This window comes from Mesoplodon densirostris, chromosome 6 (assembly GCF_025265405.1).
Source record: "Mesoplodon densirostris isolate mMesDen1 chromosome 6, mMesDen1 primary haplotype, whole genome shotgun sequence".
In the NCBI taxonomy this organism is placed as follows: domain Eukaryota; kingdom Metazoa; phylum Chordata; class Mammalia; order Artiodactyla; family Ziphiidae; genus Mesoplodon; species Mesoplodon densirostris.
Genome location: NC_082666.1, coordinates 776,370 through 1,036,802, shown reverse-complemented (window position 1 = coordinate 1,036,802; position 260,433 = coordinate 776,370). Strand labels below are relative to the sequence as shown.

General features: G+C 62.0%; 29 protein-coding genes and 1 pseudogene across 50 annotated transcripts; 15 read left to right on the top strand and 15 right to left on the bottom strand.

Annotated features, from left to right (window-relative positions):
• The first annotated feature begins 8,830 nt into the window (after window positions 1–8,830).
• Window positions 8,831–10,455, top strand: PAXX (PAXX non-homologous end joining factor). Of its 2 annotated transcripts, XM_060101343.1 has the most exons (7): window positions 8,831–9,066; window positions 9,146–9,206; window positions 9,452–9,501; window positions 9,589–9,779; window positions 9,855–9,926; window positions 10,075–10,159; window positions 10,259–10,455. In XM_060101343.1, exons 1-7 carry the CDS (start codon window positions 8,942–8,944, stop codon window positions 10,296–10,298), a joined length of 624 nt encoding a protein of 207 aa, XP_059957326.1. In that variant the 5' UTR covers window positions 8,831–8,941; the 3' UTR covers window positions 10,299–10,455. The 2 variants fall into 2 exon arrangements, with proteins under 2 accessions (XP_059957326.1, XP_059957327.1); XM_060101344.1 differs by lacking the exon at window positions 9,452–9,501 and having other exon boundaries at window positions 9,629–9,779.
• Window positions 10,456–11,107: 652 nt separating this feature from the next.
• CLIC3 (chloride intracellular channel 3) lies at window positions 11,108–13,311 on the bottom strand. Its single transcript, XM_060101970.1, is given in 8 exon segments — window positions 11,108–11,158; window positions 11,544–11,627; window positions 11,696–11,871; window positions 11,952–12,058; window positions 12,163–12,303; window positions 12,397–12,453; window positions 12,455–12,505; window positions 13,277–13,311. Coding segments are annotated over 8 exon segments (702 nt in total).
• Window positions 13,312–16,196: 2,885 nt separating this feature from the next.
• On the bottom strand, window positions 16,197–36,797 carry ABCA2 (ATP binding cassette subfamily A member 2). The gene is made up of 48 exons (XM_060100578.1): window positions 36,665–36,797; window positions 32,944–33,037; window positions 31,787–31,898; window positions 31,543–31,706; window positions 31,121–31,248; window positions 30,880–30,990; window positions 30,347–30,565; window positions 29,626–29,996; window positions 29,250–29,409; window positions 28,265–28,393; window positions 28,008–28,175; window positions 27,840–27,936; window positions 27,523–27,696; window positions 27,352–27,454; window positions 27,159–27,273; window positions 26,396–26,586; window positions 26,145–26,295; window positions 25,861–26,065; window positions 25,580–25,744; window positions 25,312–25,492; window positions 25,000–25,212; window positions 24,717–24,913; window positions 24,453–24,635; window positions 24,113–24,297; window positions 23,186–23,306; window positions 22,683–22,919; window positions 22,398–22,604; window positions 22,043–22,145; window positions 21,621–21,940; window positions 21,335–21,548; window positions 21,139–21,244; window positions 20,929–21,040; window positions 20,792–20,852; window positions 20,536–20,710; window positions 20,285–20,400; window positions 20,053–20,200; window positions 19,852–19,975; window positions 19,591–19,723; window positions 19,380–19,497; window positions 19,094–19,272; window positions 18,857–18,998; window positions 18,654–18,788; window positions 18,227–18,330; window positions 18,048–18,140; window positions 17,845–17,947; window positions 17,630–17,767; window positions 17,349–17,555; window positions 16,197–16,928 (listed from the first exon to the last, which is right to left on the bottom strand). Exons 1-48 carry the CDS (start codon window positions 36,728–36,730, stop codon window positions 16,893–16,895), a joined length of 7,314 nt encoding a protein of 2,437 aa, XP_059956561.1. The 5' UTR covers window positions 36,731–36,797; the 3' UTR covers window positions 16,197–16,892.
• A 2,510-nt stretch (window positions 36,798–39,307) lies between these two features.
• On the bottom strand, window positions 39,308–40,645 carry FUT7 (fucosyltransferase 7). The gene is made up of 2 exons (XM_060101832.1): window positions 40,586–40,645; window positions 39,308–40,378 (listed from the first exon to the last, which is right to left on the bottom strand). Exons 1-2 carry the CDS (start codon window positions 40,643–40,645, stop codon window positions 39,308–39,310), a joined length of 1,131 nt encoding a protein of 376 aa, XP_059957815.1.
• Window positions 40,646–45,541: 4,896 nt separating this feature from the next.
• NPDC1 (neural proliferation, differentiation and control 1) lies at window positions 45,542–51,661 on the bottom strand. 4 transcript variants are annotated; one of them, XM_060100983.1, is made up of 10 exons: window positions 51,450–51,661; window positions 48,255–48,401; window positions 47,820–47,855; window positions 46,961–47,095; window positions 46,702–46,872; window positions 46,565–46,631; window positions 46,389–46,473; window positions 46,227–46,309; window positions 45,999–46,095; window positions 45,542–45,930 (listed from the first exon to the last, which is right to left on the bottom strand). In XM_060100983.1, the coding sequence occupies exons 1-10, from the start codon at window positions 51,559–51,561 to the stop codon at window positions 45,862–45,864; spliced, it is 1,002 nt and encodes a 333-aa protein (XP_059956966.1). In that variant the 5' UTR covers window positions 51,562–51,661; the 3' UTR covers window positions 45,542–45,861. The 4 variants fall into 4 exon arrangements, with proteins under 4 accessions (XP_059956966.1, XP_059956967.1, XP_059956968.1 ...); XM_060100984.1 differs by having other exon boundaries at window positions 46,227–46,306; XM_060100985.1 differs by lacking the exon at window positions 47,820–47,855.
• Window positions 51,662–54,315: 2,654 nt separating this feature from the next.
• ENTPD2 (ectonucleoside triphosphate diphosphohydrolase 2) lies at window positions 54,316–59,617 on the bottom strand. Of its 2 annotated transcripts, none has more exons than XM_060102370.1 (9): window positions 59,501–59,617; window positions 58,050–58,167; window positions 57,310–57,460; window positions 56,924–57,083; window positions 56,617–56,844; window positions 55,907–56,161; window positions 55,698–55,817; window positions 54,621–54,755; window positions 54,316–54,519 (listed from the first exon to the last, which is right to left on the bottom strand). In XM_060102370.1, exons 1-9 carry the CDS (start codon window positions 59,615–59,617, stop codon window positions 54,316–54,318), a joined length of 1,488 nt encoding a protein of 495 aa, XP_059958353.1. The 2 variants fall into 2 exon arrangements, with proteins under 2 accessions (XP_059958353.1, XP_059958354.1); XM_060102371.1 differs by having other exon boundaries at window positions 54,621–54,686.
• Window positions 59,618–68,109: 8,492 nt separating this feature from the next.
• Window positions 68,110–75,937, bottom strand: SAPCD2 (suppressor APC domain containing 2). 2 transcript variants are annotated; one of them, XM_060101966.1, is made up of 6 exons: window positions 75,214–75,937; window positions 72,522–72,634; window positions 71,823–71,969; window positions 71,409–71,516; window positions 71,200–71,322; window positions 68,110–71,126 (listed from the first exon to the last, which is right to left on the bottom strand). In XM_060101966.1, exons 1-6 carry the CDS (start codon window positions 75,797–75,799, stop codon window positions 70,998–71,000), a joined length of 1,206 nt encoding a protein of 401 aa, XP_059957949.1. In that variant the 5' UTR covers window positions 75,800–75,937; the 3' UTR covers window positions 68,110–70,997. The 2 variants fall into 2 exon arrangements, with proteins under 2 accessions (XP_059957949.1, XP_059957948.1); XM_060101965.1 differs by having other exon boundaries at window positions 68,110–71,322.
• Window positions 75,938–80,267: 4,330 nt separating this feature from the next.
• On the top strand, window positions 80,268–87,080 carry UAP1L1 (UDP-N-acetylglucosamine pyrophosphorylase 1 like 1). The gene is made up of 9 exons (XM_060101256.1): window positions 80,268–80,599; window positions 81,266–81,470; window positions 81,699–81,874; window positions 82,192–82,364; window positions 82,534–82,727; window positions 83,185–83,325; window positions 83,901–84,086; window positions 84,664–84,730; window positions 85,183–87,080. The coding sequence occupies exons 1-9, from the start codon at window positions 80,311–80,313 to the stop codon at window positions 85,264–85,266; spliced, it is 1,515 nt and encodes a 504-aa protein (XP_059957239.1). The 5' UTR covers window positions 80,268–80,310; the 3' UTR covers window positions 85,267–87,080.
• Window positions 87,081–93,161: 6,081 nt separating this feature from the next.
• On the top strand, window positions 93,162–104,841 carry MAN1B1 (mannosidase alpha class 1B member 1). The gene is made up of 13 exons (XM_060100632.1): window positions 93,162–93,409; window positions 93,810–93,918; window positions 94,603–94,721; window positions 95,699–95,853; window positions 96,125–96,234; window positions 97,273–97,458; window positions 98,188–98,336; window positions 98,709–98,897; window positions 100,770–100,960; window positions 101,686–101,806; window positions 102,389–102,586; window positions 102,672–102,803; window positions 103,569–104,841. Exons 1-13 carry the CDS (start codon window positions 93,299–93,301, stop codon window positions 103,770–103,772), a joined length of 1,974 nt encoding a protein of 657 aa, XP_059956615.1. The 5' UTR covers window positions 93,162–93,298; the 3' UTR covers window positions 103,773–104,841.
• A 1,044-nt stretch (window positions 104,842–105,885) lies between these two features.
• On the bottom strand, window positions 105,886–109,646 carry DPP7 (dipeptidyl peptidase 7). 2 transcript variants are annotated; one of them, XM_060101030.1, is made up of 13 exons: window positions 109,540–109,646; window positions 109,356–109,469; window positions 109,132–109,271; window positions 108,886–109,049; window positions 108,524–108,659; window positions 108,363–108,444; window positions 108,101–108,267; window positions 107,854–107,914; window positions 107,291–107,439; window positions 107,039–107,195; window positions 106,812–106,876; window positions 106,412–106,482; window positions 105,886–106,286 (listed from the first exon to the last, which is right to left on the bottom strand). In XM_060101030.1, the coding sequence occupies exons 1-13, from the start codon at window positions 109,619–109,621 to the stop codon at window positions 106,154–106,156; spliced, it is 1,521 nt and encodes a 506-aa protein (XP_059957013.1). In that variant the 5' UTR covers window positions 109,622–109,646; the 3' UTR covers window positions 105,886–106,153. The 2 variants fall into 2 exon arrangements, with proteins under 2 accessions (XP_059957013.1, XP_059957014.1); XM_060101031.1 differs by having other exon boundaries at window positions 107,291–107,409.
• Window positions 109,647–111,244: 1,598 nt separating this feature from the next.
• On the bottom strand, window positions 111,245–121,657 carry LOC132492365 (endoplasmic reticulum mannosyl-oligosaccharide 1,2-alpha-mannosidase-like). Its single transcript, XM_060101826.1, has 11 exons — window positions 121,399–121,657; window positions 118,815–118,946; window positions 118,549–118,712; window positions 118,307–118,423; window positions 116,058–116,166; window positions 115,221–115,339; window positions 114,089–114,243; window positions 113,720–113,829; window positions 113,377–113,569; window positions 112,085–112,477; window positions 111,245–111,359 (listed from the first exon to the last, which is right to left on the bottom strand). Exons 1-11 carry the CDS (start codon window positions 121,655–121,657, stop codon window positions 111,245–111,247), a joined length of 1,866 nt encoding a protein of 621 aa, XP_059957809.1.
• Window positions 121,658–132,516: 10,859 nt separating this feature from the next.
• GRIN1 (glutamate ionotropic receptor NMDA type subunit 1) lies at window positions 132,517–154,484 on the top strand. Of its 5 annotated transcripts, XM_060100648.1 has the most exons (21): window positions 132,517–132,774; window positions 134,926–135,060; window positions 137,594–137,770; window positions 139,776–139,838; window positions 140,584–140,684; window positions 143,623–143,744; window positions 143,815–143,989; window positions 145,069–145,213; window positions 145,311–145,394; window positions 148,060–148,201; window positions 148,290–148,417; window positions 148,660–148,824; window positions 148,900–149,018; window positions 149,142–149,254; window positions 149,339–149,487; window positions 149,586–149,743; window positions 149,947–150,108; window positions 150,295–150,404; window positions 150,510–150,655; window positions 151,866–151,976; window positions 154,416–154,484. In XM_060100648.1, exons 1-21 carry the CDS (start codon window positions 132,517–132,519, stop codon window positions 154,482–154,484), a joined length of 2,832 nt encoding a protein of 943 aa, XP_059956631.1. The 5 variants fall into 5 exon arrangements, with proteins under 5 accessions (XP_059956631.1, XP_059956633.1, XP_059956632.1 ...); XM_060100650.1 differs by lacking the exon at window positions 151,866–151,976; XM_060100649.1 differs by lacking the exons at window positions 139,776–139,838; window positions 154,416–154,484 and adding an exon at window positions 154,049–154,165.
• A 933-nt stretch (window positions 154,485–155,417) lies between these two features.
• LRRC26 (leucine rich repeat containing 26) lies at window positions 155,418–156,891 on the bottom strand. The gene is given in 4 exon segments (XM_060102479.1): window positions 155,418–155,725; window positions 155,816–156,667; window positions 156,670–156,868; window positions 156,871–156,891. Coding segments are annotated over 4 exon segments (1,380 nt in total).
• Window positions 156,892–157,476: 585 nt separating this feature from the next.
• Window positions 157,477–158,466, bottom strand: TMEM210 (transmembrane protein 210). The gene is made up of 4 exons (XM_060100637.1): window positions 158,379–158,466; window positions 158,083–158,218; window positions 157,836–157,865; window positions 157,477–157,663 (listed from the first exon to the last, which is right to left on the bottom strand). The coding sequence occupies exons 1-4, from the start codon at window positions 158,464–158,466 to the stop codon at window positions 157,477–157,479; spliced, it is 441 nt and encodes a 146-aa protein (XP_059956620.1).
• A 2,991-nt stretch (window positions 158,467–161,457) lies between these two features.
• On the bottom strand, window positions 161,458–172,037 carry ANAPC2 (anaphase promoting complex subunit 2). 4 transcript variants are annotated; one of them, XM_060100626.1, is made up of 14 exons: window positions 171,901–172,037; window positions 170,988–171,610; window positions 169,893–170,025; window positions 168,743–168,917; window positions 168,453–168,572; window positions 168,014–168,131; window positions 167,144–167,325; window positions 166,672–166,792; window positions 166,216–166,291; window positions 165,917–166,120; window positions 163,056–163,199; window positions 162,361–162,490; window positions 161,888–162,123; window positions 161,458–161,799 (listed from the first exon to the last, which is right to left on the bottom strand). In XM_060100626.1, the coding sequence occupies exons 1-14, from the start codon at window positions 172,009–172,011 to the stop codon at window positions 161,587–161,589; spliced, it is 2,586 nt and encodes an 861-aa protein (XP_059956609.1). In that variant the 5' UTR covers window positions 172,012–172,037; the 3' UTR covers window positions 161,458–161,586. The 4 variants fall into 4 exon arrangements, with proteins under 4 accessions (XP_059956609.1, XP_059956608.1, XP_059956610.1 ...); XM_060100625.1 differs by having other exon boundaries at window positions 161,462–161,799; window positions 166,651–166,792; XM_060100627.1 differs by lacking the exon at window positions 163,056–163,199 and having other exon boundaries at window positions 161,468–161,799; window positions 166,651–166,792.
• Window positions 172,038–172,124: 87 nt separating this feature from the next.
• SSNA1 (SS nuclear autoantigen 1) lies at window positions 172,125–173,774 on the top strand. Of its 2 annotated transcripts, none has more exons than XM_060100630.1 (3): window positions 172,125–172,231; window positions 172,707–172,906; window positions 173,227–173,774. In XM_060100630.1, exons 1-3 carry the CDS (start codon window positions 172,180–172,182, stop codon window positions 173,332–173,334), a joined length of 360 nt encoding a protein of 119 aa, XP_059956613.1. In that variant the 5' UTR covers window positions 172,125–172,179; the 3' UTR covers window positions 173,335–173,774. The 2 variants fall into 2 exon arrangements, with proteins under 2 accessions (XP_059956613.1, XP_059956612.1); XM_060100629.1 differs by having other exon boundaries at window positions 172,125–172,246.
• A 1,204-nt stretch (window positions 173,775–174,978) lies between these two features.
• On the bottom strand, window positions 174,979–183,357 carry TPRN (taperin). Its single transcript, XM_060102487.1, has 4 exons — window positions 181,499–183,357; window positions 175,738–176,005; window positions 175,535–175,641; window positions 174,979–175,424 (listed from the first exon to the last, which is right to left on the bottom strand). The coding sequence occupies exons 1-4, from the start codon at window positions 183,320–183,322 to the stop codon at window positions 175,362–175,364; spliced, it is 2,262 nt and encodes a 753-aa protein (XP_059958470.1). The 5' UTR covers window positions 183,323–183,357; the 3' UTR covers window positions 174,979–175,361.
• Window positions 183,358–186,021: 2,664 nt separating this feature from the next.
• TMEM203 (transmembrane protein 203) lies at window positions 186,022–187,210 on the bottom strand. Its single transcript, XM_060102486.1, has one exon. It carries the CDS (start codon window positions 186,974–186,976, stop codon window positions 186,566–186,568), a length of 411 nt encoding a protein of 136 aa, XP_059958469.1. The 5' UTR covers window positions 186,977–187,210; the 3' UTR covers window positions 186,022–186,565.
• NDOR1 (NADPH dependent diflavin oxidoreductase 1) lies at window positions 186,976–195,173 on the top strand. 2 transcript variants are annotated; one of them, XM_060102483.1, is made up of 14 exons: window positions 186,976–187,484; window positions 187,871–187,899; window positions 191,228–191,325; window positions 192,365–192,463; window positions 192,543–192,644; window positions 192,766–192,969; window positions 193,185–193,306; window positions 193,414–193,634; window positions 193,708–193,815; window positions 193,983–194,097; window positions 194,224–194,370; window positions 194,456–194,574; window positions 194,642–194,736; window positions 194,821–195,173. In XM_060102483.1, exons 1-14 carry the CDS (start codon window positions 187,010–187,012, stop codon window positions 194,963–194,965), a joined length of 2,079 nt encoding a protein of 692 aa, XP_059958466.1. In that variant the 5' UTR covers window positions 186,976–187,009; the 3' UTR covers window positions 194,966–195,173. The 2 variants fall into 2 exon arrangements, with proteins under 2 accessions (XP_059958466.1, XP_059958467.1); XM_060102484.1 differs by having other exon boundaries at window positions 187,350–187,484; window positions 187,822–187,899.
• An 86-nt stretch (window positions 195,174–195,259) lies between these two features.
• LOC132492719 (RING finger protein 224) lies at window positions 195,260–197,673 on the top strand. Its single transcript, XM_060102485.1, has 2 exons — window positions 195,260–197,509; window positions 197,611–197,673. The coding sequence occupies exon 1, from the start codon at window positions 196,069–196,071 to the stop codon at window positions 196,654–196,656; it is 588 nt and encodes a 195-aa protein (XP_059958468.1). The 5' UTR covers window positions 195,260–196,068; the 3' UTR covers window positions 196,657–197,509; window positions 197,611–197,673.
• A 651-nt stretch (window positions 197,674–198,324) lies between these two features.
• RNF208 (ring finger protein 208) lies at window positions 198,325–199,122 on the bottom strand. The gene has a single exon (XM_060102708.1). It carries the CDS (start codon window positions 199,120–199,122, stop codon window positions 198,325–198,327), a length of 798 nt encoding a protein of 265 aa, XP_059958691.1.
• A 3,855-nt stretch (window positions 199,123–202,977) lies between these two features.
• On the top strand, window positions 202,978–203,810 carry CYSRT1 (cysteine rich tail 1). Its single transcript, XM_060102339.1, has 2 exons — window positions 202,978–203,011; window positions 203,306–203,810. The coding sequence occupies exon 2, from the start codon at window positions 203,314–203,316 to the stop codon at window positions 203,707–203,709; it is 396 nt and encodes a 131-aa protein (XP_059958322.1). The 5' UTR covers window positions 202,978–203,011; window positions 203,306–203,313; the 3' UTR covers window positions 203,710–203,810.
• Window positions 203,811–205,139: 1,329 nt separating this feature from the next.
• Window positions 205,140–206,584, top strand: RNF224 (ring finger protein 224). Its single transcript, XM_060100431.1, is given in 3 exon segments — window positions 205,140–205,389; window positions 205,392–205,419; window positions 206,113–206,584. Coding segments are annotated over 3 exon segments (750 nt in total).
• A 2,436-nt stretch (window positions 206,585–209,020) lies between these two features.
• On the top strand, window positions 209,021–213,478 carry SLC34A3 (solute carrier family 34 member 3). Its single transcript, XM_060101110.1, has 12 exons — window positions 209,021–209,105; window positions 209,382–209,471; window positions 209,822–209,950; window positions 210,032–210,175; window positions 210,250–210,361; window positions 210,433–210,628; window positions 210,828–210,922; window positions 211,028–211,101; window positions 211,180–211,347; window positions 211,420–211,536; window positions 211,610–211,734; window positions 213,014–213,478. Exons 1-12 carry the CDS (start codon window positions 209,021–209,023, stop codon window positions 213,476–213,478), a joined length of 1,800 nt encoding a protein of 599 aa, XP_059957093.1.
• Window positions 213,479–217,692: 4,214 nt separating this feature from the next.
• On the top strand, window positions 217,693–220,200 carry TUBB4B (tubulin beta 4B class IVb). The gene is made up of 4 exons (XM_060101837.1): window positions 217,693–217,846; window positions 218,150–218,258; window positions 218,337–218,447; window positions 218,978–220,200. Exons 1-4 carry the CDS (start codon window positions 217,790–217,792, stop codon window positions 220,036–220,038), a joined length of 1,338 nt encoding a protein of 445 aa, XP_059957820.1. The 5' UTR covers window positions 217,693–217,789; the 3' UTR covers window positions 220,039–220,200.
• On the bottom strand, window positions 220,193–223,858 carry CIMIP2A (ciliary microtubule inner protein 2A). Its single transcript, XM_060101817.1, has 7 exons — window positions 223,803–223,858; window positions 221,932–222,146; window positions 221,588–221,850; window positions 221,365–221,491; window positions 221,114–221,208; window positions 220,707–220,824; window positions 220,193–220,281 (listed from the first exon to the last, which is right to left on the bottom strand). Exons 1-7 carry the CDS (start codon window positions 223,856–223,858, stop codon window positions 220,193–220,195), a joined length of 963 nt encoding a protein of 320 aa, XP_059957800.1.
• Window positions 223,859–225,813: 1,955 nt separating this feature from the next.
• Window positions 225,814–228,039, top strand: STPG3 (sperm-tail PG-rich repeat containing 3). Its single transcript, XM_060101815.1, is given in 9 exon segments — window positions 225,814–226,045; window positions 226,048–226,092; window positions 226,194–226,310; window positions 226,371–226,483; window positions 226,561–226,855; window positions 226,952–227,016; window positions 227,018–227,090; window positions 227,481–227,577; window positions 227,751–228,039. Coding segments are annotated over 9 exon segments (1,326 nt in total).
• Window positions 228,040–229,606: 1,567 nt separating this feature from the next.
• On the top strand, window positions 229,607–239,671 carry NELFB (negative elongation factor complex member B). Its single transcript, XM_060100604.1, has 13 exons — window positions 229,607–230,008; window positions 230,342–230,505; window positions 230,688–230,787; window positions 231,131–231,361; window positions 233,307–233,492; window positions 234,062–234,174; window positions 234,762–234,864; window positions 235,063–235,158; window positions 235,329–235,471; window positions 235,545–235,651; window positions 238,204–238,345; window positions 238,454–238,562; window positions 238,780–239,671. Exons 1-13 carry the CDS (start codon window positions 229,907–229,909, stop codon window positions 238,924–238,926), a joined length of 1,743 nt encoding a protein of 580 aa, XP_059956587.1. The 5' UTR covers window positions 229,607–229,906; the 3' UTR covers window positions 238,927–239,671.
• TOR4A (torsin family 4 member A) lies at window positions 238,483–244,884 on the top strand. Of its 6 annotated transcripts, none has more exons than XM_060100603.1 (2): window positions 238,483–238,562; window positions 243,463–244,884. In XM_060100603.1, exon 2 carries the CDS (start codon window positions 243,500–243,502, stop codon window positions 244,748–244,750), a length of 1,251 nt encoding a protein of 416 aa, XP_059956586.1. In that variant the 5' UTR covers window positions 238,483–238,562; window positions 243,463–243,499; the 3' UTR covers window positions 244,751–244,884. The 6 variants fall into 6 exon arrangements, with proteins under 6 accessions (XP_059956586.1, XP_059956581.1, XP_059956585.1 ...); XM_060100598.1 differs by lacking the exon at window positions 238,483–238,562 and adding an exon at window positions 241,345–241,541; XM_060100602.1 differs by lacking the exon at window positions 238,483–238,562 and adding an exon at window positions 242,377–242,400.
• Window positions 244,885–246,256: 1,372 nt separating this feature from the next.
• Window positions 246,257–259,884, top strand: LOC132492356 (kinetochore-associated protein DSN1 homolog; annotated as a pseudogene).
• Window positions 259,885–260,433: the final 549 nt, after the last annotated feature.

Here is a 260,433-nt window from a genome sequence, read left to right as displayed (position 1 = left end):
CCCATACCCTCTCTGGCCCAAGCTTAGCTCAAGTCTGGGGACAGGGAACAGAGCTCGCGTCCGTCTGCTCGTCCAGCTTGGGGTGGGTGTGCTGTGGAGGACAGCAGGCCCCTCAGCCCCGCCTCTGGGTTGTGCTCACTGCCAAGCCCCAGGCCTCAGACCAGATGAGTGGCAGCTGCCCCCACCCCCCGATTCCGGGTCAGGGAGCTGTGGCACAGGGCCTGCCCCCCAGCTCCCCCTGTCCCCTCCCCGCAGTTCCAGGGCACCTGGTACACGGTTGGGGCGGTTCAGGTGACCAGGGCTTCCTGGACTCCAAGGACAGCATGAAGATGCCCGTGGTCTTGGTGACCCCCTTGGCTAACAGTGACCTGGGCCTCAAGTTTGGGTACCCCGTGTAAGGGATCCCAGGAGCCCCACCTTGGACTGGACGTAGTCCCGGCCAGCGTGAGGTCAGATGTGAGCCAGCAGGAGCCAGAGGTGTCCCTGACCCGTCAGGGAGCCAGAGCCAGGCCCGACCCTGGTCCTGCGCCAGGCTGCCGGGGCTGTTAAAGCAGCAGCTGCAGCTCGCCTGATCCCCAGAGGGGCCTAACTGAGGCCTGGGCGTGGAGGAGCTGCGTCCTTGTGCGCGTGTGCGTGTGCGTGCGTGCGTGCGTGCGTGCGTGCGTGTGAGCGTGCGTGTGTGTCTGGAGGGGAGACCGGAAGGCCCCACAGACCCCGCAACCCCTGGCTGTGTCCCCTTGCCCCCCAGGGTGTCTCCTGACCTGTAAGTGAATTATACAGCACCTGTGTGATTAAGCATCGATGTGACGGCGGGGACAGGTGGGCCTTGGGACAGGCTGGACACCGCCGCCCATGCGTGGCCGTCAGCAGCACCTAAGTGGCAGCCGTTTGTGTCATGGTCGGCCAGTGTCCTCAGGGGCTGGGGGCTGGCCCGGACCCTCCCCCTCAGGGGGCCCAGCGGGGCCACAGCGGCCTGGCAGGGGCTGCTGGCGGGTGCCAGAAGATGGACGCGACCTTCCCCAAGGCTGCCGTGGACGGGCAGCTCAGCAGTGCAGCTGAGGAGGGCAGTGCCGGGAGGGAGACAGAGGGTGGGCAGCGGCAGGTCTGGCTCGGCCAGGGCCGTGCGGAGGGGACGGGGCGTCCTGCGCCGGCGCCCAGCTCAGCAGGCTCTCGCTTCCCCAGCCACGGCCCAGACATGGCCCAGACCAACATCTGGGTGGCTTTCACCAACTACAAACACTTCGCCGTGTTGTACTCCAAGACGCAGAAGGGGGATGTTAGGAACGTCTGGCTGCAGCTCTACAGTGGGTGATGGGTGGAGGGTGACCCAGCTTGAGGGGCAGCACTCCTGACGCGCCCCTCAGCCCATCACGGCCTTCTCTGGGGACCAGGTGCAGTTTGGTCTGTAGTGCCCACGTGCCCTTCGCAGCAAGCTCTGACTTGGTGGCAGGTGGAACCACCATCTCCCAGTGTCTCCTTGGGGTCCCTCCCCACCCCTTGCTCCCCACTCCCCCCCCCACCTCCCAGCCCTGCCCCTCTGCTCACCGGCCCTCCCTGCTCTCAGCCCGGGCCCCAGAGCTATTTCCTGAAGATGCCCAAAAGATGCAGCACCTGGCACCCCAAGTGGGCTTGAACCCCAGCCAGGGCGCCCTGCTGCCCATGTCAGGTGAGCACTGTCCCCACTCCGGCTCAGGGCTGCAGGAGCTGAAAGACCCTAGACCCTGACGGGGGGGTCGGGGGGAGCCAGGTCCCAAGCCTCACTCCACTGGCCCCGGACCCAGAACAGGAGGACCACGGGAGGGTGGGCGGTGCCCTTGCCGGTGCCCCTCAGGAGGGGGTCACAGGCCAGGAGGCTTGGCTACTCCGGGGAGGGTGTGGAGCCTCCGGCCGGGGAGGGGGCACTGGGTGTTTCCTCGGGCCCTGCTCTCTTCCACAGACCAGTGTGCCGGCGCCCTCGCCTAGGTGAGTGCATGGGGCTGGCCCAGACCCAGCGCCCTGCTGACCCAGGGAGGCCCCTCCTGGCCAGAGGGCTGCACTCTGGGGGTCCTCCGTCCTGGGGCAGCGGCGGGGAGGGACAGAGTGGGGCCCCGGGGCACGGGCCCAGGGAGGGCAGGAGGAGGTGAGAGGAGCCTGCCCCTCCCCACAGCTGCTGCCCCGTTGGTGTGCAGTGAGGGACCCAGCCCAGGGGTTGGAGCAGAGGGACGTGATGCCGGGGCTCCGGGTACCCAGCCCTCTCAGGAGGGCTCACAGCGGCAGCCTCCCTCCACCCCCAGGCCCCAGCACCATAAACTGTCTCGAAAAGCCAGCGCTGTGCTTTTCTTGGGTGGGGGCAGGAATAGGGGGATGGGGCAAAGGAGCCGTGTGGACCGGGGCAGGGGCGCTCTGGGTCCCCCTGAGGCCTGGGACCCGCCTGGAGAGGGACAGTGCGGGGCTCAGGCTCCAACCCCTCAGGGCGGCCCCTCCATGGCCGGTTCCGGGGACCCAGAGGGACTGGAGCGGGACCCCTCGCCAGGGCAACGCTGCCCGGCCACCCAGGCAGGCGTTAGGCCTGGGAGGGGCCGAGGCTTAGCCTCACGGGTGGTAGGATCCTCCATCGGTCGGACAGGGCATCACAGTGGCTTCCCTGGGACCCCCGCTGACCCCGGGCGCCAGGCCAGGGGTGCTGCCCTTGCTCCGCGGCACAGACCTGCGTGCAGTTGCCCGACAGAGCCGTGCCCGACCCACACCCAGCGCGCGCCTGGGCTCCAAAGGCCTTGGGGTCCTCCCAAACCGCAGCCCGAGGGGGGTCTGCGCCGCTTCCCACCCCAGGCGGCCTTCCAGCACCCCTTCTCCCTTGACCTCCCCCTGCCAGGCAGAGCTCTGTCCTGCCGTTGTGTTTATGAGGGAAATAGCGCAGTCCTTCAAGAACTGGTCCTGAAGAATTTGAGGGTAAAATGGCATAATATCTCACGTAACTAGTTCAGAAAAAAATCATACCAGATGTAAATATGTCAAAATGTTGATCATGGTTCCATCTGGGTGATGGTTTGTTATACTATCATTTCTGCTCTTCAGTTAGTTAGACAGCTTTCCTTAGAAACACAGCCCTGTCCTAGCAGACAGCGAGGTCACCGGGATAAAGAGCCCCGCATCCCAGGGACCGCAGACAGCCCCTCCACACCTGCACCCAACACCTGGAGGCCCTGCCGCCGCCCCTGCCGCCTGGCCCACCTGCCAGCCTCTGGCCCTCTGTAGACACTACAAGGGCAGGGTCTCCCCCCTCCCCCGAGCCTGACTCCAGTCCCACTATGTGGTAGCAGGTGGGAAGGCCCAGAGATCCAGCACCTCCCACCCAATATGCCACCTGCCAACCAGCAGAGGCATCCGCAGAGAGAAACTGGTGATGAACCATTCATCCAGTCAACTTGCTTTTTTTTTTCTGCCCTTGGCAGCGCCGTGTGGCTTGTGGGATCTCTCTTCCCCAACCAGGTATCAAAGCGGGGGCCCCCGGCAGTGCAAGTGCCGAGTCCTAACCACTGGACCGCCAGGGAATTCCCAATTGATCTATTGATCAACTGATCTATCGGTTGTCATTCAGCTTCCACGTGGAACAAGAGAAGACGTGGTGGAAATTGCCCAAGAGCAGGGATCTAAGGCGGGGCGGGGTGGGGGGAAGACTCTCCAGCAGGCTCTTGGCCCCTTCCTTCCCCACTAACTCGTCCCTCCCATGTCCCCTGGGAAGGATCTGGAGTGAGGAGATGCAGTTTTCCCTGCACGGCCCATTGGGGTGCAGCCCCCCAGGGCCCCTCTGGACCCAGGAAGGGTCATGCCCCTGGCAGCTGCGCATCAGCCCAGTCCTGCATGCCCTGCTCCGGCCACACGGGGGCAGACTTCAGCCAGTTCTCCTCCCGGAAGCCCAGGGCAGCTTGTGTTAAGATCTGTCAGCTGGCACCCTCCTCTGCTCACAACTGCTCCAGTGGGTCCCATCTCACTGAGAGTAAAGGCCAAAGTCCTTAGGCGGCCAACAAAGTCCCCCCAATCGGCCTTCTTCTGACCCCACCACTATGACTGCAAAGAGCAGGGTCACTGGAAAAAAGATTGTCCCAAACCCAGGTGCTTCCGGTGCCTTCAGCCCGCGGACCAGCCTTTCCAACGCCCTCCTGACCCCCAGAGACGGGGCTCCGAGGAACCACGGGGGCTCTTCCCAACCCCCCCCTTTTTTTTTTCTTAAACTGTGTCTTTTCTTTCTTTCCAACCCTCCCTCTTAATCAGCTGAGGTTGGTTACTGATTATTTACATTGACGAGAGGAAGAGACAAGTTTTGTTTGAGCTAAACTGAGGACTGCAGAGCAGGAGACCCAGATTCAAGAAGCACTTGAACTGTGTTCCCCAGGCTACAAAATGGGGGAGGCTTATACAAGCAAAAACTGCAAATTTACATAAATTGTCAAGAATTAGGACTGGAGCTGGCAAAGAGAAAGGTGCTTATAAAGCAAGAATTTCTTGGGCTCCAAAATGCAGTTACCAGGAGGGATCTTGAGATCATACGGCTGCTGGTGGCAGCAACTAGCAGATACTATTTTGAGAACAGTTGGTCATGACCTTGCGTCTGATACAGTTTAGAAAATTCAAGTTCCCAGTGATGCAGGAACTGTCTGAAACCACATCCGCAATGGCCACCCGGCTCCAATTTGGATGCCTGAACCACAGTTTAATATCTTGTCAGAACAACAAACATCAAACACGACAAGGGTCCATTTCTTCAAGTTTTCAAAACAGATTAGCAGGTACACAGCAGGTCAGCATGACCTTGGCGTCTGGGAAGGGAATCTCATCTTCGAAGGAATACTGGCATTGGTGTTGCTGGGGAGGGAGCAGCAGGCAGCATTTATCCCTGTATTCAAAGTGGACATTCTAAGCAATCAGGTAACGCATTTTTCTCCTCTTCCTCCTTATTTTTATTTATTTATTTATTTATTTATTTTTCCTTCCATACGCGGGCCTCTCACTGTTGTGGCCTCTCCCGTTGCAGAGCGCAGGCTCCGGACACACAGGCTCAGCGGCCATGGCTCATGGGCCCAGCCGCTCCACGGCATGTGGAATCTTCCCAGACCGGGGCACGAACCCGTGTCCCCTGCTTCGGCAGGCGGACTCTCAACCACTGCGCCACCAGGGAAGCCCTTCTCCTTATTTTTTAATGGTTAAAGCAGATATACAGTTTATGTTTGACAGGCCATACGACAGACTGTTCTAATTAGCATAAAGTTCAAGCCAAAGTATGTATAATCCAGAATAACTTCCCCATACCGTAATATGTGAAAATTTCTTTCATCAACTGTGTCTTCCCAAAGTGCTTGTTTAATTCTTTCTGTGTTGAGTGTGCTCTTGCTGTTTTCACTGTTCTAAGACACAAACCTTAGATGGGAAATTCCTGAGAGATCTCTCTCCTACCCCGCCTTGTTATGTGACTGTGACCTCAGTAGGTTTCCAATATGTGCACTCTCCCTTCCACATGGGACAGGACACACCCAGGAAAGGTCCTCCCTGGCATCAAGGGACAAAAGTTGCTGAATCTGTAAAAAAACCTGACCATTGATCAGCAATGCTTTTAGAGAAAGCATGTAAAGATTAATAAACAGAAACCTTATTTAAAATAGAGTCAGGGGCTTCCCTGGTGGCGCAGTGGTTGAGAGTCCGCCTGCCGATGCAGGGGACACAGGTTCGTGCCCCGGTCTGGGAGGATCCCACATGCCGCGGAGCGGCTGGGCCCGTGAGCCATGGCCGCTGAGCCTGCGCGTCCGGAGCCTGTGCTCCGCAGTGGGAGAGGCCACAACAGTGAGAGGCCCGCATACTGCAAAAAATAAATAAATAAATAAATAAATAAAATAGAGTCAGGAGGCCACAAGGGGGAGACCTCACCCCCTACTGTGCAGCCTCAGTTGCAGACCAACAGGAAGGTTACTACTTACTAACCAGCAGGAGGAAGGAAGATTTTTCTTCCCACCCAGCAACAGCCCAGCCAATGAGAGACCAGCACAGTTCAGCCAATGAAAAGCCACCACACTTCCAACTCCCAGTTTCCTCCAATGGACTCTTACTTTAGAACACCCCCACCATTCCCTTTTCTCCTCTATAAAAGAGTTTCCTGTCGTTTGTTCTTCATATTTGCCTGTGGTTTCCCCTAGATTGCATGCGCTGAATTGTGATTCTTTGCTGTTCCCAAATAAACCCACTTTGCTGGCAAAATAACTGGCTGTTTTATCGTTTTAGGTCAACACATACAAGATAACACTCACAAGTCCAGGGATTAAGGACCTGATATCTTTAGAGGTCATTATTCAGGCTACCACATTCTACCTAGAAACAACTTCCTAGAGCCTGAGCACTGTGCCTGGAGGGACTAATGTTTAAGGCTGTCCCAGGGGCTGGTGACTCCACACTCACATCTCTGGGCCTGATCCTCTAGACTAGAGTCTTGTGTACACAGCAGCTTTCATTCATCTCCATCAGACATACAGCCATATCAAGAACTCCTAAGACAAAGGAGAGGCCCCCATGTCCTCTCCAATCCTGCCTTAGCCCAATCATCTTCGAAAGGGCACTTCTTTTTTTTTTTTTTTTTTTTTGGCTGCATCAGGTCTTAGTTGCAGCATGCGGATCTTTCTTTGCAGCGCATGGGCTTCTCTCTAGCTGTGGCATGCGGGTTTTCTCTCTAGTTGTGGCGCATGGGCTTAGTTGCCCCTCAGCATGTGGGATCTTAGTTCCGCAACCAGGGATCGAACCCGCATCCCCTGCATTGGAAGGTGGATTCTTTACCACTTGACCACTGGGGAAGTCCCGGGAAGGGCATTTCTACTCTTCCTAAATGCAGGGGTCATCCCTGATCCCTTCCCTCCTCCCCCGCACCTCTCTCCAACTCCACTCTGAGCCCCTGGCCCAGCCTTCATCAGCTCTGTCCTGAGGAACTCAGCAGCCCTCTACTATTCTCCCTGCCCCCCTCACCTCCACTCCCACAGCCCTTCATCCCCTCACCTCATGGCATTCAACATGGGCTTTATACACATAAATCAGAAGTGCCACTCCCCACCCCACCCCCGCTTAAGCCCTCCAAAGGCTCCCCACTCTGCATTCATTCACTTGCATATTTATTGAATATCTCTATGTGCCAGCCACTGTTTAGACACTGAGGATACAGTGGCAAATCAAACAGACAGAATGTCCTGCCCTTGTGGGCCTCATGGGGAACATTGGCAATAAACAGGATAAATCACTGTATTAGTCACCCACTGCTGAAGACCAGATTACCCCGACACTCAGTGGCTTAGAACAACAGCATGTATTGTCTCCCGGTGTCTGAGGGTCAAGAATCCGGTCCTGGGTGCTCTGGACCCTCTGGCACAAAATCCCTCGTGAGACTGCAGTTGAGCCGCCGGCTGGGGCTGTGTCCTCATCAGAAGGCTCAGCTGGGAAGGGGTCTGTGTCTCAGCTCCCTCACTGGGTGTTGGCCAGGCCTTGGTCCTTTGCCGCAGGACTCCTCATGTCATGGTGAGCAATTCCAGAGAAAGAAAGAAGTGACAGCCCATCACTTCTGCCGCATTCTGTTGGCTAGAAGCCGATGACTCGATCCAGCCCACACTCAGAGGAGGGCAACACAAAGGTGCAAACGCAGGAGGCACATGGTTGGGGGCCATCTTAGAGGCTGCCGTCACAACATGTAAATCAGAATGTCCTTTATAGAGTGACAAGCTGGAAAACAAATAGATAAAAGAGGAGAGAGGACATGAGATGCGGGGCAGGGTGCTGAAATTGGATATAAAACAATAGGGAAGGCCTCACCGAGAAGGTGACTTTTGAGTAAAGACCTGAAGGGAGTGAGTGACTCTGGGGAAAGGGAGTGCCGGGCAGAGACAACAGCGAATGCAGAGGTCCTGAGGCAGGAGCCTCATGGGAAGGGGGCTGAGGGTTGTCGAATAGTAGAAAGTAGGCGACGAGGCAGGCCTGGCTGCAGCCATACTTGAAATACATCAGCTCTGCCTACAAACCCACCTGCCGCCCTCCTACGCCTCGGCGCGGGCACCCTGGCCTTCTTGCAAAGCCCTGAGAAGAACTGCTCTGTGTCCACCATGGGGCTTCTGCAGAGGCTGCCCCCTCTGCCTGGTACCCTTTCCTGGCATGCTCCATCCCTCTCTTCTTCCAGGTCACAGGCACTTGGCACGACCTGAGGATTGCATGTTTTGTTTGTTTATTTGTCCATCCCATGAGCTCTCACAAGCTCCAGGAAATCGGAGACTTTGTCTCTTGATCAAGGTGTGCCCAAGGCCTGGGGCAACACGAGGCAAAGAACAGGTGCTGGGTAAACACTGTGGAATGCATGAACGAGTGGCGGAAGCCTGTTGCATCGGTTACCGTACTTTATTCACTTTTGTATTTTGACTTGTTTCAGTTGACAATAGGAAGCTGGGTGCGAGCGGGAGGCCGCAGCGAGGGGGTCAAAGCAGTCTGAGGCCAGAGCAGTGCCCGGCGCGGCCTGCGCCCAGTCAGGGTTTGCGCGAAGGGGGGAAACCCCGGACTCAGCGGGGACAGCGCAGGGTGTAAGGCTCAAAGAGAACCCCAAGTGTGTGCGGGGTCCCGAGTCCCGGACCGCGCTGCACAGCCCTTGTCCCGGAAAACAACGCTCAGGACACGCCAGCCCAGCCCGGGAGCCCCGCCCTGCGCACGAAGCTCCGCCCCCACGGGTGCAAGCACCGTCCCTTGACTAAGCCCCGCCCCGCGCAGGCCCCTTGGGCACTGCTCGGCTCTGCCCCCACCTCCAGCCCGCCCACTGGCACGATCCCCGTCCCCGCTCCGGAAGCCTTCCGCCCGCGCAGGCGCTCTAGGTCCCGAGGCGGCCCTAGGTTTCGAGGAGGCCCTAGGTCCCGAGGCGGCCCTGGGTCCGCCTGGTCCCTCCGCCTGCCGAGGTGCCATGGTGCCGCCGCCGCTGTCGCCGCCGCTCTGCACGCTGCCGCCCGGCCCCGGACCCCCGCGCTTCGTGTGTTACTGCGAGGGGGAGGGCAGTGGGACGTGGGAACGCGGCGGCTTCAACCTCTAGTGAGTAGCGGGTCCGCAGGGCTGCGAGGGGCGCGGGCAGCTCTGCGGGCGGTCCTGCCTGACAGCCCCTCCCCCGCAGTGTGACGGACGCCGCGGAGCTTTGGAGCACCTGCTTCACGCCGGACAGCCTGGCGGCCTTCGTGGGTAACAGGGCTCCTGGGCGGCCGGCAGCCTCCAGCACCCCACGCCTGCAGCGCGGACCAAGCGTGGGATCGAAGGGGGCGGCCTGGGATTCCCCGGAAGGGTCAAGACACCCTTCCCACGGCTCTGTAGCTGTCGTCCTAAGATTGGTCCCGGGTGGCTCTGGGTCGGGCAGGTTTGGGGTTTCCCCAGTAGTCAGTCCTAGGGTGTCAGGCACCTGGTGACCAGTCCCTGTGCCCTGTAGAAAGCCCGTTTTGGCCTGAGTGCGGCTGAAGACATCACCCCCCGCTTCAGGTGAGCCCCTGAGCAGGGAGGCAGGAGGGATGGGGAGCGAGCGGCGAGTGGGTCTGGTCACAGCGCTCAGCCCGCCTCCTTTCCCAGGGCAGCCTGCCAGCAGCAAGCTGTGACTGTCACCCTGCAGGAGGACAGAGCATCCCTGACCCTTTCCGGGGGGCCCTCTGCGCTGGAATTTGACCTCTCCAAGGTGCCGGGCCCAGAGGCAGCCTCCAGGTTGCAGGCAGTGACACTGGGCCTGGCAGAGCGCGTGTGCAGCTTGGAGCAGCGACTGGCAGGTAGGGTGGGGGTAGGCATCTCACACCCTCCCTGGGGTCCCCCTGCTGGGGCCTCCATTCCTGCTTTCTCCGCAGCTGCTGCAGAGGAGACAGCTGCCAGCCCCAGAAAGAGCTCCCGGCAGGTGGTCCCTCTGCTTTTCTTACCGGGTAAGGCCTGTCACCTGTGACTTGGGTTGGGTGACTCAGTTTCCCCAGAACAAGCCTCAAGCTCCAGAGAGAGGATCTGTCTGTGTGGAGAAGGGGTTGTGGCCCTGCTAGATTCAGGAGCCCCCCGCCCTCATCCTGTTTTCCCCAGACCCGGATCCTCAGAGAGGTGGCCCTGGACCTGGGATCAAGAGGCGGTGTCCGGGAGAGTCTCTCATCAACCCTGGCTTCAAGAGGTGCCCACCCCCTCCCCCTCCCTCTTGTGCCCAGGATCCATCCCTGGACCCTGCCCGCCCTTCCACACCCCCATGGTGTCATTCCCTCTTCTCTCCCAGCAAGAAACCAGCTGGTGGTGTAGACTTCGACGACCCCTGAAGGTGCAGCAAAAAGTGTGACCGTCGGGAGGCTGCTTGCCAGGGGAGGGGCAGCCCCTGGGACCCTCCCACTGGCACCTGCCCATCCCGCTGCCAGGCAGGAACAAGCCTGCTCCTCCAGCCCCTTCCCCATCAAATAAACATCTTCATCTGGCGGAGGTCACAGAGGTCACGGCCAGGCTCTGGTTCCTGGGGGCTGGCTCCAGGAGAGGGGGCTCGGGGATTGCCAGGCCTACGGTCTGGGTGGGCGTGGGGCTGCATCCGGCTCTGCCCTCCATGGTGGAGCTGCCCGGCTCTCCTGACCCGCCCAGCTGTCCCTGCCTGGCCAGCCCAGGAGCCAAGAAGGTTGTGTGAGGTGGGGCTGGGGCTCCGAGAGGCTAGAACTCTTCTCCTGTCCCTCCGGGCACACACCTCCCTGGTGCAAACCCCACGTGATGACCAGGGAGATGGGGTTGGCCTGCCTGCCACCTGGGGCAGAGCTGAGGCATGTGGGCCCGTCCTCCGGCCCGGAGACCCGAGTTGCCCACACGGGGCTCTGCCCCCCACCCTCCCCAGCCATCCTGCCACCCCGCCCTGGCCTGAGTGGTTTGGGAGCCCAATCCAGTCCCGCCATCCCTGAGGAGTGGGGGGATGGACCGCGCCCCGCCCACTGGGCTATCATCTGGAGCTGAGCGTCTCACGGTGGGAGTTTGGGGGTGGCACAAATTGCGGGGCCTCTGGTCCTCGGATGTCCGTACCCGCTCACTGGGGCTGCAGACGAGCCGGCCGGTGGCGGGGGAGGCGAGCGCGCTAGTGGGGGCACACGGCGGGCTAGGCCGCCAGGATCTCGGCGCTGTGTGGACACGTGTAGTTTTGTTTTTTATTTATTTATTTATTTATTTATCTTTGGCTGCGTTGAGTCTTCTTTGCTGCGCGCAGGCTTTCTCTAGTTGCAGCGAGCGGGGGCTACTCTTTTTTTTTTTTGGCTGTGTTGGGTCTTCATTTCTGTGCGAGGGCTTTCGCTAGTTGCGGCGAGCGGGGGCCACTTTTCATCGCGGTGCGCGGGCCTCTTACTGTCGCGGCCTCTCTCGTTGCGGAGCACAGGCTCCAGACGCGCAGGCTCAGTGGTTGTGGCGCACGGGCTTAGTTGCTCTGCGGCATGTGGGAGCTTCCCAGACCAGGGCTCGAACCCGTGTCCCCTGCATTGGTAGGCAGATTCTCAACCACTGCGCCACCAGGGAAGCCCGACACGTGTAGTTGAACTCGTCTCCTGCAGGGCGTTGTCCAGTTAGAGGCGGACGCAGCGCAGCTCAGCAGGGATGGGCGCCTGGCGGAAGTGCGCGCACACCGTCTACGGGCGAGGGGCGCGGTCGGGGTCTCCTCGAGGGTCCGCCTTGCCCCGCCCGGCCCGGCGCTCACGTTCACGACGTGCAGCGTGGGCAGCAGCCCGCAATCAGCCAGCGTGAGCTGGTCGCCGTCCACACAGCGGCGGCGTCACTCGCGCAGCTGCGGCTCCCGCGCCAGCTCGCGCTCCAGGGGCGCGCGCAGGTAGCTGTCCGGCTTGGCGAGGGCGCGCAGCAGATGCTGCTACAGGGCTGGGGGTGGGGAGCGCGGTGAGGAGCCGGCCGGGGGCGCCACTCCCCCCAGCCTCGCCGCGTCTCCGGACCCTCCTCACCATCGTTCAGCGCGGGCACCGGGTTCTTGATGAAGGCTGAGAATCTGTGAAAGACGTCATTGCCCGCCGCGGTGGACTCCCTGTATCTGGGCGCTAGGCTGGGGAATCTGAGGGTGGAGGGCTTTGGGGTCAGACCCTTGCTGCCCCCTGCGGGGCCCCGGGTTCTGTCCTGGGGGTGTCCTGCCTGAGGGCCCCATCTTGCTCCTCCCACCGCACCCGGCCGTCACTCGGGGGGCCCAGCGTCTCCTCCAGAAACTCCTCAATCTGCAGCGTGTCCGTTTTGGCGCCGCCGTCATAGAGCAGGATGGGCAGCTTCGAACCCGGGGCAAAGTCCTTCAGCACATCTGGGGACCTGTGGGCACAAGGCAGGGGGCAAGCGGCTGGCCCGAGGAGGGCCAAAGTCAGCGAGGGGTTCCCAGGACGGGTTCCCGGGGCAGGGGCTCACCTGCGGGGGTCCGCGGGGGCGAGTGTGAAGGACATGCCCTTGAGAAGCAGGATCGTGGGGCCTCTGACGAGAAGGGCGGTGACCCACGCTCTCACTGTCCTCGCTCGCCCGGGTGGGAGGAGAAGAGGGGCGTCGGAGCAGGGAGCACACCCAGGAGCCCCGCGGCCTCCCACTGCCAAGAGGTTGGGGCAAGGCCAGGGCTCCAACTCAGTTGGGCACGGCCTGGACAAGCGGCCGCGAGGGCCCTTCACTCGGTCCCTGGGAGGCGGGGAGGGCTGCAGCGCTGCTGAGAGCCTGGAGGCTGGGCCAGGGCACTGCGGTGAGGGGTGCAGAGGCGGGAGCCTGGCTCTGGAGCTTGGTCCCTCGGCCCGTATCTTCAGAGCCTGGGCTGAGGCCAGGCCCCTGGGCACCAGGCCCTGCAGGCTGGTCACAAGGGTGGAGTGGGACAAGTCAGCTGTTTTCGGAGTGATTCACCTTGCTGCACCGGGTACCTCGCTGCCCCGGGCTTCAAGGGTGGGAGGAGGCCAGGCCCTGGCAGCCCCTCACTGGGGTCGGCAGATCTAGGCATGGAGGGCTGCCTGGCACAGCTCCTCTTCTGATTCATTGAGCCCAGCCTCCACCGGGTTTCGGCCACTGCTCCTTGCCTGCTACATCCCCCCTGCCCCCCAGGGGCTTTTCCTTCAGGAGGGCTGGGCTGTGCCGGGGAGTCAAGGCTGGGAGTCAGGGTGAGGCCACCCCAAGCCCTTTGGGAATGGTTCACCGGCGCTCCCCCCTTCGCTGCCCCAAAGGACAGCCCGAGCCCAGCGCAGGGCAAGAGGTGCGGACCCTGCCGCAGAGACCCACCCTTCAGACGTCCCCGCAGCCCGGCCAGCCCGGCACCTTGACAAACAGCTGGAGCTTGGCGGTCTCAGCCATGGTGGGGAGCTTCGGGCGGCGTCAGGGCCTGGGCGGGGACCTGCGGAGCTCCCTTTAAGGTTCCCTGAGCGCCCCACCCTCCCAGGCCCGGGAGCCCACCCTGTGGAGTCACCTAGGTGGCGCACAGGCAGCCAGGGCTTAGTGCCAGGGTGAGGGTGTGACCGTGGAGAACTGAGTGCTCGGAGCTGGAGCGGGGGCGCCACGGCTCGGGGGGTGGAGTGGTGGAGGCGGCCAGTGCACTGGCAGTCGGGGAAAGAGGGGTGCCGACCTGGGAGGGGGCAGCTCTGGATCAGGACCACCCCCACCGTGAGCCCAACAGCCCTCCCTGCAGTGGACACCCCCACCGCCTGTGAGGGTTCCCAGCCCAGAAAGCCGAGGAGCGGGAGGAGATGAACAGCCCGGCCACAGCCTGTTTCCGCATCTGCCGACCAGGGCACTACAGGAGTGATAAACCGCTTGGGAGGGAAGCCCCCTTCCCACCTACTGATCTCCGTTAGATAGAGCCCCCCCCCCAGGGCAGGGCCCACATTCCAAACGTGCCCAAAGGGGACGGGCCGGGCTCAGGTGTCTTTACCCGGCCGACCCCACATCCCTGCTCCTCCGTTGTGGGCTCAGGGCGGGTTTCTCCCTGCTCTTAACCTTTAAAAGAACGCTTGGGGTTAGAAGTCACAGTCTTCTGAGCCACGGGGACCTACCCCGCCACACACACCTCCCCACCCTGGACTGGAAGGAGGCCAGAGGAGGCTGGGGGAGTTGGCAGCCTCACAGGTGTGCGCCTGCCGTCCCGCCCCGATAGGGGCCACTCACCGGACGTCCCCCACTGGGGCCCAGCGCCTGGGGTGAGGGGGGCTTAGGGAGGAGCCATCGTGGTGCAGCGCCACCTAGTGGCAGCCAGTGGGATCTGCACGGCGCCTTCCACTCCAAGCCCAGGGCCTCGTTCCCCCCACCCCACCCCACCCCACCCCGGTCCAGGCCCCCAGCCCGACAGACCCTCTCCGGAAGCAACAGTGGTCAGGGCTCCTGGCAGAGGCCCCCTGAGCCTGCGGCTGACCTCGACATACTGTGGAGTTGGGGCCTGGGCCTCCGGACCACCTGCCACCACCACGGGGCTGCTCCTCAACAACTGGCGGGGGGGGGTCACCCCGCTCCCTTCCTGCTTCCCTGCCACACAAACTGCCACCCTGGAGAAAGGCTGAGGTCCCTCCACACCTGCGCCTGTTCACCAGATGTCCTGTGTGTAAAGGCACCCTTACATGTCCGTTAGAAAAATGGTGACATGGACAAATGAACAGGTGGTTCAGAAAAAAGGAAATAAAACACCAACAGAATACATGACAGTGTGTTTCATTGTACACGTATTCCAAGAACAAATGAGAATAACATACATACGGTTTGTGGTTACAACGGGCAGAAATGTGGCAACCATATTCTTGGCAAGTGTGTGGGGAAACGCACTCTGGGGGCGTCCCTGGTAAACAGCAGCTGCCATCGAGTCGTCCCCATAAGTACACAAGGGACAAATGGGTGTGCAGTCCCCCAGGACGTGGCAGAGTCCTGGTGCGTCCACAGGAGCGGACGGAGGAGGTGGGTCTCACTAGCCTGAGATTTACTGGTGTTACGGGCTGAACTGTGTCCCCTCCAAATTCATATGAAGTCCTCCTCCCCAAGCCCCCACTCCTCAGAATGTGACCATATTTGGAGATGGGGTCTGTACAGAAGTAATCAAGTTAAGATGAGGTCATTACGATGGGCCCTAACCCAACATGACTGTCCTTATAAAAAGGGGAGGGACTTACCTGGTGATCCAGTGGTTAAGAATCTGCCTTCCAAAGGAGGGGACGCGGGTTCGATCCCTGGTCGGGGAACTAAGATCCCACATGCTGCGGGGCAACTAAGCCTGTGCGCCGCAACTACTAAGCATGCAGGCCACAACTAGAGAGAAGCACACGCACTGCAACGGAGACCCCGAATACCGCAACTAAGACTCGACACAGCCAAAAATAAATAAATGTTTTAAATATATATATATACATATAAAAAAGGGGGAGATGTGGACACACACACACACACAGAGGGAGAGCCCTGTGTGGAGGCGGAGGCAGAGATGGGGGTGACGCTTCCAAAGCCAGAGGCCCCAAAGAAAACCACCAGCACCTGGGAGGGCAGGGAGCAGACCGTCCCTCACAGCCTCGGGAGGCTCCAACCTGCCGACACCTCGATCTTGGACTTCTGACCTCCAGACGGTGAGAGTAAATGTCCGGTGTTTAAGGCACCCCGGTTGTGGTACTTTTGTTATGGCAGCCCTAGCAAACCAGGCCAAGTGGGAGAGAGAAACCCAGCAAACTGAAAAACTACCCATTAGTGTATGTCCCTCTGAGCCTATGCTTGTGTGTACCCTGCAGGCTGACCTCTGACGTGTACAAACACAGACATTCAATTTGTGTTTTCTATCCACTTGCACTGTATGAAATTTCTACCATGTTTCAAAAATGTTTTTAAAGTGAGAACAAACCTATGGTCACCAACATTAACCAGACCACACCTACCCCAGCCACTTGGATTGTCCCTAACCAACCCTCCCCACCGCCCGCCCCTGCCATATCCACAGAGCAGCCCCCGGAGGGCCCTTGTGGGCTGCCCGCCCTCCTCCACAGTCCCTGCGGGGCAGGCTCGGCCCAAGGTCCCAGGGCTGCTGTCCTTGACCTCATCCCTGTGTTGGAAACTCTTCTCTCCTGAGCCCCGGCCTGCAGGGGGAGGAGCCCACCCCTCCTCCAGGCTGACCCAGTCACCCTCCCCCACCCTGAGCCCGGCCTACGGGGCAGGGGCTGTACCTTGGCATCCAGCGGGCCCACCTTCACCCCACACCCCACCCTACACACGCAAGCTGGCGTGAACTTTTTTGTTTATTTATTTAAAACAAACATCTGTGCGCTCCGTACGGGTCTGGCTCCCGGGTGAGCGGGCAGGGGGCCAAGCTGGGTGGGAGAGCAATGGCAGCTGGAGGGGGTGGGGAGGGGGTCCGGCCCCTCACCTGGCCGGTGGGGCCAGCTTCTCCATTCCTGCTACCCAGCCCGCTGCCCCATGACAGCCCCCTCCCCGGCCCACGACAACGGCTCCCTGTGGGAAACCAGGGTGACGAGGCTCGTCCTAAAGCAAAATGAACAGGCGCCTTGGGTGGGACCTAACCCCGCCCCACAGTCCCAGGCTGGCAGCAGCCACATCCAAACTGGGTGTAAGAGAACAGCCCGTTGAGGAGGGCAGGGGTCACCAGGAGAAGTCAGGCGGTACCTGGCAGCCCGGGTCACCCCATGGCCCTGGGGGTGGTGGGCAGAGCTGGGCAGGGGCGAGGGGCTGGCCAGACCCCAAGGCTTTAAGGCAGAGCAGGGTGAGGGTGTGCGCAGCCCGGGGCCGGGCCAGCCTTTGGCACAGTGAGAGGAGGGCGGGGCTGGCGGGGCCTGAAGCCCTTGGTCCTGGACCTCCCACTCCAGGGCCCTGGCAGGCGGGCACTGGGGGCACAGGGTGGGGCCTCAGCCACCGCCCGACTTCCGTTCCCACAGCATGACCTTGACCCACTCCGGCAGTCAGCAGAGCGTGTCCGTGTTGAAGGAGAGCTGGGCCTGGGGGACAGGGACAGGCCTGGCTCGGGCGTCTGGCCCCGCGCCTGCCCCAGGCCGGCCCGCACGCAGGCTCTCCCACCTCTGTCCGCCCTGAGCTTCCTCTCAGTGGTCAGCTCCCCGCGTGGCCTGTCTCTGCCAGGCCGGTGGCTGCTGTCCCCAGGCTGTGCTCCCCCCACCTCCACTCTGCCTGTCTCTGAAACGCCCTCCGTTTCCAAGCTGTTCTGGGGTCTGTGTGGGTCTGTCTCCTCTGCCTGTGCCCGGGCCTCCTGTGTCCGCTACGGTCCTGAGCATCAGGCGAGTCCCTCTGTTCCCGTGAGCTCAGGACAGCAGGGGTGCCGGGGCCACCCCCCAGCCGCACCCCCAGCCCGAGCCTGGGCTCTCCGGCCGGCTTGGCTGCCCTGACTCTAGGACCCTGCTCACCCTCTCCTCCTCGAAGCTGATGAGGCCCTCGTCCTCCGTGTCCAGGTCCTCGGGCTCGTCGGCCACGAGCGCCTGCAGCTCAGTGGTGGGGGGCCGAGGCCGGAACAAGCTGAGCAGGCGGCCCAGCGGAGACTGCAGCGCCGAGGGGGGCTCTGTCTCCTGCGGCTCCAGGTTGTCACTCTGCTTCTTGGCGAAGTTCACGAACACCTGGCGGGGAAGGGACAGGGGGGTGGGTGTGGGCCAGCCCAGGTGGGCCCGGCGGCCCCGGCCCGGGCACTCACGTTGTCCAGGGTGGTCTGGCTGACGGAGTAGTCCTCGAGGCCCAGCACGCCCACCACCTGCTCCATCTTGCCGAACACCTGCGCCAGCGAGACGTGCTCCGACTTGAGCTGGTACTGCACCTTTGTGTGGTGTCGCTCCTGGCGGGGCACAGAAGTCAGGGGCTGCTCAGGCAGGGCTGCCAGTCCCCTGCCCCGTGCCCCGGGGCCCCGCCCACCTTGAGCACGGCCTCCGGGAAGTTCCTGTTGAAGAACCGCACCACGTCCTTCACGTTCTGGCTGCTCTTGGTCCTCACCGTGATCATGTAGCCATCCCCGAACCTGTGGGACAGGCCCTTGGCCCCAGCCCGGCCGCCAGGGGAACCCAGCTTCCACCCGCCGCGGCCCACAGCCCACCATCCCTGCCGCCCCTGCTGCTCACCGGTTCTTCAGATGCTGGATGCTGCCCAGACAGCGCAGGCGCCCGTTCACCATGATGGCCAGCCGCGTGCACAGTGCCTCGCACTCCTCCATGCTGAGGGCGAGACGCACAGGCTGGCACGGGAGGTGGGGAGGGCCCGATGTGCGGGGGCGGGGGGGGGGGCGTGGGGGCGAGCGGACCTGTGCGAAGTCAGCACCACCGAGCGCCCTGTCTTGATGAGGTCCAAAATGAGGTTCCAGAGGAAGCGCCGAGCCTTAGGGTCCATGCCTGTGGTGGGCTCATCCTGGGGGCGGTGCCAGGCTCAGCTGCTGTGCCCGTTCACCCAGCTACCCTGCCAGCTGCTTCCTGCCCGGCCCCCCAGGAAAACAAAGGCGGGGCACCCGACCCCCATCCCACCCCCAGGCTCACCAGGAAGATGAAGGCGGGGCCCTGACCCCCATCCCACCCCCGGGCCCCCCAGAAAGATAAAGGCAGGGCACTTGACCCCCATCCCACCCCCAGGCTCACCAGGAAGATGAAGGCGGGGCCCTGACCCCCATCCCACCCCCAGGCGCCCCAGAAAAACAAAGGCAGGGCACTTGACCCCCACCCCATCCCGCGGCTCACCAGGAAGATGAAGGCAGGGTACCCGATGAGGGCAATGGCTGTCGACAGCTTCCGCTTGTTGCCTCCGCTGTAGGTGCCAGCGGGCTTGTCAGCGTACTTGGTCAGCTCCAGCTTCTCCAGGGCCCACTTCACCACCTGGGAGGGAGAACGATGTCAGGGGCCCACGCTACACACCAGCCCCTCCCCCACCGGGCGACCCTCACCCGGGCCTCATCCTTCCAGGGGATGCCGCGGAGCCGCGTGTACAGCTGCAGGTGCTCCCGGGCCGTGAGCTCATCAAACAGGGCGTCGAACTGTGGGCAGTAGCCCAGGCTCTGCTGCACCTGGAGCAGCTCCTTGAGCACACTGGGGACACAGCGCCGTCAGCACCGGTCACTGCCGTCGCCCCGCCCACCCAGACACCGCCCGCCCACACCTGTGCCCCACACCTGTGCCCACACCTGTGCCCGTTGACAAAGGCCTCGCCCCCCGTCGTGCTCTCGTCGCCCGTCAGCATCTTGAAGGTGCTGGTCTTGCCCGCGCCATTGACACCCAGGAGGCCAAAGCACTCGCCAGGACGCACGCCCAGGCACAGGCGGTCCACGGCCAGGATGCGTCCGATCTTCCGCGACTTGTACACCTGGCAGAGGTGAGGGGGTGGCCCACTCAGCGGGGCAGGCGGGCCGGCCACCCGGCCCCTGGGCCCCACCCTACCCCGAGCCCCACCCCCACCCGCCCAGGGCCCACCTTGGTCAGGTTCTCGATTTTGACCATGTCGTTGTCAGCGTCCCCCCGCAGCACTCGCTGCCGCTCGCTGGCCACGTCCACGTCGTCCTCCACGGGCTTCGTCGACACGGGCATGCGCCTGGGAGGACAAGGAGGGCAGTGCCCGGCCGGGACCCCCGCCATCGCCCAGTGCTCCCCCCCACCGTGAATTGCCCGGCGCGCCCCCACTCACTGCGGCTGCCGCAGGAAGTTGTACTGGCACATGATGGTGAGGAGGAAGCCCACGAAGCCCTCGACCGTCATGGCCACCAGGCCCCTGGTGACAATGTCCCACTCGAACGGGGACTTCATCTTGTCAAACTGGCCTGTGGTGTGGGGCAGCTGGTTCAGGGCTGGGCCTGGGGCCTCAGGAGCCCCCGTTCGCTCCCAGGCCTGGAAGCCCCCTCTGCCTCCCCACCCAGGAGCGCACGCTGTCGCCCCCCGCCGGCCTCACCGATCTTGGCGTAGTACTCATTGATGTACTCGTTGTAGGCCATCTCCATGAGTCCGTGGCCCAGGTTGTAGTTGGGGAAGATGAGGAAGCAGCTTTTCAGGTAACTGTTGACAACCTTCAGGTCCTGGAGGGTCACAGGGGTCAGGGCACAGCCTCAGCCCTGCTGCGCCGCCCTCCCATCACCCTGCCGTCCCGCCCCACCTTGTCACGCTCAAAGAGCTGCAGTAGGAAGGTGGCCACGGTGGCCGTGATGCCGATGAAAAGGTTGATGACAATAAGAAACACATAGGCCGAGCTGGGGACCTCAAACCAGAAGGAGGCCGGGTACATGATGGGGGTGATGGACCACCTGCGGGTGGCAGGCGGGCGGAGGTCACTGGGTGGCCCGAGCCTGCCCTGCGCCCACTGCCCCCACCCACCCACTCCCCCTTACCCGTAGAGCAGGAAGAGGGAGAGCACGGCGGGGAAGTTGGTGGGTGACGTGTAGGCCGGCAAGTCAAACACAAATAGGATGATGACGCAGCAGGTGGCCGGGACCAGGTAGTTGAGCTACCAGAGCAGGGGTGGCAGGTGAGGGGCCAGGGAGGGGGTGAGGCCTGGGGGCGGGGGTGGGGAGCCCGGGGGCAGAACCGGGGGCCCAGCAGGGGGCGGGGGGACGGGACAGCCAGGGGTCTGGGGGCACACCATGTCCCACACGTAGTTAGCCAGCCAGTAGATGACAGGGTTGCAGCCGCTGACGAACTGCAGGTGCTTGGCCTTGGTGGACTTCTCGGCCACCAGAAAGACCACGAAGCTGGCCGGCACGAAGGACATGGCCACGATGATGAAGATGGCGATGACCACATCCGTGCCCTGCAGCCTGGGGGCAAGGCGGCCCTCAGCCCTGCGCAGCACGCAGTCCCACAGCGGCACCCCCGCCCCCGCCCGCCCCGGCACCTACAGGTAATCCAGGGAGAGGCTAGCGCTCGTCTTGTTCATGGGGTGGTTGGTGACGGTGATGCCTGCGGCACAGGGAGGGCAGCCTCAGGGGCCTGCTCTGCGCCCGGCCTGGCCCGCCCCCCGCCCCGGCTCACCCACCATAGGCCGCAGGGCTGCCCTTGCTCTTGGGCAGGTTGGCACGCAGGATGGCATTGTTGAGGCTGTTGAGGTAGGTGGGCATGCTGTGGTAGCCCTTGTTGTTATAGAAAACCTGCGGGGAGTACACAGAGACCCCGAGAGCCACGTCGGTCCCTGCAGACCCTGGGCGAGGGCCGGAAGGGACGGGGCCCGGGGCCAAGTGCCGCTCACCTGGGCTGCCCGCCGCACCGCGATCCTCCGCACCATGGCCGGGGCCCGGGCGCCAAACGAGGCTGGGATGGACTTCTGGACGTTGCCGAAGGTGATGGCCCCGTACCTGGGCAGCAAGCCGAGGACCGGTGAGCCAGGCGGGGGACGGGTGTCTGCTCCTTGCCCACGGCCGGCGCGCCCCTCCCGCCCGGCTCACCGGTGCAGCCGGAAGCGGTCGGAAGTGAAGAGCAGGTACTCAGAGACGTTGTGGCCGGTGATGTCGGTCAGGATGTCACCCGTGACCACCCGCATCTGGGGCGGGTGCCCGCCCACACTGCCGGGGCAGGAGAAGCCGGTGCCCTGCCCAGAGCAGGTGCAGCGGACGGGCTCCCGCACCAGGCGTGGCAGGGAGGGTGCCGACGTCCAGTTCTCTGTGGGCACAGCGGGCAGAGTCAGCCCAGCCCGTGCTGCCCCGAGCCCCTGGCATCCCCACCAGCCAGTACCTGGAGAGGAGGTGGGCGGCAGGGAGGTGTTCCAGGCCTGCGGCGGGTCCTCGTCCAGGGACACGGGGGAGTCAGACGGGGCAGGCGAGGGTGGGGGCGGCACGAAGTTGGACAGCGGTAGCCCCTGCGTGAAGGACTCTAGGCACATGCTGTCGAAGAACCGCGTGGCCAGCAGGCGCGACTCACCGCTGCTCAGGTTCAGCGTGGGCCCCAGCGAGCCGTTAGCCGGAGACTTAAGCACACACGTGGCGCCCACGCCTGACGGCAGCCGGAAAGTACTCACCAGCTGTTGGGGGCCGGCGTCGGGGGACAGCCGCAATCTGGGAGAGCACAGAGCCAGTCTGGGTTCGGGGACGGGACCCCCCACTCCCAGCTCTCGCACCGGCCCCCGTCCCGCAGGGCAGCCCGTCCCACGGCCTCACCGGTACTCCCGGCGCTCCTCGTTGGCGTAGGGTATGAAGTTGCCGCGGGGCTGGGTGTAGTTGTGGTACTGGGAGGGGGACAGGACCAGCGGGGGCAGGTCACCTGGTGGGGTGCACGGGGAAGCCTGAGCAGGTTCCTATGGCCTGCCAGCATCTCCCAGGCCCGGGTCCCCTCTTCCCAATACCCACAGGGCCCAAGCTTGGGGTCTGGACCCCAAGGAGGCAGGAATCCCAGATGAGCCTAGGAGCATGCCCGCCAGCCTCAGGCGCAGCGCCCAGGCCCAGAGCAAGTGCGGGTTCCCCACATGGCTCCCAAGCAGGGCGGACATCCTGATGCCTGGCCGGGCGGCCGTACCGATCTCTGGGACGGAGAGTGCCACCGTCATAGCCACGCAGACAAAGAAGGCAGGAAGCAGGATCTGAGAGGACAGCGCCTTGGAGTTGCGTCGAGCACAGTGGAAGCGCTTCACCAGGAGCCCGTGGAACTGGCGCACCTTCAGCCACCAGCCCTCCAGCTTGCGGCTGCCCTGGCCGACCCGCAAGAGGGTCTCCGCCTCGGCCTCTGCACGGGAGGGGTTGCTGAGCAGGGGGCCCTAACCACCCTCCAGGGACCCTGCGGCCCCACTTGGACGCCTCCCACCTTGCAAGCTGACGTTGTCAGGGTCCTGCAAGTTGTCACAGAGGGGGCGGTAGTCGCCACAGACGTCGGTGTAGCCGGTGCCCTCGTCACCACGGGCAGAGCCCACCGAGGACGCAGACTGCAGCGACACCTGTGACTGTGCCAGCTCTGCGCACCGGGCCAGGTTGCCAGCGTGACCGTCCCTCGACCATGAGTCCACGGCCCCAGGCAGCACATCTTTCCTGGACTCTTTCACATCTGCAGCGGCAGAGAAGCCACGGAAGGGGATATGGGGCTCAAGGCTGCCTGCCACCCGCAGGCCTGTTGGGGACCCCAGCCTCCACACTCACCCACCCACACAGGGCCCCAGACCCAGTCTGACCCTGGGGAGATCTGGATCCTTATTCCCACCTAAGACCCTTGGCCCCCACAGACAGAGGAAGAGGGAGGCCCAACTTCAGACCCGGTGGAGGAGGGTGGTGGGGGCGGGGGCAGAGCTGGTCAGTAGCTCCGGGGCCTCTCACCGGCCTCGCTGTTCTCCAGCGACTGGTCCTCCTCCGATACCTTAAGGAACACCTCCTCCAGTGTCGTGTCCATCAGCCCAAAGCTGCTCAGGTGCAGGGCATCCAGACTGCGCTCCAGGTGCTGTGAAAGAGCTGGGTGAGGCCCACCTCAGGGTGGGAGGGGGGACCCCACAGGGAGGGTTGGGCCCACCTCCCCTTCAGCCCCGCCTCCTCCACTGGCCCCACCCCTGAGCCCAGCCCCGCCTCCTCCAACAGTCCCACCTCTTCAGCCCCGCCTCCTCCACTGGTCCCACCCCTGAGCCCAGCCCCGCCTCCTCCAACAGTCCCACCTCCTCTACAGCCCCGCCTCCTCCACTGGCCCCACCCCTGAGCCCAGCCCTGCTTCCTCCAACAGTCCCGCCTCCTCTTCAGCCCCGCCTCCTCCACTGGCCCCACCCCTGAGCCCAGCCCCGCCTCCTCCAACAGTCCCACCTCCTCTTCAGCCCCACCTCCTCCACTGGCCCCACCCCTGAGCCCAGCCCCGCCTCCTCCAACAGTCCCACCTCCTCTACAGCCCCGCCTCCTCCACTGGCCCCACCCCTGAGCCCAGCCCCGCTTCCTCCAACAGTCCCACCTCCTCTTCAGCCCCGCCTCCTCCACTGGCCCCACCCCTGAGCCCAGCCCCGCCTCCTCCAACAGTCCCACCTCCTCTTCAGCCCCGCCCCCTCCACTGGCCCCACCACTGAGCCCAGGCCCGCCTCCTCCAGGAGTCCCACTTCACCCTGCAGCCCCACCTCTGCTGGCCCTGCCCCTGAGCCCTACCCCGGCTCCGCCTCCTCTACCAGCCCCACCTCCTCTGCTGAACACACCTCCTGGGCAGCTCCACCTCCTACACTGACCTCTCCCCTGAGCCCCACCCCCTCCACCAGCCCAGCCCCACCCCCACACCTGAAAGAGGCGCTCAAAGGCTCCCTTCTTGGCGGCCTCGCTGGGCAGGATGTAAGAGAGCTCGGTGCTGGTGTCCGAGACCAGCAGGCAGGAGGCCACATGTTTGCGGATGAACTGGGAAACCTGGGGCTCGGAGCAGCTGCTCAGCTGGGCCCGACCTGGGGGGCTGGCTGTTGGCCCTGGCTCTGGGAGGGTAGGGAGGGCTTCACTCAGGGGCTGGCGGAGAGTGTGAGCCAGGCCCAACCAGCACCCTGGGCCCACTGGGGCAGTGGTGAGGGCCCAGCCCCTCAACCTCACTGGTCTTGGGAAGGGGTCCGGGGTAGGCAGCCTCAGCACAGACCTTGGGGGTCCCCGGGCTCGGCAGGCTGCTTGACCAGCGTGAGGCGGTAGCCGTCCCCGTAAGCACCCTTGAGAAAGAGCGGGGAGCCACAGCACTTGAGCTTCCCGTGGGAGATGATGGCGATACGGTCCCCAAGCAGGTCGGCCTCGTCCATGTGGTGGGTGGACAGGAGGATGGTGCGGCCTGCGGGAGGTCAAGATTGGGGTCGGGAGGGCGGCAGGGCTGGGCAGGGGGCCGCTCACACCCACCCCGCGCCCCGCTCACCTGGCTTGTACTTCAGGATGAGGTCCCAGATGGCGCGGCGTGCATAGGGGTCCACGCCGGCCGTGGGCTCATCCAGGATGATGGCACGGGAGCCGCCCACGAAGGCGATGGCCACGGAGAGCTTGCGTTTCATGCCGCCGGACAGCGTCTGCACCAGCGAGTGCCGCTTGTTGGACAGCTCCAGGTCCTCGATCATCCTGAGGGCAGGACAGGGGGTCGGAGCAGCCCGCGGGGAGCCGGCGCCTCTGCCTGCGGCCTCGCCTCCCACCTGAGCCCCACCCACTTGTCCATCTCCTTGCGGATCTCCTCCTGGGCCATGCTCTTGAGCCTCGAGTAGAACCAGAGGTGCTCCTCCACCGTAAGCCGGTCGAAGAGCACGTTGTGCTGGGGACACATGCCCAGGTTCTTGCGGATCTCGTCCATCTCCGTGCGGATGTCGTGCCCGTAGATGGTGGCCGAACCCGATGTCGGTGGGAACAGGCCGGTGAGGATAGACCTGGGCGGGGAGGCGGGGTCACGGTCCCCACCTCCTGCGGGGAGCCCTCCCTGCCGCCCACTCCGCAGGAGCTCCGGGCCGCGACCCCCCCATACTCACATGGTAGTGGTCTTGCCAGCCCCGTTGTGGCCCAGGAAGGACACCACCTGGTTCTCATAGAGGTTCAGGCTCAGCCTGTTCAAGGCCAGCTTCTTGTCGTTCTTGTAGACCTTGGTAAGCTTGTCCACGCAGACCACCAGCGGCAGGTGGGTGGGCTCCTCTTCCATGCCCCGCGTCTCCTCTGCACCAGGGCCGAGGGTCAGCGCCAGGGGTGCCTCCGGCCGCTGAAGCTCAGCCACTGCCCGTCCCCGCCTTGGTGCCCACTCACCCAAGCGCCGGCTCTCCATGGCACAGGCCTGGTCTTCCTCCATGACGCTGAGGCGGGGCGCGCGAGCCCACGGCCAGCTCCACTCCCACGCTTCTGTCCGCCCGCTGCCCAGCCAGTAGGACTTCTGCAGTGGGAAGTACCAGGGCCGGGGCAGCCCGTACATGCCTATCGGGTAGAGGGGAGGCTGACCCAGGGTCTGGGGTCGCTGTCTACCCCAGGCCATGGGTCCCCCTAGAGACAGCCTCCTCCTCCCCTCCCCCACCCCTCCAAAGGGCTGGTACCTGGGTGCACGGCCTCAATGTACCACGTGAGCACACCGTAGATGACTGCGTCTGCCATCAGCATGGTGACAGCCAGAAGCAGGTTGAAGTCATCCCCTTCCACGGGCGACTGGCTAAACGTGTGCCACTGGATGCCCACGCCTGCCACCTCGTACAGTGCGAAGTACTTGGAGCCCAGGCCAAAGGCTGTCGTGGACATCAGGGACTGAGGAGAACACGGTGGTGTCAGTGGGGGAGAGGAGGCTGGACACCCCCAACCCTGGCCCACCCCCCATGACCCTCACCGCGATGCACTTCTCGAAGGCAGTGATCTTGTCGTGGGCCACCTCCTCACGGATCGCCACGTACATGTAGGGCACGTAGCTCAGGAAGTAGATGATGCCGCCACAGGCCGAGGCCAGCTTGGCCTTGGAGTACAGCACGGACACCAGGAAACTGGGGGCACGCAGGGCCACAGGCTGTCAGCCACACCTGAAATCTCGGAGCCACACTCGAGGCCCACCCTCCAGCCCGCTGCCAGCCACACAACGCTCACCAGAACATGATGGTGGCCACGGCGTAGACAGCCAGGAAGAGCCAGATGATGATTACGTGGCTGTGCATGAGGACCTTGCCGTACTTGAGGATGGCGGTCAGCGCCGTCACCGAGATGGAGAGCTGCACGAAGCCCGTGATGAACCAGGCCACCCAGTGCACAGCATTGTTCAGGCCCATGGTCTTCATCACCTGTGGGCAGGTGGGCGGGCATGAGGCCTTGGGACAGGGGCACCAGGAAGGAACACCCTGCCCCTGCCTTGCCAGCCCAGGTCCGGGGAGGGAGGGCTGCCCACAGCTACCCCCCTCACCTAGTCCTCCCCCTTCTCTAACCTCTATCTTTTTTTTTTTTTTTTTTTTTGCGGTATGCGGGCCTCTCACTGTTGTGGCCTCTCCCGTTGTGGAGCACAGGCTCCAGACGCGCAGGCTCAGCGGCCATGGCTCACGGGCCCAGCCGCTCCGCGGCATGTGGGACCTTCCCAGACCGGGGCACGAACCCGCGTCCCCTGCATCGGCAGGCGGACTCTCAACCACTGCGCCACCAGGGAAGCCCTAACCTCTATCTTTATCGCCCCCATTCCCCACCTCCATCCCTTCTCTCTTCTCCCCTCCCCCATCTCCCCCCTCCATCCCTTTCCCCTCCCCATCTCCCCCACCCCTTCCCCCTCCTTCTCCATGTCTCCTTGCTTGCATCCCTCCCTCCTCCCCCCTCCATCCCTCCCCTCTTCTCCCTCTCCTTCATCTCTTCCGCTCCAACCCCCTACCTCCTTCAGCCGATGCTCCTTCTCCGCCACAATGTGCTGGATGGTCATGGCCACAGAGTAGACCCAGGAAATCACCATGCAGAGCGGCATCATGTGCTCGATGACAAACAGAAAGCTGGGGAGGGGGAGGGGAGGGGCGTGAGGGTGGGGCTCCGCGCCAGCCCCACGCACCCAGCACTTGGTCCACACTCACTCGTCCCGTGTGTAGCAGGGGTAGGGGAACATCTGCACGTAGTTGCCTGGCTCCACCACGTCGTGGCCCACGAAGGTGTCGATGATGGCACGCTCCATCATGTCTGCAGTGGGCGGCAGTGGTCAGCGGAGGCCGCGCCCCGCCCCCCACGGCCCCAGAGCTGGCCCTCACCCTGGATCCAGACGAAGCCATACAGGAAGTAGAAGCGGCCGCCGGTGTTGGGCCCCGGCCGCCAGTAGGCCCGGCGGATCTCATTGGTTTTCTCGGTGAAGCTGGAGTTCTGGCGGATCTTGTAGTGCACGTGGGGCGGCAGGGAGCCGTCCTTTCGGGTCTGGAAGATCACGCCTGGGACGAGGGGCGGGGCCGAGGAAGGGGACAGGTGAGGGGCGGGGCCGAGGACCGGGCGCCAAGGGGTGTGGGGCGGGGAGGGACTAGGGAGGGGGGAGGCGGAGGAGCAGGGCCGGGACCTGCCCAGGGGACTGGCTCACTGGCGAACACAGTGACGTTGTCCTGGTAAGCCTGGTTGAGGGTGTAGTTGACAATGCTCTCCTCGTCGGGAAAACCCTTGAAGATGTCCACGCTCACCTGCGGGGAGGGAAGGGGCATCCTCAGAGCCCACCCCAGGCACCAGCGGACCACGGGGCTCGCCCACCCACCTTGGACATGAACTGGATCCAGCCGCAGGCCGCGTTGTCGATGGTGTCCAGCTGCTGCAGGAGGACCGAGCCATTGGGCAGGGAGAAGTTGTCCTGGCGCAGGGCAGGCGGCAGCTCCTCTGGCGACAGGCTCAGTGCCTCCGGGTGCAGCCGCAGCTCTGCCACATACTGGGGGGTGAAGGAGGCCAGCTCAGAGGGTGGCCTGAGGACGGAGTGGGCTCCGTGCCACCCCAACCCCAGCCCAGCACCCCCAGCACCTGCTGCAGCCAGCGCAGGTGTTGCTGCAGCCGGCCCTGCTCCAGGTAGCTGCGGATCTCAGCTGAGATGTTGAGCCAGACCTGGGCGTAGTGAGTCACGTTGCCTACAAGGGCGAAGGTCTCGTTGGCCTGCAGAGGGTGAGGGCAGAGCATGGGGCTCGTTCAAGGACCCCGGCCAGCAAGGAGGTTCTTACTCCTTGCCTCCTCCCATGGCTGGGGGCCAGCCACTGGCCAGTCCCCACCAAGCACTAATCTTGGTCTGGCCAGATTCTACCTGGAAGCTCCAAGCCCTCCCCCGCCAGGCCTCTCTTCAGCGCCTCCCCTGAAAGCCCCTCTGCCCAGCTACCAGAGAAGCACGGCCTCCGGTTCCCCCCCAACATACCTTCCCTGCTCCTTTGGGGGACCCCCTCCACGCATCTCTTGGGCAGCCCTGACACGTGGTCCTCATCTTCCCCCAGGTCATCCTAGGGACCCCCTCCACAGCCTCTCCCCTTCCTGGGCCATTTCCAGCCCTGGTTTCTACTGCTTCCAGACAGGACCTCTAACCTGGGATGGCCACAGACACCATGCTCTCAGCTGGCCCCAAACCACCCAGCTGCCCCGCCCAAATCTCACCCACTGGATGCTGCTCTGGACAGTTTCTGCATGCGGCCCCTCCTCTATCCTCACCAGCACTGCCTGGCCCTGGCCATGTCCAGCCAGACCAGGACCCTGCACCACACTAGCCACCCAGCGCCTCCCCAAGGCAGCCTCCAAAATGTCCCTGCACCTTGAACCTGCCTACAGGTTCCCCGCCCCCCCAACAGAGCCAAGCCGGAGCTGGAGAGCCAGGGCTGCAGCCCTCCCATGCCAATTCTACGAACCACACCACCTGCCCCCTTCTGCTCAGGGGTCCCCGGCCTGCAGAACCCTCTGCCCAACTCCTCCAGTTCCTGTTCCAGACGACACATGCAGGCCAAGTACATCACACAGTGGATGCACGCACCTTGAGGATGACGCGATCTGCCTCGGAGCCCGCCGGCGCGTACAGGATCTTGGGGTTGCTGGTCATGAGGTGCACGAGGAGGCCCAGGTTCCGCTGCTCCTTGCTCGTGAAGCCCAGGGAGCTCATGTTGCCCCTCCGCAGCGCCTCAGGCTCGATGGTGCTGGGTGGGTGGTGGGTGAGACCTCAGGGTGGAGCGGGGCGTTGGCGGGGAGGGGCGTGGGGCGGGGCTTCAAAGCAGGTCTGAGTGTCAGTTGACGGAGGTGGAGTGGGGGCAGTGGACCGAGCCCAGGGAGGGGGCGTCAGAAGCAGGCCTGGGGTCAGGCCCCGCCCCCACCTGTCTTCCTCCCAACCCCCGCTTCTCCTGCCACCCACCTACCGGTTGTTGCCACACAGGATGGGCTGCAGGCCCGCCCAGAGCTGCACAAAGGCTGAGCACTGGCCCTGCAGCACGTCCGAGGAGGAGGCCGTGGCTGCAGCGGACGGGGCACCCTCCTCGGACGTGGTGTTGGAGCCCAGGCCTGCCCCAGCCCCGGTGCCGTTGGCCGCCCCGCCAGGGCCGTTGGCCGGGGGCCCAGGAGGCCGGCCCGTGCAGGCACCCTGGGGCAGCAGCAGGGCCAGGGCCGAGAGCACGTCCACGTCCTGCAGAACCTTTTGGGCGTCCAACAGGTCTTCCAGCAGCACCTGCAGCCGCCGGGGAGGGGCTGGCTGCGGCTGGGGGGCCGAGCCGTTGCGGGCATCCAGGCCCAGCTGAGGGGAAACGGGGCAAGTGGGGAAACACAGGCCCAGGGAAGGGAACAGCGTCTGGGGGCTGATCTGCAGATGCGTGACTGAGGTCAGGGTAGGCTGAGGAGGACACCCTCAGGGGACACGAGTTGGGAGGAGGGGAGCGGCCTGGGGGGCAGGGGAGCACTGGCCAGGGGCCAGGAGACAGACCGGGGCGAAGGCCTGGAGCAGGGCAGGGGGCACAAGGCACAGCATTCGTAGGGCCACCCATGCACAGCCTCAGGCCAAGGGGTGCCCTGTGACGCCGAGGAGCCCTGGCACCTCCTCCAGCCCAGGCAGCAGATCTGTGGGCCAGCTGGCAGGCAGGGCCTCACCTGCTGGGCGATCTTGGCCACATCCAGTTGGTTCCGGAGCTCAGCGGCCAGCCCAGAAAAGCGCTGGGCACGCACTGCAGCCTGACCTCTGCAGATGGCGTCCCGGTAGCCCTGCAGCACTGTCTCCTGACCCTGGGGCACCGTGAGGATCCGGCCCAACTCCCTGGAGCCTGGCGTGCAAGTGAGCTGCTCCAGGAGGGCAGGGGTCAACAGCAGCTCCTGGGGCAGGGCGCAGGGGAACAGCTGAGAAGGAGCCCCAACCAAGAGGAAACCAAGGGCCTAGCCCAAGATGGGGACCTTGCCCCACCCACTGTGCCAGGTCTGAGACCACCCAGGTTCTACAACAACAGGCTGGGGGTCGGGGGGCGGGTGGGTAGGGATGGAGACGCATCACTATCCCCTCCCCGTGCCAACCACAAACTCCTGGGGACTCTCCCTCACCCCCAAGGGGGCCCCTATCTTACCCACCCAAGCAGAGACACTCACCCAGAAGCAGGCAACGTGTCTCCCATCCCACTAAAAGTCCCCCTCACCTCCATCCGGAATAGGGGATTGCTGCCCCGGCGGCTCCAGGGCTCCGGATCCCTGGGGATGCCTGACCCCGCATCCAGGGCAGGTGAAGAGCCAAAAAGCAGGCGATACACCTAGAGCGTGCGGGGGTCATGGCTCAGGCTGGGGGCTCAGGCTGGGGGCCCTGCATTCCCCACCCGAAACCAGGGGAGGGCAGAGCGGAGTGGCCAGGGCTGGGAGCTTCCCCAGGAGCAGACACCTCACCTCGGGCAGGTCCACCTGGGCGGCCAGGAGAGCCTGGGCTGTGCCATCAGGCAGCGACAGGTTCTGCGTCAGGAAACGCCAGAGCTCCCGTGGGTCCCTGACCACCGAGTCCAGAGAGAAGGAGGACACTGGACAGGTAGAAGGATGGAGCTGAAGGCCAGCCCTGCCTGGGGCCGAGGTGCCCCGGACAGCCTCAGAGTTGAGCTCCCGGCACCACAGCTTGGTCACAGTGGCGGGCTGCTCGCCAGGCCCCAAGCACGTGCACCCTGAGAACTCAGAGCCAGCGTGTAGGTAGCAGGACCCGAGGCACACGCAGGCCCAGGGCAGGAAGTGAACGAGCTGGGCTTCAAACCCAGCTGACACTAGAGCTCGGCGCTTGGCCGCCCCCAGCACATGCACTGCCCCACCCACCCAGGGCGCACCTGCAGGTCGGTCCAGGTGGCTCTCCCAGGTGTCCAGGCCGGATCTGAGGGCCTCCAGGTGCTGGCGCAGCGCCTCGAGCTCCGAGCCCAGGCTGGGCCTCGCGGGGTCAAACAGGTTGCCCTCCTCCACCACGCGGTTGAGACGCTCCAGCAGCTGCGTGACCCTGCACCGCCACCACTGGACGTCATCCGCAGGTCACCAGGCCTGGGATGGGGGGCAGCCGGGGTCCGGGGGGACACTCACGTGGAGTTGGCGTACTGAAGGAAGCCGAACTCGTCCCGCTGGCCATCCGGGCACAGCGACTGCATGACGGGCAGGATGCCGGCGGAGGTGAGGGGTGCTGCTGTGTAGAAGGCTGGGGGGGCCGGGCAGGTGAGAGGGCCCAGGGCGGGGTGGGGGGGAGAGAGGGAGGAATCAAGAAGGGGGAGGGAGACAGAGGCCGAGAAAAGAGATTTAGAGAAAGTCAGGAAGGTAAAGAAGCTTCAGGCAGCAGACGAGAAACAGAGGGCCAAGAGTTCTAGTGCAAATGACCCAGCAGGTCAGAGGTCAAAGGGCATCTCACCATCCCTTCCCGACAACTCCCAAAGCGCCCCCCTTCCCTCAGCCAGTCAAGGCCAAAATGCTCTGACACCTTTCCCAAGAATTCGGAGGCGGCACTGCCCACAGGGCCCAGGGGAGCACGGCGGCCCCTCCTGGGCAGCGACCTCTGACCTCTCTGGCCAGCTGGTTAGCAGAGTGAATGCAGGCGCCCACAAGGGTCTGAGTGGAGAGGGGCCAGGCGCCCCAGCCCAGCAAGGCGGGGCCAGGCAACCCCACAGACAGAGGGTTGACCCCGAGGAGCTTGACCTGGGAGCCACTGTGGTCCAGGGGCCTCCACCCTTGACCTCCCCCCACCCCCACCCACCGAGAGCCAGCCGCTCCTGACAGCGGGCAGGGGGCCCTGCAGGACCCAGCTGGCCAGGAGGGGCTGTTAATGCAAGCGAGCGGGTGGGGGAGGGCTCAAGCCACACCAGGAGGCCCCGCAGGGCTCCCGAGGCTGCCGCCCGGGCCAGCCAGGAGGCGGCGGCCGCGCACTTACAGACTGCATGCAGGCCCGGGAGGAGGACACAGACCGTGCGGGGGAGGGGCAGAACAGAACAGAGGAGAACAGTGAGAAACGGGCGCCTCGGTCACCTCGCAGCCGCGTGGCCAGCCACGTCCTCCAGCCCGGCCAGGAGGCATGGCCAGGGCCTGCGCCGGGGGACGGGCACTCAGACTGCACCGGGACGAGCTGTGGGAGCCGGCTGACGCGCGTGCGGTCACGTGCACACGGGACATGCGTGTGTGCTGCAGTGAGGGCCTGCCCTCCCCGCCCACCCGGCTGTGCCCGGGCCCCTCCCCCTCCCCCCCAGGACCCTCACCTTCCTTCACAGAGATGGTTGGCTTCTTCTGCCGAAGCCCCAGCAGGATGAAGAAGAGGACCAGAGGGATGAAAATCTCGAAGGCCAAGACCCACTGGAAAGGGCAGGCTGAGTGAGGCCACCTGCCCAGGGCTGGACAGGACAAAGCCAAACCCTCCTCTCCCTACCAGACAGACGTCACCCTCCCCGCAGGGCCAGCCCAGCCCAGCCCGGACCCTCCATGCTCCCCCAGGGGCCACAGAAGGTCAAGCCAGGCCCCCCCCAGGGCCACAGAGATCACAGCCCCTTCTTTCCAGGACCTCTTTGAAGAGTGAGAGGGTCAGTGTCATCCGGCTCAAGCAAATCAGGTCTCCCACCCCCAGCCCAGATGCTGCTTGTCACGCTGAAGGCCAGCAGACACAAATCAGCCAGCTTGTGGTCCACTCGGACCCGTGTGTCTGCCCAGCTCATCTTCTCTCCCATCTGCAGGGGCTCCTGGGCAAGATCTCGAGGCAGTCTCTGGACTGGCCTGCAGCTCCCACACTCCCCCAGGGTCAGCCCTCCTTCCCGCCACTATGGTGCCATCACACCCCCACGCAAGGGCCTAGGGGGTGAGGCCTGGCGGCGGGGGAGGCCTGGCTGTAGCCCAGGGCCCCGAGCCTCCTGGAGGACCTGGTCAGGGGTCTGACAGCCCCCAGACCCTGAGGCACAGGTCCCTCCTTCTGCCCTGGCCCCTCTCCCTCAGCCCAGGTGGCTCAGGCGGGCGCGGCGGCCCTGCCTGCCTGGGGCATCAGCTCAGGGCTCCCTGGGCAGCTCCTGCCGCTCCAGGCTGGGTACCAAGGTGAGCCCTGCTGGGAGCTGCTCGGAGTGGCAGAGAAGTACCAGGGTTCCCAGGGGCCCAGACTTCTCTCTGTCTCACCTGGAAAATGGAAGGACTTTGCCATTCTTACCTCCACCTCTCCTGGCTCGGGCAGGGAGGAGTGCAAGGGGGAGGAGGACTTCGGGCCGGCTGCTCTTTGGGGGACCACCCCCCCACCCAACTCTTCCCAGAAGCACCAGGGTTGCTTCACCCTCACCCCCCACCCCAAACAGACTTCAGAGCCCCCAGTGAGTGGCGTTCCCTCTGGCCCAGGGCCCGAGCCCCGGTGCCCCGGGATGGGGGCAGCTGCTGCCCTGTTTACTGGGCTTTGACAATAGAGCTCTGTGGTCTGGAACACCCCGCTGTGTGTCTGCGCCCCACGCCCGCGCCAGCCCGCACCAGCCTCCACCCCCACCCGGAGCCAGGATCCAGCCCAGGGCCAGCCAAGGAGGCACTGTGGACTGGGAGAGGCGCCTGCCACACGCACACAGCGCGAGGGTGGCTGTGTGCAAGCGGCACGCGGGAGGCCAGGGTCATGGCCGCGGGGCCAGACCCAGCTGCACCCGCCCTGCCACCGGGCACCTCCACCAGTAACTGCAGCAACAGGCCTCACTGCCTCCTCATTGCTATAGCAACGGCCGCGCACGCGCTGCTGGGAGGAGGGAGGCCTGCTTGGCGGGCGGGCGGGCAGCCAGAAGGGCATCTGGTTACGGCAGGCAGTACAGGTTCAGCCCCACCTGGGCGCCCCACCCCGCGGCCTGCAAGGTGGTCAAACCCCTGTTCCGCCATGCTGTCCCGCTCTGGGCCCCTCCTCCTGCGTCAAGGGGAGAATAGGTGAGGCCTGAGGGTGGACGTGCTGCCTCCCACTCCAGGGACTTGGTGACAGTGATCTGGTCCCCCCACCAGGAGTAGCCTATGGCCCCAGGGTAGAACGATGTCCAGCTAAGAGGGCACAGGCCACACGGACAGATGGAGAAGCCGAGGCACAGAGCTTGGGAAGAGGGAGCAAGCAGGGCACAGAGATCCTTGGTTTCTACTCTCCAGACCAAGCTTTCCACAGGATACAACCCCTCCTCAGCAAGGCACACAGCACGCAGGGTAAAACCTCTGCCAGCCAAGCCCAGGGGTCCAAGTGTGAAGCCCAAGACCCTCCCAGAAAAGTGGGGGACGGTGTCCGACATCTAGCCGGCCCCAGCCCATGGCATGGGCCCAGCAAGGCCTCAGCCACCCTGGAGGAGGAATTTCTGGTTTGCTGTGGCCACACACCGAGAAGCTCCAGACGCCTAACCATGCCCTGGGAGTGCTGCGGGGCAGGGGCGAGGAAAGTTCTGGGGGAGGTCCAACCTGGCATGCGGGGACGACTCCTGGGTGTAGGTCAGTGGGCACCTCCCACCTGCTTGCCAGGTACCCAAGGAGCCACTGCTCCCTTCCCTGAGCCTTGGGGTCCCCAGTGGACGCTGGGGCCATCACTGGAGCCTCTGCTCCCAGCCCCCGGGGGTGCTTCCTGCCAAGAACTCTGGGGCTGATGCTAGCGCATGCCCGTGTCCCAATGCCCCTTCATCCCCGGATCCCTGCCCTGCTTGTCCCCAGTGACCCAGAACCTGAGGTGGAGGAAGCTGCGCCAGAGGCTGCCCGAGGGGGCAGGACTGATCCATGGAACCCGGTGCCAGCCAGCCCCAGGCGCCCGGGGCAGGGAGCGTACACAACCCTGGCTCCCTGCCAGGGCCAGGTGCCCAGGGGAATCCTGCCAGGCCATGGTGACGATGGCCACCCTGCCCATCTGCAGGCCTGGGTTTCCCACTGTGCACTTCAAAACCCCTCTCGAGGAGGGACCCAGGCAGGAGCTGGTCAGCCCAAGGGGCCCCGGGGCCAGGGGGTACAGGAGCCTCCCAGACCCCAGACGGGCAAGAGGATGCCTCCGCCTCAAGCTCCATCTCCAGACCCTGACCTGCTCTGGGCCCCATCCTGGAAAATCCCCAGGGCCCAGTCAGGAACCCGAGCTGCCCAGGCCTCTCTGGTGTGTGGCTGCTGCCGGTTGGGCAGGCCAGCAGGAGAGGCCCCGTCCTTCCCAGGGCCAGAGCAGTGACGGTCAGCATGATGACATCCATACCACCCGGCACCGCTCCTCACGGGGGCTTCTGCCCCCGACAGCTGCTATGCCCTGCAACTTCAGGCAAAGGGGAGAGAGCTGGGGTGGTCACAGCTCCAAACAGCAGGGCCCAGTCCCCAGAGGAGGTTGGGTGGGGGAGATCAGAGATCAGCACTAGCTTCAGGGAGGATGGCCCCAAAGGACAAAAGGATGCAGGGACTCGGACTGGCTGAGGCTAGCACAGCAAGGACACTGCCGGTGGTGAGAAAGCAGGAGCAAGGGCTACTGGATGTGGGCGGGGGGCGGGGTGGGGGGAGGTGCCTGCCTAAGGACAGAGGGCTGCTGCACGGAGGGGAGGGACAGGGTCCCTGCAGGGGCGCCAGGGGGCTGGGCCCAGAGACCACAAAGCCTCTGCCCCGGATCCATACACCCAGCCAGCCCTCTGCCCCGGGAAGCAGGGCCTCTCAAGACCCCAGGGTCCCAGGGCCACCGCCCACCCCCGAAGCTGGCCCCGGAGAGCGCGTTGTGGAGGACGCCCGCCCCGTGACTCATCCGAGCACCACGAATGTCAGCGGACGCGGGCGGCGGGCCGGGCACTGCCGAGCCCCCTCCCCGGAGGCCGGAGCGCGACCAGGGGCGGGGGCGGGTGAGGGGTCTCCGGCCCTCCGCCCCGCCTGCCTGGGGTCTGCGCGTGCCCGGCCGGGCCGCCGCACGTGCTCGCGGGGAGCGCGCCGCTGGCCCCGGTGCGCGCAGCCTCCCGCTCCCGCAGGCCCGCGGCGCGCGGGGTCGCTCACCGGGCTCCGGCGCTTCAGCGTCACGTTCTTCCAGAGCAGCAGCTGCAGCTGGTGCAGGAAGCCCATGGCGGGGCCGCGCTCCGGCCGCCTCCGCGCTGCGGCCCGCTCCTCTGCGCGCCCCGCCGCCCGCCACCCGCCGCGCCGCTCGGCATCGCCCGCGCGGGGCGGCGTCTCGGGCGTCCGGCACCGGTTCGGCGCTGGCTCCGCCCCGGCGGCCGCGGCGACAGCCGCTCGCGCCCGCCCCCCGCCTGCGGCGCCCCCGCTTAAAGGGGCCGCCCGGTGCCCGCCGCTCGGGTCCCCCGCCCGCCCCCGTCCGGGCCGTTCCTGGATCTCTGACCCGCCAAGAGTGGCTTTCTGGTCGCCCCCCACCTCGCTAGGCGTTGAAGTGACGCGCCCAAGAGCCCACATCTAAACCGAGACCCCCGACTCACTCCCTTCCAGGGCGCTCTTCTCCCAGGGGCGCCAGGCCCGCGCGCAGCGCCCCACCCCCTTGAAACCCTCCTCCCACAGAGGCACCCCAAGGTCGTCACTGGCCCTGGCCGAGGGCGCCCTGAAGGGATGCTGGGAGCGGTCGTCCCCCACCAGGTCCCCACCTCTACCTTGCCCTCCCCGCAGAAGGGCTGATGGCAGGAATTTCATCTGGACCTAAGAGACAGGTCCCAGTGCCCAGGGCACTTGGGGCCTGGAGGGAGGCAGCCGCCCACCCTTGGGGAGGGGAGCTCCGCCTTGCATGCAGATCCCACCTGTGCACAGGGCGGGCCTTGCTCTCACCGCTTCAAGACTCAGTTTTCCTGCCCCACTGGGTGCAGCCCCGACCTGCACCCCTTACAAGGGGGTGGGGCTGGTGAGAGGGGCTGCAGGTGGGCTGCCCTACCCCTGTAAGAGTCTCCTGCGTTCCTTGTGAATGAGCCGCTTGGTGACCAAGTAGCAGGACTGGCCTGGCTGGGCTTGGCCGGGGCTGCAGCTCCCTGGGCCCAGCGAGGAAGGGAAGGGACCCAGAGAGAGAACTGCTCCCTGCAGCCAGGGTAGGCCGGAGTTCGGGGAGACAGAGGCTGCTCCCTCTGTGAGTGGCTCATTTTTCTCCCTATATGCGAGAGTGAGTCTGGCCTCTGCACAGGGAGTCTGGGGTCCAGTGAATTCCCCAGAGGTGGTTTGGTGCCTGCCAGAGCCAAGCGGCGGGACAGACGCCGGCCGGGTCTGAGCTGGGTGGGGAGGTCCATTCCCAGGGAGGCCAGCAGAGGGCAGGCCAGCCCCTGCGGGGAACGGAGGCCTGGCGGTGGGTTCTGATGGCTCTTCCCAGCCTCAGTTTCCCAACTTGGGAACGGGAGGGGCAAGCCGAGTGGTGTCCAGTGTCTGGGCTGCACAGAGAAGTCGCATCCTAAACTGAGTGGCAGATCTGGGGGGCCGCACCTCCCCACCCCGTCCCAGCTCCTTCCTTACAGTTCGAGGAGAAGCAGTCCCAGGAAGAGGGGCAGATCACAATCCCCCAACCACTCCACCCTGCAGCCTGAGGGCACTTCCTTCTCCTCGGCCAGTACCAGGGCTAGGGCAGGGCAGGAAGTCACCGGTGGGCCTTTCCCACAAGCCACTGCCAAGGGGGCGGGCAGCTTCCTGCCTCCACCTGCTGCCCACCCCACCTGGGGCAGGGGCGAATGCGCTCCTGGGGCCCTGTCAGCACCACCCAGAGGCTCACGGTCAGCCTCCCCTCCCCCCGCACAGCCTGCCACAAGGGCTTCCTTGGCTGCAGCAGTAACCTTGGCACCTCCTCGAGGCCCATGCTGCCACCAGCCACCAGACAGAGGGAACCACACATCAAAAACCTCGTCACACCCCAGACACCCTGCAGCCTGAGAGTGAAATCCCAAGGCCTTCGACATGGGGCACCTTCCCCCGCCCCAGCCGCGTTTCTGTCCTTGGCCGCTGCTCTCCGCCCCTCGGCCTTTGTGGGGTCAGGGAAGGCTCTCTGCTGCGGTGCCATTCAGTGTGGCTGAAGGAAGCTGGGAGGACAGAGGCCTGGGATGGAGAGGGCGGGATGCGGCCAGGACAAAGGCCTGTGTGGCCAGGGTGGCAGGGGGAAGCAGACTCGACATGTGTCATGCCATTCGTGCCCTTTGTTTCTTTATTGATTGGTGTCCCTTCCCCCAGGGGACTGACTGCAGGCTGTCAAAAGCCCAAGAAGCTGGTTGGCTGTCTCGGGTCCGGGCCACACAGGTCTGTACGCGGGGCTCCATCCTGCACATTCCAGACGAGGGGACCGTGGCTACAGAGGTCGGGGGCCCAGGTTTTGCCCCCACAGACCTCAGGAGGACAGCCTTGACCAGCCCAAGATATGATCAAGGTGGGGAGGGAGGGCCTCTGTAGCCTCTCATCTCTGATGGGCCCCAGCGACATGCACCCCCATTGCTCCCTCCCTGCTCGCACCTCTGCCCCCAAATAGTGGCTCCAGTGCCCACCCGCCTCCACCTCCGGGCAGCCTGCCAAGGCTACCCCTGCTTCCTGGCCTCCGTCCCCAGCACCCAAGTCAGCCTGTGGGTTGCCCATGGGGGTTGGTCGGATGCCGGTGGGTTGGATTTCAACACCCAGGCCTCTGCCCACACCTCCGGCTCCCAGCCACCCTCCCCTGCCTCCTCCAGCCGGCAGAGTTCAGGCCTGGAACCAGCCCTCGAGGTCCTGGTAGGCCTGGCCACGGGGCAGGTGGGGGTAGCGGGCGCAGATGGCGCAGAAGCGTTCCCGCCAGTCGCCGAACAGCCGCACTCGGAGCCGGTCTCTCCAGGCGAAGTAGCGCCGATAGCGGCTCTCGTTCATGCCGGCGAGGAAGGCGGCCAGCTCGTGGGCCGAGCCGAAGTCGTCCACGTGCACAAAGGCATCAGGTGGGGCGAAGGCCTCGTAGGTGACCCTCGAGGGGCCCAGGACCACGGGCACCGTGCCGGCCAGCAGCGCGTTGCGCCAGAACTTCTCAGTGATGTAGTCTCGGTGCTGGGAGTTCTCGAAGGACAGGTAGAAGAGGTACCGGGCCACGGTGGGCAGCAGGCAGTCGGCACACAGGGGCTGCTTGCTGGCACGGCCGAACACATCCACCTGCAGGTGGGGCGCCAGCTGCCGGTACAGCTGCACGCGCCGCTGCCGCTCCTGGAAGTTGCTGACCACCCAGGCGGCCACCCTGCTCTTGGCCGGCAGCGGCGGTGCAGGCCCCTCCCGGGGCTCCAGGCGGCCGTACGGCACGAAGATGTCTGAGTCACGCCGGTAGCTCAGCACCCAGTTGAAGACCCCACGGAGGCGGCCGAGGCCGCGGGTGTGGCTGGGCGACTCCATGGAGGCCCACACCCAGGGCTGCCCTTGCGGCCGCTCGGCCAGGGGCAGGCGGGCCTGCCGGGTCTGCAGCTCTCGGTGGTGGAAGACCACGGCATTGGCGCTGGCCAGCAGGCTGCGGTTGGTGGTCAGGTGGCAGTGGGCCACACCGTAGCTGGTGCAGGTATTGCTGGGCAGCTCTGGAGGCTGGCTGGCGAAGGGCCAGTGCCAGATGAGGATGGTGATCGTGGGCTGGGGTGCCGGAGCTCCCGCAGGGGCCGACCTGAGCAGCCACAGGAGCCAGAGGGCAGAGAGAAGAGCCGCTACCGCCAGGCCCCCCAAAGCCCGAAGCCTCGGAGCGGGGCTGACCCCTGCACAGGACACAGGAAGAGAGGCTGTCTCCTCGGGCTCGCCCCAGGCCCCATCCTCCCAGCCCAAGCTTTCCCGAAGACCACACACTCACCGGCATTATGCATTGGCAGCTCCCAGATTAATTACTCGAGAAGCCGGAGGTTCTCAAATCACAGCTGCGGCTGCATGGGGATGCCCTGAAATCACGGCTGCGCCCCTGCACCCAGCCCCACCTGGAAACGCTGTCCTTTCATCTGCTCAGGAGGAGGGCAACCAGGGTACCTTCCCGCTCCTGTCCCGCCCTCGCCCCCGCCCTGAGGTGACCTTTGGCATCACCGCCATCCTCACCCCGCCTCCCCCTCTGGCTGCTGAGGGGAGGCGGCTACAGGAAGGGTGCCCAGCCAGGGTCCAGGACCGTGTCCCCCACCCCTGCTGGCCTCTGGAAAGGCCTGGAGGTGACGCACGGGGCAGGCATGGGAGGCAGGAGGAGGAGAGGGCCCGCGTGACCTCAGGGAAAGGGAGGCCATCCTGAGCGGAGGTGGCCCCTGCCCCAGAAGGGTGGCCCAGCCATTGAGCACCCAGCTATTGCCTGCTGCCCAGGCTTGGGGTGCCCGTGGAGAGCAGGCATGCTTCCCTCGGAGGCCAGCAGAGCCCAGGCCAGCACCACCTCCCCCAGTGCTGTGTCATCACCCACTTCCCCTGCTCACCGCCCGCTCAACTCCGCCGTGGGCTCCCAGACCCTCTTGCCGCAGATGTGCTGCACTCAGCTGTTTGCCAGGAGGCTGAAGTCTCTCCTATTCTTTGCTTCTAATTGGGCCACTCCACCCCACCCCACCCCACCCCTGCTGCCTCTAGGACACCTTTGTCCCGGAGCCCAGATTCCCAGAGAGGGGTTCCGTCCAGGGGTCCTAGGAGTGTCTGCACACACAAGGCCCCAGCACATGTCCATGGTGGGCAGGTGCCAGGCTTTCCCCTCCCAAGGACCCGTGTCTGCGGAAGCCCCGGCTGAGGGGCCCCAGGTTCTGGCCGGCCGGGAAGAGCTGCAGGAACCTGGGGTGGGAGGCCCGCCCTTGGGGGCTCCAGGTCTCTTCTTCCAGGTCCCACAGCCCAGGGTGGGAGTGGGGGCAGGGAGGGGGCTTTCCAGGCTGGAAAGGGAAGGAGTCGCTCTGTCCCTGACGTGGGCAGGGGGCTGGCACCCGCTCCAGGAAAAGGAAGGCTGAAGTCCAGAGTCCCTCTCCTCCCCCGCCGTCCGGCCAGCCCTGGAGGCCCAGGCATGGAGGTCCAGTTCCTTCCCCTTTTGCTCTGGTTCCTCGGAGCTGGACAGCCCTGGCTCCGGCCTGTACCCTGTGCTCAGCCATCAGCTTCCTTCAACGTGGCTGGACGTGGCTGGGCAAGGCCCAGCCCTCATGCTAGTGTCCTAAAGGCCTCAAGCCAGTCCAGTGTTTGGAGGCTGCGGGCTGGGTGTCGTGGAAGGAACAGCAACCAGGAACCGTTGGTTGGATCTGCCGCCCATGCCATCCTGGGCGCCTCCCATCACCCCGAAGTCCCTGTCCTGTTCCACTCGGGCTCCCGGGGCTGCTGGCCTCCCCCAACTCCTGCCCTCCAGTGAGGACCAGACTGCCCTCAGGGCAGGAACCGGGGAGCTGGCAGCAGACCCGTGGAGGGGGACAGAGGCAAGTCCAGGAGAAGGGGGGCACTTTGGCCCCTCTGAGGCTCCCCACCCCCTGCATAACCTCTGAGCTGCGGTGAGGCCTTGTGCAACATCGGCGGGGGGGGCGGAGCGGGGGCTGCGAGATCTATCGGAAACCATCTGGTGGCCCAAGGTGTGGATGCAGCCGCCAGGCCTGGCTCCCAGGGGCCGGCAACATCAGGCCCTGACCGGAGCGGACAGCTGCTGCCAGCCCTGCCCTTCCGGCACCCAGCATTTAGGGAGAGGACCACAGTGGCACTGGGCCTTTGGTCCCATCCAGGCATCTCTTCCCTGGCACGGGGGCCCTGGAGGAGACCACCCCCTCTCCCTGTGGCAGGCGCCCCTTGGGCGGTGGGGGAGAGCAGGAAGGAGCTGATCCTACCACAGCCTGCTAGTGACCTGGCTCCTGGCTGCCAGAGCCTCTGCCCTTCCTGTTTGCACTGCCAGGCTGGCTGGGGCCCTGCCACCGGTTTCACCCACACCCGCAGCCCGCTCCCTGCCTGGGTGGACTTGAACCTCCCCCACCCTTACGCGAGGTCTGCTGCTCCTAGGGGCCCCTGGCATGCCTGCCAGTCGCTGCCCCCCACCCTTCGTGAGAACCTGCTGGCTGGGAAATGGGGCTCCAAGGTTGGCCCAGAGATGGGTCAGAACGAGAGGTTCTCAGAGGAAAAAAGAAAAGGTGAGGGAGTCTGAGTCAAAGGGAAAGTGGGGCCTCCTCCTGCCAGCTCAGCCCTGGGCCTCAGAGTCACTGGGATGCAGGCGGGCACCCACCTCCAGCTTAGCAGCCCGTGAGCATCTGGGACCCAGGAACACAGGGTCACTCCCGCAGCTGAGCACAGGGCTGCTCCAGGGCCAGCCTCCTGGCAGGCACCGATTGGAGGGCCCCCCACCTGTCCCCAGGGTCCCTGCTTCCCACTGCCCAGGGCCCAAGGGAAGAGGATGCCCCCTCCGGCGGCCTCCGCAATGAGATAGGGGCCAGCGGACTGGGTCAGGGAAGCGGGGGCAGGGGCTTGGGGTCCCCCAGGGAGGAGGGCCTCCCTCAGCCCACTCACCGGGCGCAAGGCCCCGAGGAGTTCCATGCCCGCTCCCCATCTGGCTTTTTGACTTCCACTGGCCCCAGGCGAGCTCAGCAGAGCCGGCCCCTGCTCTTGGTCAAATCCTCAACCACCCTTCCTTTCACAGGCCCTGGGGCGCAGGGGGCTGCCCTGGGGCTGGAGCTGCTGCTCCCGTCCCCAGCCCAGGTGCCCTGCCCACGAGCACTTTTCCTGGCCACCCCACCAGGAGCCCTGAGCCCACCTGGGACTCTCGCAGGCCCCGCCTCTGGCAGCCCTCAACCCACCTCCACCCAGTTCTCACTAGGGGTGGGGGGGCCGGTGATGCATGTGTGCCTCCGCTCTTAGGAAGCTTCCCTGGCCTGGTGTCCTCCCGAGTGTAGGTGCCAGAGGGTGACACCGCCACAGCCCAGCATAGACCCTGGGGCTAAGATGGTGCTTGGCACAGACCGCGGGGTGGGGTGGCCCCCTAGTCAAGAGCCTAGGCAGTGGGAACCTCCCCAGCTGCAGACCCCAGGAGGAGATGTCCTCCTGCCAGCCTGGGTGGCTGGGATGCTCCGGGGTTCCGAGTCCCCATCCTGCACCCCCCACCCAGGGCCCTGGAGGAGCCCCCAGCAGGTCCTGGAGCTCCCCCTGGACAGGATGTGGCCATGCTCCCCAGCCTGGGCAGGAAGGGAAGGAGGGCCGGAGGGGCTGGTGGCCTCCAGGTGGTCCACGGGGAGGCTGAAGGCTGCTGCCTGCTGTGACTGCCCTCCGGCACTGCCCTCGTGCTGTTCCCGCAGCTGCACCCCCAACCTGGGGTGCCCTTGGCCACCTGCCAGCCTGGGCACCCACCTTCCCAAAGGCACTCCCTGAGCCCTTGCCTCACCCTCTCTCTGGGAGTAAAGGGTGTGCGGGCTCCCTCTGCTGCCTTCAGCCCGCTCCTGCAAGAGCCGGTGGCTGGGAGCATGGCCACCAGGGGGCCTTCTGGGCACGTGTCTGGACTTGGCTCTGCTCAGGCCCACCCTTGGGGCAGACAGCTGGGCAGCCAGGCTCTGGCCCTCTCTCCCTGAGGCGCCCCTCGGGCTGGGGCTGCGTGCTCCCCACTCCTGCTGCCTAGGTGCTGTCGTCTGGAAGGTGACAGTGGTCAGCATGTAGGGTGGCCGCTCTCTGCCCAGGTCAGGCCAGCACGAGGTGGGAAAGGAAAGTGCCAGGAGCTCAGGGACTGACCCCAGGGCTCCAGGGGAACCGCCGGCCCTGGGTCTGCAGGGTCCAGCTGGCGAGACAGACTGGCCTGGGCCGGATCAGCCTGGGTGCCTTGCCCTTGAGTGAGAACTTAATCTCCCTGCCCCCCAGTTTTCTTCGTGGCTACTTCCCCTCATGATACAGATTAAACGACAGTGGACGGCGGTACTCGTCGCCCTGCCTGCATCCCACCCTACCCTCATTCCCAGCTCCCTGTACCCGGCCCATTTCATCTCCCACACCAGTGCATCAAAGGAAAACTGAGGCTTCCTGCTGAGGGCCAGCCCAAGGCCACAGCCCAGGAGTCAGGGGTGGGCTCTAGCCCCAGAAACATACCGCTTTAGGACAAGCCATTAGCTCTAAGCAGAGCCAACCCCATTTCCCCAGCCCAGCCCCACCTCAGGGATCTGACTGTCCTCCCCATTCACGGCTGCCCCCATCCATCTAGGAGCCAGAGGTCCAGCATTCTCTGGACGCCCCACCCCTAGGAATCACTAAGGGGCTTCTGAACCCAACCCATCCCTCATCCCCAGCCTTGGTGAGGCAGACAGGTCTGATACCCACACCGTGTGCACCAGGCCCCCACTGCCGCTGGACCCCAGAAACCCCTCTGCCAGGCCCAGTCCTGGCACTTCTGACCATGAAGTTCGGCCACCACTCTGGGCCTTCAGCTGGAGGTCACCCTCCTCCTCCACTGGCCTCCTTGCTCCTTGGCGGGGGATTGGGGTGGACCAAGACCCAGCTCCTGACACTCAGGGCCCCTGCCACCTCTGTCCCCTAACCTGGCCCACCCACCTGTGTGCAGCCTGTGTCCCTCTGCCTGGCATGCACCCCACATAGGCTGCAGGGGCCCACAGTCAAGTCCTGCATGCCGTCCCTCCCCGCCCTCCAGCCCATGTGGACACAGGGCAGGAATGGAGGCCTGGGGTGCCCGCTCCCAGCCCTTTTTATCACACAAGAGGACGGGGTCTTGAGGGAGGGGCACCAACTTCAGACTGGCCTGGCCCTGCGCCGCACTCCTCCCCTCCCCGGCTCTGGGGCACAAGTGTTGGTGGGGGGAGGCCTGGAGGAGAAAGAGGTTAGGGTGGTCCTCTGTCTAGGAAAAATAAAGCATCCCTTCCCCAGCAGGCGGTGACAGGGTCTTCCCACGAAGGGCACAGAGATCCCACCTCTCTAGGGGTGTGGAAGGAAGCCTGAGACCCGCTCCAGGGTCCCTCCACCTTGGCCCCCAGTCGGGGGGAGGGGGAGGTCAGTCTCTAGCACACCCAGCCAAAGTTTTGAAATGTACTTTAATTGGCTTGTCTCCGGGATTCCCAATCCATGCCTTGTCTCTCGGGTTGTCTTCCTCCCCTCGACTGGGGGTGTCCAGATGTGAGGGGGCGTCCAGATGTGAGGGGTCAGATGCAAGGAGGAGCAGAGAAGGTCCCTGGCAGCAGGGCGAGTGTCCCCGCAAGGGGTTCCCAGCCGCCCCGGGGCCCCAGCCACAAGCACACGAGTGTCAGGACACAGTCTCTTTAATGGGAAAGGCTGGGCCCTGCCCCTCCCCACCCGTGGGCGGCGCGTCCACGAGAGGGTGGGCATCAGCCTTCGGGTCACTGCAGCGGGGGCGCGGACAGCGAGGCATGGTCGAACAGTGGGTTCCGCACCTCCATCTCTCCAGTCTGCGAACGCTGGCGTTAGGTGGGTCCAGGGCAAGGGAGGGACACCCGCCGCCCACCCCCGCACTCACCGGGGCCAGGCCGGGGCACTCGTACACCGTGAAGTCGCCGTCTTCGTTCTCCTCGTCGGAGGAGGCAGAGGCCAGCTCCTTGGGGGGCTCCTTATGCCTGGGTGGGCGCAGGATCGTCGGGTCCTCCCTCACCCTCCAGGTGCCAGTGGCCCGGGATAGGGGCGGGAGCAGCGGGCCGGGGTAGGGGTGGCTGGGCCTGGGGTGGGCGGGGCGGGTGGGGCTTCTCACCGCTCCAGGCACCGCATCTGCTGCCGCTGGTGCTGGTAGTGGTACATCTCCGCGCTGTGCGCCAGCCGCTGGTCCCCGGGCTGCTGCGGGAGTGGGGAGACAGGGTCAGGCCGAGGCAGAGGGGCGGGGCGGGGCGGGGCGGGGCCGGGCGCGGTCACACACCGAGATCCTGGGCGTGGCTGGGGAGCTGGGCGCCTGCGGGGCCGCGTAGTTGGCTTTCTGGGTCAGGCGAACGTCTCGCTGCAGCCTGCGGGTGTAGTGGAGACACCACACCTGAGACCCGCGGGGTCGCCACCCGGCCGCCCGGCCGCCCGCCCCCAGCCCGGCCCCATGCTCACCGACACCAGCAGAGAATGGCCACGGCAAGGGCGGCCGCGCCGGCCACGGAGCACGCCACGATCAGCACTGCAGGGAGGGGGCTCAGTGAGGGCAGCCTTTCGGGCAAGACCCTGCCTCCCCGCCCGGCCAGACTTACGGAGGGCAAGGCCGTCACCGCGCCCGCCCCGCGGCTCCAGCGGGGACATGTGCACAGGCCCAGATGACACGGTGGAGCGCAGGGAGGAGGTGCGGGGCGTGGGCGCTCCCCGCGTGGAGGGGAGGCCCAGGTTGGGGCCCCGGCCACGCTCTGAGAGCCCCATGGTGGATGCTGCAGAGGGAAGGCAAGTTAAACAGCAAGACCAGGCTGGGGTCAAGGGTGGTGGGGAGCTGGACAGGGGAAGGGGGCGGGGTCTCACCAGCCTCCGGGAGCCGCTGTCGCCCCTCAGGCTGGGGTGGGGCCGTGAGCCTGGAGTGCCCCGCCTCCTGCCGGGCTAGCTCCTGGGCCAGGAAGTCGATCTCATCTTCCAGTCTGGGCTGGGGCAAGCCCTCCCCTGGGGAGGGTGAAGGGCCATCAGGTGGAGAGGCCCCCAGCCCCTCCCTGGCAACACCAGCTACAGGGAGCCTTCCGAGAGGGAGAGAGGGAGAGGCCCATCTGGGAGCCAGTCCCCAGGCCGAGGCCTCCTTCTCCATCCAGGCTCCTCCCAGGCACCTGTAGCCAGAGGACCAGGTACCAGCCTGCCTGCTCCTGGCCATCCCGGTTGCCATGGTGACAAATAAGGGAACTCTGTGTGAGCACCAGCGTTCCCAGGAGAGCGGGCAGGGGGTGGAGGTGCTATGGGAACGTGCAGAGGCCAGGAGGAGAAGGGCAGGGGTCCTGCCCCACACCCCGCGCATTACCCACAAAGCAGTGGGAGGAGCACGGGGACAATGCGTCACCTGGCCCACCGCCTCCGCTGTCAAGACGAGCAGGACCCCCCAAGGAATGCGGAGAAGCCCCATTCTGTACCCCCGCCCCCACCAGGTCATCAGGAGGAAGGGAGGGCAGCTGCTGGGGCGGGGCCGTGGCTGGGTCCCCCTCGTCCCTGCCGTGGGCACCATAGTCCGGACAGAGGCTCCAAGTAGACACCCCCGCTCAGCACCCAGAGCGCAGAGCATGCGCCTTCTGCAGCAGGCCCCCGCCCCACTCGCTGCCAGGAACATGCTCCTCCAGGAAGCCCCTCCCAGCCCACCCGACTCTTCAGCCCCCAGAGCACCCTCTGCAATGCCCCATCACACCTGGAGTCACTCTGGCTGGCACCATCCCGACAGACTCTGGGTTCAGGCCGGCGGGCAGGGCACCGCCAGCGCAATCAAGCAGACAGGACAGGTGAGTGATGGAGAGAGAGGGGTCGCTGGGCAAGGAGCAGGGGCGGCCCAGCGGGTGGAGAAGTGGGTGCCTGAGGGCCCAACCCTGCGGAGACCCAAGCCTGGGGAACTCTGACCCTGCCTCTCCCAGAATCACCCCAGCACACTGGATACCTCTTGCCCTGGGAGGGACTAACTGCCCCAGGCCTCAGCCCACCACCCAGCTCTGGGCTGGTGCCATCTGGAAAGGATCACCAGGCCACTTGGAGGGTGACTTGAGAGTCCCTGGCACCCCACAAAGCGCAGGAGACCTGAGAGCTGAGGCTGGGGTCAAATGTACCAGGTGGGGGAGGGAGGAAGCCATACCCAGAGGCTGGCGCATCCTGGGCACACAGAGCCCCTGCTGGTCCTCCTGGAAGGGCTGAAGGCAAGGCCCACAGACACGTGCACCCGGCGGGCACCGCGCCCGCCTCTTCAGGGCACAGTCCAGGCTCCCAGGACAGACGGCTGCATCTGAGAAGAAAGCAGAGGCAGAACAGGGTCACGGCCAGCCTGACTCAGCCCCTGCACAGTAAGTAGGACTGTCCTGGCCACCCCAACCCCTCCCTACAGAGCTGGCCAAGCCTGGCTCCGGCCATTGTTCTGGGTAGGCCCTTCCTCCCCCGCACCGGGGATCAGAACCAGGAAGACAAACAGTCCTAACACTTATCGGAACTCTCTTGCCTCACCCCCTCCCCAGAGTCCACTTCCCAGACCTGAGCCAGCTCTCCGCACAGGAACTGTCCCCTACCATCCAGAGAACACTGAGCTCTCCCGGTTAGGGCCTTGCAGCGCTCCAAGTCCCATCTCCAGTCTCAACCTGTCCTAGAGCGAGTCTCTCACCCCTGCCCAACCTGGGAGCCCCAGAGCGGGGGCCCAGGTCGCTCCCTCCCACCACCTCGGGGCTGTCTCCTATTTCAGGGCTGCCCCCCCGCCACCGCAAACCTCATCATGACCTCCTACAGCCCTAGAGGGCCAAGCTGGGAGACAGCAGAGGTCGAGTCACTGCCCCCACATCTAACCTCTGGCTTGTCCCCAGGGCACAGCCGAGCCGCTGGGGCTAGGGATACTTGGGACGGAGTCTGCCAGTCTCACTTGCTTCGGAAACAGAAACCAGGCCCGGGTCACTCCTGCAGCCACCACTGCCAGGGACTGGGGAGGGCCTGGGACTACAGGCCAGGCCATTTCTAATTTGGGGCCCAGACCTCAGTGTCCTGTACACGTGACCAAGGCTCCCATCTTGATGCTGGGGGGTGGAGGGTGGTGGCCCTCTCTGCCTCAGTTTCCTCTCTGCATGCAGCAGGTGAGTTGCCTCAAAGCTGGGGAATGTCTTGGGCTTCCCTAGTGGTGCAGTGGTTGAGGGTCTGCCTGCCGATGCAGGGGACACGGGTTCGTGCCCCGGTCCGGGAAGATCCCACATGCCGCGGAGCAGCTGGGCCCGTGAGCCATGGCCGCTGAGCCTGCACGTTCGGAGCCTATGCTCCGCAACGGGAGAGGTCACAACAGTGAGAGGCCTGAGTATCACAAAAAAAAAAAAAAAAAAAAGCCGGGGAATGTCTCAAGACCTGGGACACTAGCCCCATTCACGGGACAGCGGAGCCAGTGGAGCCAGGGGGAGACCCAGCAGAACCGTCAGTGGTGTCTGGGGAGGTGGGGGTGGGCGCATCTCGGAGAACCAGGACCAGTCCCTGCTGCAGGAGGGTGACATGGGGCATCCGGGAATGCCGGCTCTGTCCTTCTCCAGACTTTGGCTGGCCTGGCTTGGTTTCCTTGGTAACCTGACACCCACAGCCTCTTGGCTGTAGGCATCCCTTCAAGGAAGTTCCAGCAGCTCCTACAGCAGGTGGGCAAGTGGGCTGAGATTCCCATCCCAGGGATCCCCCCTCCAGCACAACCTGGGTTGGCAGGCACCCATATCAGTGAGCTGGGCCCAGGGCTTGGGCTAGTTAAACATTAAGCCTGTGCCAGCTGGTCCGTCTGGACCCTACCCACCAGCCGGGCACCTGGGGAGCCATGCAGTCCCGGCACCTAGTGCAGAGAACCCAGAGTGTGCCAGAGCAAGGGTAGGGGCCTGAGTTCCAGAGCTGGCTCTGGGTTCCAGGGGCCTCCCGCCACTCCCAGTCCCCCACGCCGGGAGGATGTGGCTGCTGCCCATTTAGCCCTGGGAAGGCCCCTGCTCCAGACTCAGGGTGAGGGAGGAGGTCCCAGGAACAGCAGCAGCTGGAGAGTGCCTGGCACCCTGCCCCGCATCTGGGCGCACACAAAGCTGATGAGCAGCTGGGGCGGCACTTGCCCACCCCAGAGGCTCAGTACAGGGACTATAATCCATTTCCTCAGGAGGCCCCACCCTGTATGCCCTGGAGCCAGGCCATCAGCAGGCAGCCCCCACCATCCCTGGCCAGCCATGCTCTGGCGCTTAGGCCTCCTTGGGAGCCTCCCCTAGTGGTGCCAGGCCTCTGTCCAGGGGTGCTGTGGCCAAGAGGACGCCTGCCCTGCTCTGGCCTCTTGAGGTCACACATGCAGACCACACGCACTGTCCAGGTTAGCATCCCAGCGGCATCATACAGTGGTCAATTCTCTGTGCCTCAGTTTCCTCATCTGTAAAATGGGCTAAGAACACTTCTCCTATGGGGCTGCCAGGAAAAATGGGTGAAGTCATGGGTACGAAGTCTCCCAATTCTGCCACCTGGCAGAGTGCATTTTGGGTTCTGGGTTCCTGCAGACCTTTGGAACCTCAGTGCCCACCTGGGGAGCCAGGAGCGTCTCCCAGAACCCTGGGCTCATCCCTCTCTGCCTCAGTCTACCTTGGGGGGTGCCCTCCAACCCCAAGCACAGAAGACAGAATGGAGGGGCCCTGCAGAGCAGAGGGTGAGTGTGGAAGCAGAGACTGTAAGCTCCTCCTGTCCCCACTGAGGCCAGAGCAAAACCCTAAGCCTGGGACAAGCTGTCAGATGCCCAAGAAAACTTCAGACCCCACCATGGCAGCAAAGCAAGGCGCATGTCCACCACCCGAGGCATAGGGACCGACCAGCACTGCGACTCCGACTCCAGGACGGACACCGGCAGTAAGGCCGGCAGGCACCCAGGGCCGGGCCCACACCCGCGGTGCCCGAGACGCGCACACACAGAAACGCCCACGGGGCAGACTCCAGGCCGCGGGGCGACGCGGAGAGAGCCCTCCTGAGACACCGACCCACCAGGCTCACGGACCCAGACAAAGACAAGAATCGAATCAACTTCAGGCTCGCCTCCAAGAAGCCGGGAGAAGCCCCATCCAGTGGACCCCTCGGCGGCCCGGTGCCGCGCCCTCCCCGCCAGGCCTGTTTACCCGGCTCTCGAGAGGCGGGGCCGGCGCGGTGGCTCGCGGGCTGGGCCTGCGGGGCCTGCGGGGCCTGCGAGGCCTGCGGGCCCTGGCGAGGGCGGCGAGGGCGACTGCGGCGCCGCGCGGCCGGACCCACGCCCAGCGATCCCCGGCCCCGGGGCGCCCCGCGCGCGCAGCCTGCGCCCAGTGCACTCGCTCACCCGGGCGGCGGGCGGCCGCACCACGCAAGGCCGCGCCGAGGACGAGGCCAGAGAGCAGCAGCCGCAGCAGCCGCAGGTGCCGCGGGGAGGGTGGAGGGACAGGCGTCGCCATCCTTCAGCGCCGCCGCCGGGGCAGCATGGCACCGCGCGGCCCGGGGCTGGGCACAGGCTCCGGGCGCCGCGTCGGGGGAGGGGGAGGCGGCGGCGGCGGAGGAGGAGGAGGAGGAGGAGGGGCGGAGGAGGAAGAGGAGGCAGAGGCCGAGGAGGCGGAAGATGAGGAAAAGAGGCGGCGGCGGCGCTGACGCTGCGGCAAAGGATCCGGGACGGAGGCTAGGCAGCGAGAGGCGCGCGTGCCGGGAGTGCGCCTGCGCGCTCCACCTGTGGGGGCGGGACGGCGCCGGGAGGCTGCGCCCCCTCTCCCTCCCTCCAGTTCTGCTCCCCCTTCCACCCACCCATCCAGCCAGTCCTCCGGGTGCCTCAACCACTGCCGCCTGTGCTGCCGGGGATCTTCTCTAGGCTAGGGACTGGTTGGGGATGGGTTTCCCCTGGACGCGCTTCCCCCGGGCCCCGTCCCTCTCGGGCTGCCAACTCCCACCCCACCCCCACCCTCCTGGAAAGGAGGACCTGCCTGGACCTGGAAGGACACCAGGCGCACACAGCTGGACAGGTGTACAGAGATGCCCAGGTATGCGCAAAGACCCACCAGGCATTCAGACACACTGTGAAGGCAAACACACACGCACAGAACTAGGTCGGTGCCGGTGGCCACTGTGGTTGCAGTGGGACGGCCGCTCTCAGTGAGGCCACCAGGGGGCAAGAGTGACCTGGAGGTACTGATGACAGCCAGCTGAGAGCTGTCCACGGTGCCCAGGTGACAGCCTTTTAGCTCCGGGGTGCCCCACGACAGCAAGCACTGTGATGCCCCCTCTTACCCCCCACCGGCTGCCTCCTGAGAGCACCCGCACCCCATCCCACCTGGAAACCTCCCAGGCTCACGTTACTGAGAGAACAAGTGCGCGGGGGGGGGGGGGGGGGGCAGCACGGTGCTTCCTTTCAGCCCTTTGTGTTTCAAAACTTCGAAGACGGGTCTGGCTGCCCTCAGGTTTGTGAAATGGCTCAGACACCAGCAGAAGTGTGCGTGGTGCGTGCGTTGGGCAGGGGGTTGATGAGCGAACAAGGACCGCCATCCTCCCACACAAGGCATGACCAGACAGAAATAGTGTCTGAGCTCACTTCCCAGAAAGGGGGAGGCGGCGGGGAGATGCAGCCAAGACCACGCGTTCCCACGCTGGAGAAAACAGCGCTTAGGGAAGGGGGGTTGCAGGAGCGGCAGGTCGGGGTGGCTGATGTCTCTTGAGGATGAGGAAAACAGCACCTGGGCAGCAGGGACGCGACGTTTGGTGTGACTGCACGGCTTGGCGCCAGAGCCAGGCTCTTGGCAAGGGTCATCCTTCTGAGCAATGGGCCCTTCGTCCCTCTTGACCCTGATCTCCACATCCCCCGACACCACCTCCTGTTGAGGGTTTGCCCCCCCCAGGTCTTGAGCACTGCCTGCACCCTAGGCAGCTGCCTTGCCCACTCACTCTCCTGCCTGCCATTTGCACCCGCACCCCAGGCCAGCTCGAGGCCAGGGCCCAGACTCCAGTCTGGCCTAGGTCACTGCTACAGATCTGCCATTGCTGCAGGGGCTCTGCTGGCCAGAGAAGACTCAAGGGACTCAGGGACTCTTTTAGGCCAGCCAACTGGCAGCTACTCCAGGCCACAACCGTGGAGCAAGAGACCAGGGTCAGTCAACACCACCCCAGGTGGTCTGGGCCCAGAGAGGAAGGAAGTAGAAACAACCGGGGTCCTCCCTCAGGACCAGGAGGGGACCTGAGCAGCCAACACAACTGTGGGGAGGGCATCCTTGGTGGCACAGTGGTTAAGAATCCGCCTGTCGGGCTTCCCTGGTGGCGCAGTGGTTGAGAGTCCGCCTGCTGATGCAGGGGACACGGGTTCGTGCCCCAGTCCGGGAAGATCCCACATGCCGTGGAGCGGCTGGGCCCGTGAGCCATGGCCGCTGAGCCTGCACGTCCGGAGCCTGTGCCCCACAACGGGAGAGGCCACAACAGTGAGAGGCCCGTGTACCGCAAAAAAAAAAAAAAAAGAATCCGCCTGCCAATGCAGGGGACATGGGTTTGAGCCCTGGTCCCGGAAGATCCCACATGCCGCGGAGCAACTAAGCCCGCACACCACAACTACTGAAGCCCGCGCACCTAGAGCCCATGCTCTGCAACAAGAGAAGCCACCACAGTGAGAAGCCCGCGCACCACAACAAAGAGTAGCCCCCGCTCGCCGCAACTAGAGAAAGCCCGTGCGCAGCAACGAAGACCCAACGCGGCCAAAAAATTTTTTTTAAAACTGTGGAGAGGGTGGGCCGGCAACAGCAGAGACGCCCCACCCCACGGATATTCTCTCCACTGCTCTATGAAAAACTTTTTACTACAAAATTTTTACAAGTAGGCGCTGGGCTTGCTCCCAGCTTGTGGGTTCTGACCCTCCCCCTAAAACCTAAGACTGGGGGTGGGAAGGGACTCTCAGGACTCCATTCCCTGGGGACCCAACCCTGCATTCACAGGCTGAGGGCTGCGGGGTGCCTGAATCCCCACCCCCATTAAGAGGAGGAGGAGCACTAGGCCTTGCGATGAAGCCAAGGCTGGAGTGGGCAGGAGGGGGCTGGAGTCGGTTCCCTTCATCTCTCCAGGCCAAATGTGGGCGTGGGCGCTAGAGTCTTGCTCCCGGGCTTCATTAGGGACAGAGATATTGAGAGTGGGGTGGGGTGAGGCATAGGGGACTTAGGGCTGGGGCAGCTGCCCCCAACCCGCCCCTAGATGGCGCTCGGCGACTTGGCAGAGCACGCCCGGTGCAGCAGAAGGACGGACGCAGCCAGGGGCATGGCGGCGAAGAGCAGAAGGAGGACGACCCAAGAGCTGAAGTCTGTGCCCTTGCGCAGCCCGGGCGGGTCGGCGGGGATCAGATTGGTCAGGTTCAGCATGTAGCCAAGCGCCCAGCCGACCGCGGTGTCCCCGGCCTACGGGTGGGAGGGGCGGCCTCAGCCTCGGCGCAGCCTGGGAGGCCCCGCCCCTCCGCGCTCGGCTCCGCCCCCCTGCGCGCGGGCCCACCGGCTCCCACCTTCTTCTGGAAGGTCACGCCTCCGAAAGCGCGCTCGTCGAAGCCGTAGCCGCGGCACAGCAGCTGCTGCACGAATGTGGCCCCAGCGCAGTAGTCGGGCAGGCGAGCCCGCTCCCCAGGCGCCCGAGCCTGCAGCTGGAATGCAGGTGGGAGACTGTAGGGCCAGCGGCCACCGGGAGGTCTCTGCCCCACCAGACACAGAAAGGCAATGCAGGGCTGGAGACCCCACCGCAGGTCCCAGAAAGAACGAGGCTGAGGGAGCCACCCCCAGGCAGAGCTCTTTCCTCAGGGAAGAGCAGCGTGACTTCTGGATGGCAGCAAGCACCTGTGCCTGGGAGGGGGACCTCCAGGGGACAGCAGGGATGGCCACGCAGGGGGCAGAGGGCTGCAGCAAACTTGGCGATGGTCGGGGTAACAGGAGAAGCTCTAGGCTTGACCCCAGGCCCCTGGGCTTGCCTCCCGATCCCCACTTTCCCAGCACCCCCAAGTCTGTCTGAGACTAGCCACGAAGAGGACAGGATGGGGCCTCCGTCACCACTGAGCCCCATTCCAGAGACACTCCAGTGCCTCTCCTGGAGTCACCTCTTCCTCTGCATGCGCGAACCCCTCCATCCTTCACCTGGAGCCAGTGTCCGGTCCATGGTGGCAGCCAGAAACCTGGGGGTTTCTCACTCCCCCACCCCCAGTTCTATCTGCTAAGTCTCCCCTGAGTCCTCTGCTGTTCCCCTGCTTGGCTGTTCTCCCCCACACTCTCCCAGCTACACTCCTCCCCACCCTGTCCACTCCATGCTCCCTGCTGCCCCAGGGCCTTTGCACTGGCTGTTCCCTCTGCCCTCCTGATCTTGGTTCTAGGGTCAGGCCTCAGGGAGGCTTCTGCAATCTCATCTGGCTCCCGGCCTCCTTGCCGTAGCCTGGCCACTTTTCAAGTATGATTAACAGTGTATCCCCCCACTGCAGTGGGCATTCTGAGAGGCCTAAGACCCCCTCTACTCGTAGAGCAAATGAATGATCGGGACGCGTGACGCTGGCTGGCTGAGCCCCCTGCGCAGCCCTGGAGGAGGGGGGTGCAGGCCTCACCTCACTCCACGTCTGGTTGCAGATGGTGACCACGGCCGCCTCTAGTTGCTGCAGGGTTGCCACGGGCAGCCCCATCACAGTTCTCAGGAAGTCCACCGTGTAGAAGAAAGCAGAGAAGGCCTGGGAGGGGGGTACAGTCACACCGTGACCAGACCCCAGGCACTTCAGGGCACGCCCCCGACCCCCCACCCCCAGTCCTCTGGACTCACAATGAACTTTCCAGCCAGAGGGGGCTGGAAGATGCCGTTGAAGGAGCATCTAGAGAAGCGGCAGGAGGAGAAGTTAAAGAGCTCAGAGATGAGGCCACGGCACAGGGCAGGGTCGCTGCTTCCCGACAGGCTGACCTTGGCGCTTCTGTTGAAAGTCTGGGGCCGCTGGGCTGCAGTGCATGGCGACTCATACACCTCCTGGAGCAGCACATGAGTGGAATAGCCCTTCGGCCAGCAGGGGTGGAAGCCATGGGTCTGGGCAGATGGCAAGGGTGTGTGTGGCAACACCGCCACTCCAAGTGCTGCCCACCATCCCCACCCTAAGACCCTCGGAGGGCCTCCCCAGAGGACCAGCTGATCAACCTCCCACAAGCTCCACTTTGGCAGCATCACTTCTGAGCTCAGGAGAAATCCATGGCTCCCCCTTCTTGCTGGACAAAAACCAACCCCCTTGGGCAGGCAGTCCAGGTCCTCTGAGATCTGGCCCTGGCCCTCCTTTCTCCCCAGCCAGCCAGTCACCAGGCTTACCTCCAGCCCCTGGCCTTTGCCCATGCTGGATCCCTGCCCACCTGTCCTTACAGCTGATGAAAGCCCGACGTTGGTTCCTGGAGAAGCCCCCCTCAGTATGGCTGCTGTTCAGGCTCTGCTCTGGGCCCTTGGTCCCCACTCCTCCTGGCTCCCTACCTCCAGAAGGACTCAGTGGAGGGTACCTGGAGTGCACTGGCCAGCAGCCTCCAGAGGACCTGGTCACGGCCGTAGCAGAGGAAGCTGTGGGTGTAGACGCGGTAGTGCTGGCCGTAGAGCCGCAGCTGGACCTCATTGGCCGGATCCTCAGCTGGGCTGGCCGTCTCGAAGGTGATCTGTGTGGAGGCGCCCCCCAGGTCCATGGCCCCCAGCGTCCCCTTCCTTGGCCGGAACCACTGGCCCACCCAGCCATACTGTGGGAAGTGGAGGTTGAGGTCAGCCAGTGGGTGGGTGCCCACACCCCCGGCTCATCGGGCTGGCCACCGGGCCCACCTTGATAAAGTTCTCTAGCAGGTAGTTGGCGGTCACCCAGCCAAACACCCCCTCATCCTGGGCTGAGAGGATGCGGGCACCACGGAAGTCAAAGGGATACTGGGTCAGCGTCTGCGTCGCGGCCGCGAGCACGTTGGCCGAAGCCTCTGGACTGGTTAGGCTGTGACACAGGGAGGACTCTGAGGGGCATCTTCCCCAGGTGGCCGTGATCCTGCTGCTGGAGTGCACAGCCAGCCGATGGGGCCCCAGCCCAGGGCTGCTGCTGGGGTGCACAGCCAGCCGAGGGGGCCCCAGCCCAGGGCTGCTGCGGGGGACATGCGTGGCCCACCCTGTGCTGAGGCTGTCGTGGTCCCCGGGGCCAGGAGGTCAGGGGATGGCACACTCACTTGAGCAGGCGCATGCCCGCTGTGGCTCCCAGGTAGAGGGGCGTGCCTGCGTGTCTCTCCTTGGGCACATCCCGAAGTGCCTGATTCAGGCATTCCACAAGACTCTGCCCAGCCCCAGAAGGGTTGTCAGCGTAGCTAGAGATGCCCCCACCTAGAGGGAGGCAGCAAGATGGGCCTAAGCCTGGTGGGCAGCCTCTAGGCGGACCATAGGCCGGCAGAGCGGGGGCGGGGGGGGAGGGGCTTGTGCTCCTAAACCAGGTGGCAGCTGAGACCAGTTCAGAGACAAAAGGGCCCACCCGTGTGCCACCCACAGTCTCTGAGCTGCCACCTGCCCAGTGGATGTGCACACAGGTGCCAGGACAAAGCACTGGCTATTGTCAACACAGCCTAGCCTGCCCAGGGGCCTGCCTGGGTGTGCCCACTGGCTCCTCGGAACCCCTTCTGCCCCACCTGGGATGTAGAGGCCAGTCTTGGGCCAGGGAGGGCCCGAACCTTCCAACTGTTTCCTGGGGCTTCTCTTCTAGGAAAAGAAGGGACCCAGCCTTTTCTAGGAAAAGAAGGGACCCAGCCTGTCTTTGGGGGAGCTCCTGCAGCTCCTGCCTGGACTGGGCCCCACCTGGCATCAAGCAGAGGGTTCTGATGGCTGGTGTCTGCAAAGGCTACGGCCAGAGAGGGCTCCTGAGGCCCTACAGTGAGTGGGTATCCAGGCCAGGGACGCCTAGTGCTCAGGGGACCCTTACCACGCACATCACAGGAGCTGTGCTGGCCCACGATGCCTGTGTCGTTCTCTTTGTCCGCTGGCCACTTGTAGATGAACATGGATGTGTGGGAAGAGCCAGCATCCAGAACGATGCCATACTGGGGGTGGGGGGAAGGTCAGCCTCAGGAGGGGGGCGGGGCCCTGAAGCCATGCCCTTTGACTCTCTTAGCTCTCCAGCCCACCCCACCGCACCCCACCCTGTGTCAAGGGTGGAAGCTTCAGAATGAAGTTCTGAGGCTCAGAGAAGGCCAGGGACAATCACTGTGACACAGCTTGGTTGGGGGGAGGATGGGAGTGGAGGTGGATGGCCCTCTGACTGCAGGAGTCTTCCTGGCAAGGGCAAACTGAGGGGCGGGATCAGAGTCAGGGGTCCCGGGACGACCCTTGGAAACTTGCCCGGGGGGCATGAGGTCCCCAGGCTGCAGGAGAAAAGCTACAGCTTCAAGAAGCGCCCCTTCGGGCCAGCTCTTCCTTCCTCCCCTCTGTCCCTATCTCTCTGACCTCAGCCCAACCTGAGAATGTGGAAGTGAGGGCCCCAGGGGGAAGGCTGGACTGAGGCTGAGCGTGGGCCTGCGATAAGCAGACACCCCCTCCCTGGGCCTCAAAGGCAGGGCCACAGAGAGCTGCCCCGGCACCACACGGGCCTTCCAGGCAGGTCGGGCGGGTGAAGGGGCCGCTCTGGTCCTCTCCCTGACACAGGAAACTCCAGCAGCAGCAGGCCAAGTGGCCCGCCCCACCGCACCCCTACCGGGTGGTCGCCCTTGACTACAGGACATCCACCCCAGCGATCTCCATTCTGGGCTCCTGGGCCTTAGAGCACCCACCATCCACCCACGCACCAAGCCAGCCCACAAGCCCAATAGAGGGTTAGGGAGGGCGGGCTCCTGGAGGCTGAGTCTGGCGGGGATGCGTGCGGGGATCAGGCCTAGCCCGCTCCGACCCCTTCAGGACCAGCCAGGGCTGCCCCCGCACTGTGGGAGCCACCGGAGAGGCTGGGGAGGAGTCCCTGGGCCCCAGCGCCTGTTGCACCCCATCTGGGCCAAACCCCGAAGCGATGCCTCCCTGGAGGCCGAACGTGTTGGGGGCGCGGGCCGGGCCGCGGCCTGGGGCGCCCCGGGGGTGCGGAGAGACGCCCCTCGGCCGCGCCGCGAAAGGCTCCGCGGCGGGCGCGGCGAGCGGCGAGCTCCCGGGACTCCGGCCTCCCGCACCGCGTCCCCCGGAAGCGCCGCTGCCGCGCCCTGGACCGGGACCCGGAGCGCTGGTGAGGGGCCTGGGACCTCATCCCGCCGGGCCGGGAGCGGAGCGCGCGGGGTCCCGGCTGCCACGCGGGCGCAGCCTGGCCCTGCTCGGTCCGAGCCTCCCCGCCCGGCGCCCCGGCCCAGCCAGCAGCTCCCGGACTGCGCCGGGTGGCCAGGGCGCTCCAGCGTGCACCTTGAGGGCGGGCGGCTCCCGGATGTCGCGGGTGGGGACACACAGCAGCAGGAGGCCGGCGAGGCCCGCCGCGGCCAGCAGCAGCGGCGGCAGCAGCGACAGCGCCTTCCCGGCCATGGGGGCGCGGGGTGGACCAGGCGTTGACGGCGCGGCGGCGGGGAGCCGAGAGGCGGAGGTCCCGGGACCGCGGGGTAGGCGCCTGGGGCGGGGCGCGGACCCGGTCCACGGCTGCCACGCCCACTGGCGGGCCGCCCCGCCCACCTCCCGCTTGGCTCCGGAGCACAGGTGAGAGACGCGGCGGCTGAGTCACCCGCGCTGCCCCTCCCGGCGCCGTGGTCTCAGCCCAGGCGCCTTGAGGCTATGTCCCACCTTCCTCCTTCCTGCCCGCTCAGCCCCAGAGATTCACCCCTTCTGACCTGTCCCCCTGACCTGTAAGTGCCTGACGACCACGCTCTGCCTCTGGGCACTCCGCTCCAGCAGGACCTAGAGAGCCCCCAGCCCCTCCGGCCTTAGGGCACGGCGGCAGAAGGCCTGGCCTGGGGGTGGGCTGGGCTGCCTCCCAGGCAGGCTTGTTCCAAGGGTCATGCCGCTGCAGAGCTGGCTTTCCCCTGGCCTGGTCCTGAAGGAAGGAGGCAACGCCAGCTACAGGAACCACGTGGGCTCCCTGCTGGGTCCCTGCCATCCCCTCCCGGCAAGAAAGGGCTGACCAGCCTGCGATGCTGACCCAGTCCTGGGCTGCATGGCAGGGCACCGCCCTGGTCACCCCCCAGGACACTGAGCTGACCCAGGCTGAGCCTGCTCTGGAGGTGCTGAGACCTCAAAGCTGAGTGCCAAGCAGGGTGAAGCCAGACCTACTCCACACAGTTCCAAGGTGACAGATGAGAGCACAGGCAGAGAGAGGGACAGGATGGCCACAGCCACACCATGCCCAGAAACAAGAGAACCCACGCTCAGGCTGGCCCAGCCCCATCCCGGTGGCCCCCTTTGCCTGGGGGACCCAGAAGCCTGGACTGGGGAGGCCAGAGGCTTCCCAAGGAGGGAGGAGGAGCCTCTGCACACAGAGCCTCATCCTGCGGATGAGGGAGAGGGTCCCCCAGGCCGGGCTTGTCAGCGCCCACGTCCCTGTGCACTGGGCTAAGTGCTCAGCTGGTCGCAGGACCCAGCTCTGCCCTTCCACCCCATGAAATGCCTGGCCGCTATGCTTGGAATCCCCATGGGCCCTGTGTGCCACCCTGGCCAAGCATCACCCCTTTCTCTGGCCAGGGGCCACCCCCATTTTGTGCAAAATAGGAATTCCAGCATCAGGGAGCCATGTGGCAAGACCACCCAGGAGAGCCAGCAGATGGGGGCGGGGTGGGGGCGGGGTTAGGGGACCAAAAGGACAGCCTTTGATGGGCACAGGGTCTGGGCAACGGCCCGGCCGGCTGGAACCGGCAGGGACAATTGGGATCGCTGGGACGGCTGCCCAGGCTGAGGGTCTGGTGTCCCAGGCCCAGCAAAGGAGCCTTTCTTCCAGCTCAGGACCCCAGTGGGAAGGGTGGGAGACCTGGGACGTTGCTGGGCCTCCCCAGCCCCACCGGGGTGGGCCCCAGCAGAGAGACACTGGGTGTGGCAGGCCAGCACAGGGCTCCAGGCCCCGTTATCCTGCCAGCTCTCCTCCCCCTCCCACAGGCCCTTTCTTCCACCCCAGAAAGTTCAGAGGAGCCAGAGGCCTGCAGTTTAGGCTAAAACATAAGAGACAAAGGCGGCCCAGAGAGAGGCCAGCACATGAAAGGGCAGCAGACACTGGTGCTGCTGGCCGGCCCCTGCCCCCTCCTCACCCCTCTAGGCCCAAGGGAGCCCCGCCAGGCCTGAGAGGAGGGGTCCTGGAGAACAGAGAACTGGACCCTGCCCTGGTGCTCATGGCAGGGGCCCAGACTAGCCTGGGAAGAGCAGAAGGGAAGAAGGCAGGGGACATGGAACAGCCACGGCGAAGACTGGGAGACCAGGGCGGGAGTGCCCCTCTTGGCCCAGAGACTTCCTTCGATGGGACCCTGGAAACTGGGCTGGGGGACAGGCGACAGGGAGGCCCTGGCAGGAGCCCACCAGCAGGAGGGGGCTCTGGTGGGGCAGCCCCAGGCCTTGGGCCTCCGGGAACCTCAGCAGGGGTGGGGCTCCAGATGCACTGCACATGGCTTGGCCCTGGCTCCAAGCAGAGGCATGTGGCTGCAGAGAGGTGCCAGGAGAGGGGTCCTCAGAACCCTCCTCCCCCCGACAGGATCCAGACCTCCCAGGGAGGCCGGTTAAGGTCTTGGCTGCCCCTGGCTCAGTCTCTCCATCGGAAGCCACAGTGTCTGGTGGCCGAAACATCTCCTTCACTCACTGCGCCCTTTCTACAAGTGCTCATCAAGTCATTCAACAGACGTTTGCCGAGCACCTCCTATGGGGCCAGAGGCATACCAGGCTCCCTGCAGGCACAGTGAACGAGGGATGCTCACGGACTCCATGGTAAGTGGGGGGACCCACCATCGGTCCAGGGGAGAGCAGGCTTGTCAGAGGCTCCCTGGGTTGGGGGGAGGCCCGTGCTGCCTCGTGAGATGCAGCAGACAGACAGGAGAGCAAGTGCGGCACACATGTCCTGTGGAAAGAATCACAGGACAGGAACAGGCATATCACAGAGGCTTCGCTCGTCCTGACCAGAGGTATCTACTCTCCTGACTTCTGTACTTGCTACTCTCTTGCGGTTCTTTATAGTTTTCCATCTTTCTAAATAATATATTGTGCTGTTTCTCCTGGGTTTTTTTTTTTTTAGAATTTTATCTTTTATTTATTTTTGGCTGCGCTGGGTCTTCGTTGCTGCACGCGGGCTTTCTCTAGTTGTGGTGAGCAGGGGCTACTCTTGGTTGTGGTGCATGGGCTTCTCATTGCGGTGGCTTCTCTTGTTGCGGAGCACGGGCTCTAGGCGCGTGGGCTTCAGTAGTTGTGGCGTGCAGGCTCAGTAGCCTTGCGGCATGTGGGATCCTCCCAGACCAGGGCTCGAACCTGTGTCCCCTGCATTGGCATGCGGATTCTTAACCACTGCGCCACCAGGGAAGTCCTTTTCTTTCTTTTTCTTTTTTTTTTTTTATACTGGAATACTGTTCTGGAATTTGCTTCTTTCACTCCCATTGTATTTTTGAGATTCAGCATGCTGACTTGTGAAGCTGTAGGTGGTCCGCCCTGTTGCCGCGTTGTCCTCTGCTGTGAGTGTTGCAAAGCTCACATTTCCTCTGTGAGTGTGTCGGGGGTCCTGGCTTCAGGCTGTTTTCACTAAGATTGCTCCTGTGCACATTTGCACATGGGCAAGCCTTTCCCTGGGGAATAGCCTAGGAGCTGGTAGCCAGAGCGCACCTGTGTGTTCAGGTTCACCTGCAAATAACTGTACTGTTTTCAGGATGGTGGCGCCACCTGGTGACCTCAAGAGCACACACCACCATTTTGGTTGGTATTGTGCAACTCTTGGATTTTGGAGAAGCCGGTGAAAAAGAAATCACTTTGAGCTTTTTTTTTTTTTTTTATTTGGCTGCGTTGGGTCCTTGTTGCTGCACGCAGGCTTTCTCTAGTTGCGGTGGGCAGGGGCTACTCTTCGCTGTGGTGCGCAGGCTTCTCACTGCAGTGGCTTCTCTTTTTGCAGAGCACAGGCTCTAGGGCATGCGGGCTTCAGTAGTTGTGGTTCGCAGGCTTCAGTAGTTGTGGCTCGCGGGCTCTGGAGCACAGGCTCAGTAGTTGTGGCGCACGGGCTTTGTTGCTCCGCGGCATGGGGGATCTTCCCGGACCAGGGCTCAAACCCGTGTCCGCTGCATTGGCAGGCGGATTCTTAACCACTGTGCCACCAGGGAAGTCCTCTCTTTGAGCTTTTAATGTCATTTCCTTGATTACTAAAGAAATGGAGTCTTTCCTGTCTTCCATGAGGCATCTTTTCAAATCTTTGTTCATTCTCTAGGGATTGTTTATCTCTTCCTTATAGATTTGCAGGAATTCTTTATGTATACTGGGGACATGAGTCCTTTGCAGTGAAATCATGGAAGTGCTTGATTAGTCCAGATGTATCCGTTTTCTGCTCTATCATTTGCTCCTTTTGGGTCCTGTATGCGTAATCTATCATGAGGTATTTATCCACCGCTAATGGATTGGCATAATCTTGTTTAAAATATCCTGTTAGTGGGAATTCCCCAGTGGTCCAGTGGTTAGGACTCCACGCTTCCACTGCAGGGAGCATGGGTTCAGTCTCTGGTCGGGGAACTAAGATACTGCATACAGTGCAGCAGGGCAAAAAAAAAAAAAAAATCCTGTTAGCATCTGCTTAATTTCTGCAGCATATGTTGTTATTTTTTTAATTGCTAACATCATTTTATTTCTGCCTTATCTCTTTTATTATTCACTAATCCAGGCAGATGTTTCTGCACTTCGTTAGTTTTCTCAATCAAGTTTTTGCCTTTATGGATGTTTTCTATAAAACATGTTTGTTTTCTATTTCACTAATTTCTGCTCTAACCTTTATTATTCTTACTCAAATATAACTTTATGTGAGCAGGAGTTTTCATGTCTCTTTTGTTCGGATGTTCCCCAGCATCAAGAAAAGTGTCAGGGGCTTCCCTGGTGGTGCAGTGGTTGAGAGTCCACCTGCCGATGCAGGGGACACGGGTTCGTGCCCCGGTCTGGGAAGATCCCACATGCTGTGGAGCGGCTGGGCCCGTGATCCATGGCCGCGCAGCCTGCGCGTCCGGAGCCTGTGCTCCGCAACGGGAGAGGCCACAACAGTGAGAGGCCCGTGTACCAGAAAAAAAAAAGTGTCAGGGAATTCCCTGGTGGTCCAGTGGTTAGGACTCCACACTTTCACTGCCCTCATTCAATCCCTGGTGGGGAAACTAGGATCCCACAAGCCACGTGGCGTGGCCAAAAAAAAAAAGTTTAAAAACAAGTGTCAGGTATATATATATACTCAATAAAAATATTATAATATAATGTGTTATGATTTCTTTTTTCTATATTCTTTGTATTTATTTCTGCTATTTCTTTTTCCAACTTCTGAAGTTCAATGCCTAGTTCATTACTTACAAGGCTTTCTTCTTTCCTAATGTATCTGAGTGTCTATATAAATTTCCCTCTGGTCTCTGCTTTTTTTTTTTTTTTTTTTTTTTGCGGTACGCGGACCTCTCACTGTTGTGGCCTCTCCCGTTGCGGAGCACAGGCTCCGGACGCGCAGGCTCAGAGGCCATGGCTCACGGGCCCAGCCGCTCCGCGGCATGTGGGATCTTCCTGGATGGAGGCACGAACCCGTGTCCCCTGCATCGGCAGGTGGACTCTCAACCACTGCGCCACCGGGGAAGCCCTGGTCTCTGCTTTTGATGCACACTCTTTTTATTTTCACTTAGATAATTTTTCTTCATTTTCATTGTGATTTCTTATTTGACGTATGAATTGTTTAGATGTGGGTGTGGGTTTTTTCCTTTTTTTAAATTTATTTTTTCCTGTTTTTTGTTTTTTATTTTTTGTGTGTTCCCCCCCCCCTTTTTTTGTTGTTGTTTCTTTTTGCTTTTGTTTCTTTTGGTTTTGGTTTTTGGCTTTTTGGGGGAGGTGTGTGTGCTTTAATATCCAAAAGTCTGGGCTTTTTTCTGAGGTACCTGCATCGTGGTTACATCATGTAGTCTGCATGAGAGCAATCTTCTGATATTTGTTGGATTGCCTTTTGGGCCCAGCATGTGGTCATAAACAGTTATAGATGCTCCCCGTGTGCTTGAGAAGAATGTGTATTCTCCAATTAGTGAGTGTCTTGGTCTGGATTTGTCCATTAGATCAACATTACCAATAATGTTTAAATCTACTATATCCTATTGATTATCAAGAGATATATGTTAAAATTTCTCACTGTGATGGTGAGTTTGTCAATTTTTCTTTATAGTTCTGATAAGTCTTGCCGTATATATATATATATATTTTTTTCTAACATGTCGTACAATAGCAAAACCAAGAAATTGACATTGGTACAACCTAAGGAGCTTACTTCTATTTCACTGGTTTTACTTGCACTCATTTGTGTGTGTAGCTCTCTGCAATTTTACCACATGTGTAGCCTTATGGAACCACCACGACAACCCAGAAATTCAATTGAACCATCCCCACGAGACCCCTCACACTGCCCTTTAGCCAACCCACACCCTCCATCTCCATAATCATGTTATTTCCCAGTTGGTACATGAATGGGTCACACATAATGTATCCTTTTGAGATTGGCTCTTACTACCCAGCATAGTTTCCCTGAGGTGCATCCATGTTGTTGTGTTATCCATAGTTCCTTCCTTTTCATTGATGATTTGTATCCTGTGGTGTGCATGGACCATAGTTTGTTCAAACAGTCACCCATAGAAGGAAGGACATTTGAGCAGTATCTAGTTGGGAGCTACTACCAGTGAAGCTGCTACTAACAATCATGTACATGTTCCTGCGTGAAAATACGTCTTCGTTTCTCTGGGATAAATGCCCAAGAATGCAATCGCTGTGTGTATGATGTGTTAGGGTGCTCCAGAGAAAGGAAGGAAAACCAACAGGAATATATATATGGGAGTGGCAGGGAGGAGAGAGGGAGAGAGGGAGAGAAACAGATTCATTTTAAGGAATTGGCTCATGCGGTTGTAGGAGCTGGCAAGTCTGAAGTCTGCAAAGCAGGTCAGCAGGTTGGAACCCAGGGAAGACTGGATGTAGCAGTCTTGAGCGCAAAAGCAGTCTGCAGACCGACTTCCTTCCTTTCGGGGGATCTTAGTCTTTTTTCTTAAGGCCTTCAACTGAGTGGATGAGGCCAACCCACACTATAGGGAACAATCTGCTTTACTCAAAGCCCACTGGTGTAAAGGTCAATCATATCTAAAACATACCTTCACAGCAACTTCTGTGTTTGACCAAAGGATTGGGATTGACCATATCCTAGCCAAGCTGACACATGAAATTAACCATCATACGTGGTAAGTCAATTTTATTTTATTTTATTGTTTTTTAAAATAAATTTATTTATTTTTGGCTGCATTGGGTCTTCATTACTGCGTGCGGGCTTTCTCTAGTTGCGGCGCGCGGGGGATACTCTTCCTTGCAACGCGCGGGCTTCTCATTGGGCGGCTTCTCTTATGGTGGAGCACGGGCTCTAGGCGCACAGCCCTCAGTAGTTGCGACACTCGGGCTCAGTAGTTGTGGCTCGCGGGCTCTAGAGCGCAGGCTCAGTAGTTGTGGCGCACGGGCTCCGTTGCTCCACGGCATGTGGGATCTTCCCGGACCAGAGATCAAACCCATGTCCGCTGCATTAGCAGGCGGATTCTTAACCACTGAGCCACCAGGGAAGCCCCTCAATTTTAGTTTTAAAAGGAATTGCCAAATTATTTTCCAGAGTGGTTGTAGCATTCAACATTCCCACCAATACTGCATGAGTGACCCGGTTTCTCCCCATCCTCACCAGCACACTCTTATCAGTGTTTCACGTTAGCCACTCTCATTGGGGTGTAGCCATTCTCACTGTAGTTTTAATTGGCATTTTTCTAATGGCTAATGACACTGAACATTTTCTCACATGCTTATACGCCATCAGTATGTCCTCCTCGGTGAAATGTCTGCATATCTCTGTGATTTATATTTTGGTATTGGGTGATTACAACTTTAGGGTTGCTATACCTTCCTGGTAAATTAAACTTTTTATTATTAGATAGTTACTCTCTTCAACACTACTAATGTTTCTTGCCTTAAAATCTATTCTGTGGGCTTCCCTGGTGGCTCAGTGGTTGAGAGTCCGCCTGCCGATGCAGGGGACGCAGGTTCGTGCCCCGGTCTGGGAGGATCCCACATGCCGCGGAGCGGCTGGGCCCGTGAGCCATGGCGGCTGAGCCTGTGCGTCTGGACCCTGCGCTCCACAACGGGAGAGGCCACAGCGGTGAGAGGCCCGTGTACCGCAAAAAAAAAAAACAACAAAAAAACCTCCCACTGAATCCACAACAAAAACAAATACATATACTAAATGCAAGCATGGACTAAACATGAGTTCTCTTAATCAGATATATTCAAGGCTAGTAGATGTTAAAATTTTCAAGCATCAACTGCCTAAGAACAGCAGACCAGCACTTTGCCAGACCTAGCTAAGAAAGAAAGTCTTCAATTTTATTTCTTAAGGTGACTTGGTATATAATATCCCAAGACAATGATTACCTTTCTCATTTTACATGAAAGGTGGCTGTATTTCAGGTATGTTTTATATCTTAGGTCAGGCTTTATGAATAGCTTCCAGCTCCTAAAATTTTCAAAACAATTATACCTACCATTCTGCACTGTCCATTTTCTTTTATTTTTTAAACTGCAGAGTACTTTTATATTTACTGTCAATTTGACCCTCACTCCAACTGAGACTGGCACAAGTATTATCTTTACCAAGTCTCCCTTCAGCTATGCTGAAATTTTCCATCTGAAGTCCATTTGAGTTTTAAATTTTTATATATATTATAAATTCCTGGTTCTGTTAGATTCTTTTTCATGCTATCAGTCACCTTTATAGAAGAGAAGATTACACTTTTTTTAAACAGAATAAGAAACTATAAAGACTATTCCTTGTTCATATTTTCAAGGATCTCTTTTATTTCTTCAGGCATACAAAACATAGCCATTTTATGTTCTCTGATGATTGAATATCTGAAATGGCTACAGAATCTGTTGTTTCTGCTGGCTGTCATGGTAGATTCTTTCCTTGTGGTGTTTGTGAAATGCTTTTTAAGCTGGAGATGCTCATTTTCCTTGGAACTTGGTCTGTAGGAAATCCTTGAGGCCTGGTGGAGTTGCATTGCTCTCGAGCAGAGATGTTCAGCTAAGGGCAACTTTGCCCCCTGGGCACTGGCAATGTCCATCGACATTTTGGTCATCACAACTGACTGTGTGTGTTGCTGGCATCTAGTGGATAGAGGCCAGGGATGGTAATAAACATCCTACGGTGCACGGACAGCTCCCCCAAGACTTAACACGGGCCCAAACATCCCCCGTGCATGGCTAAGAAACACTCGCTGCTCTAGCGAGGATGTTTGGCTTCCGCCAGCCACCTGGGCCCGGCCAACCTGGGGCCACTTACAATTCTCCCCTTGGGGTCTCTAGGGCCACAGGCAGCCTGATTTCAGACTGCTAATGAATAGGATGCGTTTTCCGCCCTGCATGGAAAGCCAGTGCCACGAGGCCTCTCCCTGAGTCGCGGGTTTCTTCCACACTCACCCTGCGGCTGAAGGGTCCGCCTTCTGTGGGCAGTACCCCTGGGGCAGACACTGGGTTCTGGTCCTGCCTCCCAAGTTCCGTGAAGATCTCAGGGGGAAAGCAGACACCCTCAGGGCAAAGGCTACCCCCTTTGCCGTTTCAGCCTCTGCAGGTTCGTTCCCTCTATATCCAAGGTGCAGGGCTGGGCAGGAGCCAGTCAGGTGAAGCAGGAAGTGGGTGTTCCCAGGGACGGAACAGCACTTGCAAAGCCCAGAGACGGGATAGCCCGGGCTGGCAGGGCTGGGGGCGGGGGGTGTGGAGGTTGAACGCTGCTTGGGGCCTGGGTCTGCCCTGCGTCATGAGGAAGTGCAGCAAGGATTCGGAGCAGGGGAGGGACAGTTTTCCGTTCTGGAATTGTCCAGGGCTGTGTTTGAGGGTCTGCGAGCAGAGGGACTCCTAGTGAGGGTGGGCTCAGGGCCTGGGCAGGTAGGGGGAGTGGTCACGGGGTTGCAGTGGGCAACGGGAGGGGGAATCAGGAAAGGGGCGGCCTTGGGGAGGTCCTGGTGGGCGGGCCCCTGACGGCTGGGAGGATGCCTCCCCAGCGGGCACTGGTCCAGTCACCACACCACACGTAGGCTTCGGTGCTGGAGGCCCCATCTGGCCCTTCAGGACCAGCCCCCCTTCCATCTCAGGGAACCTGCCCAGGAGGTCTAAGTCCAGGGGCGCTTGGGCCCGCAGGAGAACCCCACCATCTTCTGAGGGCCGCTTGTGTGCTGGGCGGATTCGGGCCTGACCTGGGACAACCACGCACCCAGAGCCCCGCGCCCGCTGGCCCCGAGTGTGGTGTAGGGACGTAGGGACGGACTCCGGCCAGGTCGCTGCTGGTGTGGTGGAGCTGGGCCCGGCGGGGAGTAGCTGCCTGCACCTGGGACCCCTCCTCTGTGGTCAGGCCACGCCCCCCCCCTCCCCGGGCTGTGTGAAGCTGTGCACACAACCCCTCCAGGCCGCAGGTCCCACGCTCCATCCGGGGCCCCTGACCGCTCAGCCTGCCTGTAATGCCCCTGTATGCTCAGCTGGGGGCCGGCGGGGGAAGACAGCGAGGAGCATGGAGCCCCTCTCGGGGTTGTCACAGGCCTAGCTGAGCAGGGGGTCTCCCTTAGAGCAGGAAAGGACCCCCAACGGGGCCCACTGACGGCCTCTTCCTAAGTCCTGCGGGCCCCCCTTCCTGTGATCCAGACCCAGGGCCAAGCTGGGGTGGGGGGATGGAGGGTGTGCAGGTCCCCATACCAGGGGAACCTTGGATCTGGTGAAGGGCCTGGCAAGGCTGCTGGACCTACAAGGCCCCTTGGGGCATGTCTGGGAGGCCCAGGCTGACCCCCTTCCTGGGAACAGGGCCCTCCCCAAGGAAGGGCACACTTAAGCCACCCTGGTAACCACAGCCCTGGCCAGGTCACCTGGTAGGCCCAAGGCTCTGGGCCTGGGTCACAGGTTGCTTGGTGGAGTCTGGGCCAGGAGGGATGAAGGCCAACCCATTTGTTTAGCATCTAAGGTCCGTGGGGAGGACCAAGCAGGCCAGCTTTGGCCCAGGGATGAATCCAGTGAATCCCCAACACCGTGCCCTCGGGGCTTCTCTGGAACTGGACACAAGCAGAGCCCCCTTCTTAGAGGCCACCCTCCATCTGCTCCTGGCTGAGCGACAGCCGCCTAGTCTTGAGCGGGGCAAGACGCCCTTGGACCCCCGGGGCCAATCACCCACTGGACCTGCAGGTGTCCTAGCCCGCCCCAGGTTCCCCTACTCCAGGCCCCATCTGAGACACCACAGCGGGGCCTCCAAGGCCGCAGTCACCGGTGCATGTGGCGCCCTCTGCTGGCCATTCTTGGGAACGCAGCCTAGTGTGATCAGTTGGAGACCCCAGGTGGGAGGGGAGGCACACCAGCTGCAAACCCGGGGGCAGGCCTGCCCAGGGCTGCCCAGATCTGGTGAACACGAGGGGGTGCCCCCCACTGTCCACTGACAGTGGCAGGAGCAGCTTCACGCTGTGTGTTGGCATGATGAAGTCCCACCCCAGGTCAGGCCCCCAAGACCAAGATGGAGTCAATGTCTGGGGTCTCAGAACATCCTGGGGTTAGGGGAGCCCGGACTGGAAGGGAGGAAGGAGGGTGGTGCTCGGGCTGGCCAGGGCGCCTTCAGCCTCAGAGGTGGGGCTCAAGGAAGTGCCCGCCCAGGGCTGAGTGCCGGGCCGCGAGGCCCCACGTCCGTGCCTGGGGCCGTCTAGATGAAGGTGGAGTCCAGGGGCCCAGCGTCCTGCTGGCTGAGGGCACGGGCCTCAAACAGCTGCTTGATGAGGGCGGACTTCTCCTGCTCCAGCTGTGTGATACGCTCGCTCTTGTGGGTCACCTCCTGGGCGGGCAGGAGGGCCGTCAGGGCCTGCCCGGCCTCCAGCCCCCGGCCCTGCGCCCCGCCCGCAGCTCACCTGGGTGAGAAGGCGGTTCTGCTCCTTCAGCACGAGAATGGTCTGCTGCTGCCAGCCGGGGACCGAGGGCGAGGCGGGGGCCAGGGCAGGGCCCAGGGGCCCTGAGGAGGACGAGGGCAGAGCCTACAGGAGGGCACGGTCAGGCAGGCCTGGCACAGCCTCTAGGACAAGGATGAGGGCGGCACCGAGCTGGTCTGTGGAGCACTCACCCTTCCGGCACAGGCCGCGGCCAGCAGTTCCCCCAGGCATCGGGCCACCTCCTGCACCTTGGGCAGCAGCTGCCCCAGCAGGCGGGGGCTCCCCTCAGCCCCGAAGCCCTGGGAGGAGAGTGGGGGAGGGGTGGTCAGAGAGCAGGGCCAGCCGGGGTCAGCCCCAATGCCTCGAGGGGGGTCCGCATGGGTGGGAGGAAGTCACTGCTCAGAGCTGAGGGAGCCCAGGGGTGTCGCAGCAGGTGGGGAATATCACGGGGGGGGGGGGGCGCAGGGCCCAGCACTCTGGGTGGAGCGACAGCCACTGTGCCCAGCTGGGGGTGCCCGGGTTTGGGTGGGTGATCACTGTGTGTTGGGGGAGGGCCACTCTGCCTGGGGGTGGGGGGCAGCCTAGCCCTGGGCAGCGTTACTCACGGCACTGGCCCTGCTTTGGCCCAGGCGGCGCTGGCGCTCCTGCACACGCTGCAGCTGCTGCTGGTACCAGTCCCGGCCCCGCGCCATCATCTCCAGGCCCTGCAGTAGAACCTCCTGCTCCTGTTCCAGCTCCTTCATCTGCTTCAGCTGCGACACACGGGCACGCACCATGCCAACGGGCGCGACAGCGGGTGCCGCCTGCACCTGTCTACGTCTGCAGCTCACACCAGCCCGCACAGGAACGGACCCACCGGCCCGTGCGCACACCCGTACTCGCGTGAGCCCTCCTGCGCTGGGAAGCACAGCCCCCCTCCTCCTCCAGGGGCCCCTGGCCTTCCTCGGGCCCTCCACGCAGCCCTCCCCAGGGGAACCTCCCCCTCTCTTTACGGAGAGTGGTAGGCCCCCGGCTGGTGGGCCGGCCTACCATAGCAGGGAAGCAGGCAGGGGCCGGCGCAGTGCTGGGGAGGGGGCTAAACCTTCCCCCCAAAGGCCTTCCTGACCTGGCCGTGGGCCGGCCCGCAAGGGGATTCAAAGCAGGATGGGGAGAGAGGGTTAGAAATGCCGACGGTCCTGCCACAGAATCCCCCAGAACCCAAAACCAGCTGCCCCCTCCCGGGCAGGGGGGTGGTCCAGGAGGCCACATCTGGGGGCCAAGGACAAACCCAGGCAAGATGGAGAGCCCCCCAGACCCTTACTCACCAGGTCACAGTCCACACCGTTGGTGATGGTGTGTCTCCGACGCTCCCCTCGGGCACGGGGGCCCCACCGGGCGTCCCCCACGCCCAGCTCCCGGGCCCTGCAGGCCACTGCATCTGCAGCAGAGGCGAGGGCCTGGCTCACTTCCAGGCCTGCCAAGTCAAGCTCGACTCCCCCAGCCCCGCAAAGACCCATCCCGGATCCCCTGCCAACCAACCCCAGCCATGCAGAGCCAGGTGTGCCGGCCTGCATGCCTCGGGATTCCTCAGCAATTCAGAACCTCCGCACCCTGCCGGTGCCAGGCTGGGGTCTGGTCCTCACTCGACCTCCACAAGCTCCCCTCACACCTGCCTTGGGGACAGCCGTGTGGCCGCTGAGGCTGCATGTTTGCACACACACCGGACACATGCCTTAGGCGTGAGCTCTCTGAGGGCAGAGGCTTCATCTGGCTCATCTGTGCACACCCAAGGCCCACACCTCAGGGGCTCAAAGGCTGCTAGGTACAGAGCCAGCAAGGCGGCCTCTGGATTCCACTCCTGTCTCCTTGTCCGCCCAGGCCCTTTAAGGGTGACTGGAGTTCACGCAGGAGAAACGTGGGGCATGAGTGGCAGAGACCTGACTTCTCCCGGGAAGGTGACTGCAGCATAAAGTTAGTTCCCTGCATGTGTGCACCAGCCGTGCCCTCAGCAGGCAACTCCTACAGCAAATGTGGCCAGCTGCAGTCGGCTTGGGGCCGGAAAGCCAGGTACTTCCCTGTGAGAGCCTCCTGGAGGGCCAGCAGGCTTTCCTGGGGGATGGGGGAGTATGTGAAGGGCTGCCCAGGAGGGCAGGAGTGGGGTGCAGGTGAGGAGGGCACCCTCTACTGGCTCCCTAGCCCTATGCCCCGCCCGGCACAGTGGTGGGTGGGTGGTGCAAGAAGGGGGCACAGGTATGCCTGCTAGGGACACGTCCAGAGGGCTGGCACCAGGTGGCCATGCAGGCCACCAGCCAGCCCTGGCAGACAGGCTCCAAGCAGGCCGAGTTCACGTTCCAACCTGCCCAGCTGCCCGGCAAGCAGAGAAGGCACAGCGGGGGAAGGGGGACAGGACACCCTGGAACACCTGGGCTAGTTTGCACTGTCAGGTCTGCAGGGCAGACCTGGAGCCTCCAGATGACGGCACGCTGGACGCCCAGCGGCTGACCAGCAGGCAGAGGCATCATCACCCGTGTCTGGGTCTGATAGAACAGCTTGTACTTATGGAGCTCAGGCCGGCCTGGCGTGTACTCTGAGCCCCAAGAGGGAACAGGAAGCAGGACCTGGACCTCTGAGAGGCTTTGGGAAGCTGTGAACATGGAGGGCTTTCTCTTCCTGGGGTGCTGGGGCGCTCTTGGAGCTCAAGGTTTGGCACCCAAAGAGTATGCCACACGCCCTGGCTGGGCCTCTGCCTGTAAAAGGTGACAGAGAGAGCCCTGGCCTGAAGCCTAGAGAGGGACTGGTGTGAACTCTGCCCCGTGGTGGGCAACAGCCAAGTGCCCGACCCCGGACCTGGACCTCAGAGGGCTGCAGTGAGGGACCCCATGTCACACAGGGCACCAGGGCAAAGCCGGGTGGGACGACAGGACTGAGGCCCCCAAACCCCAATCCCATGGCTGATTTCCAACTGTGTGCAGCCACATGGATTGCACCAGCCCTGAACTCAGGCCAAGCACACCCAGAAGCCCACTCCCCCTACACACACCTTGGGGACAGGGAGGTTGGGCAGTGAGGCGCCTGTGTGCGGGAACCCTCAGCCTCGGGTGGGCTGCTGGATTAGCTCACCAGGGAGGCTAGGGGGTCACCGCAGCTCCAACTGGCAGTCTTGGGCTGGGGAATATGTCCGAGCCTGGGCGGGGGGGTCCAGCGAAGCTGGCAGAGCGGTGGGCAGCACAGAAAGAGCTGGCAGCTGCCCGGGTGGAAGGCCTGCACCTGCACAGGCTGAATGGGCTGAGGGGCCCAGCCCCCGCCCACAGCCATAAAGCAGGTCTTGTTCCCAGGGCAGACTCTGGGGGACAAACAGGGAACCATTCAGCCATCTCCTATCCCTGCCAAGTGGACCGGATGCCAGGCCATCCCCAGGGGCTGTGGTTGGTCCCTCCCAGGTGTCAGAGGTACCACGGCTCCAGGCCTGGAAAACTGGGCTGGAGACCACCCACCCCTCTGCCTTTCCTGGCAGCTACGCCAGGTCCTCCTCCACCACCTCTGGCAGCTCCTGCCTGCCCTGGCCTCCGAGGGGGCAGTGGGCCCAGGCCTCTCGGCGGAGCTGTCAGGCTGAGAGGCACCCAAGAAGGCAGCAGGGGCACTTGACAGTCTGGGGGTCCTCCCTCTACACCAGTGAGAACTGCCTCTAAGTCACCAGGTGAGCCCAAGGGCCCAGGTGTCCCCAGGTGTGGGCAGTTACTGGAGGTGGAGAGCCCCTCATACTGGACAGGTTCCCCGGTGCCCCGCTAGGATTTGGTACAGAGTGGGTTCTGACCAGCCCCTTGGCCCGGGTCCCTGAGCACACCGGGATGGGGACGAGGCTTCTTCCTCTCCGGGCCGCCAGGTGTGTTCCAGGCTCTGAAGCCGACGAAGAGCTGCCCGCTCTCGTCCCCCCGCTGGGAGATGCTCGGGCAGCACCTCTCCGGTGCGCCGGCGAGGGGAGCTACGAGGCGGGGCCGGGGTCCGCCCCGCACTCACCAGCGTCCATGTTCGGGCTCCGCTCCAGCGCCGCGCCCTGGGGCCGTTCGGGCTCCTCCGGGCCGGGCGCCGCCTCCGCCGGGCTGCACAGCTTCTCTAGACTCCGGGCCGCGCCACCCGGGCCGGCCGGCGGGGGGCGCGCGCCCAGGGGCAGGGGCTTCCTCTCCAGGACCGTCCGCGGCTCGTCGGCCGGCGCGAACACCAGGCGCTGCGGCGGCGGCGGCTGCCCCCCGGGCCGCGCCGGGCAGCCTCCCCGGGCCGGGGCGCGCGCCGGGGCCCGCGTGCCGCCGTCGGCGCTCAGCAGTGAGGTGCGGAGGCCGGCCACGAAGCGCTCGAAGGTCAGGTAGCCGCTGGCCGGGGCCACCTGGCGCAGGCCCTCGAGCACGCCGCGGGGCAGCTCGCGAGCGTCGGCGCCCTGCCAGCGGGACTCGATCTCGCGCAAGTGAACGATGCCGCGCCGCCGGTCGTCCAGGATGTCGAAGAGGGTGCGCAGGCTCTGCAGGAAGGCGCGCGGCAGACCCTCCGTGCCGGGCGCGGGCGCGGAAGGCGGCCCGCGGCCGGGCTCGGCCATTGCGGCTCCGGCCATGGCGCCCGCCGGCACGCCTCGGTCCTCGGCCTGCCCCGGGCTGGTCCCCGCGTGGCCCAGAGTCTGTCCCCGCGCGGCCCGACGGCGGGCCCGGCGGCACCCAACCCGCCGCGACAATAGCTGCGACTTTTTGAATGGGCTTCCTCTCGGCGTCAACGCTCATTAGCATTCGCGGCGGCCATTGGCCGAGGCTGACCCATCTCCTCTCCGATTGGCTGAGAGGCCGGCAGCCCGGTTTGATTTTCGAGCGGAGGGGTCGGGGCCTCGCGCGCTCCCGCCGTGCCGGGAGGGACCGGGGGCGCGCGGAGGACCCCGGCTATTAGAAGGCTGGGTCCCCCAACTCTGCCTCCCTCCCGACCTCGCGGGTGGGGGAGGGACCCCTGAGCGGCGCCCTTATACTTCCCAACCCCCACCACACCAGCCCTCCCGCCGCGGTTCCGCCTTTGCCGGGTTTGGCCGCCCAACCCACCTCTCCGAAGGGCGGGGCCAGGCGCCCTGCAGAAAAGCTGTCCCCAGGTGGCCTCCCGGGATAACGATGGGGAGCACAGCCCTCCAGACACCCACCTTCCCCCTCTAGCTCCCCTGGGCGCTCTACGCTGAGGGTCCCCCGGCGCAACCCTGGGGCTCCTTTCTCTTGCGCCAGGCGGGCCCCAAGAGGATTGTGGGCTCCAGCCAGCTGGGCGCTTCCCCTCACAGAGGCCTCTCTGTCCCCACTGCTGCTAGCTTCTCCTCTGGCCCCTGGGGATAGCCTGGCCTTTCCTGTCGGCTGCAGGACAAAGCCACGTTTCCCGTGTCCCCAGATTCCCGTCTGCTCGCAAGATCCTCTGCTCTGGCCCCTTACTCTGGCTGGTCACTTCCTCCAGCTGCTCCTAGGGCTCTCATGGCCACCTCAGGCCAGCTAGGCAGCCATGTGTACCGCCGCCACCACTGCCCCTGCTTCATTTCCAGCCAGAATGTGGTCACTCCGTCTGGTCAGTCTGGGAGGGGACAGGGCTTAGCCTGCAGTCCAGCTCTGGGAGGCCATGTCAGGACCAACCGGTGGAAGCCCTCCCCCAAACCCGGGAAGTACCCAAGATGCTGTCTGCCTGGGACCCCTGCCCTCACCACAGCCTGTCCTCAGACCCTGCCCTGCTCCCTCCCCACCCCTGACAGTTTTCTACATGCAGCTGGCACCTTGCCACTGAACACTGCACGTGTGTTATCTGCTGCTTTAGAAGCACACTGTCCACCTTCAGGGGTAAAACAGCAGAGTCGCCAAACACCTCCAGACAGGCTGCTGGCACAGGGCTCGGCTCCACCCTCTGGCTGGCCTGCCTACCTGGGTCTCTGTGTCCTTGGGCCCCAGGCACTGGTCTGTGTCTCAGGCTGTAAGGGCAGCTGCCCTGGCCGGGGAGTGTCCTGGGTCCATTTCTCCCCTGGGGTTACCCCTCAAATTGAGGACTCTTTTGTGGTAAGGAATCTGGGGGTTACCTAGAAAGCTGTGAGCCTGGAGTCACCCCATGGAGACTGGTCCGTCCCTGCCTTCCCAAAGTGGCAGGACCAGCCAAAGGCCCAGCGGGCGTTCAAGCCATTTGTCCTACAGTTCATCTCCCCGCTCCTTCTCTGCTTCCAGCAACACCCACCCCCCACCCCACTCCCCTATCCTTAGGGTACCGGCATTCCCTCACCTCTGGGCCTTTGCACTTGGTGGCTTTCCTACCAGGAACACCCTTCCTGTTGGCTCCCGGCTGAGCCCTGTGCTCTTTGGAACAGGGCCTGGTCCACAGTGGTGCTCAGTGGAAACCATCCTGGAGGTCGCAGCAGAAGGAGCATCTGTGTGTGGGATGCCCGGCCAGGGCGAGGCCTGTGCGAGGGGGAGGCCTGGGGACCGCTGTGCGGGGGTCAGTGTGGGCGTGGAGGCCTGGGGACCACTGTGCGGGGGTCAGTGTGGGCGTGGAGGCCTGGGAACCGCTGTGCGGGGGTCAGTGTGGGCGTGGAGGCCTGGGGACCGCTGTGCGGGGGTCAGTGTGGGCGTGGAGGCCTGGGGACCGCTGTGCGGGGGTCAGTGTGGGCGTGGAGGCCTGGGGACCGCTGTGCGGGGGTCAGTGTGGGCGTGGAGGCCTGGGGACCGCTGTGTGGGGGTCAGTGTGGAGGCCGGCGGCCAGCGGGCGGTGCTGCGGCCTCTCAGGGCCGCGGGACCGGCGGGACCCAGGCGAGGCCAGGGCCCTTGTGAGCCTGCGCCCACTGTGTTGAGGAAGCAGAGGCCTCTCAGGGCATCCAGGGCTGTGGGGAAGGTGGTCCCCGCTGGCCCTTGGTCTGTGGGCTTTCCATGGCCCCGGGCTAGGCACTGGAGGAAGGCATGGAAGCAAATGGAATCAGTGCCAGCTCTGGGCGTGGGACTAAGACGTGGCCCCTGTGTCCTTCTTACCCTGGAGTCTGATCATTTCCTCCTTCCAAGCTGCTTTCCAGCCTGGCCCACTTTCCCAGCGGCAGCTTTCAGATTTGCTGTCACCTGGGGTGGTTTCCCAGAGCCCCAGGCAAGGCAGGTCCTCTGCGGCCCTTAAACTTTTTGAGGTAACCACCTCAGTTGTACCTTTCACTGTGCCAGCCTGGAGCTCCTTGGAGTGGGCAGGGGCCCTAGGCCCCTCTGTCCCCACCCAGCACGGGGTGTGGGAGGAGGGACGGGAACCTGCCTCCAGTCCGGAGTGAACGCCAGGACTCTCTGGCCTCCACTCCCACAGTGACAACCAGGAAGCCTTGTTGGCCTTGGGGTCCTGCTCCCCCGAACCTTTTGGACTAGGCCCTAGGACAAAGGAAAGGTGGCTTCACGGCCACAAGCGTGCCCTCGGCAGAGGTCCGGGAAGTTGTCGCCCCCCTCTGCCTCCTTGCTACTCCCGCATGTCTGCACCCCGGCTGCCCAGGTGGGTCAGCTCCCGTGCTCGTGGCCCTGCAGGTGCTTCTGGCTCCGCAGTCCCGATCGTCCCCGTCCTGCTGATCTCAGTTTCACCCGTGCCTTGAGGTGGGATTTCAGGGTTACCCTGACTGAGATGGACCCCTGCCTCCCAGGGCACATGTGCAGGGGCAGTAAGAGCTGGGTGGCCTCTGGCCTGGGGTGTGGAGCCTGCTCTGCCCCCTGCTTCCCTGCCCTCCACGTCCAGCTCCAGCATCTGCCCCGGGCCGCCCTTCACTGCCACAGACTACAGGGGCAGACCATCCACTCACTCAGCACGTGCTCCCGAACCGTTGTGTGGCCCAGTCACTGTGCTAGGCTTGGGGTCCAACACGTTCGTCCCGTTAACAAACACTGACTGAGTGTCCACTGTGTGCTGGGCGTGGACCTAAAGTGATGCTGAATCAGACAGCATCCAGCTCTCATGGGGTTTACTTCTCATGGGGAAGCCAGGCCGGGAGAATGTAGAAAGGCACGAAGGAACAGAAAAGGATGGGAAGGTCTCTCCAGCTGTGACTTGTGAGGAGAGATCTGGCAAAGTGGGGCAGCAAGTCATGTGACTTTCTGAGGAAGAGCCATTCAGGTGCAAAGGCCCTGAGGCAGGCTGACTTCTTTCAGGTCCAGGAGAAGGTACAGTGGGCCCCCAGGAGGCTGTGAAGCACCACCTACTAACCCAGAAAGGGTAGTGGAAGGGGTGGGGCTCTATGGACAGAACCTGCCTGCCGGCAGAGGCAACCGCCTTAACAGAGGTTCCCTGGGACAGGCTGGGGGAGATCTTACTTTTCATTTTGGGTCCTAAAGCACCATTTGAACTTGTTTTAACCATGGGCATGTATTACTTTCAGACTTAATAAAACTAGTTTCTGAAAGAAAGTTTTGTCTTCAAGTGGCTGAAGCTACTCTTTCATATTTTTCACAAGGGAGTTTGTAAACAGCAAGATGTTTAAAACCAGATAGTTAAGTAACAAGGCGGGGCGAGGGGCAGCTCCTGCGCGGTTCCGGTCACATGGCAAGGGGAAGGACGGGGGATGTGAAGAAGGGAGCCCCCAAGGAGACAGGGTGGCCTTCTGGGGGGCCTTGGTGACATCCAGACACCCGGCCCTGCTGGTGATCTGGCTCTGTCCTCCCCAGCCCAGCCGTGAGTCGGCTGGCCTCTTCACTGAGCCCCGGACTGTTGTCCCCGGCGCCAGGCGTCTTGGTAAATGCAAACAGGTCCACGGGCAGGGACAGACCCTAGCTTCTCCCTCGGGTGCCCCGCCCCCCAGGGCTGTGGGCAGGTTGGTGAATTAGAACTGAAGTCAGTCCTCCTGCGCCTGAGTGGGCAGGGGCGGGGCTCGGCGCGGCCTCCGGGGCCGAAGAGAGGCGGGGCGGATAGGGGGCGGGACCGGGGCGGGATCGGGACCGAAAAGAGGCGGGGCGGGCGGGGGTCCGCGACCCGGCCGGGCTGGGCCTGGGCGGGGTCAAGGCGGGGCGCCCCGGGCCCGCCCAGCTGGGGTCCGTACCGCCCGCCGAGTCCCGTGACGCTAGTCCGAGAGCGCGGGTCACGAGTGCCAGCGCGGCCGACGGTGGCGGCGGCGGCGACATGGCCTCGGAGCTGGACGTGCGCGCCCGGCTGCAGCGCGCCGGCCAGGAGCACCTCCTGCGCTTCTGCGCCGAGCTGGCGCCGGGGCCGCGTGCCGCGCTGCTGGCCCAACTGGAGCCCCTGGAGCCCGAGGCGCTGCGCGAGCACTGCCGGCGCGCGGCCGCCGCCTGCGCGCGCCCCACGGGCCCCGCGCCTGACCTGGCCGCGCGCCTGCGGCCCCTGCCTCCCGAGCGCGTAGGCAGCGCGAGCGGGGTCGCCCCCCAGACGCGGCGGCTCTGGGAGGAGGAAGGTAGGCGGGGCGGGGGTCCAAGCGGCGGGCGCCACCGGCCTCCGGAAGGCGGCCTCGCCCACAGAGCGGGGCGACAGGGGAGGGGGTACTTGGAGTTCAGTTTGCCTTCTTCGTGAAATCGACGCTCTCACACGCACCAGCTCGGGGCTGGGGTTTGGAGCCCCCGAACGCTGCCATGCTGGCAGCCGCCCCTAGGCCGCACTCCCTGGGGAGAGTGCTTTGTGCTGGGCACGCCTGGATGGCCAGCTGCCCAGCCCACGTATTGACAACAGGGGACCCCTTAGACACTTGCACACGCTCCTTTTCACACCAGCGCCGGCGCAGCTGCGCTCTTTGCCTCTTGGCCTGGAGGTGAGGCAGTCGCTCCTCCAGGGGAGCCTGCCCAAGGCCCCTGCTGGACAACTCCGGCCAGGCCCACCCGGTGTTTCCTCTGAAGGACCTAGATTGGGAATGAACCCAGGAGGATATCGTCAGTACCTCGGCGGGGTCGGGGCAAGGTTAGGTTTGGGTGAGGCCCAGGCCCAAATGAGAATGTTATCTGGATAGTTCTGTTCTGCGGCTATCAGACGTCTCGCCATCCCAGGCACAAGTTTGGTTTGCTCTAAAGTGAAAGGGTGGTTGTGTGACGGGTTCCAGGCATCCCCTCATGGCGCCCCATGCCCCCAGGTTTCCACCAGATCGCCCTGAACAAGGTGGCCGTGCTGCTGCTGGCTGGTGGGCAGGGCACTCGCCTGGGCGTGACCTACCCCAAGGGCATGTATCAGGTGGGGCTGCCCAGCCAGAAGACCCTGTATCAGCTGCAGGCAGAACGGATTCGGCGGGTGGAGCAGCTGGCTGGCGAGCGCTATGGGACCCGCTGCACCGTGCCCTGGTGTGCCCTCCTGCGTTACCTTGGCCCCAGAGTGATCCGCCCCGTGTAGCCCTAGTCGTGCTCCACACCAAGACTTGAACCCCAACCCCAGCACAGCCCCGGACAGAGCCCAGCACCCACCCGGGCGGAGGCCTGACCGCTGCCCTAAGGCTGCACCCTGATGGCAGCCCATCTACCGGAGGGGCCAGGCCCTCCGAAAGCCTGGCTCAGGCTTGCCTCCCCTTGCAGGTACATCATGACCAGTGAGTTCACTCTGGGGCCCACAGCCAAGTTCTTCAAGGAGCATGACTTCTTTCACTTGGACCCCAACAACGTGGTCATGTTTGAACAGCGCATGCTGCCTGCCGTGACCTTCGATGGGAGGGCCATCCTGGAGCAGAAGGACAAGGTTGCCATGGCGCCAGGTACACCCCATCCCGGAGGCAGGGAGGGTCCGCCTGGCCTGGAATGTGGAGCTAGCTAGGGGTCAGGAGGCCTGGGGCAGAGGCCAAAATACGCTGCCCAGAGGCCGCATGGTCCTGACCTAGTGGCCTTCCCTCTCTGGGCCTTGATTCCCATCTGTCACGTGGAACAGCCACAGGGCTACTTGGATGGCGACAGAGAGCGGCCTCAGGCACAAGGTCCAGCCCCGGGGGGCCTCGCCTGCCTCTAGCGCGCCCTCAACTAGCTGGCCGAGGCCGGCAGGAGCCCTTCCAAGACCCTTTGCTTTCTCCCTCTGCAGATGGCAACGGGGGCCTGTACTGCGCGCTGGCGGACCACCAGGTCTTAGAGGACATGGAGCGGCGCGGAGTAGAGTTTGTGCACGTGTACTGTGTGGACAACATCCTGGTGCGACTGGCCGACCCGGTCTTCATCGGCTTCTGCGTGCTGCGGGGTGCCGACTGTGGAGCCAAGGTGAGCCTGCCGCCCCCTCGCGTCGCCCTCGCCTCTCTTTTCGGCCCGCCCTCCACGCCCCGCCCTCCACGCCCCGCCCTCCTCCCAGCCCCGGGCCCCGCCCCTTCCTCCCCGCACGCTGGGCCCCGCCCTAGTCAGCCCTCCCCGCCCCGTCCGGTCTTGGCCGCAGGTGGTGGAAAAGGCGTCCCCCGAGGAGCCGGTGGGCGTGGTGTGCCAGGTAGACGGCGTCCCGCAGGTGGTGGAGTACAGCGAGATCAGCCCGGAGACGGCCCGCCTGCGTGCGCCCGGAGGGGGCCTGCTCTACAACGCGGGCAACATCTGCAACCACTTCTTCACGCGAGACTTCCTCCAGACGGTCACCAGGTGTGCCGGGCGGCCAGCTGGGCCACAGGGACTGGGGGCAGACCTGAGCTGGGTGGGGCTGTGGGGTGCAGTACGGAAAGGGTCTTGCGCTCAAGCAAGCTGGAGGCAGCAGAGCGCTCCAGTATCTGGTACAAGGAGGCTCTGTGGCCGAGTGGGCGTGGCCCTGCTCCAAGGTGGGGCGGTGGGGGCCGTTGCCCTCAGGCACCACGTACACCCCGTGGCTTGCCAGTCGCCACTGGGCTTGGGCAGGGATGTGGCCGATGGTGCCCAGCTCTCAGGCCGGGGAGCATGAGGATGCCTGGCCCTCCAGAGATAGGGCTCGGCCCCCACCGCCCTGTGCCTGCTGTGTCCATCTGTGCACCTGCCCAGGCTGGCCGGGCATGGGGGAGGTGGGCTGGGGCTCCAAGATGTCCCGTCTGGACTGTGTCTTTCCTCCCCTTGGCCTCCTGTCCCCTAGGGAGTTCGAGCCCTTGCTGAAGCCACACGTGGCTGTGAAGAAGGTCCCCTACGTGGACGAAGAGGGGAATCCAGTAAAGCCACTCGAGCCCAACGGGATAAAGATGGAGAAGTTCGTGTTTGATGTGCTCCCGTTTGCCAAGTTAGTGGAGAAGTCATTCGTTTTTTCCTCCTTCCCTTCCCTGACTTGGTGGTGGTTCTGAGGCCCAGCCAGGCAGGGAAGTGGAGGCTGGGGGCTTCACAGTGGGAGTGCCCTTTCGCTGGGGGTCGCAGGCGGGTCTCAGGGCAAGAACGCCAGAGGAAGCAGCCCCTGGGGTGGGAGCATAGGGAGCGTCCGGGGCAGTTGGAGCCCTTGGGGTTGTGGACTTTGGGGGACACCCATGTTCTCTCCTGAGCCCTCCATCTGCCCCTGGCCGGGAGCTAGGAAGCTGTTTCCAGGCGAGGTTGCTGGGGACTCCCAGGGTATGTGGCCCTCACCCTGGGGTCCCAGGTTCTGGGGGTGGGGTTCGTGGGAAGGGGAGGGAAGGGAGGACTGAGGGCAGCTCCGGGATCTCAGAAACAAAGACTCCCGCGGTGCCTGCGGGGCCCTCCCCAGCCTGCTGCCTGCAGGCCAGACCCCCCACGTAGTCCTTGTCACCCGGCCTGGCCTTCACCTGCCCAGGACCAGGGCGTCTGGGCTGGGAGGTTGGTCCCCAGCTGTCGTCCCTGCCACCCCAGGAACTTCGTGGCCTTCCAAGTGCTGCGGGGGGAGGAGTTCTCCCCTCTAAAGAACGCTGACTCGGCTGAGAGAGACAATCCCTCCACGGCGCGGCGGGCCCTGCTCGCTCAGCACCACCGGTGGGCCCTGCAGGCGGGAGCCCACTTCCTGGACGCACACGGGGCCCGGCTCCCCGAGCAGCCCAGGTGAGCGTGGGCTGCAGGGTGCGACCCGAAGGACAGGATGTCAGGGTGTCGTGGCCCAAGCCCCAGCCCCAGGGCCCTGCTGGCTGTGCTGTGGTCTGAGCTGGGGTGGGCGCTTCTGCCCCAGCGCCACACCGAAGGCAGGTGGCTGTGTGCCCGGCCCTCAAGCTCTGCTTAGAGCCGCAGGGGACATGGGGGTCACACCTTCCCTGCTCATCAGAAGCTCTGAAGCCAAGACCCAGGCGTGACATCCAGAAAGCGGCAGGCAGGTCATTTTTCAGGGTGCGGAAAGAATAAGACCTTAGGTGTCTCCTTCTGTGATTGTCAACGGCCGCCCCGAGTCTGGTTGCCCGGGCTCTGTGTGAGATGGCTGTGAGGGGCGAGGAGGGTTTTCCAGCCCAAGTCAGAGCCTGCTGCTCGGGTGGGGTCAGTGCCCGGGCCCAGCTGTCCGCGAGGAGGGCGGCGGGTGTGATGGACAGCCCAGCCGGGCGGGGACTGGGCCAGCCAGTGTGGTGGGTGGTGCAGGGGAAGGCCCCGGGGTATGCACCCCTGAGCAGATGCTGACAAGTGCACCCCCCAGCCCACCCGGCAGTGGAGAGCCTCCGGCCATCTGCGAGATCTCGCCCTTGGTGTCATACTCCGGAGAGGTGAGAGCCGCCAGGCCCATCTGGGGCTCTTCTGGGGTCGGGCTTGTGTGGTCGGAGGACGGGGGCGAGGTGGGAGCTTGGTGGGAAGTCACAGCTCTACCTTAGTCGACTAGCGGGGTAAACGGCCCTTAGTTGCAGAGGACTTTCCGAGACGTGGGCCGTGGTGAGGTGTCGAGAGGCTTCGGGGGGTCAGGGAGGACAAGCCAGCTTCATCGGAGCCTGGGGTTTGGGCCAGTGGGAACCTCGCTGGGGCAGGAGACCTGGATCTCCTTTCTCTGGAGAGTTCTGGCCTGCACTGTAGGAGGGCTTGCCCTGACCTGAGGTCTCAGGACATCCAAGCCTTGTTCCTAGAAGCCTCTCTACCCTGCCCGTTGCTGACTCCAGGCTGACTCGGCAGCTCACCCGGAGCCCAGGGGCTGGATACCTGTTCATCATGACCTGCTTGTTTCCAGGGACTGGAGGTGTACCTGCGAGGCCGGGAGTTCGGGTCCCCGCTCATCCTGGACGTGGACATGGCCAGGACACTGCAGGCCTGACTCCCTCCTAGACCTGCCAGCCCCAGGGTCCCCGAGGCTGAGGAAGCAGCCCTGGCCTGGGGTCCTAGGAGGAAAGCAGGCTGCTCTGAGTTTCTGACTGCAGAACGTGGACCACAGAAGTAAGCATGCTGGTTCACTCCACGAGGGTGGGAACTGTCCCGCCACCCGTTCCCCTGGACCCAAGTGACCCCAGGCCTGCTGTGGGCCCACTCGGCCTCTCCGGCTTTGCTCCTGCTGTGGGGTCCGGACCGCAGGCAGAGGGACTCAGGACCTTGCGCAGTGGGGCTCAGAGGAGGCTGATGGGGGGCCCGAGGGAGTGTGGCATCATCGGCTGAGAGCCACACCGGCCTGTCTGAGCTGAGACCTGATGGGACAGGACGGGGCAGGACGGCATGGTGGCTCCCCGGCCCCAGGCAAAGCCGCACGGTGAGAAGCAGCAGCAACCGCCCCGCGCTTTTCTGCAGAGATGAGGACAGTGTCGTCCCCTCACAGGGTGACGGGTTTGAAGCGGCTGCCCCTCCCTCCCTGGCAGCTGAACCTGGGGGCCGCCGCCCAGCCCCCTTCCCCGCCCGGCTGAGACTGACAGCAGGTCGGGATGGCTCTCCGGAAGCTTGGCCTGCACGCCTGGCACTGAGTTCTCTCGAGTTCCGCCCGAGGCCTCAGCCCCCAGGAACCAGTGGGACCGATGTCGATGCTGGGGGCTCCTGTGGCGGCTGATTAGTCTGGAGTTGAACCAGGAGGGGAGCGCCGTCCCCGCCCAGCCTGCCGGTGGCTTCTGACGGATCCTGGAGCTCACGCTCCGCCCCTGCTCTCTGGGGCTGTGGCCCCCTTGCCGCACCCCCGCAGCGTGGCCGAGGCAGGGAGAAACCAGCTGGCTCTGGTCTCTTGCCCCTGGCGTGGCTGCTCTAGGTCCCAGTGCCCACTTTCCCACCTGGAGAGCAACACAGCGGCACCTGCCTCTTTCTGCTGATGTGAAGAGCATCATAAAATGCAGCCTGCTGCTCAGCCGAGGCCGCCTGCCCCCTTGCCGCTCCACAGTCCATGTGCAGCCACGCTTTCCCCTGGGAAGGATGCTGCCTGGCGGTGGGTTCAGAGGCGGTGATCCCTCTAACGACTTGGAGTGGACGGTGGCTGCGTCCACGCCTCCCGACCTGGGTGTGATGGCGGGGTCAGGGCCACACCCAAGGCCCACAGGACGACTTTGCATCCATCCAGGCTCTGCCACGCTTTTCAAGTCTCAGAATCGAACCTTGTGCCTTAGTTTCCTTCTCCCCACTGCTCCACAGGCGAGCAGAGGGCCTGGGTCAGAGGAGGGTCGCCAAGGTGGAGGCCGAGGTTGAGGCTTCCGCCGCGGCCCAGGGGCTCCTGACTGCCACACCGGGACACCCGGCAACCCTTTTTCTACACAAGTAGAGTTAGTTGGGTAAACTGTTGAAGCAGCTCACTTTTGAAAAACCTTTTTATTTTTACATGAATTTTCACACATAGCACAGAGGGGTCCGGGGTACCCTGCACCAAGTTTCCTGAAATGTTTGCATCTTCCGTGATGCTAGGAGATTGTGACCAGGAGACCCTGCTTGTGCTGAGCCCTTTCTCACAGGTGAGGCTCCCTGTGCCCGCTTTGCACTCGGGGGCAGCACGGTCGGTGGGTCCCTTCGCCACAAGGGCCTCCCTCCTGCTCCCCTGAGGGCCACACACCCCCACCATCTCTAACCCAGACGGCCGCTAGTGAAGCAATTGAGTTGAAAGACCGCAGACTCTCGATTTTCCACAGAATGTGGGGATTTCCAATAAACACGAGGTGCTGTGATGCAGCCCAGCCTGTTGACTGCAGTTTCTGACCAACACGTGTGGGAGCAGTACCGGCTGGTCCCAGGGCTGTGTCCATCCAGGGGCTGCAGCCTGCTGGGCCCTGTGGGAACAAGAGCCCACAGGTTGTGCTGACCCCGCTCTGGACTACCCAGGAATCTGCCCCATCCTCCGTCTAGCTCTTTCCCAGGGTCTCAGGGGAGCCCCAGGTGACCTAGTGGGTCTGGCACCCTGGGGGCGGGCCCAGAACATACCCTTTGAAGCAGCTCCTGTGCCCTCAGGTTTGACAGCCTGTGACTCACTTTCCTGCACATGCATCCTCCAGATGCCACCGTTTCCCTGGTAACTCATTGTGCAGGGAGGGGTGCATGATGACAACGCTGGGACTACCAGCAGAGCTGTGTGTGGGAGAAGACCCGAAGAGACCCCAGGGATGACCCCTAGGAGGGAAGGGGCAGGAGGGGAGGAGGGTCTTCCTGGAGCGGGTTCAGACCAGCCTAGGTGCTGAGCAGTAGGTGCACGTGCTGGGGAGCCCTCCTGAGGCCCAGAAATGTCACAGCTGAGAAGGCAGGAAGCAGTGGGCTCCCCACGGAGGGAGTGGGCAGCCAGGCCTGGAAAGCACCAGGGAGGGGCCCTGTGCTGAGCGAGGCCTGAATGGGGAGCTTGCTTGCCCCTCAGCCCCCACTCATCCCTGAACAGGAGGAAGGTGACAGCCCAGCCAAGGAGACTTGTCACCTTGAACTCTGTTTCCTCCCATGGACTTTCCCACAAGTGAAACGTCCCCTTTTCCTCCGCAAAGTAACGGTCCTGTGCTTGCTTCTCTGTACTTGCCTGTGGTTATAGCCGTAGTTTGCACGTCCTGAATTCTAATTCCTCTGCTGTTCCCAGATAAACTCATTTTGCTGGTAAAATAACTAGCGGCTTTACTTGTAAAGTGGACATTACTGGTGTCCAGAAGTGGGGTCTAAAGGAGGAGAAGCCTGGGCACTGACGGCCCCGCCGCCCCGTGCCCTTGGCCAGTCTACTCTGGTATTCAGGCCCTCCTGGTTGAGCTCTCTGGCTTTATCTGGGATCTATCTGTTCTGTTTTTTGGCTTTTGGGGAAGGCTCTGTCCTTTTGCTGAATACTTGTTTGTTCTCCTTATTGGAAACGTGCTGGAATTTTCGTAACACTCCTTTGGCGTCACGTTATTTAGGGTTTTCTCTTTTGCTCTCGAGAAAACCTCTGAGAAACGCGATCCCAGTCATCTCAACGCCGTAAGTGCGGCCCCCCGTCAGGAACCTCAGCTGGTTTCGTGTTTAAAAACTATGGTCCCTTAACCAGAAATAATTCAGAACACTAGTGGCCATTGTGGGGAATTTTGGTTTTCCCCAAACTTGTTTGTCTCAGAATCAACTCAGAAAGCCATGGCTCTAAAACTAAACAGACTGCGTGGGATTTTTTGTTTTTTTCCAGCCTGTGGGATCTTAGTTCCTCAGCCCAGGGATTGAACCCGTGCCCCCTGCAGTGGAAGCACAGAGCCCTAACCACTGGATTGCCAGGGGATTTCTGGGATGCTTATTTTAATTTGTACCTTGAGGCTTCCAAACATATCCAAGACTCTAAAATTGCCTCTTTACAAAATACCACTTCTAAACTAACGAATGGGGGCGAGCAAACACTTGAAAGAACACGAAATGGCTTCTGAGGCCTTTCCCCTCCTTGTGGCCCCAGCCCCGCCTTCCCTTCACCCTCTGCCATCCTCACCTCCTCTGGGCCTCCCACCCCCTCCTCTTAACCCTCCTGCTGAAACTCCCCTTTTTCTCAAAACCTCTGCCCACTTCCCCCTCCCCTGAACTTATTAAAGTTAAACCTTCTGGGGGTCCAAATGCTAAATCCCTAGTTTTTTATGTTCCCCGAACTAAGTAAAGTTGAATTGTTGGCCATCCATAGTCAAAGATTTTCTGAAAGTAACTGAGAAACCCATAGGTTTGCTGAAGAATTTAACATTAGTGATTCAAACTTGTCAACCTGGCTTCTCAGATATGTATCAATTAGTCCACAGGCTTATTAGTGAAGGTCAGGCCCCACAGTGAACGAAACCAAGTGGGAATCTGGAAGGGATTTGGAAAAACAGACCCTGACTGTTGACAGGTCTGAGGACTTGCTGGAGACCTTTACTGAACATTTCAAAAGCTTTTCCTAAGCTTGTTGATGGGGACAGAATTCAGGCTGGCAGGCAACGACCTGACAAACGTGTTCACAACTATTATAGTTGATTTCAAGTTGTCCTTAAAGAAAATTCTGGTCTTCCTCTGGAGACCGAATCTGTAACCAAGCAGGACACTATGGGGCCTTCCCAGAACAGCCCCTCCCCCCACCATGTCCTCCACCTGCCTCTTGTCTGTAGAAAACCTTTAGTCTCCCAGGCCTTCCCCGGGTTCCAAGAGTACATTTAAGCAGAGAAGTGAGAAAATGCAGAAGAAAGGGAAACAAGCAATACCAAAAAACAATAGTTTAGCCATTAAAGCCAAGGACCTTTAGTTCCTCCTCAAGGGCTACAGATAATATTCTGAGCCATGTTCTTGAGCTGTGTTGCAGGTACTGAAACCTCCACCAGGTGGAAGAAGCTAACTGTATGCTGTCGCTCCAGCATGTAGACCCCAGACTGGTTGGGACCAGAAGGTTGATGATGCTGACTCCCAATAACCTCACCACCAACCAATCAGAAGAATGTCCAAACTTTCCTCCTGGCGCAGTGGTTAAGAATCCGCCTGCTGATGCAGGGGACACAGGTTCGAGCCCTGGTCCGGGAAGATCCCACGTGCTGCAGAGCAACTAAGCCCGTGTGCTACAACTACTGAGCCCGTGTGCCACAACTACTGAGCCCACGTGCCTAGAGCCCATGCTCCGCAACAAAGATGAGCCACTGCAATGAGAACCCCAAGCACTGCATCAAAGAGTAGCCCCCGCTCGCCGCAACTAGAGGAAGACCGCACGCAGCAGTGAAGACCCAACGTGCCCAAAAATAAATAAATATTTTTTTAAAAATCAGTAAAGTTATTTAAAAAAATGTCCACGAGCTGATCACACACCCCACAACCCTCCTCCCTCACCCTGTCTTTAAAAACCTTTACCTGAAAGACTTAAGGGAGTTTGGGTCTTTTGAGCACTAGCTGCGTGGACTCCTTGCTTAGCACCTGCAATAAACGCTGCACTTTCCTTCACCACACACTGGTGTCAGGAGATTGGCTTTACTGTATGGATGATCAGACTCAAGTTTGCTTTGGTAACAAATCCACTCAGGTAGCCTTTAACTCTGTGTTCATTAACAGGCGTAACTGGGATCCTTCCCTTCTAGATAAAAGGACCAGGGTTGAACCGGAAACCACGTCCACTCCAGACTTAGCTAATTTAGCCACCAACTCATCTGCACTCTAGACTATTCAACTGAAAGGAAGTCCACACAAATCCTTAACCTTCAACTCCAGCAAATGAAGGTCCCTAAACAAAACCCCAACCCTCCTAGGTCCTGCTATTATGGCAAAAAGCCAGGACTTTGGGAAAAAGATTGTCACAAGTGTAAGGGCTTCAAGTGCCTTCAGCCCTCTAACCAGCCTTTCCAACGCCCTCCTGACCACCACCAACGGGCCTCTGAGGAACCGCAGGGGTTCTTCCCAACCCTCCCTCTTCATCAGCTCAGAAAAACAACTCTCCAGATTGGGGATGAATCTCTTCTGGTACCAGAGCCACACTCAGTTCAACTGCGGTAAAGCAGCCCCTGCCTCGGAGCACGGAAGTGATCCAAATAGTGGGGGTCTCTGATGAACCTCAAGAGGGTCCTGTCTCTGAACCTGTTCCTTTTCGTTTAGGCCCCTGAGAGATACCCACACTTCCCTCCTTAGTCTCTCCGCCCCTATTCATTTATTGGGCCAAGACGGCTCAGAAAATATGCTGGAATTTCTTTCTCCCAAAAGGGGAAATAATTCTAGAATTTCACAGTAACAGTCAAAATAGCCAACCAGGTGAATTAAGTGACCCTTCACTGTCTTTGCTTTGCTTTGTCTCTGATGGTCCTGGAGCTGATTCGGGAGATGCTGATCATTTGTCCCTACTGAGTCAGCTACCACCCTCCTTATGGGCAAAAAGTCTCCAACTGATACTGGCAAAATCCACAGTGCTCTTCCCATTAAGACTCAAATAGGTCCCTCGAAACCTCTCCCCAGAACTAATCAATACCCTATGAGTAAAGAAGCCCTTCAAGTTACAAAGCCCATAAGAGGATTCCAAGGCTCAGGGCCTCACCACCCCTTGCGCTAGTCCCTGTAATACTATTAAATACAACCTGTGAGAAAGCCCAATGGCTGAGGATGGAGGTCTGTCCAGGACCTGCAGGCAATAAGCAACATTGCTGCCCCTCGACACCCTGTTGTTCTTAACCCCCATACTCTACTAGCATCCATTCCTACTGAAAGCAAATTTTTTCACTGTTATTAATCTATGCTGTGCATGCTTTGGTACAGGCACACCTCAGAGATATTGCGGGTTTGGTTCTAGACCATTACAAAAAAGCGAGTATCACAATAAAGCAAGTCACATGAATACTTTGGTCCCAGTGCATATAAAAGTTATGTTCGTACTCTTCCGCAGTTTATTAAATGTGCAATAGCATTGTGTCTAAAAAGCAATATACGTACCTTAATTTAAAAATACTTTATTCCAAAAAATGCTAACCATCATCTGAGCCTTCAGCAAGTTTTAATATTTTGCAATAGTAACATCAAAGATCACTGACCACAGATCACCCTAACAAATATAAAAGTAATGAAAATGTTTGAAAAATTCCAAGAATTACCAAAATGTGACACAGAGACAGGAAGTGAACAGATGCTGTTCGAAAAATGGCACCCACAGACTTGCTGGATGTAGGGTTGCCACAAACCTTAAATTTGAAAAAAAACAATATCTGCAAAGTGCAATAAACCAAAGTACAATAAAACGAGGTGTGCCTGAATTCCAGCTGATAAGGCTAGCTGAGACCTTTTCAGGCTTCACTTGGGAAGGACAATACATCTGGACATTAATGCCCCAAGGTTTCACTGAAATTCCTTCTTACTTTTCACAAGGCTTAAAGGCTGATGTGGATGATATGTTCCCTGCAGGCTCTACTTTGTTACAGTATGTGGATGATTAGCTGCTCTGCTTGCCTCCTCAAACCTCTTCACAGGAAGACATCATCCAACTGCTAAAACTTTTGGTTTCAAAGGAGCATTAAAGCCTCCAAGGAAAAACTGCAGTTGCTCAAACTCAGGATCGCTATTTAGGGCACCGGATCTCGGAACAAGGAGGCATTAGGATCCAGGTAGGCTTCATGGCATTCTGAACTTCCCCAAACCTAACACTAAGCCCCACCTCCAATGGACTTTCATACAAAGCAGCCCTTCCCAACTTCCCTTTTTTCTCTGTAAAGTACTATTCCTTTCCCTGGTCTCTGGACATGGCTACTACAGGCTATATTTGCACACCCTTAACTGCAATTCCTCTGCCATTCCTGAATAAACTCATTTTGCTGATAAAATAGCCAGCTATTTTTAAGGTTGATAGGTTCATGGATGAAAACTCCCAGAGGCTCTTACTCTGCAACGGGCCCCCCGTCCTCTCGCTGACCCCGGCCCCCCCAGGTCCCAGCCCCTCCAGGCTCAGGGGCACGCACCCGGGTCAAATCCACCTGGTGGGGGAGGGCGGGGTCGGGACCTGGGGTCCGGGGCGCAGAGGCACCCCGCCGACATGGCGGAGCGGTGGCACACCTGCCCGGTGTCAGCGTCAGCCCGAGAAGGCCCGGCCCATCCCACGGCCCACAGGCCCTAGGGAAGCCGCGCGGGGGCGCAATGACACGGAAATCCCAGGGGAAGCGGCTCGAGCGGAAACCACACCAGCTGCGCAGCCACACCAGCCAGATGTGCGCAGGAGCGAGCAGTGTCGGCGTGACGTCACAGCGCAGGCACGGAGGCGCGCCGTGGGATGTAAGCCCGCACGCAGGAGCAGCGACGGCGGGCGCAGGCGCAGTGGGACTCCGAGGGCGCGGCAAAGGCGCATTGGCTCAGAGCGATGGGCGGGGAGTCGACGGCTCCGCGATGGCCGCCTACCGGCGGCGGACCTGCCGGCCTCACTACCCGGCTCGGAGCCGGGCCTCCTGACGACGCCGGAGGGCGAGGCTCCCCGGCCCGCTGCCGCTGCCGCTGTCATGTATCCGCCGCCGCCGCTGCCGCCGCGTCGGGAGTTCATCTCGGTGACGCTGAGCCCCGGCCGGAGCTATGACGGCGGCCAGGGCCTGAGGCGGCGCTCGTTCTGGCGGGTGAGGGGCGGCCTGGGGGCCTCGCCGGGGCGAGCGCACGAGCGGGGCCGGCTCCGCGGCTCCCGGGGTCCCGGGCTGCAGGGCCGAGGCGAGGCTGGTGGAGCCTGAGCCAGCATACGCGGGCTGCCGGTCTTTCCCCGCTGCCCACGTGTCAGCCAGAAACGGTCTCCGCGTGGGTCTGCATTCTCCTCGAACGCGGGCCCGTGCGGTGTGTCCTCTACAGCAGTATCATCCCAGCCTGCGGCCCCTGCCGAGAGGCAACTTCCCCTGGTTCAAAAGCAGCAGAGCCCACGCCGGGCCTCCGGAATTCCTCGTCGTCCCCACGGAGTGTGTCACAGTGGGAGAGATTTCCAGCTGTGCCCTTTTCAGTAAAAAGTGTCACTGTCTGTCTCTCGCTCAGAAATGGAAGCAGCTGTCGAGGCTACAGCGGAACGTGGTCCTCTTCCTGCTGGCGTTCCTGATGCTCTGCGGCCTCCTGGCCTACATCAGTGTGGCCGACGAGTGGAAAGGTACCAGCTCCACGATTCCGCAGTGACCCGTGGGGGTTCCTGAGGGTGGACTCAGCGGCAGCAGCGCGATCTCGCGGCTGCAGGAGGCATAGACGTCAGCACATTGGCAGGAAGTCGAAATACAGAGAAGCCTAGAGTGTTCCCAAGCCCCGGCCAGGAGGTGGCTGTTAATTTGAGGTTGGGTGACTGTTTCCCAAATGTCTGCTGTGAGGACCGGCATCTCACCCTCTCTGTTGCACAGTGAGAGTCAGGTCCTGAGGCTGAATGCTGAGTCTGAACGTGTTGCGTGGACTTCCTCACATGCGCTACCGGGAGCTGGGAAGGGCCGGGCAGGGTCCCTTCTGAATTGCTCTAGGATGGCTTCTTTGAGGAGGAAAGCTAAAGAGCCGCTGTAGGTTTGCTCCAGTAAATGGCCCGTGTGCCACCTTGTGCCCTTCCCGAAACGGAAATCATAAAGGCAGAGCAATGGGGATGTGGGTGGGGATACGGACAGAAACTGCCAGGTGCTTTGGGAAAGGTTTGATTCCCTTTGGCCATTCTCGAATTGCTCGAGCTGCCCTCTTGGGAGGTCCCGCCGCGTTCCTTTACACGGAGTCACAGCCGTGTGGGCGCTGTCTCGAGTGCACGCTGAATGTTCTCCAGGCTTTGTGGCGAAGTTGAGATAAAGTAGATTCTCTTGTTTAGCCGTGGACAGCAGGTCGGCAGAAGGGCCGAAGATGAGACCCGCAAATCCACCCGTCTTGCCCGCTCCTCGGAGAGCAGCAGCTGAGAACCCGGAAACCTTCGCGGGGGCGTCACCTCAGGTACTTTGAATAAACTACACGCGGAGTTGTAACCCGGGCCCGTGCCAGAAGCACTTGGGAACAGTACGTGCTGTTTCAGACAGACTGGGAAGGGTTCTGTTTCCTACCGTTTGTTTGAGGTTTTAACCTCACACTCCTTACTCTGGGCTGCTTGGATGAAGGAGGCGGGGGGAAAGGAAGAGGGCCATCCTGTCCTTCGTCTTTGTGCATCTGCTGTGCCGGATCCTTGGTAGGTGTGAACGAGAGCCATCCCTTTTCTCTGGGAGCTACTGGCGAGGGACACACTCAGGCGGGCGCTCCGCTCTGGACCTGCCCAGACCGAGTTGCTGGGGGCCCGAGCGTCAAGTCGGGCCTGGGAGAGAGGTTTCGGAGTACACGGGTGCGTGGTGCCTGCTGTCCAGAAAGGGAGAGGGAGGGGCGCGGCCTAGTCCTGGGGCGCCTTCCTTGGGGGGTGTGGGGAGGATGTAGAGACTCGAGGGCACGGAGGAGTTGCCAGTCACGCGCACTGGTCAGGGCTGGCTGGGAGCCAGGAGGGGCGCTGCCCTCCCCACAGCGCTCTGTCGCTGGCCGGCCACCTCTGCCACACCCTTCCGAGGATGAAGCTGGGGAGTCCGGGCGCGGGCCTGCGACAGCAGTGTCATGGGGCCGTGCTGGCTGTCACCCTGCCGGCCCTGCTACCCTCAGGGTCTGACACCCGGAAACGCGCCTGCCAGGGGCTTAACCCGCTGTCCACGGTGGCACTCGCCCTTTGGCAGAGCCTCCAGCCGGTAGTCAGGGCCAGGAGCTGGCGAGTAAGGGGCTCCTCCCAGAGCTGCCTGTCGTACGAAAAATGAAAATAATTTCCTCTGGGAAATGGCAGCTGCTCCGCCAGTCCACAGTGCTCCCTGCATGGGGCCAGGTCAGACTGGGGGCAGCGTCGCAGATGGACGACTGAATCATTTCACGAGTGACTCTTGTCTCTTCTCGTCTCTGTCCAGAAGCCTCCAAGGCATTTCCGACGGGGACCACCCAACCTGCAGATTAGAGCCCCCGATGGAGACGCCAAGGACAGGAGGCAGGATGAGGCCCAGAGGAGGGCAGAGGCAGCTGGTGAGGCTCGCCGGGAAGACAACGTGCAGGGAAACCGCGTCAGGTACAGCAGAGATGGACTGAATGGAACGCAGGGGCCGTCAGGCATCTCTGTGGTGTTTCTTTTCCTGAAAAACAAAGAGAACCAGCCTGGTGCATAATGCGCCTTCTGGTTCCTGTTCCTGCAGACAGTGTGTGCCCCGTGGGGGGTGGGAGGGTGTGGAGGCCGAGTCTGAGCCCAGCTCGGCTGCGACCTCGACCTCGACCTCGACCTCGAACTCGGGGCCTCAGCACCTCTGCCCCTGCTCTGAGCGCTCTCTCTCCTCCCGCTCCAGCTGGAGGGGCACAGGGACCGAACCGGAGCAGGGCCCCCAGCTCCCTCCGAGAAAGGCAGAGGCCGCCCCCAGGCCTTCCCCGCAAGCCCTCAGGACGAGGAACAGTCCAGGTAAGGTCCCGCCTGCGCCCTCTCGGGGGCCACCACCCCCCCGGGCACTCTGAGGAAGGGGGCGTGCGGACACGCACGAGAGCGGCAGGGCGGCGGGGGGCTCCTGCCGTCCCGTCCCAACGAGCACTGCTCAGCCTTGGACACCCAGGTGCAAGGACGCGCGGGTCTCGGCGTCAGGCACCCCTTAGAGCTTTGCTGACGACGTGGGGCTCCTTGGCGGCTGTCGTCCGGTGGCCGGTGCTGCAGCTGCACAGCAACGTGTGTGCGGGCGGCTCGTTTCCTGCCTGTGTCCGGGCAGCCGGGGGCCTGGGTGCTGCGGTCCTCATGTCGCCCCTTGAGGGGTCAGTCTGTCCTGTTCCCATTCCACGGACAGGAGAACTGAGTCTGGGTCCCCGCCGGGACCCTCTGCTCTCGGTGCTGGAGCCCCCAGGGAGAACAAGAGAGCCTGGAGTGGGGACTTGTGGCCACGCACGTGGGGACACGGGGCAACCGTGTGGGGTTAGAAATGGACGGCAGAGCCGTGGGTGTCGACACAGGACGTGTGGTGAAGCCGTGGACACATGTGTTCCCTCCGCGGTAGCCCCGTGTGTGCGCGTGGTCCTCCCGCGTGTGGCGGGAAGCAGCCTTTGGACGCGCCCTGAGGGCACCCTGGGGAGTGTCCGAGCGGCCTTGGTGGTGTCTGCTCCCCATTTTATCCCCGTTGGAAGTGCCCCCAGCTGATTGGGCAGGACACGGCACTGCTAGACGAGGTATTTTTGTCTGGGTCACCATCGCCTGTCATGTTTGATGTCCCCCAACCAGAGTGCACATCACAGCCGTAGTGGTCCCACGGCCTCCGGTCCTTTGCTCTGCAAGTGCTCACTGCCCCTCGGAGGGTGGTCTCCACTGGGTCCTGGTGGAGGCGGATGGGCCCGGGCCCGGCAGCGGGTCCTGCTCAGACCTTCACCGCAGCCCACGGTGCCCCCCGTCAGCCTCACTTGCCGTGGGGCCGCAGAACAGCTCTGTCCAAGTGCCCACGCACCGCTTCCCTCCTCGCAGCCTCGCAGAACGAGCGCCAGAAGGCTGTGGTCGCTGCTTTCCGCCATGCGTGGGCCGGATACCGCAAGTTCGCCTGGGGCCACGACGAGCTGAAGCCCGTGTCCAAGTCCTTCAGCGAGTGGTTTGGCCTCGGCCTCACGCTGATCGACGCCCTGGACACCATGTGGATTTTGGGTCTGAAGAAAGGTATCTGCTCATCCCTAGCACGGGGGCCGAGCTCTCGTGTGTGACCCTCGGGCCTGAGCGAGCCTGGCCTGGGAGGTGACCACGTGCTGTGTCCCACTGGGCTGTGCCTCCCCTCGTCCTGGGTGCCAGGGTGGCCGTGCTGGCCGTGGGCAGTTCCTTTGTCCCCTCACGTCCAGGCAACCAGGGGATGCTCAGGACAGGTGTCCCCTGCGCCCCCTGCCGAGAGCTGAGTGAGGCTGTAGGTGGGCTTCCAGGGGCGTTCCCAGCCCATGTTTCTGTTGCAGTCAGGCGGGGCCCAGTGGTGGGAGGTGACACGTGATCTGACGGAGCCGCCAGCGCCCCGAATCTCTCCCTAATGTCCTCCTGTGCCGCGCAGGTGGGGCTACGTTGGGATGGTGTGTCTCTAGGTGTTTCTAAACTGGCATTTAAAACATTTGCTTTAAGTTTTCTGATTGGGCTGAAGACCGCCTGCCACTCACTCACCCTCGTGGTCCTCTGTAGCGTGGCTGTGATTGTTGAGCACTTGACCTCGTGCTGCATGCATGGCCTTCCCCAAGCTGCACACTCGTTCGATTTTTTTTTGCGGGATTGGAAGCCTTCAGGGTCCCCTCTTGCACTAGGAAGTGACGTTAAAACCCTGCAGGGGATGCATGTGGCCCCAGAGGGAGCCGTCAGGGAAACGCTTGGACTGTTAATTTGTTCCTGTATCTCTGCTGTTTCATGTGATAGAATTTGAAGAAGCCAGGAAGTGGGTGTCCCAGAGGTTATTATTTCAGAAAAATGTGGACGTCAACCTGTTTGAGAGCACCATCCGGATCCTGGGGGGTCTTCTGAGCGCCTTCCACTTGTCTGGGGATGTCCTCTTTCTGAAAAAGGCTGTGAGTGTCCCGGCACCAGCTCGTCTCACGTCCTGGCGGCACCGGGGTCTCAAGTGCCGCACAGTCGGTCCTTTTCTCGTGGGATCAGGGTGGGGAGGCGTGTGTTTGCAGTCTGCGCTCCCCTCCACGCGCTCGAGTCTGTTTCCGTGCACGTGCGTGGCTGAAGTGGCCCTGCCACCCGCAGGCATGGTCATTCAGAGCTGGTTGAGTCCAGCTCGGTTTTTGCAGCTCTTCAGGGGTGGGGCCACATGAAGCCAGCACACTCATCTCTCCACTGGATTAGATGGAAGCGGGTGACGGGTTAGCGTCATGCCATGGAGACGGGCTGCTCTGGGACACGGATCATTGACTGATCGCTGTGTTGTGTATCAGGAGGACTTCGGAAATCGGCTAATGCCTGCGTTCCAGACACCCTCGAAGATCCCGTACTCTGACGTGAACATCGGCACTGGAGTTGCCCACCCACCGCGTTGGACCTCTGACAGCACGGTGGCCGAGGTGACAAGTATTCAGCTGGAGTTCCGAGAGCTCTCTCGTCTCACGGGAGTTAAGAAATTTCAGGTACGGGGTGGGGCTGTGCTTCTAGCTGGAGCGGGTTTGCAGCGGGGCTGTCTCTGCTTCAGTGGGGCAGGTGCAGGTCTGTGTGGTCATTGATCCTGGGGCCTGAGACCAGTGTCGTTTTTGGTTTTGTCCCACGTTTTTCCTGGTGAATCCCATTATCTCGTGATATCACAGGTGCAGGCATGAAAGGCACTGACTGGAGGGTGAGTCCTCCGCCCGGCCCCACCCCCATGCAGTCCCGTGTCCTTAGGGTCCTGGCAGTGGACGTCTTGTTTGGCTCTCTGCGTGGCCCCGGGTCCACCTACTGTTGTCCGGGACACTTCTGAGCCAGCGAGGGCGGCCAGCTCTGTCGTGGCTGCTGCCGTGGGATGTGTGGAGTTACTGGGTTTTGTAGCCAGTTCAGTGCAGATGACATCGTGGTCGTCCCAGCTGTGGCACCTGGACTGTGCCGACGCACATGCCTGGCACCTGGACTGTGCCGACGCACATGCCTGTCCTGGGCGGGCGGCTGGAGCGGTGTTGCTGGCATGGCTCCTGCTGTGTGGCGGGACCAGCAGGTGCACGTGGAACAGAGAGCTGACTTGTGGTTTTGTTCTTGGCTCTCCGTGTGTTACTGCCTCTAGCAGCGTCTGCTTGCCCGCTTTAGGCAGGGCCCCTCCTGTGGACGACGTCTCTGCTTGTGGGCCTTCCTCTAAGGTTGATTCTATTCCTTCAGCTTTTTTCCTCCCCTTCCTTTTTTTTTTTTTTTTAAGATGGCATTTTATTTGTTTCATTTTTTTAAAAAATTAATTAATTACTTATTTTTGGCTGCGTTGGGTCTTCGTAGCAGTGCATGGGCTTCTTATTGTGGTGGCTTCTCCTGTTGCAGAGCATGGGTTCTAGGCGTGCAGGCTTCAGTAGTTGTGGCTCCAGGGCTCAACAGTTGTGGCTTGCGGGCTCTAGAGCACAGACTCAGTAGGTGTGGCACACGGGCTTAGTTGCTCAACTGCCACGTGGGATTTCCCGGACCAGGGCTCGAACCCGTGTCCCCTGCATTGGCAGGTGGATTATTAACCACTGCGCCACCAGGGATGCCCTCCCTTTTGTATTTAATTGAGATTTAGTTTATATATCGAGAAATCCTGTCTTTTTCTGTGTACATTGCGTGTACTCACGTGTTTGTGACTGTCATTGTTATGTAATTCCAGAACAATTCCCTCACCCAGATTGTACCCAGCACTGTTTGCCGACCCCCTTTGGCAGCCGCACAGGGCTGGGCTCTGGCACGGGCCCCATTCTGGACAGTTCGTGTCCCTCCTGCAGTGACTGCAGTCTGGGCGTTGAGTGAGCATGGTGTCCTCAGGGTTGCAGGACTGGTCAGAATCCTTCCTTTCCGAGCGCAGACAGGCTTCATCGTGTGGGTTGACCGCGTGTCTGGACGGTCACCTGCTGAGCTTTGGCCTGTGTCCCACTGGGGATCTTGACAACACGGCTCCTGTCAGGTCCGGACCTGCACAGACGTCCTCGTGTGTTGTCCAGCCATACTTGTACCTGTTAGTGGGTGTGTGATTCTGTCTTGCTGGATTGACTTTTCTGACAATCAGTGGTTCGTTTTCTGAGTTTGCGTGTTGGGCTGCTGTGTATCTTCTGTGTATAAGTGCGTCGTCAGGTCTTTTGCCCATCAGTGGACTGAAGGGGTCGTGTGCACGTTGTCAGGATGCATACACGGGCTACGGTGGCCACTTGCAGCTAAGATGTCCCCCAAGGGTGGGGGCTGAGAACCGTGGCGAGGTGGGGTTCAGCCCTGTGGTCGGGCCCCGGGGCGGCAGCGTCCGAGGAGCGCAGCCCTCTGTGTAGCCCGCGCTGCTCACTGCCCTGCCCTCCCCTGCCCAGGAGGCCGTGGAGGAGGTGAGCAGGCGCGTGCACTCCCTGCGCGGGAAGAAGGACGGGCTGGTGCCCATGTTCATCAACACCGGCAACGGGCTCTTCACGCACCTGGGCGTGTTCACCCTGGGCGCCAGGGCCGACAGCTACTACGAGTACCTGCTGAAGCAGTGGATCCAGGGGGGGAAGAAGGAGACGCAGTGAGGCCTGGTTCTCAGCTCTCGGGGTGGCGGGAACCGGCAGCCGCGCCAGCCGGGGCCGGGCCGGCCCGCGGGGCGGGGCTCTCCTCACAGCCTGTGTGCAGAGCCAGGGCCCGGCCGGCCGCGGGGGTCCACGGCCCGTCAGTGCCGGGCAGCCGGGCTCTTCCTCGGGCCTGTGGCCGCCCCTCTGGCGTCCGCTCCCGCGGCAGGCACCTGGGCCTCCTCGAGCTTAGTGCCCTGACCCTGAAAACGCACGCTTTCCCGGGGAGCAGCGGTGGCTCCTTGTCCAGTTTGGAAAATAGAGATTAACCCTCACGAGGGTGCTGGGATCGCCTCAAGTCTCAGGCCCAGGGGTGACAGTGACCCAGAATCAGGCGCAGGGGCAGCTCCAGGCCATCACCCACGGGTGAGACGAGGGTGTCACCAACAGGGGAGCCCGTGGGCTGGTTCAGAAAACCGGGGTGAGCGCGTCGGGGCCAGGGGCTCGGCGGAGACTGCTCTCTGGTGGCCCCTTGGGGCTGGTTGGGAGGCACGGGCCCTGGTGAGGGGCGGGGGCAGAAGCCCACGGGGCTGACGCGGGCCTCCACGTGGAGACTGGCGGGGCGCCACCCCAGACAGGGCAGCCACGAGAATGGGGACGGGAGCTCAGGGTCGTGCCCTTCCCCGGAATACGGGGGCTGTGTGCCCGCCTGGGCTGAGCACACGGGCCCCGCTGGTCTGCACAGGCTGCTGGAAGACTACCTCGAAGCCGTGGAGGGAATCAAAAAGCACCTGCTGCACAGATCTGAACCCGGCAAGCTGACCTTCGTGGGGGAACTCGCCCATGGCCGCTTCAGCGCCAAGATGGTGAGCAGGGGCCTGGTCTGACGCGGCCGAGTGGGGTCTTGGGGCTCCGCCCTTTGTCCTTGACATCGGAGGGCTCTGAGACTCTGGACGTCGGAGGGAACCATGCGATTCTGGCCACAGAGTGTGAGCCGTCACGAGTGAACACGGGCTGCATGGCCTGGGCTGTCCCGTGATGGGGGGAGCTGAGGTCTTGGTGGTACCAGGGCCCCTTCCCCAGAACCCCCTCCTCCCCCCAGGGCCCCTCCCCTGCTCCAAGCCCCGCCTTCCATGCTCCGGGGGACCGCTGCCCCCAGCTCCCCCTTCCGCCGTTCTCCTGCTGGGGCTCCATCGGCCTTTTGGGGCAGGAGGTGAGGGAGACCCGGGTCAGCATGTGCTCCCCGGTAGGTGGTGGTCCTTCTAGCAGCTTCTGCCCTGCGCACATGGGGCCCCCGGTGTGTGGCCTGCAGTTCAGTCCCCTGTTGGAGCCCTGCCGGCACTCAGGCCTGCTGGCTCCTGGGAACACGGGGGGCCTGATGATGCTGGACCCGTGTGGAGCCCGTGAGGCCGCAGGTCCAGGGTGGTGAGGTGACCCTCTGATTCCAGGACCACCTGGTGTGCTTCCTGCCAGGGACGCTAGCTCTGGGTGCCCACCACGGCCTGCCCGCCGACCACATGGAGCTGGCCCGGGCGCTCATGGACACCTGCTACCAGATGAACCATCAGATGGAGACGGGGCTGAGCCCTGAAATCGTGCACTTCAACCTGCACCCCCAGAAGTCCCGTAAGGACGTGCAGGTCAAGGTGAGCCATGCTGGGGCCGGTGTGGCTCAGGGGCGCCAGGGCAGGGGCGTGGCAAGGCTGATCCTGAGCCCGCATTCCTCCCCAGGCGGCCGACAGACACAACCTGCTGCGGCCCGAGACGGTGGAGAGCCTGTTCTACCTGTACCGCCTCACGGGCGACCGCAAGTACCAGGACTGGGGCTGGGAGATCCTGCGCAGCTTCAACACGTACACCAGGGTGAGGGCCCGCCTGCCGCCTGGTCCTCGTCCCCAGCTCCTCGCCGCTGCCTGCCGCGTGGGCTGGCTGGGGGAGGGCCCACCCTGGCTGCGAGGGCCCAGCTGCCCAGCACTGCCCTCAAGGTGTACATGACCAGGGGGCCAGGGTATCCCTCCTTCCTGTCTCGGGGGGCCAGCCTGTGTGGGGAGGGTCCCTGCAGTGGCCCGAGGTGCACAGAGCGTGTCCCTTCTGGGTTGTTTGTGTGGCCTGGGCAGCACTTTCCCACCCGGAGGTGACTTCTGGGCCGCTGCTCCCCAGGACGGGTGCCATGACCCCCCCCCCCCCCCCCGCTGTGCTCAGGCCCAGCCGCCCATCGTACAGCCGGGGCCATGGCTCAGAGAAGGTCCCGCCCTGCCCAGGGCCCACTGCCCACCCCAGCAGAGCTGAGACTTGATTTTTGCCCTGTGGCACGTGAGGTGCTGGGTTGTACACCCCTTGGGGGATCTCCGGGCTTTTGCAAGACCTGCACAGGTCCTGGAGGTCGCACTTTCCATCTGGTCACTTGCAGGCTGCTGGCATCCCCCAGGGGGTCCCTGGAGGAACCACGGCTGACCTCCAGGGTGGCCAGTCCCCTTGTGGGCCTTGGTGTCCTCACCGCCCCAGACCCTGCCCTGGGGGGCCGTGTGTGCTGCGGTGGGGCAGGGGGCTCGGGAGGGTGCCTCTAGCCTGCAGCCCTTGAAAGGGCTGAGCCTGCATTGTGACGCTGTGGCCTTGGCTCTCGTGCAGGTCCCCTCGGGCGGCTATTCTTCCATCAGCAACGTCCAGGACCCCCGCAATCCCCAGCCCAGGGACAAGATGGAGAGCTTCTTTCTGGGGGAGACGCTCAAGTACCTGTATCTGCTCTTCTCCGACGACCCAGACCTGCTCAGCCTGGACACGTACGTGTTCAACACGGAGGCTCACCCCCTGCCCATCTGGGCTCCCTCCTAGGGCCGGACGGCTCCCGAGTGGGTGCTGCCCGGGGACTGATGAGACCTGTCATGGAGGGTGCCTGTCGGCAAGACCCTAGCCCTGACCTTGGCTGTGTGGTGTCCTCCCAGCTGGCTGGAAGTGCTCCAGGCCGGGCTGATGACAGAGGCCAGCGGCCACTGGGCCAGGATGTTTCGGGGCCTCATAGCTGCTTGGGGTGGCCGCTGGGCTTCTGGTGCTCTGCCGCGGGTTCTGGGCTTCTCGCCTGGTTCTCATCCGGACACCGTTAGGAACAAGTAGGAATGAATCAGCGCTGTGATTTCGGGAGGTCCCGTCGACCCGGGGAGCCTCTTCCTTCTTCCTAAGAAAATCAAATCGTGACTACATTCCTGAAACCCGAATGCCCTCCTGCTGGCCTTGCAGGGCTTCCTAGGGGTCCTGGGCCCTCTGGTCACCCTGGGCCACACTGGGTCCCCAGAGCCCATGATGAGATAAGAGATGAGCTGAGGGGACAGCCTGGGTACAGCTTAGCCTTGGGGCCTCACAGCCTGTGAACACACCCCAACCTGGGGTCTCAGGGCATCTGTGACCTCATGGGGATCCGGGCCCCTGGCTGGCTGTGGTGTCTACACGTTGGACTCAGGGATCCTCTCCTTGCCCTTGCAGGGGCTGGGCGGGCAAGTTCACTGGCTCCCAGGCCAGCCCTGATTGATGGACTTTTCAGAGGAGATAAAAGTACATTTGTTCTAACTGGCACCTGCTGTCTCTTTGTTTCCGGAATCGCAACTGTGAAACGGGGAGGGGCGGCAGGGGCAGTGTGTGGGTCAGGTCTGACCTGTCCAGAGGTCAGCTTTGCCCCTGCCCCTGGGGGGAGATTTGGGCGTGTCAGCTCCACGGGGCAGGTGCTGGCCAGAGCGGCACCCAGGGTGAGAGTATGCCTGTGACGGCTGCCAGCGCCAGTGAGCACGGCGGGCCCCACCTGCTCTGCCCGCTTCCCTGGCGTGTGGGGTGGTCCGCACCTGGGGCTCCTCAGGGTGCCTGGTCAACCCATCGCATTGCTTTTTTAAAAAAATAAATTTATTTTATTTAATTTTGGCTGCATTGGGTCTTCGTTGGGGTGTGCGGGCTTCTCGTTGCGGTGGCTTCTCGTTGTGGAGCACGGGCTCTAGGCATGCAGGCTTCAGTAGTTGCGGCATGCGGGCTCTGTAGTTGTGGCTCACGGGCTCTAAAGCGCAGGCTCAGTAGTTGTGGCGCACGGGCTTAGTTTCTCTGCGGCACGTGGGATCTTCCTGGAGCAGGGCTCGAACCCGTGTCCCCTGCCAATGCAGGGGAATTCCTAACCACCGCACCACAAGGGAAGCCCTCATTCCTTTTCTTTAGCCGGCTGCGCCCATGCCTTAGGACTGACCCTGGGGTGGCTTTCCAGAGAGAAGCCAGGATCCTGGGCTTCCGCTGGCCCTAGCTCCCAGGCCCTGGTGACCCTGTAGGACAGGACAGCCCTTTCTCCGTGTTAAATGTGAGGAAACTTCGTTCTTGCTCCTAGAAGCCTCTACACAGGCACCGGACCTGGGGTGCGGCAGGGCCTGGCCCACCGCTGTGGCCCCTCCTCCGCTCGCACCTTCTGCGCTCACCCTCAGGGCTGCCGCCCTCCACTTGCCCAGGGGCCCTGCGGGTCCCGTGCCCGGCAGGCGCCCAGCAGGTGTGCAGGGCCTGCGTCTCCGTCAGCCTCTTGCCCTGCCTCTTAGCTGTGGCTGCCTGCCCGGCGGGACCTCCCCAGCTGGACGGTGCGTGGTGCTCCCTGTCGCCACCCTGCCCCCCGACCCCCATACCCCAGCGCAGGAGCCTCTTGGGCAGCGGTGGGTGTGGGACTCGGGACAGCAGGGTTCCCACACGGCGGGGCCTGAGTCTGCTGAGTGAAGCAGACTGGTCCCCCGGCCCCGCCCAGGCCTGGCCCCAAGCAGGGGCACTTGGGGGCTGCAGGGCTCCCCAGACGGACACTGCCGTGGTTGGGGACGAAGAGGATGAAGAGGACAACTGAGAAGGGAGGTGGAGACTCACTGGGGTGGCCCCTCGTGGTGGTGTGGGTTGGCCAGCCGTGGGAAAGGCCGGCATCCCCCGTCACCCAAGACACAGATGGGAGCCGAGGACCCTGCTTTATTTATCAGCTGAGTTTAGGAGGTGGTGTGAGCGCATTCACTGTGTCCAGGGCCTCAAGACAGGACAGGACATGGGACAGGACGTGCCTGACAGGCCACCAGTGTTTGTCCGGCCTCTCCCTCGGGAAAGGCCCTGCCCACCCTGGCTGAGCTCCAGGTTCAGGAGGTTGGGCCGGGGCTCCTCCCCCCCTCACCCGCCTCAAGCTCCCAGCCAAGTCCTCTCTGGTCCTGCAGGGTGAGCACCCCTCAGCCTCGGAGCCCGTGCTGTGCCAGCCGCAGCCGTTGCTCATGCCTGGCTGCCTCGACCCACTTGCCGATGAGGGTGGCCTCTAGCCTGCGCGCCTCCACGACAGATGCGGGGTCTTCTGGGTGGGACGCTCTGAGGAGCGGGCGTGGGGGGTACTCAGCAGGGCTGGCAGGCCCCGAGCCTCACACCACCCTTAGCCCACGTCCACCCATCGGCCCAGGCCAGGTACTGCACCCCCTCCCCAGGCAGGACTGCACCTGAGGTCCAGGTGATGCGCTCCCCCGTGGATGGTGATGGCGAGGACTGACATGCTCAGGTTGCTCTGAATCTGTATCATTGAAGGAGCCTCCGTGTCAGGGGTGCAGACTGGGCTCTGGGCCTCAGCCTCGCAGCACAACCCGCTGGGAGGCTGCATGTCCCAGCTTGTGGGGTGCAGTTAAAGCAGTAGTTAGAGGTGACTGCACAGACCTTAACGGTCCCATTAGAAATGAAAGGTGAAGATTAATGAGCCAGAAATCAGGTCGCCATAAGAAGTCAGGAATAGAACCAACAAAGGGAGAGGAGGGAACAATGGAGATTGGAACAAAAATCAAGGAGGTCCAGAGCCAAGAGTGCTGGGACCCACACAGGGGCAGGGACTTCCTGGCCGTGACTCACCCCTCCCCCTGCCCAGGGGTCCAGGTCACCGTTGGAGAAGATGATGTTGCTGGCAGCTGTGAGGTCTGAAACGGACAGAGCAAGCAGTAGTGGGGACCAGGTGGGGCCCCCCAGATTTGTGACCCAGGGACTGGATCAAACTCCAGCTATATCGAAGGAGTGTGGGAAACAGAGGTAGCTCAGTGTAGGGGGAAGGATGCCGCCCCCAACCCTGCCTTGAGCCTCACCGCCTCCCCCAAAGCTGGTTTGCAGCCAGTCCTGCCGGGGCCACACGCCCCACGTGTCCAGGCAGTACTGCTGGCGCAGGGCTTCAGTGAAGGGCAGGTCAGGGAAGATGTCCGACACGTTGTTGCTGGAAAACGTCAGGTTGATCTCAGTGCAGGCCTGCGGGACACCCGCACCACGATCAGGCCAGGGGGCCAGGACACCACATGTAGCACCCCATACCTGGCAGTCCCAGGCCCCCAGCTCCCCCATACCTGGTAGTCCCAGGCCTTGGCATCAGGGCCCAAGCCGCAGCCCGTGGGGTCGGCACAGACCTGGTACTGCAGGTAGATGTCATAGCAGGGCTCCGTGCCCGAGGAGTTGTACACCAGGCCTGGGGGAGAGGGGTCCTGGGGCCGGGCGCCTGGACACCCACCCTGCCCCCTTAGACGGGTCCAGCAGGTGTCAGGGGCTCTGGGGTCCTGTGGGCCCGGTAAGGGGTGGAGTGGCTGGAAGCTGTACTGTCAGCTCCTGTCCTGGCTGCTGAGGGCAGCTGGGCAGCCCACCTGGACGTTCCCCCTCCCAGCAGGGTGGGCTGAGGTGCAGTGTGCGGCCCTTTGCACTGGGGACCTCCCAGAAGGCCCTTGGGTTCACGCTCTCCAGGCTGGGCCACAACGGGGATGCCCACTTCCTGTCCCAGGGGCCAAGTGGAGGCTTCTGTGCTCCCCGCCCCCGTACAGCCCTCACTGCTGCCCGCCAACTCCTCAGCCCACCCTCTCCCCTGCCAACACCGAGCCCCTCACGCTCGACACCAGCCCAGGCAGGTGGGCAGACGCACCGGCCAACGATCGGAGCCCCCTGATCCTCTGGCTCTCACTCAGCAGTCGGTCGCAGCCAACCTGTGGGTGCCAGCAGAGCCCCTCAGCCAGCCACCCACCTCGAGACCTTCCCTAGTCGCAGGTCCCAGAGTGGGTGCAAGGTCCTGGAGCTGGCCAGCCCTGACCACCCCAGGGCAGCCGGGTCCTTCCCTGTCCACAGGACACTGCCCTCCCCGGGTTCCCGCCAGCCAGGGGTGGGTGCCTCGCCTTGACAGGATTGGCAGGAAGGTGTCCCACGAAGTCGGCAGGGTACGGGTAGTCCATCATAGCCAGCAGGGTGAAGGCATTCCGGGCAAACCCGAAGAGTTGGGTCAGGTCCCCCGGGCCAGAGAGTGGCCAGCAGGTGCCGAACTCCTGGCTGACCGTGTCATAGGCTGCCAGGAGGAGCAGGACAAGGGCCTTTGGAGTCTTCAGGCACACGTGGGGGAAGGGGAATGGGGGGCAGGGAGGCAGGGGGCAGCCTCCTCACCTCCCTGTAGGAACAAGTCCTTGATCTGCCGGAAGGCGTCCCGCACGGCCTGGGCACACTTGGGACTCTGGCCCTCAAAGTCCTGGAGGAAGGAAGGGTGTGGCTGCACCCGCCCCCTGGGCTGCCTGGGGGAGGGGTCGGGGGCCGGAGGCTTCACTTACCGCCGAGACGTCCCGGAAGAACTGGTAGGGGTCACCGAGGCCTGCCACCGCGACGACGGGTGCGCTGGCCGCCAGTGCCCCCGCCACGAGGTGGGGGTACTTTATCCTCATGTAGGCGCTGAGCATCCCCCCATAGCTGGGCAGGGGCGCAGGGTTAGCTGGGTGGCTCCCCACGCCACCCCTGCAGCACCCCGCCCCCGCCGACCCCAGTGCGCCTCCGCGACGACACCTGCCTCCTCTCTCCTTTCTCAGAGCCCCCCACCCCATGCCTCCAAAGGACCCCGAACTTCTAAGACCCACAGAAATTCTGGCCGGGGCCAGGCTTGCATTTGTTCTGGGAGAGAAAGGAGACAAGGACGCACCTCCCGCCAAAGGCGATGGCGGGGGCGTCCTGGGCCCCAAGTTCCTGCCGAAGTGCCCGGAGCAGCCCCGCGTAGTCGGCCAGGGCCTGCTCCACCGTCAGCAGCTCCGTGTACCCGCGGCACCTGGACCGCTCACCGAACGGGAGAGACTTTCCGTAGTACCGCTGTGGGCAGGCGACCAGGGGTCACTGACCCCGCGCCCCGGTCTGGCCCCCACTCCCACCCCCAGCCCCAGCCGGTACCCACGTGCTCGGCAAAGACGACCAGGGCCCCCTGCTGCGCCGCCAGCTCCAGGATGAACCCTGAGTTGTTGGCGAAGGACCACACGTCCCCCTCGTTGCCCGTGTAGAAGAATATTGGCCCCTCGCCCCTCTTCCAGAACTTCTCTGTCGGATGGAGGCAAGGGGGCAGGTGAGGCGTGGTGTCCCGTCCTCATCCGACAGCAGGAACTGTCCCCAGGGCGACCTCACCTGACAGCAGGAACCGCTGGCGGAAGGTCTTGTTCCCAAACCTCTCGAAGTTAAAATGGTCCAGGAGCTGCTCGAAGTAGGCCTCCTGAAAGTCAGGGTCCGTGGCTCTGTGGGCTGGAGGGCACAGCGCTCAGCGGAGGGGACCTGGGGGTGCCGAGTGGGGGGCCCGCGGGCCGGCACTCACCCCTGGCCTCCAGGCTGCGCAGCTGCAGGGCCAAAAACAGGGCCAGGGCCCAGGTCAGGGCCGCCTGGCGCGGGGAGCTCATGTTCACGTTCCCCGCCAGCTTCGGGTCAGGTGGGCGGGGTCACGTGACCAACAGGAAGCCCTCACGTGACGGCCTGGGCGGGGCTGTGAGCAGCACTGCCCTCTCCTCCCGGCAGCCAGCTTCCGGGTCCTCAAGCTTCTGGCACTCCCGTGTCACCATGAAGATGGTAGCTATGGGGGCACAGGAAGTGGGTTGAGGGCTCGAGGGCCCGGTGCTGGGAGCGGGGACGTGCCTGCCCAGTCACCCCTCCTCTAGCGGCCGCTGCTTAGGGCCGGGCACCGTGCCACACATGCACTGGGCAGGAACTGACTGCCCCACTGCCCAGCCACCTCCTGGCCACACGGCGTTGTCCTGGGTCGGGCCCCCCAGCGGGCAGCCCCAGGGGAGGGTCACGCTCAAGGGCAGGGTTGGGGAAGGCCACCTCCTGAGCAGCTGCTCAGAACGACCCCTGAGAGGGAGGGAGGGAGCCTTAGGAGGGTGGGGGTGGGGGCTCCGTCGAGGTAGGCCGCCCTGAAAGAAGAGCCTGTCCTGTCCGAGCAACAGTGAGGGCCCGTGTGGCTGGGCAGGGGGCGGTCGAGCGGGGGCCTCGGAGCCCAGGCAGGAGTTTGGGCGGCTCGTGGGGGTGGAGAAGGCTAGGAGGCCAAGCCTGGGATCTGGGACCCTCTCCCCTCCCCCTCAGGCCAGCCCCTTCACTGGCTCCGCAGTACCCACAGGACGGAAGGGCCACCTCTCCCCCGGTGCCAGTCCAGGGCCTGGTGAGGGGCCAGACAGGCCAAGCTGGGCGGCCCACTCAGCACAGGTGGGGCCGTGCTGACCACAGTCCTGCTGGGGACGTGGGCAGTGAGCCAGGCCCAGAGCAGGTGGGGAAGTTGGCCCCGCCCCAGGCAGCAGAGGGAAGGGGAGCCACCCATTCCCACTCCCAGGACTATCCCCGGCCAGCTCGACCCCCAGGCTCTGCCCAGGCCTGGACTGTCTGGTGCTGGGACGGCCCAGGCTGGGCTGGGGTCCTGGGCTCTGGTCACAACCAGGAAACCGGGCCAGCTGGCCCATTGGCTTTCCCTCACACAGTCCCAGGACTGTTGCTGTGGCAATCAGCATGGTGACAATGACTGTCCATCACATGACACCACCCTATGGGTGTAGTCACCGAGGTCACCCAGTGCCATACCACAATCATCCCACAGTCCCTGTCCCCATCCCATGTCCCTGTGTCCCCATCCCCATGTCATGTCCCTCATGTCTCCATGTCCCCATGTCCCCGTCCCTGTGTTCCCATATCCCTATGTCCCCGTCCCTGTGGCACCATCCCTGTGACCCCATGTCCCCCACGGCCCCGTGTCCCCATCCCTGTGTGCCCACCTCCATGCCCCCGTCCTTGTGTCCCCATGCCCCCTTTTCCCCATCCCTGTGTCCCTGTGTGCCCAGGTTCCCATGTTCCTGTGTCCCTGTTCCTTGGTCCCCATCCCCGCACCTATGGATGCCTGTCCTGTGTTGGGAGAACTACACTTGAAGGCCCCCCCACGGCCTCTTCAGGGTGGGGGCCAGGACAAGACACAGGGACTCACAGCCCCTTCCCCTGGATGGCAGCCCCTCCCCAGGCTCCTCCCACTTGCATCTCTTCCTCTATCTGAAGTGGCCGTGGGCGAGTTCCCCCACGAAGGTCAGCTTGCCGGGTTCAGATCTGTGCAGCAGGTGCTTTTTGATTCCCTCCACGGTTTCGAGGTAGTCTTCCAGCAGCCTGTGCAGACCAGCGGGGCCCGTGTGCTCAGCCCAGGCGGGCACACAGCCCCCGTATTCCGGGAGAGGGCACGACCCTGAGCTCCCGTCCGCATTCTCGTGGCTGCCCTGTCTGGGGTGGCGCCCCGCCAGTCTCCACGTGGAGGCCCGCGTCAGCCCCGTGGGCTTCTGCCCCCGCCCCTCACCAGGGCCCGTGCCTCCCAACCAGCCCCAAGGGGCCACCAGAGAGCAGTCTCCGCCGAGCCCCTGGCCCCGACGCACTCACCCCGGTTTTCTGAACCAGCCCACGGGCTCACCTGTTGGTGACACCCTCGTCTCACCCGTGGGTGATGGCCTGGAGCTGCCCCTGCGCCTGATTCTGGGTCACTGTCACCCCTGGGCCTGAGACTTGAGGCGATCCCAGCACCCTCGTGAGGGTTAATCTCTATTTTCCAAACTGGACAAGGAGCCACCGCTGCTCCCCGGGAAAGCGTGCGTTTTCAGGGTCAGGGCACTAAGCTCGAGGAGGCCCAGGTGCCTGCCGCGGGAGCGGACGCCAGAGGGGCGGCCACAGGCCCGAGGAAGAGCCCGGCTGCCCGGCACTGACGGGCCGTGGACCCCCGCGGCCGGCCGGGCCCTGGCTCTGCACACAGGCTGTGAGGAGAGCCCCGCCCCGCGGGCCGGCCCGGCCCCGGCTGGCGCGGCTGCCGGTTCCCGCCACCCCGAGAGCTGAGAACCAGGCCTCACTGCGTCTCCTTCTTCCCCCCCTGGATCCACTGCTTCAGCAGGTACTCGTAGTAGCTGTCGGCCCTGGCGCCCAGGGTGAACACGCCCAGGTGCGTGAAGAGCCCGTTGCCGGTGTTGATGAACATGGGCACCAGCCCGTCCTTCTTCCCGCGCAGGGAGTGCACGCGCCTGCTCACCTCCTCCACGGCCTCCTGGGCAGGGGAGGGCAGGGCAGTGAGCAGCGCGGGCTGCACAGAGGGCTGCGCTCCTCGGACGCTGCCGCCCCGGGGCCCGACCACAGGGCTGAACCCCCCCTCGCCACGCTTCTCAGCCCCCACCCTTGGGGGACAGTGTCTGAAGGCCACAGCTGTGGCCCCGGACCACCTGCCCAGGATGGCTGTGTGCTCCCGCTTCCTGCAGGGGAGCCAGGCACGTCTGCTTCCGAGCCCGGGGTTGCTGCTGATGGTAACAACTGCCCCCATGTTCTCAGCCACCTGGGGAAACTCCTATTCACTCCTCATGACCCAACCAACCTGGGCTCCCCTGAGCTCACCTGTCCGGCCCGGGCGGCACATGTGTCTGTGTCCCCACAGCTCGGTGCACATTTTATCAAATTCCTCAGGATCCAACACACACACTCGTGTCAATTCATACACTTCCCTGGGGTGAGCTGCTTTATTCCTCTTTGTTCTCTTGCAACTGCCAAGACATGGCAACATGGGTGCCTGGCAAGTGACTCTTACGAGCAAGAGGCTCATTTCAGGCAGAATTGCAGAACTGCCCTCATGTGTGTGGGAACCTATATGAATGGTGTGTGTTCCCTTCCATCATTAACGCACGCTCACTGTCCTAGGGCAGCACCTTATAGGCCACAGCTCAGTACAGGGACTGGAATTCAACAGGATGAAGCCCCCGTCCCACCTGCTCAGGTGCTGTCCTCTTTGCTCAGATGGCAAGGTCCCCGGGACATTCAAGGGACGCATTTGGGCACCAAAGGCGGCTTTGGTGAACAGAAGTTCACAACCAGAGGCAGCTTCCCGCCACACGCGGGGGGACCACGTGCACACACGGGGCTACCGCGCAGGGGAACACGTGTGTCCACGGCTTCACCACACGTCCTGTGTCGACACCCACGGCTCTGCCGTCCATTTCTAACCCCACACGGTTGCCCCGTGTCCCCACGTGCGTGGCCACAAGTCCCCACTCCAGGCTCTCTTGTTCTCCCTGGGGGCTCCAGCACCGAGAGCAGAGGGTCCCGGCGGGGACCCAGACTCAGTTCTCCTGTCCGTGGAATGGGAACAGGACAGACTGACCCCTCAAGGGGCGACATGAGGACCGCAGCACCCAGGCCCCCGGCTGCCCGGCCACAGGCAGGAAACGAGCCGCCCGCACACACGTTGCTGTGCAGCTGCAGCACCGGCCACCGGACGACAGCCGCCAAGGAGCCCCACGTCGTCAGCAAAGCTCTAAGGGGTGCCTGACGCCGAGACCCGCGCGTCCTTGCACCTGGGTGTCCAAGGCTGAGCAGCACTCGTTGGGACGGGACGGCAGGAGCCCCCCGCCGCCCCGCCGCTCTCGTGCGTGTCCGCACGCCCCCTTCCTCAGAGTGCCCGGGGGGGGGTGGTGGCCCCCGAGAGGGCGCAGGCGGGACCTTACCTGGACTGTTCCTCGTCCTGAGGGCTTGCGGGGAAGGCCTGGGGGCGGCCTCTGCCTTTCTCGGAGGGAGCTGGGGGCCCTGCTCCGGTTCGGTCCCTGTGCCCCTCCAGCTGGAGCGGGAGGAGAGAGAGCGCTCAGAGCAGGGGCAGAGGTGCTGAGGCCCCGAGGTCGAGGTCGAGGTCGCAGCCGAGCTGGGCTCAGACTCGGCCTCCACACCCTCCCACCCCCCACGGGGCACACACTGTCTGCAGGAACAGGAACCAGAAGGCGCATTATGCACCAGGCTGGTTCTCTTTGTTTTTCAGGAAAAGAAACACCACAGAGATGCCTGACGGCCCCTGCGTTCCATTCAGTCCATCTCTGCTGTACCTGACGCGGTTTCCCTGCACGTTGTCTTCCCGGCGAGCCTCACCAGCTGCCTCTGCCCTCCTCTGGGCCTCATCCTGCCTCCTGTCCTTGGCGTCTCCATCGGGGGCTCTAATCTGCAGGTTGGGTGGTCCCCGTCGGAAATGCCTTGGAGGCTTCTGGACAGAGACGAGAAGAGACAAGAGTCACTCGTGAAATGATTCAATCGTCCATCTGCGACGCTGCCCCCAGTCTGACCTGGCCCCATGCAGGGAGCACTCTGGACTGGCGGAGCAGCTGCCATTTCCCAGAGGAAATTATTTTCATTTTTCGTACGACAGGCAGCTCTGGGAGGAGCCCCTTACTCGCCAGCTCCTGGCCCTGACTACCGGCTGGAGGCTCTGCCAAAGGGCGAGTGCCACCGTGGACAGCGGGTTAAGCCCCTGGCAGGCGCGTTTCCGGGTGTCAGACCCTGAGGGTAGCAGGGCCGGCAGGGTGACAGCCAGCACGGCCCCATGACACTGCTGTCGCAGGCCCGCGCCCGGACTCCCCAGCTTCATCCTCGGAAGGGTGTGGCAGAGGTGGCCGGCCAGCGACAGAGCGCTGTGGGGAGGGCAGCGCCCCTCCTGGCTCCCAGCCAGCCCTGACCAGTGCGCGTGACTGGCAACTCCTCCGTGCCCTCGAGTCTCTACATCCTCCCCACACCCCCCAAGGAAGGCGCCCCAGGACTAGGCCGCGCCCCTCCCTCTCCCTTTCTGGACAGCAGGCACCACGCACCCGTGTACTCCGAAACCTCTCTCCCAGGCCCGACTTGACGCTCGGGCCCCCAGCAACTCGGTCTGGGCAGGTCCAGAGCGGAGCGCCCGCCTGAGTGTGTCCCTCGCCAGTAGCTCCCAGAGAAAAGGGATGGCTCTCGTTCACACCTACCAAGGATCCGGCACAGCAGATGCACAAAGACGAAGGACAGGATGGCCCTCTTCCTTTCCCCCCGCCTCCTTCATCCAAGCAGCCCAGAGTAAGGAGTGTGAGGTTAAAACCTCAAACAAACGGTAGGAAACAGAACCCTTCCCAGTCTGTCTGAAACAGCACGTACTGTTCCCAAGTGCTTCTGGCACGGGCCCGGGTTACAACTCCGCGTGCAGTTTATTCAAAGTACCTGAGGTGACGCCCCCGCGAAGGTTTCCGGGTTCTCAGCTGCTGCTCTCCGAGGAGCGGGCAAGACGGGTGGATTTGCGGGTCTCATCTTCGGCCCTTCTGCCGACCTGCTGTCCACGGCTAAACAAGAGAATCTACTTTATCTCAACTTCGCCACAAAGCCTGGAGAACATTCAGCGTGCACTCGAGACAGCGCCCACACGGCTGTGACTCCGTGTAAAGGAACGCGGCGGGACCTCCCAAGAGGGCAGCTCGAGCAATTCGAGAATGGCCAAAGGGAATCAAACCTTTCCCAAAGCACCTGGCAGTTTCTGTCCGTATCCCCACCCACATCCCCATTGCTCTGCCTTTATGATTTCCGTTTCGGGAAGGGCACAAGGTGGCACACGGGCCATTTACTGGAGCAAACCTACAGCGGCTCTTTAGCTTCCCTCCTCAAAGAAGCCATCCTAGAGCAATTCAGAAGGGACCCTGCTCCTCCTCACTGGCACCCTGCCCGGCCCTTCCCAGCTCCCGGTAGCGCGTGTGAGGAAGTCCACGCAACACGTTCAGACTCAGCATTCAGACTCAGCATTCAGCCTCAGGACCTGACTCTCACTGTGCAACAGAGAGGGTGAGATGCCGGTCCTCACAGCAGACATTTGGGAAACAGTCACCCAACCTCAAATTAACAGCCACCTCCTAGCCGGGGCTTGGGAACACTCTAGGCTTCTCTGTATTTCGACTTCCTGCCAATGTGCTGACGTCTATGCCTCCTGCAGCCGCGAGATCGCGCTGCTGCCGCTGAGTCCGCCCTCAGGAACCCCCACGGGTCACTGCGGAATCGTGGAGCTGGTACCTTTCCACTCGTCGGCCACACTGATGTAGGCCAGGAGGCCGCAGAGCATCAGGAACGCCAGCAGGAAGAGGACCACGTTCCGCTGTAGCCTCGACAGCTGCTTCCATTTCTGAGCGAGAGACAGACAGTGACACTTTTTACTGAAAAGGGCACAGCTGGAAATCTCTCCCACTGTGACACACTCCGTGGGGACGACGAGGAATTCCGGAGGCCCGGCGTGGGCTCTGCTGCTTTTGAACCAGGGGAAGTTGCCTCTCGGCAGGGGCCGCAGGCTGGGATGATACTGCTGTAGAGGACACACTGCACGGGCCCGCGTTCGAGGAGAATGCAGACCCACGCGGAGACCGTTTCTGGCTGACACGTGGGCAGCGGGGAAAGACCGGCAGCCCGCGTATGCTGGCTCAGGCTCCACCAGCCTCGCCTCGGCCCTGCAGCCCGGGACCCCGGGAGCCGCGGGGCCGGCCCCGCTCGTGCCTTCTGCCCCTCCATATGTATAAGTTCTTTGTGCGGCATTAAAGAACTCCTGAGAAAAAAAAGGTCCAACTGAGAATTTCCTGGCAGTCCAGTGGTTAGGACTCCACGCTTCCAGTGCAGGGGGCATGGGTTCGATCTCTGGTCGGGGAACTAAGAGCCTGCGTGTTGCCTGGTTCGGCCAAAAAAAAGACCTCCTGAAAAGCAGGTTCAGAACAAACTGAAGAGGACAAACTGACTATGGTCATTGCCCCGGGAGACTCCTGACCCACCAGGCCTTGTAATATGACCACAGTGACTGCAGCAGGCACATTTAGAATTTTTTAAATTTTTTATTTGTTTCATTTATTTATTTTTGGCTGCGTAGGGTGTTCGTTGCTGCACGCAGTCTTTTTCTAGTTGTGGCGAGTGGGGGCTACTCTTCGTTGCGTTGCGCGGGCTTCTCATTGCAGTGGCTTCTCTTGTTGCAGAGCACGGGCTCTAGGCGCGCAGGTTTCAGTAGTTGTGGCTCGCGGGCGCTACAGCACAGACTCAGTAGTTGTGGCGCACGGGCTTAGTTGCTCCGCGGCATGTGGGATCTTCCCGGACCAGGGCTCGAACCCGTGTCCCCTGCACTGGCAGGCGGATTCTCAACCACTGAGCCACCAGGGAAACCCCTAGCAGGCACATTTATTGAAGTGAGGTAAAGTTCAATGTTCACAACTTAAGTTCGGGATCAGAGATGTGAAAGAAACAAGAACCAGAAGGGACCTCTTGCAGGGTCTGTCTGGGGAAAACGCATAAGAGTTTTGTTTTTCCTTAATTTTCATGAGACCATGAGAGTCAGAAATTACAGAATGAAGGTAAGGAAGATCATATTAATTGTTTTTTTTTTTTCTCCTTTGGTCTCCTATCAGTGGCTGGACAAAAACCTCCTGATTCTAGGCAGAAGTAAAAGAAAAGCAGCATTTGGGACATACACCCGAATCAGAGGAAGAAGTCCTTATAAAGTTTTAAATGGTGACGCGGGCAAAGTTTATCCAAAGGAAATGGGTTTGAGAAGAAACCTTCTGAATGTCTTAGCTCAAGAGACCAGCTTGAGGAAGGACAGACGACTGAAGACATGAGAAAGCAGACAGGCAGACAAAGCATTAGGTAGCAGATGTCAGCGGCCAGAAAGAAAATTCCACCTAATTAAAATATAAATCTAATCAGATAACCAAAACCCCACTGAGGGAGTTATTCCTGGAAACCACCCCCCCACACTCAAGGCTGAGGGTGTCAATGAAATACCAGAGTTCAGTTCAGCGTGAACGTACTTCCCATTCAAGGGCAGGTGGCTCCTCGGACAGACAGAGGCACAGGGGGTCTCAGATGGGCCCGCCGTTGCCGAGCCCAGGGTCCCAGTCCAAGGTCCTTGTGCCAAAACCCACCACAGACAACCGTGCTTAACAAGATGGGGTCATTACTCCAGGCACCGCGGGGACTTGGGGGGGCGGTCTCGGGAGGAGGATGCCAGGAAGAAACCGTTAGGGGAGCGGAGCTCTGGTCGGGGGTCTGGGGAGGGTCTTGCTCTAGCCCGGACGCCGGCGGAGGGTGGCGGCGAGCCTGCCTGGGGTCCTGCGCGGTGCCAGAGCGGCCTCCGCGTTCAGCGGCAGTGGGAACGCCCCGCCTCGTCTCTCCTCACGGTCTCAGATGCCCGTGTCCGAGGCTGGGTCCCGGGCGTCCCGTCCCGGGGAGGCTGTCGCGGCCCGGCTGTCACACGCCGAGACTCGGGCTCGGCGCCGCCGGACGCTCACCCGCCAGCACCAGCAGTGCCGCCAGCAGCCGCCGTCCGGGCTCCGGCCCGGGCTCAGAGTCAGCGCCAAGGCGCCCCCAGGCGGGACGGGCCGCGGACACGTAAAAGCGAGCGGGCGCTGGCGGCGTCAGGAAGCCGGGCCCCCGGAGACGCAGCGCGCTCGGCGGGCCTGACGCCCCCACGCGGCTGTCGCGCAGCAGTCAACGACCAACCTTCGCGGGCGCAGCGCGCGTGCGCAGAAACGGGACCTGCGGCGCTTGGCGGCGGCGTCCTTCTGCGCATGCGCCGGCCGTTGCCTAGCCGGGCGGTGGCCAACGCAACAGGAGGAGCTGGCTTCCGATCGAGCAGGTCTCGCCAGGGTCCGTGGCTTTGCGTCCAGTTGCGCCCCGGTCCGGCTCCCCCAGGGCCTGTGAGCAGTGGGGATCGGCCAGGCCCTCTCGGTTGGCTCTAACCCTGAGCAGGTGTCCCACCGCTCCGCCACGTCGGCGGGGAGCTCCTGTGCCCCAAACCCCAGGTCTCGATCCGGAGGCCTGCCCGAGGGCCTGGAGGGGCTGGGGCCTGGGAGGCAGGGCTCAGCGAGGACGGAGGGCCCGCTGTAGGGTCAGCGGCAGGCGGGCTCTTGGGTTCTTCATCCATTGGACCTGCAGTCAGGAGGCCAGAAAGGGGAGCTCTCACACCCCACTGCGCAGCCTTAATTGCAGACCCAACAGGAAGGTTACTACTTACTACCCAGCAGGAGGAAGGAAGATTTTGCTCCCAGCAACAGCCCAGCCAATGAGAGACCATCACAGTGCAGCCAATGAAAAGCCACCACACTTCCAACTCCCAGTTTCTTCCAATGGATTCTTTGTTTAGAACAGCCCCTTGCAACTCCCACTTCTCCTCTATAAAAGAGTTTCTGCTTTGTTCTCGGCACGTGCTTGTGTTTCACCTTAGATTGCTTGTTCTCCTTTCCAATTCTTTACTGTTCCTGAATAAACCCATGTTACTGGTAAAATAATTGGCTGCTATCTTGCTGCAGGTCAACAGTCAATTACGAACTACAACGGAAGAATCATAACAGGGAAGAATCGTCTATCAAAGGCCCCAGCAGGAAAAGATGCACACTGCATCTTGTACAAGAAATCAACTACCTCAGCAACTTAGCCAACGAGAAACCATCCTCACCCTGAACTCTCACTTTTTTCCAAAGGGCTTTCATAAAAAACAAACCAAAAAACAACAGCAACGAAAAACAAAACCCACACAAACCTCTCAACTTCCTCATTTTTCTCTGTAAAATAACCATTCCTCTCCTTTGTTTGTTGGACTTACCTATGGCTTTTGCTATAGCTTGCTTGTCCCAAATCGCAATTCCTCTGATGTTCCCAAATAAATCCACTTTTGCTCATTCTTAAGGTCAACAGACTCGATAGTCTTCAGGATGTACTAAAGATCACTGCACTGGGACCTCCCTGGTGGTCCAGTGGTTAAGCCTCCTCGCTCCCAACGCAGGGGGCCGGGTTCAATCCTTGGTCAGGGAACTAGACCCTGCGTGCATGCTGCAACTAACAGCCTGCATGCCACAACTAAAAGATCCTGCAAGCTGCAAAGAAGATCCCATGTGCAGCAACTAAGAGCTGGCACAGCCAAATAAATAAATATTTTTTAAAAATAAGAAGAAAAGACTTAAAAAAAATAAAGATCACTGCACTTTGCTGTGAGCATATTTCCCCTCAATAAACAAGGCAAAGCAGTTCTGTACTGCCCAGGATTGCTCAGCTCACGGCCCTACCCAGTGTTCTCTGCTGGTAAACCTCAAACTTGGCCCCTCCCTAGGGCTTTCCAGGCCCCAACTGCCCACTCCCTCCGTGGGCAGCCCACTGCTTCCTGCCTTCTCAGCTGTGACATTTCTGGGCCTCAGGAGGGCTCCCCAGCACGTGCACCTACTGCTCAGCACCTAGGCTGGTCTGAACCCGCTCCAGGAAGACCCTCCTCCCCTCCTGCCCCTTCCCTCCTAGGGGTCATCCCTGGGGTCTCTTCGGGTCTTCTCCCACACACAGCTCTGCTGGCAGTTCCAGCGATGTCCTCATGCACCCCTCCCTGCACAATGAGCTACCAGGGAAACGGTGGCATCTGGAGGATGCATGTGCATGAAAGTGAGTCACAGGCTGTCAAACCTGAGGGCACAGGAGCTGCTTCAAAGGGCATGTTCTGGGCCCGCCTCCATGGTGCCAGACCCACTAGGTCACCTGGGGCTCCCCTGAGACCCTGGGAAAGAGCTAGATGGAGCATGGGGCAGATTCCTGGGTAGTCCAGAGCGGGGTCAGCACAACCTGTGGGCTCTTGTTCCCACAGGGCCCAGCATGCTGCAGCCCCTGGATGGACACAGCCCTGGGACCAGCCGGTACTGCTCCCACACGTGTTGGTCAGAAACTGCAGTCAACAGACCAGGCTGCATCACAGCACCTCGTGTTTATTGGAAATCCCCACATTCTGTGGAAAATCGAGGGTCTGCCGTCTTTCAACTCAATTGCTTCACTAGCGGCCGTCTGGGTTAGAGATGGTGGGGGCATGTGGCCCTCAGGGGAGCAGGAGGGAGGCCCTTGTGGCGAAGGGACCCACCGACCGTGCTGCCCCCGAGTGCAAAGCGGGCACAGGGAGCCTCACCTGTGAGAAAGGGCTCAGCACAAGCAGGGTCTCCTGGTCATAGTGTCCTAGCATCACGGAAGGCGCAAACATTGCAGGAAAATCAGTGCAGGTACCCCGGACCCCTCTGTGCTATGTGTGAAACTTCATGTAAAAATAAAAAGGTTTTTCAAAAGTGAGCTGCTTCAACAGTTTACCCAACTAACTCTACTTGTGTAGAAAAAGGGTTGCCGGGTGTCCCGGTGTGGCAGTCAGGAGCCCCTGGGCCGCGGCGGAAGCCTCAACCTCGGCCTCCACCTTGGCGACCCTCCTCTGACCCAGACCCTCTGCTCGCCTGTGGAGCAGTGGGGAGAAGGAAACTAAGGCACAAGGTTCGATTCTGAGGCTTGAAAAGCGTGGCAGAGCCTGGATGGATGCAAAGTCGTCCTGTGGGCCTTGGGCGTGGCCCTGACCCCCCCATCACACCCAGGTCGGGAGGCGTGGACGCAGCCACCGTCCACTCCAAGTCGCTAGAGGGATCACCGCCTCTGAACCCACCGCCGGGCAGCATCCTTCCCGGGGGAAAGCGTGGCTGCACATGGACTGTGGAGCGGCAAGGGGGCAGGCGGCCTTGGCTGAGCAGCAGGCTGTATTTTATGATGCTCTTCACATCAGCAGGAAGAGGCAGGTGCCGCTGTGTTGCTCTCCAGGTGGGAAAGTGGGCACTGGGACCTAGAGCAGCCATGCCAGGGGCAAGAGACCAGAGCCAGCTGGTTTCTCCCTGCCTCGGCCACGCTGCGGGGGTGCGGCAAGGGGGCCACGGCCCCAGAGAGCAGGGGCGGAGCGTGAGCTCCAGGATCCGTCAGAAGCCACCGGCAGGCTGGGTGGGGACGGCGCTCCCCTCCTGGTTCAACTCCAGACTAATCAGCCGCCACAGGAGCCCCCAGCATCGACATCGGTCCCACTGGTTCCTGGGGGCTGAGGCCTCAGGCGGAACTCGAGAGAACTCAGTGCCAGGCGTGCAGGCCAAGCTTCCGGAGAGCCATCCCGACCTGCTGTCGGTCTCAGCCGGGCAGGGCAGGGGGCTGGGCGGCGGCCCCCAGGTTCAGCTGCCAGGGAGGGAGGGGCAGCCGCTTCAAACCTGTCACCCTGTGAGGGGACGACACTGTCCTCATCTCTGCAGAAAAGCGCGGGGCGGTTGTTGCTGCTTCTCACCGTGAGGCTTTGCCTGGGGCCGGGGAGCCACCATGCCGTCCTGCCCCGTCCTGTCCCATCAGGTCTCAGCTCAGACAGGCCGGTGTGGCTCTCAGCCGATGATGCCACACTCCCTCGGGCCCCCCATCAGCCTCCTCTGAGCCCCACTGCGCAAGGTCCTGATTCCCTCTGCCTGCGGTCCGGACCCCACAGCAGGAGCAAAGCCGGAGAGGCCGAGTGAGCCCACAGCAGGCCTGGGGTCACTTGGGTCCAGGGGACCGGGTGGCGGGACAGTTCCCACCCTCGTGGAGTGAACCAGCATGCTTACTTCTGTGGTTCATGTTCTGCAGTCAGAAACTCAGAGCAGCCTGCTTTCCTCCTAGGACCCCAGGCCAGGGCTGCTTCCTCAGCCTCGGTGACCCCGGGGCTGGCAGGTCTAGGAGGGAGTCAGGCCTGCAGTGTCCTGGCCATGTCCACGTCCAGGATGAGCGGGGACCCGAACCCTTGCCCTCTGGTGGCAGCCACACCAGTGCCCATGGAGTAGTGTGGCCTGGTGGACAGTCATTGTTACTATGCTGATTGCCACAGTGACAGTCCTGGGCCAGTGTGAGGGCCTCCAGAAGGCTTCCCAAATGGTTAGCCTTCCCCACTCAACCCTAGCCTGGGACCTTGGGTTTCCGGTCTGCAGCCAGAGTCCAGGACCCTAGCCCAGCCTGGGCCATCCCAGCACCAGACAGGCCAGGCCTGGGCAGACACTGGGGGTCACGCTCACAAGGGACAGTCTTTTTTTTTTTAAAGCCAGGACTAGGTTTTGTTTTTTTGTTGTTTTTTAAATAAATGTGTTTATTTATTTTTTTCTGTGTTGGGTCTTCATTGCTGCACGTGGGCTTTCTCTAGCTGCAGTGAGCAGGGGCTACTCTTTGTTGCGGTGCACGGGCTCTAGGTGCTTAGGCTCAGTAGTTGCGGCTCGTGGGCTCTAGAACGCAGGCTCAGTAGTTGTGGCACACGGGCTTAGTTGCTCCACGGCATGTGACATCTTCCCGGACCAGGGCTCGAACCGGCGTTCCCTGCATTGGCAGGCAGATTCTTAACCACTGGGCCACCAGGGAAGTCCCAAGGGACAGTCTTGGGAGTGTGGTGGGTGACTCCCCTTCCCCCTGTTGCCTGGGTGGGCGCTGGCTCTGCTGCTGTGGCCCCTCACCGTGCCCTGGAGTGTACACTGGGGAAAAGGTAGCCCTTCTGTCCTCTGGTACTGGCACCCCTGGAGCCCCTCTCTCTCCATGAGGAACCACTGAAGGGACTGGCCTGAGGGAGAGGGGAGGGGGTCCCAGTTGAGACCGTATGCTGTGCCATAAAACAAGTCTACATAAATTTAAAATGTTTGAAGTCATGCAACGTATTTTTTTTAACCACAATTGAGCTAAATTAGAAATAAAAAGAAGAAAGATTTTGGAAATCCAAAAATACTAGGGAAATTAAAACAGCACACATCTAAATAAACCAAGGTTCAAAGAAGAAATCAAAAAGTAAATTAGGGGCTTCCCTGGTGGCGCAGTGGTTGAGAGTCCGCCTGTCAATGCGGGGGACACGGGTTCGTGCCCCGATCCAGGAAGATCCCACATGCCGCGGAGCGGCTGGGCCCGTGAGCCACAACTACTGAGCCTGAGCGTCTGGAGCCTGTGCTCCGCAACGGGAGAGGCCGTGACACTGAGAGGCCCGCGCACAGCGATTAAAAAAAAAAAAAAAAGAAAATTGGAAAATATTTTAAACTGAATGAAAACAAAAAATCAAAATTTATAGGATGCAGTTAAAGCAGAGCTTAGAGGGAAATGTATAACTGTAAACATTTATATTAGAATAGATAACAGATCTCAACATTTAAAACCTAAGTTGGGACTTCCCTGGTGGTCCAGTGGTTAAGAATCCACCTTCCAATGCAGGGGACGTGGGTTTGATCCCTGGTCAGGGAACTAAGATCCCATGTGCTGCGGGGCAACTAAGCCAGCATGCCGCAACTAGAGACCACGTGTGCCACAACGAAGACCCAGTGCAGCCAAATAAATAAATAAATATTTTTAAAAAACTAAATTTCGACCTTAAGGAGCTAAGGAAAAAAGGATCAAACTAAATCGAAAGCAAGCAAAAAATAAAACTTAGCGAAATCAGTGAAATAGAAAGCAGAAAATTAACAGAGAAAATCAATGAAACAGCAAGTTGTTTTTTTGGGAAGATCAACAATTATTTAGCTAGACTGATCAAGAAAAAATAAAATCAGGAGTAAAAGAAGGGACGTCACAACTGACCTTGCAGAAATCAAAGGGATTATCAGGGAATATTATGAACAACTTTATGTCAATAACTCAAAGTTTAGATAAAATGGAAAAATTCCTAAAAAGATACAAATTACCAAAACTGATGCAAGAAGAAATAGAAAATATGAATATACCTATAAGGAAATTGGACTAGTAATTTTAAACCCTCCCCCCTCCAAAAAAAAGCCCAAGCCCAGGTGGTTTTGCTGGTGAATTCTACCAAACATTTAAAGAAGAATTAACACCAATCCTTCACAAACTCTTCCAGAAAATAGGAGAGGAGTAAACACTTCCCACCTCATTCTAGGAGGCCAATATTAACCTAAATCCAAAACTAGACCGAGGCATCACAAGAAAACTACAGACCAATATCCTCCATTAATATAAATGGAAAAATTCTCTACAAAATATTAGCAAACAGAATTCAGCAACATATGGAAAGGACTGTACATTATGATCATTTATTTCAGGAATATGAGTTTAACATCCAAAAATTAGTTCGTGTTATACACCTTATTAACATAATAAAGAACCAAGGGACTTCCCTGGACGTCCAGTGGCTAAGACTCCACACTTCCAATGCGGGGGGCCCGGGTTTGATCCCTGGTCAGGGAACTAGATCCCACATGCTGCAACTAAGAGTTCGCATGCTGCAACAAAGATCCCGCACGCAGCAACTAAGACCCGGCACAGACAAATAAATAAATAAATAATTTTTAAAAAGCACCCAAACCACATGATCATTTCAATAAATGCAGAAAAAAAGCATTTGAAACAATCCAGTACCTATTCACAATAAATATTCTCAACAAATTAGGGATAGAAGAGAATTTCCTCAACCTGCTAAGGGCACCTATGAAACCCTGTAGTTATCATCGTACTTGGTAGTGAAAGACCAAATGCTTCCCCTCTGAGGTTGGGAACGAGGCACAGATGCCTGCTCTTACCATTTCAGTCTTGGGACTAGAGGTTCTGTCTAGTTCACTCACCCAAGAAAAGAAACCAAAGGCATCCAGACTGGGAAAGACGGGAAACGGCCTAACAGACAACATGATTTACAAAATGCTCAGGAGTCAACAACAAGCAAAAAACCTACTAGAACTAATAAGGCACAAGATCAATACTCAAAAGTCCATTTTATTTCTACATATTACTGACGAACAGGCCCAAAATAAAATTAAGAAAGCAATTTCATTCAAAATTGCAGACAAAAGAATAAAATACTTGGGAATAAATTTAACAAAATAAGTGCAAGCTTACTTACATTAAAATCCACGAAGCATTGCTGATGGTAAAGATGATCTAAATAAATGGATTGAAAGACTCAATTTTGTTAAGACTGAAGTTGTCTTTTTTTTAAATAAATTGATTGATTTTATTTTTGGCTGTGTTGGGTCTTCGTTGCTGTGCGCAGGCTTTCTCTAGCTGTGGAGAGCAGGGGCTACTCTTCGCTGCGGTGTGCAGGCTTCTCATTGGGGTGGCTTCTCTTGTTGTGGAGCACGGGCTCTAGGTGCGCGGGCTCAGTAGCTGTGGCTCGCGGGCTCAGTAGCTGTGGCGCACGGGCTTAGTTGCTCTGCGGCATGTGGGATCTCCCTGGACCAGAGATCAAACCCACGTCCCCTGTGTTGGCAGGCGGATTCTTAGCTACTGCGCCACCAGGAGAGTCCCAAGACTGCAGTTGTCTTAATAATTGATCTATGAATTCATTGCAATCTCTATCAAATCTTAGCAGAAATTGACAAGTTGATCCTAAAATGTATATGTAATTACAAAGGACCCAGAAGAGCCAAAACAATATTGAAAAAGAACGAAGTTGGAGGAGTAACACTAGCTGATTTCAAAACTTAATGCAAAGCTACAGTAACCAGGACAGTGTGGTCCTGGCATAACAACAGACATACAGATCAATGGAACAGAATCCAGATTCTAAAAACAAACCCTTACGCTTATGGTCAACTGATGTTCTACAAAGGTAGCAAGAAAATTCAATGGGAAAGGATAGCTTTTTTTCAACAAATGGTGATGGGTCGATTGGATACCTAGATACAAATGAATGAATTTACACCTTGCCTCATACCATATAAAAAATTAACTCAAAATGGATCATAGACCTAAATGCGAGAACCAAAACTACAAAACTCTTGGAAGAAAACATAAAATAAAATCTTTGTGGTTTTGGGTTAGGCAAAGATGTTTTAGATATACCAGAGCACGATCAACAACAGAAAATCTGATAATTGGACTTCATCAAAATTTAAAACACTTGGATTTCCCTGATGGCGCAGTGGTTGAGAGTCCGCCTGCTGATGCAGGGGATACGGGTTTGTGCCCCGGTCTGGGAAGATCCCACATGCCGCGGAGCGGCTAGGCCCACGAGCCATGGCCGCTGAGCCTGCAGGTCCGGAGCCTGTGCTCCGCAACAGGAGAGGCCACAACAGTGAGAGGCCCGCATACCGCAAAAAAACCCCAAAAAAGACAACATTAAGAAAATGAAAAAATATGTCACAGACTTGGAGAAAATATTTACAAAACATATATCTGATAATATGGGCAACAGATTTGAATAGACATTTCTCCAAAGAAAGTATACAAAAGGCCAATAATCACATGAAAAGATGTTAAACCTAATCAGTCATTAAGGGAAATGCTCATTAAAACCACAGTGAGAGGGGCTTCTCTGGTGGCTCAGTGGTTAAGAATCCGCAGGGGACACAGGTTTGAGCCCTGGTCCGGGAAGATCCCACATGCCGTGAAGCAACTAAGCCTGTGCGCCACAATTACTGAGCCTGCGCTCTAGAGCCTGCGAGCCACAACTACTGAAGCCTACATGCCTAGAGCCCGTGCTCCACAACAAGAGAAGCCACAGCAGTGAGAAGCCCGCGCACCACAACGAAGAGTAGCCCCCGCTCGCCACAACTAGAGAAAGCCCACGCACAGCAACGACGACCCAACACAGCCAAAAATATATAAAATAATTAATTAATTTTAAAAAACCCACAATGAGAAACATTTACATTTATTAAAACACTACATCCAAAACAGAAAAATACACAATTTCCTCTAGTGCTTATAGAATATTCATCAAGAAAAACCATATTATGGACCATCAAATAAGTCTCAGTGTATTTAAGATCATACAACATATGTTCTCTGACCATATTGAAGTAAAAATTGATAGCAGAAATACATGCAGAAAATCTCCAAATATTTGAAAATTAAACAACAGGCTTCTAAATAACCCATAAATCAGGGAAGAAATTACAAGGGAAATTAGAAAATATATGTAACTGAACAAAAACAAAAACACAACGTATCAAAATTTGCAGGATTAAAAGCTTAGTGGGAACTTTATAAGAAAATAAAAGTTTTGATTCCTTGGTTCCTCCTGAACCCCACCTTTCCAGTCTCAGTGGTAGTACTACCACCCTCTCAGTTGCTCTGGAGTTTTTCGTGACTCCTCACTTTCTCGTCCCACGTCTTGTCACCTCTACACCTCCTGCCTGGCACACGAATTATCCCAGTAACTTCCTGGCTGGTCACCTCCTCCTCCCTTGTTACCCACATAGCAGTTGGGTGGTCCTTTCTAAAAGGTCAATTGAACCCACATAGCAGTTGGGTGGTCCTTTCTAAAAGGTCAATTGAACAGTGTCACTCTCCTGGTCTAATCCCTCCAATCTCGTTAGAATAAAGCTGGGGCCCTCTACACAGCCAGCCCCGTCCCACAGGACCTGGCCCACGACCCCTCTGGCCTCCTTCCTGTCTCCCCCTCCCTCCCTCTGCTCCATGCCCTTGCAGCCCCCTCCCTGGAACACCCTTTCCTCAGATATTTGCATGGCTTGCTCTCTCATTTCATTCAGAAAAAAAGCAACCTGAATTGATTACTTAGTCATCTATTGATTCACACAGCCATAAACATTCATTATCTCTCACAGTTTCCACGGTCAGGAATTTGGAGCAGCTTGACAGGGTGGCTCAGGCTTGGGGTCTCTCATGAGGTGACAGTCAAGACATCAGCCAGGGCTGTCATCCCTTGAAGGCTCGAAGGGGGCCGGAGGTGGTTCACTCCCATAGCTGGCAAGTTGATGCTGGCCACTGGCAGGGGGCCATTGACAAAGAGTTCCTCTCCACACTGGCCTCCCCCAGAGCAGGTGACTCAGGAAGGGCAGTGCCAGAGGGAAGCTGTTCCTTCTAGACCTCAGCTCAGAAGTCACACACTGCCACTTCCTCCACGTTCCACTCAGTAAAAGAGTCATTCGGTCCATCCACATTCAAGGAGAGAGGAGCTGGGCTCCCCTTTGAAGGGATGCATGTCAAAGAAATTGCAGACATGTCGAAACCACCACACGGTCCCATCAAGCTCTATCCTTGTATTCTGCTTTCTTTTTCCTTGGAGTACATAACGCGGCATGAAATGGTCTAAGGTGCTTATGTGTCTTCCACATGCTCAGTCGGGGATCTAACTTTTCCACGGCTGTAACCCAATAATTTAGAGGAGTGCCTGCCACACAGTGGGAGCTCGGTAAATGTCTGTGAGTGAATTAAATGTCAAAGTCCAGCCTTGCCTATGGTGGGATCTGTGGGGAGTTTGTGATGTTGGGAAGATGGGCTTCCAGGAAAGGTAGGATTTGGAAAGTCAGAGAGGGTGGGGACAGGGAGAGGAGAGATGGTGTGGGGAGGCAGGTAGTAGAACCATGTGGATGAAGGTGTGCGAGGGGAAATCAACTTGAGGGCAAGCAAGATGGCACCACAGGTGTCTGCAGCTGTGGTCTGTGAGGGTCCTTGGGCTCCCCCAGATCAAGGATAGAGTCCTGGTGGCCAGGCCTGCTGACAGCCAGCCCCATCTCCCCAGTCTTGGTCTGGAGGCGGGCCCTTGCAGTGGGTGGACACCAGGCAAAGGCCCATCCTCTGCCCAGTTGGCCGGCCACAGGCAAGGTGTCTGCACAGAGAGCTTGCATAATGGCTCCTCCCTGTCTGTCAGCTTCCTCCTGAGAGAAATGCGTCCACAGGTGGCTCGATTCTCAGAGATTCACTTCCAGAGAAGATGCAGAGATGGGTTCTTGTCACAGTTTCTGATCTAGCCAAAATCTTAGGGAAAAACCCTGAGTGGTCTGCTTGGGTCATGTGACTACCTCTCGGCCAATAGACCGAGGCCAAGGAGGGTCTGTATCTATGATTGACAGCCCTTGCTAGAGCGCCCGGGCTGGAGTCGGGGAGGAGGTGAAGCAGTTCCCTCCACATGGGGCTGCAGTTCCCAGAGGGAGGAACGGGTTGGGAAGAATGACTGAGCACTGAAGCAGCCCCTCCCCGTGGGGCAGACAGGGCCTCGCTCCCACCGAGGCCAGACGCAGCAACCCAGGTCTCCTTGGTCCTCACCACAGAGTGTGATACACCAGGATTCAGAGGGGTCCAAGCCCAGTATCTTTGTGTGTGTGTGTGTGTGTGTGTGTGTGTGTGTGTGTGTGTCTCACAGGTACGTTTATTCGTGCATGAAGGCAGCGGCACTGCTGCAAGTCAACACGATGTCCCACGTTCCCACAACACAGCCAGACTGACGTCCCATCTGGTTAATGATGCCCATGAGAAGGTGCAGGACTGGAAGCTTTCAGGGCTTTGCTTCTTTTATCGGCACTCCTGATTTTATAAACGATGACGCCCATCACCCCCATTCCTACCCAAATCTCCTGGTATTCTTGGGTGTAGGGCTTCATGGGGATCCAGACGTTCTTAATAAGGTTTCAAGAATCTCAACGCAGGACCGGAGCCTCAGGCAGCCCCAACCCACAGCGGTATCTTTCACAGCAAGACAAAGCAAGGTCGAGGCCTTCTGCAACCGCACCCCCCTTGCTGGGGGTGTGGAAGAAGCCTACAAGGTGAAAGGGAGTGCGGAGCCCAGGAGAGATTCAAGCACGGGAGGGGCTGAGGCCTGGGGCACGCAAGGGCCTCAGGACAGAAGCTTGAGCACCTCCAGCCTGGGGGAGGCGGTGGTGTGCTGGCAAACTGGCCTCTAAAGGGAAAAAAGAGACCTGATTTGCAGGGTTTGGCAATTTCCGTGGTATAAGTACTCCGACCGTGACCAAGTTCAAGCTCCCAGCTGTGTAACAGCCAGCCCTCAGGTTTCTGGCTGTTTAGAAGTTCTTTTTCCAGGACCAGTAGGAGCTTCTGCAGAACCCCCGACTGGGGGATTGGGGTGGATGGAAGGGGACTGAACCTCTGGCGGCAGCCCCCTGCTGAATCCCTCCCTCCCTGCCATGTCCTGGAGCTGTCTGGGCCACACCAGAGCTGGCAGCTGCTGGCTGCCCATTCCCAGGCACGCATGCAGCCTCCAAGCTCTGAGCTACCAGAGGCCGCAGACCCTGTGGAGGTAGGGCCCACTCTGGGCCCCTGAGCACACCCCCTATGCCTTCCTGAGACTCCACAGGAGGAGTTGTGTCCCCAGGGCTGGTGCTCCTTCCACTATAGACCTCAATCCCAGAACAGAGAGAGTTGTGGGGCTGCAGCCGGAAGCAGGCAGACTAGCCTCCAAGCAACGATTTTCTTGCATCGGGAGAGAAGGGGACAAGAAAGGGAGCAGGCCAAGCACTGCAGACCCTGCCTCAGAGCCAGGAAGTCCCGCAGGGTCTGTTTTGGGCTGGGTGTGGGGAGGTAAGCCTAGTGGTGAGAGCTGCAGGGGGTGTGGCCCTGTTGGGAGGGACATGGCTCCTCCCTTCTCCACTGCTTCGGACATCACTTAGGTGTGGGGACGACCCTGCTTTGTCCCCATTGGGGGCTTTTGCTGTTGGGTCTGCAGAATCCTCAGTTGCTATTGGAAACGGTGATGTCACCGGCAGCAGGCGGAGCTTCAGCCATCCTTTGAATTAGGGAGAAGGAAGCACACTGCGTGGAGGGGGACGGTGAGGACAAAGAATTGGGATCACAAGGACCAGAGGACAAGGAGCTTCTGGAAGGGGCAGGAGGGGGTGCTGGGAGTGAGTTAGGAGAGGGGCTGCCAAGGGGAGGAGAGTGGAAACGGGGGATGTGTATGGCACTTCTATCCCGGCATCAGCAAGTGCTACCTGATGTCTAACCTTAGTCCCGTCTGCTGCAGAGAGGACTCCCTCTGGCCGTGGTCTCTCCACAGCTGGTTTGGTTCAGACCCTCAGACTCTCCTGGAAGATCCAGCTCAACAAGAGGCGGCCACTGTCACCCCTTCTATTCTTTTTAACCCTCTGGGGGGAGTCCAAGTCACAGGGCCAGGCAGATGAGGTCTCTCCCCCATTTTTGAGCCTTCTGGAGAAGAGGTCGCCACCGTCCCTCTCCCAGAGGCATGGTTTAGGGCCTCTCCACACGCCTTGGTTTCCAGCCGGCAGAGTTAGGCCCTGAAATATCACTGACTGTGGGTGAGGACTCGTGCACGCGCGTGTGCGCACACACACAAACTGGCACGACACCTTCGGTCGTGCTAAAGGACACGCAAGGCTGCACGCAGTGACACGGACCCCTCTAACCTCTCCAAACTCGGCTCCCTGCAGGTTCGAGACAGCCCAGGTCACTGTCTCAGCGACCCCTGAACACACGCGCGCACACACGCCCGCACACACGCGCGCACAGGCGTCCCCCGCTCGCGCGCGCTCTGAGAAACGCTGGCACGAACGCAGGCGCACACTCTGGCGCGGGAGGCGCCCCCGCTCCGGCTCCGTGTTGGGAAGCGGGGGCGGCGGGAGGGGTAAGAGACGTTGGTCCCGCTCGGCGCTCCGCAGTCGCCGCAGCCGCCGCAGCGTCGGGACCGGGACAAGCGAAGCCCGCAGAGGAGCTGCCGCCGCCGGGTCCTTTCGGCGCGGGGCACCCGGAGCGGCGCCGAGACCCGCTTCAGCACCGCGGACAGCGCCAGCCGCCTGGAACGGAGCGCCCGGAACCCACGCGCACCCGGGACCGCCCGGCCGGCCGAAGGCTCGGTGCCACCTGCTCGGTGCAGACGTCCCAGGACTAAGGCTCCCGGGGGAGACGTGGCGCCCTCAGCCCGCGGGATCGGGCGCGCGCAGGACGGCCGGGGCGTCCCTCTGGGGATGCGCCGAGGGCCCCGCGTTCGCGCTGCCCAGAGCCAGGGCGCCGCCCGGAGCCCATGAGCACCATGCGCCTGCTGACACTCGCCCTGCTTTTCTCCTGCTCCTTCGCCCGCGCCGCCTGCGACCCCAAGATCGTCAACATCGGCGCGGTGCTGAGCACGCGGAAGCACGAGCAGATGTTCCGCGAAGCTGTGAGCCAGGCCAACAAGCGGCTCGGCTCCTGGAAGATCCAGCTCAACGCCACCTCCGTCACCCACAAGCCCAACGCCATCCAGATGGCTCTGTCGGTGTGCGAAGACCTCATCTCCAGCCAGGTGCCAGCGCCCCCAGGGCTCACGCTGCGCCGCCTCACCACCACCCTCCCTCCCTCACCCGCCATCCCTCCCCCGTCCCAGTTTCATTCCATCCTTTCCTAGCCCTCTCCCTCCCCTTGAGAGAGGACCCAGGGGGCTGGTCTCACGAGCAGCTAAACACCAGTGTTGGCCGGTTCCCCATCTTAGCCCCAGATCAATCACCTGCCACCGGGGCTTGTCCTCACAGGGTTTCCAGGTCTCGAGGTCCAGACTGGCGTGTGCAGACATGTGGCCGTTTGTTTGGTCACTGTGTGTCAGGGTCGGGGCAGGCATTCCAGGCCTGCCTGAGAGGTGCCTGTCCCAGCCACATGCAGGACTGCAGGGCTTTAAACTGGATGGGGCCTGGGGCCATCTTTGTTCCTGCTTGGAGATCTCCTTCCCTTCCTCCCTCCCCTTCCCCCATCCACAGGTCTTCCTGAGATGGGAAATGGCCCAGGTGTTGAAGCAGGGTGTTCTCCAGGGTGGGAACGGGACTGCGTATGTGAGAGGTATCAGAGCAGAGCAAGGCAGCCACTGGCTGCCAGCGCTGTGGGGGAGGACATGACTCCCGGATTTTGCCTGTCAGAGCGGTCCGCCCCCGGGCTGCGCTGCCTGCTGAATCCCAATGAGGCCTCGGGATCACTGCAATGCAGCCTTTTATGTAACAGGCGGGACCGACACCGGTCCAAGTGCTGCTCACACCCTCACCTGACAGGCACGCCACATCCATGGACACACACGCTCACATGTGCACACACATTTATCCACGTTTGTGCACAGAGATGCATAGACTTAAACTAGCACCTCTTCATGCACATCGTAATTGCACAGTCAATTGCACACGCTGATTCACACACAGCCGACCCCCATCCATATCCACGAGCACACACATTCCTGTGCCACACATGCAAACACGTGTGCTCACACAAACTCAATCATACATGCACATACACATACAGATATGTTGGGGCATGCAGTATACACACACACACCCAGCACACACTTGTGAGCACCTGCATGGTCACAGGCATGCACACACACGCTCAGGCAAACACTGACCAGGCCCCTCTGGGTGCAGACTGTGCGGGGAAAAGGAGGGAGAAGAGGTATGGTGCTTTCTGGGGATCCCTCCTCCAGCTTACAGTTTTGCTGTTTGTGGGCACTGTTCTCCCAGGGAATAGCCAGTGCCAGGAGCAAAGGTGACAGCAGCAGCTGTCACTTACTGTCACACGCTGTGGGCCAGGTGCCGGCACGGCAGCCATCGCCACCACCACGTGGGCCAGCGCACCCCCCGCCCCGTTTGCAAAAGCAGGTGGTCCTGTAGCTCAGAGGTGGGAAGGCAGAATTGGGACTGACAGGTCCTTCTAATGTGAGGGCAGCACGGAACTGCCAAGCCATCTGCCCCGTCTCCCTGCCTCGGGGGCAGAGCCACTGGTCCAGGCAGGAAGGCCAGGTTTCCTTGAGGATGTGGTCAGTGCCCAGGTCAGCACTGGGTCTTGTTCAAACCGAGCGGGGCTCAGCCTGCCCCTGGAAGACACCAGCAGGGGACCCCGGGCCTCTAGGCGGCTCCTTGCCCAGCTTCTCCCGCTAATACTCAGTCTGTGATGTCCGATGCACCTTCCGGAGCTGCCCTCCATCTCTGGAGTGCTGGCCTCCGTCCATCTCTGACCCAGGATGAGGGTCAGCGTGGGGCTTGGTGTGGCTCTCCCCAGCCCACGCTGGGGCAGCATGTACGGTCCCAGGACACGCCAAGGACTGGCCTTCGTCCTCCCTCTCAGGGTCTCACCACACAGCTCAGGGCAGCCCCCCAGGGTGAGGGGCGAGAGGGGAGGCCCTGGACAGGGGGTGGGGGGGAGGGGCCTGTCATCTCCCTGTGTGTCTTCTTGGTCCCAGGAGTCTTGCTCGGCCTCTGCCTCATCCCTATGATTCACTTACACTCAGAAGGTGGGACTGGGGTCTGGTCCCCCCTGCTGGGTGGCCTGCACTCCCGGGGCTGTGTGAGCACAGGTGGTGTCCCCCTGACACTACCCGCCCCCCGCTTCTGCGTTCAGCCTCTGCTGCTGCTGGACAGCCAGCTCCAGGGCAGTGTCCCCCGCTCCCCACTCGAGCTGACCCTGTCCCCTGTGTCCACAGGTCTACGCCATCCTAGTTAGCCACCCACCTACCCCCAACGACCACTTCACTCCCACCCCCGTCTCCTACACAGCTGGCTTCTACCGCATCCCCGTCCTGGGGCTGACCACCCGCATGTCCATCTACTCAGACAAGGTAAGCCTGACCGCTGGACGGGGACCCAGCCAGCTCTGCTCTCGTGTTCAGACCCGGTGGCTCGTTCCTGCAGCCCAGAGCCGCCAGCAGCTGCTGGGGGAGAGATTGGGGGGCAGGTGCTTTGCCAGGATGGGGGGGCACAGGCAGAGGGGCTCAAACCATGGGCTCTGAACTTCAGGTGCAACAGGGTGATACACTGAGGCACGCTCACAGCTCACACCGGAACACACTCACAGTCTCACAGAGACACGCAAACTCACCCACACACAGGCACACCAGTACACACTCACAGCACACAAACTCACAGTCACACAGACTCACACAGACTCACTAACAACTCCATACACTCACACCCACACACACACAGTCACACACATGCACAGGGACACTCACATGCTCTTACGCACACACTGACGTTCACATGCATACTCACACCATCACCCACTCAAACATTCATGCTCATGTGCACACTCACATAACTAACGTGTTCACTCCCCACACTCACGCTCTATCACACACTCAGACGGGCCCACACTCACACACTGACACACATGCCCACGCACACTTGGGCACACGGCCCACTGACAGGTGACGGGCGCCAATAGCAAGCCCTGGGAAGCAGCCGTCGTGGGCCAGAAGAAGAGGCAGACAGGGCAGCTTCCTGGACAGCGGGACGGGGCACTTTGGAGGAAGGGGCGCCAGGAGGAGGAAAAGCCTAGAAGTGGCTGGGACACCAGGTGGCAGTGAGGGTGTAGTTACCGGCACCTCCCGCTAGAGGGCACAGCTGGAAGAGGTTTCCAGGTGAACAGAGGAGGCAGCTCGTGGCTGGGGGGGCTGGCCTGGGGGTTTCGGGCCTCAGGGATGTATCGTGGCCCATGGGCTGGGGGTCTGGCTGGAGTCGCCGAGTCGTGGAGCAGCAACTGGGAGAGTCTAGAGGTCACCAAGTCGGTTTGGCAGGAAACTCACCCCCATAGCAGCCGGGACCTTGCACTAGTTTGCCCAGCCCTCCCGCAGTGTCTGCCCACGGCTCTGGGAGGACTGGTCAGCTGGGGAGGCAAACTGGCCACTAAGAGGCTGGGGGGTAAGCCTCCTCCACATCTCCCTCCAGGCCTGGTGTCACCTGCAGACAGGCCCGGAGGGGCTGCTCGGCAGGGGACTCCAGCTTGGTGCCTTAGCTGAGCGGCCAGAGGGCTGGGCTGTTGGGGGCTTCCCAGCTCTCCCCATCTTCTCCAAATCCGTCCTGCTGGGAGCCCCGGGTCCTGGATAACGCTGCCTAAGGCACGGAGGTCATCTCAGCCGGGCCCAGGGTGTCTGGGGAGGTCAGGGAGGGGTCCTCCTGGAAGCGATAGGAAAGCGAGGCCAGAGTGAGCGGTCCTCTGGGACGGCCCACAAGGGAGGAGGCCAGTGGAGGCCAGGACGGCCACCCGTTCCTGAGGCTCTGGAAACCCCAGCACACAGCAGAGGCACCCAAGCTGCTCAGAGGCACTTAACCCTCAGCTGTGAGAAGTGGAGGGCCCCCCCCACCTCAGGCCTTCCAGCCTCCTTTACCTCTCTGGGCACTAGGCCCCTCACATGCAAATGGGAGAACAATGCCTCTACTGAGGAGACCAGGCGGTGGAGCACAGGAGAGGCCGGGGTGGGGGGAGCCCTCTCCCAGAGCAGGACACCAGCCCATAACGTGTCCCCGCCCCAGATCCGGATTGAAGCCCAGCATGAGGGCAAACCTGCAACCAAATCTTAGAGCTCCACCTTGACCCCACTCCTGGTACAACCCACAGACCATCTGTGCCCAACACGTGGACCAGAAGGGCCTGGGTCAGGGCTAGTCCAGGACCCCAACCACAGCCCCCTTGCAGCCATGTCACCTGCTGGATGACAGACAGAGGCAAAGGGGCATTCTTGCACTCTGATTCCAAGGCACAAAGAGGGAGCAGGTGAAAGAAGGATCTGGAGGGCTCAGAGGACCCCAGGATCGGTGTGGGTCCCCAGGAACACGGCTCCCTGGGCAGCCTCAAAGGCCCTGTGCTGAGGCGGGAGGGTCCTGCTCCGTCCCCTCCCTGGCAGTGCACTTAGAGAAGCAAGGCGAGGTCAGCAAGCAACAACCCCTGGGCTCGGTGAAGAGATGGAGTATTTCACCCCAAGAGTGAAGACTTCCTCTAAATACTGGTTATGTGAATTTGGGAAGGACCCAGTGGGGAACTTTGAGATGCTGCACGCCAGCAAGAAGTTTCTGATCTCAAGTAGCTCAGCAGCGGTGGCTGCAGGGGAGGAGGGGAACGACCCCAGGAACAATTCCACAGACGCCCCCACCCCGTCTCAGTCAGGGTGCTGCTGGGCAAACCGATCCTCCTGCTCTCAGATTAGATGATGTGGGGTGGGGAGAGAGGCCAGCGGTGGGAAGGGAGGAGTGAGGGAGGCGGGGTCCCCGGGCTCCGGGGTCTGGAAGCAGCGAGGGGGAGCGTCCGGCCCGCGCGCGCGCGCGCCCCCTGGCGGAGGTCCCGTCCCGCGTCCTCAGCCATCCTGTCCTCCGCAGAGCATCCACCTGAGCTTCCTGCGCACCGTGCCGCCCTACTCCCACCAGTCGAGCGTCTGGTTCGAGATGATGCGCGTCTACAGCTGGAACCACATCATCCTCCTGGTCAGCGACGACCACGAGGGCCGGGCGGCGCAGAAGCGCCTGGAGACACTGCTGGAGGAGCGCGAGTCCAAGGTGAGGCCCGGACCGGGGTGTCCCGAGCGGAGCGGAGCCGGCGAGCCGCCGCTGTGTCTGTGGCCCGTGTGAACACCCTTCTCTTTTCATCGTGCATGGTCAGCACCAGTGCGTCTGGCGAGCGCCCGCCCCAGCCTGTCCTCGGCTCATTTCACTCGCTTTTGCCATTAGTCGAAATCTCCTTCGTGTCAGTCCCTGCGGGGCGAGGACAGGACCACCTGGAGCTCCGCAAACACCCCGCCCCGCCCCCGCTCTCCTCCCCCCTCCCCTCCCCCCCCCCCCCGCAGCGCGCTTCCCAGCCCACACAGGCCCTAGGCTCAAAATTCCCTAGGGTGCCCCCTCAGTGCGGTGGCACCACTCACCGTGTCCCCTCCACAAAGGACCCGGTTCCTTCTCTGCTGTGACCCGTGCCCTGTCCTCGTGCCGGCCTCACCCCCGCCGCAGCCCCTCACCTCACAGCTCCCCATCACCCTCCCCAAAGCCCCACCCACGGACATCTGCCACCCCCAAGCCCAGCCTGGGCCCTGCCCCTCTTCGTGCCCCCCCACTCTCCCCACGGAACCCCACACCCTTCCTCTCCTCACCCCCCCACCATGGGGGCTGGGCTCTGGACTCCTGGGGATCGAGTAGACTCCTGGCTCCAACTGAACATTCCACCCCAGCCCGGCACCCACGTGTGGGCTGTGGAGAGGCCAGAGTGGCGTTTCTGGGGGTCCAGGCGACCCCCACCCCACCCCCACCCATCCCCACTGCCAGCCTGAGGAGGAGCTGGTGCTCACCAGAGGAGGCCCGGGGTCACGCCTTCACCCAGCCTGGAGCCCTGGGCGCTCAGCACCTGGGCCAAGGCCCCCCGGGGTTGGGTGGAGGCCAAGCTGGGCAGAGAGGGAGGGAGGCCCAGGCTGGGGAGGGCCCCGGGAGGCCAGACCAAGGGGCGGCGGGGAGCATGTGCGGTCTGCAAAGTCAGAGTTGGCTTCAATAAGCTGAGTGCCAACCCGGGTCCCCCAGGGTGCCATAGGCCCCGAAGGGAAGAGAGGGCCCAGCTGGGGGTGAACCAGAGGGCAGACCCAGAGGGTCCTGGGGTCCTGCTGGGGGGGACTGGCTGAGTCTGGGAGGGAGGGCCCCACCCCCCTGAGACAGCACCCAGCACCAGGCACGCGGGTCACCTCCTGGCGTGCCCACCTGTGGCTGCGCGCATGCCCAGTGCATACTCACGCGCCCCCCTGCACGCCCAGCCACACGTGCTCCCTCTCACAAGCACACACGGCCGTTCCCAGGACAATCCACTCACACTCTACTACTCCTGCCACAGGCTCGCAGGCACCCTCCACACCTCCACGGCCCGGGGGCTCACACACTCACACGCGTGCACACACGCATACTCAGACAGCGCTGGCCCTCACCCCCACCCACCACAGACTAATGTAGGCTGATGCTGCCGTGCAGACGCCCACAGACGCACACGTGCTCACGAACTCCTGTCACAGCTGCTCTGCAGCGCACACGTGGGCTGACAGGCGCGCCCATCACACACCAGTCAGCGAGGGCAGAGCAGCTGGACCTCTAAGAGAGGCAGAAGGGGGTGCTGGGAGGGGTGGGGAATAGGGGCAGGGCTGGGGGAGGGGACATCACCCATTCGGGACTGACAGGGCTGGGGTGGGTGCTGCTGGCACCACATAGCAGGTGCCTGGCGGGGTGCGGGTGGATGGGACCCCAAAGGGACGCGTTTGGCTTGGACGCAGACAGGACCTCCCTTTCTCCCAAACGTGACCGTTTCCAAGAGCTCAGCTCCATGGCAGGGAGCCTCGGTGGCCCCCACGCCCCCTCATCCCCCAGCACCTCCCTGGCCCCCAGCCCCACTCCGGGCCTAGGTGTTTGCGAGCTCCAGGTACGTGCCCGTCTGCAGACGTGCCGAGGAGGTGGTGTGATTGCTTTAGCGCCGTCATTTTCAACCGTTTATAATCTTCTTCTGTGTCTGCATATTTTCTCTGTGCACATTATTCATCAGAGTAAAAAAAGGAACTATGAAAACCTCGACCAACTGTCCTATGACAACAAGCGCGGACCCAAGGTATATATGCATGGACGTGCACGCCACCCACCGACTAGGGAGCCCCGGCCTCCGGCGCCTCGGCCGCTAGGGCTACCGTGGGCCCAGCCGCGCCGCGCCGCAGGCCCGAGCAATGAGGAGAGTGAGGTCGAGAGCAGGCAGCGTAGGCAGGAGAGGGCAGGTGCCGGCCGGCCGGGGCCCCGCAGCCCGCCCGCCGGGCCAAGGGGCAGGCACGGCCGCAGGAGGAGCTGCTCTCCGGGAAGTGCATGCGAATCTCCGGGCACCCCAGGGTTTCCTCGTGGAGCCCAGGAGGGAGCCCGCCTGCCCGCCTGACCTGCCTGCGGTCCGGGCTGCTCCTGCAGGGCCTGTGGACCAGGCCCCAGACGACCTCCCGTGGTTTTGGAAAAGGCGGCCCAGCCTCCGCTCCCGATTGCATTCCAAAACTCTTTTCTGTTTCCTGTCCGCTGCACGCCTCTTTCTGAGTCTCGGTCCACTTCAGCTTGCATGCTCAGTGCAAAAGTGAGGCCAGGAGTGAGAGGTGGAGAGAGACGCGGAGCGCAGAGAGCGAGCAGGCTGAAGAAAGGACGAGCGAGGCCGGCCGGGCGAGGAGCCTGGAAGGCAGGTGGCAGTGCAGGTGGCCGGCGCAGGCCGAGGCGGCCCTAGCGGAGCTGCCTCGGGGTTCCTAGCGGCTGCGGCTCAACTCTGGCCCCTGAGGCGCTGCATCCCCCGCCCCGGCCACCTGCTAACGCTCCCGCTCACACCGCAGGCCGAGAAGGTGCTGCAGTTCGACCCGGGGACCAAGAACGTGACGGCGCTGCTGATGGAGGCGCGGGAGCTGGAGGCGCGGGTCATCGTCCTCTCTGCGAGGTGAGGCCAGGCTGGACGTGGGCTTTGGCGTCCTCGCCCAGGACGGTCCCCTCGCACGCGTACACTGGGCCTCGGGCGTGGGAGAGGGGTAAGGCCCTGCCCTTAGGAAGGCAAACGCGGCCCAGGCGATAGATGGGGTGACGCGGGGCTCTGGGAACTGGGTCAGGGAGAGGGCCTGGGGAAGTGACGTGGGGTCTGCGTGTGAGCCTGCGGGGGAAGGCCCACAGCAGGGACAGGGCCGGGGTCCCAGGGCTGAAGGGTTGGAGCAGTTGGACTAGGCAGCACGAGAGGGGAACCCAAAATCAGGCTGCTGCTGGACGGGCCTGGTCCCCACCGTAACCCTGGGGCTGAGCCCCCAGTAAAAATCTGTGTCCTCCTGGGAAGGGAAAGGCCAGGCCACCAGGAATAGGAAAAGGAAGAGCCTTGCCTCATGGGACATACATGGGACAGCCTGGGGAGACCCGCCCCACTGTCTGCCTGTCCCAGAAGCTCTGCAGGCTCCAGCAGAGTGGAGAAAAATGGCGGGGGTCACCCTGCAGCCGGCCAGCGGGAGCCAGCAACACCCTGAGTAGCAGGGCAGGTGTTCGTTTGCACATTCAGGCAACAAACCTTTGGCACAGAGGCAGGTGCCCCCCGCCCTTGGGCAGAGGGCACGGTGGGACCAGCAAGGGCTCCTCGGGCTGGAAGGCATTAGCGGGCACTAACGCCCACCGCCCTCCACTCATGCACACCAGCACAGGCACTCACACGCATACACACGAACACGCATCACCCACGTACTGTCTACACATGCACATGCCGTATACACACATGTGCACGCAACATGCTTCCATGCCCTCCTGTACACATGCATGTGCCATATACACACCACACACACGTGCACACAGGACATTCATATGCATACACGGGCACGCTGCTACATATAACACACACAGACATATGCTCACCTAGATACACGTGCAGACACACCACACATGTACGTGCTCTGCACCGACACACAGTGCACAGTGCTCTCGTGCATAGGTACATACGCCACATACACACCACATACTACATACGTGCACGAACCCCACACATGTAGCAATACTTACTGTTCACAAAGGCACAGCACCTGTCAACCACATGCCCACCTCTTGAATCCACGCAAGGCCTCTGGATTGTCAGGCGGGAAGGGACCGCTCCCCTCACACCCGGGGCTCCTCGGACAAGAGAGGCCAGAGTCCCACCACACAGGGGGACCCGCCTGCCCAGTGCGCTCAGTTCCCAGAGCCCGGGGAAGCCGGCGGTCCACCGGGCAGGGCAGACGCAGGTCTTCTTCACCCTGGGCCCCCAACCTGATACATTCTGGCTTCCCTCACGAGGGCTGATGAGAGCGTTTTGTGGAGAGACCCCATTGAGCCAATCTTAATTTTTGACCAGTTTTCTACACAGTGCTTCAGAGTTTCTAATTTATTTCCAAAACTTTTAAAAATAATCCTCCTGAAGTTATCTTTACTGGGATCAGTTATTTCCATAAAACAGTTTGACGGGTCGATCAGGCTTTTGCCTGCAACTGCTTTACTGAAGATATCAGTTTACACGGACACAAGCATAGGTGTGTGCTCATCCCACCAAGGCCAACCTCACAGACCTGGATGGTGTCAAGCAGACAGGCCTCTCCACCAGGCTTTGTGGGCACCACTGACAGGGGCACACCGTGCCCTGACACGCACGAATTGGTGTTGCTGGCGATTTTGGCTGGATGTTGCCTGAAGCGCCTCTAGTTTGCATTGCTTTCATCCAACAGTAGCGTTCTCATTTAGAGCAAACACGGAAGATTTGCATTTCTTCCTTGAGAAACTTGGGGGGCAGGCCTCTTAGGGAACCTAGGGCCATCTTAGTTTCCAGGCTCAGCCATTGGGAAGATAACCCAGCACTCGGACAATCTCCCCAACCTCTTTGTACCCCGATGCCCATGCATTAGAGAAGTAAAGTGTCTGTCGTGGTCCAGGCCCATCTGGGACCAAGTTCGGCCCAACAGGGGACAGAGGGTGGGAGCTCCACCAGGCCCAGGGTCCTTGTCCTGACCAGAGGGAGCCCACCCCTAGGGGACCAGGTCCACAGAGGCTCACTTGTAAGGACGCGCCAAAAACTCAGGACCATGCGTGCCTGCAAGGCGAGGCCTGTGCTGTGTCCTGCCAGGGGCCCCAGCCCTGGGTGGCAGAGAGAACACAGCTGCTTGTGCAGACTCCAGAAGGGAGAGCAGGTGCCCTCATCTCTCTCCGGTGGCTTCTGCTGTGATGCTCAGGGCAGCTCCCTGGGTCTCGGTCCCAGAAGCATCTGACCAACCAGAAAGCCCCCAGCCCCTCAGTTCACAAGCTTAGGCATGGAGCACCAGAGGGGTAGGGCTTGTCCAGGGAGTTGCAGGAGCACGGGCTCAGGGGTGGACAGTCCAGGCACACACTCGACTCTGCCACTTACCACTTGTGTGCCCTGGGTGCCACAGTTTCCCCTCCTGACACAGGGGTAGTACTTCTGCCCATCTCACAGGGAGGTTGTGAGAATTAAATAAGATGGTCCATGAAAAGCATTCAGAATAGTGCCTGGTACCTGGTGAATGAGTCATCAACCAGTAAGGATCCATCACCATCCCACGTCACCCAAACCCTGCCCACCAAGGGCAGCGGGCCAGCAAGAGATGTTGGGAAGCTCAGGGGGCCTGGGCCCACCCGCTCGCTCCTGTGGGGGTCTCCTGGCCCAGGTGCGGTGCAGGCTTGGGGTGGTGGCTGCACCCCCTCTCTGCAGTGTCTCCAGACCTCCCTTGGGGGAGGCAGGGTTGGGGAAGAGGCCACGTGGATAGGCCACGCTGCGGAGGAGGCCCTGGGAACGTGGAGCAGCCGCCGCCGGCCGCGGGTGGGAAGGGCTGGAATCCTGGCCCCTCACCCGCTCTGCCCCACAGCGAGGACGACGCTGCCACCGTGTACCGCGCAGCCGCGATGCTGAACATGACAGGCTCGGGGTACGTGTGGCTGGTGGGGGAGCGTGAGATCTCGGGGAACGCCCTGCGCTACGCCCCTGACGGTGAGTGCTGGGCTCCAGGGTCCCGGTGGGCAGGGGTCCCCCACGGGCTCTAAGCCAACGCTTGCCCCAGGCATCATCGGGCTGCAGCTCATCAACGGCAAAAACGAGTCGGCCCACATCAGCGATGCCGTGGGGGTGGTGGCCCAGGCCGTGCACGAGCTTCTCGAGAAGGAAAACATCACCGACCCCCCGCGGGGCTGCGTGGGCAACACCAACATCTGGAAGACCGGGCCGCTCTTCAAGAGGTGGGCGGGGCCGCTCGTCTAAGATGGGCGTGACCACTCATCTGAGGTGGGCGGGGCCCCTCTTCCTAGCTGAGCGGGCTGATCTCCTAAAGTGGGCGGGCCACCGTTGCGGCGTTGGGAACAGTCGCTCTTCACAGGGTGGTCCAGCCCAGCCTGCTGTATCCTATGGATACCGCCACCTTCCCCAGTTTTCTGCTGTGTCCCCCCCCGCTCCACCCTCACCTCCATCTCCACGATGATAATCATCTGCTCCATTTCCAACACTCGGATGTCACTGAAGTCACGGCTGCTTCCATTTCTCCTGCCCCCACCTTTTAACACTGCTGCCCACCCTGAGACCCCACCCCACTCCCCAGGATGGCTAACAGCCCTGGGGAGGAGGATCTTGCCTCAGGTGGGGACTGGGAGAGTCCACGGGCCCAGGAGGTCAGACGAGGAATCCAGGTATGGCATCCAAGCCGGTAGAGAGCCAGGGCTGGCCGGAGACCCAAGTGGATGGCCACAGCAGGGCAGGAGTTAACTCAGAGAACCCTGGACACCATGGCACTAGTGTGGGGGAGGCCCAGCCCGACACCAGCACCGCCACCCCCAAGTAGCTTGTGCAGAGCCATGGTCCACAGGGCCCACGACAGGAGCACACACACAGCTGCAGATACAGGCAGCATATGTGCACATGGGCACATGCATGTGTACACAGGTTCAGAGAGGCACATGGCACATCACACGTGCCACAAGTACATGCACAGGGTTGCACCCCACACAAAGATCTTGTGTGCACACATATATGGCCCAGTAGACACACCCCCCCACACACACACAGGTGTGCACACTCAGGAAGAGTGCTTCCCCGCCACTGGCTGGTGAACCGCCCACTGCTCCTCCCTGGGCTTCTGCCTGCTCATCTGTAAAGCTAGGACAGCTGCTCTGAGAGTCAAACACCCCAACCCACAGAAAGCCCTCAAAACAGGGTCTAGAGGCCAGGAGCTGCTCGACTGACGTAGCTGTGCCGTCCACCTGACTCACAGTGGGCGGGGCTAACTGCAGCCCTGATCGTTCTAACCCGCACCGCCCCCCTCCAGAGTGCTCATGTCTTCCAAGTACGCAGACGGCGTGACCGGCCGCGTGGAATTCAACGAGGATGGGGACCGGAAGTTCGCCAACTACAGCATCATGAACCTGCAGAACCGCAAGCTGGTGCAAGTGGGCATCTACAACGGCACCCACGTAGGTGGGGGTCATGAGGGGGTGGGGGCTGGGGCCTTAGGGTCCTGGGGCCGAGACCCCTGCGTGGCCACCCTCCATCTCATACTCCCACCCCCAGGTTATTCCCAACGACAGGAAGATCATCTGGCCAGGCGGAGAGACAGAGAAGCCCCGAGGTTACCAGATGTCCACCAGGCTGAAGGTGGGGGACCCGCCACCCTGCCCTAGCCCCCACACACGGTGTACTCCATCCCGCCCCTCAGGTGCAGAGGAGGGGACGGTGAGGTCAATGAAAGTGACTAAAGGAAGTGGGGACGGGACCAGCACCCGCTGCCATTACACACACCTGGCACTGCAGAGGCAGCAGGGGGAGTGGGTGGAGGGAGGAGGGAAGCCGCCGGCCCCCTGTCTCATGGGCTCTCCCCAGCACCCCTTCTGACCCAACTCCACTTAAATCTGGGGAAGTCATGTGGGCCAGGACTCCCCTGGGGATGAGCCGATCGGGGACAGGGGAACAGGTGGGTGGACTTCAGCTTCAGCGCTCTCTGCCCTGAGTCCTGGAGATGATGCCCCCATACTCTTCATCACACCTCCAAGTGGTCCTAGCCAAGCCCCCACGCTTAGCCTTCCTGGCCTCCTGCCATGACTCGGTCTCACTGCCCTTCTGAGCCCGCTCTCCCTACAGCATTCCCTATGGCCGGCCATCCCCTCCGTGATTCCCTGGGCCTCTGGGAGCTCCCTTCCCCAGTTGACCTCATCCCTCACAGCTTCTCTTCCTTGGCCTGACTCTTCTATGCTCCTTTGGATTCATCCCAGGGTGCCCTCCCCAGCGTCCCTCCCACACTGACCCACACCAGCACCGGGCTGGTACCTGAGCTCACAAAAGGCAAGGACCTTCAAGCACTGTGCTTCTCCCAGTGTCCCCCCCCAACCCCCAGGTCCTCAAATGTCTCTCAACCTTGTCTGCTTTCTGAGCTAGCTCCCCCATGGCCTCTCACCTGGACCCCTTTGTCAGCACCTGCCCACAGGTCACCACCCCTCTCAAGGGGCAGAGTGGACTTTCCCAAAGCCAACGCTCAGGAAAGACACCTGGTATTGAAAAGTCTGAGTGTAAAACAGCCAAAACAGTCAGCCAGATGGTCCCACACAGGCTTCGAAAGCCAGATGGCTTTTTACAACTTTTTTTCGTCTCACTGATTTTTTTTTTTTTTTTGCGGTACGCGGGTCTCTCACTGCTGTGGCCTCTCCCGTTGCGGAGCTGTGCTCCGGACGTGCAGGCTCAGCGGCCATGGCTCACGGGCCCAGCCGCTCCGCGGCATGTGAGATCTTCCCGGACCGGGGCACGAACCTGTGTCCCCTGCATCGGCAGGCGGACTCTCAACCACTGCGCCACCAGGGAAGCCCTGTCTCACTGATTTTTTGGACACTAAATTGTTTATTTTTTAATTAATTTATATTGGAGGATAGTTGATTTACAATGTTGTGTTAGTTTCTTCTGTACAGCAAAGTGAATCAGTTATACATATACATATGTCCACTCTTTTTTAGATTCTATTCCCATATACAGGTCATTACAGGTTATTGAGTAGATTTCCCTGTGCTATACAGTAGGTCCTTATTAGTTATCTATTTTATATATAGTAGTGTATATATGTCAATCCCAGTCTCCCAATTCATCCCTCCCATCTCACTGATTTTTTTAAAAAATATTTATTTATTTATTTGGCTGCGCCGGGTCTTAGTTGCGGCACGAGGGATCTTCATTACAGCATGCGGAATCTTTAGTTGCAGCATGTGGGATTTTTTTTTTTTTTTTTTTTTTAGTTGCAGCATGCAGGATCTTCGTTGTGGTGTGTGGGATCTTTAGTTGTGGCATGCGAACTCTTAGTTGCAGCATGTGGGATCCAGTTCCCTGACCAGGGATCGAACCCGGGCCCCCTGCATTGGGAGTGTGGACTCAGCCACTGGACCACCAGGGAAGTCCCCTCACTGATTTTTTAAAAGCACGAGCATGTTACTCGCACAATAGAAAACGATGAGGAAACTTTTAAAGGCAAATAAGCTCCTTCAGGGGCTCCCAATCTCCTGCCCTCCAGGCTGAGGCCGGGGGCTGCCCGCCCTGGAGGAGAAGGGGCCTCACACCGACCCCACGTCCCCTGGGACCCCTCGTCACATGCCGTGCTCGGTTCAGCCCCCTTTGCCTGTATCTATCCTCCGCACCCCCAGGTTTCAGGCCCCTGAAGGACAGGGAGGAGAGAGCTCCCCAGCATGAGCCCCAAGGAGCCCCTGGATTGAAGAGGCCTCGGCAGAGAGGGCGGCATCAACGGGGAAGAGGAAGGGAGGAAGGATAGATGATCAGACAAAGACCCGCTGCAGGGGAGGCTGAGGCCAGGAGAGGCTGGAACACCAGACAAGGGCAATCCCTGTGGGTCCCCGGACATGTGCAGGCTCTGAGTGCACATGCCCCTGTCCTCATGGCAGGGGTGGGGGCAGGGGGCAGGCTCTGGGCTGGGACAGGTGGTTTCTCAGCCCTGAGAAGTCAGAGAAGGGGCCCAGGGCAGACTTTAGTGATGTGCAAGCCAAGGCCCAAAGGAAAGTGGCCAAGAGCAGGCATGGTGCTGCAGGAGGCCAGGCGCCTTCTGAACGCTGAGGTGGCCTGGGCACGACTGGGGAGCCTGGGGCCCCTCCTGCAGGCAGCAGGCTGACCAACTTCCTGAAGCTCCAGAGGGGGCAGTGTGGGGCATTTGCAGGGGGCGGGTCGGGTCGGGAGGTGGGGTGTCCAGGGGAGTCTGGATGCTGAGAAGAGGACAGCACCCCAGGGCAGTCCAGGGCTGGTGGTCCAGGCTGCGTGTCGCCCTCCCCTCCAGATTGTGACGATCCACCAGGAGCCCTTCGTGTATGTCAAGCCCACGCTGAGCGACGGCACGTGCAAGGAGGAGTTCACCGTGAACGGGGATCCGGTGAAGAAGGTGATCTGCACCGGGCCCAACGACACGTCGCCGGGCAGCCGTGAGTGCGGGGCTGGGGCGCGGGCCGCGGGGCGGGCGGGACGGCGCACCTGCGAGCCCCTCACTTTCCGCCCCTCCCCCGCGCCCAGCACGCCACCCCGTGCCTCAGTGCTGCTACGGCTTCTGCATCGACCTCCTCATCAAACTGGCGCGGACCATGAACTTCACTTATGAGGTGCACCTAGTGGCGGACGGAAAGTTCGGCACGCAGGAGCGGGTACGCGTGGGTCTCTGGGAGACGGCGCGGGACCCAGTCCAGGTGGACCCGGCCTGGCTAAGGGCAGGGTCTCGGGTGGGCGGGGCCTGCAGGCTGGGTGGAGCCTGGGTGGGCGGGGCCTTCGAGCCAGGCGGGGTCTGGAGTGGGAGATCCCGAGATGGGTCAGGGCGGGAGCCCGTCGGGTCCGGGGAGCAGGGCCCGCCCGCGGGGGCCGTGTCCCCACCGGCTGTGTCTCCCCACAGGTGAACAACAGCAATAAGAAGGAGTGGAACGGGATGATGGGCGAGCTGCTGAGCGGGCAGGCAGACATGATCGTGGCACCGCTGACCATCAACAACGAGCGCGCACAGTACATCGAGTTCTCCAAGCCCTTCAAGTACCAGGGCCTGACCATTCTGGTCAAGAAGGTGCGCAGGGGCGCAGCAGGGCGGGGTGGGGTCCTGGGAGGGCCTGGGCGGCGCTGACGGCCCGGCCTCCCGCAGGAGATCCCCCGGAGCACGCTGGACTCGTTCATGCAGCCCTTCCAGAGCACGCTCTGGCTGCTGGTGGGGCTGTCAGTGCACGTGGTGGCCGTGATGCTGTACCTGCTGGACCGCTTCAGGTGAGCGCGGCCCGGGGGCCGGACACCTCCACCTGCGGGGCGGGCGGGGCGGGCGGGGCGGGCGAGGGGCGGGGCGGGGCTGCCTCTCCCGCCCTCTCCCGCCCGCCCTCTGCGCCCCCGCAGCCCCTTTGGCCGGTTCAAAGTGAACAGCGAGGACGAGGAGGAGGACGCGCTGACCCTGTCCTCGGCCATGTGGTTCTCCTGGGGTGTCCTGCTCAACTCGGGCATCGGGGAAGGTGAGGCCACGCCCGGCCCGGGCCCCATGCTGCTCCGCAACCCTCACCCCCCCACGCCAGGAGCTGACCGTCCTCTGCCCGCAGGCGCCCCCAGAAGCTTCTCGGCGCGCATCCTGGGCATGGTGTGGGCCGGCTTCGCCATGATCATCGTGGCCTCCTACACTGCCAACCTGGCGGCCTTCCTGGTGCTGGACCGGCCCGAGGAGCGCATCACCGGCATCAACGACCCACGAGTGAGGCCTGGCCCGGCTGGGGGAGGGGGGCGTGAGGTCAGCGGCTGCCTGGGGTGGGGCCGGGGAGCAGCCGCGAGCCGGGCCCTCTGACCTTGCAGCTGAGGAATCCTTCGGACAAGTTCATCTACGCGACGGTGAAGCAGAGCTCCGTGGACATCTACTTCCGGCGGCAGGTGGAGCTGAGCACCATGTACCGGCACATGGAGAAGCACAACTACGAGAGCGCGGCCGAGGCCATCCAGGCCGTGCGGGACAAGTGAGGGGCGGGGCGGGGCGGGGCGCCGGACTGGGCGGGACAAGTGCGGGCGTCCATCTCTCCAGTGAAAGTCAGAGTGTCCAGGCTGGATGGGAACCACGGGAAGGGGATAGACAGGGGGTCTCCAGGCTGGCGAGAGGGATTGCAAGGGAGCCAGGGCGGCCCGAATGTGTGGGCCCCTGTGACCCTGCCCCTGCCCGCAGCAAGCTGCATGCCTTCATCTGGGACTCGGCGGTGCTGGAGTTCGAGGCCTCGCAGAAGTGCGACCTGGTGACCACCGGCGAGCTGTTCTTCCGCTCAGGCTTTGGCATCGGCATGCGCAAGGATAGTCCTTGGAAGCAGAACGTCTCCCTGTCCATCCTCAAGTGAGCCGGCCCCACTCCGCCCCGCTCCAAGAGCCCCACCCAAGGCACACCACCTCCTCCCACCGGCGCAGCCCCCAGATGCACCCCGCCTGCAGTGCCCCGCCCCGCCCCGCCCCACCCGGCCTGTGCCGGCCTGGCCTCCTCCGCGGGCCCGCCTCCCTCGGCTCACATGTCCCGCCCACCCAGGTCCCACGAGAATGGCTTCATGGAAGACCTGGACAAGACGTGGGTGCGGTACCAGGAGTGTGATTCGCGCAGCAACGCCCCTGCTACCCTCACCTTCGAGAACATGGCAGGTGGGCCCCCATGCCTCTCGACACCACTGCTGACACGGGGTGGACTCCCCAGGGGGCCGGCTGCCTGGCCCGCCCACAGCTGAGGCACTGGGTCTTGGCCCACAGGGGTCTTCATGCTGGTGGCCGGGGGCATCGTGGCTGGGATCTTCCTGATCTTCATCGAGATCGCCTACAAGCGACACAAGGACGCTCGCCGGAAGCAGATGCAGCTGGCCTTTGCAGCCGTGAACGTGTGGAGGAAGAACCTGCAGGTAGGGCGGGCCACCCTCCGAGGCCTGGTGCCCACGGCTCGGCCTGGCCCCGGCCCTCCTCCATCCCCGCAGGCCGAAGCGCTGGCTCTGGCTCCCAGGAGCCCCTGTGGCAAGGACTGGAGCTGGGAGCCACAGCCAAGGCCGCGCTGCTGGGGGCCACCCGCAGGTGGCCACCTCTGCAAAGCCGGGCTTCAAGCGTCCGCCTGGCCCCTCTGTCTCCAGAGTCGCCCACCGGTGCCCATTCCATAGGAAGGCAAACTGAGGCAGGGTAAGACAGGGACCCACCTGGGTGTAGCATGTGAGTCCAAGATGCACTCTGCCCTCGCCGCCCCACGCCCCTCCTTGGCACCCTCTGGGGACCCCCTTCCCCACTGCCCTGGTGTGTCCTGTGCTCCATATAACTCCAGTCTTAACTGGCCGGCTGCTCCTGCCTGGCACCCCAGGCTGTGTCTGTGGGAATTTGCCGCCAGCAGAGGACAGGCTGCACGTGGGGTGGCCACAGCCCACCTGGGACGGGCTTGTGCCCCACAGTCCAGCCCCGGTCTGCCCCATCTCTTCTCTTTCTCTGGGTACCTCCCCGGAGCCCGTGCCCTGGGAGGAAGCTGGTGTTGCAGAGAGGGAGGGCCGGAGCGATGGGGTGGCTGGAACCCCACACCTCTCATCTGCCCACTCTTGCTCTTGGGACCTGGCCGCTGCTCTCGCTGGCGGGCACAGGGCCCGTCCTGACCATCAGACCCGAGGCCAGGGTCCCAGGAGCTGCCTCCGTCTCTCCGTCACTCCAGTGCATCTCGCCACCTGCCTTCGGCCCCTCAGCCCCTTCCTGATTCTTGGTGCGCTTCCTCGGGGGTCAGAGTGGCCGGTGGGGCCAGTGGGGCAACTCCTCCCATGCTCGGAGGGCTCCTCCTCCTCGGGACGCCCCTAAGCCAGGGGCACCTCGGAGCCAGGGAGCCAGGCGGACCTCCCAGGAAGAGAGCCAGATGGGACCCCCGAGCCCAGCCCCAGCATGAGCGAGGTCAGGCCCGAGAGCCGGGCAGGAGCAGAGTCCGCCTGCGAGTGTCCGACCATCGGTCGGTCCATCCAGCACAGGGAGGCAGGCCGGAGTGAGGGCCCGAGTGGCCAGCCAGGCCGGGCAGCAGCCCCCAAGGAGCAGGCGAGGGCAGGTGTGGCCGCCACCCTTAGCCGTCTAATCACTTATACATATTCATTTTAGGATAGAAAGAGTGGTAGAGCAGAGCCTGACCCTAAAAAGAAAGCCACATTTAGGGCTATCACCTCCACCCTGGCTTCCAGCTTCAAGAGACGTAGGTCCTCCAAAGACACGGTAAGGGGAAGAGCGCCCAGTTCCACGTCTCCGACTCTTATCTCGCCCCTCCGTGTCTGTGTCCCGTGCATCAGGCGTGCCCTCCCCCCTCCCTCGCCATCCCACCCGCTCCCACCTCTGACTGCCGTGGCCTTTCTGCCCTCACCTCTACTCGCCCAGCACACTAGGTCTTCTCTCTCTGACTCTCTAGATCTTTCTCTCTTGGTCCTTTCTCCCACTGGCCCTCACCGGGTCCTCTTCCCCGTGTGTCTCTGCGTTAGTCTGCCCCCCACCCATGCCATGACGCCATGCGCCATCTTGAAGCCGTGTCATGTTGTTGGTCAGCCAGTCAGCCTCACCGCCTCGGGGCTGTGCCCAGGGCCCCGGGAGCCCGGACCACACTGTCCCAGGCTCCTCACCTGTCAGGAGGCCGCACCACCTCTCTGTTACGTCCGCTTCTCCAGCCTCTCCCAGAGAGGCCCACCGCCCTCTCTCCCTCCCTGCGACGTCCATGGAGGGATGGCTGTGATGTCCCATCCGCCCATCTGTCTGGCCGCCAGCCCTGCCACCCAGACACCTGTCTCACGTGTCTCACCAGAGCCATGCCTGTTGCATTCCCTCCATGTGGTCTCTGTGTGGGCCGGGGCTGGGGGCCGGGCCTGGCTCCATCTGGGTGGACGGCTGGGGCCTGGAGTTGGTACAGGCCCCTGGCCACAGGGGCGTCAGGTGGGGAATGGGTGGGACCAAAGGAGGCGGCTCCCACCCCAGGCCGAGCAGGGGCCCTGCAGGAGGCGTGCCGGCAGCACCCAGGGATCTGAGAACGGATGGAGGTGGCCCTGAAAGCCGTGGCCTCCAAGCCGTGGGCACTGAGGCTCCTAGACGGAGGCTCAGGAAGGGGAGGCCTCTACGGAGATCAGTGCCTCAGCGCCTGACCCCCCACCCCTTCAGAGCCAGGCCTTCCACCTGAGCCAAGAAACTCCCTGCCCTTCTGCCTTGGGCAGCCTGTCACTGGCCCAGATGTGCGCGCTCGAACCAAAGGCCCCCCCAAACTGACCCAGCCTTGCTAGGAGCATCCCCAGGTGAGGAGGGGGCCGCCCAGAGCCAGCACAGCCCTCAGCCCGGCGGCCTCCCTGCGGTCAGGGGTGGTTCGGCCTCCAGTCCACAGGGAGCCCCTAAGCCATGGGCAGCATCACCCACAGGGTCTCCTGCTCCAAGGCAGAAGGAAGCAGGGTTTGCAGCCGTCACCCCCAGTGCGTGGGAAGAGGGGCAGACACAGGACACAGACAGGGCTCAGCACAGAGCCCTCTGAGTCCCAGGTGAAGCCACCAGCACGCCCCAAGAGGGGCCTGTGAGGCCTGGCTGCTCCACTTCCCAGAGCTCAGCACAGACAGAGTGGGGGGAGAGGGAGGGTCTGTGGGGCTGGGAGCACAGGCCTGGGGCTGTCCAGGCCCGGGAAGTGGGTGGAGCCTGAGCCAGGGGACCCACCAGGGGGTGCAGGAAGAGGAGGATCAGACAGGAGCAGGGGTGGGGCAGTCGGGGGGGAAGGGCGAGAAGGTACCCAGCAGACAGCGCTTTGGGGGCCCGCAGCTGAAAGGAGCAGCAAGAGAGTCACGCAGGAAATGGGCCATTTTCTGAGGACGTCACTGAGTCCCACCCCCCATCCCGGCCTGGAGCAGAAATGCAGGCCCCTTAGCTGGTCCAGGCGCAGCTCAGAGACCCTCATGGTGCCTTTCCAGGGACACGCTCCCAGCAGACTCCTTGCCCGAGCCTCCCCAGGGACCATCCTCCAGGCCAACTCTGGTGCCACGTGGCATCTGGGGCTGGCCTGCCCTGCAGGGGTGACTGGGGACACTGCAAGCTGGGGGCTGGGCGGGGGAGGGCAGCCTAGCTCCCACCGTTTCAGGCTGGGCGCCTGCTCGGAGGGAAGCCTGGGTGGGGGGCTCTGTCGGGAGGGGTGGGGTCAGTCCGGCTGCTGAGATCCTCTGCCCCTGTCCCGTGGCTGGTCTGGGCCAGGGCGGCACTGGGCGCTCAGGGCTGGGGTCCCTGGCGGCCGGCGGGGCCAGCGGGTATTGATTGTTGGTTCTTATTTATAGAGCACCGGGGGTGGACGCGGCGCTTTGCAAAACCAAAAAGACACAGTGCTGCCGCGACGCGCTATTGAGAGGGAGGAGGGCCAGCTGCAGATGTGTGCCCGTCATAGGGAGAGCTGAGACGCCCTGCCCGCCCTCCTCTGCCCCCCTCCCCCGCAGACAGACAGACAGACGGACGGGACAGCGGCCCGGCCCACGCAGAGTCCCGGAGCACGACGGGGTCAGGGGGAGGAGCACCCCCCAGCCTCCCCCAGGCCGCGCCCGCCTGCCTGCCGGTCGGCCGGCTGGCCGGTCCACCCGTCCCGGCCCCGCGCATGCCCCCTGAGTGTCGGGCTAACGGGCGCCTTGTCTGTGTATTTCTATTTTGCAGCAGTACCATCCCACTGATATCACGGGCCCGCTCAACCTCTCAGATCCCTCGGTCAGCACCGTGGTGTGAGGCCCCCGGAGGCGCCCACCTGCCCAGTTAGCCCGGCCAAGGACACTGAGGGGTCCTGCTGCTCGGGAAGGCCTGAGGGAAGCCCACCTGCCAGAGACTGCCCACCCTGGGCCTCCCGTCCGTCCGTCTGCCCTGCTGCCTGGCGGGCAGCCCCTGCTGGACTGAGGCTCGGGCCAGAGCTGCTGAGGACGGGTCAGAGCTGAGCTGGCTGGGCAGGGCCGCAGGGCGCTCCGGCAGAGGCAGGGCCCTGGGGTCTCTGAGCAGTGGGGAGAGGGGCTGACTTGGCCCCGGGCAGAGGGGCTTGGAGCAGAGACTGAAGCCCCATCCTTCTCCAGCCACCACCAGAGCCACCATGGGGGGCCCTTGGCCCCGGCTGGCTGGGTCCCCCGCTCCCGCAGCGCCGGCACCTCACAGCCTTGTCCCCACCTCTCCCTTCTTGCCCACACCCCTTTTCCTCTTGACCCCATCCTCTGAGCTGGCCCTGCCCTTCCCGGACTGCAGACCCTGACCCCGCAGCTGGCAGCCGCCTCCCAGGAGCGCGCTCGGGCTCCCCACTGCCTCCCCCTTCTCCGGACTCCGTGAGGGCTGAGCCTTCTCTTCGCCTCCTCTGGCCCGCAGCCCAGGATGCGCTTCCCCGGACGCCGGCTCGGGACTGTCTTCAGCCCCGCGCGCCACCTTGTACAGGCCCAGCCCTTCCCGCGTCCAGGCGTGTGCCTTCCCCCGTTGCGGTCCGAGCGCCGCCGCGCGCTGCCCCTCCGCCCCAGGGGCCCGGCGCGCACCGCCCTCCAGCCCCACCCCCCAACCCGGTGTGTGCAGTGGTGATGCCGAAAGGAATGTCAAGAAAACTTCTATCTGTGTCGCTTGTTGACGCCCGCAGGGAGTGCGAAGGAGGGCAGGGGATGGGGGAAAGGTTGGAGGGCGGCCGCGGCCCGCTCAGGCTTGGGCGGCGGCGACTGCCGCAGGCGAGGCCATGCCGGCACCGGGATCCGGCAGACTCCTCGGTGGGCGGCGGGCGGCGGCGCGGCGGCGGCGGCGGCGCGCGCGGCAGGCGGTAAGCACGGAGCCCAGCGCCAGGCAGGCGGCCAGGCTAGCGAGGAAGGAGACGGGCCCGAGCGCGTAGACCACGGCCAGTTCCCGCGCGGCAAGGGGCCGCGCGCAGTGGTTGAAGGCGGCGTCGGGGAAGGCGGTCAAGGGGCTGAGCGTCAGGCGTCCCGGCGACACGCAGATCAGCGTCTCGGCCTCTGCGGGACACGGGAGCGGCGTCAGGCGACGGCGGCGGCAGTGGCCCGGCCCGCCCCGCCCCGCCCGCGCCCGCGCCCCCGAGGGCTCACCTGTCACGGGCAGCGGGTGCCTGCGCAGCCAGGTGCAGAGTGGGCGCAGCGCGCAGCCGCAGGCCCAGGGGTTGCCGCGCAGTCGCAGCGTGCTGAGAGCGGGCAGGCCCGCCAGGAGCGCGGGCGCGAGGGCAGGCAGCTCGTTGTCCTGCAGGCTGAGCGTGCTCAGCTGCGGGAGCGCGCCCAGCGCCGCGGGCTCTAGACGCGCCAGCCGGTTCCCGGCCAGCGAGAGGACGCAAAGTGCGCGCAGTGGAGCGAAGGTGCCGGGCACCAGCGCCTCCAGCTGGTTGGCGCTGAGGTCGAGCTGCTTCAGCGCGCCCAAGCCCCAGAAGGCTCGCGCGTGCACCCAGCGCAGTCCGTTCTCGCGCAGGTCCAGGTGTAGCAGCGCGCCAGCGCCCACGAAGGCGCCGGGCGGCAGCGCACGCACGCGGTTGTGGTCCAGCAGCAGCGCGCGCACGCGCTGGCTCAGACCCCCTGGCACGGCGGGCAGCGCGCGCCCGGAGCAGTTGGCCTGGCCCTCTGGCGCGCACGCGCACGCCTCAGGGCAGTCCGTGGCGCCCGGGGTTGCCGAGGGGGCGGCTGCGGGGGGCGCCTGGATCCAGACTGGCCACGGCGACAGCAGCAGTAGGAACAGCGGCGGCGGCCGCCGCGAGAGAAAGGAGGGGCTGCGCATGGGGGCAACCGTAGGAGGCCAGCTGCCCAGGCGTCCCGGGAGCCCGTCCGTCCCACGGCTGGTCCCGCGCCTAGGGCGGAGGCTGGGCACATAGCCAGCGCCCGGCACTGCCAGCCACCTGTCCTGAAGCTCTGAGCTCCTCTTGGCTCGGCGCCAGCAGCAGCACTGACAAGACGCCACCCTTCCTCACCTGCGTGGTCCACCGACCCGTACCCGGGTGAGGCCTGGGCAACTGGACCGCACCGTCGCCCCCGCAGCCTCACCCCCACTGAACTCATGGCTGCGACACACGGAACAGGACCCAGTGAGCCCTGCTCCTCACCCCAGTCTCTGCCGCCTCCTCTCGGCAGTGACCCTCGTGCACATATACAGTAGCCCCCGCCAGGGATGGTCCCATCCCCATGGGGCACCAGCACATGATGGGGGCCTGAACCCAGGGGACAGGCAGTGAGGTAGAGGGCGGGCTGCGCGCCTGAGGAAGGGGAGGCCATCACATCCGCCCCACCCTGCCCACCAAGGACTCTGCCGGAACTTGGAGGAGACAGAGTGGGTGGAGCAGGGGCACCAGCCCCAGTCCTCCTGCCACATGCTGCTCCCTCCGGACTCAGCAGAGTTGCAGGTCCTGTCCCGGCATTTTCCTGGGGTGGGTGTGGGGGTGGGATGGGCAGGGGCTCACGGGGGGCGGGGTGGGTGCTGTCTGCTTCATGGGACAAAGCGGCAGGAAGATGCAGGGAGAGGAGCTGGGCTGAGGCCACGACGGCAGGAAGTGGAAACCCCAGGGGTGTGCTCCCTGCCCTGCAGGGTAGACAGCGGGAGCCCAGCATGGGCACTGGGCACCCCACTGAAGAGACAGGAGGCCACGCAGGTAGGTACAGACCCCTCCCCCACCCCAATATGCATCTGCAGAAGGGCTCGAGGGGGGCCAGCAGAGAGGACAACACAGACCCGCCAACCAGTTTAATTCCCCTTCTCCGAGCTGCCCAAAGCCCTACTCAGGCGGTGGGGGTTGTGAGGGCAGCTCCTCTAGGGTCGAGTCCATGGTGATGGGCATGAGGCCATGATCTCCCAGGGGCGGCATCATGGAGACCTCCATTTCAGGGGCCATGAAGTGGGGCTCCACATGCCCCGCGTGCAGGTCCATGTGATCTTCCTGAGCCCCGAAGTGCCCCACCAACCTGCACAGCGTGGTCCAGGTCAGGCTAGCTGCAGGCGGCCATCGGCATGGGCTCATGAGGCCTCAACCACCCGGGGCTCCTGCCGTGTCTGTGAACCACACCTCCCGGGGGGGGGGGGGTCAGGGAGCAGGGGCACAGCTCGCCCTGGGGGTCCTCCCCCAGGGTCACTCACCTGCTGTCCATGTGTCCGGGGCATGTTTCACTGAGGGGTGGGGGGAAACAAAGGTAAGCCGTGAGTCTGGGAACAGTGGGGTTGGCCTCCAGGAGCCCAGCGGTGCTCCCCACACCTCTCCCCATCCCATTCTGGGAGACTCCATTCCCAAGTCCCTGGTGACCTCGCCCATCGAGACCAAGGGCCCAGGGGGACGGCCTGGTCCCGCAGCCCTCACACGTCCGCCCTGGCCCTGGGGCTCACGCACCCCTTGGCTCGAATGACGCCGACCACCACGATGACGAGCGCGCAGAAGCAGCTGGCGCTGACGCCCACCAGCACCGCCAGCAGGGCAATGAGGGCCTCGCGGCTGAGGCCAAAGCTACACTCACAGTCGGGTCCAGCTGCAGAGACAGGGCCAAGGGGCTGTCGTCACCTCCCAGTGCGTGACCCCCAAGCCCGCCCTCCCACCCCCGGCAGCCCCCAGAAGGACACGGGTGCGCCTGGCCTGCCTGGGCCAGGGAGGGGCCCTGGCTGGGGCCAGGGTTGGGGGACAGGAGGCACCTGCAGCAGAGATGAGCAAAAGGGACAAACACATCAGGCCGAGGGGGCTGCCAGCCAGGCAGGAGTCAGGCTGGGGCCGGGGGGCCATGGCCTCTGGACAGAACTCGTCGGAAGGCGCTGACCTCACAATGGAGCTGTGAGGCAGGGCGGGTGGGGGCAGGGCCTCGCCTTGGGCACCGCCTAGCAAGTTGGCGTGTAGGGAACTTTTCTGACCCAAGCTCTCTTCCTCCTCACCTTTGACTTTTCCTGGAGAATATGGGGTCTCTGCTTCATATCCCTCTTTTTTTTTTCAGAATTTAGCGTAACAGTTGTCTTTTTTTTTTTTTTTTTAAAGAATAGTTTGATTTCCAAAAAAATCGTGTGGAGGTGAGAATGCACTGTTTCCTCACCTACTGCGTTAGTTACCTGGCATGGTTTCCAAAGGGGCATCGGGCGGGCGCTGGGCTTCGAGCAGCCGTGGGCAGGCAGCCCCAGGGTAGGGCAGGTAGGGTGGCAGGGGCCTGGGAGTCACTCCAGAGTGCCCTGGCCAGATCTGAGGCAGGGGCAGTGGTGGGGCTGCCGTGGTCTTGGACGGAGAGTGCTTCGCGGCAAAGGGGCAGCGGCTGCACTTGGGACCCTGGGGTCGCAGAGGCGACGGCCTGGAAACCCAGAGGGTCCACAGCGGGCAAGCCTGGGCCTGTTTCTCTGTCAGGATAAGGGCTGCGGCAGCTCAGGTGGGGCCTGGGCTCCAGCTGACTGATGTCACCACCCTCCCCCCAAGACTGGAACAAGCAGGGACCAAGGGAGGCCCGGGGGTGGACACGCACCCACCGCCCCATACGGGCCCCAGCAGTGTCTCGCAGAACACCCTCAAGGTGCAGGTGGCTTCGAAACGGCTGCAGACAGCGTCTGGGGCTCTGGCTTAAGTGTGTCATTACAGTTGGAGCTCACGACCACCGCCACGGTCTGTCCCGTGCAGCCTCTCGCAGACCAGGCAAGCGCTGTCCACAGGAGGCTGGCACGGCTGGGGTTACCCTCAGCCTCCTCCCCTAAGGACCTGCCGAGCAAACCCAGGCAGCAGGAGCAAATACCTGCCCCCCACCACGGCTAACCCCACAGGGCACTGGGGGGTGGGGGGCGCCCCGCTGGGCCGCAACCAACCCCTGGTCACTGTGGACCTCCCTGACCCTCACACAGGAGCCCCCTCCGCACACCTCTTCACCTGTTGAGTGATCCTATGACCTGAGACGCTGGGTTTTACCACACTCATCCACAAACTGAGTCCAAAGGGACTCAGGGCAGGTGCGTCCAGGCCCAGCGGCTGGCACTGCCACCCTGCCAGGCCGGTCCAGCAGGTCTGCATCCTGGTTAGGATGACGAAGGCATGCCCAGCCCAGGGCCAGGCAGGAAGTCCCTCTTCTTTTTTTTCTTTAAGTGTCTTTATTACTTATTTATTTTTGGCTGCGTTGGGTCTTCGCCGCTGCGCGCAGGCTTTCTCTAGTTCCAGTGAGCCGGGGCCACTCTTCGTCGCGGTGCGGGGCCTTCTCATTGTGGCGGCTTCTCCCGTTGAGGAGCACAGGCTCCAGGCGCGAGGGCCTCAGCAGTTGTGGCTCGCGGGCTCTAGAGCGCAGGCTCAGTAGTTGTGGCGTGCAGGTCCAGATGCTCCGCGGCATGTGGGATCTTCCCGGACCAGGGCTCAAACCCGTGTCCCCCGCATTGGCAGGCGGATTCCTAACCACTGCGCTACCAGGGAAGTCCCAAGCCCCTCTTGTGACCACAGTGCAGCCCGCCTTGGAGGGGCCAAGCAGGTGGGGGCCAAGCAGGTGGAGCCCAAGGTGGGGACCCACTGGCCTGTCAGAGTCCTCAAACTGCTAAGGCTATGCAGCTAATCTCTCCAAACCCCATAGCAAACACCACCCTGTGGAGCAAGAAGGAAAAGCCCTAGAGGGAGTTCCCTGGCGGTCTAGGGGTTAGGATTGCGGGCTTTCACTACTGTGGCCTGGGTTCAATCCCTGGGTGGGGAACTGAGATCCCAGAAACTGCACGGCACAACCAAGAAACAAAAGAAAGAAAAGCCCCAGAGCAGGACTGACGCTAGGGCCCTCAAGCAGAACAGGCCAAAGAGAGGAGTGGGGGCACTGGGGCACAGACTGGTGGGGAGCCGCAGTGTGTCTGGGGGGCAGTGGGCATGGCTCCAGGCCTGGGAATGCACCGCACGGAGGAGCAGGGCAGTGGAGACGTTCGTTCCAAAGGGCCTTTGCTGCCCATGGGGACAGCGCCACCGGGCTCGAGCAGTTCCCGCTGGACAAGTGAAGGTCTGGGCCACAGAGGCTGAGGCACTGAGCACAGCTTTGAAGGCCTCGGGCCTGGCAGAGCTAACAGCCTCCCCGCCCCCTGGGACCTGGGAGCAAGGGCAGTGCGGGGCCCCCAGTGGCGGCCTTGGACAGGACCCTGTGCTCCGGACACAACAGCCCTGTGCTGCAGCTCTGGGGATGGCTGGACTCACTGAGCCCGGCATCCTGTGCTAGGAGCATCGAGGCCCCCAGGCGCCCCTGACCACATGCCTTGGGGCACGGCAAGAACTGGCCTTTCTGAAAGCACTCTTCCTTGGAAGCCCCCAGCACTGCAGCTGCCCGAGCCTAGGCGTATCCCAGGCAGCACGTCATGCTGGAGACACAAGAAGTTCTTGGCTTCACGGGGGCTGCCTGGCCACCCGCCCACCTCACTCATTCTGATGGAGCCCCCTGGCCCCGGGCCCCAGCAGCAGCCCTGGGGCTCTCAGCCCAGCACTTGGGCGCCAGACCCTCGTGCCAGGCAGAGAGAGGGGGGGACCCGAGGGCTTCTTTCAAAGGCCAGAGGGGTGAGGCTGGAGCTGGAGGTCCCTCAGGAGGGCGGCCCAGGAGGGCCCATCTCCCAGACAGCCCACCCCTGGTGAGCTCCTGCCCAAGCCACGAGAGTGACGGGGGCCTCTGTCAGCCACGGTGGCCCAGAGACGCCACGTGCCAGGACTCGCAGCCTGGAGCCCAAACACGGGTGTGCAGCTCCCCACCGACTCCTGGGGGCCGGGCTCTGCCAGGCTCTGTCGGAGGCTGGTCTGGAGGGAGAACCTGACCGCATGCCCACGAAGCCCACAGAGCCAGCAGGACAGGGAAGGAGGAAGAACCGTCTGTTTTACTCTCATCCTGGGGGCTGGGCGGGGTGTGGGCCGGGGGCGGGTCCTGGCGACGGCTCAGCCGCAGCTCTTGGGCAGGCGGTAGACGCCAGCAGAGTAGACAAGCTGCTGGTCGCGCACCTTCCTCTGCAGGAAGCCCTGGAGCTCCTGCAGGTCGATCTCGGCCAGCGCGGGGCCGGTGACCACGAACATGCGCAGCATGCTGTAGATGCGCTCCAACGACAGGCTCTCCAGGTTGGTCAGCATGGCCTGGATGTACGTCCAGAAGAGCTAGGGGCACAGCGGCCGGGGGGCCGGCGGTCAGGCCACGCCGGGCTGCGCCCTCACCCGCCCTCGCCTGGCCCGGGCCCCGGCGCACCAGCAGCTCCTCCTCCTTCTGGTCAGCCTGCGAGGCCAGGCCCGAGTCGCTCTCGTCGTCACTGTCCACGAGCACCATGCTGTCCCGGTCCTGGGGCCGCTCCTCCTCCACCACCGAGAAGGTGCCGGCCGGCTCCTCCCGCAGCACACCCTGCTGCAGCCACACCGACATGCGCCGCCGCAGCAGTGCCACGGGCATCTTCACCACCTTGCTCAGCTCCTCCAGGGTCCAGCTGGCTGTGGGCGGGGCAGCCACGCACATGGCATGCTGGGCGGGGCTGTGCCCCCTCAGCTCGTCGGCAGGACCCTCACGGCACAGCCAGGCCCCAGCGGGGGGGACGGGGCGGGGAAGGGCCTGCTGCCCGTGTGGCTCTGGGCCGCCTGGGTCCCGCCCACCCTCCACCCACCCTCCACCGGACACAGAACAGTGCCCTCCCGGGAGGCGCGGCCAGAGCAGGGCGGCTGGGGGCTCACCTTGGTCCTGGAAGTACAGCAGGACCACTGCCTGCACAGGGGTCACCGCCACAGACAGGGTACGGTCAGCCAGCTCCACATCCATGGTCACCAGGCCCAAGGTGTGCTTCCAGCTGAGCGTCCGCATGGCCTGGGGAGGGCTGGGATCAGCACAGGCCGCCCAGCGGGTCCGGCTGGACACGGCTTTGCTACCTGGGACCAGGTGAGGAAGGGCTCCCTGACCTGCCCCCACCCTGGCGGGCAGCGACGGGACCAGCACATGGCTGGACTCCAGTCCCCTCCCCCTCAACCGGCACCCCTAACAGCGAGGGCCCCTGTGCCTGAGAGAAACGTCCACGTCCTGGCCCCAGGACCTCAGAAAGTGACCTGACTTGGAAACTAGGCCTTTGCAGATGTCATTGGGGAAGAAGAGGTCGTGCTGGAGTACTGCGAACCCAAATCTAACTCAATCAGTGTCCTCACAGGAGGGCAGACGGTGTGCGAGGCTGGAGAGACACAGGCCCCCCTGGAGGCTGGAAGAGGCAGGAAGGACTCACCCTGGCCTCCAGAAGGCCCTCACCTCCATCTCACACCCTGGCCTCCGGAGCTAAGAGAAGTTCCTGTTTTAGCACCTGGTGTGCGGTACTTTGTTACAGCCACCACGGGACGTCGATACAGACTTCAGCCGGAGGGGAAGGTGCTGCTGTAGCAAATACCTTTTTAGAACACGTGGACGTGGCTGTGGTGTTGGGGGATGGGGAGGGCCGGGAAAGTTTTGAGCTGCGTGCCCATAAACTCCTGGGTTGCCCTGGAGAGGCTACTGGTAGAAACACGGACAGGAAAGCCCACTCCAGGGAGGCCTGTTGAAGCAAGGAACACATCACCGGAGATGGGAGGAAAGGCGACCCATCACGCGGCGACAGAGACGTGCTCTGCTGGGTGGAAAGCAGAACTCGCGAGGGAGGAACCTGGACGTTAGGTTGAGATTTCCAAGCCAAGTATGGAAGGTGCAGCCTGCTTTCTCCTCACCGCTTGGAGTGAATTGAGAGGGAAAACCGAGGAAGGGCCCGGTGAGCAGAAGGGAGCCGGCAGCGCTCGGTGGTTCGCACGTCCTGCCGTGTGCTCTGCAGACAGAGCCGGTGTGGCCCTAGAGGGGACCTGTGTCAAGGTGGCACCAACCAGCAGTGCCCAGGAGCCAGGACAGAGAGGGTCCAGTAGAGGCACGAGAGCCCCCAGGCCCATGGACTGGACGTCGAGAACTGCATGGAGGCCAAGGTCCCTGAGAATTTAATAGCAGTGGGAACGATGCCAGCCTGGGTGGAAAGGGAGGGACGGCCAAAGGGAGAGCATGACTCAGGGCAGGGCCGTGCGGCAGAGGCCTGGCCTGGCAGGGTGGGGCTGCCCCCGAGGGCAGAGAAGACTGGCATCCAGCCAAATGGAGTGGAATTTCCTCCAGTGGATCTCAGACTTGCTTAGGGCCTGGGAACCCTCCCTTCCTTCCAGTATCTCCCTTTTGGAGGGCAGGTGTCTGCCCAACGCCTGTCCCACCACTGGACTTCGGAAGCAGAGATATTTATTCATAGGTTTACAGCTGAAGGAGAATCGTGCCCCAGCTCTCACCCTGACCTGACTTAGAGATCTGGGACTTGGAGTTGGTGCCGGAATGGTTAAGACTGTGGGGACGTTGGACGTGGCTAAATGTATCTTGCACGTGAGAAGAACGTGAATTTGGGGGGCCAGAGAGTAGACTCTCACAGGTTGAACTGTGACCTCCACAGATGACGTTAAGGTCCTCACTCCCAGTGCCTCAGGATGTAACCCTATTTGCCAGTCGGGTCACTACAGATGCAGCTAGTTAAGGTGAGGTCACACTGGCGTGGGGGACCCTTAATTCAGTATGACACCTCTACAAGCCAACAACATCTGGAGCCCCAGCAGCTGAAAGAGGCAAGAGGATCCTCCCCTGGAGCCTTTGGAAGGAGCGCGGCCCTGCCCACACCTTGGCTTTGAACTTCTGGCTGCCAGAACTGAGACAATAAACTTCCGGTGCATCGGTGGCCCGTGTCTGGGGTACTTTGTTAGGGCCGGCCTGGGGGACACTGGTCACTCCGGGCTAAGCGCTGCTCTGAGCCCAGCTCTGAGCCCAGCTCTGAAGAGGGGCGCAGCTAACCTCTCTACAGCTGGCAGCTGGCCAAGCTCATAACCACGCACTCTGGCTCCAAGGCCATGACCTTTACAACCACTCCAGCCTGCAGCGGGCACATGCGAGGCCCAGCAGCAGATGGCACAGGCATGGCCACCCCCACAGTGGTCCAGCGCAGTCCTCGGGCCAGGAGCCCGGCTGGCGGGAGGCAGAGGCACCGTGGTCACAGGCCTAACCTCTTGGCACAGACCGGGGGCCTGCCCGGCCGGCTCCAGCGCCATCACACTGGGTACATGGGCCTGAGATGGAGGACATGCCTGAGCACCCCCAGGCCCCGGGGGGAACTCCGGAGGAAGCCGGCAGGGCCTCTCCAGGCAGGCGAGCTGCGGCGCAGAGGCCAGCAGGGCAGCCAGAGCGGCAGGGGAGGGTGCCGAGCACACGGGCGGGCCACGTGGATGTCCTCAACTCGGGGGTGGGGGGGTTGCGGGGCAGCGCTGAGGCCCCACAGAGCAAGCGCCACCCACCACGCAGGGGCAGGAAGGGGCCCGGCCCGGCCCCACCTGCCACCCTCCTGGGGCTCTGTCCTGAGGGCTCCCACCTCCAGGGGTGTCCCAGGTCCCTCCAAGGCTCAGGGTCTGCACCCTGGACACCTGCGGCCCTGTCCTCTGCTGGGGTGCCTGATGTCTCCTCCGGCCGGTGGCCTCTCAGGCCCCACACCCCACTCATCAGACTGAACGCCCCAGAACCCACTTCCCCACCTGTCCCCTGAAACCTGGGACAGGTGCCCCAAACTCCCTCCTCTCTCCCAACACGGCTCCTCTGAACCATCACCTGAGAGAAGGGTCCTCCATGCCACGGACCCTTGCCCACGCCAGGCTCCACCTGCCCACACCTCTCACCTGGACCCCCAACGCCAGGACTGGAGGGGACGAGCGATAAACTCTGCCAATCGGCCACTCCTGGCCCCCGGCCTCCTGACCAGCCCACACACCCCCTTCTCCTTGCCGAGCCCTGTGGCCCCAGGGACCTGACAGCAGACAGCATGGTCTGGATCCCCAAGTGCCCTGGCACTCCAGAAAGCAGCTTCCAGGGAAACAAGCCAGGGAGGGGCAGGATGGTGGAGAATCATGGAGGTCAAACACCTCAAAAGCAACCTGGAGACGCCCTGGAGACGCCCATGGAGGAGACAAAGCTCCCGACCCCCGCTGGGGCGGCCACTGCAGCCCCTGGTTCTGAGGCCAAGAGGGTGGACGGTGGAAGAGGCAGCCCAGGGGCACGCCCACTCCCAGCGCCTTGGGGGCACAGGAGGGCGTGCAGAGAGTGTGCACACCTGCACAGACAGGCTCCCAGGAGGGGAGGGGAGGGTGCTGAGCGCAGGGCGCAGACACCGAGGGACTCGTCCGAGGTGCCAGGTGCCTGGCGGCGCGGCCATACCTTCAGCTTCTCGTACTTCCGGCAGTAGACGTCCAGGGCCTCCCTGATGTCCTCGGGGACCTCCAGCTTCTCGTCCTTGAAGGGCGGCCAGAACTCGCTGGACAGGATGACAGCGTAGACCCCGAATGGCGGCTGCTGCTCCGCGGGGCGCTTCTCGTCGTCCTCGCGGATGTTGGCGTTGATGCGGCGCGAGTCTGCCATGTCCTGCAGGGGAGGCGGGGTCTCCTGAAGGTCCGGGACCAGTGGGACCGGCAGGGGCGGGGCCAGGCGGGGGCGGGCGGGGAGCCCCAGGCACCTACCTTGAGCATGACCTCGCAGAAGTGCATCGGGGCCTCGCCAAAGCGCAGCTTCAGCAGCTCCACGTTGCGGATCTCCCTGGAAGGACGCATCTCTGAGGGCTGCGGTGTGCCCCCACCCCAAGTGGCACCTGCAGAGCGACACTGCCCCCCATCCCTCCTCCCTGGAGCAGGGACACTCCCAGCCCAGGAGGAGAGGCGGGAGCCCTGTGCCCACTCCACCCCAGGAGGGCCGGAAGCCCTGGGACCTACCACCCCAGGCTCCTTGGCTGCCCCCAGGCCCCCCCCACCCCGGGGGGCAGAGGCCAAGCACAGGTCAGTCCCCGCCCAGCCTCGGGGACCCAGCACGTTCCCGATGCGCACCAGTGCTAACAGAGAGCAGCCCTGCAAGTGAAGGCCAAGCCTCCCCGGGGACCCGGAGCACCTCACAGGCCTCACCGCTCGGGGCTGAAACTGAACTGGTGCAGCAGGCGGTCGGCCAGCAGCGAGCGGTACTCGTTGATGAAGAGGTCCTTGCTGCCATAGATGCTGACCAGCAGGCTGATGATGTCCGAGGAGCGCCGCTTAGAGCTGGACTTCCCTGCATGGCACGGGCACCACCAGCGCCTCTCAGACACGCAGGCGGCACAGATGGTGCCAGGCGGCTCCTGCCCGGCCAAGCCCATGAGGCGGGGATGCCGAAAACCCACTCCTTCTCCAGCGGAAGCAGCAGAAGCAGGCGGGGCAGGCAGGGCACCCTCCCACGGGTCTGGACGGGGATGCCACCCAAGCCAGGTGAAGAACCCTAGGGAACCAGGCGGGGTTACACTCTGACCATGGATCCCCTCGAGCTCCAGAGCCCACATGGCAACAAACTGGAGACCAGAGCACCTGCCCGACTGGACCACCCCCCGAAATCCAGAGCCTGGCAGCAGGGCCGGCGGGCGCTGACCTGGATCCGCGTCCACAGGGTCGGGGACCCAGTCCTCTGGCTCGCCGGAGTCATCCTCGCTGTCCTGGCCAGTCTCCAGGCTTGCCGGGTCCGTCTTGGACAGCTCAACAGCCAAGTCCCCCGTCCCATCCGAGTCCCCGGTCAGCCCTGCCACGATCTGCCGCACCGTGTCCTCCCGCGTCCTGCCAGGCACGAGCCCCTCACCGCCTGTCCCACCTGAACACGGGACCCCACCTGACCCCTGCAGCCAGGGCTGTCTGCCACGTGCTAAAGGCAAGCCCGTGAGACTCCCTCCCCCGCCCCGCCCCTCCTAAAACTAAATCATTTTCTAAGAGTAGGAACTGAGATGACGAGACAGACCCAAGGCCGGGCCATGCATGGCCAGGACGCAGCAGGCCTGAGTCAGGGCAGCTCCAGACGCTGCCTGGCCCCACGCCCGAGCCTCCACTGTGCCCCTACGGGCTTCTGGGTGGCGGTGCGTGGCACCTGCTCAAACACATTCCCCAGCAGACAGCCTGAGAGGCTCTGCCCCTCGTGGTGGAAGACCAGCAAGACAAGGCCCCGCCCTTCCCGTCAGCCCTGGGGCCAGGCTGGCACGAAGCAAAGCTGAGCAGGGGCTCCTGTCTGTGCTGGTGTGGGCCTCCCGGCCTGCACACGGGCCTGGTGACCCTGGCCTACAGGCATGGGAACCAGCACTGGCAGAAGGAAGGAGCCCAGCCTGAGCCGCCCAGCCCAGGAGGAGAGATGGAGCATCCCTGGCTCCCCAAGGACAACAGCCCTCTGTCTCCAGCAAGATCCACGGGGAGTGCAGCTGCACGAGTGGGGCTGGGGGCTCTGAGCAGCTTCCTGGAGTCGGCCCCTGGCGCTCACCTCAGGTAGCGGCGAATGGGCTCACAGGCCACCTCCAGGACAACCATGGACGGATCCAGCACACGCAGCGCCTTGATGGCGGAGATGTACAGGGTGATGATGTCACATGTATTCACGCCTACGGCCGGGATGGGAGAGCTCCATCACAGAAGGGCCCAGGCAACACAGGGACGCGGAGGCAGCCACCCTGGTCAGGTGACCTGCAGGTCCCACCTCACCCCCAGGAGACCTGCGTGATCTGCAGGGAGCTGTCCTCTCCCCTACCCCTGCACTCACTTGCTTTCTCCCCTTGCCAAGTGGTGTCTGTTCTAAAAGGACCAGGCACTGCCCCTGCCCCCGAAGGACCACACAAAACTGCCTCCTAACCCACTCCCTCCACAGGCCCCAGGCCTGCGCTTCCAGATCCGGGCCCTGAGGGTGAATGGCGGGTGGGCGGCACCTGGGTGGAGGAGTCGCGTCTCCAGGGCAGCCTTGAGGGACACAAGAAGCTGCGGCCTCTGGTCGGTCCTCTCCAGGCAGTACTTGAGGTCTTCCACGGCTGGCCGGGAGTCCGGGAAGTCTGCAGGGAGAGGCTGGTCCTGGCACGTGCACATGTGGCGAGCACACGCTGTGCGCGGAGGGCCCGGCTCTGCTCGAGACACCGCGGTCCCAGATGTGCCCGCCGCCCCACCCTCAATGAGCTGAAGGGCAGAGGCACAGGAGAACGGCTCCCTGGCAGGCGGGGCCGACCTCGGATGATGCTGAAGAGCTCCTCGATGCGCAGGCTAGCGTAGATGCGATAGAAGAACCTCTGCACGTGGCAGCGCCACCGGCGCAGGGTGCTCCCAGCCTCTGGGGACGCAGGCCTGCTGGGGCCGTCCTGCAGGAACACCTTGCCCAGCCAGCCGACCACCCTCTCAATCCACTGTCGGGAGAACACAAGTGTGGGGCTCTGGGGGCCAAGCCCAGAACAGAGACGAGGAGAAGCCACACAGCTACCTGCCCCTCTGGCTGGGCCCTGGGAGCCCCCAAGGCCACCTACTCTGAAGACCAGGAGCACATTAAAATCAGCAGGACGAGGGGCCCAAAGGAGGCCTCCCAGGGCCTCCATCAACACACACCCAGGCCCCTTCCACACACACCAGCACCCGTGCTCATCCCCAGCCGACAGTGGCTCTGGCACAGGGCGCTACGTCGGAGCGGATGGACACACCCTGGGAGTCCCACGCACAACCCACAGGACCCAGCGGGAACGCTTCTGAGCCCGTGCACGTTAAATCTACAGGACACCCTACCACACAGACCCGAGCACGTACATGTCTTCCCACGGCCGCCCAGCCACCGGAAAGACCACCCGGACGATGTGCCGCCTAGGGACGGCACAGCTGCCGGCCAGACCTCCAGCTTCACCCCCGCCCCCCTCCCGTGTCAAGGACATTTGCTTTGAACACCACCCCTCACCCCCACAGCTTACCTGAATCCTCAGGAGACAGACAGCAGGAGCAGTGGAGGGGAGCAGCTGGGAAGTGGGAGCGGGCTGAGGCCCCCCGTGGTTGGGTGCAGCTCTTCCTCAACTCTGTGCAGCCCAGAGCAGATCCCAGACCATGTCCCAACAGCATGGATGCCCCCGAGGCCCCCCCACTGGGATACCCCAGACCTTGGCATGGCCTCCAGCCCCGTGACCCTGCGCAGACCTCACTAAGCACGTCACAGGCTCTTCCTCGCTATCACCAGGATGGGCCCGGAATGACTGGCCTCCACCCAGCACCAAGACGACTTCCATCACCAGCAACATCCTGATGCACCCGGCTCTCCACGCTCTGGCCATTTCTAAGACCGAGGTGTCAGTTTTGCCAGAAACCTCTAATCCACAAGGACAGAGCCCGCGGGGGGTCCTCACCTTGTGGAACTCACGCAGGAAGGAGCGCTCATACTCGCCCCGACAGCGGTCCTCCATCCTCTCCCGGGTCACTTGGTGCAGGGTGGTGGTCACAGCCTCGGCACTGACCCGCTCCAGCAGACTAAGCCTGTGTCTGGAGAAGAGCCCTGCCCGTAGAGAACGCAGAGCACACGCACACGTGCCCAACCCCACCCCAGCACGTGCCTCCCACAGCTCTCCCGTCGGGGGCACAACTGCACCAGAGGCTTCGAGGAAAAGCTGCTGTGAGGACAAGCACTGGCCAGTGACTGCCCGCCCTCCCCAGCTGGCCTCTCTGCCCAGGCCGGGACACTAGCCTTCCCCACGTGATCAGCATGTCTGGCTACTGGGGCCAAGGCTCATCTCCCAGAAATGGCCCTGAGACAATGGTTAAGTACGTCACTACCCTGGCCCCACAAACACAGATGCAGCTGTCTGTGCCCTTTGGTGCAGATGCCGATCTACGAGGACAAAGGCTCCTGAGAGAACGAAGCTTCTGTGGATCAGGCCACACCCTCAGTCCAGCTAAGAAACTCTCTAACAGCTGCACTGCTGCCCCTTCACTCAAAGGGACAAAATCATCCTAAGTGGCCACCGAGAGTGGAGGGACCACACGACAAGACCTGGCTCTAACAACAAGATCTTTCCCTCCTCGAGAGGCCAGAGGGCAATCAGTTTTCCCACCACGTTGGTCTAACTTCTGACTCTAACGTCTAGAAAGAAAAAAGAACAGTCACACCTTTTGCAACCATAGGATAAACAACATTCCTCTCCTGAGAGCCTACAAACAGCACAGCAAAATTCTGCACAGCCCAGGAAATTCAGAATCACGTGAAATCTTAGCATAAGCAAAGTGTGAAACCCTAAGCTAGGGCGAGTGACAGATGCACCTGTGTCCAGGGCGAAAGGTATAAACTCACAACACACGGATCCTGGGGACCCTCTCTTTGGCTACCAGGACAGGTGGCAGAGACCCCCAGCCAGCTCAGCAGCTCTCTGCAGGGGCCAGCTGGACCCAGAGGGGCAAGCAGGAGCCAGGAGGAACAGGGGCATGGCCACGCAGGCACACGTACTCACAGGACTTGGCTGAGCTGGTGGAACTGCTCCAGCGCCTGGCGGCACCAGCACTGCTGCTTGTCACTGCCACATCCGGCACAGAGTGGGCTCTGCAGGAGGCGGTAGTACCGGCGGCGGGCGTATCTGCTGTCCAATTCCCCCTCCAGTTCGGGGTCGGTTCCTCCTTCTCCTTTCCTCTTACTCTGCATGTAAACTCTCAAGAAGCGCCCATAGAGGCGCTGGATCATCTCCTGAAAAGTTCTGGGAGTGGAAAAGAACAAGACACCCCGCAACGTGGTATGAACCTTTTCCCGAAGCCCCTGAGCACCGGTGCCCATAAGCAAGCCCAGGCGAGTCCATTTCTCCAGGAGCTCTAGACTACGCAGGTAGGGATCCAGGCGGCTCTCCAGGAGCCCGAAAGCATCGAGGAGCAGCAGAAGGCACTGGGGCTCGTCTGCACAGTTCTCACGTTGGGAGACGGCATTCCAGAACTCGAGGGATATGTTAGCCTGCAGGTCGTTCTGCAGCACCTCTGCGAACCACTCCTCCAGGACCGAGTGCAGACCGTGGCCCCTGAGGACCTCCACCGCCGCCCGGAGCTCCTCCTCTTTTGGAGGGACCGCGCCGCTGGTCCGGGAGGATGCCTGGAGTACAGAAAACTTTAAGAAAAGAACACAGCGCAGAGATGGAAAAAGCAATGACAAATAGACATAAACAGGAAAGGGATAAAGCACAGGGGAGGCTACGGAAACCCCGCTGCCCTTCGTCGCACGCATGCAGGGCCCACGTTTAGGGACAGGCTGTGGAACAAGAAAGGACTCTGGGGGAAACAAGCTGGACAGAAGCGGGCGGAGGGATCCGTATGAACCCGAGAGTGGACGCGCAGGGTCCCAGGAATCCCGCACGGGCCCGCCGCCCTCTTCTTGGGCCTCACCAGTCCCAGAGCGGCCGGCGGCACCAGTCCGGTGCTCACGGTATTCCAGGCCACCAGCAGCTCTTGGGCAGGTCCGGGGTCATTGTGCGCCACCGCTTCCGCCGCCGCCATCTGCTCCCACCAGCTCCTAGAGCCGCCGGCGCGGCGCGCGGCGATGACGCAAACGAGAGGCGCGCGGCGGTGACGTGCGCCGTGGACTCGCCGTCTGTAAGCAGTGCGCAGGCGCGGGCCCGGATGCGGTAACGGCGGTTGCAGCGGTCGGGACCCCGGGCGGCGACCATGACCCAGCAGGGCGCGGCGCTGCAGAACTACAACAACGAGCTGGTCAAGTGTGAGCGGCCGAGCGGTGGGGCCCGCCGGACAGGCTGGGAGGGCGTGGGTCTCGCCGGCCTGCGTCCCGGGCAGTAGCTGGCCCGCAGCGCGCAGCCGAGCATGTTGTACGGCCCGTGCGCGGCTTTCCGGGCCGGGGCGGCGCGGACGCCGTGCGGACCTGCCCAGCGCACAGCCGCGGTGTGGCCCGCCCCGAGAGCTAGGTATCTGTGGAGTGAGCAAAGGACGATGGTCTGGAGTACGTACGGCCTCCCGGCCTCGCGCCTCGAGCCTCGCGCGGTGCTTTCCTTAACTCTGAGACTCCTCGGACGCAGGACATTGGCCTGGCTCGGGCGAAAGGAGGCCCATCCAGCACCCGGGTCCTCCACTATCCACTAGCCTTCTCTCCTCCAGAGCAGGGGGCTCCAGAGCTGGAGGGGCGGTGCTCTCCTTCCTGCCCCGGGCCCACCGCGCCTGTCTCTCTCGGCCCACCCTAGGCATCGAGGAGCTGTGTCAGAAGCGGGAAGAGTTGTGCCGGCAGATCCAGCAGGAAGAGGAGGAGAAGCAGCGGCTGCAGAATGAGGTGAGGCAGCTGACGGAGAAGCTGGCTCGAGTCAACGAGAACCTGGCTCGCAAGATAGCCTCTCGGAATGAGTTCGATCGGACCATCGCGGAGACGGAGGCTGCCTACCTCAAGGTGGGGCTCCGGGGCCCGCGTGCTGGGCCGAGCCCGTCAAGGGTTCGTGTCACCCCCGTGGTGACAGTACGGCGTTCAGAGTGACCTGGGTCCTGTTGTTGGCACCATACTCATCACCGCGTAGCGGGTTCCGGACTGTGAGCCGCACAGCAGCATCAGTAGGAGCCAGAGCTGACCTCCGCCTGGCTTCCCAGGGTGTGAGAAAGGGGCTCTGGGCCAGACTCAGAGGGGAGAAGGACCCTGGCCCAGGAGTGGGGCTGGGCTGCGGGAGCTTTCCAACATGAGGAGCAGTGCTAACCGGCTGGTGTCTCTGTTCGCAGATCCTGGAGAGCTCGCAGACTCTGCTTAGTGTCCTGAAGAGGGAAGCGGGGAACCTGACCAAGGCCGCAGCCCCCGAGCAGAGGAGCAGCGGAGGCAAGGACAGCTGATGAGGCCACAGGCGGAGGGCCTGCTTCCATTGCGCCCCCTCGACGGCTCAGCCCCCAGCAAGTCTGTCTTCAAAGCATCTTTGCCCTTCACGGCAGCAGCTTTTTCTTCTCGTTGTCTTGGGTGCCAAGACAGGCAACTGCCAACCTTCACTGGTTCTGGGTGACAGGAAAGACCTGAGCGTAGCCCACCAGGTGGGGATCCTGGCTCTGAGCTCACACAGGCGCTAGGGAGGGCAGCTCTACTCAGGGTCCCACTGAGGGCTCCACACCAGCCTGGGGCTGCGGGGGAGGCCCGCTTCTGGTCTCAGCACCTTGGGAGTCCTGTCACCCCTCCCTCGGCCCACAGGTGCCCAGGCAAGTGGGGGAGGGGCTGGGGCCCTCCTTCACCTCAGAGCTTGCCTGGGGCCTGTGACTGTCAATAAAGATTGTCTTTGTAAAGATCCACGTCAGCTTGCTGCCTGTGTCAGGAGTGTGGGGCTGCCGGGCCCGCCTAGAGTCAAAATACGAATCCTTGCCCAGTTGTAATAGGGCTCCTCCGTGAAGGGATGGCTTTCCCTGTGACCGGCCTTGCATTCAGAGCTAAGGGTGCCCCTAAGCATTTCATGTGGCCCCCGTCACCCACCTCTCCCATCAGGGCCACTGGTCCTGGTTTCTAGCATAAGGCCTGGCCCAAGGAGACACTCTTCCTGCGCTCAGGTCCCCTGGGAATGGCTGCACCCCAGCTCAGTGATTCCAGATTCTGCCGGACAGCAGCACCCCTGCTCCCACTCTCTGGTCACAGGCCAGTCTCCCATGCAGCCCAGGGCCCTGCCTTCCATCCCAAGTCCTCCATGGGTCCATCTGCCTTGGCCTGTCAGCCCCCGTGGGGGATAGGGAGGTTGGGAAGCATGTGTTGGTGGAGAAGGTCTGCAGAAACTTGGGCCCACCATTCCCAAGAAAACGCCTCCCTCCCTCCCAAGCCTGGCCAGGTGGCACTTCCCGTGGGCTTGATGCTCCAAGAGGAAAAGACGGGCATCTGATGCCAGGGCTGTCAACGGCCTGTCTCGGCACAGGCGGTCAGCCCAGCCGGGAACCACTCCCTAGTGGGCAGCTCTGTCTTCTGTCGCCTTTCCAGATCCATCAGACCTCCCTGCTGACGTTAGCCCAGGGGAGTGGTCTGCCCGCCACAGCCTTCCTGCAGGCCCCTGTGGGTCAGGGAACCTTCCAATCCAAACAGGAGGCAAGATCCCTGAGGCTCTGGCCGACAGCTGCAGCAACCCCCCAGGCCCACAGAGAGTTCCAGACCCCAGAGAGCTTACCTGGCGTCCCACCTCCCACCATAGCTCCCACGGAGCCGCTTCTGGGAGGCAAGGGGAGCCCCAGAGACTGAGGGTGCTCACAGGGTAGGCACAGGGAAGTCCCTCTCCCAGCCAAGGGGGTGGCTGGGAGGAGAAGCAGGGCAACTAGGGCCACAGGGGTGGGGAAAGAGCCTGGGGCACCAGGGCTGTGCAGCGTGGGGTGTCACCCGGGACTGTCTCCCCCGGGCACGGAAACCCAAGCTGGCCTGCATCACACCCTGGGTGGGTGGCCACCTCCCAGCTGCCAGTGCCTCAGCGGACCTGAGCCCCGCTCCCCCTTTTTCCAGCCAAGGACCACGCAAGGAAGGTAGAGGCGGCCTCATCCAGGGCTGTTTATTGAGTCCATCATCAGAGGCGGGAAAAGACTTGCCGTTCATCAGAAACGGAGTGGCTGACATGGGGAGTGTGGGCTGGAGGTGGTGTCAGGGTCCCATCAGCCCCCACCCCAGACGCACCCGACAGCAGCTGGGCATGGCGTACAGCAGGACACCACCCCTCCCGCACAGGCAGTGCCCCCGAGCTGGGGTCGAGTGAGTCCCGGGTGCCCCAAGCTCAGGCCCTGAGTACCGGCCTACTTGGGAGGCCCCAGGGAGGGAGAGCAGGATGTGGGAGGGCAGGCCTGGTGGGGCAGAAGGGGTGCAGCTCCCGGGCACCTGGGGCTCAGCCTTCGTCTTCCTGGTAGGGCGGGGCTCAGAAGTAGAGGGCCGGCTCGCTTCGGAAGTCCGCGAGGTCATTCTGACCGGCAGGGGTAAGCTGAGAGAGGGGCACAGAGGTGGTCGATGGGGCTTATCCAGGCGTTAGAGCCACCCCACTGCCGCGCCCCCCTTCCCTGGGTGTCCGCCCGCCTGCCCCACCCCACTCACCATGACCTCCTTGGATGGGGGCTCCTCTGTGCTCGGCACACGCTCCAGCGCCCGCTCCTGCCACTTGCTGAAGGCCACGGAGTGCTTCGGAGTGTAGCTGGACAGGCCTGCGGGCCGACAGGCACACCGGGGGATGTGCGGCTGCACGATCATGTGGCCCGGGCCACCCCCTGGGCTGCCCATCCCCACAGGCGGGCACTCACCAGAGCTGCCGTCCGGCAGCCGAGGGCTCTCGGGGCCCACGCTGTTCACGAACGTGGCTCGGGGCAGGAAGAGCACGAAGGGCTTCTCTGCTGCCGCTGTGTCTGAGCCGGATGCCTCCCCCTCCCCCTCCCCCTCCCCCTCCTCCTCCTCGCTCCCCTCCTCTTCGTCTCTCCCCTTCTCAGCCTCAGCCTCTTCCTCCTGCAGGCAGCTCTCGGGGGGGTACTCAAACGTAGTCTGCAGACTCTTGTCATTGAAGGAGATCTTCATCTAGGGCAGGAGGCAGGTCAGTGAAAGTGCTGGTCCCAGCCACAGGGCTCCTCCAGCTGGACCGAGCGGGTACAGTGCGGGTGTCGGACCAGAGCAAGAGCCGAACACTCCGCTGGCCCTTCAAAGGTTCTGAGAAGTGGGGGGCTGCCCCTCATCAGAGAAGTCCCCTCCACTTGGACCCTGCATCCCAGGCCTCAACCATCCCCTCCCCAGCCCAGGATCACTGCATCCCAAGTGACCCGCCCCTCCCAAGGGCCAGACCCCAGCCAGCACCAGGAGCGTAAAGCCTCAGGGTCTCCAGAAGCCTCTACGGCAGTTCCCAGGGTTGCAGATCTGCCTTCTCAGCGGAGCAGGGCACCAGCCACATCTCCCAGCCAGAGGCTCCCCGGCAGGAGCAAGGTCCAGGTGAGGCTGCACCTGGGGAGCCCACACCTACGCTTCCAGCAGCCCCTCCTGTCGGCTGGTGCCTCCCTCCAGGGCTGAGTTCACGTCCCAGCTCGCCAGGCCCCCGGATGATCCTGCCCGCCCAGCTCGGCACGGACCACCACTGTTGGGCAAGAGCCCGGCACACCCAAAGCCAGGCCCCCAAGGTCCCGCATGGAAGCCGGGCGGCTGCCACGTGCCAGCCCTGGGAAAGTGGCACCAAGTGCTATCACCCACTTTGCAGACTGAGTCAGAGGTAGGTAGCCCGAGGCTGCACCGAGTGGGGGTCAGTGACCCTTTCCTCCCACTCGGACTGCCCACATGGCCCATGTCCACCCTGCCCACTCTGCAGGCTCCAGAATTTCATGTGCGGCAAATCTTCTCCTTTCCCAAAGGCCTCAGAGGCCACAAGGCTGCCGGTTCTGAGGGGCTGTGGGGACAGGCACTGGTAGGACTTGGGCGCTGGGGGTCAGGATCCTCACCCTCCGAGACCCGGGACTAGGCTCCCCACAAGAGTCGCACGTCCCCCAAGGCCTGCTCGGTAGGGCTCGGCCGGGCCTGGCAGGGCGGTAATGAATACGAGAGCTGCCCGCCTGCAGCAGATGGGAGCAGCCCTGCTGGAGCTCGAAATATTAAACTCCAGGGCACAGGACACCGCAGCCAGCTCAAGTTCCTCCTCTTCCCCTGGAAAGAGCCAGGGGCGGGAGTCGGGCCCCCAGGCAGAGAACCTTGGGGCCTGGGGACAGCAGGACGGGGAGGAGCCTCGCAGAAGGGCCAGGCTTGCAGCCCTGGGCAGCAGAGGGACCCCGGCCTCAGGGTAACATACGCAGGGCCGGCCAGGAGTGGGAGGCACTGCCCTGCCAATCCGGTGTCCAGAGAGGAGCGCAATGCGCTCCTCCCACCACCCCACGGGCACACACAGCCCCGCACAGCCGTGGGCATCCGCGCCCGCCCCCCGAGCTCCTGGACTTGCGCGTCTCAGCATGGCCCACACAGGCACTTGCTGGGCTGGTCCCGAGCCCTGTCGCTGCTGCCCTCGCCCCGGCCGTTCACACAGACAAGCAGTCAGGGATGCAAGCAGACGGGCTGATGACCACCAAAGATGGATCAAACCAGGATGGAGATGTTCGTGACTGTCCCCGCATGGGCCCCACCCGGACCTCCAGCTGCCCCCGTCCCCGGAGGCCAAACAGAGCAGGGGCCTGGCACGGGGTAATCACCAGAGCCCACAGGTGCCCGCCCACTGCCCAGGGACCACTGGAGCAGGCCTGGACCCTCCTCCACTCAGCTTCCCCACTGGCAGGGGGCCTGCCCTGGGCTGGGGGCTGGCCTTGACTCAGGGCGTCCCACCTGGGCAGCTGCGTGGGGTGATCCTGTAGCCCCTATGGGGATGGAGTCACCTGGGCCCCCCGAGACGGGCTCCCTGAGACCTGGGGCCAGAGACCCCAGGAGGAGCCCAAGGCAGAATGGGGCTGCCAGCACAGGGGCCCAATCCTGGGCCCCGCAGCGAACAGTGCTCCTGGGTACGCGGCATTGTCCCTGATGACCCTGAGCCCTCTGGGCCCATCCCCCACCACCGAAGACAGGGAAGGGCCAGTTGCCAGACCCAGCGGGTCAGCACGTCCTCATTAGTCCACATGACCAACTCTGAGCGGGGAGACTGAGGGGGCTGGGTGCAAGCAGGCCCCGAGCCTGGCACAGCCCGGCCAGGCAGGGGCGGGGCTCACAGGCCTGTCAGTGCCCAGCTGGGGCCTGGGGCTCCGGTCACGTCCCACCTCGCCTTCAGTCTCCAGGCTCCTCGTGAGTGCGGGTCTGTGGGCCACAGAACACCACGTGACTCATAATGCCCGGGCAGTGGGGGCAGCCTCCAGACCCCGGGCAGATGGAACCGGGGGGGGGGGTGGGGTGGGGGAGCACAGCCAGGGGCTGGTACTTGCACACACCTGATCACCGGCTCAGGGACTTTGCCCGTTGTACGGTGCAGCCAGCAGGTGGGTCCTGGCTCGGCCCACTTCCTGATGCTCACGGGGAGAGAGCCCTTTGTTCCCCTCACCCCACCCTGCCCGGCACGCCCAGCTCGGGTTACTGAAGGGTGTCCACCCTACAGTCTGGGCTGGGAGCTGGGCTCCAGCCGCCCCAGCCTGAGGTGAGCACCCACCCCATGCCACACTCCCCAGCACGCGCCATCCCCCACTCAGCCCGAGCTCCGGGGGCCACACATGGCCCCCCAGAAGTTCCCACAGCTGCCCAGGTGGGATACCCTGAGTCAGGGGCAGCCTCCCCCTGCCCCCACCAGTGGGGAAGCTGAGTGGAGGAGGGTCCAGGCCTGTTCCAGTGGTCCCCGGGGTCCAAAAAGACCACTGGGGGCGGGCGGCGCCTGCGGGGAGAGCGGATGAAAGGAGAGGCCGTGCCTGCCAGCAGGGGAGCGGGTGGAGGAGCAGGCCCCCAGGGCAGCGGCGCCTCGGATCTGAGGACCCGAGCGGTCGGGGTGAGGGTGGCTGCTACACCGCAGGAGAGGGTGAGGGCATGGGGACGTGGCACGCTCGGGCTGGGCAGGGGATCAGCGGGTTAGAAAGTGAGGAGGGCAAAGGGGAGGGGAAGGAGCTGCCAGACAGGCAGGAGCCCAGCCAGCTGGCACCTCACAAAGGGGAGAGGCCCACAGCGCCGACCCCCTGGGAGGCAGGTGTGCGGAGCTGCAGGCCGGCCCCACCCTCCGGGACAGCCTGGGGGCGGGGGCGAGAGCGGGTGTGGCCGCGACAGCCTGCAGCGGGTCGGCTGGGCCAGCAAGGGACGGAGAGAGAGGGCATCTGTGATTCCACCAAGAGGCAACTAAGTGGGGACGCGTGCCCGGCCGGCTGGGCGTCCACTACCCAGGGCAGGGCTGCCACCCTCCAAGGCCAAGTGAGAGCACAACACCCTGCACCGGAGAGATGGCAACCCGGGGGCAGGCTCCACGCTGTCAAGAGCTGCACCTCACCCGTCCCCTGGAAAAAGCACCGGACCCCTGCCCTGGGAGGTCCCCAAGGTCCTGCTGGCCTCCAGGCCACCACGTCCCTGGAACGCGGGGCGGGGGGAGCAGGACAGTGATAGAAACCACAGGCTGGCTGGAGTGGGCTGGGCAAGGACCAGGGGCAGCAGGCAAGTGGGACGATGGGGTGGATAAAGCCAGGGGTAGCCCAAGGTCATTCTGAAGGGCTGGGCAGCCCCATGCCTCTGTCTCACCCGATAGGCATTCCGGCTCTTCCTGGACAGGGAAGCTAGCACATGCCCAGGCAGAAGATCACCCGCAGCAGGTCGTGCTGCTCTGGCACGGCCCCAGCCAGGCCACACGGCTACGCCAGGAACCATCCTTCTGGACCCCCAACCCCTCAGGCTGGCCCGAGCGCCAGGCTGGGCCAGGGCCTGCTTCCCTCCCATCGCTTGTTCGTGCCTCGAGAGGCCCTCAGGCCCCCACCCTGCCCTTCTCACTCCAACCAAGCCCCAAGTGACCCCCACGGCTCTGCCCCCAGCTGGGGACAGAATGACCAGGCTCCGGGCTGCAGCCAGGCTCCCAGTATAAGGGCAGCCGGGTTAGGACAGGGGCTCTAACAGCATGCCACACTCGGTTCCCGCCCCACAAGCTCCGTGACCTCCACCGGCCTCAGTATCCTCTGTCTACAAAGCAGGGGGCTTCTGTCACCTCCACCACCCCAGGCTAGCGTGGGAAAGGATGCCTCCCAGAGCAGCTGGGGTCAAGGGTCAGGAAGCAGGAGGAGCAGACAAGGTGGAGAGGGCAGGCATGGGGGTTGGGCTGGTGACCATGGCTACTGGATGACCGCAGCACTGAGTAGAGGGTGGGGCAAAGTCAGACGAGCAGGACAGGCGGGGGTTGGGGGCGCACCAGAAGCGCTGCGGGGGACGGGTGTGGATGCCTGGCCCGGCAGATGGAGCTGGCAGGAGGGCCAATGCCCTCACTCGAGAAGGAGAGGATGGTGCAGGGAGGAAGGACAGTGCCAAGGCCAAAACCGAGGCAGGAAATCAAAGGAAGCCAACAGAGAGGAAATGCCACATCTAATGAGACAGTGCCAGCGGGACAGTGGGTAAGGGGGCTCCAGTGACGCAAGGCACATCACCGTCCCCCACGGCCCCAAGGAAACTGAGGCTGGGGCAGAGGTGGCCTCGGGGATGAGCCAAGACACCAGCAGCCAAAGGAGAAGCCTGCCAGACACCATCGCGGTCCGGGGGAGGGTGCATCCGCCCAGCCACCTGCTGATTGGAGTCATGTGGGGATGGCCTTGGAATTTGCCCCAGGGCCACACACAGGTGCCAGGTGCCAGAATGACCAGGAAGAATCTGAGGAACGTCTCCTTGTGCCCAGAGGGCTCCAGGCCACCAAGCAGCCCTGCCACGAGAGCGAGACTCCAAGAGGCCCCTGGCCCTGCACCCGGGTCTCTCTCCATCCTCGGCCTCTCCTCCCCAGCGAGGGGAGCGTCTTCCTCGCTCCCCAGCATCACACCCCAGGGTCAGACCAGGCCTGCCACACACTAGGAGCTCAATAAATGCTCACACGAAGCCAAGTCCTGCTAAGCTCCAGGCCAGAATGCCTTCTTGAGAGCTGAAAGTAGGTATCCGACCCCACCCAAATCAAAGGTCTCCTGCCCCTTCCCACTTCCATCCTGGCACCTGCCACGTGCACAGGCCAGGACTCCAGAAGAACATGCCAGGCCACCCTTCAAAGCCAGGCTGGGGTGGAGCCAACAGCGGGACCTACAAAGGGACAGTCCTGCCCAGCCAATTCCAGATAGAGCCACGAGAACCAACAAGCAGACGAAGCCCTGGCTGGACTGACCCTCCCCACCAGCCTTTCAAGGTACAGAGCAGGCAAGCCGTCCCCGCAGCCCCAGGGTCATTAGGGTTCCGCTGGAACCCAGACCAGGGATTCCCCCACAGCTTGACCTCTCCTGGAGCTTACACGGCCACCCAGCTCCAGCTCTCCTCTGGTCCACGTAGAAGCCATCCCACACCCAGGCCAGGTGTCCTGGGAACAAGGCACATGCTATACCCACAGCTCCGTGACTCGCCACCACTGACCTTCTTTCTTGAAGAGCCGGCCTTGGTGAGACAGGACTTCTGCAGGGCCAGGTAGCCACCAATCACCTCAATCTCGTGTACAGTGGGGTAGCGCTTCTTCACTGAGGTCCCCAAGGCAGCAGGGGGCTCCGAAAGGCTGCCCGGCCCCTCTTCCTCAGCCTCCCTCGGCCTGGCCTCCCCGTTGGCCTGCAGGGCCCCTGGCTTCCTCTTGGGCACCACCGTGAAGGTGTTGCCACCTCGGTGCTGAAGCTCTGACAGGTGCCCAGGCCCGGCGGGATGCGGGTGGTACTGGGGAGGCGCACCAGCCCCGGGGCAGGGCAGTTTGGCTTCTTGGGGAACCTCATCCTCCGAGTCCACCTCATCAATGAAGGTGACGGGCAGCCCTGGCCTCCCAGGCTCCCTGCCATTCTTGGTCAAGCCAGGAACCCCAAAGCCCTGGGCAGGCTCAGCTTCAGAGGCGACCAGTGGGGACGGGGGTGGTGAGGACAGCCTCCGCCACCTAACGGTCCAGTCCACAAGGGCAGTGCCTGGCATGGGGCAGCCTCCCTCCTCGACCCCCGAGGGGCTCCTCCCACCGGCAAACACACCATCTGCTCCAGGCACCTGCTGGGCTTCACGCTCCTGGTGCTGGGAGGCCCAGCCAACTTCTCCCTCTGGAGGCCCCACGGACTGCCTCCCTTCCGCAGGAGGGGCCCCGGAGGTCTTGCGCTTGGGGATGAACACGAAAGAGTTTCGGGAGTTCACGCGAAGGCTGGCCAGCGCCCGGGCCTGCAGGTCCCCGGCAGGGATCGTGTCCACGTCTGGCTTGGAGGCCGGCAGTATCTCGAAGGAGTCGTTGGCGCTGGTGGCCGCGGAGACCCACTGGCGCTGGCTGGGAGTGGCACTAGCAGGGCTGAGGGTGGGCAATGCCGGGGGCGCGGCTGGAGTGGCACTGGGGGTTCCGGGGCTGGGGGGAGGGTGGGCGGGGGCATCCCCCGACTCCACCTTTGGCTTCCACTCGCCCGGCCCAGGCGCGGAGCCCGTGAGGCCGTTGGCAGCGCCGGCCCGGAGCTCGGGGGCCGCGGGCCCGTTGGGGAGTGGGCGAGTGCCCGCGCTGCGGCGCAGGCCCCGTGGATGGACAGTGAAGGAGTTGCTGCCGGTCTTGTGCAGGAAGTCGCTGCGCCGGGGCCCGGGGCCGGGGCCTGCGCCGCAGCGCTCGGGCTCGGGCTGGAAGCAGGCGGCGCGCTCGCCCACGCGCGAGACGAGGGCCGGACGGGGGTTGGGCGGCGGCACAGGGCGGCCGCGCTCCGGGCTCCCGCGGCGGCGCGGCGCGGCCGGCGGGTCGAACTTCTGGAGCAGGCGGCTAACGCGGCCGGGAGGCGGCGGCGCCTCGTACACGAGCACCTCGGCGGCGCGGATGCGGGCGGCCGGGCCCGGCCCGGGGCCGGGGCCGGGAGTGGGAGGGAAGCCGGGCGCCGACTCAATAATGAGGATGTTGTCGGCGCGGATAGTGCGCACGCCGGGCACGCAGCGATACAGCTCCAGCAGCTGTTGCGCGGGCCGCACCCCCGGCCCCGCCGCGCCGGCGCCCCCGCCGCGCCGCGCCCCGTGCCTCCGCTCCGACTCGAGCCGCATGAACGGGTTGTCGCGCAGCGGGCCCAGGCTCTCGGCCAGCACCAGCGGCTCGGCCGCCGGCCCCGCGGGTTCCTCCGCGCCCGCCCCAGCGCCCGGCGCCGCGCCCCCACCCAAAGCCGCCAGCTTGGCCCGCTTCCGCTCCAGGATCTCTCGCTTCCAGGCAGGCATCGTGGCGCGGGGCCCCGGGCCCGGCCGCCCCAGGCCTGCCATGCTGCGGAGCGGCCGCCGGAGCCAGCGCGCGCCGGGAACTGCGGCCGCCGCCCGCCGCCGGCCTTCGCGCCGCGGCCACGCCCCCTGGCCGCCGCCCATTGGGGGAGGCCTGTTTAGACCCGCCCCGTGCCCGGCGGCCTCACCTATGGGAGGGAGGATGGCCAGCCGTGCTGATTGGAGAGTTCTCTCCCCGACCCCGCCTTCCCGCGGGCCTCAGTGGAGCAGCGCCCATCGCTGGAGCCTGTCCCCATTGGGGAGGCCCCCTTGGACACGCCCGCGACGCCTCACGCCGCTCCGTGTAGGCCCCCACTTCCGCCTCTGCTCCCTTGGTCCGCCACGCCCGCGGGGCGGAGCCCGGAGGGAGTGGATCCTGGTTGGTGGGCGGGTCGGACCCTTGGGCCCCAGGTGGCGTGTGACCTTGGCCGGGTTTGGTCCTTCCGCATCGTGCCAGCACTCTGCCCGCCTGTTACCCCCGCGGAAAGCGCGGTGGAGCAAGGGCCAACCCGGGACCGGAAGGCTGTCCCGCTCCCGTGGGCGGTGTGCCGGCTGCACGCCAGCCTCTTGCCTCCCGGTCCAGGACCCTCCGGGTCCAGGGACTGCCCACCTGCGGTCCTCGGTCCCCTACGGGCCTTAACGGAGATGACAATGCTGGAGCCCCAACCAGTGCTGAGGAACCGGTTTCTCAGGAATCCCTAGCTTTTGCCGGGCCCCAGAATCCACTCTGTGGCTCAGACAGGTGGTGGAAACTCTCTACCCGCACTTTGTCATCCAGGGCCCAGCAAACACGGACGGGAGTGCGGAAGTTGTGAGCAGGCACAGAGGCAGGGGACTCTCTCCTCGCACACAAGCAGGCCCACAACTCTCCAACGCAGAGCCACAAAAGCCAGGGCGTGTATTCCATTCAGCCGCTGAACCGGCCCCATCCCAAGGCTAACCCTGAGGGCACAGCTTCTCTGCCTACTTGCCGTGAGGAAGTGCACTCTCCGTGGAGGGCTGCACAGTGCCCACCACAATCTTTCAGGCCTGTGGGAGCCAAGGAGAGAAGGGGAAATTGGTGGGCACGGGCAGGGACAAATGTTACCTGCCTTTCCATCACCCGCCCTACAGTCAGCAGATGTTCAAAAATGACACTGCTGAGTCCCACACCACTAACCTGTCAGGGACCAGGCTCCAAGAGCGCCGGGGGCTCTGCGGAGACCAGGGGCGGGTTTCAACCCAGGGCCCTTCTCAGCTTCTGGATCCCATGGCAGTCTGCAGCTACCACTACGTTAACAGTAGTTTAACAGCCCTGTTTATTCAGCTGGAGAAAAGAAACTGGATTTCAGCCTTCCAGAGGTCAAGTGCTCCTTCAGGACTCTGCTCAAATCACCTTTCCGAAGGAAGCTAAGCCTTCTTATGCTCACACTTCTATGCCGACAGGGTTACCTAATCCTGAACGACCAGAACACAACAGGGGAGCAACAAAACACACAAACTAAGAATAACACGAAAAGCAAACCTGCTCCCAATGGTCAGCTTGTATCTGGCTTTGACACAAGTTACGGCAATCCTGGGTAGGAGACATTTTTGTAGCTGTGGCACAAACTACACCAGCCTGCAACTCAAGCATATCAATGGTTCAGGCCATGCAGCATCCATCCCAGGACAGGGGTCATGAAGCTGCTTCACTAGAACAAGGGTCCGGAGACATGTTCTGTAAAGGGCCATACAGTAAATATTTTAGCCCAGGGGTTCTTACCAGGGACAGTTTTGTCCTCCAGGAGACTTGGCAATGTCTGGAGCCACTTGTGGTTGTCACAAGTGAGGGGCGCTATTGGCATCTAGTGAGTGGAGACCAGGGACGCCGCTAAACACTCTACAATGCTCAGAACGAATTCTCCCTCTGCACACACAGCAATGATCCGACCCAAAAGGCCAACTGTGCCAAGACTGAGAGACCCTGTACGCTGCAGGCCACATTCGCTGTCACATTCTTCTTTGTTTTTACAACCCTTTGAAAATGGAAAAGTTATTCTTAGCTGATGGGCAGCACAAAACCAGATCCCAGGCCACAGACTGCTGACCCCTGCTCTGCAGATCAGCAAGGCCCACAAAGACTCTGATGTCACACAAACTGCTTGGTAGGTCCTCAACACTGGTCCACCTGGGTTGTCTTCACCCTGGCTCCCTAGGCAGGAAGCAGGGATTCTCCAAGGGAACTGGCCCCCATCCACCCAGCACGCTCTAGCCAAGTTCCAGCACCCCCCCCCCGTACAACCTCAGCTCTGTAACCAGCTACACCACACAGCAGGGAGCGTCTCAGGATTCATCTCATTTCACCCTCAATAGGTCAGGCAACCACTGTGCATTTCAGCAAAACATTCTCTTTTATTTTTATCTCAGCAAATGTTCTCATTTGGCACCTGACTGGCATCAAACCAAAGCCCTTAGGCCAACAGGCGTGGCCTGAGACCATCTGCAAACTTCCCATCTGTAGGTCTCAATGGCTATGCGTGTCAGAGCACCTGTTCCTCTCTCTGGTCCCTTAGGGCGGCCTAAAGGTCGCAGGTGCACTAACAGTGCCGGCCATGAGGTGGTGGAAAAGTCGTGACACTGCAATCTGCTGGGATAGGAAGACAAGCAGCGCGTTGAAAGCAAGTTCTTTTCTCAGGCGACAGATATCCAGATAGGGTCCCGATCATGCTTATTCAACATACTCCTGTCTGCCTGGGCTGGAATGAAGAAAGAGCCATCCTCCCCAGTGCAACTGGGGAGGAGACACAAGCTGGTTTACACTTTTTAGAGCTCAAGCGTCTAAGGAAGTCTTGTCTGGGGGGATGGGGCAGTAAGCTCTCAGGTCAGCACTGCTGGCCAGGGGAGATCCCGAGTCCAGCTTTGCAGCCTTTGCACAGTGGGTACTTTCCCAGGATCCATGAAAATACTCAGAGCCCATCAGGACATTTTACTTATATGCAGTTTCCAACTGTTAGAGGAGTTCAGGACTGTCTGGCCTTCTCAGGATCCTTCTCAGGATCTCAATGCAAGATTAGCTATTCAAAGCATGAAATAAGAGGGAATACATTTTAAGAATCAAGGCTGCTCTTTTTAGCCCTGCTGAGGGAACAATTTCTGACATGACGGATAGAGAGAAAGCTGGGCACCCAGCAGGGCACAAGCTGGCTTTCAGACCCAGACTTCTCCTCTGGTGCGGCAGAAGTGGGACCTCAGCCTGGGGCCTCGCCTTCTGGCTTATCTTCTGCGAGGCTAGTTGACCCGGCAGGCACGGATCATGAGCAGCTGCAGGAGGATGAAGACCGGAGACGTGATCAGGCCGAACCAGAGCTCCCGAGTCTGCTCCACCAGCTTCTGGCACAACAACATCTCGAAGACGAACTTCAGGCTAAGAACCGTGAGGACCCAGAAAAGGCGGAGCACGGCCAGCCGCTTCTCTCCATCCTGGAAGAGGCGCACGGAGACGATAGTGGTGAAGTAGGTGCTGAGCCCGTCAGCGGCGAAGAAGGGCACGAACACGTTCCACCAGGAGAGGCCGGGAGCCAGGCCGTCCACACGCAGGGCCAGCAGCACGGAGAACACCAACAGGGCCAACAGGTGCACGAAGATCTCGAAGGTAGCGAAGCCCAGCCACTGCACCAGCTCCCGGAGCGAGAAAAGCATCGCGCCGGTTGAGCGCGGGCCAGGGCCCGGCCGATGGTCCCACCCGCCAGGCTGCGCCGCCACTCCCCACGGGCCTCGCTGGCACCTGACGCCGTCGCCGCCGCGGCCAGCGAGAGGCAGAAAGCGGCCCCGCCTGCCCCGGCCCTCGGCCCCGGTCCGCAGCCGATCCCCCGGCCCCCGCCCGGGACCCAGCACTGGCCGCCAGCCGACGTCCGCCTTGTTCGGACGCCATGCCCTGCCGGGCGCGGCCGAAGGTCGTCACTTCCGGCCGACGCCGGAAGTCGGAAGTCCGAGCCGATCCCGGCCGCCCGGGCCAGCGGGAGCTTCCTGCCGATCCAGTTTCTGAATGCAGGGGACCCCGGGGCGCACCCCGATGCCGAACACGCGGCTTCTGGTGCTCTTCGGCAGCCAGACAGGCACAGCCCAAGATGTGTCGGAGAGGCTGAGCCGCGAGGCCCGGCGCAGGGAGCTCGGCTGCCGGGTGCAGGCCCTGGACTCCTACCCCGTGGTGAGGGCTCCCTGGGCCTCGGCGGGGAGACCCAGCAGGCTTGTGGCGCCGGCCCCCAGAGCCCTCGACTCTAGGGCGCCGCGTTTTGTCTGAGAGCGGGCCCTTCCGTTACGGCAGATTTAGGGGCCGAGAAAGCTTGGGAACAGCGGCCAGCTTAGCACATGGAGGAGGGGGTGAGGTAGGAGGGTGGACCCTGAAAGAGAGAAGGCAGGCCAGCCGTTCGCGGGTGTTAAGTACATTTACCCCATCTCTCTGAGTGAAGGAGACGGAGCCAGGCTGCTGGGAGGATGCCTGGTCATTACAGCCCGAGGCCTTACATGTGTGTCTTTTTGTTGAGGTGAATCTGATAAATGAGCCCCTGGTGATATTTGTTTGTGCAACTACAGGCCAAGGAGAGCCCCCGGACAACATGAAGGTAAGGCTGACCTGAAGTGGCTTACTGTGCTTAGGAGCTCAGATTCCTGCCTTCGGCCCTCACCCCATTTTCATTGCCTGGAAAGTCTTGAGAAGCACAATAAATAGTTGCCTTACTATATCTGCTGCACGTCAGCCATGGATTTGGGAGGAGGTCTTTAGGTGGAGCTGGGGGCTCTGGATGTCCTCCTTAATAAACTCTTCACAGGCTACCACTTTAGCTTTTCATGTTTTTCCAGGACTATATATATATCTGGTACGGGTCTTGTGTGTATTTCAAAACTGACCTTCAGGGAACATTCTTCGATTCTTTGACCATCTTTTGAGCACACACTGTATTCCAAGCATAATCTAGTGCTGGGAATCTACACACTGTATTCCAAGCATAATCTAGTGCTGGGAATCTAGCTAAGAACCCAGTAGTCACACTTCTACCCTTTCGGAGCTCAAAATATAGCAAAAGCAAAAGAGTTGAATAGGTAGTTACTATGCCAGGAAGTGCATGCTTCCAGAGAAAGGGCCAAATGTTATGGTAGCATTCATAAGGGCTATCTAGCTCATTCTGGGAGCTCAGGGAGAGCTTTCTGGAAGAAAGGAGTATAGGCTAAGTCCTGAAGGATAAGTGGGGGCTAGCCAGGCACCAGGAAAGAGGGAGCAGCCTCTGCAGAGGAGGAAAACAGCCCAGCCTCTGGGATGAGCAGAAAGCAGTTCAGGATGGTCGGGGTTGGAGAGGAGAAGGGGGCGGGCAGCCAGGTCGGATCCCCAGAAACCCAGCGGTCACAGGGAGGCAGATGGACTTGAAACAAAGGGCCATGGAACCCATGGGATGATGTGGTCACGTCCGTATTCTAGCAAAACTAGCACTTGTCTGCAGGGGGAACGGGCTGCAGGAGAGCAGGGACGATGGGGGTGGGGGGAGCACAGCACAGCCAAGAGCCTGGTGGCTTGAGCCAGGACGGTGGCAGAGTAGAGGGAAGTGGACCCGCTCCAGAGATGTTAAGGTAGGGTTGATCAAATGTGTAATCATATCTCAAAGATGAGAAAGAAGATGGAATCAAGACAGGAATTTGGGCTCAGGTAGTAGGATGGATGGTGGTTCCAGGCACAGAAGCAAGAGAATAGGGAGGGTGAGGTGCCTGGACATCATCCAGGTGGAGACGCACAGCTGGTCTGGAGCTCCGGTGAGGATCCTGGGTGGAGCTGGATGTCACAGTGACCAAAATGTGGAGGCGAGAGAAAGGGAGAACCTCCCTCCCCCAGGGCAGTTGCCCTAAGCACGAAGGGCGTGGAAGGTGGAGAAAAGCCTGTGAGGGGCAGGAAAGTGGCCCCAGCAGCAGGAAGAAGGAGCACACCATCTCCAAGGTCAAGGGCAGAGAGTTGACTGTTTCCAGAGGATGGTCTCCTGCACTCAAAGCTGCAGGGAAATGAAGTAGGATAAGGCCTGAGAGGCATTGCTGGGGTTTATCAGCAAAGGGACTGCTGGTGATCTCGGCAAGAGAAGCTTTGAAGAACGTCTGTACACTAAACAATTCAACAAAGCTTATTGCTGTGAGTGGGGCTGAGGGATTAAAAAGAGGATACTCGTGAGATGGAGAAACGCAGGCCTGTTTAAATGTTGGTGGGGGAAAGGAGGCAGAAGTTTGAAGAACTGGGTTGGAGTGGGGATGCCGTAGGAGAGCCCACACAGGAGCACGCACGGGAGAGGAGGCAAGTCTGGGAGACCAAAGGCAGGAGGATGGTGGATGCCAGAGACGCAGGGTGGGGCGGGGGAGGCAATGAAGACCTCCGTCAGGTCAGCTGGCAGAGGTACAGACTTCACGTCGGAATCCAACAGCATGAAGGTGGTGACAGTCACACTGGGACGAGGGTGGATAAAGGAGGGCAGAGCGCCGGGATGGACACCCTACGGAAGTGGTCAGGATGGGGCCCTCCCAACATAGCACGGACCGGAGGCTTCTTTGAAGGGCTCAGACCAGGGGCCTGGGGACCGGCTGCACACTAAACAGGAAGACCCCAGCCTCCTTGTCATGGTCCTCTGAGGACACTGGCTAGGTGTGCCCTCCCAGGCAGCCAGGGCCTTGCCCCACTGGTGACAGGCGCGAACTTGGGGTTTTCTATCGGCTTTTTTTTTTTTAATAAATTTATTTATTTGTTTATTTTTTGGCCGCATTGGGTCTCCGTTGCTGCGTGCGGGCTTCCTCTAGTTGTGTCGAGCAGGGACTACTCTTCATTGCGGTGCACGGGCTTCTCGTTGCGGTGGCTTCTCACTGTGGTGGCTTTTCTTGTTGCGGAGCACAGGTTCTAGGCACACGGGCTCTAGAGCGCAGGCTCAGTAGTTGTGGCGCACGGGCTTCATTGCTCCGCGGCATGTGGGTTCTTCTCGGACCAGGGCTTGACCCGTGTCCCCTGCATTGGCAGGCGGATTCTCAGCCACTGCGCCACCAGGGAAGCCCCCTCTATCACATTCTTAAGTACACATAGAGCAGAAAGAATGACCACGCGCTCAAGGAAAGACCCCCGTGAAGGACAGTGACCAAGAGAAGCACAAGCAGAACCCAGAGGACTGGAGGCGGAGCAGCCAGGGTTCCACCTGCGAGAAGGGAGAGCTTGGCACCCCTGGGACAGACACGCAAAACCTGGGCAGAGCTACGGAGTGCCCAGGTGTCTGGCGGGGCACAGAGCAGGGCACAGAGGGACGCTGGCTTCTCGGCAGCCACCACCCAGTTGGACCAGCTCAGAGCAAAGCTTCGGGCTCTTGGGGGAGACGATTCCATCTAAAGTGTGCCCTGTTTTCTACCAGTCAGTGTGAGGGGAGGCCAGGCATTTTCAGACATAAGCCGTGGGAATTGCATCTTCTCGGGACCCTTTCTCAGGAAGCACCCTGGGGGGGCTCCCCAGCCTGCCTGAGACAAGGTCTAAACAGGAATGAGCAGGGGGGTCTCAGGAGGCAGGGCAGGCGTGGTCCCCAGCGGTGGCCCCTGCAGGAAAGTCTTGAGAAGGCCAGGGGGTGGTCCAGGGCCAGTAGGCAGAATTGTGTCCCGACAGGCCCAGGACCCTTCCACCCCAGGGGGCCTCTGTCTGGCCAGGTACAAAGCAGAAGGGAGGTGGGCTGTGAGGCAAAGCCTGCACCGTACCCAGAGGGCAGTGTCTCAGGGCTCAGGTCACCAGTGGCCAAAGGTGAAGGGGAGCTTTGTTGAAAGCCCCTCTGTCGGCCTGCAGGGAGGCCAGGGCAGGGCGTGGGACGGGATGTGCTCCCGCACGGGCCGCCCAGCGGGTAAGCCTGCGACCAGGGAAGGAGAGGGACTTGGGCTCGGTCTCTCCTGCTGCAGAACTTCTGGAGGTTCATCTTCCGGAGGAACCTGCCGTCGACCTCCCTCTGTCAGATGGACTTCGCTGTCCTGGGCCTTGGGGACTCATCTTATGCCAAGTGAGTAAGGGCGGGCAGGCTGCCGGCCCACAGGGACTGTCTTTGGGGTCAAGCACAAGGCGTCCTGGCAGAGGGCTGGATGACCCAGCCCCCAGGGCTCCCACTTTGGGACGTGGCCCTGGCCACGCGTCCTCGTCCCACAGATGCTCTCTGGTGGGCACTTCCTCCGTGGCCAGAGGCCCCAGGGCTCGGAGGGCAGGCAGGATCCATGCCGGAAGTGGGCGGGGCAGCAAGGTGGGCGCCAGGCTGGGGCCACGCCCAAGGCACCTTCCAGGGCAGGAGGCGATGTTTGGAGCCGGACGTCCACGGTCTGAGCCACATCTGTCGCCGTGTGACGTAGGGCGACAAAGGCCTACCTGGCCCTCCCCCCACTTGTATTAAAAGCCTTGTGTGAGACATTTGGGCTTACCAAGAGCACACAGAACAGAGAGCTGCAAACAGGCGGCAGGCACAGAAGACCCCAGCCCCTGGGAGCTGCCCTGAAGCCAGCACTTCCCTGGACGTGGCCATGGGACTGCCTGCCTCTGCTTTTTTTGCTTTCAGTGTTTTCATAACGTAGCCACGTCCTAAGCAGAGAATGCTGTTGCTTTGCGTTATTTCTTGGGGAAGTACAGAGGGCTTTGTGTTCAAGGGTATGCATGGCGTTAGGTTCCCCAAATATTAAAACCCGTAACTGTGCAGCACAGGAGCTGAGGGAGGGGTCGCTGGGTACAGACACCTCCAGAGCCGGACGCAGCATGAGGCCTGCAGTCGTCCAGGTGAAAAGGACAGAACACGGGTGGCACAGTGATCCTTGCCTGTGGGGCCTTGGGGGTTCTGTGCAGTGCGTGACGTAGACATCCGTTCCTGCTGTGGGCGCGCCCACAGGAGGGGTGAGAGACCCTTCCGTTGACAGTGGCCCCGCGAGGAGCTGCCCTTCAGGGAGCAGCGAAGTGACCCCAGGAAGACTTGGGACCCTCCACCCTGCGCAGCCAGCTGGGCGCTTCCCTCCTGCCCCCGCCTGGGGCCCGGGTCAGCGCCAGCCTCCGTCTCTCCGTAGGTTCAACTTTGTGGCCAAGAAGCTGCACCGACGGCTGCTGCAGCTTGGGGGCAGCGCCCTCCTGCCCGTGTGCCTGGGCGATGACCAGCACGAGCTGGGGTGAGTGGGAGGCGGAGCACCCTCCTGCAGGCCCAGCGGGAGCAGGGTCCCCAGACCAGCATGCGTGTGCTCTCTGCAGGCCCGATGCCACCATCGACCCCTGGCTACATGACCTGTGGGAGAAGGTGCTGGGGCCGCACCCTTTGCCCCTTGACATCGGCCTGACCCCACCCGGAGTCCTGTAAGTGTGGCCTTGGGGCGGCGGCGCCTGCAGGCGCAGCAGGCCTGGCCTGGCCACAGGCCTCCCTCGGCCGCTCATCCAGGCTGGCCAGTGGTCCGACAGGTGTCCTCCCCCTTCACAGTTGGCCCTCCAAGTTCACCCTGAAGTTCCTCCAGGAGGTCCCCTCCTCTGAGGAGCTGTGTGTGGCCGGGACAGACCCTCAGGGACCCCCTTCAGAGCTACAGCCCTTCCTGGCACCCATGGTCACCAATCAGAGGGTCACCGGCCCCTCACACTTCCAGGATGTTCGGCTGATCGAGTTCGACATCACGGGCTCTGGGGTCAGGTGAGGGTTGGTCCTGGGGACCTGTGGAGGGCGCAGCCGCAGCAGTGGGGGACCGTGGTCCGGGGTTCAGCAGGTCCTCTTCCAAAGCGGGCACTCAGCGGGGCAGAGAAGAGAGACAGCGGCCAGGGAGGGGGGACCAAGGACCCCACCCAGCCCTCCCTGGCCGCTTGCTTCCTTCCTCTGAAGTTTCCCCAGAGCCCTGGTGTCCCCCACAGCTTTGTGGCCGGCGACGTGGTGCTGATCCAGCCCGAGAACACGGCCAGCCATGTCCAGCAGTTCTGCCGGGTGCTGGGCCTGGACCCTGCCCAGCACTTCACGCTGCAGCCCCGAGAGCCGGGTGAGCCCCAGCTGCCGCTGCTGCCGCCCGTGCGCTGCGCCCCCAGCCCCCGGGCTGCCCACACCCCACCTCCCCAGCCCCCCACAGCCTCCCGTTCCCCACTGCAGGTGTCCCCTGCCCTGCGCGGCTGCCCCAGCCCTGCTCCATTCAGCGCCTCGTGTCCCAGTACCTGGACATCGCCAGCGTCCCCCGCCGCTCCTTCTTTGAGCTCTTGGCCTGCCTCTCCTGCCATGAGCTCGAGCGGGAGAAGCTGCTGGAGTTCAGCTCGGCCCAGGGCCAGGAGGAGCTGTGCGAGTACTGCACCCGGCCCCGCAGGACGGTCCTGGAGGTGCGGGCAGGGGCGGGCGGGCGGGCGGGCGTGGCCGTTGCAGCCGCAGCCCTCCTGAGGCTGTCTCCGCCAGGTGCTGTGCGACTTCCCACACACGGCTGGCGCCATCCCCCCAGACTACCTGTTGGACCTCGTCCCCCTGATCCGGCCGCGGGCCTTCTCCATTGCCTCTTCTCTGCTGGTGAGGGGCCGGCCTCGGGGCAGCCAGGGCCGGGGCCCCCAGGGTGGGCGGCGGGGCCCTGTGTGAGAGCTTTGGGCCTCCCCCAACCTTCACTGGCCACTGGGACCAGCCGGGTGAAGTGGCTGGAGCCTGAAGCAGGGTGGGGTACCCACTGTCCCCTCCCCCAGGCCCGCCCCTCGAGGCTGCAGATCCTCGTGGCCGTGGTGCGGTACCAGACGCGCCTCAAGGAGCCCCGCCGGGGCCTCTGCTCCAACTGGCTGGCATCTCTGGACCCTGGGCAAGGTGACCCTGGCTCTCTGGGGCAGGGGGCTGTGCGCGGGGTCCCACTCCTCTGCATGCACCACAGCCAGCCCCGGGCTAGGGCCCTGGGCCTCCAAGCCTCTTCACGCCGCCTCCCTCCCGCGATAGGACCTGTTCGGGTGCCCCTGTGGGTGCGGTCCGGGGGCCTGACGTTCCCAAAGACACCAGACACGCCTGTGATCATGGTGGGGCCAGGCACTGGCGTGGCCCCCTTCCGAGCAGCCATCCAGGAGCGAGTGGCCCAGGGTGAGACAGGTGAGCACAGAGTCTCGGGCGGGGTGGCAGCCGGGCTGAACCTCAAGGGCCCAAGTCCTGGCTCAAGGCCCCCGCGCTTCCCCAGGAAACGTCTTGTTCTTTGGCTGCCGCCAGCGGGACCAGGACTTCTACTGGGAGGCTGAGTGGAAGGAGCTGCAGACACGGGGCTGCCTGACGCTCGTCACGGCCTTCTCCCGGGAGCAGGTGGGTGTGTGGGGGGCGGGGAGGGACTCTGGGGGGCACAGACTCACCCTGTCCCCCCGCCCTGCAGAAGCAGAAGGTGTATGTGCAGCACCGGCTCCGGGAGCTCGGGCCGCTGGTGTGGGGGCTGCTGGATCTCCGGGGCGCTCACTTCTACCTGGCGGGGTGAGCCCGGGCGCAGGTCGTGGTGGGGGACCAGTCCCCTGGGGACTCCAACCGTGCTGAGCCCTAGCCTGCCTCTCCCTCCAGCAACGCCAAGTACATGCCAGCTGACGTGTCGGACGCCCTGACGTCCATCTTCCAGGAGGAGGGCGGGCTCTCCGGCCCCGCCGCAGCCGCCTACCTCGCCAGGCTCCAGCGGACCCTGCGTTTCCAGACTGAGACGTGGGCCTGAGGAGCCGTCCCGCCGTTGGCCGCGGCCACTCTGACCGCTGCTCTCTGGAGACCATTGTTACCCCTCTCCCTGTCCAATCCCAGCTGGGAGGACAGTCAGCTCTCCTTTCTGCACAGACCCCGAGCAGCGGGAGGAGGCCCCCAGGCAGCCCACGCCGTACAGCCTGAGTAATAAAGGACGGGTGCTGGGCGGCCGCTTCTTACCTGTGCTTCCTCGTGCCGTCGTCGTGCTTCTCAGGTGGTGGGTGGGCCCACAGCTCACCTGCCCTGCTTGGCGTGAGGGCACCGGGGCTCAGCCCCACACCTCGGTGCCCGATTCTCACGCGGTGGGTGCCAGCTGTTTGCCCTCCTTGTACAAGCTCTGCCCTGGCCCTGATGGCCCAGTAGGGGGAGGCCTGGAGAGGCACCCGCCAAGGCTGGCGTCGACCATCCCCTCCCAGCCCAGGGCAGAGCGGCCCAGGGCCCTGGGAGGGAGGGGGCGCGGCCTCAGGCAGGAGGGGAGGGGCGTGGCCCAGGCTGGTTGGGGAGGGACGTGTGAGTAGCGTCCCCGCCCCGGGAGCGGAATTCCTGCTGGAGGAGTTAGGCTGGCCTACCCACAGCGCCGCCGCCTAGAATACAGCTGGCTGACACGGATCGCTGCGGCTGGGCCTGGCAGACCCTCTTGGGGACGGGACGGCACGCTGGGCCCAGGAGCCACCCGGAGCTGGCACGGCTATTGGGGCCCGAGTGAAGTTTACTCTGGGGCCTGGAGCCAGGAGGAGGTGGCAGTTGCTGCAAGGTCAGTGCCAGGCCGTGCCCCAGCCCCGGAGGGCCACACTGACCTTCACAGCCCCAGCCTCCCCCGTCGCCGCCCTGGGGTCCCCACCCACCCATCCCGACCCCTGCCTTGGAGGCACCGCCCCTGAACTGTGCCTTGGGGCCCCCACTCATGGCCCTGCTGGCCTCAGCTCTGGGCTCACCAATCTGCCTTTGGCCTCCCTGGGCCCTGAGCGCCTGGACCCGCTGCGCCAAGTGCTGGTAGATGATGGGTCGGATGGCGGGGCCCTTGGGAGCCCCCAGGGTGCCAGGACTCCAGACAGTGAGCCCCTGCTGGGGGCCGCAGCCATGGCCCGCCCCTGGGCCAGGCCCACAGAGGACGAGGAGGACGAGGAGGAGGAGGAGGAGTGCCCCATTTGCACTGAGCCCTACGGGCCCGGAGAGCACCGCCTCGCCCTGCTGAACTGCGGCCACGGCCTGTGTGCTGGCTGCCTGCACCGGCTGCTGGGCGCAGCCCCCAGTGCTGACCTGGGCCGGGTGTGCTGCCCGCTGTGTCGCCAGAAAACACCCATGCTTGAGTGGGCGATCTGCCGGCTGCAGGAGGAGCTGCTACAGGCCGATGGGCCCCAGCGCCCTGCGCCCGCTGCCCTCCGCATGCCCCCCCACCGGGGCCCCGGGCCCTGGGCCTCCCTAGAGCACCGCTACCAGCTGCGCTTCCTGCCGGGGCCTGTGGGCAACCGAGGCTGCCTGCCCTTCCTGCCCTGCCCACCCTGCCTGGGCACCTGGCTCTGGGCCCTACGGGAACGGGGGCCCTGCGCCCGCCGCCTGGCGCTGCTGGGCCTGCTGGCCCTCGAGCTGCTGGGCCTGCTGCTCATCTTCGCTCCGCTCGCGCTGCTGGGGCTGCTCTTCGTGCTGCTGGACAGCTCCCGCCACTAAGCAGAGCCCGTCACGTCCGCCACCAGCACGGCCTGGGTCTGGGACAGCCACGGCCGCCAGCGGACAGGAGGCCCAGACTGGCCCGAGCCTTGGTGCCATGGGGCCTTGGGAGCACCTTGCCCTGAGGCCCGATGACCAGGCTGAAGGACCCAAGGGTGACCGGGGCACTAGCCTTCAACCAAGACCCAGCACCTGGGCAGGGAGGGCCACCCAGGAGCCTGTGTTCAGCATCTGACCCAGCCAGAGACTCCAGACTGCCCTGCTGCCCGGACATGAGCCACTGGTGCCCAGGACAGGACTGGAGGAGGTCTGTGACCAGGGCCCCAAGTGCCCCTCGATGGACAGGCCCCACACTGCTGCTGGGCTGTCTCTGCCCTCCCGCCTGGCCTGTTTGCAGGAGCAGGACGGACGGGTGCAATGGACATGAAAGTGAACAGAGGCCTGGCAGGGAGTCGAGTCCTTGGAGTCGAGTCCTTGCAGGCCCCCCACCTGCCCACGTTCCAGATAAGGCCCAGCGTGTGTTCCCTGAAGGTCAGGGTAGCTGAGGGGAGGGCCCCTGCCGCACAGGCCCAGCCCACAAAGGGCCTGCTCACCTGGCCAGTCAGGATCCGAGTGGCGGCCCTGAGCAGCCGGAGGGTCAGCACATGCCCCTCAGCTTCAAGGGACGCGGGCCCAGCCAGGCCCTGGAGACACAGAGCACCAAGCTGGGCCCCAGTTCTGCCCCCGCCTCCTCTGTGACCTCCCTTCGTGGAGCTGGGGACTTTATCTGAAGGACAGGCGCCGTCACAGCACCACCTCCTGGGCTTGTTGGTGACATGCTGAGCCCTGTGCCCAGCGCGCAAGATGGCTCTCGGTAATAAACGGTAGCTGCTACTGATAATGTTGTTGCTTCATCGCTGTCATCTTTACCCTGCCTTCACCAACCAGGCAACAAAGTTCCTTCTCCACATCCAGGTCGTCCCGGTGCCAGACAGGAGGCCCTTCTCTGGTCCTCATACCTGATTGTGACTGCGGCCAACCTTTGTCCCAACCCCAGCCCAGGCTGGCCCCAAGGCTATTCTCACACAACCTCAGAGGGTCAGGTAGGCACCAGGGGCCAGCTGGACTGACTTGTCCCCCCGTTGGCTGCACTCACATCCAGTGGCCAGTGCAGAGGAAGCGTTCTCCCTTTGCCCAGCTGGGCCTGCTTTGCACACCTGCCCCCACAGTCCTGCCTGGCACATACAGGAGGCTGGCTCTGCACAGAGGTGTGGGGCATTCACACACGTGCACACACACACGCACGCACACACACACACACACACACACACTGTCAGGCCCAGCCCTCCTGAGCAGTGTGCCTGGACCAGACTGGCCCCCAGCGAGCAGACCAGGTTGACTCCAAACAGCACTGGGCCTCCCTCTGGCTGCTCCAGCCTGGACCCTGTCGGGGCTGCAGCCCTGGGTGCCCACCCTGGCCCAGGCCTGTGCACAGGCCTAGGCTTCAGTCCAGGGAACGAGGTGCAGACTTTGGCAGAGTTTTAATGGCAAGGTTGGCTGCAACGACAGTGCCACGCGGGTGGGGGCCAGAAGCTGTGGTGGGCAAGGGGTCAGTGGGCAACAGGGCAGGGCCAGACCCCTGAAGAAGCAGCGAGCGAGGACCGGTGGGCGGTGGCAGGCGGGTGGACGCTACATGATGGAGCAGGCGGACAGCGGGTTCCGCACGTGGCAGGTGCATGCGGCCCCACAGTACTGCCGGAAGGTCTGGTAGCAGCTGCCCTCAGGCTCGCCCCCCCACTGGCCACCGGACGGAGCGGTCAGTGCCTCGGGTGGCAGGCGGCTCAAGATGGACGTGTTGACGGCCAGCGCAGCCAGGCCGTAGTCGGTGAAGAGCACAGTCTCGCGGCGGCAGGTGGGACAGGAGATGAACTTGTACTTGGGGCAAGACTCGTAGAGAATCTGCAAGCACTGCTCACACACAGAGTGCAGGCAGGACAGCACGCGGGGCCGCCGCTGAGTGACGTTGTACGTGTGCCCGCAGGTGGGGCACTCCAGAGGCTCTCCTGCAGCCGCTGCCGCTGCCGCGGGGGCCCCTGAGGCCGCAGGGCCAGGCCGAATCACGTACTGATTCACGATGACCTCGTCCGCCGGCGCCACTCGGGGGAAGCCCAGCTCCGCGCTGCCCTTGCGGGGCCGACGTGGCAGCGGCGGGGTGCAGGGAGCCCCTTCCAATGCAGGCATGTCCCCCCCACAGGCCTGGTTGACGATGATCTCTGTGTCTGAGGGCCAGGCTCTCTTGGGTGCCAGAGCGGGGGTGGGCCGGGGTGCAGGTGGGAAGCAGGGGGCGGCCGCCTGCAGCTCGGGGAACTTCTCAGGGTGGACCATCTTCATGGCCTCCATCTTGAGGATGACATGGGGGCCCTTCAGGCAGGACATGAGGAAGCCCGGCCAGCCACTGCCCGCCTCGGGCCCAGGGTCAGCCGGCATCCGGCTGTCTCCAGTCAGACTGGGTGTTCGGGTGGGTGGGGGAGTTGGGTGAGGCCGGGGGGGAGGAGACGGGGCAGCATCCTGGTCCCGCCAGGCCTGGTGGGGACCCTGGACGCCCTGTGGACTCCTGGGGGAGGCTGGCAAGAGCTTGGGGGGAAGGGCCCCCCCCAGTGGCCACAGTGGCTTCTCAGGTCCAGTCCGAGGAGGAGGAGGAAGGAGCGGGGGAGGAGGAGATGAACAGGGGCAGGGGGGTGTGGGAGACTGCCCTGGGCTGGAGGTCGGGCCCAGGGGCTCACCCAGGGTCTCTGGCTGCTGAGGCTGGCGAGGGGGCGTTGGGGGGTGTCCCCCTGCAGCCGAGATCAGCCGTCCCGGGACCGGGACATCCGGACAGGCAGGGGCTAGGTGGGCCCCATGGCTCCAGGACAGGGCGCCCAGGGAAGGCAGCTAGCCTGAGCCCTGGCTGCGGAAGGACCCGGGCTGCAAGCTCGGCGGCGGCGGCGGCGGCGGCGGCGGCGGCGGCGGCGCGGGGAGCAGAGGAGAGGCCTTCACCGGGCCCGAGCTGCAGGTGAGAGACAGCGTGAGGGCAGCGCCCGGGCCCACCCTCACCCTCACCCTCACCCTCACCCTCACCCTCACCCTCACCCTCACCCTGCACAAAAAGACAGGACGCCCGACCTCTGACCCTTACCCTCGCCAGACTCGGAACCCAGCCCCCTCCCCAGTTCCCGTTCCCGAGGCCCGACCTCTGCCTAGGAGTGGAGGCCGGCGAGCGGCGACCCCGCGCTGTCCCGCCCCGCCCGCACTCACCTGCCCCAGCCTGGCGTTCCCGGCCGGGCCGCGCGCCGCCGCCGCAGAGGTTGTCTCAAAGGCAGGCCTGGATGCGGCGCCCGCGCCTTGGCCCGGCGGCTCCGGCGGCTCTGGCGGCGACCTCGGGCGATGGCCGGGCCGCGGCGGCTCCCGGGGGCGTGGGGCGCGGGGCTCGGCTCGGCGCGGCGGCGGCGGCGGCGGCGGCGGCAGGTGCGTGCCGAGCGTGGCGCGCTCTGCGGCGGAGGCGCGGGGACCGCAGTGCGCGCGGCGCCCGCCCGCGCCCGCAGCGCCACCCCCCACCCCACCCCCGTCTGGGGACCCGCGCGGGGTCCGCGGGGCGGGGCCAGTCTCTGCCGCCCCTCGATCCGCCGCGGGCCTGGCGCCCGCTCTCGGGGTCGCCCTCCTCCTCCCCGCCGCGGGCCGCGTGGGGGTCAGGATCCCCGTGGCGTCCCCCCTCCTGCCTCGCCTTCCCCCGTCCCCGCCTGGCTGAGCCTGGGTCCTAGTCAAGCCCCCCGCCTCAATTCTGGAAGGGAAAGCCTGCTTTGAGCTCTCACAATGCCAGAGGGAGGAAGGGGAGGAGAGAGCCCAGGGGTGGTACCATGAAAGCTGGTTCCCAGGACACCACCGTGGGACTGCCTTGTGTCCCCCCCAGAGTCAGGGTCTCTGCTTGTCCTTCCACTCGGCCCCCAGTGGGAATGCCTCCAGGGTTTTCTGGCTCACAGGTGCAGCAGGCTGTTTCCAGCACTGGCAGGCTCAAAGACCGCGATGTGACAGAAGAGGGTGAGCAGGGGCGGGCGAGCGACGATCAGAGGAGCGAATGGAGGGAGGAACGGGAGTTAGGAGAATGCTCCAAGGACAGGACAGTTGGACAGATGGGTGGTGTGAGGGGTAGGTGGAAGGTCAGACAGCTGGACAGGCCGCCATGGGGCAGCTCAGGGAGGACACGCACCTACACGGGGTGGGGTGGCCCTTTCCGGCATCCCAGCAGGTCAGCACGTGTCCCGTTGTCACAGAGTTGTGTGCTAACCTGACCGCACCCAGCACAGAGGCCCCATTCCCTTCTGCTTCTTCCTCAGGCCAGGCTTCCCTGCCCCCCGGGATACGCCCTCTGCTTGTGAGGCACTCTCAGGTGAGAGAGGAGAGAGGACATGCTGACAAATACAGGGCAAAGGACCAGGGCTGCGTGGGCCTCCAGAGAACCTTTCCCTAACCTGCCAGGGCCACCACATGGCATGCTGGCACTTCTTTGATCAGCACTGGGCCATGCACCTAACCCTGGACAGTCCCAGCCCCTTCTGGCCACAGCTCCTCCGCTCTGTACAGGCCAGACTGCACCTGGCTCTAGACCTAGCCCCAAGTCCTGCAGGCAGAAGAGCCCGGAAAGGTCGGCGTTCCTGATAAAGGGCCCCACGCGGGCAAAACAGGCTGGAGAGGCATCCCTGGCCCATAGGCCTTGACTTTGCCGCTCTTTGCCATCTCGGGCTAGTGCCTGCGCCTCAGTGTCCTCCACCATTCAGCGACAGCATGTGTGCTAGTGAGCAGGTGCCCTGTGGGAGGGGCAGCGGGGTGCTTATGGGGCCCTGGCGCGAAGGCAGGGTAACTGCGGCAGACCCGGCCAGGGGAGGACTGGGGGTCCAGCCTAGGCAAGGGCTTTGCTCATCTCCCCACCAACTACCTAGGCGCGCACCCAAGGTGGTACCGGCCACTAGGCCCCACCCCTTACCCGAGGCCCCGCCCCTAGAGATGAAGTCCATCCAGTGCAAGGCTCCCGCCCAGAGCCCGCCCAAACCCACGCCTCCCGAGCCCGGCGTCTCAGAGCTGGTGCAGCCCAAGCCGGGTCCTGGACAGATGAGACCAGCTGACCCCGAACCGGGTGTTTAGGAAAACCCTTGAGCGCAGAGGCTTCTGGGGAATATAGTTCCCACCGGGCGCACCTCCAACCCCCGCCCTGTCAGTCCTGTTTTGCGCATGCGCCAGCCTCCTCTCAGCAAGGGACAGAATCTGTAGGGGCTGTGGGCGGGGCTTCTGGCGCCTGCGCACTGGACCTCTGTTGTCCGCCTCGCAGTTTCCCGGCCTTTGGGCCTAATTGCCCCTACGTCTGGTGCCGCATCGGTACTACTCATGTCCGGACCGGCCTGACCGGCCCCATGCAGGCCACTCTGGTCAGCTGGCCTCTGGGCCGTGTCTGATTTGACCCCGCCCTTCCTGGGGGTTCCCCCCGAGCGCCAAGGACTAGGGGTGCGTGTCCAGGCCGTACCCTACTGTCCCGGTTGCCCCAGGCGGAGCTCGCCGTGCCAGGCCCAAACCCAAGACCCGAGTGCTCACATCCACCCACCCCCCACATACAGCGACCCTGTGTGGCAGGTGCTATGTGACACCTCGCAGTTGGAGGGGATGCGAGGGCCAAGGATGGGGACGCTGAGGGATCAGGGGCTTGTGGCCCACGAGGCCACCAACCAGAGGGAAACTAGTTTCAGAAATGAGCTAGAAACGTCACTTGTGTATGAAGCCCATGTCGCCAATCGTAAGAAAAGTAAGTTTTATCGGCAAAGGTGTGTAAACCAAGCATTTCTTATCAGTTAAAAAAAAAAAAACAGCAAACCTACAAGCCGTGTGTTCGCAAACATCTTGGTCTCTGCCTGCGGGGTAGAGGCTTGGGTCACAGTGAGGACCTCTGCCCTCTGCTTCAAAGCAGAGGCTCTGAGACATGCGAGTAATGGCTGGGCCCCCAGACCACCTGCAGGCCTGACCCCAGACTCGCCTCCTGTCCTGCGTTCTGGTGAGCTGCAGGTCCCTGGAGGGCCAGAACATGCCCCAGATGCGTTGAGGCTGAATCACCCAGGCTGGCAATGTCCCTGGGAGGCCAGGCCACAGCCAACCCCCATCCAAAAAAGGAAGGGTGGGTGGCCACTGTGCTCCAGGAGCTGGGGCCTCCTGGCATCTTGGGAACCCCAGCTTTGAGCCGCGCCCACAGCCCCGCCCCTCCCCAGGAGGGAAAAGGCAGCCGCCAGTCGCTCAGCTCACAGGCACTGGGACCTGGCCCAGAGAACAAGAAGACACCTTGCTGCTGTCGCCACTTCAGGTGGGTCCGTCCTGGGCTGAGGGGCTTCCGCACCCCCTGCAGGACCAGCTTAGCTGCATATCCCAGCCCCCCACCCCACTCCCAGCTCCATCACAGGGCACTGTCTCTCAGGGAGGGTGGGGGACACCTGGGGGCAGCTAGGAGACACTGGCCCTCACTCTCCCTACACTCCGCTACCTTGCACACGCACTGACACATAGGCCTCACACACACACTCAGGCGCTTCCACAGCCTGGCTTTTCTTGGGTTCCCCTCCACTGAGCTGATTTTGTCTCCTCTGCCCACCCCTGCCAGGCCAAGCCATGGACCCCCCTGAGATGTTTGTCAAGGACCCATATGCCCATGTCAGCATCCCGAGGGCTCACCTGCGGCCCGAGCTGGGGCAGCAGCTGGAGGCGGCTCCATCCTCCTCGGAGTCGCAGCCTCTGCCCGTGGGGTCTTGCACCCTGGAGCCTACCGAGGAGGCCCCAGGGCCCAAGGGTGCCAAGGGGGCTGCCTCCAACCAGGGCCAGCAGGCCTGGCAGCAGCCCTGCACCCCCGATGGCAGTGGGCAGCACCAGGCGGGACTGACCTACACTGGCCTTTCGCCGACGGGGCGTGGCGACATCGCGCCTCACTGCTGCTGCTGTCCCTGCTGCTCCTGCTGCCACTGCCCCCGCTTCTGCCGCTGCCGCAGCTGCTGCTGTGTCATTTCCTAGCCTGGCCCCTGGGCCGCAGGGCCTGCTGTGGGGCGCCCCCGCATGGCAAGCCCGGGCCTCTGCTCAGGTGGCCACAGCAGTGCCTGGACAGTTGGAACAGCCACTGGCCTGCTGTCATGGGTGTTGGCCACTCCCCACCCTGGACAGCGGCACCTACCCACCGAGAAGGCTGACAGCTCAGCCCCCGCCCCTGAAACAGAGCCCCGGGGACACCCTTGACCACCTCTTCAAGGCCCAGGGCCGGGCAATAAAGCAGAGCGAGCTTCGTCCCGGCCACCCTTCTCCTTTGCTGCTATCCGCTTCGGGAGGGTCCCAGGCTAGACGTCCCCACAGGCTGCCAGCCTCTATGGGACATTCCGGGGTGGGGCAGCCTCATGACAACCTAACCTACACTGCACTCTCAGGTTGGCCCAGAGGCTGGACAGGAAGGCCGGTCGGGCCTGGGTTTGAGCTGCCCTGCATTCCCCGGGGCTGAGGGTGAGCCTGGGAGACAGGAGAGTCTGCAGGTCAGACAGCAGGGCCATGCTGTGCCTGGAACCAGCAGTAGAGCCTGAGAGAAGCCTCCAGGAGGAGAACCGTGTTGGCAGCACAGTGGTGGGTGGGACCAGTGTGGGCAGGTTTCCAGGAGTGGGAGCCCAGGTGGCCAGCACCCAGCCCGGCCCACCCGTGAGTCACTGCCCTGCCTCGGCCGGGGTGTTTTTCTGGTTTCCCACAGAACACCCAATTCCTGAACACCTGCTGTGTGCTGCTCCCCGCTGTCCTGCCTCTGGGGCCTGGGCTTCACAGAGGTGGGCAGAAAAGGCACTGGGCCAGACCCATCTCCCACCTGTCCGAGCAGCACAGTGCACCTGCGTCGGGGGCACGGGGATGAGGCCGGAATGCCGGTGTGAAGACTGAGCAGCGAGGCCAGTACCAGGCACACTGATGTTTCCGGGACTGGGCAGAGAGAGCCGGAGAAGGAGGCCAAGCTGGCCCTGCAGGATGGACGGGTCCTGGTGCCAGCCCTCCCCCGACCCCTGGTGACTGGCCACACAGCAGGACTGGTCCCTGGGCGTGGGCAGGCGTGTCACTGGCCTGACTCCACAGGGCTCAGGCTCCCGGCCCTGCCCCATGACTGGCCCGCACAGGAAGATGAACCCACCCGGGCCAGCCACCAAAAACCCGTCTGACCAGCCCAGGAGGCGGGGGCCTGCCAGGACGGCAGGAGTAAGGAGGGGACCCTCTGGGCCTGGCTTCCTCTAGCGGGACGGAGAGGGTTCTGGGGTCCTGACCTCAACCCCACCCTTCCCAACACACCCCATTCTGCTATGTCACTGGGCTGGCCCCAGGGCTTGGACCAGGCAGAGGCCAGGGGGAGGTGGCCTCTGAGGAGGGCATCCAGAGCTGCCCACGGTGCCCTGCACCTCAGAGAGTTTCTGAGTGGTCTCTGTATGAGTGGGGATCTCCACTCCTGTGTTTGAGGGCCTCCTTGGAGCCTTATGGGGCTGGCTTGTGATGGGAACATGACAGGCCCAGCCCAGACAGGGACAAAGGCAATGGGACACATCAACATGGACACACACACTGTGCTTGAGCCACAGAGCAGAAGGACCCCTCAGAGCTCTGAGCTGGTGGGGGTCCTGGCAGGCTTCCTGGAGGAGGTGACGCTTGAACTAAGAGCTGAAGAACAGGCGTCACCCAGGTCAAACCAAAAAGCTTTCCCATCATGAGGTGGGGGTGGAGTATGCGTGCAGGTGGGGTGGGCGCAGGTCTGGGTGGATGAAGCGGGAAGATGGGCAAAGCTGAGTGGCAAAGCCAGGCCTGGGTGAGGGGTTAGTGGAGCCGGGTCTGCGCATGAAGGGGGCGGGGCGGGCCGAGTGGGGGGGCCCTTATCTCCTGATGAGTCGGTGGTGCCGGTGGATCCAGTTGCAAAGCTCTTTGTGGCTGAAAGGGGAGCCCACGCCTGCCCACAGCCACCACCTGCCTCCCTGCTGACTGGTCCGTGGTAGGCCAGTAACGCGAGCCCCAAGGAGGGAGCCGCAGGGCGCCCTGGGTCCCCCCTATGCCCAGCCACCCTCTGGCTGGACATAGCCACCCAGCAGAACAGATGCAGGTAAGAGAGGCCTGGGGCTCAGGCAGGCTGGGGTGGGTTCCGGCCTGGGATGGCACACGAGGGCCACAGAGAGAGACCAGACAGCAGGGTAGGATGCTGCCCAGCAGCAGTCACAGGGACCCAGGCTGTGCCCAGAGCCTGGTGTCCACCAGGCCCACTGGCCACCACCCACCCTCCCAGGTCTGCAGAGGCCTGGGCTCCTGGGCTCCTGTCCTCCGGGGGGGCTTCTGGTGCTGAGGCCCCAACCATGCAGGACAAGCATGGGCAGCCTGGGATGCGTAGGCTGCAGGCTCCCTGCATGCCTCCCCCAGGATGCTGCCGCCAGAGGGTCCCCGGGCCTCCGAAGAGGGCACAGCCACTGGGCCCCAGCGAGGCGACTGCGTCATCTGCTACTCGGCCTATGACCTCACTGGGCACCTACCCCGCCGCCTCTACTGCGGCCACACCTTCTGCCAGGCGTGCGTGCGGCGGCTGGACACGCCAGCCCACGAGCAGCGCTGGATCCCCTGCCCGCAGTGCCGCCAGAGCACACCCACACCCCGCGGAGGGGTGGCCATGCTGGACCTCGACCTGGCTGCCTTCCTGGCTGTCAGGGCCGAACGGGAACCGCCTCGCACAGAACCCCAGCCCCCCACGCCCCTCAAAGGCAGCACCGCCATCACTCAGCAGCCGGCCAGGCTTTGCCCCGCCTTGGGCCCCCAGCCCCACTTCCCCCAGCCCAGATGCTGCTGCTGGGGCTGCAGCAGCCTCTGCTGGGACCCCCCAGGCAGCCCCGAGGCCTGAGCTCCGGCCGGTCTGCAGCACGCCTGCCCAGAACCTCTGGCACGCCTGCCCAGAACAGCCTGGCGGCAGAGTGTCCCGGGTGCCACTCCGCGTGTTCACCCCAGGGCCACAACCTAAGGTCGGGAGCTGTGCCCACAGTACCGTAAGCCCCTGCGGGAGCTGGAATCCCAGCCAGGATTCCCAGGCCCCGCGCTGGTCTGTGTGCAGGGGAGGGGTGCTGCTGTCAGAGTCGCCTGCAAGCCCAGCCCGGGTCCAGACCCGGCTCAGAGGGTGGCTCCTGAAAGGGTCTGGGGACCAGACCCCGGGGACTGGGCTGCAGGCCGGAGTGGCAGGGCCCGGCAGAGGCTGTTCCGGGTCCTGCTGGAGCAGGTCTCCCCTCCTCTACAAAACGGCCCAGAGGCGTGAGCCCGGAGGGAGGGAGGGCCTCTCCCTTCACCCCTGGCCTGTGAGGCCCTGCGATGTTGGTCTGCTCACTGAGCTCTTGCTGTGTTGGGAGCTGTTTGGGGAGGGTCCCCCGCAGGCACAATCACTGCTGCCACAGGTGTCCAAGGAGGTCCAGGCCCGGGGTGGGGGGACCTGCCTGAGGGGCTGCTCAGGACAGCCGCTCCCATGCCAGGCCCTCAGCTTCCTTCTGCCTCCCAATGGCCACCAGACAGACCCTTGGGAGGGACGAGAGCAGGTGCTGGAGACAGTGGACGCAGACCCCACCAACTGGGCTGCAGCATCCCCACCCCCGCACAGGAAGGAGCCCCTGGGAGGGCCCACGGGGCCCGCGGCGGGCAGCGGGCGGCAGGGACGGACAAGAGAATGTGCTGAGAGGACACTCAGGAACCTCCTCCCTCCCGGGGACAAAGTCCCCCTGCACCAGCGACCAGTGGGCAGCAAGCAGGGGGCCAGGAAGACCAGGCCTGACGGGGAGGGGCCGGCCCCAGCCGGGCAGCTCTTCTTCCCCACATCCCAGGAGCAGGAAGGGGACTGACCCCAATAAGAGGCACTCCACGAGCAAGGGGGCCGGTCAGGGCTCAGCTGGAGAGAGAACAGGATGGGCCGAGTCTCCTGGCCCAGGTGAGCTTGGGCAGTGGGCTGGGCAGCAATGTGGCTTGGGGGAGGGGCCTTGCCCACCCTCCCCCTTGCAGATGAAGGCATGGCACCCGTGACCGTGACCATTGCTGGCCACCACTGGGGCTGAGCCCGCTGGGAGCTCTGCCAGGCCCAGCCCTGCCCCAAGCCCAGACCTGAACTGGATGACCTCAGGGGCTGTTGCCCTCCCCGCCTACCTGGTGCAAAGGGCTTCCCTCTGGCCATCTGACCGGGGCAGGAAAACCACGGTGAGGTCCGTAGAGCTCAGGGCAGACTTCCCATGGGGTCCCCAGGCTGGCCAGCCAGAGCCCCAGCATCCTGCCCTGCCTTGGGCAGGCAGCATGCAGCATCTGGCAGTGTCACTGAGACATCCATTCATGGAAGTCCAGCACTAAGGGCCACCTGCCCAGCCCTGCAACACCCCTGGGTGACAGTGGGGCCTGGACAAGGCAGGTACCGGGGCTGCAATGGTACCCCTCAGGGGCCTCGGCTCCTGGGTAAACATTAATGGGGCTCAGTACACAGCAGGTCATGTGTGCGCCCAGCGGATCTTTGACCTGCAGCTGCTCCTGGCCTGTGTCTCCTCCCCGAAGGTGCCCCTCACTACCCACACAGGTAGGAGCTTCTAGAACCAGGTGGGGACCCAGGACACTGGGGTCAGGGCTGGGTGACCTCCAGGCCCAGGGCTTAGGCGCCCCCCCCACACACTCTAGGAGCTGAGGGTGAGAGCAGCTTGGGGGCAGCAGGAGGGGGAGGGCAGCAGGCTCCCCAGCTCCCGGGCCTCGGGCACTGGGAACCGAGGTAGGGGGCTCGATGGGGGCTCCAGACCCAGCAGGCTGAGGAGGGAGCCTTGAGGTGGGGTGGGGGCGACCCAGCCCCCTGTCCTGCTCCCCATCACTGGAGGTGGGGCCCTTATCAAGCGGAGATGCTGCCGTTTGGTACCAAATGCCAGAGTCTATGCCGCGACCAGCTGCGGTGGTCTCTGTGACACCTGATAGGAGAGGTCCCCGAGTCCCCGGCTCCCGACCACTTCCGGCCACACCCCAGCACCCTAGGCCACCCACCAGGCCTTCTTCCAGCCAGGACCAGCAACGGAGCCAGGGATCCCTCAACTCCGTCCCCCCAAACTGGACTGGGCTCACCTGACAGCCACTTGAGGTCACTATAGCCATCGCCCTGCGGACGGAGGAAGGGGAAGGTCACCAAGGCCAACAGCAGGTGGGAAGGGAGGACAGCGGTGAGGCCTCAGGCCGGGGGACCCCACGACCTGGCAGGCAGGGGGAGGAGCTGCGTCTGAACTGCCCTTCCCCCCAGCAGATCGAGACTTGGGCCTGGGCCTGTCCCTGCCCCAAACCCATGCCGAGTTCCTTCACCCGCGCCCAGGCCCCTCCTGCCACTCTGGACACAGTTGGCCTGGTGGACCAGAGGCTGGGAAATGCAGGTACCAGGAGCCCTGGGGTCCCGGAGCCTCGGCCTGCCTCCCTGCCCACCCACCTGGCCCCTGACCCATTGCTCTGGGGAAGCTGGGAGAGGGGCTCCAGCCCATCCGTCCCCAGGAGAGCCCAGGGGCCAGAACAGTTAGGGGCCCCCCTCCTTCCCACTCTTGTTCCTCACCCCAAGCCCCTGTGCCGTAGTCCCCCCACCCCCTTTTGCCGCCACCTAAAGGTGTCCAGGAAACAGCTAGGTTCCTGGCCCTACCTGACCTTGACCCCTGCAGGGACCTCCGGTTCTGCCCCCATCTTGGAAGATGGGGATATGGACCCCTGGGTCCTCCCTCAGCTGAAGGACACTGGCCAGTCCTGGAAAGGTAGGTCTGGAGATGCTGGGTAACTGGACAAACGAGGCTCCGACCTGCCAGGGTGTGAGCGTGAGAGGGTCTTGGGGAGGGAGAGCAAGGAGGGGGTTTGCCCCAACGGGCCCCACGGAAACCCGCCATGCAGACCCCCGCCAGGGCACCCCGGTCCCTTGGCTCAATGGCCGGCCTGCCCGCCTGCCCCCCTCTTCCCTCCTGCGGGCAGTGAGGCTCCCCGGAGGCCCTAAGGGGCTGTCTGCTTGGCCATTCTGCAAAGGAACAGAGGAGAGGGACCCTGGCCCCGTGCTGGAAGGGGAGCTGGGAGGGCAGGGTGGGACCGGCTGAGGACAGCCCTCTGCCCTCAGAGCTCAGCGTGGCCAGCAGGGCGCTCCAGGGGTTTGCTGGCTTCCTCAAGGCCTGTGGGCTCCTGGGCAGCCTCTACCTCTTCATCTGCTCCCTGGACATCCTCAGCTCTGCCTTCCAGCTGCTGGGCAGTGAGTGACCGGCTAGGTGGCTGGGGGTGGGGCAGGCAGCCAACCCTCCCCAGCCTCAGGGCACCTGTCCCCCGGGCATAGGCAAAGTAGCTGGAGACATCTTCAAGGACAACGCGGTGCTGTCCAACCCTGTGGCTGGATTGGTCATCGGCGTGCTGGTCACGGTCCTCATGCAGAGCTCCAGCACGTCCTCCTCCATCGTGGTCAGCATGGTGGCCTCCAAGCGTGAGTGCCCCCTCCCCCCCCGGGGATGGTGGTGGCGGGGTGAGGGGCAAGAGGCTGATGCAGCGCCCCTACAGTGCTGACCGTCCGGGCATCTGTGCCCGTCATCATGGGCGTCAACGTGGGCACATCCATCACCAGCACCCTGGTCTCGATGGCGCAGTCGGGGGACCGGGACGAGTTTCGGAGGTGAGTGAGGTGCGGGGGAGGGCAGGGGCTGCGGCTGAGGCTTCCGACCACCCAACTCTGTGTGGCCTCAGGGCCTTTGGCGGCTCAGCGGTGCACGGTGTCTTCAACTGGCTCACGGCGCTGATCCTGCTGCCGCTGGAGAGTGCTGTGGCCCCCCTGGAGAGGCTCAGCGCACTGGCCCTGGGTGCTGCCAACCTGCAGCCCGGGGGGCACGCGCCTGACATCCTCAAGGTGCTGACACGGCCGCTCACACGCCTCATCGTGCAGGTGAGGCCAGCCGCTGCTTCTGGCAGGACCCACATGCCGGGCGCGGCAGGGGGTGGGTTTCTTGGGGAGGTGGCGACAGCCGAGGTAGATCTGGGCAGGGCGTCGTCGGCTGGGGGAAGAGAGAGCACAGTGGGCCGGGCTGCGGTCCTCTGGGCCCCCGGGGAGTCCAACACCAGACCCAGACCCCTCTGTCCCCCAGCTGGACGCTGATGTCATTACGGGCAGCGGCACGGGCAACGCTACCAACAGTAGCCTCATTAAGCGATGGTGTGGCACCGAGGGGCAGACGGTGAGGTGCCTCGGACCCCTGATCTCCGACCCACTGAATGAGCCGGTCCTGGCTACTCGGAGCCTGTCCTGAGCCCAACCCGCCCTGCCTCCCCAGACTGCCGGGAACAGCAGCAACTGTGCAGCGGCCGCCGGGGGCCCCTGCCCTGAGAGGAACAGCTCTGCCGCCGAGGAGCAGCTGCCCTGTGAGGCCCCGCGTCCGCCCCGGCCCCCGCCCACCCCGCACGCTGGCTGCAGCTCACCCACCCCTGCCCTGCCACCAGGCCGCCACCTGTTCGAGGGCACAGCGCTCGCGGACCTGGCCGTGGGCTGCATCCTGCTGGCCGCCTCCCTGCTCGTGCTCTGCATCTGCCTCGTCCTCATCGTCAAGCTGCTCAACTCCGCTCTGCGGGGCCGCGTCGCCCAGGCCGTGAGGACCGTCATCAACGCCGGTGGGCCTTGAGGAGGCGGTGAGGGTGGGGGCGAGGAGGCCCGGCTGGGGGTGACCGGCTCCCCCTCCCCAGACTTCCCCTTCCCATTCGGCTGGCTCAGCGGCTACCTGGCCATCCTCGTGGGGGCCGGCCTGACCTTCGCGCTCCAGAGCAGCAGCGTCTTCACCGCAGCCATTGTGCCACTCATGGGTGAGCACAACAGGTGGCACCTGACCGAGGGGGCAGGGGGTTCAGGGCCCGTGATGACCCCTGGCTCCCCCAGGGGTCCGGGTGATCAGCCTGGAGCGGGCGTACCCCCTCTTCCTGGGCTCCAACATTGGCACCACCACCACGGCCCTGCTGGCTGCCCTGGCCAGCCCTTCGGATATGCTGATCAGCGCTGTCCAGGTACCACACTCCCGCACCCCTCCCCTGCCCCCAAGCCCCTCCCACTCCCAACACAGGCCTGGGGCTTGCGCTCAGGCTCAGTCCCCTCCTGCCCAGCCCTGTGGGCTGGAGGCGGGAGGCCTGCCCTGGGGCCTCAGGCTCGAGCTCTCCTGGGCCCCACCTCTGGCTGCCTGCTCAAACCTGTAGCGTCCTCACCTCCTGGGACCCCAGGGGCCCTGTGGGCATTTCTCAGGATCCCAGGCCTTCTCCTCTTCCCCTGCAACCTTATCATTTCTAGGATCCTGTAGTCCCAGGGTGCCTTCTCCTCCTTTCCAGCTGGCAGCTCCCCCCAACCTCTCCTGAGGGACCACTGCATACTGCTGGCTGTGTCCCTTTGAGGCCTCCCAGCCCTCGGGGGCCTCAAGCCCCTCTATGCCAACACCTCTAGGATGTCCCCCACCCCCAGGCACCTAAACCCCACAGGCCCCTACGTGGACGACTCACCGTCTTCCTCCGTGCACCCCTGCCCGGTCACAATTCTGCCTCCGGGACGCCTCCCCCAGCTGCGCACCCCACGCCCAGTCCCATTCAGTCCTGAGGATTCTCTCCAGATCATCCCCTGTGCTCCACTGCTTCTGTCCCAGCACCCTAACAGGTGCAGCTCCTGAAAGCCTGGATCTTGCTGGGCTGCTGCCCACAAGAAGAGATGAACCCCAGCCCTCTCGGACTTCCACCTGCTCTCTTGCCTTGGTTCTCTGTCCATTTAGAACCTCCCAGTGCAGGGCCCTGATCCACCCCCTCCAGGAAGCCCTCCGGACTGCACCCACCACACCGACTTCTCGACTTCTTCAGCAACCCCTGGAGGGAGTTGTGTTCCCTCCACGTGTGGCCCTGCAACTCCTCCTCACAGGAGCCAGGCCAGAGCCCAGGGCTGGGTGGCCAAGCCCACTCGGGGATGACATGAGCGGGGTCACCGTGGATGACGCGTTGGCAAGCTAAGCCAGCTCAGGGGAAGGTCGAATCCACGAGGTCATCGTAGATGCAGTTACCACGTGGGGATGCCGTACTAGGGTCCCAACCCTCAAAGTGCTGGAGGGCGCCGGAGGAGCGGGCCCAGCACAGCTGGCCAGAACTTGCCCTCCCAGGCCGCCGTCCCGGCTAACAAGCAGGACCCCAAACTGTCTTTGGGCTTAGTGCCCTTTCTGCCAAGAAAGGGAGGGGCAGGCGTCCTGGGGAGCCCAGGGGACCCTGTACCACAGAGCCCAGGCTCCTGAACCCTGCCTGCCCACCCTCCCTCCAGGTCGCCCTCATCCACTTCTTCTTCAACCTGGCTGGCATCCTGTTGTGGTACGTGGTGCCCGTCCTCCGGCTGCCCATCCCACTGGCCAAGCGCTTTGGGGACCTGACTGCCCGCTACCGCTGGGTGGCTGTCGCCTACCTGCTGCTCAGCTTCTTGCTGCTGCCACTGGCCGCCTTCGGGCTCTCCCTGGCGGGGAGCACAGTGCTGGCTGCAGTTGGGGGGCCCCTGGTCGTGCTGGTGCTCCTCATCATCCTGGTCGCCATCCTGCAGCGGCACCGGTCAGCCTGGCTGCCCCGCCGCCTGCGCTCCTGGGCCTGGCTGCCCCTGTGGCTCCGTTCTCTGGAGCCCTGGGACCGCCTGGTGAGCCACTGCTGGCCCTGCAAGGCCGGCAGCCCCCCTCAGGCTGCGGCCAAGGAGGCCCACTGCTATGAGAACCCCGAGGTCCTGGCCTCCCAGCAGTTGTGAAGGGCGGACGCCCCCAACCCCGTTGACCTCTGGGTGCCCTGAGGGACCCTAGTGGCTGCGGACATCTGTGTCACCTGGATCACCTTCTTTGCAAATAAACAAGCCTGTACCCAGGTGTGGGTGGTCTTCTCTCCCCAACCCTGGGCTGCATGGGCAGGGCCCCACCCGCCTCCGTGGGGAGCTGGGAGTGGGGCAGCGCCGTTGCTGCCCCCCAGCGGACACCCGGGGCCCGCGTTGAGCCCTCGTGGGAGCTGGCTTTCCCCGGAGGTGCGGCTACACAGCTGATCCCCGAGGCCCAAGCTGTGACTCTGTTTCTCTCCGCGGCCACTGGGGACAGAAGGCCCTAAGTAGTGGCCAATCCAGAGCGTGGAGACTTCCCGCAGCAAGAAGCTCAGGGTCCAGGGAGTCTGGAAGTGGCCGGGGCCTTCTTTGTGGGTACAGGAGGGAAAGGGCGACCGGCTCCCACGCACCGCGGCCGCGGCGGACGCGCGCGGGCAGCTCCTACGCCGTCCAGCCCCCCTGTCGGCGGTCGTGCTGGAGGACGTCACGTGGTCGCGGCAGGGCCCCGAGTTCCGCAGGTGCGTCGGGGAGTGGGGAGGGGACAGGTAGGACCGGGTGGCCCCAAGGCGCCCTACTCCTCTCCGTCCCCGTTCTGCCTCTCTCTCTCTTTCCGCAGAGCGCGGCGCAGCGATGCAGAGCACGGGGCTGCGGGGTGGCGCGTGGCCGGAGCGGGGTGGGGGGCGGGGGGTAGGCCCTGCGGGGAGGGAAGTGGGCGGGCGCGGGGCTGCGGGCGGAGCGCGGGGCAGGCGAGGCAGTGCGCGGTTTCCCGGGTCCGCCGGCCTACAGTTGGCCGGCCGCCAAGGGCGCCACCCCGCCGGCCTGGGCAAACGGGGTGCTCAGTGCCCCCCACCCCAGGAAGTGGGTCCTGCCCGCGACGCCCGGCGCCGCTCGCACCTGGAGGCCCCCACCTACGCGAAACCCCTCGGCCGCGAGGCGGTCGAAGGCCTCTGGGCCAGGTGCCCACCTGGGGGTGGAGCGTGCGGGAGGGGGGGCCGCCCCCGCCCGCCCCCTGCTCCTCCCCGCAGCGCAGCGGGTTTCCACACAGGACCGCTTTTGTCTGGCGGCCGGGTGGTAACCGGACACCGCTCCAGCCCAGGGCTGCCCACAACCCCAGCCCGACCTCACGCCTCCGCCATGAGAGGAGGGCATTGGCGGATCACGTCTCCCGGCATAAGTCGCGCACGGAGAGGGGCGCGCACGCGCAGACCTGCGGGCCGCTCGGGGTCTGGTTTGCCCCGTTAGCTGCTGCGGCCAGTCACCGCCTCCCGGTCCGTGGATGCTGCCCTGATGGGGGCACCTTCCTTCCCTGGCCGCCAGGTTTGACTAACCAAACCCGGGGGGACAGGTGTGAATCGTCAGGAAGATGAGACCAGGGTACCCCAGGACCAATATTGTCCAGGATCATGTCCTTCACTTCTCAGGTCTCTCCGCCCCCCTCCGTGTCCCCTAGTCCCTCTCAGTCCCTCCGGGTCTCCTGTCCCCCCCAACACGCTCCTAGGTCTCCTGAGCCTGGGGCTCACCCTGGCCTCGGAAGGAGCTAGCCACACGTTCTGAGAGCCACAGGGGCCTCATGGGAACAAGACCCCTGGGGCAGGCTCATTACCCCCTTTTGGCTTCCCCCCACTTTTGTAACCTCAGGACACACTTGTGGTTCTGACATCAACCTCACTCCCATGGAAGTCCCCTGAGGAGGGACTGGGCCTGGCTGCTTCCCTGGGGACATGGAGGGGGCAGCTCCTCCTCCCCATGGTGGGAAGGCAGTGAGAGGGGAAGAAAGTACCCCATGCACCTCTCCTTCCGGGGGCGGGTGAGGCCGCCCACAAAGACTGCCTGCTGGGTCCTTTGAGGCCGTGAACCACTGTCTGCCTGCTGCTCCTGCCTGGCGGTAACGCACCCTCCCGCTGGGACCATGGCCACCGGTAAACAGAGCCGTGGTTGTGGATGCCTCCGACAGCTGCAGGCTGGGGCAGGAGGGCCAGGCGCCTAGCACTCCCACAGCCCCTGCCCACTCTGCCCTGCGTCCCGCTGGGCCACAGATCCGCACTGGGCCCAGACTGGCCCCCAGCCCAACCTCTCCACCCTGCAGCAGGAACACCATTGGCTGAGGGTGGGAACCTGCAGGGCTTGCCCCCGCCAGCCCTAGGCAGCAGTGGCGACTGTGGTCCTTGGCCGAGGGCCACGGGGAGCCTCCTGCCGTCTTGTTCCCAGTGTTCACTTTGCAAGGTGGACAACCTGGTGCCACGTCACACCTGGGTGGGAGACACAACCTCTATTGTGTTACCTGTAAAGTAAGGGTGCCATGCTGAACTCCCAGCCCTGTGGGGACTGGTCACAGGAAACAGGGACCTTTGCCAGTGGGGATCTCAGCCAAGGGTGGGGGGCAAGGAGAGAAGGCTTTGACAAACATCTCAAAGAGCACCGCTCACTGGCTCACTTGGAGGAAAATCTGAGCTTCTCCCTTTCTCACCAATTTGTGGGTTTGTGACAGCTCAGTGCTACCAGGCCCCAGAGCCTCCCTGCTGCAGGGCCAAGGCCTTGCAGACTGCTGCTTGGGCAGCTAAGCCACTTTGCAGGGCACCGTGAGAACCCCGGATGCCAGGCAGTGACCCTGCACACCCCACATGCCACTGCCTGTGGCCAGCAGAAGCCGGGCCCACCTTCCTGGACTGGCATGGAGGAGGGGACTGACCAGCACTTTGACATGCTGACTCACCCTCCAGGTCAGGACTGCAGCTGCAGACCACTCTCAGGGGATGGCAAGGCTAATCTCTATGCCAGCATGCTGCTTGCCCCAACAATTCCATCCACAGATTAAGTATAGCATAACGTGTCCTAACGCTGCAGTATGCCATGGTACCGTAGCGTCATGTATTACACGGTGAAAAGGGAAGCGCATTCCCTTTAGGTAGAAATAACCAGGTATCACCCACAACACCCTTGGGTTGGTGAGCAAAGGAGGGTAAGAACCGCACTGAGAAAACCAAAATCTAGAGAGGACCCAGTGGCTATGGCAATGGAAGCTGTCCAGGGCAGGCCCATGAGCGTAATTCCTGGTTTCTTAAACGTTACGAAAATATAATGCAAGTGTACTGTTTTCCAAAGGATTGATTAAAGGTGTGACCACGGGTAATTTAACTGTTTTTCCTTCATAAATTTTTCTTCCCCCAAAACAAAAATCAAGGACGAGTAAAAACATTTGTCCACCCAGGTGTACTAGTCCGTGGTTGCCCAGAGGCCTGGACGCTGCCCTCGTCTCCACGCAGCTCTGTTCTCTCCTGGGGCCAAGGCCTCAAGGCAACGGGCGCAGGGCCAGCGCGGTCTCCACAACAAGCCGCTGCCAGGCAGGGCCCCCTCCCGCCCTGCCCTGCCCTCCTCTCCTTTCCCCTCCCCGCCCCACCGGGCCCACTTCTCCCCTCCTCTGCCCCCTCTCCCAGGCCCGGCGCAGCGGCCCCACGTGCTCCCCCACCTGCCGGCGACGGGTGCGGACCAAGGAGGGGAGCAGGGAGCCACAAGGCCTCCGCCGCTCTGAGGGGAGGGCCCGACTCCACCGACACACCCGCCCCGCCGCCGCCGCCCCTTGGCCCCTGAGCCCCGTATGTCTCTGCTATGAACGGCTCCGCGCCCCTCCTCGGCACGGAGACCCCGCAACCTGCGCTCGGCCGCCCTCGAGAGGGCGCAAGGGGGGCCCGGGCTTAAGCGCTCGCCCACGGGGCGCGCCCCGCCCACCTTCCCCGGCCCTCGGGCCGGCCCTCCCCCGCCCTCCCCCGCCCTCCCCGCTTGGCCCCTCCCGAGCCCGCGCCCCCGCCCGCGTGGGTCCCCGCGGCACTGCGGCGGTTACCAGGACGCTGGCCGAGCGCAGCCAATAGCGCCAGCCTGTCGGCGTGCTCTCCGGAGCCAACCAATGAAAGAACAAATCAATCATTTGAAACACCCAATGGACAGAGCACCGCAGAGCGAGGGGGGGTATTTTGATAGGGAGAGCAGAGGCCGCGGCGGACCAATAAAGGGCCAAAGGCGTTGGGAAGGCGGGCGTTAAGTGGATCGATTGACGGAGCTTCAGCCAATCAAATGAGGACGCTTGCCAGCCTCGCTCTGGAAGCCCAATACGGGGCTGGCGGGGGCGGGAGCGGCGGCTATATAAGCGCCGGCGGCGAGTCAGTCGTAGCAGTCTGCGCGCCAGCTCTTCGGCTCTCGCTATTAACCAGCCGGTACCGTCGACTCCCCCCCGCCGCCGCCGCCGCCGCCGACGCCATGAGGGAGATCGTGCACCTGCAGGCCGGCCAGTGCGGCAACCAGATCGGCGCCAAGGTGAGCGGGGGCGTCGGGGCCGGCGCAGGTCTTCCGGGCGGGGCAAGCGGGCGGCGGGAAAGATGGCGGCAGCGGGCGGGCGGCGGCGGCCCCGCATTGCGGCCCCGCGCGGCGCCCGAACCGGAGCCGGGGCGGGGGCGGCAGCGAGGGCCCTTGGGGACGGCCCGGCGGCGGCGGCGGCGGCGGCGGCGGCGGCAGCGGCAGCGGCGGGGGAGGGGAGGGCCGCTCCGTCCGGGGCGGGGCCGGCTCCGGGCACCTCTGGCGTGACTCAGCCCCGGCCCGGCCCGCCCGTGTCTCTCGCAGTTTTGGGAGGTGATCAGCGATGAGCATGGCATCGATCCTACCGGCACCTACCACGGGGACAGCGACCTGCAGCTGGAGCGGATCAACGTGTACTACAACGAGGCCACGGGTGAGACCCCCGCGCCCTTTCCCCACCCCCCTGCCACCCCGCGGCCCTCCCCTCGCTGACGCCTTCCCGCCCCCCCAGGTGGCAAGTACGTGCCCCGCGCCGTGCTCGTGGATCTGGAGCCGGGCACCATGGACTCCGTGCGCTCGGGGCCCTTCGGGCAGATATTCAGGCCGGACAACTTCGTCTTCGGTGAGCTGCAGATCGGGCTGGGGGGTGGCTTGATAGCCAGGGTGGCTCAAAGGTCAAGGGGTGCCCAAGGTCGCCACTTCTAGGACCGCAGAGCCGAGGTCCTGGTTCACTCTGCACTCCCAGTAGAAGCGGGGTTCAAGGACACTCTCCCTCCTTCTCAAGTCACTCAATCCCCTCTCCTAAAGCGGCTTTGGGGGGAAGGCCCAGCTGTCCGCAGGCGCGGAAGGAGCAGGCAGATGTAATCTGCCAGCCGTGCAGGCTGAGTCAGAGGCAGTGGCAGTTCATCTGCCCTTGGGAGTTGGCGGAGGCTGCCCGTGGGAGCAGCTGGCTTGTTGTTCAACTACTTTAGCTCGAACTCCTTATATTTAATCCGGTACGTCGTTACGTTATCCGTTTGGGGGTCCACCTGCTGTACCTGCGGTGGGGGGGTTGTGTGTCACCTCACGCCGTGTCATCTGGCCTTCTTGGCACGGGTGACCCGTGGTGACCACATGCCTGGCCGAAGAGCGACTGGCTGCTCTCCTTTGCAGGTCAGAGCGGTGCCGGGAACAACTGGGCCAAGGGTCATTACACAGAAGGTGCGGAGCTGGTGGACTCGGTGCTGGATGTCGTGAGGAAGGAGGCCGAGAGCTGCGACTGCCTGCAGGGCTTCCAGCTGACCCACTCGCTGGGGGGCGGCACCGGCTCCGGGATGGGCACCCTCCTCATCAGCAAGATCCGTGAGGAGTACCCCGACCGCATCATGAACACCTTCAGCGTGGTGCCCTCGCCCAAAGTATCGGACACCGTGGTGGAGCCCTACAACGCCACCCTCTCCGTGCACCAGCTCGTAGAGAACACAGACGAGACCTACTGCATTGATAACGAGGCTCTCTACGACATCTGCTTCAGAACCCTGAAGTTGACCACGCCCACCTATGGTGATCTGAACCACCTAGTGTCAGCCACCATGAGTGGGGTCACCACCTGCCTGCGCTTCCCAGGCCAGCTCAATGCTGACCTGCGAAAGCTGGCTGTCAATATGGTCCCCTTCCCCCGTCTGCACTTCTTCATGCCCGGCTTCGCCCCACTGACCAGCCGGGGCAGCCAGCAGTACCGGGCGCTGACGGTGCCCGAGCTCACCCAGCAGATGTTTGATGCCAAGAACATGATGGCGGCCTGTGACCCCCGCCATGGCCGCTACCTGACCGTGGCCGCCGTGTTCCGGGGCCGCATGTCCATGAAGGAGGTGGACGAGCAGATGCTTAACGTCCAAAACAAGAACAGCAGCTATTTTGTCGAGTGGATCCCCAATAACGTGAAAACAGCTGTTTGTGATATCCCACCCCGGGGGCTAAAAATGTCTGCCACCTTCATCGGAAACAGCACGGCCATCCAGGAGCTGTTCAAGCGCATCTCGGAGCAGTTCACGGCCATGTTCCGCCGCAAGGCCTTCCTGCACTGGTACACCGGCGAGGGCATGGACGAGATGGAGTTCACCGAGGCAGAGAGCAACATGAACGACCTGGTGTCTGAGTACCAGCAGTACCAGGACGCCACAGCCGAGGAGGAGGGCGAGTTCGAGGAGGAGGCCGAGGAAGAGGTGGCCTAGGGCTGTGCGGTACCGGGTGAAGCATGGAAGCCGTGGGAACTCTTTATTCACTCACAGCCTGTTCTCTGATAGGGGTGCCCCGTCTTTCTGTGTGTGTGTTTGTTGTTCTTGTCCTGACATCACATGCTGTACAGGTACCACCATTAAAGCGTTTTCACCGTGTCTGGTTGCGCCTCTCCAGTTCCTCCTGATAGGCCTTGCGGGTGCTGTTGCCAAACGTCAGCGTGTAGTTGTCCCGCGAGGCTGCGAGGGGCACCCCTGCAGCTGAGCCCCTGGGCTCGCCACGTGCGCAGGCTGAGCACGCGAGTGGCTGCTGGAGGGGTCAGCTCGGCCTGCGAACATGCAGACTCCTGGGAGCTTGGGGCTGCCCTGGGTCCCTGCCTCCTGAAGGCGGGTCTGGCCTGTGCACAGGAAATCTCTAGAAGGCCAGCGTGGTCTGGAGGCAGCTGGCCTCTGTCTGACTTTTAGTGTCAGGGCTGTGAAACCCTTCTACACTGGGGAAGAGGGGACATTGGGTAGTCCTGCCCCAAGGGAATCCTGTGGTCACACAGCTGGCCTTCTGCCTGAGGTTCAGCGTGGGTAATGGGGCCCAGCCCCGGATGCCTCCCCACAGTGACCCATAACCATGACCTTGTCTGGGGTGGGGGCGGGGAGCCTACTGCACTCACACGGTATGAACCCTGTGTAGAAAGGTATCAGGCCTTGGCTTCTGTATATGGTGTTGCTAGGCCACTGCGTTCTGGGCGGCCTCTCGCCTGGGGCACGGATGGGATTTCTGAGCAGGAACTGCGGAAACAGGTAGGCGCTGCTATGTGCTGCCGCTCCCAACTGGTAACCGGTGAGCAGAATGTCCCGGTGGGTGCAAGGCTGGCATTCTGGGAATGAGTGGCTTGGGGTCTTTACCCGTCTGTCCCCAGCACTCCGGAGCAGGGAGCCAAGACCTAGTCAGGAAGACGTTTGGGGGCAGGGGCGGGCGGAGGGGGAGCAGCCTCTTTGGGCCAGGCAGAGCTCCCTCTCTCCAGGGAAGCCAGAGCGCGGAGGCTGCCGCGCTCGCCCAGGGATGGCGTCCACACACCTGGCTCTTGTCGAACTCATCCGTGGCCTGTGCGACCCCATCGCGAAAATTCATCCCTATCACCCAGGCAAACCGAGGGACAAAGCCAGCGTAACCTGGGGAAGGAGGAGCCAGGGTCCTGCTCCCAGTCATGCCCATCTCCCCCCCCCCCCACCCCCACTCCCGGGCCTTCGCACCTGCTCGGGCCCAGGTCCTGCCTGGGCCCTTGGAGCCTTGCGGGGGTGTGTCGTGCCCAGGCCCCAGGCACCCACCTGAGATGGCCTTGCGCTGGATCAGGTCGGGGTGGTCCAGCTGGGGCGGCCTGTGGAAGCTGCCCACGTGTAGTGTCTCCTGCTGGTGGGCTGGGGGCGGGCACTCTTCCCTCCTGCAGGAGCACAGCTGGAATGGGGAGGGGCAAGTCAGCGCCCCAGCCCCCACCGGGCTCTGGCTGGGGTGAGGCTTGATCCCAGTGCTCCCAGTGTGTCTCTCAATTACCTGGTACTGCGTGGGGGCCTCATGGGCAGGGGTGGCGCTCATCCAGGCCTCTTCCCCTAGTGCCAACTGCAGGCCCGGGTGTCCAAGGTCCCTGGAGCCCCCCTTCCTGCCCGGTGGGCAAGGGGGGTAGGGGTGGTAGGGCATGAAGCCTGCAGGCAGTGGGACTTCCCTGGATACATTCTCTCCTCCCAGCGGCACCTGGGCATCCACCTCCTGGGGTGGGAACTGGCCCAGAATCTCCAAGTTCTTGTAGGGCTTCAGACCTGTATGGACAGTGTAGCCTCGAGCCACAGCGGACATGGGGGCGTCCCGGGGGCTGCAGGGCCCGTGGGCGGGCGGCTTACTGGTGTTCTGGGAGACGCAGGGCTCTGTCAGTTCACGGCAGGGCGTAAAAGGCGGCTTGGACTTGCTGAAGTCCTCGATGGACCTGGGCTGGGCTATGGGGGACAGCACGGAGCACGGGCTCTTCTGCACACTGGCGTCCGTGAGCAGCTGTGCCGTGGTGCGCCCATAGGTGTTCCCCACCTGGTAGCGCAGCTGCGGGTAGAAGCCGGCATAGCTGTGGAGGAGAGAGGATCAGGGGTGGGTCCAGCCTACTGGCCACAGGCAAGATCCTCGACCCCGCCTACAGGATGGGGTCACAGCAGGACCTGCCGTCCGGGGCTCTTGGGGCTTGAATGGGCAGCACAGGCCAAGCACTGAGAATAGGGCTGGCCCACGGGAGGGGAGCTCTGTCATCACCACCATCGGGGGCCCATCCACCCAGCCATCTTCCAACAACAAGGGTCTTAAAGATGAGGCAACGTGGAGCTCTGCCCCCCACAAAGCATTGCACGGGTGGTCTGAGGCACAGGGGAGCCCACTGTACACGAGTCGGTCCCGCCAGGAAGGTATGGTGGGCATTGGGCCCTGATGGTGGCCACCCGGGAGGCTGGTGGGAGGTGGCACTTGAGCCAAGCGTCATTGAGGCCTGTGGGGAAGTGGCGTGGGCACCATGGCTAAGCCCTGAGGGCAGCTGGTGTCCAGTGCTGCCCGGGGCCCGTGTAACATCCAAGGGGTGTGCATTGCTTTCCTCTTAAAAACTGCTCAAGAGAATGCAGGTTTGTCAGTCAACAAGCTGAGCGAGGCTGGGGCTGAAGGTGAGAGCCTCTTCAGTGTCACCAGAGTTGGGTCTGGTTCCTCCCAGCCTTTTCCTTGTCCGTGGTCTGAGTGTGTGTTGGTGTGCACACACACTCTGGAGGCCTGTTTCTATTCTTATGTATTAGGCTGTGCCGCACAGCATGCAGGACCTTAGTTCCCCGACCAGGGGTCCAACCCGTGGCCCTTGCAGTGGAAGCTCAGAGTCTTAAACGCTGGACCGCCAGGGAAGACCCCGTTTCTGTTGTTGACATGCGGGACACCTAGCAAGGTGGCCTGGCATCGGTGCCCATCAGTTTACTCCAGATGCTCCTCTCCTCTTTATGTTTTTAATTTAATTTTTTTTTTTTTTTTTTGGCCGCACGTCATGTAGGAACTTAGTTCCCCAACCAGGGATTGAACCCGTGCCTCCTGCCGTGGAAGTGCAGAGTCCTAACCACTGGACCGCCAGGGAATCCCCAGTTCATCTCCTCTTTATTTTATTATTTATTTATATTTATTTATTTATTTTTGCGGTACGCGGGCCTCTCACTGCTGTGGCCTCTCCCGTTGTGGAGCACAGGCTCCGGACGCGCAGGCTCAGCGGCCATGGTTCACGGCGGCCGCTCCGTGGCATGTGGGATCTTCCCGGACCGGGGCACGCACCCGTGTCCCCTGCATCGGCTGGCGAACTCTCAACCACTGCGCCACCAGGGAAGCCCCATCTCCTCTTTAAAGCGCGGAGTGCGCTATGGAAGGAGAGGCCAGCCTCCCAAGCTGTCATGCTGTCCCCAGTTTCTGCTCTTGACAAACGTGCTGGCCACCTGAGACGGCTGCACCAGCAGGGCAGGTCGGCCGGGCCCTCTCGAACCCACCCCAGCCCTCCTGCCCGGCCCCTCCGGCCCTCGGCCTCACCCCCATTTCCCTGGCCTTCCGGGTTCCCAGGCTCCTGCTCAAGGGCCTCACCCTCTGGCCTCAGCTTCCTGGAGACCCAGCTCTGGGGCTCCCCTCACAGCCAAGCAACCTTCAGCCCTTAGGCCCCGGCCTTGCTCTCCCATCCTCGGGGACCCCAGCCTCCCCCCAGGGCTCCGGCGCTTACCCAGGGATGTAGTGAGGTTTCGGCGAGAAGAGGTTGTTCTTCTGAGTAGCTGTCATCGCGCCTCAGCTCTGCCTGGGCTGCCTTCAGCCCCTCTCGTGCCTGCACCTGGCTCTTCCAGAGGGGAGTCCTTGTTGCCTGGCAACCATTGTGAAGAGGCCTGGCATTGTTGGCCAGCACCTGGGCCAGGCCCCTTCCCACACCCTGTGAGCACTCCCATTTTACGGGAGGCCCGGGGAGGCATCTCACTGAGGACAGACCTAGAGCTTGGAAAACGGGGACTGTAATTGCAGCTGAGTCGGTCCTGCTAGGTAGTGAGAGGCAGGGTCAGGTTTGAGCGCTTGCTGCCCGCAGGAGGCCAGTAGCCAACTGAAGGGCAGCCTCCCAGGGTGAGGCGAAGGGAGCCCCACCCCAAGCCCCCTCCTCAGATGCAAGGCCCTGGACGCTTTGGAGGCATTGCCACAAGGTTCCTGAGCCGGGGAGCTGCTGGGACTCTGTCCTGGAGGGTCTTTCCCCAGGAGCTGGGCACTGCTCTCCATTTTAAAGAAATCCTGATCTGTGCGTGTGTGTAGGGAGGACTTTCTAACCATAAAAGCGAAGAAAAATATAAAGGGAATGATTAGCAGGTTCAAATACATGTCAAAAAAACAGTATAAACAATACTAAAAGGCAGATGACCAACTGGGGAAAAAGTTTGCAACAAGTGTTATGTGCAGATGTGATATCAGTGAAAACCTCACAAAACAAACCTATGAAAAATTAACACCCCAATAGAAAAATACATGTGAAATGGGCCTATAGTCAATGACGGCAGAGCCTTGGTCAAACAAATGCTAATGAAACGCTGATGCTGGCAGTTTCTGATGCTCCTTGCCAGCATGAGGACCACCTCTAATTTGGGGATACAAAGACTGCACAGGCTTTGACCCACTGCTTCCACTCGGTGCGTCTATCCTGAGGAAATGATCCATGTTTAGCTGAAGACAGGTGTGCATGTCGTCCGCCATGGTGGATGGCAGTATTTGTTACAGGGAGAACTCCCAGCTACTCACGCCCAGTGACAAGGGCTCTGACAAGCTATACCTGCATCTGTGGGCGATTATGCCCTCAGAGAACACTGTGCACCACGGGAAGGGCCCCGGAGCACAGACTGGGAGCCCCCCCCCCACCCTGATAAAAGGTGGGTTTCCTCAAGGAAGTCTCTATCAGTCTGCCTGTCCATCTGGAGCACCTCCTGAGGCCAGGCAGGGTCAGCGTCCGATGGGAGGGCTCTGGAGAGGAAGAGACAGGGGGTGCGGAGGAGGAGACATTCTTGGCCGGGCCCTGCCTGGATGAGGCCAAGGCCAGGGCTGAACTGGTTGGATGGTCAGCTCTGGAGGGCGCTGCAGGGCCCGGTGTGCAGATGGGGTCTCGCTCACCGGGCCTCGTCATTGTCATTCCTTTGCGTTTCAGCCTCAGCAGCCCCAGCCGTTTGTGATACCCTCCAGCCTCTGTGCCCCCAAGAAGACAGGCCTCCCCGCCTCAGCCCCACCCGGGCCGCCAGGCCTGCCTCTGGGGCGGGCACGGTCCTCTCAGAGCCAACCACTGTGGCTCCAGTTTTCCGGGTTCCTCTGCTCTAGGGAGTCTCCTGGACCCTGCACTTACCCCCACGCCTCCTTCGGCTGGCCCCTGCCCCCTTCTCCACCCTCTGCCAGGGCCTCAGTCCTCCCCAAAGACCTACTAGAGTGGAACCCAGCCCCCCAAGAGACCCCAAAGTCCAGGAGAGGGGAAGGGTTGGGGCAAGAAAGCGGGGAAGGGAGGAAAGGTGGCCGAGCCAGGAGTCACGGGCGCGGGGTAGCTGGGGGCCTCCTGGCCACGGCTGATCCCAGGGCAACCCACCTGGCAGGTCAGGGGAGGGGCACCTCCAGGGCTGCTTCCCCAGGGAGTCCCCAGCAACAGGGGGGGGCCATGACCAGCCAGCGAGGTCAGAGAGCCCCAGAGATGTCCCTGGGGGAGGGAGCCAGAGACCCTGACAATGAATTTTGACCAGAAGGCGGTGAAATTCCTGGCAAATTTTCACATCAATGCAGGCTAACACTGGACCCATGGCCCCCTGAAGCAGAAGCCACTTATGACTTCCCAGTAACTTCCCAGGGCGCTGGGCGGGCTGGGGGGCGGGCAGCTGGCATAGGGTGGCTATTGGCTGGGGGCATGGTGACCCCCAGGGGTGCAAGAGCTCCAGGTGGGCCTCAGGATGCTAACGGGCCCCTCCAGGAAGCCCCACCCACCTGCGCCCACAACCTGAGGGAGCTGTGTGAGGGCTCAGGACCCCCAGCCCCGGGCCGGTCCGGGGAGGCAGGCCGGTTGGGGGAGGCCCACCTGGAGGACCCAGGCCCAGAGCTTGCTTCTCGCCAGGGCTGGAGACACGCCCTCACGTTGTGACCGATCTGGGCCTCCTGGGCCCGACCAGGTACTGGATGCCAGATGCTTCGGCGCGAGAGTCCTCCCCACTGCCCCACTTCACCATCGGCTCGCCGGCACCCCACCCGTGGTGTGCGCCCTCACCCCTGGAGTGGGACCCCGGCCACCAGCGCCCCCATGACGCTGCCCCCACCGCAGAGGGTGGTGGCTGCAGGGCGTGGCAGACCGTGTGGTTCCCTAGCGAAAGCCCCTTCACCCAGAACGCCCACTTCAACTGAGAGCGGGTTTGCCCGGCGGGTCCTGGGGTGGGGGCGGGGGAGGGGCCCCCGAGGGAGGGCCCTGCGGCGGCTTCGACCCACAGTGGCCCTCGTCCGCCGACTACCAGCTGCCCAGCCCGCCCGCCTGCCCAGCCTTCAGCTTCAGGGGCCGCCTTGTTCCAGGCCCCCCCGAGGCACGAGCCCACTTGGGGATGCTGCAGGCCTGGGGTGCAGGGCCGCGGGCCCAGCCCCTCCTGCAGGCCCCTCTGCCGACGGGGGACGAGACCGGCCCTGGCTCCATCGCCTACGACATCCTTCCTGGGTGCCACCTGCCGGGCCCCTGCCCGTCCACTTTCTCCATGAGCCGCTCGCCCCTGCTGGCCTCCTGGGTGGGCTCCTGTAAGGAGGTGGGCGGGGGGCGGGGGGGGGGAGGTGGGGACCGGGCAGAGGGGACGGGCGCGGTAACTGCACCCGCCTTCCCTCTGCAGCCTGCAGCCTGCACCCTGGGCCCGGCTGCCTATGACGTGGAGGACTGCTATGACTCGCGCTTCCCCTCCGCACACGGGGGTGGTCATCCGCGACACTGGCCCCTTCTGTGCGCTCTCGAGCCCAGTGGGTGCAGCTGGCCCGCCCAGTTAGCACATGAAACCCTGGCCTTCTGGGCCTGGGGGCCTTCCTGGGCCTCTCTCTGGAACTCAATGCCCCAGCCTCGCCTTCTGACCCTCTGGGCACCCGTGATCCACCCTCCCAGCCGGCCGACCCCTCTGACCTGTGGACCCAGCCTGGAGCCCCACCTGCCCACCCCCTTGTTATATAGAGATGCTGTTGGTTCTTCCGAATTCTGTGGTGTGCTTGGTGGCCTTGCCTGGTGTGCTGTCCTGCAGATGTGGCCTGCAGCTAACCTGTCATGTCCGGCTTCACTTCCCCTTCAATGCTGTCTCCTCTAGGGTGGGGTGGCCTGGGACAGGGTGGGAGGGGGCCCTGTGGGCAGTGTGGGACACCCCCATCTAGCCGTGCCATCCAGGAGAGGGTCTGGCTGCCAGTCTACCCAAGGATCAGGCTGCTTGCCGAGCCGAGGAACTGACCATTGCAGTGGAGGCGGGGGGCAGTCCTGAGGTAAGGTCAGCCTGCCCGGCCACCAGGTAGGGCCCAGAGGACCAGGTCATTAGGGCCTGGCCCCCCTTCTTCCCGCATCTGCCCAAAGACCCTGTGAACTCACACGGGGCCGTGGAGGCCAAGCTGCAGCCGATAGACTCCCCAGGCTTCACCGTGAGGGCCCGGCCCCTGCCCACAGCAGCAGCCTGGCCACTGGACTCCTCATCACCATGGACCCGCCCTCCTACCCAGTGGTCGGCCCCAAGACTGCCTCCCTGCAGGGGCCTCACCTGCAGCTGGTGGTGGCTCCTGTCTCTGCACCAATTTCCCCAGGGGTCCTCCCTGTGTCAACCAAGCCCTGGGCCAGGCCCCCTTCTCTGTCTCCTCTGTCTAAGCTCAACCCCTTCAAACAGTCACCGCTCAAGAGCTGCTCCCATGGTGTTGGCATCATCCCTTTCCGTAGGGAAGCCAAGGACAAGGGAGTCTGAGCGTCGTGCACCTGTGACCTCCTCCAGGACTGAACCAGCTGGGGGTCAAGCCCCAGCACCCTCAGGAATCAGAGCAGTGGGACTGCAGACTGTTGGCACTGAGCCCTGGGCTGACCAGCTCAGCCAGCGGGCAACGGAGACAGACCTGTAGCACCCTGGCCTTGGGAGTCTGGCCCAGGGTGGGAGGACCAGGATCCCTCCTCTCAGCTGCACCACAATCAATCCCTAGGTCTCAAAGCCAGGAGTGGGACCAGCAGGAAGGATGCAGCAATCCCCTCCAGCTGGGCTGAGGAGGGAGGGCTTTCCGGAGGGGGCTTTCAAGGATGAGTTTGCCGGGCAGCAGGAAGGGAATTTCTGGCGGAGCAGACCTCAGAAGCCAAGGCACATGAAAAGGGAGAGGGTGTGATGTTTGGTGTGGCCAAGCTTGGGAAGACCCCGGGCTGGCGGGACAGAAGGAGGTGAGCTGGAGGGATGGAGAAGCTGCAGCGGGCTGCGTGCTGGGTCCGGGGGCTTGATGCTTAGCAGTGGGGAGCCCACAGAGGGTGGCGGGCAGGCAGTGACTGCTGCAGGCACTGTATGGGCATCTTGCACTGCAAGAGATGAGGGACACCATGGAATCCAGGGCTCACATTTGCAGCGAGTTGGGCTGGACCTCAGCCTGAGGGCCTAACACTTTTGGTTAGCAAGGGGGCTAGATGCTCAAGGTGACAAGAGGACAGCCATCCTCTGTCACCCTGTCACTGCGTGCCCAGGTCTCTGCTAGGCACTCCCTACTTGAGGCAAACTTAGTTTTGTTTTCTGTTTTTTTCTAAATTTATTTACTTTTGGTTGTGTTGGGTCTTTGTTGCTGCGCACGGGCTTTCTCTAGTTGCGGTGAGCGGGAGGCTACTCTTTGTTGTGGTGCGCGGGCTTCTCACTGCGGTGGCTTCTCTTGTTGCAGAGCACGGGCTCTAGGCGTGCAAGCTTCAGTAGTTGTGGCACCGAGGGCTCAGTAGTTATGGCCCACGGGCTTCTTTGCTCCGCAGCATGTGAGATCTACCCGGACCAGGGCTCGAACCCGTGTCCCCTGCATTGGCAGGCGGATTCTTAACCACTGCGCCACCAGGGAAGTCCCCACACTTAGATTTTGGTCTTTGTGACAACACTACGGTGTGAGCTTCGCCGGGTTGGACAAGGAAGAAACCAAGTTCCAGGATGCGAGAGGGTCGTGCACCTGGTGGGCGCTGTGAGGTCAGCAACAAGATTTTTCATGATTACTAAAACGCTCTCGGCTAAAATAGCAGCTATGAATCTCCTGAAGCAGACCGCGGCACCCCGCCCCCTGTGCTCCATCCCCCTCCACCGGTGCCCCCTCCCCCAGGCGCTCCGCAGCACTCCGCCCTCCCTCCGCGCCAACCCTGTTCTTTGCCAGTAAACGGCTGCAAGCGCCGCGAGGCTGGGCGGGATCGCGCAGGAGGGCGGGGCCCGGATGGGCGGGGCGGGGCCGGGGCGGGGCCCGGGCGGGCGGGGCGGGGCTTCCTTGACGCCCTGTGCGTCGTCCTGGCACCGCCTTCGCGCTCCATCTCCGCCAGGCGCGGGCCGCGGCGCAGTTCCCGGGAACCTCTGCGGGGCGTCGTTGGTGTTTCCGGGGAGTCGGTTGGCGGGCGGACCCGGCTCCTGTGCGGGGCGGAAGTGGGCGGCTGCGGTCCGAGGGGAGCCGCGCTGCGGGCGGAATCTGGCCGAGCTGGAGGGCGCCGGGGAGCGGAGCTCGGGCGGCCCCCGAGGCCCAGGCGAGCGGACAGCTGCGGGGCCTGCGGCGAGCGCGGCGGTGCCCGGGGATCGCGGAGGAGATGGGGCGCCGAGCCGGATTGGGGCCGGGGCCTCGGCCATGTTCGCGGGGCTGCAGGACCTGGGCGTGGCCAACGGCGAGGACCTGAAGGAGACGCTGACCAACTGCACTGAGCCGCTCAAAGCCATCGAGCAGTTCCAGGTGGAGCCGGGTGGAGGGGCCGGGTGGAGAGGCCGAGCGTCTGGGTGTGAGTCCGGCGGGGGGCGAGGTCGCGTGGGAAAGCGGGCAGATTTCTCTCCCTTCCAATCGCTGCGTCTGTTCCCCGGGCTGGAGGAACCAAGTGTCCTGAGTTGGGACTACGTCGACGGACATCTGAGTGGTTTCAAATTTTTGCAGTTACAGCCAGCGTGGCTGGGAACATCCTTGTGCCTGCCTCCTTGTGTACTCAGGGCATCCGGAGTGCCTGGCCAGACGGGGCTGTGGCTGAGGTTTCTCTTCTCGCCCGAAAAGTCAAATCGAGCTCTGCTTCTTTAGACAGAAAATGGCGTGCTGCTGCCCTCCCTGCAGTCGGCCTTGCCTTTCTTGGACCTGCATGGGACGCCCCGACTGGAATTCCACCAGTCAGTGTTTGATGAGCTTCGGGACAAGCTGCTGGAGCGCGTGTCAGCCATTGCCACAGAGGGGAAGGCCGAGGAGAGGTAAGTGGGCGGTGAGATGGGCAGCCCCCTCCCCAGCCCGGGAACTGAATGTGCCCCGGTGGCTACACATCCCTACTGAAAAAGGGGCCGCCTGTGCACATCACCCGCCGGTCTGGGGACCGGCAGGGAGCTGCTTCTGACTTGGTCCTGGGCTGCTCCCTCAGTGCTGAGAGTCTTTCCAGGTACAAGAAACTCGAGGACCTTCTGGAGAAGAGCTTTTCTCTGGTGAAGATGCCATCTCTGCAGCCAGTGGTGATGTGCGTCATGAAACACTTGCCCAAGGTAACATCCGCAGGGCCAGCTTGCCCTGGGGAGGTTTCCTGAGCTGCCTGCCTCAGGAACGGCAGCTCTGGAGCACGTTCTCCACGCTGGCTTCTCCCTGAGCCGAGCCGCGCATTGACTGAAGCTTGGCACAAGCTCTGGAGCGTGGCGCCCTTTCTGGGAAAAAAGCTGTTTGTGGGCAGCAGGGCTCCTGCCCCGTCAGAGCCAGTTACAGGTGCCCCTGTCAGTTGGGGCTGGGCTGGATGTGGCTTCTGCTGTGGGGGGCTGAGGCCTGTTGGCTTGTCTTGAGGGAGACCCCCTGGGGCACAGGTGCTGCTCACAGGTGGCCTCTGGGGTCATGTAGGTTCCTGAGAAGAAGCTGAAGCTGGTGATGGCCGACAAGGAGCTGTACCGGGCCTGCGCCGTGGAGGTTAAGCGGCAGATCTGGCAGGACAACCAGGCGCTCTTTGGTGACGAGGTCTCCCCGCTGCTGAAACAGTACATCGTGGAGAAGGAGGGCGCGCTCTTCAGCGCGGAGCTCTCCGTCCTGCACAACTTCTTCAGCCCCTCCCCCAAGACCAGGCGCCAGGGCGAGGTGAGGCGGGGCGGGGACACGTGCACGGCCTCCCCCCCCCCCCCCCCCCGTGAAGCCCGGCTTGTCTGCTTCTAGAAGGCTGGGCTCGGATGTGGGGCTGGCAAGGGGCATTGCAGCACTGCGCCTGGGTGTGGGTCTACTTGGTCTTTTCTACGTACTTTGAGCTCGGCAGCTTGGCCAGCCTCTTCAGCTAAGCTCTCTGTGTCTTCTTTCAGCCCTGGGAGTTTTCCTCTCTTTGTCTGTTTGATTCATTCCTTGCTTCAACAAATGCTTTTTTTTTTTTTATAAATATTTATTTATTTATGGCTCTGTTAGGTCTTCATTGCTGTGCGCAGGCTCTCTCTAGTCATGAGCAGGGGCTACTTTTCGTCTCTGTGCGCAGGCTTCTCATTGTCGTGGCTTCTCTTGTTGCGGAGCACGGGCTATAGGCGCGCAGGCTTCAGTATTTGTGGCACACGGGCTCCATAGTTGTGGCTCGTGGGCTCTAGAGCGCAAGCTCAGTAGTTGTGGCGCACGGGCTTAGTCGCTCCGCGGCGTGTGGGATCTTCCTGGACCAGGGCTCGAACCCGGGTCTCCTGCGTTGGCAGGCGGATTCTTAACTACTGCGCCACTTAACTACTACTTCCCTGCACCAGGGAAGCCCAACAAATGCTTTTAGGGTGCTGACTCACTGCCCTGGCCCCTGGACCCTTCAGTGACCCCTGGGGTACTGCAGGCTCGTGTGGGGCAGACCCTATGCAGTAGATGTCACATTTCGGTCCCTGAGAGCTCCGGGGGTAGAGGAGGGCTGTGGAGACGGGGGGGCCACAGAGCAATGCGGGGGGGGGGCGGGGCTGGAGGCCACCGTGGACACTTGACCTTTCCTGGTGAGGTGGGGGTCCCTGGCCTGGTTCCAGGATGACCCCTCAACCTGGGAGGGAGGTGACGGTAAGAGGCCAAACGTTGGCCGAGGCGCGTTTGACGTTTCTCTGTGTTCTTTCACCGCCAGCCTCCTCACCTGGGGTTTTGTGTGTGTGGCCTGAGGTAGGGCCTCACCTAATGTTTTCTCTCAGATGTTGGGCCGGTGCTCGCAGCACCACGTCCTGGACAGGCCGCTAAGTGTGTCAGAGCCCTTCCTGCGTTGCCTCCTCTTTCTTTTGGGGGAGCCTGGCCTTGGGCCGTGGTCCTGCCCCTTCTTCACTCTCCCCTCCAGGCCAAGGGTCCGCCTTGGAGTCCTGCCACTGTAAAGGGAGAGCGCGGTGGCAGGTGACACGTTGCCCCGCCGTCCTCGGGCGGGTTGGGCCTTGGGGCTGTGGTTCTGTGCCCAGCAGGCCAGGCTGTGGTCAGGCTGGAGTGCACGCCTGTCTCCGTGTTAGAGGTGCCGGTACGTCGGTGCCGAGACTCGGGTGATGCTCTATGCCTGCCCCACTTTTCGGGGTACCAAGGCCTGCTGGTGGGTCCTCGGCAGGGGCCCTAAGGTGGGCTGCCGTCCCTGCTGACCTCCCCACTCGCTGCATGCAGCCTGTTGGGCTGCCTTGGTGTCTGTCACCCCAGGTGGCCCTGTGCATCCTTACGGCCAGTGTGCCCCAAGCGGGGCCCCCTCCTGTTGGCTGCCGCCTTGGCAGGAGCCTCCCAAGTAGGGGCAGGGTGCAGAGGGGGGTGGCGGCCGCCGGGAGAAGGCGTGAGTGGGGTGGCTGCAGCAGGGCCTCGAGCAGAGGCTGAGCGTGGCGGTGCCGCCCATGCTCATCTGGGCCCGAGTCCCCCACGCCACCGGCTGCCCCGCCCGCCGACTCTGGTGGAGTCTGGGACCCGGGCTGATGGCCTCTCAGAGGAGCCGCAGGGCCTGATGGGTTCGCTGCCTTAAAGACAAGAACCGTCGCCACCCAGCACAAGCTGATTTTGTGAGAGAGGAAGCTTAGCCCCACGGGGTCACGGGGTGTGCGAGGCCGGCCTGGTGTCCCGGCAGGTGGTGCAGAGGCTGACCCGGATGGTGGGCCGCAACGTGAAGCTGTACGACATGGTCCTGCAGTTCCTGCGCACGCTCTTCCTGCGCACCCGCAACGTGCACTACTGCACGCTGCGCGCCGAGCTGCTCATGTCCCTGCATGACCTGGACGTGGGCGACATCTGCTCCGTGGACCCCTGCCACAAGGTGGGCGCCCGCCCCGCCCTCACTGCTCTCCCCCTCGGCTTCTCTTTCCCCTCCCCTTGGATGTGGTGGTCCAGGCACGTGGGCTCTGCCCTAGCCCCTGTGCCACCTCTGCCCACCCGGCTGGGGGACCGTGATGTCCCCTGGACGCCTGACCCAGAGCCCTCGGGGGCTGCTCATTGGCGAGCTCTGTGTTCAGGAACAGGGCTTTCTGCACTGCTCTTGTCCTGGCATAGGTGCCGTGCGGCCCCAGACGGCGTCCCTTCCAAGGGGCTTCGCAGCGTCACGCTCTGAGCCTGCACTGCCCCCCCGCACAGTGGGGGCCCTGGAGGGGCCCATTTCAGAACAAAACGCCCATTTTGCTTCTTTCTTGCACCACCTGGCCTGTGGGGATGTGGGCACTTGGGCCTATTTCCTTCGTGCTGTCCCATTCCTGGGGACAAGCCATGCCTCGGCGACTCGAGGTGGGGCTCCCGATGTTCATCCAAGGCTCAAGAAAGCTCAGGCAGCGGTGAGTGCTGCCTGGAGGCTGCGGTCTCTGGCCGAGTCCTGACCATGCCTCCTCCCCGCAGTTCACATGGTGCCTGGACGCTTGCATCCGAGAGCGCTTCGTGGACAGCAAGAGGGCCCGGGAGCTGCAGGGCTTCCTTGACGGAGTGAAGAAGGGGCAGGAGCAGGTCCTGGGGTAAGGGTCGGCCTCGCGCCGGGTCCTGTCCTCGGGCGTCCGGACGAGCGTGCTGTGGCCGCAGTCGGGAGCGGCTGTTTCTTCCAGTACATTTTAGGAGGACTGGTTGGCGCCCGTGCCCATGGCTGAGAAGCTCGGCTGCTGGGGTGAGGCCGTCCCCGTCCCAGGCGAGCTGGGCGCCCGGGCTGGGGCTCCGGTGGCTGCAGCCACGTGGGGCCTGCCTGTGAGCTGAGAGGCCCGCCGCGCCCGGAGGTGGTGGGACCTGGCTCCCGGCAGGGCCCTCTCTGGGTGGGCTCTGCCTGGCCTCCTGTCTCAGCTCCTCGTTCCTGGAATTGTCTCTGTGGGAACCTGATTGAGTTTATGGAGTCTGGGTCAGGTTCTCAACCGGGACTGGACCTTAATTCTTTAAAAAACTATTTGATTCTTCAGTTTGTTAAGTAAGTTAAGGGCAAGTTACGAACCACAAGCTTTTGGAAAGCGGTCCTGAGCGGGGTGGGCTTTGTCCATGCGGAAGGGCCATCTCCTTGGGTCAGTGGCTTGGTGGGCCGGGAGCGTCCCTCACTGACGCCGCGGGCACGTCCTCACAGGGACCTGTCCATGATCCTGTGTGATCCCTTCGCCATCAACACCTTGTCACTGAGCACAGTCAGGCACCTGCAGGAGCTGGTGGGCCAGGAGCTGCTGCCCAGGGTGAGTGCGCCCAGCTGGCCGCATGCTGCCTTCTGGGCGACGTGTGGGTGTGGACCCCGGTCGCCCAGGTCCCAGCCGGGCCTGGGGAGAGCGCACACACCCGCCAGGTGGAGGGCGCGTGCAGCCAGAACCCCTGGCTGAGTGCGGTCCGGGCGGGAAGCTCAGGTGAGCACAGCCAAGGCCTGTGTTTCCCTACAGGACAGCCCGGATCTCCTCCTGCTGCTGCGGCTGCTGGCGCTGGGCCAGGGGGCATGGGACATGATCGACAGCCAGGTCTTCAAGGAACCCAAGATGGTAATGGGGTCAGGCGGGCTCCTTCCTGCTGCCTTCGCAAGGGGCTGTGGGATGAGGTTTGGGGAGGTGGGGAGGAGGACGGGCCCCAGGCCTGCGTCCAGGAGGAAGAACGGGGGAAGGGGACCGAGGGGCAGGGACGGTGCAGGACAGCTCTCGGGCCTCTGCCCCAGGAGGTGGAGCTGGTCACCAGGTTCCTGCCCACGCTCATGTCCTTCGTGGTGGACGACCACACCTTCAACGTGGATCAGAAGCTCCCAGCCGAGGAGAAGGCCCCGGTCACATACCCGAGCACGCTGCCAGAGAGTTTCACCAAGTACGGGCTGCGGGCGCTGGGTGGGAGGGCCTTCGCCTCGGGGCCCCTCGGGGCTGACGGTGCTCGGGCGCAGGTTCCTGCAGGAGCAGCGCATGGCCTGCGAGGTGGGGCTGTACTACGTGCTGCACGTCACCAAGCAGAGGAACAAGAACGCGCTCCTGCGCCTGCTCCCGGGGCTCGGTGAGTCAGGTGGGCGGTGGGGCCCAGCCATGTCCCCTCACAGACGCCCGGCTCTCACCGCAGCCCGCGTTTGCGAAGAGCCACTTTAATCTTTTCCTAAGGGGCGAGAGGCGTGGAGCCCCTCAAGTCCTCAGACCATTGAGAGAGCCCCCCCTCCGCGGGGGTGAAGAGGCCGCTTCCCCTGGGAGCCTTGCTCTGCCTGGGGTTCGAGGGAGGGATCTGAGTGGACCCCTTCAAGGGTAAGGGAGTGCCCGGCCAGCGCGCTGCACGACAGGCCCGGGGCCTCTGCTGGCCCGTCCCGTCGGAGGCATTGCGGCTTCCTGGGGAGGATCTCACGCTGCACTGTCTGACAGTGGTGCGTGCTGTTTCCCGACTTTTCCACGTGGAGGAAGCGGCCCATTGTGGGTATTAGTTTCTACCCAGCCTCCACCTAACCGATCAACAGGAACTTATCCTTGCGGTTCTGGGGGTCGGAAGTCTGCAGTGAGTCTCCCGCGGCTGAAATCAGGTGGGGGCAGGGCGGGCTCCTCCTGGGGCTCCAGGGAGAAGCCCCTTCTTGTCTCCTCCAGCTTCCAGGAGCCGCATCCTTGGCTCCTGGCCCCTTCCCAGTTCATCTGTCCAGCTTCTCCAGTCCTCCTGTCTCTGGCTTTGACTCCTGCCTCCCGCCTTCCTCTTCTGAGGACCCGTGATCACCGTGGGCCCACCCGGGGCGTGCAGGGCCATCTTCCATCTCGGGGCCCGGTGCCCCTCAGGTGGCGCGGTCACAGGCTCCTGGGTCAGCACGTGGCGATCTCAGGGGCGACAGCTTGACTCTCTGTTTCGGGGGCTTCCAGGAGCACCGTCCTAAGGAACTTGGGTTTGCCTCATCCTTTCTGCTCACTTTTGAACTTCTGTATCTTTCTTGTTTAATCGTGTCTGTAGACACAGGATGTCCCGCAAGGCGGGAGCCTCAGTGTCTCCCAGCCACAAGCTGCCGCCTGGGGGGTGGGGTGCAGGGCTTCAATCATGTTCAGGGAGAGTGATCTCGTTCTTTGGTGTAACTAGTAGCTTCTAGAAAGAAAGGATGCTGGTTTTTAAAGTTCTTTATTTTTAAACTTTTTTTTGGTGGGGTTTTTTTGTTGTTGTTCTTTTTTTTTTTTTTTGCGGTCCACGGGCCTCTCACTGTTGTGACCTCTCCCGTTGCGGAGCACAGGCTCCGGACGCGCAGGCTCAGCGGCCATGGCTCACGGGCCCAGGTGCTCCGCGGCATGTGGGGTCTTCCCGGACCGGGGCATGAACTCGCGCCCCCTGCATTGGTGGGGTTTTTTTTTGTTTTTTTGTGTTTTTTTTTTACCACTTTATTTATTTATTTTTTTGCGGTACGCGGGCCTCTCACTGTTGTGGCCTCTCCCATTGCGGAGCACAGGCTCCGGACGCGCAGGCTCAGCAGCCATGGCTCACGGGCCCAGCCGCTCGGCGGCATGTGGAATCTTCCGGGACCGGGGCACGAACCCGTGTCCCCTGCATCGGCAGGCGGACTCTCAACCACTGCGCCACCAGGGAAGCCCTGGTGGGGGTTTTTGATGAAACCCAAGTAAAGAGCACAGGATCGTGAAGGCCAGTGCCCATCGACCACCTGCACGGGGGTCCGCGTGCGGCTGCCGTCCCGTCCGCTCAGCAGTCTGTACGTAAACCCGGCAGACTAGCTTGGCACGATGCAGCAAGTGTCCCTACAGAAGACAGACGGGCACGTGGTTGGTTGGGGTCCAGGTCCCCCGACTGGCCGCGTTGCCCCAGTTGTCATAACGTTTTTGTGCGGATAGTCTGTTCGAGTCCGGAGTCAAACAAGGGCCTCCCTTCACCTGGCTTCTCCGGCTGCCTCTCAGGTCCTGTGGTCTGTAGGGCTACGTGGGGTTTGCTGGGGGAACCAGGGCGTTTGTTCCCCGGTCGGGACTTTGCTGGCAGCATCCCTTGGGGCAGTGACCGTGTGCCCGCCCGAGTGTCCTGTAAACTGGCCGCGAGGCCAGCCGAGCCCCTGGTCAGCTGTGCAGCAGGGGCGCACCCCAGGCGTGTCCGGTGGGGTCGCGTCTCCTGTGCGTTAGGGGTTCGGTGGCTGGGGTCGCGTCGGCGTTTCTGTCTCAGCTGCTGTGCCTGCCCACGTGCGCTCGGCGGTCTTGGCCGGTGACTGCTGCGATCGGTTGCTAGTTACTCTCGCCATCTCTCTCTTCTGAGGTTTGACGGCCGTGGCTTCAAAAAAAGAAGGCCCGTTTGCTCCGTTCTCTCTCCTCTAGAGCCTGTGGTCTGGTAGACCTGCCGGGCCGGCCCTCGGCACTTCTGTGTCTCCTCTCGCTACCGGCCCGTTCAGCTTTCCCTCTGCTGGAGTCCACTTCATCCTGAGCCCCTTGGCTGCTGGGCAGAGCCACCCGTGATGGGCTGTCGTCCCCTCCCCACCCTTGCCCTGGAGCCCCGCCCCTACCGTCTGCTTCCCCTGTCCAGGCCCGGGTTCTGGCCCTCAGGCCCGGGTCGGGGAGGTGGGTGTCGGGCGAGCTGGGCGACGCCTGCTGTGCTTGCAGTGGAGACCTTCAGCGATCTGGCGTTCGGGGACATCTTCCTGCACCTGCTCACGGGCAACCTGGCGCTGCTGGCGGACGAGTTTGCCCTGGAGGACTTCTGCAGCAGCCTCTTCGACGGCTTTCTCCTCACCGCTTCCCCGAGGTGCCCGTCCTCTCGGTCCACATCTCGGTCGGGGGCGCCGGGCACAGCTGGGGAGGGGGTGGGAGGGCGGCTCTGCAGCCGCCTGCAGCCCAGCGCGGCCTCTTCCAGGAAGGAGAACGTGCAGCGGCACGTGTTGCGGCTCCTCCTCCACCTGCACCACCGGGTGGCCCCGTCCAAGCTGGAGGCTCTGCAGAAGGCGCTGGAGCCCACGGGCCAGGTGGGTGCCCTCCCCCGCCCCGCCCCAGGCTGGCTGGCCTGCCTGTGCGTGTGTGTGCGTGCGTGCGTGCGTGCGTGCGTGTGTGTGTGTGTGTGTGAGAGAGAGACAGAGACAGAGACAGAGACAGAGAGAGACAGAGAAAGGGAGAGGGAGAGGGAGAGAGATCTGTGTGCACTCGCTCTGGGCCTGCCCCGAAGCCACGCGCTTCCCCCCACAGAGTGGAGAGGCAGTGAAGGAGCTGTATTCCCAGCTCGGTGAGAAGCTGGAGCAGCTGGATCGGAGGAAGCCCAGCCCGGCGCAGGCCACAGAGACCCCAGCCCTGGAGCTGCCCCTCCCCAGCGTGCCCGCCCCGGCTGTACTCTGAGGCTCTGCCTGGGGCTGCTCAGGGGTGGGCAGGGCCCCCGGTGGGGATGCGGCCCTGGTGGGCCAGGGGAAGAGGCTCCTCTGTGCCTGTGAGAGCAGGAGCCCGTCTCTCCTGGAGGTGGACTGACTGTTCCTGGGACTGGGGGTGGGCTGAGCGGAGACCCCGGGGACCGTCCTGTGGGCAGGGCACCCGTGCTCTGCACCTCAGCCTCCCCTGGAACTTGGTCCTGGGAGGTGTGTGCCTCCTGCGTGAATGGGACCCGTGTCCCTGCTGCTTGTGGCCCCCGGCCGGCTCCCTGGAGCACAGGCCTGCTGCAGGTCTGCTGCCCTCTGCCTGGCCCCTCGCACTCCCACGCCGTGGAAAGCTGCTTGCTTGTTCCTCCTCGCGTGTGGGTTTCCACTGCTGTCAGGCAGGCAGGCAGTAGTTGGCATTAGGCAAAGGACACCTGTTTTCCAAGGGGCCGGGGGCAGGGTCCGAGCCCTGAGGGGAAGAGGGCGGGCCGGCAGGGTTGGCGCCCAGATTGGCAGAATCGAGGAGCTTGCTGGGGGCGGGGGTCTTCAGGTGGAGCCCAGCTCTCCACGGAGCTCCCCCCCTGTTGACAGTCCCGTGCAGCACATGGGGGAGGAGGGCCCGGGCTCCCCTGCCGCCCCGATTTGCCCTCAGCGCCGTGTGCTCGGCCACGTGAGGGTCTGCTGCTGCTCATAGCGAGACGTTCACTGTTGTAAATAAAAGGCGTTTTGGTAAATCCAGCAGATGAGCTGTTTCTGTGCATGCCCAGGGTTGGTTGCAGTGCAGGCTGGCGAGTGCTTTCCTGGTGCCTTTGTCCTGGCGCCTTTCTCCGTGGGCACAGTCTGGATGCCCAGCCCCGTCCGGGACAGCAGCTGTGGATGGTGAGGCCTGGGGCTGGCTGCGCCCGGGGCCAAAAGACTCGACACGGTCAGCCCTGGGTGGGCCTCAGTGCCCATCACCAGTGCTGACATGTTGCCGAGGGGCAGGCTGTGTGGAGGTCACTGTGACCTTGACAGGTGCGGCTCTGCAGGTGTTGGGGAGGGACTGGTCGAGATGGTGACTGAGGAAGCAAACCCCCGGGGTGTGGGCGTCAGCGGTCGGGAGGAGCCGGTGTTTGTGCGCTGATGGGAGCAACAAGGGATGAAAAGCGGATGGGGCTTCGGGGGACGGCTGGGGTGTCACTGAGTGGGGGAGGGGGCAGCGCCAGGCCCAGGTGGGCCCCGCGGGAGCAGCGCGTTCCCAGGGAGGAGGGGGGGACCCCCTTCCAGCTGCCGCTTTTCCTCCGGGAGCCAGGGGGCCAGGGGGCCGGGTCCTGGGCTGGGAGGCAGGATGGGGCAGAGGTGGGACCCGAGGAGAGGATGAGGAAGGAGCTGGGCCGAGGGCGGAGCAAGTGCCCGCACGGGGCCGTGTGACCCCCCTGAGGCTCACGGTCAAGGGGGACAGAGACCAGTCGGCGAGGCCAAGCTCCTTCAGCCCGGACGAAGGGACCGGGGACCAGAGGCCCCGGTGGGCGGGGCTCGTCAGGTGGAGGGCGTGAGCTGCAAGGACGGACAGGGTGGGGGTGAGGGCTGCAGCGACGGAGAGCCCCAGGTGGGCCGGTGGGAGGGGGCAGCTGAGCTCAGGGACCCTCTGGGGCTGCGAGGGAGGCAGGAATCCTGAGGCCGGACCGGGCAGGGCTCTGGGGAGGCTGGGGGGTAGGAGGTCTGGTCAGAGGAAGGGAGCGTCCACACGGGAATTCGGGGAGGAGGGAGCACGTGTGCGGTGCGGGCCCTGCCCACCTCCAGGCCAGCAGTTTGGGAACCTGAGCCCACACTGGGCTGGTGGAGGGGTCGGGTATGGGCAGCGAGGTGAGGGGTCTGCAGAGACCAGGTTGAAGATGTGGACCTGAATTCGGGGCTGGGGACAGGGCTGGACGGGGCACGGGCTGGAGGGAGGGGTAGGAGGGCATCATACGGGCGTGGTGGGCCTGGTCCTTAAGGGTAGGGACAGGTGGGGCCCCCTTCACCCCTGGAGATGGGGGAGAAAGTACAGAGGAGGCGGGCCTTAGTGCAGGGCTCAGGCTCACCCTTGACCCCGCTGGGGGCAGGCCCTCTGAGGCACGACTTTTTTGACTCCTGCCACACCCCACGTACAGGCCCCCTCCTCACCCAGTGATGGGGCTCTGGACCCCAGCAGGTTTGGGACCAGCATCTGGCAGAAGCAGCTGCCAGCCAACGCCCCCACCCCCACCCCTGTGCACCTTTTCCGGCGTCTGCCTGTCAGGGTCCCCTGGGGTTCTGTGTGTCAGAAGAAGCTGGGAGACGGTAGAAAGCCTGAAGACCCCAAAGGACCCCACCCTCATACCGGGGCCGTGGGGCACCAGCAGAGACCTGGACAGATATCCTTCCGTCCTGCTTCCAGGAAGGCCTGGGCAAGGGCCACATGATGGGTGAGGCCCGAGGGGTCCCTAAGCACCTGGCCCAGCACAGAGAGGGGCAGAGGGTCTCACAGCTGGAGAGGAGGAAGCGGAGGAGCAGTGGTTTCTCAGTGATCCTGCCAGAGGGCACCGGACACACGTGGACAGGCAGGAGCCCCGTATGCTGGGGAGGATGGGAACCCCCAAGCCCGTGAGTGACTTCTCCCTGATGCAGGGTGGGCAGGGAGGTGGAGGGAAGCTGGGAAGTGGGGAGGGATGGCATGCTCAGCAGAGGGACCCGTGTGGGCAGAAGTGTGGAGGGTGAGGGACAGGGAGGCTGGAGGATGGGGGCTCAGGACTGCCACCGCCCGTGGGACACAGCTGAGCTCGGGGCCAGGACTGGTCTGGGGGCATTACTGGTTAGCAGACCCGCTCCAGAGGGGAGGGTCATCCAGGCAGACCAGTCTACACAGAGATGGGAACGGGGGTAGGGGCGGGGCCACATGAAACTGGTGGCCGGGGAAGGGTCCAGAGTCTCCATCTGCCAACTCCTGACCCAAGTTCTTTCTAAATTTGCCCTCCGACCAGGGCCCTGAGTCATGCGTGGGTTTTTTTTCCCCCATTCTAGAACTTCCTGCCCTGTCCTGGGGTGGGGGCTCTAGGTCGGGGTACAGGAGAAGACAAAGGGGGAGGCTGAGGGTGGGAGCGCCGTGGAGCCCGGGACCTGGTGGAAGAGGGGGAGGAAGAGGAAACGAGCCCTACTCTGTGAGCACCCAGATTGGGCTTGGGCGGGGGGAAGAGGGGAGAGGGTTGGAGGACCCCAGCTGGGAGAGAACCCTGCCCGCCCGCTCCGCCTCTGCTAACCGGCAGCCTGGACACGCCTATCCCCCCTCGCTGTGGGCCCTGCGGGGGGCAGGGGGTGGTCAGGCGCAGATGTTCCTGGGGAGGTGGGGGTCCTGTGGAGGGCAGGCAGAGGAGCAAAGGCACGTGGGACCAGGGGAGGCAATGCCCTCGGCCTCACCGGGTGACCTGGGCCTGGGCTGAGTCAGGAGGGCTGGGAGGGCTTTAAGGTAGGTGACCAACCGGCCGCGGTACCTGGGCGAGTCAGCCGGCCTCCCCCTCGGGTGCCTCCGTCCAGCCTGAGTCCCGCCTGCTCCACACCCCTGACTCACTTCCTTTGCAAAGAAGCGGAAACCTCCCCAGAGCTTCCTCCGCTTCGGAGGAGGTGTCGCTGCCCCTCTGAGCCTGAGCTGACCCAGTGAGGCTCCTGACCCCATCCCGACCCCCGCCAGGAAGCCAGCACATTCTGCTTCCTGCGTCGCAGGCCCCAGCCTCTGGCGTGGGCGGGGGGCCGCCCTGGGGGGCTGGGGGCGGGCCAGCGAGAGCCTGAGCTGACGCACCTGCAGGTAGTGGGGAGGGCCGGGGGCACCCACCCCACCTTTCTCCAGCTGTCTCCTCAGTGGCTTCATCTCTCCTTCTCCGGGTCTTGTCTTTCTGTCCCTCTTTTCACCCTACCCCACTCGCCTCTAGGGGGCTCCCTGCCCCCAACTCCATTAGTGTGCCCACTAGAGCGATGCTGGGAGGCCTGGGCTCAGCTTGGGGACTGGGGCCCATTCTGGAAAGCAGAAGTTCCGGCCAGACCGCCCCACCACCACCAAGTGTTCGTGGGGGAGGGGCATCTCTGAACTCTGGGGACGCTTGGGCCTCTGCTTCCCACGCCCCCCTCTAGGGACCGGAGGGCCCCAGGCGCCCGGCAGTCGAGCAGCGTCAGGGGCGGGGTCCGGCCTTGACCCTGCTCCACCGCTAATTGGCGCCAGGTCGGCACCGACTCCGACTCCTCCTCCAGGAAGGCCGGGCGGCGGCCGTCCGATAAAATGCGCCCCCGCCCCCCACCCCCCCGCAGCCACTTCCTCAAGGCCCGAGGCTGTTTATGCGAGGATCCGAGAGATTTGCATTGGGGCCCGGCGGGGAGCCGCTTCCTGGTCAGAGGGGCGAGGCCGGTACCAGGCCCTGGCCTCGGGGCAGCGGGCCGCACTCCGGGGGGCCTCGCGGGGGTGGGGGCTGAGATCTCGGGGGAGGGTCACAGTCGGCCGGGCGGAAGTCTGGAGACCCTCCCCGTCTTCCTGTTGCAGGGAGGGTGACCTGCATGCCAAGCGCCGCCCCTGCGCCATGGACCGTGGCCAGCCCAGCTCGGAGCCCGCGGCAGCTGACCCCGTCGCCCCCGGCCCGAGCGTGATCGCGCCCGTGCGCGCCGTGGTCCGCCTGCGCCGCTGTGTGCGCCTCCTGCGCAAGCGGTGCCTCCCGCCTCCGGCCGTGAGGCCGGACTCCGAGCCCTGGGCGCCGCGCGCGGACCCGGACCAGCCGCAGTTCTTCACCTTCGACGGCCCAGTGGAGCTGTCCTCGAGGCCGCCGCGAAAGAAGCGCCGGCGCAGCCGCGTGGTGCTCTACCCCGAGACGTCGCGCAAGTACCGGCCGCGGGCGGAGCGCCGGAGCCGCGCGCAGCGTTGCCTGTTGTTGCTCGTGGCCATCGTGGGCTTCCAGGTGCTCAACGCCATCGAGAACCTGGACGATAACGCGCAGCGCTATGACCTTGACGGGCTGGACAAGGCGCTGCAGCGTGCCGTGTTCGGCCAGCCGGCGGCCGTGGAGCGCATCGTGGCGCTGCTGCGGGACTACCTGGCCACGCACGTGCACAGCCGCCCGCTGCTCCTGGCGCTGCACGGGCCCAGCGGCGTGGGCAAGAGCCATGTGGGCCGCCTGCTGGCGCGCCACTTCCGCGCAGTGCTCGAGGACGGCGCGCTCGTGCTACAGTACCACGCGCGGCACCACTGCCCCGAACCGCGCGCCGCGGAGGACTGCCGCCAGGAGCTGGCGCGGCGCGTGGCCGACGTGGTGGCGCGGGCCGAGGCGGAGGAGAAGACCCCACTCCTGGTTCTGGACGACGTGGAGCTCCTGCCGCCGGCGCTGCTGGACGAGCTGCACGGCTTCTTGCAGCCGCAGCGCTCGCACCACTTCCACAACGCCATCTACGTGCTCCTCAGCGGCAACGGCGGCGCGGAGGTCACGCGCTTCGTGCTGCAGAACGCGTCCCGCGCGCTGGCCCTGCGCGCAGACGGCGCCCACGGGGCCGGGGCCGCGGCGGTGGCGGCACAGGCCGAGGAGGAGCTGCGCGCCAGCCTGAGGGCGCTCCTGGTCCGCGAGCACCCGGTGTGGCAGGCCGCGGCCATCGTGCCCTTCTTGCTGCTGGACAAGGGGGACGTGGTCAACTGCTTCCGGGACGAGATGGCCGGGGAGGGCTTCTTCCCGGAGCAGGCCCGCGCCGAGCTCCTGGCCGCGCAGCTCAGCTACTACCGCGTGGCTGGCCGCGAGTTCGCCGTCACTGGCTGCAAGCAGGTGGTGGCCACCGTGAACCTCTTGTAGCGCAGGCGCCACCGGGCGCAGTGGACGCCCACGGGCACGACGGGACGTTGGTTTGACAGTGGCAGTTGGAGGGAGGGGACCCTGTGGATTTGCCCCAGGCCTCTAAGCCCCGAATAAATCTGTCCATGGCCCTCCGCCGGTTCACACTGGGACCTGGGGGGACCGGTGGGGCTGGGTCAGCTCTGAGCTCCTCTGCCAATTCCAACCCTCTTCAGAGCCCCAGTCTGCCACCTGCTGGGTCCTTAATTCAGCCTGCATTCTTCAGCGCCAGTATGTCCCACAGGGCTGGCTCCCCAGGAGTGGGTAGGTCTGTGTCCGTGGGACAGAGAATAGATGACGGCAGAGAGGGTGAGCAGACCCCAGGGACACACGGCTGGTCCCCTGCAGAGCCGCATGTGGCCACGAGTCTTTCGGATGCTGGCAGCAGCCGAATACACACTCCCCCCACACACATAACCTGCTCATCCCGGGGGCCTAAAGTTCTGGATGCTTCGCCACTGCAAGAATCCCATGGGTCTGCCTGGACTTCTCACGGCCTTTTGGGCCCAGGAGCTCCCCGGGAGGCAAAGGGATGGGTGGGGGGCTCCACCCAATGAGCTGGTCCAGTGGCATATCCCCTAAGTGGTCCAGAAGGGGGACTCTCTCAGGGTGACAGCAGCAGGAGGTGGGTCCACGTCGGGGGCCCTGACCTCCTGGGTCCCCCTGCACTGCCCACCAGCCTGCTCCAGGGTGCTGACCTTGGGGGAGGCCTCTGAGTAGGGATCCCTCAGACCGCAGAGGTCCAATGCTTCCCAGGCCTGGGCTGGGGCCTCACGCTTGCCATCCTGGCTTCTCCCCAACCCTGGCTCTGCAGGCTCATGTCTCCCTGAGTAGGACTGCAGGAACTGTGCCGGCTGCCTGGGGCCGGTGAGCGCCAAGCCTTGGGGCCCCTCCTGGGCTGGGCTCCCAAGGGGAGCGAGGCAGTTTCAGTGCTGTTTCCTGGTGGGCATGCGGGTCAGCACGGCCCCACCCACCCGGGAGGAGGGCGCGGCCTGGGAGGTGGGGGGACAGGAGCACAGCTAGGGGCCGAGGGGAGGGCTGGTCAGGGTGGAGGCACCGCCAGCGTGGACTGTGCCAGGAGCTCCAGGCCCCCACCGCCGAGCTCAGCCCGACCCCTGCCCTCCCAGAACCTCAAGGACCACGGGGGCTGGTGTCTCTAGAGACCCTGGCAGACGCCCCATCCCTGGGGGTCCCGTACGGTCACAGCCGCCTCGCTGCCATCCATTCTCTTAGTGGTGGTCATGGTGGTCGGCTGCAGACCTGGATGGGCTGAGGTTTGTCAGGGAGAGGAGCCTGTCCCGGCACAGGGAAGCGGCTGACCTGCCAAGCTGGCATGCAGCCCCTGGGCCCCTGGGCCCCTGGGCCCTGACGGGAAGGGTGGGGAGGGGGCACGTCCTGCCCGGAAAGGCTGGATTCCTCCCAGCTCCAGGGCTCCCTGGGGGCTGCAAGGGATGGCCAGTTTGCACGATGGCTCTAAAGCAGCAGCCAGACCTGCAGGTATCCAGCTGAATACACCAAAAAGGGGGTTGTCCGGTGATATTGCTCTAACCAATGTGCTTGCTCTTTAGTTTTATGTCATTGGGTCTCTGCTTCCCCAGAGGCATTTAACCAGTTGCAGCAAGACGGGTTTGCTGCTGCAGACACCTCCTTGCTCAGCAAGTAGGTAATCACAGGCTCGTGGTTACCCGAAACCACCTTGGCAGATGAGTTAAGTGACCGTCACTGAGCTGAAGCTGCTTTGGCTCCGGAGTTGGCTAACTCTCCTAGTGTCAGGGAGAGATTCCTGATCATATGTTCGCTGGTGCTCACTCCCATCCGTGGGAGGAAAGCTCTCCCTACAGAGGTAAAGGCAGAATCTCTTACGCCTGCTGGGAGTTCTTGTTTAAGGCAGTTCTAGAGGTTTAACGGGACGGGTCAACGTGAGGCTTCTGTTCAGTTACGTCAGGAGAACAGGACAGTGGATACAGCAGGGCTCACCGTCCTGTGTTCTCCAGCCATCAAGACAATGGGCTGCCCAAGCATAAAGGCCATCCCCCAAACTTCCACATATGAAGGTGAAACCAGGGGGCGCACATAAAGCCTCCACAAGAGTGATGGAGTCTATGGGTTCCTTCACGGGCGCAGAGACACTGGCGTTACTTAGCCAAGGCTCGGAAATTTTGTTGTTACACAACAGGAAGTTACCTAGATGTACAGATCTGTCAGCAAGTTTACAGATGACTCAACTTGCGTTGCCAGCTCCGTGCCAGCTCCGTTGATCTTTCATGCAGATATTCAAAAGGTCTTGTTTTCCTATCCCAGGGTTGGGTCAAATTGAAGCAAGGAATAAATTTAGGTGGGCTTAGCTCCCTAACTCTATAACATGGGCCTGCAGAACAATTTGGACAGACAGCAGCATCTGGAACCCCAGTGAAATTACTTATAGGCTGAACCAAAGGGCCATTGCTGTGCTGGGCCAGCTGAGGATTCCAATGGCAAATCGAGCAATCAGAGAGGTTTCCCCCTTTCTTCAGGGACTGGGAGATACGAATGAAGGTGTTGGCCTTCCATAGAAGGGAGGGAGGAACAAGGTGAGGGACTGTATTGAAGTAAAGGTATACAGGCCTGGTCCAGACGTTTTGGGAAAGCTGTTGGCCTCAGATGTCCTCTGCTTCGGGTCCTAATGGGCGTTATCTTCAGGTCGCCAGAGAGTGTACAGGTCCAGCTGGGATTTGGTACCTCCTTTAGATGTGACACTGAACCCAGGAGTCCCGTCTCTGGAGTTTGGTGGCACAAGGGTTAGTCAACAGGACTTGATGGGGCCCTTCCGGCGAGGCTGGAGAGAATCCTTTTGGAGGTGCCTTTTCCAGTACCCAGAGTCTCCAGGCTGTGGGCTGTGACGTACGGGGTCTTGGTCCTCCGGGAGTGCGCCGCAAAAGGAGTGTTCTGCCAGAGCTTGGTGCTTTTCTTTCTTTCTTTTTTAGTTTTTTATAAATTTAATTGAAGTATAGTTGATTTACAATGTTGTATTAGTTTCAGGTGGACTGCAAAGTGATTCGTTACACACACACACACATATGTTCTTTTTCAGATTCTTTTCCCTTATAGGTTATTATAAAATATTGAGTTGGTTATCTGTTTTATGTATAGTAGTGTGTATATGTTAATCCTAACCATTAAACTTTTTTTTTTTTTTTTTTTTTGGCCACACCATGTGGCTTGCACGATCTTAGTTCCCCCACCAGGGATCGAACCTGGGCTCTCAGCGGTGAGAGCACGGAGTCCTAACCACTGGACCGCCGGGGAATTGCCCAGCTGGTTATTTTCAGTAGAAGCAATGAGGCCTTTACAGTGCAGAGGTATTTCTCCCTTTCTCAGCTCGGATCAAAGAAGCAGGAGCCACGTGCTTTGGGTGTCCTGTTCAGGGACAAAAGACTCCACTGAACGTGTGCACGTACGTCCACTGTCATGAAAAACAAAAGTAGTTAATAAGAGTTTCAGAACTCTTGAGGGACCAGGTAGGGAGAAAATGTAAATGCGTCAACCTTTGATGCCAAGGTACACTTGACCAAATTGTTTTAAGTTATAGACAGCTTAAAGGAGAGGAGAAAAGGGGATCCGTTATGTCTGGAAAACGAAACATTAAAGCAATTGGTTTTCCATTAAAGTTTTAGAAATTCTTACACAGTTCAGTCGTATGATCTTAGAGTTATAAGAAAGAAAACTGTTTCAGAGAACCCGTCAGAGTCCTTTCCATGAATCCCTTTAAAGAGGAACACATTTGGAGAAGCATCAGAGTAAAGCAGTAACTATAATGACAGAAAGACTTGAAAATGCCCATTATTAAAAATCTGATGAGAATTCATTATAATGGGAGTGGCAAGGGGATCAGCTTATCTCTATGACATATGTTTAAAATGGTGAGCGGTTGGAAATTCCCTGGTGGTCCAGTGGTTAGGGCTTGGCGCTTTCACTGCTGGGGCCCGGGTAACTAAGATCCTGCAAGCCATACAGCACGACCAAAAACAACAAAAAACAGAAACAAAACAAAAATCATGACCAATAACATTATATCAGGACATCTCAGAATTTAGCAATTTCATATTATTTTGAGCACATGTTAGTATGTACCTATACAACTATAAGGTTAAAAGATTCTGTATTCCTTCTTATTTAGAAGCCTATTACAAGCTTCCCATGTAATCTAGCTCATCAAATAAGCCTGATTAGTTCAGCATTTTACCAGGTGAGAGACAAATCCTTTGAGATTTCCCAGGGGCCCTCTGGAAGAGCCCAGTTAGTGCAAGGTCAGCAAGACTTCATTTAGAACTTGATTTGGGGCAAATTTGTCAAAAGTAACGAAAGGTTTTGGACATTTGACCAAACAGGACCACAGATCATTATGAAATGATAATTATCTGTCTGACCAAAGTAACAATAAAAGATTTCAAAGGCGGGCTTCCCTGGTGGCGCAGTGGTTGAGAGTCCGCCTGCCTATGCAGGGGACATGGGTTCGTGCCCCGGTCCGGGAAGATCCCACATGCCGCGGAGCGGCTGGGCCCGTGAGCCATGGCCGCTGAGCCTGCGCGTCCGGAGTCTGTGCTCCGCGACGGGAGAGGCCACAACAGTGAGAGGCCCGCGTACCGCAAAAAAAAAAAAAAAAAAGATTTCAAAGGCAAATACAAGAGGTTACATAGTTGTAAGCAAAACTTAGCTCTTTTAATATTGAGAAGAGGACTTCTCTGGTGGCGCAGTGCTTAAGAATACGCCTGCCAATCCAGGGGACACGGCTTTGAGCCCTGGCCCGGGAAGATCCCACATGCCGCGGAGCAGCTAAGCCCGTGAGCCACAACTACTGAGCCTGCGCTCTAGACCCTGCGAGCCACAGCTACTGAAGCCCGTGAGCCTAGAGCCCGTGCTCCGCGACAAGAGAAGCCACTGCAATGAGAAGCCCGCACACTACAACGAAGCCCCCACTTGCCGCAACTAGAGAAAGCCCGCGTGCAGCAACGAAGACTCAGTGCAGCCAAAAATAAATAAATAAATAAATAATATTGAGAAGATTCAGTTTTCTTTAGTAATGAAAGGCCTGAATAAGACAACGTAAGCACAGGACATAATTTTGTTAAAACACAAATCTTTGCTTTCTAAGCAGATTACTTTAAAAAAAGGTAAAGAAAAATTCTTCATAATCTCCCATGAGAAGCAGACCAATATTCCAAGAAAATCTTGTCCTTTTAGTAGATGAAAAAAATTGTTTTACCTAAGTACACTACTGATTTTTATTTTTTATAAATTTATTTATTTCAATTTATTTATTTTTGGATGCATTGGGTCTTTGTTGCAGTGCGCAGCCTTCTCATTGTGGTGGCTTCTCGTTGTGGAGCACAGGCTCTAGGCACACGGGCTTCAGTAGTTGTGGCACGTGGGCTTAGTTGCTCCGTGGCATGTGGGATCTTCCCGGACCAGGGCTCACCCTGCATTGACAGGTGCATTCTTAACCATCGTGCCACCAGGGGAGTCCTGCTCCAGTTAACTTAAAAACTATAATTAGAGGTTAAGCATTTGGACTCTAAGAGGGTTCAATTTTATTTTATTTTTATTTATTTTTTATTAAACGTTTTTTTTTTATGTGAACCGTTTTTGAAGTCTTTATTGAATTTGTTACAATACTGCTTCTGTTTTATGTTTTGGTTTTTTGGTCCCAAAGCATGTGGGATCTTAGCTACCTGCCCACATATTGAACCTGCACCCCCTGCATTGGAAGGTGAAGGCTCAACCACTGGACCGTCAGAGAAGTCCCCCTGAGGGTCCGATTTTAAAGGGGCAGGTTTTCACAGGGGAGGGGAGAGGAAGAAACAAAGGGGGCGGAGTCTGAGACAAAGGGGGCGGAGAAGACACACAAGATGGTGCCAGAGACAAAGAAGTTAGGGGAGGGGAACTCAAGGAGCACAAGGCTTCAGAAACTGTTTTGTTCTTTTCAAGTTTTTTAGTTGTTTTGGCCAATTTAAAAATGATATTTTGTAAAGAGGCAATTTTAAACTTTTGTGCACATTTGGAAGCTTCCAAGTACCAATGAAAATAAATATCCCATTCTTCTTGTTTAATTTTAGAACCACATAGGACTTCCCTGGTGGCGAAGTGGTTAAAAATCCGCCTGCCAATGCAGGGGACACGGGTTTAATCCCTGGTCCAGGAAGATCGCACATGCCGTGGAGCAACTAAGCCAGCGTACCACAACTACTGAGCCCGCGTGCCACAACTACTGAAGCCCGTGCGCCTAGAGCCCATCCTCTGCAACAAGAGAAGCCACTGCAACGAGAAGCCTGCGCACTGCAAGGAAGAGTAGCCCCCCTCACCATAACAAGAGAAAGCCCGCGCAGCAACGAAGACCCAACGCAGCCAAAAGTAAATAAACTAATTTAAAAAATAATAAATTAAATAAAATTTTAGAACCACAGTTCTCCAATTTAATCTTAAGAAAAACAAGTTTGGGAAGATTGAAAGTTCCCTGTAATGGCCATGATAATTCTGGATTACTTTTAGTTAGTTCAGCCCACTTAGTTAAAAATGAGCATGTCAGGGGAAAAAGAAATGAGCATGTCAGGGTCCATAGCTTTCAAACATGAACCTTCCAGAGTCCCTGAGGGAGGGCTGCCCTCAGAGCATTTAGATGACCAGGATCCCTTTTCCTTAGGTTCTCCTGGAAACCCAAGAAAGTTGCTGGAGTCCTAGCCCAGATTCCAAAAGGAATAAAGCAAATTATTGGATTCCAGTTAGCTCGATCCCCCTCACTCTTGCACACTCCAGAAAACAACTGAGCACTCACCAAGGGTGAAACCTTGAACCAGAAAGGATGAAACCTCTCCCCTGAAAGGACAAAGCCTTTCCAGATCCCGAAAAAAGCCAGAGAACTCAAAACGCAAAGAAGCAGTTTGGAATCCAAGACGAGACTCAGGGAAGTGATGAGCATGACGGGCTCACAGTGTGGGTACCTCGCTCCATTCCCGGGCCCGTCATCTCTTGGGGTTCGCCTCCTTCAGATCCCACTTCTGACACCCTATAAATATATCAACTTTAATAAATGGTAGCCAGTTATTTTACCAGCGAAAGCGAGTTTACTCGGGAATAGCAGAGGAATTGCAATTTGGGATATGGAAACTATGGCAGACAAAAAAGCCAAATCCAGACAACAAGGAGGGGGAACTTGCTTTTATAGGGAAAAGGAGTAGTAGAGGGGGGTGCTGTGATAACCAAAGATTTCCTTGGAGGAGCTGGGGGTTCAATGGAGGCTTCCCATTGACTGGGCCCCTGCAGTCTCTGATTGGCTGGGCTGTCCGGGGTGGAGGGAAGTTTCCTTCCTCCTGCCTGATGGTAAGTAGAGGCACCTTCCTGTCCAAGATGTAAGTGGAAATCTCTTCCTCTTTGGGGTAATTGACGTGCATATTCGTGGGGAGAGCTCCCTACAGACCCGTCCTGACTCCAACTTTAACTGAGGGTTCTATAATTAATTCCACAACTTAAACTTCTTTTTTTTTTTTTTTTGCGGTACGCGGGCCTCTCACTGTTGTGGCCTCTCCCGTCGCGGAGCACAGGCTCCGGATGCGCAGGCTCAGCGGCCATGGCTCATGGGCCCAGCCGCTCCACGGCATGTGGGATCCTTCCGGGCCGGGGCACAAACCCGTGTCCCCTGCATTGGCAGGCGGACTCTCAACCACTGCGCCACCAGGGAAGCCCTAAACTTCTTTGTGTGACTTTATTTTGTACCAGTTTCTTCGATGCTTCTTTTTTCTTATTTCTCACTTCTTTTTGTAGTGGCACCCTCCAATGCCCAGTGTTCCATTTTTCTCCTTAATTGGTTGGCAGTTATACCTGGCACACCTAATCCAACACATCTTATATCCTCACTGGAGCAGTGAAGGGACTTTCCATCTCATGAGCTCCCGTTTAGCCCTCTCCGACCTAAGGACCATTCTTGTCCAAGTACTTTAACTCAGTCCCTTTGTTTCAACCCTACATATGAGATATTATTATTGTATTTCATTTGTATTGATTTTGATATTTTATTTTATTGATTTATTCATGAACTAGTTCCTTCTTTTTCAGATGCTCTATAATCAGTGTTCCAGGTTGTGTATGTGCCTGTGGACTGTTCTGGGCTCTCCATTGCCTTTTGTGGATCAGTTTGTTTTCCCTGGGCCAAGATCATGTTGTCCTGATAGTTACAGCTTTATAAGTCTGCAGAAGCCATAATAGCCAGCAGGATATCCTTATTCTTGAAGAGTCACATGGCTCTTCTTGGGCTTGTTTTTAATTTGATTTTGTTAAATTCTTTTTAAAACCTTTTAGGATTTGATCAGAATTGCGTTGACTCTACAAATCAATTTGGGGAATAATGATCCCTTTGCCCTACTATACACTTATTAAGGGCTGATTTAATGTTTTTCAGTAAAGTTTGTAACTCGCTGTAGACAGGTCTTGCTCGTTTTTGTTAGATTTATTCCCAGAAACAATACATTTTTTGGTTGGTATTGTAAAGGGTTACTATTGTGTAATATAACATATGTCAAGAAACATGTATAAAAAAATATATATATTTAAAGTTTTATGGGAATTCCCTGGCAGTCCAGCAGACTCGGTGTTTTCACTGCCGTGGCCCAGGTTTAATCCCTGGTAGGGGAACTAAGATCCTGCAAGCCATGTGGTGTGGCAAAATATATATATAAATAAATACATAAATAAAATTAAAAAGTTTTACTGTAAAGCAAGCATTCATGTGCTCACCATCCAGGTCAAGAAACAGGACGTGGTCAGTCTCCTAGGAGCCCCCTAGCCTCCCCTCTACTCACTGGCTCCCATCCCCACCCCTTCCTGGTGCCTCTCTCCTGCCCCACTCGAAAACCATCCAAATTTCAAGATAATTACCACCTTGGTGTTTTTTGTTTTTAATATTTATTTATTTGGTTGCACTGGGTCTTTGTTGCGGTACTCGGCATCTTCATTGTGGCATGCAGGATTTTTAGTTGTGGCATGTGGGATCTAGTTCCCTGAGCAGGGATCGAGCCCAGTCCCCCTGCATTGGGAGCACAGAGTCCTAACCAGTGGACCACCAGGGAAGTCCCTACCACCTTGTATTCTTCATACTTCAACCACCTAAATTTATAACCCTAACCAATCTGGTTTAGTTTGTTTTTTATGTTGTAGCTTTCTTGTTTGTTTATTTAAAAAAAACAGCTTAATTGAGGTATCACTTCCATACCACAAAATATACTTGTTTTAAGTGGACAATTTATTTCTATTAAAAAATTTTTTTTAATTTTTATTTATTTATTTATTTTTGGCTGGGTTGGGTCTTCATTGCTGTGCGCGGGTTTTTCTCTAGTTGCCTTGAACGGGGACTACTCTTCCTTGTGGTGCACAGGCTTCTCACTGCAGTGGCTTCTCTTGTTGCAGAGCACAGGCTCTAGGCCGGAGGGCTTCAGTAGTTGTGGCGCACGGGCTTAGTTGCTCCGCGGCATGTGGGATCTTCCTGGACCAGGGCTCAAACCCGTGTCCCCTGCACTGGCAGGCGGATTCTTAACCACTGTAGCACCAGGGAAGTCCCGCTAATTTATTGATTTTTTAGTAAATTTGCAGAACTGTGCAAATTATCACCACAATTCAGGTTTAGAATATTTCCATCATCCAGAAAGATCCATCCTGCTCATTTTCCATGAATCCCTGTTCCTACCTGTTTCTCAGACAACCACTAATCCTCTTTCTGCCTCTATAGGTTTGCCTTTTTAAAAAAGCATTTCAGGGCTTCCCTGGTGGCGCAGTGGTTGAGAGTCCGCCTGCCGATGCAGGGGACACGGGTTCGTGCCCCGGTCTGGGAAGATCCCACATGCCGCGGAGCGGTTGGGTCCGTGAGCCATGGCCGTTGAGCCTGTGAGTCCGGAGCCTGTGCTCTGCAACGGGAGAGGCCACAACAGTGAGAGGCCCATATACCGCAAAATAAATAAATAAATAAATAAAAATAAAAAAGCATTTCAGGGGACTTCCTTGGCGGTCCAGAGGTCAAGACTTTGCATTCCAATGCACGGAGTGAGGGTTAGATCCCTGGTTGGGGAGCTAAGAACCCACATGCCTCGCAGCCAAAAATCCAAAAAAAACATAAAACAGAAGCAATATTGTAACAAATTCAATAAAGACTTTAAAAATGGTCCACATCAAAAAAAAATCTTAAAAAAAAAAAAGCATTTCATACAAATGGAATCTTTTGTAGCTTTTCACATCTGACTTCTTTCACTTAGCACGTTTTTGAGGTTCACCCATGCCATGCCCTAGGACATATCGGCAGTTGGTGTCTTTCTTTCTATTGCTAAATAATATTCCATTAAATGGATCAAAGACATTTCGTTTACTCATTCACCAGTTAATGGACATTTGGATTGTTTCCATTTTTTGGCTCTTACGCATAAATGGTGCAAGGAACATTTGCCAAAAATTTCTTTATATGGACATGTGTTTTTATTTATCCTGAATCAATACGAAGGAGTGGAATTGCTGTCATATAAAAAGATTTTTTTTGTTTAATTTTTAAAGAAACTGCCAAACTGCTTTCCAAAGTGGCTGCACCATTTTTCACTCCACCAGCAGAGTCTGAGGGTCACAGTTTCTTCACATCCCTGCCAACACTTGTTACTAACAGTCTTTTTTATTACAGTGATACTAGTGTGTGGTTTTACTTTGCATTTCCCTGATAACTAACGGTGCTGGGCATTTTTCCATGTGCTTATCAGCCATTTCTATTATTCGGGTTGTTTGTCTTATTATTGAGTTGATCTTTTTATATTTGGGCTATAAGTGTTTTATCAGCTATATGATATGCAAATATATATTTTCTCCCAGTCTGTAGGTGGTTTTTAATGTTCATAATTTTAAAATGTATTTTTTGTGTTCTAAATATTTTTATTGAAATATAGCTGATTTACAATGTTACATTAGTTTCAGATGGACAAAAAAGTGATTCAATTATATATATATGTGTGTGTGTGTATATATATGTATATATATTATTTTTTTACATTCTCTTCCATTATGGGTGATTACAAGATAGTGAGTATAGTTCCCTTAAAAATGTCTTTTGAAGTGCAAAAGGTTTTTTTTTTTAGTATTTAATTTTTATGAAGTCAAATTTCTTTTTTCTGGAATGGATCATGACTTTGATGTTGTATCTAAGAACTGCTTAATCCAGGGTCGTAAAGGTTTTTGTAAGTTTTTTTTTTAAATAAATAAATGAATTTATTTATTTATTTTTGGCTGCATTGGGTCTTTGTTGCTGTGCGCGGGGTTTCTCTAGTTGCGGTGTGCAGGCTTCTCATTGTGGTGGCTTCTCTTGTTGCAGAGCACGGGCTCTAGGTGCCCGGCTCAGTAGTGCGGCTTGCAGGCTCTAGAGCGAGAGCTCAGTAGTTGTGGTGCCCAGGCTCAGTAGTTGTGGTTTGCAGGCTCCAGAGCGCGGGCTCAGTAGTGTGGCGCACAGGCTTAATTGCTCCGCGGCATGTAGGACCTTCCCAGACCAGGGCTCGAACCTGTGCCCCTGGCATTGGCAGGCGGATTCTTAAGCACTGCACCACCAGGGAAGTCCTATTCTATGTTTTATTCTAAATGGTTTTATGTTTTTAGCTCTTACATTTAGGTCTATGAACCATTTTTGTACTAATTTTTGTACATGCTGTGAGACGAGGGTCTAAATTAACCTTTTTACACATCAATATCCAATTGTCCCAGCACCATTTTTTGAAAAGACTATCCTTTCCTCATTGACTTGCCTTGACCCCTGTGTCAGTTAGGGTTCGACCAGAGAAAAAAAATCAGTGGGAAATATATTTTAAGGAATTTGTTTCTAGAATCAGTTTACAAGACTGTAGGGGCTAACTAGGCAAGTTAAAAAAATCTTAGGGAAGGAGTTGGAAATGGCAGGCTGAAACTCTGCCATGAGTTATCCATAGACAGAGCTTCTTCTTCAGGGAAGTTTCAGCTGTGCTCTTAAGACCTTTCAGTGGATTGAATTAGGCCCACCCAGGTCATGTAGGATATTTTCCTTTACCTAAAGTCAAATGATTATGGACTTCAACTTCATCTACAAAATGCCTTCACAGAAACACCTAGGTCAGGTTTTGATTGAATAACACTTAAAACTGTCCATCATAACACCTCTGTAAAAAGTTAACAGATTTGTTTCTGGACGTTCAATTCTGTTCCATTGATCTATATGTCTGTCCTTATGCCAGGACCACATTCTTTTGATTCCTTAGCTTTATGGTCAGTTTTGCAATTGGGAAGTGTGTGTCTCTCAACTTTGTTCTTAGTTTTCAAGATTTTTGTTGTTGTTGTTGTTATTCTGGGTCCTTTGCCTTTCTATATAATTTTTAAGATCAGCTTGTCAATTTCTGGGGGAAAAAAAAGACTTCCTGGTCTTGATGGAAATTACATTGACTCTATAGATCAAGTTGCAGAGAACTGCCATCTTAACAATATTTAATCACACTTCGAATTGCTTTTCAATTATTTAGGCTCTAACTCATTATGAAAAGTGGGAAGTACTTCCTGGGGTACAAGCAGACTCCAAAAACGATCAGACAAGGCAGAGCAAAACTGGTCATCCTCGCCAACAACTGCCCAGCCTTGAGGAAATCTGATATAGAGTATTACGCCATGTTGGCCAAAACTGGTGTCCATCACTACAGTGGCAATAATATTGAATTGGATACAGCATGTGGAAAATACTACAGAGTATGCACACTGGCTATCATTGATCCAGGTGATTCTGATATCATTAGAAGCCAGAATAGACTGGTGAAGAGTAAATCATGCACAATTTTTCTTTAATAAAACTGGGCCAGGAGAAAAAAAAAGAAACAAAAAACCCAAAAAACATTTATAAAAAAATAAAAAACATGCTGATAGAAACTAAAGAAGACCTATATAAATGGAAAGAAATCCTGCATTCGACCCCGGTGACTTTTTCATCTTCTTCGAGGCCAACATCTTGCCTTAGGAGCGGGACTTCCCTAACCCAGAGCAGCCACCAGGATGGCTGAGGAGCAAGAAAACTTTGCCTTATTTTAAAATGTTTGTTCTCTTGTTGTTGAGGGTTTTTTTTTTAAAAATATTTATTTATTTTGGCTGTGCCAGGTCTTAGTTGTGGTACACGAGATCTTTGTTGCGGCATGTGTGATCTAGTTCCCCGACCAGGGATTGAACCCGGGCCCCCTGCACTGGGAATGCAGAGCCTTACCCACTGGACCACCAGGGAAGTCCCTCTTGTTGTTGAGTTTTAATAAATCTTTGAATGTTTTGGATAACTGTTCTTTATCAGATATGTCTTTTGCCAATATTTTCTCAGTTTGTCTCTTGTCTTTTTATTCTCTTGACTGCCTTTCCCAGAGCAGAAGTTTTTAATTTTAACGAAATCCAGCTTATCAATTATTTCTTTCATGGATCTTGCCTTTGGTTTTGTATCTCAAAAGTCATCGCCCACCCAAAGGTCATCTAGATTTCCTCCTATGTTATCTTGCAGAAGTTTTATAGTTTTGCATTTTACATTGAGGTCTGATCCATTTTCAGTTAATTTTTACAAAGGGTGTAAGGTTTGTGTCTAGATTAATTTTTTATTAGTTTTTATTGGTGTATAGTTGCTTTATAATGCTGTGTTAGTTTCTTGCTGTACAACAAAGTGAATCAGTCATATATATACATGTATCCCCTCTTTTTTAGATTTCCTTCCCATTTAGGTTACCACAGAGCACTGAGTAGAGCTCCCTGTGCTATACAGTAGGTTCTCATTAGTTATCTGTTTTATACATAGTAGTGTATATATGTCAGTCCCAATATTCCAATTCATCCCACTCCCCCAGATTAATTTTTTGCATGTGGATGTCCAATTGCTCTAGGACCAGAATCTTGTGGATTTTTTATTTCATTTGTTGAGCTTTTATTAAATATAAATTTATTTATTTATTTTATTTTTGGCTGCATTGGGTCTTCATTGCTGTGCGCGGTCTTTCTCTAGTTGCGGCGAGCAGGGGCGACTCTACATTGCGGTGCACAGGCATCTCATCACAGTGGCTTCTCTTGTTGCGGAGCACAGGCTCTAGGTGCGCAGGCTTCAGTAGTTGTGGCTCGCGGGCTCTGAGCGCAGGCTCAGTAGTTGTGGTGCGCAGGCGTAGTTGCTCTGTGGCATGTGGGATCTTCCCGGACCAGGGCTTGAACCTGTGTCCTCTGAATTGGTGGGCGGATTCTTAACCACTGCACCACCAGGGAAGCCCTGTTGTGCTTTTTAACTCCAGATTTTTCCATTTGGTTATTTTTTGTCTTGCAGTTCTTTATTACAAGAAAAACATTATTTTTTTTTCAAAAAAACCCATTATTTTCAGTCTTGAAAGTTTTAGAACTTAAGCACCTTCTCTTTCTGAAGAATTGAAATATTTGCAGACAGTAGAAAGTGATGGAAGTCTACAAAAATATTTTGAAGATCCAAAGGAAAAGCCTCAGGCTTGCCTCTGGAAACACCGGCGGCTGAGATGAAGGATTGCACAGCAAAGTTTTCTGTAGAATGCCAGACTTGGGGCCAGCTGTAGCTGCACTATCAGAATGGATGCATCTTATTACATGATACAAGAATCAATCGAAGCCAAAATGACGGATATAGAAGTGGAACCTATGACATATCTTGATCTTCCCAGTGTGAAGTTCTTCACACAAATCCTGACTACCATAAAAGATTACAGAACCAGAGGAAGGTCTTAGATTGTATGGCAATGGTTATAGAGGAACTGCAATTATCAGTGGGGCAGCTTCATGCCTTTATGGGCAAAAGTACTCAGTGCTTCCAGAAGGGGTCAGTACAGTTTGGGAAGAGAAGCACCCAACAGCCAGATCCCTCACCGGCTTCAAACTTCCGGAGCTTCAGCTGCAAGCCCGCCCACCACTTGTTGCTCTGGGTCTTGTCAGTGACCTTCTGCAGCTTTCCTGCTACAAGATGCTCAAGAGGAGAGGGATGGCAGACTTCCCAGCTCCTGGGAACTGCCTGGCATCTGAGCTGGTATTCTCCACCCTCTCGCCTTTGGAGGTGACTGGCTGGCTATAGGGTTCCTTAAGTTTTTTCTAGAAGTGATGGGAACTGTCGACTTACAAACATGCACAACATGAGAGTTGCGAGTTAAGTTTTCTTTGGGGCAAAATGAGGACTACAGCCGGGGAGACAGCGTCCCGGATCGCTCTGAGAAGCTGCTCCACAGAGGCAGGGGGAAGGTCAGCATAGATGTGATTGGGGTGAAGGCGGAGTGCGTGCAACCGAGCACACAGCTTTTGTAGAAGGTTCTGCTCGTCTCGTGCGTGTCACTGCCAGTCACGAGGAGCAGACGTCGCCGTGAAGGGTTTCAGTGCTTGTCGAGATACGAGGAGATACAGGATTGGGCTCACAAAATTGTCTCCTGAAAAGATCCATCTATCGGAAGACCTGCTCTCCCAGTTTTACCCAGAGCCCAGAGTGCCTCGGTTCAGCTCTGCACCTGAACTCCTTTCAGGGGTGTTGAAAGTCAGCAGCTGCAGCAGCACAGGATTTAATCCTTGTAGAGGTAGCTGGCAGGTGACAATGGCAAGTGCCAATTTGTAGTTGACAG

Excerpts from the sequence above, each read along its gene's own strand:
- PAXX (XM_060101343.1), top strand. The coding sequence starts at position 8,942 with ATGGTGCCGCCGCCGCTGTCGCCGCCGCTCTGCACGCTGCCGCCCGGC. Across the intron at positions 9,502-9,588 it reads GACATCACCCCCCGCTTCAG|GGCAGCCTGCCAGCAGCAAG; the intron begins GTGAGCCCCTGA and ends CTCCTTTCCCAG. Across the intron at positions 10,160-10,258 it reads ATCAACCCTGGCTTCAAGAG|CAAGAAACCAGCTGGTGGTG; the intron begins GTGCCCACCCCC and ends CTTCTCTCCCAG.
- ABCA2 (XM_060100578.1), bottom strand. The coding sequence starts at position 36,730 with ATGGGCTTCCTGCACCAGCTGCAGCTGCTGCTCTGGAAGAACGTGACG. Across the intron at positions 25,745-25,860 it reads CATTGAGGCCGTGCACCCAG|GCATGTACGGGCTGCCCCGG; the intron begins GTACCAGCCCTT and ends TCTACCCGATAG. Across the intron at positions 25,213-25,311 it reads GCTGGCAAGACCACTACCAT|GTCTATCCTCACCGGCCTGT; the intron begins GTGAGTATGGGG and ends CTCCCCGCCCAG.
- FUT7 (XM_060101832.1), bottom strand. The coding sequence starts at position 40,645 with ATGGCGGTGATGCCAAAGGTCACCTCAGGGCGGGGGCGAGGGCGGGAC. Across the intron at positions 40,379-40,585 it reads GGCGGGACAGGAGCGGGAAG|GATGGGGCCTGGGGCGAGCC; the intron begins GTACCCTGGTTG and ends TTGGGCTGGGAG.
- NPDC1 (XM_060100983.1), bottom strand. The coding sequence starts at position 51,561 with ATGGCGACGCCTGTCCCTCCACCCTCCCCGCGGCACCTGCGGCTGCTG. Across the intron at positions 46,632-46,701 it reads CGGTGACGGCCTTGCCCTCC|TGCTGATCGTGGCGTGCTCC; the intron begins GTAAGTCTGGCC and ends CCCTCCCTGCAG. Across the intron at positions 46,474-46,564 it reads GCCATTCTCTGCTGGTGTCG|GCTGCAGCGAGACGTTCGCC; the intron begins GTGAGCATGGGG and ends CTACACCCGCAG.
- ENTPD2 (XM_060102370.1), bottom strand. The coding sequence starts at position 59,617 with ATGGCCGGGAAGGCGCTGTCGCTGCTGCCGCCGCTGCTGCTGGCCGCG. Across the intron at positions 57,084-57,309 it reads GCGGGCATGCGCCTGCTCAA|CCTAACCAGTCCAGAGGCTT; the intron begins GTGAGTGTGCCA and ends CCTGTGTCACAG. Across the intron at positions 56,845-56,923 it reads TGCTAGAGAACTTTATCAAG|TATGGCTGGGTGGGCCAGTG; the intron begins GTGGGCCCGGTG and ends CACTTCCCACAG.
- SAPCD2 (XM_060101965.1), bottom strand. The coding sequence starts at position 75,799 with ATGGCCGGAGCCGCAATGGCCGAGCCCGGCCGCGGGCCGCCTTCCGCG. Across the intron at positions 72,635-75,213 it reads GAGCCCGAACATGGACGCTG|ATGCAGTGGCCTGCAGGGCC; the intron begins GTGAGTGCGGGG and ends CCTCTGCTGCAG. Across the intron at positions 71,323-71,408 it reads CCGCGGCCTGTGCCGGAAGG|GCTCTGCCCTCGTCCTCCTC; the intron begins GTGAGTGCTCCA and ends GCCCTCCTGTAG.
- UAP1L1 (XM_060101256.1), top strand. The coding sequence starts at position 80,311 with ATGGCCTCGGAGCTGGACGTGCGCGCCCGGCTGCAGCGCGCCGGCCAG. Across the intron at positions 84,087-84,663 it reads CGGCTCCCCGAGCAGCCCAG|CCCACCCGGCAGTGGAGAGC; the intron begins GTGAGCGTGGGC and ends TGCACCCCCCAG. Across the intron at positions 84,731-85,182 it reads TGGTGTCATACTCCGGAGAG|GGACTGGAGGTGTACCTGCG; the intron begins GTGAGAGCCGCC and ends GCTTGTTTCCAG.
- MAN1B1 (XM_060100632.1), top strand. The coding sequence starts at position 93,299 with ATGTATCCGCCGCCGCCGCTGCCGCCGCGTCGGGAGTTCATCTCGGTG. Across the intron at positions 95,854-96,124 it reads GTGCAGGGAAACCGCGTCAG|CTGGAGGGGCACAGGGACCG; the intron begins GTACAGCAGAGA and ends CTCCCGCTCCAG. Across the intron at positions 98,337-98,708 it reads TCCTCTTTCTGAAAAAGGCT|GAGGACTTCGGAAATCGGCT; the intron begins GTGAGTGTCCCG and ends GTTGTGTATCAG.
- DPP7 (XM_060101030.1), bottom strand. The coding sequence starts at position 109,621 with ATGAGCTCCCCGCGCCAGGCGGCCCTGACCTGGGCCCTGGCCCTGTTT. Across the intron at positions 108,660-108,885 it reads GCCATCGCCTTTGGCGGGAG|CTATGGGGGGATGCTCAGCG; the intron begins GTGCGTCCTTGT and ends GCCCCTGCCCAG. Across the intron at positions 107,440-107,853 it reads GGGGCTCCGATCGTTGGCCG|GCGCCCGGCCCCAGGACCCC; the intron begins GTGCGTCTGCCC and ends GTGGGTGTCCAG.
- LOC132492365 (XM_060101826.1), bottom strand. The coding sequence starts at position 121,657 with ATGGCTGCTCTAGGTCCCAGTGCCCACTTTCCCACCTGGAGAGCAACA. Across the intron at positions 118,947-121,398 it reads GTCCACGCCTCCCGACCTGG|GTCCAATGGATGAAGAACCC; the intron begins GTGTGATGGGGG and ends TCCTGACTGCAG. Across the intron at positions 118,424-118,548 it reads CGCCAAGCGCCGCAGGTCCC|CGCCCGCTCGCTTTTACGTG; the intron begins GTTTCTGCGCAC and ends TGACGCCGCCAG.
- GRIN1 (XM_060100648.1), top strand. The coding sequence starts at position 132,517 with ATGAGCACCATGCGCCTGCTGACACTCGCCCTGCTTTTCTCCTGCTCC. Across the intron at positions 143,990-145,068 it reads ACCGGGCCGCTCTTCAAGAG|AGTGCTCATGTCTTCCAAGT; the intron begins GTGGGCGGGGCC and ends GCCCCCCTCCAG. Across the intron at positions 149,744-149,946 it reads ATCCAGGCCGTGCGGGACAA|CAAGCTGCATGCCTTCATCT; the intron begins GTGAGGGGCGGG and ends CCCTGCCCGCAG.
- TMEM210 (XM_060100637.1), bottom strand. The coding sequence starts at position 158,466 with ATGGCCCCCCGGCCCCAGCCTGACTCCTGCCTGGCTGGCAGCCCCCTC. Across the intron at positions 158,219-158,378 it reads TTTGCTCATCTCTGCTGCAG|CTGGACCCGACTGTGAGTGT; the intron begins GTGCCTCCTGTC and ends CTGTCTCTGCAG. Across the intron at positions 157,866-158,082 it reads GGCGTCATTCGAGCCAAGGG|TGAAACATGCCCCGGACACA; the intron begins GTGCGTGAGCCC and ends CCCACCCCTCAG.
- ANAPC2 (XM_060100625.1), bottom strand. The coding sequence starts at position 172,011 with ATGGCGGCGGCGGAAGCGGTGGCGCACAATGACCCCGGACCTGCCCAA. Across the intron at positions 170,026-170,987 it reads CACCAGCTCAGCCAAGTCCT|ACACAGGCTTAGTCTGCTGG; the intron begins GTGAGTACGTGT and ends GCTCTTCTCCAG. Across the intron at positions 162,491-163,055 it reads CGTCCACGTGTTCTAAAAAG|GCCATGCGGACGCTCAGCTG; the intron begins GTATTTGCTACA and ends AGCCCTCCCCAG.
- SSNA1 (XM_060100629.1), top strand. The coding sequence starts at position 172,180 with ATGACCCAGCAGGGCGCGGCGCTGCAGAACTACAACAACGAGCTGGTC. Across the intron at positions 172,247-172,706 it reads CAAGTGTGAGCGGCCGAGCG|GCATCGAGGAGCTGTGTCAG; the intron begins GTGGGGCCCGCC and ends GGCCCACCCTAG. Across the intron at positions 172,907-173,226 it reads CGGAGGCTGCCTACCTCAAG|ATCCTGGAGAGCTCGCAGAC; the intron begins GTGGGGCTCCGG and ends CTCTGTTCGCAG.
- TPRN (XM_060102487.1), bottom strand. The coding sequence starts at position 183,322 with ATGGCAGGCCTGGGGCGGCCGGGCCCGGGGCCCCGCGCCACGATGCCT. Across the intron at positions 176,006-181,498 it reads CCGGCTCTTCAAGAAAGAAG|ATGAAGATCTCCTTCAATGA; the intron begins GTCAGTGGTGGC and ends CTCCTGCCCTAG. Across the intron at positions 175,642-175,737 it reads GCTGCCGGACGGCAGCTCTG|GCCTGTCCAGCTACACTCCG; the intron begins GTGAGTGCCCGC and ends GTCGGCCCGCAG.
- TMEM203 (XM_060102486.1), bottom strand. The coding sequence starts at position 186,976 with ATGCTTTTCTCGCTCCGGGAGCTGGTGCAGTGGCTGGGCTTCGCTACC.
- NDOR1 (XM_060102483.1), top strand. The coding sequence starts at position 187,010 with ATGGTCCCACCCGCCAGGCTGCGCCGCCACTCCCCACGGGCCTCGCTG. Across the intron at positions 187,485-187,870 it reads CCCTGGACTCCTACCCCGTG|GCCAAGGAGAGCCCCCGGAC; the intron begins GTGAGGGCTCCC and ends GTGCAACTACAG. Across the intron at positions 194,737-194,820 it reads GCTCACTTCTACCTGGCGGG|CAACGCCAAGTACATGCCAG; the intron begins GTGAGCCCGGGC and ends CTCTCCCTCCAG.
- LOC132492719 (XM_060102485.1), top strand. The coding sequence starts at position 196,069 with ATGGCCCGCCCCTGGGCCAGGCCCACAGAGGACGAGGAGGACGAGGAG.
- RNF208 (XM_060102708.1), bottom strand. The coding sequence starts at position 199,122 with ATGCCGGCTGACCCTGGGCCCGAGGCGGGCAGTGGCTGGCCGGGCTTC.
- CYSRT1 (XM_060102339.1), top strand. The coding sequence starts at position 203,314 with ATGGACCCCCCTGAGATGTTTGTCAAGGACCCATATGCCCATGTCAGC.
- SLC34A3 (XM_060101110.1), top strand. The coding sequence starts at position 209,021 with ATGCCGAGTTCCTTCACCCGCGCCCAGGCCCCTCCTGCCACTCTGGAC. Across the intron at positions 210,176-210,249 it reads CAGCATGGTGGCCTCCAAGC|TGCTGACCGTCCGGGCATCT; the intron begins GTGAGTGCCCCC and ends GCGCCCCTACAG. Across the intron at positions 211,735-213,013 it reads TGCTGATCAGCGCTGTCCAG|GTCGCCCTCATCCACTTCTT; the intron begins GTACCACACTCC and ends CCCTCCCTCCAG.
- TUBB4B (XM_060101837.1), top strand. The coding sequence starts at position 217,790 with ATGAGGGAGATCGTGCACCTGCAGGCCGGCCAGTGCGGCAACCAGATC. Across the intron at positions 218,259-218,336 it reads GTACTACAACGAGGCCACGG|GTGGCAAGTACGTGCCCCGC; the intron begins GTGAGACCCCCG and ends CCGCCCCCCCAG. Across the intron at positions 218,448-218,977 it reads GCCGGACAACTTCGTCTTCG|GTCAGAGCGGTGCCGGGAAC; the intron begins GTGAGCTGCAGA and ends TCTCCTTTGCAG.
- CIMIP2A (XM_060101817.1), bottom strand. The coding sequence starts at position 223,858 with ATGACAGCTACTCAGAAGAACAACCTCTTCTCGCCGAAACCTCACTAC. Across the intron at positions 221,851-221,931 it reads CTGCGTCTCCCAGAACACCA|GTCTGAAGCCCTACAAGAAC; the intron begins GTAAGCCGCCCG and ends CTGTCCATACAG. Across the intron at positions 221,209-221,364 it reads CCAGCGCAAGGCCATCTCAG|GTTACGCTGGCTTTGTCCCT; the intron begins GTGGGTGCCTGG and ends CTCCTTCCCCAG.
- NELFB (XM_060100604.1), top strand. The coding sequence starts at position 229,907 with ATGTTCGCGGGGCTGCAGGACCTGGGCGTGGCCAACGGCGAGGACCTG. Across the intron at positions 235,652-238,203 it reads GCGCCTGCTCCCGGGGCTCG|TGGAGACCTTCAGCGATCTG; the intron begins GTGAGTCAGGTG and ends CTGTGCTTGCAG. Across the intron at positions 238,346-238,453 it reads CTCCTCACCGCTTCCCCGAG|GAAGGAGAACGTGCAGCGGC; the intron begins GTGCCCGTCCTC and ends GGCCTCTTCCAG.
- TOR4A (XM_060100598.1), top strand. The coding sequence starts at position 241,357 with ATGATGGGTGAGGCCCGAGGGGTCCCTAAGCACCTGGCCCAGCACAGA. Across the intron at positions 241,542-243,462 it reads GGATGGGAACCCCCAAGCCC|GGAGGGTGACCTGCATGCCA; the intron begins GTGAGTGACTTC and ends TTCCTGTTGCAG.